At 34.7% G+C, this 243938-nt stretch overlaps 37 protein-coding genes, 2 long non-coding RNA genes and 2 pseudogenes across 52 annotated transcripts; 17 read left to right on the top strand and 24 right to left on the bottom strand.

Annotated features, from left to right (window-relative positions):
- Positions 1-7073: 7073 nt before the first annotated feature.
- LOC145586789 (serine/threonine-protein kinase BSK3-like) lies at positions 7074-14965 on the bottom strand. The gene is made up of 12 exons (XM_081643711.1): positions 14561-14965; positions 14367-14446; positions 13861-13958; positions 13530-13747; positions 12406-12541; positions 11798-11931; positions 11588-11693; positions 10430-10515; positions 9970-10158; positions 9509-9661; positions 8587-8700; positions 7074-7747 (listed from the first exon to the last, which is right to left on the bottom strand). Exons 3-12 carry the CDS (start codon positions 13940-13942, stop codon positions 7499-7501), a joined length of 1467 nt encoding a protein of 488 aa, XP_081499837.1. The 5' UTR covers positions 13943-13958; positions 14367-14446; positions 14561-14965; the 3' UTR covers positions 7074-7498.
- Positions 14966-16838: 1873 nt separating this feature from the next.
- LOC145585709 (uncharacterized) lies at positions 16839-19226 on the top strand. Its single transcript, XM_081642420.1, has 4 exons — positions 16839-17061; positions 17162-17223; positions 17351-17474; positions 18784-19226. Exons 1-3 carry the CDS (start codon positions 17004-17006, stop codon positions 17471-17473), a joined length of 243 nt encoding a protein of 80 aa, XP_081498546.1. The 5' UTR covers positions 16839-17003; the 3' UTR covers position 17474; positions 18784-19226.
- Positions 19227-20483: 1257 nt separating this feature from the next.
- LOC145586788 (AT-hook motif nuclear-localized protein 11-like) lies at positions 20484-24390 on the top strand. The gene is made up of 6 exons (XM_081643710.1): positions 20484-20909; positions 21363-22051; positions 22710-22777; positions 23013-23144; positions 23540-23701; positions 23867-24390. Exons 2-6 carry the CDS (start codon positions 21652-21654, stop codon positions 24101-24103), a joined length of 999 nt encoding a protein of 332 aa, XP_081499836.1. The 5' UTR covers positions 20484-20909; positions 21363-21651; the 3' UTR covers positions 24104-24390.
- Positions 24391-24625: 235 nt separating this feature from the next.
- On the bottom strand, positions 24626-25420 carry LOC145584457 (putative ripening-related protein 1; the record flags this gene model as incomplete). The annotated part of the gene is made up of 1 exon (XM_081641297.1): positions 24626-25420. A coding segment is annotated over one exon (603 nt), but the record flags the coding sequence as incomplete, so codon positions are not given.
- A 975-nt stretch (positions 25421-26395) lies between these two features.
- LOC145584456 (uncharacterized) lies at positions 26396-35035 on the bottom strand. The gene is made up of 11 exons (XM_081641296.1): positions 34989-35035; positions 34402-34649; positions 33574-33823; positions 33228-33444; positions 33058-33126; positions 32771-32964; positions 31999-32505; positions 30493-31687; positions 29625-29972; positions 29219-29456; positions 26396-28839 (listed from the first exon to the last, which is right to left on the bottom strand). The coding sequence occupies exons 1-11, from the start codon at positions 35033-35035 to the stop codon at positions 26396-26398; spliced, it is 5757 nt and encodes a 1918-aa protein (XP_081497422.1).
- A 770-nt stretch (positions 35036-35805) lies between these two features.
- On the top strand, positions 35806-37585 carry LOC145584455 (putative ripening-related protein 1). Its single transcript, XM_081641294.1, has 2 exons — positions 35806-35810; positions 36843-37585. Exons 1-2 carry the CDS (start codon positions 35806-35808, stop codon positions 37426-37428), a joined length of 591 nt encoding a protein of 196 aa, XP_081497420.1. The 3' UTR covers positions 37429-37585.
- Positions 37586-37905: 320 nt separating this feature from the next.
- LOC145586784 (multiple C2 domain and transmembrane region protein 5-like) lies at positions 37906-42187 on the bottom strand. The gene is made up of 3 exons (XM_081643708.1): positions 41952-42187; positions 41192-41339; positions 37906-41097 (listed from the first exon to the last, which is right to left on the bottom strand). The coding sequence occupies exon 3, from the start codon at positions 41065-41067 to the stop codon at positions 38074-38076; it is 2994 nt and encodes a 997-aa protein (XP_081499834.1). The 5' UTR covers positions 41068-41097; positions 41192-41339; positions 41952-42187; the 3' UTR covers positions 37906-38073.
- Positions 42188-45587: 3400 nt separating this feature from the next.
- LOC145586785 (actin-depolymerizing factor 10-like) lies at positions 45588-46765 on the top strand. Its single transcript, XM_081643709.1, has 3 exons — positions 45588-45655; positions 46070-46335; positions 46600-46765. Exons 1-3 carry the CDS (start codon positions 45653-45655, stop codon positions 46748-46750), a joined length of 420 nt encoding a protein of 139 aa, XP_081499835.1. The 5' UTR covers positions 45588-45652; the 3' UTR covers positions 46751-46765.
- Positions 46766-48589: 1824 nt separating this feature from the next.
- Positions 48590-49637, bottom strand: LOC145584454 (uncharacterized). The gene is made up of 3 exons (XM_081641293.1): positions 49102-49637; positions 48756-48939; positions 48590-48628 (listed from the first exon to the last, which is right to left on the bottom strand). Exons 1-3 carry the CDS (start codon positions 49635-49637, stop codon positions 48590-48592), a joined length of 759 nt encoding a protein of 252 aa, XP_081497419.1.
- A 2452-nt stretch (positions 49638-52089) lies between these two features.
- LOC145584453 (uncharacterized) lies at positions 52090-53565 on the bottom strand. Its single transcript, XM_081641292.1, has 4 exons — positions 53380-53565; positions 52897-52955; positions 52573-52783; positions 52090-52464 (listed from the first exon to the last, which is right to left on the bottom strand). The coding sequence occupies exons 1-4, from the start codon at positions 53563-53565 to the stop codon at positions 52090-52092; spliced, it is 831 nt and encodes a 276-aa protein (XP_081497418.1).
- A 2766-nt stretch (positions 53566-56331) lies between these two features.
- LOC145584452 (uncharacterized) lies at positions 56332-58385 on the bottom strand. Its single transcript, XM_081641291.1, has 5 exons — positions 58057-58385; positions 57539-57722; positions 57273-57337; positions 56805-57015; positions 56332-56673 (listed from the first exon to the last, which is right to left on the bottom strand). Exons 1-5 carry the CDS (start codon positions 58368-58370, stop codon positions 56332-56334), a joined length of 1116 nt encoding a protein of 371 aa, XP_081497417.1. The 5' UTR covers positions 58371-58385.
- Positions 58386-61004: 2619 nt separating this feature from the next.
- On the bottom strand, positions 61005-66398 carry LOC145585708 (uncharacterized). Its single transcript, XM_081642419.1, has 6 exons — positions 66183-66398; positions 63092-63648; positions 62447-62630; positions 62109-62173; positions 61812-62022; positions 61005-61642 (listed from the first exon to the last, which is right to left on the bottom strand). Exons 1-6 carry the CDS (start codon positions 66381-66383, stop codon positions 61301-61303), a joined length of 1560 nt encoding a protein of 519 aa, XP_081498545.1. The 5' UTR covers positions 66384-66398; the 3' UTR covers positions 61005-61300.
- Positions 66399-68498: 2100 nt separating this feature from the next.
- LOC145584451 (uncharacterized) lies at positions 68499-71731 on the bottom strand. The gene is made up of 6 exons (XM_081641290.1): positions 71612-71731; positions 70642-71213; positions 70279-70462; positions 70106-70170; positions 68950-69166; positions 68499-68855 (listed from the first exon to the last, which is right to left on the bottom strand). The coding sequence occupies exons 1-6, from the start codon at positions 71729-71731 to the stop codon at positions 68499-68501; spliced, it is 1515 nt and encodes a 504-aa protein (XP_081497416.1).
- A 623-nt stretch (positions 71732-72354) lies between these two features.
- LOC145585707 (uncharacterized) lies at positions 72355-75910 on the bottom strand. Its single transcript, XM_081642418.1, has 6 exons — positions 75658-75910; positions 74713-75317; positions 73841-74021; positions 73540-73604; positions 73084-73294; positions 72355-72875 (listed from the first exon to the last, which is right to left on the bottom strand). Exons 1-6 carry the CDS (start codon positions 75778-75780, stop codon positions 72537-72539), a joined length of 1524 nt encoding a protein of 507 aa, XP_081498544.1. The 5' UTR covers positions 75781-75910; the 3' UTR covers positions 72355-72536.
- Positions 75911-77506: 1596 nt separating this feature from the next.
- LOC145586783 (uncharacterized) lies at positions 77507-80415 on the bottom strand. Its single transcript, XM_081643707.1, has 6 exons — positions 80258-80415; positions 79096-79631; positions 78727-78919; positions 78429-78493; positions 78132-78345; positions 77507-78050 (listed from the first exon to the last, which is right to left on the bottom strand). Exons 1-6 carry the CDS (start codon positions 80285-80287, stop codon positions 77682-77684), a joined length of 1407 nt encoding a protein of 468 aa, XP_081499833.1. The 5' UTR covers positions 80288-80415; the 3' UTR covers positions 77507-77681.
- On the bottom strand, positions 79876-86192 carry LOC145585706 (tRNA-specific adenosine deaminase TAD1-like). 2 transcript variants are annotated; one of them, XM_081642416.1, is made up of 11 exons: positions 85850-86186; positions 85565-85685; positions 84643-84806; positions 84407-84538; positions 83874-83987; positions 83184-83353; positions 83033-83109; positions 82831-82950; positions 82454-82541; positions 81441-81555; positions 79876-80419 (listed from the first exon to the last, which is right to left on the bottom strand). In XM_081642416.1, exons 1-10 carry the CDS (start codon positions 86004-86006, stop codon positions 81445-81447), a joined length of 1254 nt encoding a protein of 417 aa, XP_081498542.1. In that variant the 5' UTR covers positions 86007-86186; the 3' UTR covers positions 79876-80419; positions 81441-81444. The 2 variants fall into 2 exon arrangements, 1 of the variants encoding a protein (XP_081498542.1); XR_014100710.1 differs by lacking the exon at positions 79876-80419 and having other exon boundaries at positions 83037-83109; positions 85850-86192.
- A 1808-nt stretch (positions 86193-88000) lies between these two features.
- On the top strand, positions 88001-94113 carry LOC145584450 (uncharacterized). Its single transcript, XM_081641289.1, has 9 exons — positions 88001-88126; positions 89756-89872; positions 89969-90523; positions 90742-91914; positions 92001-92319; positions 92815-93070; positions 93184-93400; positions 93494-93846; positions 93966-94113. Exons 1-9 carry the CDS (start codon positions 88001-88003, stop codon positions 94111-94113), a joined length of 3264 nt encoding a protein of 1087 aa, XP_081497415.1.
- Positions 94114-95786, top strand: LOC145584449 (uncharacterized). The gene is made up of 3 exons (XM_081641287.1): positions 94114-94484; positions 94788-95678; positions 95771-95786. The coding sequence occupies exons 1-3, from the start codon at positions 94114-94116 to the stop codon at positions 95784-95786; spliced, it is 1278 nt and encodes a 425-aa protein (XP_081497413.1).
- Positions 95787-100761: 4975 nt separating this feature from the next.
- LOC145585705 (uncharacterized) lies at positions 100762-102151 on the top strand. Its single transcript, XM_081642415.1, has 2 exons — positions 100762-100893; positions 101215-102151. Exons 1-2 carry the CDS (start codon positions 100799-100801, stop codon positions 101528-101530), a joined length of 411 nt encoding a protein of 136 aa, XP_081498541.1. The 5' UTR covers positions 100762-100798; the 3' UTR covers positions 101531-102151.
- A 376-nt stretch (positions 102152-102527) lies between these two features.
- LOC145586782 (uncharacterized) lies at positions 102528-103752 on the bottom strand. The gene is made up of 2 exons (XR_014101017.1): positions 103269-103752; positions 102528-102898 (listed from the first exon to the last, which is right to left on the bottom strand). It is a non-coding gene; the product is annotated as an uncharacterized LOC145586782 (long non-coding RNA).
- A 59-nt stretch (positions 103753-103811) lies between these two features.
- Positions 103812-106713, top strand: LOC145586780 (uncharacterized). Its single transcript, XM_081643706.1, has 2 exons — positions 103812-103941; positions 105449-106713. Exon 2 carries the CDS (start codon positions 105504-105506, stop codon positions 106551-106553), a length of 1050 nt encoding a protein of 349 aa, XP_081499832.1. The 5' UTR covers positions 103812-103941; positions 105449-105503; the 3' UTR covers positions 106554-106713.
- Positions 106714-107419: 706 nt separating this feature from the next.
- LOC145586781 (protein SLOW GREEN 1, chloroplastic pseudogene) lies at positions 107420-108939 on the top strand (annotated as a pseudogene).
- A 5563-nt stretch (positions 108940-114502) lies between these two features.
- Positions 114503-118086, bottom strand: LOC145585703 (transcription factor MYB17-like). The gene is made up of 3 exons (XM_081642414.1): positions 117384-118086; positions 115470-115599; positions 114503-115365 (listed from the first exon to the last, which is right to left on the bottom strand). The coding sequence occupies exons 1-3, from the start codon at positions 117514-117516 to the stop codon at positions 114729-114731; spliced, it is 900 nt and encodes a 299-aa protein (XP_081498540.1). The 5' UTR covers positions 117517-118086; the 3' UTR covers positions 114503-114728.
- A 3330-nt stretch (positions 118087-121416) lies between these two features.
- On the bottom strand, positions 121417-129063 carry LOC145586779 (DEAD-box ATP-dependent RNA helicase 8-like). Its single transcript, XM_081643705.1, has 10 exons — positions 128095-129063; positions 126726-126786; positions 125813-126047; positions 125078-125316; positions 124075-124326; positions 123803-123983; positions 122690-122778; positions 122527-122600; positions 122305-122436; positions 121417-121815 (listed from the first exon to the last, which is right to left on the bottom strand). Exons 1-9 carry the CDS (start codon positions 128487-128489, stop codon positions 122358-122360), a joined length of 1605 nt encoding a protein of 534 aa, XP_081499831.1. The 5' UTR covers positions 128490-129063; the 3' UTR covers positions 121417-121815; positions 122305-122357.
- A 2494-nt stretch (positions 129064-131557) lies between these two features.
- LOC145584448 (LIM domain-containing protein PLIM2b-like) lies at positions 131558-133225 on the bottom strand. Its single transcript, XM_081641286.1, has 6 exons — positions 133091-133225; positions 132635-132734; positions 132489-132517; positions 132236-132325; positions 132055-132138; positions 131558-131848 (listed from the first exon to the last, which is right to left on the bottom strand). Exons 1-6 carry the CDS (start codon positions 133223-133225, stop codon positions 131558-131560), a joined length of 729 nt encoding a protein of 242 aa, XP_081497412.1.
- LOC145586778 (uncharacterized) lies at positions 132660-139529 on the bottom strand. Of its 6 annotated transcripts, none has more exons than XM_081643700.1 (16): positions 139392-139529; positions 138254-138330; positions 137970-138171; positions 137706-137780; positions 137504-137605; positions 137342-137382; positions 137115-137228; positions 136519-136633; positions 136239-136429; positions 136042-136158; positions 135737-135817; positions 135345-135583; positions 135114-135153; positions 133877-134978; positions 133091-133152; positions 132660-132734 (listed from the first exon to the last, which is right to left on the bottom strand). In XM_081643700.1, exons 2-14 carry the CDS (start codon positions 138311-138313, stop codon positions 134394-134396), a joined length of 1962 nt encoding a protein of 653 aa, XP_081499826.1. In that variant the 5' UTR covers positions 138314-138330; positions 139392-139529; the 3' UTR covers positions 132660-132734; positions 133091-133152; positions 133877-134393. The 6 variants fall into 6 exon arrangements, with proteins under 6 accessions (XP_081499826.1, XP_081499829.1, XP_081499827.1 ...); XM_081643703.1 differs by having other exon boundaries at positions 138254-138315; positions 139392-139528; XM_081643701.1 differs by having other exon boundaries at positions 138254-138351; positions 139392-139407.
- A 2080-nt stretch (positions 139530-141609) lies between these two features.
- On the top strand, positions 141610-146939 carry LOC145585702 (pre-mRNA cleavage factor Im 25 kDa subunit 2). Its single transcript, XM_081642412.1, has 7 exons — positions 141610-141876; positions 143631-143676; positions 145385-145478; positions 145572-145645; positions 145819-145905; positions 145986-146096; positions 146310-146939. The coding sequence occupies exons 1-7, from the start codon at positions 141752-141754 to the stop codon at positions 146379-146381; spliced, it is 609 nt and encodes a 202-aa protein (XP_081498538.1). The 5' UTR covers positions 141610-141751; the 3' UTR covers positions 146382-146939.
- Positions 146940-149013: 2074 nt separating this feature from the next.
- Positions 149014-152280, top strand: LOC145584447 (acetyl-coenzyme A carboxylase carboxyl transferase subunit alpha, chloroplastic-like; annotated as a pseudogene).
- Positions 152281-155517: 3237 nt separating this feature from the next.
- On the bottom strand, positions 155518-156374 carry LOC145584445 (DNA sliding clamp PCNA-like). Its single transcript, XM_081641285.1, has 2 exons — positions 156050-156374; positions 155518-155699 (listed from the first exon to the last, which is right to left on the bottom strand). Exons 1-2 carry the CDS (start codon positions 156372-156374, stop codon positions 155518-155520), a joined length of 507 nt encoding a protein of 168 aa, XP_081497411.1.
- Positions 156375-157930: 1556 nt separating this feature from the next.
- LOC145585701 (AUGMIN subunit 7-like) lies at positions 157931-164257 on the top strand. Its single transcript, XM_081642411.1, has 10 exons — positions 157931-158143; positions 158265-158411; positions 159235-159320; positions 160016-160077; positions 160743-160834; positions 160997-161122; positions 161792-161882; positions 162080-162187; positions 163287-163385; positions 163773-164257. Exons 2-10 carry the CDS (start codon positions 158278-158280, stop codon positions 163965-163967), a joined length of 993 nt encoding a protein of 330 aa, XP_081498537.1. The 5' UTR covers positions 157931-158143; positions 158265-158277; the 3' UTR covers positions 163968-164257.
- A 798-nt stretch (positions 164258-165055) lies between these two features.
- On the top strand, positions 165056-178867 carry LOC145586777 (K(+) efflux antiporter 2, chloroplastic-like). Its single transcript, XM_081643697.1, has 21 exons — positions 165056-165274; positions 165488-167235; positions 167971-168142; positions 168292-168382; positions 168617-168753; positions 168852-168911; positions 169009-169128; positions 169658-169726; positions 170148-170213; positions 171336-171425; positions 172265-172369; positions 172556-172684; positions 173178-173387; positions 174232-174381; positions 176172-176225; positions 176327-176385; positions 177314-177380; positions 177454-177630; positions 177867-177923; positions 178339-178413; positions 178502-178867. The coding sequence occupies exons 2-21, from the start codon at positions 165563-165565 to the stop codon at positions 178622-178624; spliced, it is 3684 nt and encodes a 1227-aa protein (XP_081499823.1). The 5' UTR covers positions 165056-165274; positions 165488-165562; the 3' UTR covers positions 178625-178867.
- Positions 178868-180231: 1364 nt separating this feature from the next.
- On the top strand, positions 180232-183306 carry LOC145585700 (bifunctional protein FolD 4, chloroplastic-like). Of its 2 annotated transcripts, none has more exons than XM_081642410.1 (5): positions 180232-180248; positions 181038-181363; positions 181958-182194; positions 182313-182480; positions 182780-183306. In XM_081642410.1, the coding sequence occupies exons 2-5, from the start codon at positions 181043-181045 to the stop codon at positions 182948-182950; spliced, it is 897 nt and encodes a 298-aa protein (XP_081498536.1). In that variant the 5' UTR covers positions 180232-180248; positions 181038-181042; the 3' UTR covers positions 182951-183306. The 2 variants fall into 2 exon arrangements, with proteins under 2 accessions (XP_081498536.1, XP_081498535.1); XM_081642409.1 differs by lacking the exon at positions 180232-180248 and adding an exon at positions 180256-180486.
- Positions 183307-183903: 597 nt separating this feature from the next.
- LOC145586776 (putative threonine aspartase) lies at positions 183904-190094 on the top strand. Of its 3 annotated transcripts, XM_081643695.1 has the most exons (11): positions 183909-184127; positions 184535-184585; positions 185306-185426; positions 185529-185613; positions 186200-186281; positions 186447-186570; positions 186643-186776; positions 187883-188046; positions 188818-188941; positions 189059-189163; positions 189852-190094. In XM_081643695.1, the coding sequence occupies exons 1-11, from the start codon at positions 183981-183983 to the stop codon at positions 189936-189938; spliced, it is 1224 nt and encodes a 407-aa protein (XP_081499821.1). In that variant the 5' UTR covers positions 183909-183980; the 3' UTR covers positions 189939-190094. The 3 variants fall into 3 exon arrangements, with proteins under 3 accessions (XP_081499819.1, XP_081499822.1, XP_081499821.1); XM_081643693.1 differs by having other exon boundaries at positions 183904-184127; positions 186447-186776; XM_081643696.1 differs by lacking the exon at positions 184535-184585 and having other exon boundaries at positions 183906-184127.
- Positions 190074-194494, bottom strand: LOC145584444 (uncharacterized). Its single transcript, XM_081641284.1, has 11 exons — positions 194361-194494; positions 194014-194263; positions 193723-193791; positions 193191-193367; positions 192724-193105; positions 192392-192433; positions 191646-191745; positions 191313-191562; positions 191018-191086; positions 190690-190869; positions 190074-190606 (listed from the first exon to the last, which is right to left on the bottom strand). Exons 1-11 carry the CDS (start codon positions 194393-194395, stop codon positions 190226-190228), a joined length of 1935 nt encoding a protein of 644 aa, XP_081497410.1. The 5' UTR covers positions 194396-194494; the 3' UTR covers positions 190074-190225.
- An 848-nt stretch (positions 194495-195342) lies between these two features.
- LOC145585699 (NAD-dependent malic enzyme 59 kDa isoform, mitochondrial-like) lies at positions 195343-203201 on the bottom strand. The gene is made up of 20 exons (XM_081642408.1): positions 203081-203201; positions 202794-202948; positions 201833-201929; positions 200627-200745; positions 200387-200554; positions 199979-200107; positions 199807-199867; positions 199285-199388; positions 199128-199211; positions 198801-198907; positions 198574-198676; positions 197909-198016; positions 197699-197764; positions 197346-197418; positions 197178-197264; positions 196996-197050; positions 196834-196905; positions 196263-196325; positions 196029-196143; positions 195343-195767 (listed from the first exon to the last, which is right to left on the bottom strand). Exons 2-20 carry the CDS (start codon positions 202926-202928, stop codon positions 195696-195698), a joined length of 1818 nt encoding a protein of 605 aa, XP_081498534.1. The 5' UTR covers positions 202929-202948; positions 203081-203201; the 3' UTR covers positions 195343-195695.
- Positions 203202-209617: 6416 nt separating this feature from the next.
- On the bottom strand, positions 209618-213129 carry LOC145585698 (uncharacterized). Of its 2 annotated transcripts, none has more exons than XR_014100708.1 (3): positions 212997-213129; positions 212625-212825; positions 209618-209953 (listed from the first exon to the last, which is right to left on the bottom strand). It is a non-coding gene; the product is annotated as an uncharacterized LOC145585698 (long non-coding RNA). The 2 variants fall into 2 exon arrangements; XR_014100709.1 differs by having other exon boundaries at positions 212625-212814; positions 212997-213011.
- A 1530-nt stretch (positions 213130-214659) lies between these two features.
- Positions 214660-217937, bottom strand: LOC145585697 (uncharacterized). The gene is made up of 6 exons (XM_081642407.1): positions 216765-217937; positions 216053-216212; positions 215531-215693; positions 215248-215396; positions 214998-215128; positions 214660-214887 (listed from the first exon to the last, which is right to left on the bottom strand). The coding sequence occupies exons 1-6, from the start codon at positions 216987-216989 to the stop codon at positions 214765-214767; spliced, it is 951 nt and encodes a 316-aa protein (XP_081498533.1). The 5' UTR covers positions 216990-217937; the 3' UTR covers positions 214660-214764.
- A 2512-nt stretch (positions 217938-220449) lies between these two features.
- Positions 220450-223616, bottom strand: LOC145585696 (uncharacterized). 2 transcript variants are annotated; one of them, XM_081642405.1, is made up of 7 exons: positions 223457-223616; positions 222399-222766; positions 222219-222312; positions 221927-222048; positions 221624-221737; positions 221166-221264; positions 220450-220912 (listed from the first exon to the last, which is right to left on the bottom strand). In XM_081642405.1, exons 2-7 carry the CDS (start codon positions 222717-222719, stop codon positions 220832-220834), a joined length of 831 nt encoding a protein of 276 aa, XP_081498531.1. In that variant the 5' UTR covers positions 222720-222766; positions 223457-223616; the 3' UTR covers positions 220450-220831. The 2 variants fall into 2 exon arrangements, with proteins under 2 accessions (XP_081498531.1, XP_081498530.1); XM_081642404.1 differs by having other exon boundaries at positions 222399-222756.
- A 1009-nt stretch (positions 223617-224625) lies between these two features.
- On the top strand, positions 224626-230323 carry LOC145586775 (digalactosyldiacylglycerol synthase 2, chloroplastic-like). 2 transcript variants are annotated; one of them, XM_081643692.1, is made up of 6 exons: positions 224626-224857; positions 225826-226213; positions 226340-226732; positions 227432-227695; positions 228336-228685; positions 229477-230323. In XM_081643692.1, the coding sequence occupies exons 3-6, from the start codon at positions 226451-226453 to the stop codon at positions 229997-229999; spliced, it is 1419 nt and encodes a 472-aa protein (XP_081499818.1). In that variant the 5' UTR covers positions 224626-224857; positions 225826-226213; positions 226340-226450; the 3' UTR covers positions 230000-230323. The 2 variants fall into 2 exon arrangements, with proteins under 2 accessions (XP_081499818.1, XP_081499817.1); XM_081643691.1 differs by lacking the exon at positions 225826-226213 and having other exon boundaries at positions 224627-224857.
- Positions 230324-230433: 110 nt separating this feature from the next.
- On the bottom strand, positions 230434-232817 carry LOC145585695 (elicitor-responsive protein 3-like). 2 transcript variants are annotated; one of them, XM_081642402.1, is made up of 5 exons: positions 232620-232817; positions 231432-231497; positions 231152-231281; positions 230911-231025; positions 230434-230760 (listed from the first exon to the last, which is right to left on the bottom strand). In XM_081642402.1, the coding sequence occupies exons 1-5, from the start codon at positions 232684-232686 to the stop codon at positions 230695-230697; spliced, it is 444 nt and encodes a 147-aa protein (XP_081498528.1). In that variant the 5' UTR covers positions 232687-232817; the 3' UTR covers positions 230434-230694. The 2 variants fall into 2 exon arrangements, with proteins under 2 accessions (XP_081498528.1, XP_081498529.1); XM_081642403.1 differs by having other exon boundaries at positions 231152-231278; positions 232620-232813.
- Positions 232818-235135: 2318 nt separating this feature from the next.
- Positions 235136-236585, top strand: LOC145584443 (uncharacterized). Its single transcript, XM_081641283.1, has 3 exons — positions 235136-235369; positions 236085-236231; positions 236320-236585. The coding sequence occupies exons 1-3, from the start codon at positions 235136-235138 to the stop codon at positions 236461-236463; spliced, it is 525 nt and encodes a 174-aa protein (XP_081497409.1). The 3' UTR covers positions 236464-236585.
- The last annotated feature ends 7353 nt before the right edge of the window (positions 236586-243938 follow it).

Here is a 243938-nt window from a genome sequence, read left to right as displayed (position 1 = left end):
ATTACACTACTTCATTTTTTCTTACAACTACCTAAATCTATCTTCATTTTTTTTTGTTTGACTTACCCCCCTTAATACACTACCTCCATTCCAAGCATGCCCCTAGATGTTATTTGGTTTATTTTTTGTACTTTGTATATCATCAAAATTTTAACTTATATATTTTTTTTACTAATAAATAATCAAAGATATTGAAGATCAAAGTTAGGATAAAAGTCACAGTGTATCAGGACTGTAGGAGTATAGGAGTATTTGAATTTATGTCATGTTGGTTAAGTCATGTCACTCTAACTATACGTATGGTGACATGGATGAATGGAATTGGGTATGCGATTATCCTATTTAAACCATTCCAAAATCTATAAAATCGGTCAAATATTTTTTTCAAAAAAAATTAATTTTAATCGATAAGTTTCTGTAAACACAAATTTTAAATCTGTAAAATATAGATTCAAAATAAATGAAACAAAGTGTTAATTTTATTAATTCGATAATTTTGGGTACAATCTCTAATTTGCTCCTCTGATTCGATTCTCCACTTTGACTCTGACGTGATTCACGAATTGATTTGATTCTCGAACGAGGGCCGTCGAGGCTTGATCTCGATCGAAGATTTGATGCAGAACTTTGACTTATTGTTGATGTAGACCTTTAACTTGTTGTTGATGTAGACCTTTGACTTAAATTCTTGATTGAGGGCCAACGAGGCTTGATCTCGATCAATGACTATTTGATGTAGAGGTTGAACTGGTGTTCTTGATGATTTGAAGTCCTTCTTTCCTTCGTGTTGAGGGCCGTCGAGGCTTGATCTCTTCCACGAGTGATCTTCTAGAGTAGAACGGCACGTCGAATGCTTGTTGTTCTTCTTCTAGGTTTTGAGAGGATTTCTTTGGAAAAGTTTAGAGTATTTGATGAGAGGTTTTCTCTAGAGAGGTTTAGAGTATTTGAGAGGTTTTCTCTGTATTTTAATTCTCTTTGTTTTCTCTCTGGGTTTTTCTCTCTCTAGGTTTTCCTCTGGATTTTTCTCCTCCCTCAAATGAAATAGAGAACCTCTATTTATAGAGTGAGACACCCTTAGGGTTAGGGTTTGATGTGTATTGAGATGTTGGGCTTGACAATAAAACCAAACTAAAATGGGCTAATTTAATATATTCATCCAAATTAATTTACTTTAATTAAATGTCAATAATGAACAAGTCAATAATTTGACCTTTGACTCACATAATATCCGACGTGGCACTTTAATTAAAATTTTCGTGCCTACAGTTTCAAACTTTCAATGAGTGATACATCCTAAAAATAGTAAATCGAAGTCGACTTTGACCATTTCCAAAATTATGGATCCAAAATCGATCTTAACGGTACCCGTTTTAGATCTAAACCCAATGGTTTTACCAATGGTGTTATTTCGGGATTGACTGTCCAAAAAAATTGGATATTCGATTCGAACATTAAAATATTGGATTGGAATTTTGTAAATGGTTGTTTAATATTTTACTTTAATTAAATTATTTTTTAAAAAAACAAAACTTAAAATGTCATATATTTCGAATATCTGAAATTTTATAAGGTGATTCGAATCCGATTCGAAAATTTTCAAATATTCGATCCGAAATATGAAAAATCAAACCAGACATCCTAAATTTTGGATCGGTTCACGGATCAGTCCAATTGGATCAGATTTTTTGCCCACCTCTTATTAGTCCAACAAAGCACATCTTTGAAAGTGTTTGCATAGAAAATGAGTTTGATGGACCACCCTTTAATAACTACAAGTATGTTATTATATAAACCCTATGTTATTATATACTTCTTTTCCCTCATTCATCTTTCTTCCCCTCTCCTTTCAATATTTCTACATATGGGTTTTTTTTTAACTAAAATCATGCGTTTAATTTACAAAATCTTTCTTTAAAAAAAAAAAAAACGCCGAGTAGAAGAGACTCAAAAAGAAAAAAAAAAAAAAAAAAACGCCGAGCAAAGGAAATATATAATTAAACGCTCCAAGAACAAACATAATTTCTCAAATATTTCGCAATAACAACTTCAACGGTTTTCTTGCAAGAAGGATAAAAAAGGTTCTGGTATAATTTTTGGACAATGGTCCAAATTTGTTGATTCTCGTAATATCACTGAGAATACCCTCGTTAGATTTGAGTGGGCGGCAGCATTTACTAAGGATGGGATTACCTATCAATTGCCAACTGTTTATGGAGGATTTGAATTGGATCTTAACCCGAACCCGAATGAGATAGCGGGTCTGAATCCGAATGAGATAGTGGATCCGAACCCGAATCAACTAGTGGGTTTGAACCCGTATGAACTAGTGGGTCTGAACCCAAATGAAGAAATTGATTCGACTGGTTTCAACAATTTGTCCAATATTATTGAATGGGAAAATCTGGAATCCTTTCATGGAATATTTTTCAGGGAGCCTTCACCTATTGCGATTTAAGACAGCATAAATGTACCAAGATCGGAGCCTCAAGTTGGATCATCAGAATTTTCAGCGAGCCTTCACTTGTTGCGGTTCAAGACGACATGAATTTAGGGCGTGATCATGCAATAACAATAAATATATGAATAATCAAGCAACGTATGAGAGGGAGAAGAAATATTAACAAATTATATAAATTATTCGTAAATTAACAAATTACGTAAAACTTTATATATATTTTGACGCAACAATCATCATAATAAAATCCTCAAAATCATTTTAGAAAAATCCTAGGCATGATACTAAACGGATTAATAACAAATCCTAGCACGTCACTAATAAATAAAGATCAATACTTTAGCCTTAACATGATACTGGAAATATGATATTAGCTTTATAAGTTAACACCCTAGACATGATACTAGGAATCAAAATCAACATCGTAACATTATACTAAAAATCATAAAGACATCATAACATGATAGGAATTAAAATAAGATTCTAAACATGATTTCTATATCAAAAGAATAATTAAGTGATAAAATTACTTACTTTTATGCATCGTATCTTTTTCTATCAAAACAATACACACGTTAGTAAACTTCAAGAAAGATAAAATCAAATAAATAAATCAAATAAGAATTGAAATATGAATTTGAGACCAAACCCTCAGCACTATCAACCTTTCACGTCGGGGTCGAAGGCAACTTCAATAAGGCCTTGGAGTATTCAAGGCTTGTGAATGAGGTATGATGTTTGATTGGGAGAGATCTCAAGGATTTGTGTTTAGGCTAGACTAAGGCTAAGAAAGAGATAGGAGAAGCTTTAAGCTTAAAGAGAGGATTAGATGATGATTGTTGGTGATCAAGCTTATTGATGATTGAAAACAGGGGAAAACGATCTTTATTCATAGGGGAAAAGAGGGTCGAAAGATCAGAAAAGAGTCAGAATTTGACTCGGAGTAAAACTGTTTTTCGTCACACAGTGATATAAGCATCGCGGAGCAATATTTCTATCGTTCAGCGTTATTTTTAAAAGATAAAATTCGTACGGAATCCGACTTCTAATTAAATTGGATTAGCCGTGTTTCCGTACGTATTTCATTTTTATCAGAATTAATTGTATTAAAAACAAGTGTTTTTATCCGATATAAAATTCCTAATCTTTATCTTTTCAAAAATAGGATAAATTAAAACCTTTAGAGAATTCCAGATGATAATAATAAATCCTTATGAATTTAGGACTCAAAACAGCCATCTATTGAATTCTAGAAGCTTGTGATAAATCCTAATGGGTTTAGGAATGAGGCTAAGGTTAATGGACCCTCCACATGATCATTAGGTCGTAGGTAAGGCTCGGTTTGGGCCCAATTAAGTATTTTGGCCATAACTTCATCGTTATAACTCGGATTTGAGCTTATAATATATCGTTGGATAACTCTTTTCAAACCAAGATTATGGACCAAAATAAACTGTTTTGGAGGTTTTTATAAATAGGACACGAAATGAATGATTTCTAAAAGACAAGAAATGAATTATTTTGGGTTTAAATGCACGAATTAAATTATTTTGGATTAAAACTCTTTAGGAAAGTTTAAAGATGGTCAAGGCTAAAGGGAAATTCACGAGACTCTTTAACTCTTTACCTAACTCAATAATCAAAGACGTAAAAGGTCTCATCACTAGGTTTGGTTTTTGGGGAGACACAATTAGGTGTCTACAATTACCTATCAATTGCCAATTGTATACGGAGGATTTGAAATGGATCCCAACCCGAATCCGAATGAAGTAATGGGTGCGAATCCGAATGAAGAAATGATTCTAAACCCAAATGAAGAAATATATTCGACCGGTTTTTTCGACAATTTGTCAGATTATATTGACTGGGAAAATTTGGAATCCTTAAGGAGTATTTTTCAGTGAGCCCTGTTGTGATTCGAGATGGCATAAATGTAACAGATCCTTTGAAGAAGAATTTTTTAGCGAGTCTCTGGTCAATTCACGACCACTCAATCAAGCTGGATCACCTAATAATGTACCAAGATCCTTTGAAGGGGAATTTTTTAGTGAGCCTCCAGTCAATGCATCACTCAATCAAGCTGGATCATCTAATATTGTACCAGGATCCTTTGAAGGAGAATTTCTCAGCGAGCCTCTTGTAAATGCATCAATCAATCAAGCTGGATCATCTAATAATGTACCAGGATCGATCCTTTGAAGGAGATTTTTCAGCCAGCCTCCACTCGTACATAATCGGGAGCAGTCAATAATGTATCTCTCAATCATGCTGGGTTTTATAAGGCTAATTCCCCTTCGTCTACGTGGTTATAATTCCATTACGGCTCCGTTTGTTTTGATATAAAACATGTTTGTTTAATGTAAATTATTTTTTTTAAAAAAACAATTTTCAATGAAAATCATGATTAGGGGTGTTTGCGGTGCGGTTTGGATACAAATGAAAGTTCAGTACCTTAATTGATATTTTTTGTAAAGTTTAGTACCTTGTAGTGTATATAACTTGTTATTATTGTTCAAAAAAAATAAAAAAATAAAAACTCGTTATTAGAAGATAGAATCAGCAGTTTACATGATGCTCTATTCCAATCCTTTAAATTAGGCCCATATATAGCTAAAAGTCCAGACCATTATCGTATAGTTTCATGTATATAAGCATTTTGAGGGTTCGAGATTAATTGTTACGTTTTTTAGATTAAGCTAATTTTTCCAAATATTTGGCCTGCTTCTTATCTTTTTCTCCAAGGTAATTTTGTTCATAGTATAGTTTACAAATAATTTTCTCTTGGAACAACAAACATACAAGATTATGGTGATCCGTACCACTCTCACGAAGCATACCAGGTATGTTTTTTTGGTTGTTATTGTTATTGTTTCTTTGATCATATTTTTATTATTATTATACTATTAGGGTTTTTGTATGTTGTTAGGGTCTCCCAAAAAAATTTAATTCATTATAGTATTAGGGTTTTAACTTCTTTTGTGTACTACACATTATTTGACGATCAAGAATTAATTAGTGATTGACGGCTTAATTTGTTCGTAATGATGATACGTGATTTAGGAAATTTTGGAGTTGGAGGAGTAAGAATGTCCGTATTCCCTACAATGTCTCTAGTGCACCCGTTCAAAGTCGTGCTATATCAAATCACTGCAATGTTTCTGCTCAGAATCGTGCCACATTGAATCAAACGTACGTACACATGAACATTCTCGATTTAATTATTAGTTTTCTGTATGGATAATAGATCATAAGAAGAATTACTAATGACTTTCAGGTCAAGCAGTGATGAAACATCATCAGGTACGCAACTTTTTTTTTCCCCTTTAATTTAGTGTTATTTACCTTTTTTTTTCCTTTTAATTTTACCATGTTTTATTTCCTCTTTATTTAGTGTGGTTCGTAGTTTGGATTCTGGGTATACTTGGTTTATCTAGCGTTGCAGTATACGACCCTTTTAAGGGGTATGTAATACAGCTTATTTTTATCCTCGTTTATACTCCCTCTATCAGAAAATAATAGTCACGTTACATTGTTACCCCGACCCTTTATAACTAAGTAGACTGTAGACTTCACCATTTGCTTAGTTATTAATTAAAGGTTTCTCATACTCCGTATTTAGTACACGTGACTATTATTTCTGAAATAAATAAAGTATTACTTGCTGATTAGAATTTTGTATGCAATTACACAGGGTGAACGACAAAATAGAAGCAAGAAGAAACTTGAAAAGGTTTAAGCTATATCATTTTACCTCCTGAATTTAAAGTCCTAAATGGGGCAAATAGTTATTGCTTCTTTTAGGACTGCATTCTTTTCCCGTAATTTTTTTATTTTATTTTTATCACGAAGCATAAGTTCTTATAAGAGTTGATAAGTTGACATAAAACGGCCTTGAAATTAAAATAAGTTAGGAAATAATTATGAATTTTTTGTGGCAATACTGATTAATACTATTTATAATTATGTATATACAGGGAGGAGATGGATGCACAAATAAGAAGGTCAGGATACATTTTTGATCAATAACCTCAACGATTACTTTACAGTCTACTTGAATAATGTCTGATTCAAACTCATTCTTTTGTGTTAGGGAAGTTGAAGCGGAGGTGCAAAAACTCAGAAGTGATATGACAAAGGAAATCGAGGCAAAGATCCAAAGGGAAATGGAGCTGAATCAAAGGGAACAACGGGCTAATGAAGCACCCGTCAAAGCACCCGTCAAAGTCTCATGGACGAAGGCTATTGTTAGAGCATTTTTCCTGGACTACTAGGGACTTATTGGCAGTAGTTGCAATTTGTTAGATTTTAAGGAAACAGAGGAAGTACTACGTAGAAGTTCAAGACTTAGAGTCATGACTGTCCACGAGTAGATTTCAGATGATCTAGAATATTAGATGTGTTTTTGAATACTTTTAGTTGTTGGGTGATGCATGGATACATGAGCAGATTTGAGAAGAGTCGAGGAATTGACTAAAAGTTCGAGTTTATAGGGGGCAAAATGTAAGTAGTGTCTCGTTACATTTTGTCCCTGTTAGTTGCTGATTAAATTACGCGAATAAAATGTTTCATCTGCAAGTCAAACTGAATAACAATAACAGATTTATAACGAGTCTGAACCTTGATATTGAAACTTTCATTGGATATATATGTTAAAGAAAGGCATTGCCCACACAATTGTAACAAGACTTGATGGAGAAACGGAAGCCATTATTTACTTCAGTAAATATAAGCTGAAAACTTGAGTTTTTTAATTCAAAAACCACCCAAACCACATTTTTACTGTACACAAATTACAAGTTTATAGGATTTTGATGCCTTGCACTTGCAAACTCTCCAAGGAGAATGTGGGACAAGCTAATCAACCTATTAAAATTCTTGACAGCTGAAATTTTTCGTCTGAGAAGCTGCAAAGGAGGCAAAAATCTTCGGACAAGAGAATCACTGCATTGCCTTCTCCTCAATTTCAAAACTCATGTTTTAAGACCTTTTCTGGGGAGGGCATGCTTCATTCAGTATTAATTCATTGCTGCGCAAGGTTTCTGATTATTTTGCATCTCTGCCATCCCTTTTCGCTTCAAGGGTAGTGCCCTCTTTCAGAGCCTCTTGTGCCTCGTTTTCCATTCCAAGGGCAAAAAGAGCAGAAGCTTGAAGATATGAAGCAATGTGCCAGACAGGTGAAATCACTTGAGCTTGCATTGCATCTTCTAAAGCTTCCTGTGGCATGTCACTCATAAGATGTGAGAGACTGCGGCGTGCAAGGACTGTTGGAGAAATCATCCCACCATCAACGAACTGCACATAGTGAAAAGGGGCTCAGTTGTTAAGGCACAAGTTATCAGAGCACATGAGCACATTAAATTAAGCAGTCAGGAGCATGAAACAGGTCTTCGGTCATCAATTTCTGCAGGCTACTCCCTCCCTCCATATTTATTCTCTGGTTAGGCTGTCATGCACAAATATATACAGAAAAAAATAACTAGGAGGGTGTGCCAACAGCGTTTGATTTGGAAAAAATTTCAAGTTGATCAGAGCAAAATCTGAGGGGGTTAATTGGGAAGCAACCCACTATCAATAGGGATTGGATTTGTCAATCATTTCATAACGCTTTGAACCCAACAAATGTTTTTTTTGAAGAAACCCCAACAAATTAGTAAGAGATCATGTAGGCTTGTAAACGACAATAATAATAAATTTGGAAAGAGTTGTAAAAAGGAAAAATAGGATTCCATTTTCACTGCTCACTAGGGGTGGAGATTTCCATAGAGAAGCAAATTCAGGAAATCCGAAAAAAGTAGGGTAGAGAGTAAAACTTAAAATTCCCAGGTCTTGGAAAATGTTTTAGCCATCTAAATCTTAACCACTGCGACTCAAAAAAACTTCCTCCAGAGCATTCTTCCTGGCCATATATCCCAAGCTACCAAGTTTGACAGCAGAAAAAACAAAAACTTATCTAGACTCGATATTTACACCATCATATAGGTGTATCAGTAGCAATAAAACACACGAAACAAATAACTGACACATACTCATGGTTTTATACTCAGAATTCCTATCTGATACACCAAGAAATGGACATCAAATCATGCTAAACATGTAGAAATCATCAAACATGCTAGGAAGGAAAAATCCACCTGTGTGTATCGTTCTATTGCTGACTTAAAATCTTTCTGCTTGAAGTTACTATCACCTTTCTTCTTTGATTCCAAAGATTGCTGCATTTGGTCAGTCCACATCTGAAAGGAGAGCTGCAGTATATGGAAATCCATGATAAGCTACTCATCAAGGATATTTAAATATGCATATAAACAGTCCTTATCTCCACTCAGAAAAGGATAGTAAAATGGATTAAATTAAAGCCAAATAATTACCAAACAGAGAAACAGGCTTTAGAAGAGTTTATACTGTTTCCAACCAAATATAATTTAAGAAGTTATACGATCAATAAATTTAAATTGATTAGATTGCCAAAATATGCCAGGCATACTTTGAATGAACTTGAGAACAAACTCTTGACATGACTGACAACACAGTCCATACCCATCATTTGAGTCTATTTGGATTTCAAGCAAAGAAATAACCATGAGCTAGACTTCTTATTTCAGGAACAAATCATGGAGCTGAACATGAAGAAGTGTTGATACGTGCCCTATTATTGCCTAATAAGAGCGCACTAAGTGATCAGAAAAGCTAAAAATCTGAAAAGTCTCATCGACATGGTACATTATATTTATGTCATGAACTGCTAATTTTCAACAAGCAGTTAATAGTCTCGTGCATATAGGCTGGTTGAAGGTAAAGCTGCATACATCATGACTTCCCACTGTTGTAATTTCTCATACTACATCAAATGACAATTACAACACTGATATTATAGATTCAATCTGCTGTCGATAGACTAAATAAAGCAATTAATTGAATTTCCCTGAAGAGCATTACTTTAAAAAGGAAATATATTTTGCCATAACTACAAAGTATCTAGTGCAAAGACTGAGAGTAGAGACAGCAGATGACAATTAAATCAAATATAAAATAAAAATAACCACAAAAACAAACCTCGTTCGCCACTCCTTCATCATCTTTATAACCAATTGACTCCAAAATTTCATGAATGGCAGTCAAGTCCCTTCTTGCACATGCCTCACCCAGAGCAGATAAAGGCAAGGACGATGCACTGTTAGGGATACCCATTAACACGTGAGAAGGAGCCTGCATAATGAATTGATAGAATTAAATTACGATATCATGGAACTTGCATAAGTGGGTACATGTAAGTATGTAAATGTTGACACAAAGACCAGCACAGTGAATGCAGTGGCAGACTGGCAGCTTAACTTAATTTATGGAAAAATTGGGTGCGGGACTGCAATTTGCTACCTAGTTCTGTGAATTTAGGCCAAAATATACCACTTTGGTAACTGTCAGGAGACAGGAATAAGCAAAAACTTAACAATTGCCAAATTACAACTCAGAAAAGGAGAATGGAGGCATTCCGAGAACAGTAAATGGTAACTGACCTCAATTTCCTTCTGAAGAGGCGTCAAAGCTGCAATCAGTGATCTAGTGTTTGGTCGCTCTTGTGGTTCATAATGTAAACATCGGGAAGCAAGGCGCACTAACTCAGTACCATCATCATTAGAAAATTGTCCTTCCAAGCAGGAATCAGTCAGCATCTGAAGATTCCGATCCCTTATCAAGTCTAGGGCCTAAACATATGCGTAATGTATAAGATTCAATCAATCAAAGATATTTAACACATTTCATATCAATCCTAGACACTTCTCAACAATACACAATAGTTTAACACTTTAGTCAAAGGATAAATTTATTTATCCAATGATCCAACTTATTCATGCAAACATGAACATTGCATTCCTCACCCACCGCATTTCACAGAAACAAGTAAGACAAAATATCATTCTACTAAAGATAACAGATATCTAAACAATAATGAAGAGGAAAGAGATGAATACTTACATGACTTGGTGGAATATGCTTTCCGCTAATAAGGTCGAGCAACAGAGTTCCAAAGCTATATATAACACTCTCTGGTGTTATTCTCCCTACAACCATAAGATGATACACAACAATAACTAAATTAGTGACCTCTAGGTAGATTACCTTCAGCTCCACATTGCTACAAAATATTAAAATATTAAAATAAATAGTGATGTGACCAAATATATGTAGCCTAACAGCAAACTCTATTACGGTAATTGTTTCCTAAGTTCTATCCTCCCCCACATTAAGAACTTAACATTTTGGGAAGGGCTTTGTTCAGACCATGGTCAGTTAATTCATAGTAGTTCAGGTCACAAACATAAAACAAGCTTCCAACAGGAATTTCAGTTCAATCAGGAAGAATATTTCATTAATACACTTTGAGAGAACTAAATAGTTATTAACTCACAAGGAAATAAACTCAAAATAGTTTTTACAAAAATAAATCCTTCGTCATATATATTTTACTTTTTTATTTTTATTCTTCACTCAGCTTTTGGCACATGCAGTCTAGTTCATCGGTAATTATTATTTGTTTGCAAAGCTTAGCTCATAATCGGTATGCTTTCAATGTGACAAATCACATGTAGTTGTTCTTAATATCCTAGTAGTCTACTCAATTGAAGAAAAAAATCATCTGATAGAGAAAATCCAATTTGGTGAAAACATAGTTCTTTTTTACCCCTTTTGCTTACTCCGGTTTTGATTAATGACTTAAACCTTAAATAGTTCTGCACACGCAAAACAACTCAACATATATAATACCAAAATTGATATAGCCAATGTACTTAGGAGTTAGGAAAAGCAGACTCCTAAAGCGCCTTAATTTCAACCCTTGTGCTTCAAACAGCATAAAGCAAAACAATATTGCTAGGAACTAAACTGAAAACCAAATTTCCTAATCACCCATTCACCCCAACTCTTCCATTGCAACTCTTCCATTGCAACTCTTCCCAAGTTCAATATGTTATTGAGCAGCTAACCAATATATCAAACCTAAAAGAACAATAATGTCTAATATTGAAAAGAAAACTCCACAATAACAACCCCCAAATTGAAAATGGGACATGACTTGAGTCTTTCCATCATAATAGAAGATAAGTGAAAGAGGAGAGGAAAAAGATCATAATTTACCAGTTCTTAAATACTCTGGAGGAGTAAATGCCAGATTTGTACTATAACTTTTCCCATCTCTGCTATTTTTCATCAAGCCAAAGCAAGAAAGCCTGGGATTACAATCCTGCAAGTTTTCAATAAATGATTTGAAGAATATCGAAAGAAATATTAGTACAATGAATTAGATTCATAGAATAATGACAGAATATCAAATGGTGATTTATTTACCCCATCAAATAGAATTCTGTAAGCATTGAGGTCATGATAGAGGGACCGTCCTCTGCTCGTACAATATTCCAAAGCTTGAGCAAGATGTAGGACAACCCTCAACCGCATTGCCCACTTCATTGGTTGTGCATCCCCTACCAAAGTGAGTAACAATGAACAATTCAAAATACATAAGAAAAAAAAAAAATTAACCCTAATTTAGGGAAGAAAATAGTCTTGCAGGTGGCATTGCATACAATGGGTCTTTATATAGCCTTAATTGTGGAGACAAGGGATTTAACCCTAATTCAGGTTAAGAATGTAAGGTGAGAAGCAGTTTTACAGACTTTCAACATAGCACAGCCTTCATTTGAGGAAAAAAAACAGCCATCAGCTCTAATAAATTAACAAGCACGTGATTAGCAAGAACATTTATGAAGCTGCTAAATTATCCTTATAAGAAGATATGGGGAAAAGAGAAGGGGGGAAGGGGGCGGCATCAATGGGTACAGGCCAGATGAGCTTGAACCAGAATATTGCATATTTGCATGACACTGTTATCAAGAACTATATGTAAGCACCCCACAAAGCTCACTAAAACAACACAGCCACACAGGCCACATACTTACAATGGAAAAGATGTTTTGCAAGGGTACTGTTGGGCATGTACTCAGCCACAAGTAGCCTTTCATCATTTTCACAACAACAGCCAAGCAGATTTGCCAACTTCTGGTTACGCAGCTGACCAACAGACCGAGCTTCTTCCTGAACATGAGAAAGAAGGACCAGGAACACGGATTCAGCAAAGCAATAAATGCTCATATAACAATTCTAGCTATAAAAGTTAAGATACTATCATATGAGGGGTAGTAATATTCAATCGCATATAATAACTCAAAATGAGAAATTTAATAGTGATAAGAAAATCACACCTGAGATCAATAAGAATAGTGACTGAGCAAAAGAAGATAACACAAAGGAAACTAAGCTAAACTAACACAAATTATACACACTGAAACTTTTGCCACGTAAATGTCACATACTCCGCACAAACTAAAAAGCTTATTGCAGACAAGGTGGGCACAGACAAGAATATCATATTAGGTGACAATTGGACAGATAATTAAAAGTGACAGCAGAGCATCGATTCAAACAATCAACTTTAACTCTTCATTATGCTACAAATGATGTCAAACGATCAATACTCTAGCTTTGGTATGGACAGTTGACATTTCATTTTGGACAAGTAGACAACACGATGGAAAAAATTTCATAGTATAGATAGTATAGCAAAATAAAAACTTGGAAAAGTACCATGTGGAAATGTCTAACAGTGATACTTGAGTCCGGACAACATATCTTATATGACCTTGGTTAAGGACTAAGGAGTTCAATTTCAAATGTGACTTTTGGAACAGATTGAAATTGGACTCCTTAACTAAGCTCTAGGACATAGTTTTGTTTTCAGGAATTAAATAGTAATATATATTACCTAAGCCATTAATTCTGAGCTAACATAGTGCCGCCATAAACAATTCAGTAAGTCTTCTCTCTCAAGAAAGTAACTTTATAATCAGAGAGAAAACGAGAGCAGATAAAAGACATGCCAATCATCTGGTAATTCACTACATACATTAGATTAAAATTTCAGACATGACCGCCTACTAAAGCATGAAAAAAGTCAAAGAACTACTCGTATGAAAGGTAAAGCATGGTAGGTTTGGATCAAAGGACGATAAGAGAGCTTCCTTACCAAAAATTGGCGAGAGTCAGGCCATGCACTTCTATTAAAACGCTTAACGACAATTCTTGTCTGGTTCTCTAGTTTCCCTTTATACACCACATTTGGGGCCTTTTCACCATGTTCAGACACAATGTTCTCAACTGCAAAGCCTGATGTTGCATTTTTAAGTTGTTCATATGTGAACTCACGGAATGTGAGTAACCCAAGTCCATTATCATCCTCATTACCTGTCCCAAAACATGATCACCAATCAACACAGAAATTATCCAAAAAAAAACACACACACAAACACATCAAGAAAATGACTATGCTTAAAATGTTGAGAAACTGCTTGACCTACCAACATCAGGAGCCTCGATCACTGCTGTCTTATTAGGTGAACCTAAGCAACATGTTCCGAGTTTAGACCCTTGAGATCCCATTTCTCTACACAGTTACCTGAAGCACAAGCAACAAATATACTTTTCTAGCATCATGCATTAAAAAGATAATTATTCTAACATGAAAGGGGCAATTCAGAATTTTTATCAAAACAGTATCCTAGTTAAATTTTCACCTAAAGCCTAAAGGCTTCTAATAAAGATAACTCCTAAAATTAAAAAGTTTACTAATGCATGGTAAAATCTTTCTTTCTATTTTTCTCTCTTTCTAGTTTGTCCCATCAAAATAGCTTTTCAACTGTCACTAAATCGATTAAAGCAACAATATGATATAACCTAAACAAGTAAAAATTATATAGATCAAACAAAGTAATCAATAAACCTAGCAACCTCACAACCATTTTCTAGTAAAATCCAAATTACAAACAAACAGAATATTTTTCTATAAAGTTGAGGAATTGCTCACCTTTTACACACACAATCAGCTAAGACAGCTTCTTACTCCTCAATTCAGTCAATAGATTAGCTTCTAACACTTCCAAAACCCTAAAAACATGAAAATTTTCAACAAATCATCACACCCAGATCCAAATTTCTCAAACCCAGAAAATTCTGATCAATTTTAAACAAAATTCAATCCAAAAAATAAAAGATGGGTACCTCAAAAATCAAACAAACCCCACTTAATAAATCAACTTAAATAAACCAAATTGGATCAGATCAAGCAACTGGGTTATCAAATTAATAAGTGGGGCATTGAAGATACACCCAAATAACAAAATCTAAGGAAAATCAAAGGGTTTCAGAACATGAAATCAGGGAATTTTGACAAAAAAATTGGAAGTGTTGTCCAAATTCATGGAATTTGAAGAAGAAAATAAAGGGGGGGAGGGGGGGGGTCAGTCAATCAATCAATCCAAATTTTTTTGAGTAATATAGAGTATACTAAAGTGACTCCATTATTAAGAGGATAAAATGGGTGTTTATGTTTAACAATTGAAGCAAAAAAAACAGTAGTAGAAGAAGACTAATACTAGGAGAGTGGCTGTAATAATTTTAGGCGTTGATTTTACAGAACGGCGCCAGATAATAATTGAGATTTTGGTCAATTTTTCTGAATTGGTAGAAGAAATTAATAAGATGAAATGAAAAAAAAAAAAAAAAAAAAAAAAAAAGAGAGAAGAACTTTATGGGAGTTGCACGTGGGTTGTACTCATTCTTGAGATTCGAATCATTATTCTCTTTGAAGGTTAATGGCCTTTTTTAAGGCTATTTTTGCATTTTGTAATAATTAACTTTTCTCTTGGTAAAAGGCAAATAGGGAACTTCGGAGTTGTGAAAAAAGATCTTATTCATGCAGCCTAGTTAGTAGCTTGTCTGTGTCAAAAAAAAGCTAGTAGCTTGTAACCTATAGCTAATGGCATTGATGATTCAAAACTCAAATGTGGTAACTAGATAGCTTGGTCTATGGGAAAAAAATGACATATCGTAGTTATGTTAATGTGGATGTTAGATTTAAAATTAGTTTTTTTGAAAATGCATGACAAGAAATAATATGAAAAAGTCAAAAAAACATACTAAAATTAAGTGAAAATTGGCTTATGCTGTTATGCACGATACAATCAAGCTTACCTAAGTCACCATTTTTAGATTTTTGGCACAACACGAGACATTAGTAGTTAGCTTGTATGTGGACTAGAACTATGACCACTTATGACATGTTAGTTCAACATGACAAGAAATAACATGAAAAAGTAAAAAAAAAACATACTAAAATTAAGTGAAAATTGGCTTATGCTGTTATGCACGATACAATCAAGCTTACCTAAGTCACCATTTTTAGATTTTTGGCACAACATGAGACATTAGTAGTTAGCTTGTATGTGGACTAGAACTATGACCACTTATGACATGTTAGTTCAACATGAGACACAACTTGACATGACACTTTATATATTTTACGTGTGAGGTGAATTTAAAAATTAAGTATAACCGTATAAAAATGTTGATCTAGTAATATGTTACTTGATTTAGGATTCAAATCTTACTTAGTATGAGTACTTAGAACATGAACACCAATAATGATATACAGTATATCCTTTTAGCTAGATGTTTGGGTTGCTCAAAGGATTCCTATTGATCCTTATTGATGCTCAAATAGCTTAAAGGATTTCTCTTCCTGAATAGGAAACAAATCCTTAACCCTAGCCAAAATTTTGATTATTTTGATATTTTTTTAATGAGTAATTTAGTATATTAATAGAAGAAATGATATATGGTGGGAGTAATGTAAATAGGAGAGAAAAAATAAAAAATATTCTTACTAATAGAAAAATTAAATAAATAGGATAAGACAAAAGATAGAGATAGTGAAAAGTGATGTGGAAGAAAGAAAATGTAATGTATCAAATGGACGTAATGAGTGATAAATTAGGCATCCTCCCTAATGTTCATGCTCTTAAAAACGAAGATCCCCTTATCTTATTACCCGACATGCAGATGCTACAGCTAAAAATATCGTGAAAGACGATCTCTGGTCAGAATTCTCCCTAATTGGGGGAAAAAAAAAACCTATGTTAAATTATTTTCGAAACCTCAATCTCCCCCGTAAACATAGCATTAACACATGTACATTCTTCGGTATACTCTGCATTTTTTAGATTAAGTCAATTCAAACAAAAATAGAATCGATTAATGTTTGAGGGTACAAGTATACTTTTTATAAATGAACAAGTCATTAATTTCTATTTTTTGTCGTTTTTGTTCAATGTAAACACAGTATACTACGAGTCTACAAGTATTAATTAAAAAACAAAAATTAAAAATTGATCGCGATACCAAAGGAGTCTTTACCTTAAGTTAGGGGTCTAGACAGATAGATAGGAAATTTTGGTTGGGCCATTTAATGGTTAATTCACTTAATTGTGGCATAAGGAGAGTTGACTGGGCCTGGCTACCCGATGATTGTGGTCAAAATCCAATAGGAGATATTCAATTATACCAGAAATTGGGGATTTAGGGTTCTTCTGTCAGTTAAACTGTGAAATAGCAGAAGTTCGGTAATATAATTTCATAATTTGAAGCCGAAAATTCTTTGCCAAAGATGTCGAAGAAAAACAATCTTGCTACTCGCAAGAGACAGCACGATTTCGATATGCGAAGTAATTTTTCATCTTTCTCATCCTTTCTAATTTGATTTTATTGTCAATTGAATTAGGGTTTTGCTAATTGAAATTTCCCAAATTGTTGCTGTATTATCAGGAGAAAAAGAGGAGAAAGAGAAAAAGGCGAAGAAGCTTCATGCTAGTAAGAACAAAATGAAGGTAATTATTAGTAATTATTACTGATTCTGGAATTTGATTGAATATCATGTCAATGAAAGTTGGATGTTTAAGTTTTTTGGGTCAATGTTGTAATTTGTTAATTGAATTTGGAATTTGATGTGTGTAGGTTGATGGGAGTGATAAGAAGAAAAAGAAAACTGGTAAATTCTCAGTGAAGAAGAAATTGAAGACCAAATTGTCGGCGTCGGCGAAAGCTAAGGCTCAACAAGCTATGGAGCTTGATGATTAAGGTTTTCTATATAATCTTAGCTATGCCAATGTGATTTTATTTGCAATGAACTTTTTTTATGCTTAGATGAATTTTCATATGGTTTAATGTGGTTGCATCAAAACTTAAATTTAATGCAATTAACTCCGTTTATCTGGTTGTTCTATCTGATGCCAATGTTGTAATCAATAATTCAATACTACCTTGGCGGTTTAAAACGATGTTATAGACTTATTGTAGGTCTAATCGTTCGTATGTTGGAAGTTAGCATTGTTAGTTTAATATAGATACTATAGTGACAATGGAACTATCTAATGAGTCAATGGCTGCTTGTATCAAAAGTGAGTTGCTGTTGCCCTATCGAATTGATTTGGTTACTAGTGGACAGTTTTTAAGATACATAATCATGCTTGCTAGATTGAAGTTTAGGAAGAGAAATATCCAGGGAATGCAATTATGCGTGGTAGGCTTCCTACAATCGAGAATTTGCTATATATCTATATACTTGTTTAGCTTACTTATATGAGTGTGCAAGTTTTTGTGCTTGATCCTTAGAAATAAATAATGAGGCACGAGAGATGGTAGCTCCACCTTTTTGGCCGGTTCCATGTGTGTCTACAAGGCTACAATGCTTGGTTAATGTAGGTCATATTAGAAACGGTAACTTTCAAGCATTGGGCAACTATCTGTTCTGCATCTTTGCTTTTCTCAGTTTTTGAAAAAACGATGTTAACTTAAATATTGAGGAATATTCTTTTGATTTTTTAGTGAATCCGGTCAAGAAGTGCATGTATATAAATAAAGAAGTAACTTACCTTGGCCATTTGAATCGGTAATTGTATCATAGGATTTGGCTTTTTATGACCCATTGGCTGTAATCCTGTTTCCCACTTATTTGCCAAAGACAAAGATTAATTGGGTTTTGCAGACTGCAGAGATTTAGAGGGTGCCATGTTAATTATGAGAAAATCTTAAATAAAGGTCTCTAGTTGGGGGAAATTATCCCATAGACCCATACCATCAGAGATATTTTGCATGGAGCATTTCATGTAAAGTAACTGTCTAAGAAGTAAGTAATTTCCAGTTGGGAAATCTATGACCTTGTACTGAAGAAGCCATTGAGCTTGTTAATTCTGCTACTTATCGGCTGTCTCCTCGCAATAGTTCAATTTGTTGAATAACTATATTAGCCAAGCTGGGTTATGTTATGATTTCTAGTTCATGCAGTTTACTTTCATTATATTTTGCATTTGATGTTTGTCACAATCTTTATAGCACACAACGGATTATGGTCATTATCTTTCTGAATACCTTCCATCTCTTTTATGCAGGTTGTTAATCTTGTTTCAGCAGGGGCACCCACAGATTTCTCCCCTATAGGCTCTGGGTGATCATTTGTTTTTTTTGGGATTCTATTATTCATTATAAAGATTCAATGTGACTGCACCAATTGTTTTGTTTTCTGTAGGCTGGCTGTATTCATCTTACTTTTCCCTGCTGTTAATAGTCATGGTCTTTCGATGGAGAAATGTACTACCTCCGTTGTATATTATTTGCAACGATTAGATATTTTTCCTCTCTACTTTATGTCAAATCGTTGCAAATAATATGTAACGGAGGTAAAATGTGTAATTTTCTAGATCGTTCTGTTTAGTTAGAAGAAATCGTTTTCATTTACCCTCAATTTTCTTCAGCGTTGTCAATTATATCCAGACATATGATTACATTTCCTTTTGCATGTCTAATACTATAGCAATACAGAGTAATTTAGCTATGAAGTATTTTACATAAATGCTTGAATGGGATTTTCTTGGCCAAATGTGTGATATTTCTAAGTTTTCAGAATTCACGATTAAATTTTCCCAAAAAGGAAAGAAATTATTGGCCGTTTTTATGCCAACAGCTCCAGAAATTTAAACTGAGTGAACCAAAATAATGGTGATTTTTGAAGTAGATTGTGAAGTGATATTTAAAGAAAGATGATGAGTATTTTTATTTTACATTGTGGTCATATTGTAAAAAGAGATGAAAGTTAAAATTAAAATGTCTTAAATTGCTCTTAAAAGATAAATTATAATGTTTGAAAGAATTGATATTGACATGACGGAGTAGTTTTTTTGTTCATTACTGTACAACCTTTTATTTTGTGGAGTAACATTCATTAGTGTAAGATGATGCCAAATTTTGAGACAAAAGGTGTAACACAGACCAGTATGATCATATTGTATAGAGAGATGATAATTAAACCAAAATGTCTTAAATCGTTCTTAAAAGATAAATTATAATGTTTGAAAGAATTGAAATGACATGATGGAGTAGTGTTTTTGTTCATTAAAATCTTTTATTTTGTAACATTCATTAGTGTAAGACAATGCCAAAATTTTGAGACAAAATGTGTAACATTGACCAACTCAATTAACCAAAAAATGAAAAAATATGACTCAAAATCACCAAAATCTTACCTATATATAGCTCTAGCAGTCTAGCCTATGCCCTGTGCATATTGGGGTTAGCTATGCCAATTACATATTGTGCCCAATTGCTTCTCATGTCGAGCTTATGTGCGTTTTTAACATAAATGTAGCCTAAGCACGACCCATAACCTAACTCACGCAATGACGTTTTAAGTCATGTTGTACTGTGCCTAGCCAGGTCTACGTGCGTTGTAACTTTTTTTTTAGATGGATCGCATCGTGCCTTGAGTCAGCCTTTAGTCGACCCATTTTCATTTTTAATTTAACCTGAACATCGAATTTTTTTTTTAGAAGACGAACATCGGATTTGACGACTCTAGTAGGGACTAATGACCACAGAGGAAACATATGATCTACAAGCACGGGTTGATAATTGTCTGAGATGGGGATTGTGGTGGGAGCAGGAGGTAAGGTTCTAAAAAGGAAGAAAGAAAGAAGTGGATGATGATTGATGATGAGATAAAACTCACAAAAGAAGAGCTAGTTTATCCACAAGAAAATTAAATAAAAATAAATAAATAAAATAAAAAATCCCATTTTCTTTTCTTTCATTTCATTTTCTGTTACCCCAAAAAAATAAACACTGTTTGTAGTTTTGGATAGACTACATTACACTACACTCCAATTTTCTCTCTCTTTCATTCATTCATTCATAATCCCGCCGTAGTGGAAATGAAGTGTCATCTTCAACCTCACAGAATCACATAATCTTGCTAAAATCCATCCTCTTTTTCTCCCTTTTTATCATTATTATAATTAAGATTGATGATAAAATCTTCCTTTAATAAAAACCACCTACATTCTACCCACTTAAAAAACTCATCTTTCATTAATGCGGCGCTAGATCATTTACAACTCTAAAAACCCAGAACTTTTCTTGTATTTTCTTCAATTTTAACCCCTTTAAACAATTTTTGTTATGTTCTTCTAAATGGGTTTTTTTGGTTAGTGGAGTAGTACAAGATTTGGTTGGCTAATTATAGGTATGTTCTGAAACTTGTAATTTTGTTTATTTAAGTTTTCTCTTAGTTAGTTAGTGTAAGGTACTTTTGGGATTTTGTTTGGTTGCTTTTATTATTATTTTATGGCATTGCATGTCTGTTTTAATTAGTAAATAAATAGATGTGTTGTTACCTAGTATGAAGTTTTTGTTTGTGCTGCAATTTTGGTTGGTTTCCTTGTTAGTGTTTTTCCTGTGTTCATTGTGTAACTTGGTCACACAAACCTGACCCAGCTACAATTGTTAACACTCTTTACAAAAAGCCTGGAACTTGACAAGTTTAGACAACTATCACCATAAATTGCACAATGATAACCTAGATCCAAATATTGTCACATTTCTGAATTTAATTGTAACATAATTCAATTTTTATTATTTAGTTTTGTTAGAGTTTTCATGACTCAACTCACAAGTTTCTGAACTTTCTTTGCTGCAGCTTTTAAATTGCTTGAACTCCTGAAAATTTATTGTGCCTTGGAAACGAGTGTAGCTGTTGTCTAGGGGAATTAAGCACATTGTAGTGTATTTTTGTGTCTAAACTGAAGATTCAATCAGTTTTGCTATAAAGGTTGCTTTATAGTTTCTAAGCCTTCTTAGATCAAAGAGGTGAGGAGACTACTTGGGTTGAAGTTATATATTTGTGAAGTTGATTGGAAGTTAAGGGTGTTCTCAATTGGGGTTGTGCAAGTATCTTCTGAATTGCTGTGATTCTGTGAACTAAATGCATGGAGAGAGAACCTATGCCAATGTCAGGACAAGGTGGGTTTTATATGCAGAGAGGATTGGCCGGGTTACATGGGCCGCAAAGTGTCCATTCATTGCCTAATTCAGGGATGCCTTTCCAGTCAAATGTCGGGGGCTCTTCAGGACCGAGTATGAGGGTGGAACCCTCTTCAACTGTTCTATCAGATGGCCGTGGTATAGGTGCACCATCATCAATGCAGGCTTCTGTTACACCAATGCGAAGGAAAAGAGGAAGGCCTCGGAAATATGGAATTGATGGGAAAATGTCATCAGACCTCTCCTCTGTATCAGCTGCCTCTAGGATTATGAACACCTCAACTGAGAAGAGGGGTAGAGGCCGGCCTCCTGGTAGCGGAAGAAAGCAACCATTGGCTCCCTTTGGTAAGATTTTCGACTTTCTCAGGGAATGACAATGACATGTATTGCTTCTGCTTAGCATTTAGCAATTTGGTCAAAGATGGCACAATGATGACCATAATATATTAACGGTGTATTGTTATGCCACTTGATTCACTAGAATGCCCGAACTCGCCTAGTAATTTTAATGTTGTGTTTTAAGCATATGGTAGTTTGAGAGTGGGTTTATACGCGGTAACTATAGTGTAGTTCCTGACTATGAATCACCTCTTAAGACACAAAGTGCTTGGAGAGATGAGTGCTAAAAAAAATGTTTGGAGGAGATGAGTGCTAAACTATGGAGATAACCTGTGCTTGATGCTTTCCAGTAATATTAATTGTATCTGTGGTATCAATATCACCAGTGATCTTGGTTCCAAGTCTTGTACCTTGTTCTGTCTCGTATCTTGTCGGATATCTGCTTTTGAAGCTTAGTCACTTTCAAAATCACGAATCAGTTGTGATGTTCCAATTGAGATTCGGAGTATTAGCTAGTATAAGTTGGTAATTTGGCAAAATCTGCTAATTCTGTAACAAGCATAACAAATTAGATGAGTTTCAGTGTTGTTTTTCAATGGCGCTGGCTTGTCTAAGGAACTAGCTTGTTGTATTGATATTTGTCTATGTTTCATTTTCTTACCAGGCAAATTTGTGTCTGGCTCAGCTGGCGTGGGCTTTACTCCTCATGTTATTCAAGTTGCAGCAGGGGAAGTATGCTATCCGTCTCTATTATACAATAATCTTATTTTTGTAGTTGCCTTTGAGAAATAGATTGATTATTTTTGTACCAGAAGTTTTACTGTCTGCCTCTGTTATGCATATTTACAAAGTTTGTACTTGCTATATGTTTTTAACCTATGTCGACCCAATTATATTAATGTTATTAAGAAATTTGCAGCTTTACATAATCTGCTTGCTATCTGACATATGTTTTAACACTGCCCAGGACATTGCATCAAAACTCTTGGCATTTGCACAACAAGGGCCTAGAGCTGTATGCATATTGTCAGCAAATGGTGCTGTCTCCACAGTGACCCTACGACAGCCCTCAACTTCTGGTGGTACCGTCACATATGAGGTTTTTACCACATGATTAGTTGCTATATTTTGTATTGTTTCAGATTCATTGTTTTTTAAACCTTTAGCATATCCTGTAGCCCTTAAAACTTTAAACAAGGGAGAGTAAGTTTGTTTTGGGAGAATCCAGGTGAATAAGCGTAGCCATAAGGCCCATAACCACCATGTTTGCATTATGAAAGAATTAATGGGTCTTCTCACCAAGGATCCTTGGCACCATTAGATTTGTTATTGCCCTTCCAAAGTTCCAATAATCTATCAGGACATCCTGTGCTTGCAAATTCAGCTGGACAACCCATTTTGTTACTGTGGTTGTTTACATTAGACTGCTTTGACCTCACCTAAAGCCTTAAACTGTTCTTCAAATCTCTTAGTGATGAAAATTGGTTTGTGTAGGGGCGCTTTGACATATTATGCATGTCAGGATCTTTCTTGCTTCTTGGTAATGATGGTTCTCGTGATCGAAGTGGTGGTGTGAGCATTTCACTTGCAAGCCCTGATGGTCGTGTCATTGGTGGTGCCATAGGTGGAATGCTTATTGCAGCCTGCCCTGTTCAGGTAAGCTTACGATCTCTGTTGCCTTAAACATAGAATATGCTTTGATGCATAAAGAATCTAGAATAACCGGAATAAAAAGAAGTGATGTCTGTTTCATTCAATTAAAATATTAAGCTCTTTTTAGAAAACGAAAACATAGCAGTAATTCTAAGTTGGAAAATTTAGGTAATAGTTGGGAGCTTTTTATGGACAACCCCAAAGACAAATCCAAAGATTAAAGAAGGAAATGAAGGTGGTGAAGATTCGGAGCATTATTCTGTTGAAAATACGATGATGGCTCCTCCAAGTGGTCGACAGAGCCAAAATTTATCGTCTCCAACCTCTGCGATGGGTGCTTGGGCTAGTCCACAGACGCTGGACTTGAGAAACTCTCATATGGACATTGATCTGATGCGTGGATGAAAGGGATAATTACCTCTGTAAATATCTTCTCTCTTTTGAATGCTACACTAATTAATGTCTAATCTAACTATTGTATATCAGCAGCTCAACCCAAAGAAAGGAGTAGGGCTCATTTTAGGCTTGATACTCCCTTATTTTGACATGGAAATCATGTTTATGTCATTCTTACAAGGTACTGAATACTTCGTATATGTTAGGTTTGCTTAACATAATTTTCTTTCATCTGCCAAGTACCTGCCTTGGATAATGGATATTTTGAGACATAGTATGGAGTATATGTTTGATGCTTTGATGTTGTAATTTATGCCACTAGTATAACGAGACATGCTCGAATCTGATTTTTGGAAATCAAGCGGTGGTAAGGATCATTTTGTGGATCTCCAAACCTTACCACCCCGGTGATAATTAGTGATTGTCTGCTGGTTGTTAGTCTTGTTACAGTCAGAATATAATTACTATCTAATTGACCAATATACTAAATTCATACAAAACTTATTAATTCAGGCATCAGTTCACACAGGATTAAGATACATAATGTATATTTACTTATGTATATTTACTTCCATGTATGATATATAAATTTTAGCTTATTTGAACCTCTTATGCATACGCTAACCATGCATGATTAGTACTGGTACTAGTAGTTCTAATTGTTATTTAACATAGTTGCAACAACATATGCAACAGCATTACATGAGAAGATTTTAAACTCAACTAGTCACTCAGAGACCAAGTAATTTGCATCTGACCATACTGTTCTGAGTCCTCTGGCACTCCAAGGGCGCTCCAAACAGCCTTAGACGCATCAACAACATTGTTCTTACAAGGGACTTGGTACCCATGTTCTTCATCACACCCATTTCTGGAGTGACACTCATCCACAACCTTCGCCCTTGTCGTCTGCCCATTGCCATGAATGATGATCTCCTGGAGGCATCGGGACCCCCCGTTGTACCATCCCGTTGACAGTGCCACCACAGGGGTATCGTCAGAATGGTAGCTACTGTCGCACTCTGAGGGTCCACCCCCATCCCCGCCCTCAGCAAAGCTGTTTAGAGTCAGCACAGCTTGGGTTTGGGCAGTAACCGGGGGCGAGCAGTCATAAGTAGTGTATGACTGCCCAGCTTCGCAGCAGTCGGCTTCATCGGGGTTACATTGGCCGCCACCAGTTCCTGTCAGGGGCTGGCCTGGGTTGCAAGCTTGGGCATGGGTGGTGTGCAGGAATTTGGTGGAAATTGTGAGGAGCACTACTATAAAAGTATAGTAGTAGGAGCTTGGTGTGCCAGTAACAGGCTTTTTCGTGATTGTTAGTGGTGTTTGTGATGGTTAATGGTGTCCCTGACTTGGGTATACTTATTACTTATAGAGATTTTAGTCAAGAAATGGTACATTATAGTACATTATTTATCGTGGTTTTTGGGTTAGAATAATAAGTCTTAAGTCAAAGTCTACGTGAGTAAATTAAGTTTGGTCATAATTTGCTAGAATAATAAGTCAAAGTCTACCTGAGTAATACTTTGCATTAATCAACGTTATGCATATGTATGTACTCCCTCCGTTTCATAATTACAAGCCTATTTCTAACATTTATTATTCACATAATAAAGAGAAATAAGTTCTAATTACGAAACTGAGGGAGTACATATTATTAGGTTTAGCCAAGAATATTCTTTAAATTTACATGGGCCTTTCGCAAAATAATGACAGACTATTTCCATACATTTTTTTTTGTTATTCTCAATTATTGCATATTATTTATAAAATTGCCAAGAAAAAATAAATAAATAAAGTGGGTGTAACAAAAGACTTAGATGATGCAAGTGAACGATACAAGGGTGAGAGTTGTGATCCGCAATAACTTAAACATATAAATACATATAAATACTTTATATTTGGCCACTTGGGTGTGTGTAAGAATTACCTTGTGAGTTGAAAAACATCGTATATTTATCACTCATATCAGTCATATATACTCATATGGTCATATTGTCTTTAAAACTGTATTTAGCTTGAGAGTTGAGATAACAAGTAGAAGAAACACAACTAGATCTACTAATCATTTAGATCAACTAGATCCTCATGGGAATATGACCATAATATGACCATATGAGTATATATACTCATATGGTCATATTCCCATGAGGATATCAGCACAATAAAAATTTTCACATCGAAATACTAGCTTTTGCTCCTTTTAGCTTCATATATATACAACAAAAGTGAGAGTATAGCACAGGCTAAATCAAGCGCTACAAAACTAACATCCAGTATCATTCATCAAATGACCAATCATCACCTATGAGCAAAACTTCTCTTTTCATGTGACGGGAACAACCTTTCCAAGATACTATTCATGTTCTGGTTGTTGTTCCGGTTGTTAACATTCAGGAATGTAGTATGCCTAGCACACACATATGGACAGAGGTCTGAATTTCTAATAATCACTAGGGGATCATCGATTTTCTTCAAAGCTTCAGCGATCACATTGCGAAAGCTGCAACCCTCGTGCAGGAAAAAGACTTCATTAAAAGACTCTGGAAGGAATGATATGGCTTCAGCGATCACATTGTGAAAGCTGCAACCCTCTCTCTGGAAAAAGACTTCTTTAAAAGACTCTGGCAAGAATGATATGGCATCTGACCTGTTAATCACATCATTCAGCAGCTCCAAATACTTTCCTGAGTTGAGGCAGATTAAGCACATCAGAACCAGCAATTTCGGTATCAGCATTGGGAAGATTTTCTTCACATTAAACCCAGCTTTCTCAATCCATTCCTCGATGCCCTGCTTGTTCAAGAGAAGCTCATGTATTGTGCATGCCAGGAAGTCAAAGATGGGTTCCACAGAAGATGACAGTTCAGCAACACTGAGCGTGAATGGTTCTTTGCTTATATTCCAGTTCAGGTGCACAAGCCATTCAGTAACAGACGACCTTGTTGCAAAAAGGCATCCATCAAAGCAAGATGCCAGCACTAACAGGCGTTCAAGAAGATAAACAAAACAAGAAGGTGACATATTTGATTTTGAGTCGTATGCTTCCTTTAAAGCATCACAAAGATTCCGAGCAAGTTGCAAATAGTCATCTGATGTTTGTGGTCCTGTACCAGTCACAAGATTCTTAATCAATGCATTCCAAGGAGAGCTAGTCTTGATCTTGCTTGTAACTCCCTCATATTTTTCATTATTTTTCCAATTCGATCCAAATAATAATACTGCTACCTGACTGACTTGTGAAAGTGTTGGTAAAGCTTCATCTACACCATCTACCTCAACCATGAACTTCTTCAGTATGGATTTTTTCAGCAGGTTTCTTGAAGTGTTGCTTTGCATCGCAAGGTCTTTAGACCCCATAAATCTCTTGTTTCCCCAATCTAGAGAAAAGAAGTGGAGAAAGTATTCTTCTGCTGAGTAATCAATGTAATTCATCAGAGAAGGTAAAACATCATTTGCCTGCTTCAGATATCTGGACTGTATGATTAGAAGCTGTGCTGCTTCAAAAATATGAATCAGAGTCTGACTTATACGGTACATCGGCATGGAATTTTCAACAGCTAAAATTCGGAAAGATTCAATAAGCTCCAAATATTTCAAGCCAACAGAGAACATCTCAGCACACCAATGCCTTTTTGCAGCGTACACCAGTTGATTAGCATCAATACTTTCTTTCTTATCATCAGATCTTCTGGGCACATATTTCACCCATTCTGCATCTGGATAGAGAAGAAAATAATCAGCATCTGGACTGATGGACCGTTTCCTCACACCAAGATATTCCAAGCAGAAATTTTCATATTCTTGAAAACCACTAGTTCCTTGTTCTGTTAAGGAGTCCAGGTACTTAAATATCGCCTTAATCTTCTGTTTCCAATCGTTCCAGTGATGAATCAATTTTGTCACAGATATCCAATTCAATGAATTTTTAATTCTATTTCGTCTTGATTCATGCATTGAAACATCAGTTGCAAGAAACCTGTCCAAAATTCTACGTGTAGATAAAATTTCTCCCCTTAAATTTTTATGCTGTCGTGACAATGCCAACTGCTTTTGCAACTCATGTAAGTCGACTTCATCGCTTGATATGAGCTTGATATTTTCACACACCTCATTGAAATGACGTGGACAGTTATGAGCCTGAGCTCTGGCTTTGAACAAAAGACCCTTTTTTGATGGAAACTCTTTTAGAGGCCATCCCTTGCTACCATCTGCCCAAAGACTGCCAGCAAACGCAAAGGCAAGATAGAGCCGAGATGCTTCTTCACAATCACCAGCTTTCACTAACATATCCGCCTCCAGTAAAATATTACCCATTTGTCTAGCGCATTTTGCAGCTTCTACAAGATTACCATATTCTAACTCTAACTCATGAAGTTCAGCAAAGCAACCCAGCTTCTTCAAAAATGTTCGCATTGATTCCAGAGAGCTAAAATCTCTAACATATTTCATCATAGTTTGCTTTTCTTGCTGCTCAAAGAATGCAAGTGCACATTTGCAGAGAAACTTTTGTTCACTTGCATTGAAGTCGATCCTTTGTTTTGTAGGCTTACTGTGATACTTTTGTTTCCAGCTTCGTATGTAACACAAACCCAAGTCATACAACTTACCCTCCGAGCATGTATACAAGCATTCACTGAAATAAAGTCCCTCATCATACACCTCAGCAGCAAGTTTATAGCATCCTGCCAGGGTGAAACATTCACCCGCTCTTTGCAGATCTGATTCTTCAAGGCATAACTTACCTGCAAAGCATACACATTAATAAGTTATCAGATATCAAACAGGCATAAACAATAGACTTGACAATCAGATACATAAGTTTTTCCAGCATATGGTGCAAGTTTGCCAACTAGTATTACTTCTATCAGGCTGTCTATCCTAATAGTCAATCTAAAACTACAATGACCACCAACTCTTCAACTGCACCTGTATACTTGGACCATCATCTATTGGAGGATGTAACTTTTACCACGTAAATCAAGACCATGTACAGAGTATTTAGTCAAGGTAACTACTATATTTCCATAGGGTATCACTCGTATCAGTATCAAATTCACGCCAGATATAAATTTCCCTCTAGCACTCCCTGAGGTTTGGCTGGAGGATAGTTAAAAACATTACCCGCTTTTTCATAGTCTTCAGCATCTATATAACATTCGACTGCTTTCTTGATGTTTCTTATGCTTTCAAATAGCTCAGCAGCTTCTCTGAGCAGTCCCAAAGACTTTTCCACGCTTAAACCTCGTAAGTTGTCAGCAGCTGCCTTAAAGCCAGAGGCTTTGGCAAACTTTTGCCAGTAAATATCTCCAGCACGTTCAAAACACTGTGTAGCAGCCTTGTAGTTCTGCACCTCTAGCATCTGTGATTAAAAAAGGCCCAATCAAAGGAAGCGAGAGATCCGAATGGGGATACATGAGGTCAGACTAATAAATAGCAGACACATGAGACAGAAGTACTTTATTTGCAACAAGGAAATTTAAAAAATAGAAAATCAAGAACCTTAATAGCATGAGTTACTAAGACAAACCTTTTTACCCCGCCATGTCCAGTCCTCTAAGCTACTAGCAACTTGCATAGACCGTACAAATGACTCATCCAACTTTTTAAATTGAATGAGATTCAGCTTTTGCCAATAGTCAGCCATTGGGGGTAAAAAACTATCGTTGTCTTCACATATCCAAAGCCTTTGTCTTGTACGAGTAATGGCTACATACAATTGCTTTAGCTCATAACACAAAACATCATGCTTTGCAAATGTAAAACTTGGATAAGTTTCTGGATTCAAAGGACAGAGCTTTTCCTCCATGTATTCATAAATAATTCTCCACTGTTCTCTTAATGGCGAGGATCCAAAGAAGTTATACAGCAGAACATCCTGCAATAACAAGCATATAGAGTGTTACTTGAAGGATCACAATTTCTATTTGCAGTATAAAGAGGGTTATAATCAGACTTTGGAACAAGAGAAAACATTTAATATGGCAGCAGGGACAATGATGGCTGCTATACCAATTAATCCTTTCAGTAACACATTTAAATGCCAAGAAAGCAAGTATTGCAGATTTGCAGTAGGCAATCCTGGAGATTTAACACTCCAAGAACAGGAACGGTTGATTAGGTAATGCAATATTGCAATCCCAAAGGTAATTGCAACAAAAAGGGATCTTAAAGCCATAAGCTATGATTTCAAGTCCAAATCTCACCCCCCACCACCTTCCAAAAGAAATAAAAATAAAACATAAAAATAACTATATAGCTCATGCCGAATGAGTAGTTGACAAACAGAAGAATGTTGAAATGAGGAAACCATTGATTGCAGATAATAAAAAAAGCTTATTCAAAAGAATTTAGCATTGCTAGAGTGACTTGCACATCTAAGTAATATATATTATTACCTCAAACTCAAAGCCTTTGCACTCAAATATTGTCAGCACAAGGGCCTGTCTGCCAACAAATTTAGCCAATTTGTCTCTAGCAAAGTCATCTCTGACCATTATCACCTGTTCGGATCCAAAGCTAATGCTACTGTCACTTTGACTTCCTTTATCTAGAAAAATCTTTATGAGGGCATCTTCGCAACTTGCACAATCCAGTAGTATTGGAAGTTCCCCACATAAGAGACTAGTTTCCGGTTTAAGGGGATCAATAGAATTGGGAAAAAAATAATAGATAAGGTCAATAACACTCTGAGCTAAATTTATAACTCCAGCATGAGTCCGAAAATTTTGGCTTAGTTGAAAGGTAGGAGATATTAGCCCTTTAATCTTCTTTCGCTCATCTCCAACACCTTCCATATTATTGAGAAACTCCTCGAAGAAAAGCTTTCTTATATCCTCGAATCTAAAATCAATGCCTCTAGCAATAGTCTGTGCAGTGTCACCTGCGAATACAAACCCTTCCTCGACATTACTGCATAAGTACTTGAAGAGAGCAAGTTGTTTCATGGTTAGATCCTGGACTTCATCAATATAAACAAAATCCATGAGCTCACCTTCATAAATTTCACACTTAAAACGACAAAGCAGATCATTCACTAGATCAGCCAAATCATATTCTCCTCGTACAACCTTCTTTTTCTCATAGTCCTCAAATATCTTATATATTAGCTCTCTTTCATCCTCACTGAATTTTGATACTCGGCTCTTAGATAATTGCATATAACTCTGCAAACTCAGATTGTTGTTATCACCTTCCCCATAATGTAGCCTACCTTTTATACAGGAAGTAATCTCAGTGAAAACTCTTAAAGGATCAAGCTTTCTTGTAAGCTGGGAGTTGAAATGAGGCCAGTAAGATGATCTAAATTTCTCAAATGTAACCTCTTTCCTTCTTACTGCCTGAACAACCAGTCTGAAACTTGCAGTTTCCATATAATAGATTTTCCTAATATCCGTAAATCTATCAAAATATGACAAACCAAAGCTTCTATCAAGCATCAGCAAAAGCATATTAAATGTTATCACAAGCGGAAAGACATTTGAAGGAATATCTTGAAAAGACTCTGGGACGTCCTTGAACTTCTCATATTCATCCATTTCAATCACATCATTGAAGACACATCCCTCAACAAAGTTCTTTCCGTGAACAAAGCTGTTACACCGTAAGAGAAATCAATGCTAGGAACACAAGCCAGCTTTTAAAAAAAGAGAATGAAAAGTGCATTTTCTTATAGAAGATTTTCTAAAATAGAAGAATTAAAAGTGCATTTTCTTATAAAAGATTTTCTGCACAGGCAATTAACAAGAGCTGTAGGATTTTTTTTTTTTTAAAAAAAATAGGTCCTTACTAGAGTACACCAGCAAGATAAGCTCATTTGCACATACACCAGCATATTAAGCTCAATTGCATATGAAGTATATTATATATTGCAGGGGAAAAAGATAATGAAAAGGTTCACAGACCTCTTAAGATTTTGGATGTGGCGTTTGACGGCAAAACAAAGTTTTGGATTTACGGTCACAAAAAGTTGGCGAAGGGACATTCCAATGCTACCAGGAGCATTGGTTGAAAACCCACTCATCAAGGCGTCATGTAAATCTCCTTCTGAAACTATGTGATGTTGTTGCTCCTTTTGAAACAACTTCATCACCAACACAGTTGTTTTACCTGTGCCAGATCTTCCTAAAATGAAGGTGCTTTTGCCATTGAAAATGGCCTCTCTTTCTTGGTCTGATACCTCAAAAGGGGCATTCAAAACCAACCCATCATACACAGACATCAAGTGACTCAAGACACCCTCAGAAAATGGATAGAATTTCATAAGCAGCAAACTCTCCTTGACTTTTGCATTCTCAAAAAAGCTTGTTCCAACACTATCAGCATCCAAAGAACTTGTTGATTTTGCGTTATTAACAACTTTGAACCGTGCAATATCAAATGAAGTAAAGTTTCTTGGGAGTTCCAACTTCCTACATAAACAAACATAGAGAACATTAGGAAAAGATGGAAAGCCACATCTGGTGCTTCTTTTCATCTTTTGTCAACATTTTCTAGACGCACATACAAAGGTACAGATAAACAAAGGTAGTTTCTTTTGAGCTCAATGCAGCAGCATATTAATTCTTATGATGAAGTTGTGTCGTCTAAGCATTTCAGTACATCTTTGGATACTGATCGCTCACTGAATTTAACTTGTAAATAGAATGATATAGGAAGTATATAAAGAGAATATACCCATGGAGACATTTTTTTTTGCAGCATGCAAGAAATTCATCAGTAAATGCTCCATATATTATGTCAAGTTTACTGACTAATGCTGCTACATCTTCCAAATGCAAGATATCCCAGACCTTCAAGATTTGAGTAGCATATCCCTGTAACCTGATTATATCATTTGTGCAAATGATATACCGACCCTCAACCTCAAACTGTTTAACAATTCTAACAGCACTTTCACAGACCAGATCAGTGTTCTTATTTTTTGGCCGCCAGCCATTAGCTAATTTCAAAATAAAATTCACCACAAGCTTCTTAGAGTAGATTGAGGGCAGTTTGGCAAAAGATTTGACAAAATTCTCACTGAAGACAACCTACAAATAAAAGGTTCGAGAAAAATCAGTTTGATGATGCAATATTATCACAAAATTCAACAGAATATGCATATTTCTGGAAGGATAGAACAAAGGTATACCTTCCACCTTGAAGCTTTGAAAATATTATTATCCTTATCAAGCAAGTCTTCGAGTTCATCCAACTTGCTCTTAACATCTACCATGACTTTAGCTATATTCCCGTCTTCTTCAGCATTAAAGTAACATTTGTGCTGTTTGGCCTCAGCAATTATATCTTTCCATACATTATTCGCTTCAGCAAGGGTTTCAATGTTCCCCAGTATCCAAAGGCAATGCCTACAATTGTTGAAAAGGGGGGAGGGGGAGTAAACTTGATTTAAAAAAAAAAAAAAAAAAAAAAAAAAAAAAAAAAAAAAAAGCAAACAGAAACTATAGTTTGTCCAGAGACATCATCCCAAGTCATACCTGGCCTTACTCGAAGCAACATTGGTTATTCGATGATCTAAGCTGAACTTAGAAGATCCAGCAGAATTTGATCTTACAGTAGATACTATAACAATATCTGCTTCGTCCTGAAATCCTTCAACCGATTTCACCTTCAACTCAAAGTTTAAAAGCTTTTCATACCTTTTCCCAATTCTTCTCTCAATCTCCTTAACTTGTGCTACAGATTGAGATACTATACAAACAGAAATCTTTTGGCTGTAGCACCATTCTGTGTACAACAGCAAAAGCTTCAGATATTATGGAAATTATTATATAGAAAACAAGCCTTGTAATAGACCAAGGTCTATTATAAACATATACGTACAAATATTTTAGCAGATTTAAGAGCCACATTAAGAAATTGAGCAACCCATTCCAAATTCTGAACCTACCTTATACACAAAAAAGTTGACCCGAAACAACAAACGACTTATGTTACTCAGACTCTTTATTTTACCTCAAGTACCCATCTCATTCTCAACATTTAAACATGAACAGGACATACCATCCCTTCATTTTGGGCCAAAATCATGGAATTTTTCACAAATTAACACACTTGGACACGTACCCATGCGAGACATAAATACCTTACTTGTAACCAAGCTGCAAGTCTGTCCTTAAAGATCGAGAAGCCCGGTTAGGGTTTGGACTTTGGACTTCTCAACCACATTTACATAACATTTGTTGATTGCATTTGACATGCAACATATTATCACTAATCATAATTTACAGCTATTTAGAGAACAATCAAATCAAGACATAAAAAAGGAAATAATCCATTCCTAATAAGTTTGCAAGACGACTTACCTTTGTGCAAACGTTGCACAATATTCATCAAAATTGCCACTTCGACCATATTTCTAGTGTTATGCCCAGCATCATCAACTTCTTCTCTTCCTTGAGAAATGTTTATTAATGAAAATGGACCAAATATTTTCCCTATAAGATAATGTAGCTTAGATTTCCTACTTTTGTTTTTTGTTGAAGAGAGCATTTTATCAATTCCAATTTTTTCATACTTTTCTGATTCCAAATCCATAATTCTCTCTCTTCCCCTGCATGTAAACATCAAGAACCCAAAAACCCAACTCAAGTTATACTAGTAGATTTTATAGTCTAAAAATTCAACTTTTTACAGAAAATGATCAGTAAAAAAGACATGAAAAGGTTGAAATTACAAAGAAAGAAACATATCCAGTTGAAGAATAATGATGAATTGTGTTGTGGGTATTAAATTGAAGGAATTCTGGTAGTCATTTTAAAGTGGGATTTTCGAGAAATGGGTTTATTTGAACAGTTGACAGTGAGACGATACATATTACGAGTAAATAAGATTAATTAGTGCGATTTTTGATAAGAATGGAAATGATGGGAGAGAGATGAAACGCCACTACAGCTTAGCAATTGCAGCACGGGGTACACTGCATATGTTTGCCGCCATTTATTAAAACATCTACTCCGCTCGTATCTACACTGTCTCATACTCTCAATCTCTCATTGTGTATAATACGGTGGTACCCGATTCATACTCGGATAAAAGATTAAATATAGTTATGTGAATACTTTTCAGAATAATCTCAAATTTTTATATCAACTTTTTACTATTTATAAGTTGATAATTATCAAAATTCTACTGGACAAAAATGTTGACATTTAAGACCTGTTCACTTCAGCTTAATTTCAGTTCAATTCAACTCCTAATCTCCTTCTCTTATAAAATATTCATTTCACTTCTATTCAGTTCAGTTCAGTTTAGCTCCAATCAATTCAGTTCAACTCAGTTCAGTAAATGTGAACAAACCCTTAGACATTAGAATGAACATAAAATATGACAAAGTTTAATAAGATTTCACATAATTATAATATTATTCATTTGGAAAAAAAATCACCAATATTAAGATTCAATTGTGTTGGACTGTTGGGTTAAGGAGAAAAAAGGTTACAGATTACACTGAAGACTGGGCTAAAGCTTGAGTTCTGAATTGTGATAATGTTGTGTTAGACTTTGGTTGTTAATGACTTAAAGTTAAACTAGTTTGAGGCTCGGGCGATGCCCCAGGTCATTTTTGTTTTTGTATAAAAAACTATAGTTATTTTTTTTTTATAAATAACTTTAATAAATCAAAGTGAAATCTATTGATCGTTTTATAATTTAAAAAAAAATCATTTTTTTTATAATTTTATGAACATTAACAAAATTCATTATGAAATATGCAGTAACCTAACTTTATACTTCATATTACTTTGTGTTATCTGTTAAATGAATTTTTATCTACCATTATAAATTTCTTCAAAGTATAGATGAGCAAACGAAAGAATAAGGATTAAAAAATTAGCATTTATGAATATTAATATGTTTTGAGGGAAAATTGATGATTAGTTTTAATATGACATGAATCATATGACCCCACATCATTTATCAATTCATGACGACACGTGACAAAAATGATGATACGTGGCAAAAATGATGACACGTGGCATGATTACAATTATTGCCTTGGGTTTTAATATATATATATAGATATAGATTTGGGTCGATAATAATCCAAATTTGCCCCACACAATTAGGCAACACTTTGGACAAGATAGGCTGCCCAAATTGAACACAAAATTAAATAGCCTACTTCATACAAGTACTAAAGAAGAGCCTACAATACTAGTCCATCAAAATTCAAACATGGAAAACACAAGATAGATAGATAGATCGATAGATAGAGGTAATTCGCTTTGATTTTATTCTAGTAGGATCATATTCGTATTTAGTTCAAGTTTGAATAGGTTCATTTTAATTCAGATCAATTTTTTGGTTTTTTTTTTCTTTTGTCATTTAATCTAATATGGAAGATTATTGATTCATTTCAATCAAATTCACTTATGAATCGGATCAATTTTACCAAATTTGATGCAATATGAATTTAGTCTCAACTACAAGCTATGTAGATTAGAGAAATCTTATACAAGTATTAATTTCCCTTAATAATCATTATTTTAGACTAAACAATTGTTATTTTAAATCTAATTCCCATTTCATCCATAAACTACTAATTCATGGCCAACCGACAAACTTTATCAAGGAACATCATGTTGAATGCTATGAGCCTATGACCAGCTCTCCAAAGTTGACAAAAATTTGCAATAATAGTAACAAGATAAACACAAAGATTAATACATCATGTCAACAAAACCACCCCTTTTATAAGTGTATATATATCATCTCTTATTATATCAATCTTCAAATCATCAAAAAGACAAAAACACAAACTTCACACAACAAAAAAAAAATCAAAGACAACAATGTTGAATTATAATAGTATTAGAGTATGGTTTTCATTTGTTGTGTTACTGATTATATGTAGTGTTCAAGTAGAAGGTCAAAACTGCCGAACAACAGGCTATTTTAGAGCCACAAGCCCTCCACCAGGAAAATGCAGTTCCAACTGTTGTGTCCAAAACACAGTTTACTTCACCTTCCAATGCTCCCCTTCAGTAACCTCCCAAACACCGGGAATGCTCACACTTAGAACCTTTCAGAACAGCCACTCCAAGTGTGACAACGCCTACCATACCGACAACTCACTAGTGGTTGCACTCTCGACAGGGTGGTATAATGGTGGAGGCCGGTGTGGGAAGATGATTGCGATAAGTGGAAATGGGAGGACTGTGAAGGCTAAGGTGGTTGATGAGTGTGATTCTACAAAGGGGTGTGATGCAGGGGAGGGTTATCACCCACCTTGTGGGTATAACATTGTTGCTGCTTCTAAGGCTGTTTGGAAGGCTCTGGGGGTCCCACAGAGTCAGTGGGGCCAACTTAATATTACATGGGCTGATGCTTAAGAATTTAGATGAAGAATAATGTTGAGATCTGATATGATTTATGTCAGTCTATATGATGGTTTAATTTATATAATAGCAAGTGTTATGAGCTAATGATGTAGTAAAATCTTGGTAAAATAAAGCTCATTTTCATTGCAGAAAACAAATCATCATGACACTAGAATAAAATCTCCCTGAAAAATGCAAATGATGCTTACGTGTTATTACCTTAATCCAGATTAAGTTGTTATACTACGTATGTATGTAAATAGTTCAAATTACACTATCAACATGACAGCTAACTTAGTACCTTTAGGTCTTCGCTATGCTCTTAAAGACCATTGAGCTGCAATTTAGAAGTATGCAGGTTTATGTGTATTACTCAAAACACCTGCATATATACTGTTTATGATTTAAAAGACCTGCAATCTGTTTATCAAAATTGTATCTTTGTAATATATAAAAATAGGCAAGGATAAAACAGATATTTACACAGTATTGTACACATGAATACATAATGTATTACTCAGTTTTTCAGGGACAAAATGTTTACATTACCCAAAATCCACAAGGAAATTGGAAATAAATAAGCAGCAAAAAAGCAGGGCCTCATCTCAACATACAGAAAGCTATTCATTCAGAGGGCCTATAGATAAAGATAACTATTTACAGCAAGCAATCTGTCTTTGCTGGTAATCTCCTAAAGAAATTTGTCGGAGTAGCAGGATACTTACTGCGAAACCTCGGATGCCTCATGGTATAAAAACCAGCAAGAAGAGCCATAACATTGAAAGGAGTAGCATACAGAATAATTGCAGCCATCAGGCAGAATGTCAGAAATAGAGCCGAGGCTCGTGGGTCTCGCCAACTTAGCAATGCTTGAGCCCTTTCTCCTTGAGCAGCAAAATCACCCAACACAGATTGCACTTTGGCACCTATGCTCCTGAGTCGATCATACCTTCTTCGCACCACGTCTGTGCCTTTTGTTGTGGGAAAGGTATCAAACTCTTCATCAAGTTCATCTGGGATTGTGTTGTCAGCATAGGAGATCCTTGTGTCCATGTGAGGAGGGTTCTTTGGCCTATACCGATAATTCCATAGCCCGATCAAAAACATATACAGGAACACTGTAGGAAGAATGAGCTCAGGGAAACAAACCAACATCACAAAGAGCAAATGAACGAGGACAGTTGTGACCGGGTTTTTCCAAGCACACACATCTGTGAACCATTTCCCAATCGCAATCAAACCTTGGAGTAGGGAGATTATGCGATAGAAGTTAGCCTTGCTTCTCCTCATGCTCCAAAAATGTGCATCAACATCACACATATACTCCACCACTTCCTTCTTCAAAGGGGGTTCGGCTCTGCTAAGCCTAGAAGCTAAGACATTAGTAGCATGAACCCTCAAAGTATTTGTCTGCATCAAAGACAATGGTCTAGAGTAATGCATCTTAGGGAGAAGCGGCTTTCCATACAAAAACATCATGTTGGTCATGTTTGTGCAGGAGAATCGAATAGCCAAATGCAACTCTCCCATCTTCTTCAAACCAGAAGGTTGGAGGACTAGCAGGGGATATGAATGAGTATATACACGGCCTGCTTCAAGTGTGGAGATTCGAACCCTCACTTTTCCGATTTTAGTGTCTTTGTTGCCAGCAATATGGCCGTTGTCAAAAACACCAATGGTAAGAACAGTTGCAGGATCATACACTTCCCATGTGTACTGCTCATTATACTTGGGGCTAAGACTATCAATTATTGTTCGTGTACGAACCCATTTCTGACAGTACTTAGCCACACAAAAGGTATCCGCAGTTCCCCTTCCATCTCTTGTCTTCATAGGGTGGAGTCCATCAGCATTCAGTATTCCTAGTTCAAGAACACCAATTGAAGATTTCCACAGTTGCTTCATACTTGGTCTGAGATCACTACTATAGTAAGTAGATTCATTAAGGACATGGTAACCGCCATCAAGGCTTATACGAGCATGTAATTTACTAGCAAACTTAACTTTCTTCTCCTCTTCATGAGTATCAGAAGAGCTCGGTTTCTGAAGGTTGATCCACTGGGTGGGAAAATTCTTATCATCAGGACGCTTGCGAACAGCAGCTAGTGGAATACTGACCTTGCCAATAGTCTCTTCTTTTCCCTGACCTATTCTATCTTCAATAGAGATGATCAAATGCTCATCGAAAGGCTCAGCAGCAACAAACATCAGATCCTCATTCCAAAAGGGGTTTCCCATCCTGCTTTGAACAGGCTTTGTTCTTAATGTTTGGGCTCCAAGCTGTGCCTTTATATAACAATCAGGAAACCGGCCTTTGTCTGAGGTAATCAAGTCTTGAGCCTCGATTACATTGACTCTAAGGTACCATAACCTGGGTGAATGGTAGACTTTGGAACGGATATGGTTAGCAGCTGAAGCTGACATATCAGGAGGAGTAATGGCATCAGAATGCCAAGCATCAGTAAATGCCTCATCTGCTTGAGTACCATACCAGACCGCGAGCATCAGTTCCCCATTATTATTACTCCTATCTCCTTTCTTGTCTTCAAGACGATACCATTGAGGAGCCAACGGACTATCAGGTGGAACTCTAGTTGGGACTTCATGAAGATCAAATCGGGTTACTCCAACAAAATCATCCTTCATCAAATCCTTATCTTTCACCTGAACTTCCAACACAGATGCCTGCAGACGTTCCCTAGAGAAGGCGAATACCTCATTCCATTCAGGGTCTTTCTTTTTCTCAAAATACTTGGTAACCCCTTTGTAATTCCCAACTTTTACCTCTACATACGGATCAAGGCTTCCTGTAAGATCCTTGGTGGGAAGTTCACGAGCCTTTACCACACGAACAAAAAGAAATAGCATCTGTTCAACAAGGTCATACGTGCTAACCGGTTTGTAACTAGAACGTATAACTCGACCCCCAACAACTCTTCCACCACCAAGCATAGGACTTGTCTCTCTAAGCTTGTACTCAAATGCCTGTCCTGGAATCCCCGGATTTGCTTGCATAACTTTTGGAGCTTGTGATTCAGACTTAGCAGCTGAAACATGTTGAGTTACTTGAGGCTGAGGCTGAGGTTTCGGAGCACTGTCCTGCTGCTTTGGAAGATGCCAGAAAGTATGCCTTGAATTCGACTTTGATTCCCTAGAAGATGATTTTGGGATTTCATTTCCGGCTTCTTGGCCTTCAGAGAATTGTATATGATCTGATTCCATAACAGGAGGCGGCATGGACAGTCTGTTGGACGGATCATTTGTATAATAGACTTTCAAGCCGAGTTCTCCTTTAACACGGGAGAAAATATGTCGTTTTTCCAAGGGGAAGTAGAATTCAGAAGCCTCAGGGTAAGTAACAAAGGATGATCCACTGATACATACTTTACCAAGGAAATCCTTAGCGTTGGTTGATTGATTGTAGCTATAGACAACTGCTTCAAGGGTAAGATTGGGAAGATTGTTTGGATTGGATATATTGAAATAGAATACCTCATTCCAAACAGGGTTCAAGTCTTTTTCTTTCGTACTAGTACGATATCTTTGATCATCAAACTTGAGCTCTACATAGGCACTCGATGAGCCTTCACCGTCTTTAGGCACAAGATCATGTGCTGCAGTGACTTCTACACCCAGTTTAATATTGTTCATGTTCAAAAGGCAAAAAATGACCTTTTTTTCCTGAAAATAAGACAGGAAATGCTTTAGTATCGATCTGGGAGTAAAACTGATAGATGCAAGATAAAATACAAATACATGGAAGAGAAAATCATACCGAAAAAAATGAGATCAGATAATTCTATCTTCCTCCTCAGATGCTTGAAGTAGAGTTGAATTATTAATTCATAGATTGATAGAAGTTCAATACAGTTGCATTGATATAGATATAATTACAATTATGCTAAGCCCTTGAAATCTGCTTCCTGCATAAATATGAAATTAAGTGTTAATGTCCATCAATCCTCCTTAAGGTAATACTACAATTACATAGTACTAATAATATCTTGCATCAGAAAAGACTATCATTAACAGAAAGGTTAAAGCATATATTGCTCGGATTCTTCATTTCTCCACAAGTACCCTTATTGGATCCTCGACACTCTAACATGAGTATTGGCACTTTACAATTCAATTAGGACATCATAAAATAATCGAGTCTGACATTTGGACACATAATATATCTTTTGATCACACCAGTTACAAAACTTTGCGCCCTCCCTCTAAATGAACTACTCCGTAACATAGAACAGATGAAAATTTAGTAATATCTATCATTCAAGTCAACTCAAAATATTCGTATCCCAAAGATAAACATATCAATTTCAAATTAGAACTCAAACAAAAAGTGGGAATCATTTTCTATGAATAACTGAATATACCACCAAATAAGATGATCAAAAAATTATTTTTTTTTTTTATAAAAAACTCTGTTTTCCTCGTTACATGTAACCCAAAACCCAGAATTTTAAATAATCAATAACATCAAAGAAATAAAATTAAGGAAATTAATAAAAGAAATAATGATTGTTAATTACCTGTAAATGATAAATTCTGATGGAAGTTGTAACTCAGAAAAACTCCTTAATTCATCAAAGAATGAATAAATAAATAATTTGAAGAAGTCGTTTAAGAGAGAAGAAGAAGAAAAACTTAAAGAAGGTGATCACGTAATTTCACGAGGAAGAAATGTATGTGTGATTTTTGGAGAGGAAAAAAACCCAAAGAACAGAGTCGTCGGAGACTTGTTCTTTATTGTTGTTGTAAACGAGTATTGTTTGTATGTGTAGAAAAAGGAAATATACACAAGTTATTTAATTCATCTTCATTTATTATTTAATTTGTAGTCGTTAGATACGTTACTCTTGTCAAACAACAGGAGGGAGTTATATTTTTTTGAAAAAACATTTACTTTCTCCGGTTTTTTTTTATAGTTGTAGCGATTTGTCTTTTACACTATTTATATATTTCACTTAAACTAGATTTGACGATTTATACTCAAATAAGAACATACTCATGTGAGATCTTGTTAGTTTCAATAGCCAATTACTCATAATAAAAAAAATACCGAAAAATAGTAAAATGATGTAATGTGATGTGAAATTTAGACATAAATACTTATTTTAGTTACCTTAAAGCAAATCATAGCTAAATTAAGATTATAGTAATATAACTATATAAGTGAGCTAGTAGTCAATTATGATGATGAATGCATGCCTTCATGTTGAGCGTTGATTTATTTGACAAAACTAGCTAATTAAGCAATGCAACTTCATTTTTCTTGAGAATGAACTTTGTCCATACTCAATTCAATTTATATTTATTATTGTTAAATGTAGGAAGTTGGGTGAATAATGCTCTTAATTATATTTCAATATGCGACGTCGTTGTCATCCTATGGTGACTAATTTATTTTCTTCTTTTGCAATTGTTGTTAGTTATAATAAATTATTTGGATTTCTATGAAGGACTTGATTTGCAAGTTGGGATGGAAATATCATGCTCTTGCACCATGTCATCATATGGGGCCCATTAGGGTAATCCAAATAGATTAACAAAACCATGCATCTACCTAAACCAAATATTTTACATGATTATCATACATTGACCATTATATTAAATAAGTGTCTAACAAATCAAAATATTTTAAAGCCTTATCTTATATGTATGCATTTGATTAAGCAAAGAAGATAAAGATTTAAACCGACAAATTTGGAGTGATTTTACTCGTATCATTTACAATATATATATATATATATATATATATATATATATATATATATATATAAAGGGGAGTTTTTCCCGAGTTTTTAGAGAGCCGTGTAGGATTTAACTTTTTCAGCGCGCCATATAGGATAATAAATTTTAGTGGTAATCAATTAAATACGAGATTATTAATTTCTTTTAGAATTAAATAATTTAAATGACACATAAGCATAATTGACGAATGAGATTTTCCAATTTAAATTAATTAAATATAAAATATTATCTTTTGATATTAGGAATTTTATCTAAATATATAACAAATTTTAGCACATAAATATATATATATATATATATATATATATATATATATATATATATATATATATAAATTAAAAAATTCAAACAAATCGTGCATCGCACGGGTTTTATCAAGAAAGTTGTTGGGTGATTTTGTGATTACATGTTGAATTAAAACTCAAATAGATACATGTGTTGTGTTTCTTACGTTGCAATCACTGTTTAAAGTTAAAATGCATGATAAATAAGAATTACATCAAGTCATTTACTAGCATGTAATGATAGGACATTAAATCCATGGAAGTACTAAAACGTGCAAGAAAGGATTTGCCATACATATTTAAGAAGTCAAGAGTATAGGTGCCGCCACATGGTAAGCTATTAAATCTAGCTAACACCTTTTAATTATTTTCATAATAATAATAAAACACTTTTAATGTAAACTTTTCCGTCCCTAACTTATTGACTAGAAGGTACATATGATTTAAAGCTCATTTTAACAAGTTTACTCAGATGATTAACTTTTACTAATCACGAATAAGACTTTCACTTTTCATTATATGTCACAATGTAATCTTTGTTTAGCTTAGTTTCCTACTCTAATTGTTTAAGGAAAATATGAAAAATTCAACATATCTAAAAAAAAAAATAATAAATAAAAAAATTGAAAACGACGTTAATTTTTAAGGACAAAAGATAAAAATATTTCAATGTATTTCAATTTCTTTTTCAATATTGTAGATTTTTACTCCATCCTTAAAAATTATAACCCGAGTCAGATTACCTGTAACCTGTGTAAAATTTGGAAACAATAAAATGCCTACTCCGTAATAGGACCAAGAGAGGTTATGGGCCATTGAGACACGGATTATTGACTAAATTTGGACCCGGTAACGAAGCGTGTTCGGGGGAAAGAAACAAGTATCTTCCTCGAAAGTAGAAAGTAGAAACCCATTGGACCTTTTGTATTGACTGCCAAATGCCAATGTTGGGGTCATTTTGTCAATTGGTCTTCTTATTGACTTTTTATTGTCCAACCTTAATTTTTACCTTTTTTTTATTTTTTATTTAGGTTATACGTAATAAATATATATTTTATTGGCTTGGCTTTATAGTTTTTAAACACGTAAATTTAATCATTAATATTTTTATAAAAAAATATAAAGTGAAAACTATAAAAAAGAATGATATAATTTAAAATATCAATTAGTGAACCTATTGAAATTACACATATCATTAATAATCCTAGGTCTCGTGTTTCTTATTTGTAAAATTCAATGGAGTAGTTTTTTTTTTTTTTTTAGTAATATTTTAAAGTGTATGTACAGATGTACTGAAATTATTACTCCTAATAACTCAAACAAAATTTTTTAAAGTAGTACTTTAAAGGAGTATATTTTAAGAGAAAACGAAATGGACACCGATAAAGGAAAATGAATTTGGACAACTAACAAGTAGATCTAGCAAATCAGGCCCAAACTATACTCAAACAAAAATTAACTTGTAATATCTCCAAAACCAAACCTAATTTAAAAAAGTAAAACTTTAAATTCATTTGATTCTCATAATTGAATGATCCAATTACCACCTTTATTAAAAAAAACCAAATGAGATTTCACTCCGATTACTTGAAAACAGGAAGCATACCTCCTCAACCCTATAGAGTGATTAATATCCACCTTTCTTCCATATAGGACTACACAAAAATGAATAACATACGGTTTCGAGTCTCAACACGTTACAATAACAATAAATATTTTCTCTCACATTCAAAGATGGAGAAATAAGCAAAGGTCAAAGAGAGGATCCTTTAAAAAGGTTGAACCACCTTTTGTCTATATAAAAAAATTAGACGGCCAAATTATTAAGTAATTACGAAGCAAGTAGAGGGAATAAATGGACAGAAAATCGGTGTTCAATCTTCATAATAAAATCAATAAAGAACCAAACGTGGGAAGCATAATTCTAATACTTACTACATACCCATATCTTGAGACAGAGAATAACAAAGAAGATTATATTAATATTCCATCCATCACCTCTTTATTAATCTAATTAATTTCTTACACCCTTAAAAATCTCTCATCCTTCAAAACCTGTTCGTTTAATTTGATTGTAATTCTCTGAAACAACAAATAAAACTTCTCTGAAACAATCTTATTCATCTGAATTCTGTTCGTTTCCATTGATACGTACATTTTGTTGGGAGGCTGCTGCTCGTTGCTAAGTTATCAACATGGTAATTGCTCTTTAAAATGAAATTGTTCTTTTTTGTTTCATGCTCGCTATGAGGTTTGAATTTTGCCAAGTGACGGATGTAGAAATTTATGTCAAATAAATAATTTTGCATGTATAATGAGTTGTTTTTGTTTCCGAATCTGGTTAGGATAAGGCTGAATGAAAATTATATACAGGGTACATAAACCTTAACACATTTACTAACTCACAGATATGCCGAGATGTTGCAAAAATTTGTACGAATTTATCTCTCAATCTAAAAAAGAACGAACATTGTTCATCATATACACTATTTTAGGATGTTCAGATTATAATGTTCACTTTTCAAACAAGAACAATTGTGCTAATAGCAACATTGTTCATCAGTAATATTTATATGATTGAATGTTGAATTATTTGTAATTTGCAATGATAGGCAAACGCAAAGTCAGGAATGGCGGTAGATGATGAATGCAAATTGAAGTTTTTGGAGCTGAAAGCGAAAAGAAACCATCGGTTTATAGTGTTTAAGATTGAGGAGAAGATGCAACAAATTATGGTAGAGAAGATAGGAACACCAAACGAAACTTATGAAGACTTCACCAATTCTTTGCCTGACAATGAGTGCCGTTATGCTGTTTATGATTATGATTTCACTACAATTGAAAATTGTCAAAAGAGCAAGATCTTCTTCATTGCATGGTAGACATTTTCATTCTCGTATTTTACATTCCTAGGTTCAATATTCATTAATGATATGTTTTTTTAGCACTCTTAACCATGTCTAAAGAAAGAAAATTGTATGATTAACAGTTAGGTAAATAATAGCAGGCGAATGTTTTTAATGAGCAAATTGTAATTATGTTGATATGTTCAAGTAAAAGCACTACTATAACCACACAAGTAGCGAAAATAGACCACCCTTTCCCCACTACATTTCACAATCTAATGTGCTTATGAATGCAGGTCACCAGACACATCAAGAGTGAGAAGTAAGATGTTGTATGCAAGCTCAAAGGACACATTCAAGAGAGAGTTGGATGGCTTTCAGGTTGAATTACAAGCTACAGATCCAAGTGAGATGAGTTTTGACATAATAAAAGGAAGAGTTAACTAATTGGGATGAAATAATTGTGAATTATGCTTACTGCAATGTTTTTCAATACAAATTCTTTATTCGATTGCTCGTGTAGTTGTCACTACTTCAATGTTTAAACATACAGAGGAGATTGAAAAACTGCAAAGCAACAGTGCAGTTTCTCTCCAATGTTTTATTTATTTATTTACTTGAGGATCTTAACAATTTCAAGATTTTTATTGTAATTGCTCTATTTATTTATTTACTTGAGGATCTTAACAATTTCCATAGTTCTGATATTTAGTATACAAATTTTCAATGATGTAGTTATCAGTATAGGTTAATGTTTTAGACCATTTTATCTCATCTTATTCAATTAGGTAAGAATAACAAAATCCTAATTTCTGAAGTAGGATGTTTCAAAAAAGAAAAAAAAAAAAAAACCTGAAGTAGGAATTTTACAAATTACCAAACTAACATATACCTAGTATAATGCAGGAAATATAAATTGACTTTCAAAAAAAATCTGGTCACAAATTTCAATTCTCCATAACAAATATACTTCCAATATACAAGTTCTGAAGTCATGAGTCTTAAGTTTTTCCAGTTGTATACAAATATGTTTCACTCAAAAATAATTCTACTGCTATATCCCAAAGTGTATTCCTTTTGTTTAAGGTCTAACAAGGGGTAAAAAGACTAGGTACTTCCCGCTAACCATCAGGTACACTAGGGAAGTACAAGAATTGGAACATAACTTCATCTGTATCACTTGGAAATTGGTACCATCACTAACATCTTGGGTAAACCTAATAGGCCTTCGGCTCTATACGTGCTTCTTCTCGAATACAATAATCAACCCATCAAATGAAAAAAATCAAAATCAAACTAAGCCTTATAAGTCAAATAATCATCTCGCTACTAGCCTAATTGAGCCTCAAACAAGGAAAAGATCTCCCTACAATCAATGTTGCATTCCTAGGTTCATACTCAAGAACTTTCGTTAAGGTAGAACAACTCCCTCACCCCCTTACCATTCGTACCAAGCATTTGGTTCCCACGACTTAACTTGCTTCTTGATCTTGGCATTTCGATCCCGAATAGATTGAATTATAAGTGGATCATAAGGTGGGGGAAGTTGGCATGGGCCTCGTTCTGAAGGCCCATTTACCATGGTCTCAATCTTATATGTTGTTTCCAACCCTATTGGGCTACAGGCAAATCTCTCTGAGCAAAGTTCAACTGCTCCCTCAGGCACAGTGGGTTTATACTTAAGCAGCTTTGCATATTCATATAACACATGAAACATGTAATCATACACATGTTCCATCTTTATCTGATCAAATATGAACTTGCTCCCCGCATTTCCAATCTCTTGGACCTGTTTTTACATTCATTCACTCGATTAACATGAATTAGGGTGATAGCTAATTACTATGAAACAGAGGTAACCAAATTTAATGGTCAAGTTTCAGCTTCTACATCATGAGGAATACCTTATAATGATAAAACAGAGGTAAAATCAGAAAATTACCTTGTCAGTGTTGTTGTTGCCCCATTCAACAGCAAATTTGATGGACTTGCATATGTGCTTATCGCTTACAGGCCAATAGTGCTTCATTGGAATTAAGCTTCTTGTGAAGAAATCATAGTATATAGGGTTTATAAGAAGGCTTGTGGAGTTACAAGCTAGAATGTATTTCTCACTCACTGACCATGCATTTCCCTCGATATATATCTTGAACCTGCGCGCAGATAATTTTTCACCCAAAACATAAGTATATTAACTAGCATCCATATTTGGATGTGGAAGGGAGCAAGGAAAGAAAAAAAAGGATAAAAAAGAATTCACCTGTGAACACATTGTTTCGACAAATCCTAGTCCTTGAACCCTTCTCTCCATTCCTTGATCCAATCCTGCAAATAGTTTTGCGGCTCTTGTCATTATTTAACAAGCAGAGGTGGTCAGCGGCCAAGTCCAACAGACAGGCTCGACTTTATGGGGGCCATGTTGCTTGAATGAAATTAAAAGAAGATGAATTACCTGGTCAATGATCTGAGCATTCCAGTCTTTTATGGAATTGCATTTCCCAAGCTTAGGTCTTGGACCATTATGTAATTTCCCTTTCCAAAATGCATAGGGCTCCCTAGATGTCCAGCTCTTCATCGCATTACCTTCTTGTAAATCCTTCTCCAAAGGCATCCATGGCTTTACATTGACTTCTGGCCTGAAAATTTACAAAAATTAACTCAGTTTCTGCTCAACCATATAGCATCACATGATTGCAAAGTGAAAACTAATGAGTGATGATAAATGCTTGTTATGGATGTGACAACATTAAGCATTATCTAGAATCAAGATCATAAAAAGTGGTTTAACTGATGATTACCAGCCCCAAAATGACCAATCAGGGAAGACAATATTGAAAGTTGAGTCATCTCCACAATAGTGAAACTGTGGAGGAGGCTGAGGATAAGCAAAGGCGGCCCTCCATCCCCTGTAGTATTTCCTCTTGATAGATGGTTTGTCATGGCAGTGGAACATTAAATCAAGATCAGGGAGTCTCCCAGGGTACAACTTCAGGAGCTGCAATATACCCCACAATGTAAAGTCGTCTCTTGTTTGGTAAGCCTTTGCATATTGCTTAACATATGCTGTTCCATTCACAATAACCAATCTAAAATGAGCATCCTTTTTCAAACTCTCCACCATCTCTCTTGTGATCCCTTGGCTCTTCCATGTCTTCAAGTCCTCGTGTATCCATCGAAAGTACTCAGGGCATGTTTGGTTTGATGTGAAATTGGTGCTATTGAATGTATTAGATGAGTAATTTGCAGGGCATGTTATGTTCATGTTGCTTGAAGTACAGTTGAGGAGATATTCATCTCTCTTTGGGTATTCGTGATTGTTGTTCTTGGAGAACATTATTGAGTAGTTGAATAGCACTGAGTTGCCTGCTGAAGCTGACCGGGGAAAATACTTCCCCAAAAAAAAAAAAAAAAAAAAAAAAAAATCAACACCTCAATACACTTGTTTGATCAGCATATCAAGCTAGTTCAGTATAATTGTAATATCCTATAGTTGAATCATGAATCATGATGTATATCCGACTTGTAAACTTATTGCAAATGGAATATTCAAAATGAAAGGTTGATTGGGATTGCTTAATAGTTCCTACTTTCAAACCGAAGATTTCTAGTATGATAAGTGAAACACAATTCCATCTATATCTAGTAAATGGGAAATATAAAGGGTGCCTGATTCTAAGTATGGTGCCTTGGTGGTAGTCTGGTAGGTTGTACCCAAACAGGTGCACACGGCCCCGGGTGGACCGTGACTGAGCCACGTTTCGCAAAAGCCCTGCACGACGTATTGGGTAGGCCATGGGCTAGCAAGATCAATCAACAGTTATAGTGAAAAATTTATGGAGTAAAGGTGGTCCATGGGCCTAGCCCTTAGGATGGTCAACACAAAATCTATGTCTCACGTTATGATACAAATTTGTCCATAATTACATATAAGTAAATTACATAATAACAACTACATATAGTGTCTCACATATAAACATAGAGTTTTCTGATAATCCAATTGACAGTAACAAAGTACTCAACTTATAGGACTCTGAAAAAATATCCAAATATTCAATCACCAATATGGTCTGAATTTCTGTATACATACTATACAACACATAACTCATATGTTGCACACACGTGACACGACTACGAGAGCTCATCCAATACAATGTTCAATTTCCATTCTATACACTTATTCACCCACAATCGAATTGAAATGACCGACATTAGCCATAAGTACAATATTGTTCATACATGTTTCTATACATTTATCCACCCACACTCGAGTTGAAAATTGAAATGTCTTGTCCATCCAATCGAGTTAAAATGACTAATATGAGCCATAAAATACAATGCTCAATAGTCTATACATGTTTCTATACATTTATCCACTTGCTTAGAAATTGTTGATCGTATTTAGCAATTCACATATTTATAGGTCTACTAAAAATTAGTAGTACTCCTGTATACGGGATACGGAGTACTCGTATTTGTTTCGCACGTTACTGATGTACAATTGTACAAATAGCATCAAGTCACGTGGCCAACGATTCCCACATTTTCAAAGGACCAATTATGACCCCAACATGTGCACTATTTTAGGAAACTTAATACAATTCTTTTTATATACTCATATTAAAATAGTAATTAATTTGTTGCTTATTTGCTTCCTAACGGATTAGGTAGATTTTATCAACAAATTCAAAGTAAGTATTTGATTTTATTCAATTTAAAGCATTATTTTAGTTAAAATTTTATAATCTACTTAAACTAAGCTTTGGATTATAATTTAATTGATTTTGTAGAACCTTATTTTCAAACAATCACCGAACAAAAAAAAAAAATCAAAATATTCAAGCTTCGAGATAAATCAACAAGAAGATTAAAACATAAAAGTTAAAGCAAAAAATAAAAGAAAATTCGAAAAAAAAGGAAAGAGAAAACTTACAATATAATAGGAATAGTGAGTAAAAAGGAGAGTAGAAATGAAGAAAAAAAATGAGCAACAGAGAAGCTGTTGTTGCAGAAAACCATCTCGATCTTGATGTTGATGAAGAATTTATGCAATTGAATGAATACCAGAATTTTGGAGTAGTAGAAGAAGAAGGAAGATTATTAGATTCCTCCATTTTTGTGTTTGAAATTAATTGAAGTATGTACTGTTTGTTTAGAGGATAATAAAGCTTAATTATACAAGTATAGTTGAGCTAATTGGAAAGTGTTGGTAGTACACTTGGAGTATAATATTGTTGGTAGGGTTGGGTTTCCGGTATGGGATGTGGCGTGATGTCGTTATGCTTTCGCTTTTCTTTTTTGAAAAAATGGAAACTAATACGTAGTAAGGAAATTTTCTAAAAAAAAAAAATAAAATACATTTCAAACTACACCACTTAGAATTCAACTCCAAAACATAAAATCATTAGGTTTCACCACCACTTCTCTAATCCGACTTATTTTCTGACTAAAAGATTCACGTATTATCATCCTATTAGTTAAAACTAACAAATTATTTGATTTTATGTGAACTTATATAAAATTTGTACACTTATAATGTTATTAAAATTATTCTCTCAAAATTTACAAACCCTTATTAGAATTTATTTATCCTAAAGTAAGATGAACATTATAGGGACTGAAATAGTGTTAATTACGGTTACATCTTTATAATAGTAGCATTGAAAAGGTTTTTTTTTTCTTAAAACATTATCCAAAAGAGAAGTATAAAGATTTAATAACAGAATGTGAGTTGCCAAACTAGAAAGTCAAATTGTTGAAAATTACAAAAATTAAATGAATACAATTTCTCAACTCTCAAGTATGAAATTATGGTAAATTAGCCACTTCAATTCCCTTCTCCCACATCTCAACAACTTGTTTGATCTTGGAATTTCGAGCAATAATAGCTTCAAGTGTGTTTGGATCATAAGGTGGGGGAAGTTACATGGGCCATGTTTCAAAGGCCCATTAACCATAGTCTCTTTTTTAAAAGTAGCCTCCAAGCCCATTGGGCTGCATGAAAATTTCTCGGAGCATAACTCAATGGCCCCTTCAGGTATAGTGGGCCTATACTTTAGTGGTTTTGCATATTCATTTAACAAATGAAACATGTAATCATACACATTTTCCATCTTCATTTGATCAAATATGAATTTGCTTCCTGCTTTTCCAATCTCTTGAGCCTGTTTATACATCCATTAATTCAATTTTAGTCAAAAATAATAATTAATAGCATAAGATTTTCTTAAAAAAAAAAAAATTAGACTCTTATTCAAAAATTAGAAACTAACCTTGTGAGTGTTTTTATTGCCACAATCAACTGCAAATTTGATAGACTGACACAAATTATCAGGGTTTGCAGGCCAATAATGTACCATAGGAATTAAGCTTCTTGTAAAAAAGTCGTAATATTTAGGGTTTATTAGAATGGTCATGGAATCACAAGCTAGAATGTATTTCTCACTCACTGACCATGAAATTCCGTCCATATATAACTTGTATCTGTAAAAAATTGAAAATTAATTAAAAATTGTATTCAAGACAACAAAAAAATAACAAAAAAATAACTACGTAGTAGTCTAGTGTTAAAGATACACGGAGTACATACCTCATACCTATGAGTACATTGCTTTGACAAATCAGAGTTCCTAAATGCTTCTTTCTCGCGCCAATCCTGTCAATGTGCACTGCATTAGTTAGCTATATACTCCGATTTATTAAGCATGATTTATGAATATATGATTCTCATTTTCTATTTTTATTTTTTGATATAAAATTATAGGTGTTTGTGAACATTCTTTAAATACTTAGGGCATGTTCATATTTACTGAATTGAGCTGAACTGAACTGAGCTAAGCTAAAATTAATTTTTTATGAGAGAGGGAAATTAGGAGCTGAATTGAAATGAACTGAATTGATTAAAACTGAACTGAACTGATTGGAACTGAACTGAACTGAATTGAAATTAAGCTGAATTGAACAGACCCTTAATTATTTATATATAACCGTAAGATAGATGGTATACACTTAGCTCGATGTTTATTATATGTTGATATATCTAGATAAGACATTTTCCATAAAGATTGTAATATAATTACCTGTTTAACAATTACAGTGCTCCAATCATTTGTGGAATTACATTTCTTAAGCTGGCGTCTTGGACCGTTATGCAAGTTTCCTTTCCAGAAAGCATAAGGCTCCCTAGAAGTCCAGTTTTTCACTGGGTTGCCTTCTTTTATATCCTTCAACAAGGGCACCCAAGGCTTTATATTGATTTTTGGCATGAAATTAATTTAGCGAATGAAAGACATTTAAATTACACATGACTTTATATAGCATATAACGTGGATCATCTCTTGAAACGAATGATGGTTCTACAGTAGTCTTATGCTTTTTGACTACCATAATTTATTTTTTTTACAATGAACAGCTTAGATTAATTGTTTCTTTATTTATTTTAAATTAATAATAAAAAAATACTCCCTCCGTCCCCATTTGATTGTCACTTTTGATAGAAAATTACAACTATTAAAAAAGTATATGGGAACTAAAACCCAATCATTTACAATAAAAAAGAAGAGAGATAAAGCAATACATGTGATTTATTAAACAACCAATGAAAATTAAGGACCACATTAGTAATCCATGTGATTTATTTTTAACCAATAACATTACAAAAATAAAGAAAAAGATAAGGGTTGCATATAAGAAGTTAAAAATAGAAAGAATTGACAATAAATAAATATTTATTACACCAATTTACCCGTGAATTATTGATAAATTCCCAACTTAATACTAAAAAAGGAAAGATATTTAATGTTTATATACAGCCCTATAGCATTATCCCAAAAATAATTATATCATCTATAATGATACTAAAATAACAACCGCTGACATCATGCTAGACACATGTCAAGTTGTTATTAAAAATTTTCCCTCCAAAATTATTCATGATAACATTATTCTATATTATTATTAGTATCAATTTCGGAAAAACAATCTAAATAATTTAATTACGCTTCCTTAGCTACCCTTTCATCATTCAATTTTTCTATAACCTCTATTTTTTTTTTTAATATTTGATGTATTATTTATTTTGGGATTTCTAAAAATTGTTATATGAAAAAAAAAATAATAAACAAATTTAGAAAATTTTATTTGTTCAAATCATGCATCGCATGAGAATAATCTAGGTCAATAGAATTACATTACACATATTGATGACTAAGCTAAAAATGTTTGATAGAGAGAGAAAGTATATATATACTGGTTGGACTTGCAAATTTTCATTACTATAACCAACTATTTTATTTTGCAGATCAAATTTTCATTTTTATTATTCCGTATCGAGTTGGTTTTCCAAAAAAATAGATCTCCAAATTATCAAAGGATATAGATCTGTTTATCCCCTTGATCATTAATTATTTTAAGTATTACTATAACCAACTTTTTTTTTATTTTTTTTTTTATTTTTTTGAGTTTTTGGGCTAGAAATTCATATTACGGAGTAATTAATTTCTTTTTGTAGAATATTTTACCTGATCCTTTAATTAGATAAGTATGTCAATATAAGAAAGCTATACATTATTCCCTTGCATATCTTCTATAATTGAATATGTTTAATTCTCAAAATCTTATGTACTATGTCTATATGGTAGAATATATCGTTTCCACATTAAGAATGTTCTATTTGATTCTCATTTGCATTCCTACAAAGTACATAGACTCATCTTTGCCATGTCATAGTTAAAAAAAAAATAAAAAATAAAAAATTAGTCAAAGAAAATAATAATTAAAAGGACTTACAAATAAAAAAATTATGTATATGTTTAAATAAAAAAGGAAAAATATTAATACCAAAAAAAAAAAAAAAGTAAGCATATAATTAATCATCAAAAATAAAATTTAATTAAACTAAAAGGGAATGAGCAATGAAAAAAAGAAAAGGAGGAAAAAAATGTACTTACAATATCAAACCATTGAATCAAAACAAAGGTGCAAATGAAAAGGAAGAAGAGAAGTAAGGTAGTTGTTGTTGCACTAAATGACGACGATGATGAAGAAGAAAATTTAGATAACAAATTGAATGAAACCATTTTTCTTTTCTTTTTATGTGAAGTACTATTTGAAGAAGAAGATTCAATGTCTTCCATTTTCTCTGTTTTTTTCCTCATTCTTTGTTTGAACAAATAATAATACATTTGTGTAAACATATACTTATACTAGACTTTCCTCAAAAAAAAAAAACCTATACTAGACTTGTTCATGGGCTGGCCTTGGCTTAAAAGGTGGTCCTCTTCTGGTTGGGCCCAAGTTTGGGCTAAAAAAGTAAAACTATTTTTTCAGAAAAAATAATAATGGGAACTTAAGTATGTACTTTTATTACTTTTATTTTTTCAATTAATATAACCTACGTTTTCTTTATCACGCCTGTCAAAACACAAATTTAACAATTAATATTTATAATTATTAACATTGTAAAAATTATAAAAACTGGATATTAATAAAATTTAGGTTGAAAAGATTCAAATAACTTCACACATAACGTGTTTTATCGTAGCCAAATATTACAAATGTTCATGTCTGAATTTCTAGCCCAAAAACTCTCTCAAAAAAAAAAAAAAAAGTTGATTATGGACGGACTAGCTTGTGTCTAATTCTTTTGCCATATCATACTTTTTCTCTCAAAATTCCCAATCACTTTTTCTTTCTCTCTATCTCTCTAACCCCATATACATATTTATACTTTCAATTATTAGTTTTAAGAAATGTTTAACTTTCTTAATTCCCATACAAAATGAGAAATAAGTATGTAATAAAAGGACGAAGGGAGGATGTTGTAAGAAGAGATTTGTCGTAACACGATAATTCAAAAATTGACAGTTATTTTGTAAATAAAATAAAAAAAATGACAGTTATTAGTGCATTGGTATCCTAAAAAAATCAACGTCAGAAATGCATTAATACTTTATATGACATTATAACCACGTTTTAACATTTGAGTCTAAAATTAAAAGCATACATTGTCTCAAGTATGAAATTATGGTAAATTAAGCACTTCCCTTTTCCCACATCTCAACAACTTGTTTTATCTTGGCATTTCGGTCAACAATAGCTTGTAGTGTGTTTGGATCATAAGGTGGAGGAAGTTTACATGGGCCATGTTTGGAAAGCCCATTAACCATAGTCTCTTTTTTAAAAGTAGCCTCCAAACCCATTGGGCTGCATGCAAATTTCTCAGAGCATAGCTCAATGGCCCCTTCGGTTATAGTGGGCCTATACTTTAGTAGTTTTGCATATTCATTTAACAAATGATACATGTAATCATACACATTTTCCATCTTTATTTGATCGAATATGAATTTGCTTCCTTCTTTTCCAATCTCTTGAGCCTGTTTATACATCCATCAATTCAATTTTAAAATTAATAATATAAGATTAAAAATAAATAAATTAGATTCTTATTTCGGAATTATTTTGAATTTTTAAATTGACATTTTCTTTGTTTAAGAGGGAAACTAACCTTATGGGTGTTTTTATTGCCCCAATCAACAGCAAATTTGATAGAATGACACAAATTATCAGGGTTTGCGGGCCAATAATGCATCATAGGAATTAAGCTTCTTGTAAAAAATCCATAATATTTAGGGTTTATCAAAATGGTCATGGAATCACAAGCTAGAATGTATTTTTCACTCACTGACCATGAATACCCTTCCATATATATCTTGTATCTGCAAAAATAAAAAAAATAAAAAAATAAATAAATTGTAATTTCACTAATTCTTATATATGGTTGCCACATTGTTCAGTCAATGTTATAGGTGTTACTTCGTTAGTTTTATATTGTTACTCAGTCAGTGATATAGGGGTTACTATGTTCTTTTGCAAGAGGTCACACGGTGTGGCAAACCATATTAAAAAAATAGCTCTATTGTAATTTAGACCTTAATTTAAAACAAAAAAAGTTCAATGTTAAAAGCAAACATACCTATGACTACATTGCTTTGACAAATTAGAGTTCCTAAACCCTTCTTTTTCTTCCTTGCGCCAATCCTGTCAATGTGCACTGCATTAGTTAGCACTACACTTCTGTTAAGCATAATTTTGATCATTTTTTATTTTCATTTTTCGATTACAACTTTATTAGGAGTTTGTGAACGTTGTCCATATACATAAACGTAACATTGTACACACAAGAAATTAAAAACTCTTGCATTACTTATGGTTATATAGAGTAATAAGGATTGTAATTACCTGTTTGACAATTACAACATTCCAATCATTTGTGGAATTACATTTCTTAAGCTCGCGTCTTGGAGCGATATACACATTTCCTTTCCAATAAGCATAGGGCTCCCTAGAAGTCCAATTTTTCACAAGGTTGCCTTCTTTGATATCCTTCAACAAGGGCACCCATGGCTTTATATTAATTTCCGGCCTGAAAGTTTGCAAAAGACATTTACACATACATGATTATACACTAAGAGCAATGCCTAATAATACAGCTTAGACATGATATGATTGATATTCATAACTAGTGACAGAGGCGGATCTACTAAGTTTGAAGGGATACTTAGTGAATAATTATAAAGACATAACCTTTTATATCATCAATATAACTAAATCTTAAACTAAAAAAAAAGAAATCTAAAATAATTTTGGTGGGGCCCGTGCCAGCCAGGCACCTTCATAGAGCCGCCATTGACTAGTGATTCATCTCTTGGATGAAATGTAACATACTACATACATAATTGAAATAATTGATGACTTACCATCCCCAAAAAGACCAATCAGGGAAGACAATATCATACGTAGAATCATCCCCACAATAATGAAATTGTGGAGGTGCAAAGGCGGCCTTTGTTCCTTTATAATCGTCTTTTTTGATGGTTGTTAGATCATGACATTGGAACACCAAATCGAGGTCAGGCAGTCTACCAGGGTACAACTTAAGGAGTTGCAATATGCCCCATAATGTATAAGTATCCCTTGTTTGGTAAGCCTTACCATATTGCTTAACATAAGCTATTCCATTCACAATAACCAATCTAAAATGTGTACCATTTTCTTGCAAACTCTCCACCATTTCTCTTGTAATACCCTTCTCCTTCCATATATTCAAGTCTTCGTGTATCCATCTAAAGTACTCAGGGCATTGTATGTCAATTATTAAAGTTATGTACAAGTTACATTGTTAGAAGGGGTAATCAAGCAAAGCTTATTGTGCAACCCCTGACCTCTATTTCGGTATTTCCCTTCCCTCGCCCCTTTGCCCGGTTGCACCCCCCTCAAGGTTCGAACCTTTGCTAATGTATCCTAACATGGAGTTTAAACTATAGTCCCGCATAGGGATGGCTATTCAGTTCGGATTCGACCCTACTCCGCCCCGATCCAAGGTAAAAAATCCGCTCTGAGTCCGAGAAAAAAGTAATCCGAGTTCGACTCCGTTAAAATAATTCGACTCCGAGCCGGAGGAGGGTCGGAATCGGATCCTACAAAAAATCCGAGAAAAAATCCGACTCTGACAAATGTCCGACTCTGACGGATTATCCGACTCCGATATATATTGGATTTTGTGTGGGTCATGGTGGCATTGGGTGTGCCGGTGTGGGTTGTATAGGCCCATATAGCCCAATTTCTCAAAGTATATTGACTAACGAAAAAAAACTCGGAGTCGGGTCGGGTCGAATCGGAGTCAAAGTCGGAGTCGGTGGTCGGATATTGAAGCGGAGTCGGATGTCGTAGTCGGAGTCAAATTTAGCCTCCGACTTCCTGTAGGATCGGAGTCGGATTTAGCATAATCCGCTACGAGTTCGACTCGTTGCCATCCCTAGTCCCACATCTATTAACTATTACTAAAATAGAAGTTGGTGACATCACCATTGCCCACGTGTCGCTTTCTCAATAAAAATTTTCCCACCTAAATACAATGATGATGTCATTATTTATTTATTTATTTTTTAAAGCTATCATATTTAACATTTTTGAAATTTAAATGTTGGAAACTTCTACATTACAACTAAACTCTATCAATTTATCGCAGGAAATTGAAACAATTTTAAATAGCACACTAATAAATGACCTCTTATATTAAACTATGAATTAGACAACGTTGAACAGTACTATATCATATTTTGATTAAAATAAAAAAAACTTTAAATTACAAAATATACGTAATTCTTATTTATATTCATGTATAATAGCGATTTATTTTTAAAATGTACAAATTAAAAATAGGCTTTATATAAACCGTGCATTTCACGGATTCTAACCTAGTTGAAGATATAAAGGGAGAATGAATGAATAAAAATAAAAAATATATAGGCTGCTACTTCAACTATCACCAATTACTCGATTAGTTTGAATATGAAACTCTATTAGGCTTATATGTGGTCAACTGGTCATACTCTACTCTAATGCTGACTAATTTTTACTGTGATAATGTTTGACCATTAATTATTTTAATTATTTGATTTTTCTAACTTTTGTCCATTAATTATCACCCAATAAGACAACAAATTAATATTTAATATTTTCTTTTGTAAAATCTTTGACTCCCTTAATTAGGTAAGAAAATTGTGTCAAAATAAGTGAGTTATACACTCCAATATTCCCTTAATTGCTTCCCCCCCCCCCCCCCCCCCTCAAAATCTTATATATTAGGTATGCTAATTAAGAATATATAGTTTCCAATTATCAATATTCTCTTTGATTTGCATCCCCTCGTAATCTCATCATTGGCCATGTCATAGAGGACTAGGGTTGTATTTTATATATTCACCTGATTTTTACTTATCTGATTTTATCTGAATTTATTAGCCCTTATTAGAACTTATTTTAGTTATAAATTGAGGGTAAATTGAGGGTAACCTTGATTAATCCTTATCATAACTTATTTAAACTTATTAAACTTTATCTGAACTTATTAAATTTTATCTAAACTTATATTTCCTAAAATAAGTGAAAATAAGGTGAACAGAACAGGGTCTATGACTTAAAAATTGTTGAAAAAAAGGTAAGGGATGATCAACGACATTACAACAACATTGTTAAAATGTACGGAATAGTATTATTACAGTGAATGAACTTGAAGATTCTATCAAAAACAAATTTCTAAGGAGAATGAACAGTGGAAAGACGAAAAAGATAAGAGAGAAAATAGACTTACAACATCAAACCATCGAGTGAAAACAAGGGTACAAATGAAGAAGAAGAGGAGGAGCAAGGTAGTTGTTGTTGCAGTAAGACGAATTAATTTCGATGACGATGATGAAGGAGGAGAAGAAGCAGCTAAATTTAAATGAATCCAATTTCTTTTTATTCCCATTTGAGACATTATTTGAAGAAGAGGAAACAAATTCTTCCATTTTCTCTGTTTTTCGTCTCTTTTTTGAACAAATAATAATACACTAGGAAATGTTTGAATATATACTTATACATCAAAAAATACCATGAGATGTAAATCATATAATTTGGTTGTTAAATGATACGGAGTATATGAAATACTTTGTAGATACTCTTTTTATCTATTTTTAAAGGTGATTATTTGAGTTTGGACAAGAAAGCAGGTTAGGCCTAAACGGCTAAACTTCATAATTTGTCTAGTGAATTAAATGTAGCAAAATCAAGTAAGCCCATTGGGCTGCATGCAAATTTATCGGAGCGCAGCTCTATGGCCCCTTCGGTTAAAGTGGGCCTTAGTGGTTTTGCATATCTATACTACTCGTAATAATTTTAAAAAAGGAAAATATCCTTAAAATGTGCCATTTGTCATGATTTTTTCTTTTTTCTTTTCCTATAATTTACATAAGATATGTAAAATCCATTTACATAAGGAAAAAAATTATGTAGTATATTAATTTCGGAAAGAAGATGTCTCTACACTAAATACATATGGAAGAAAAAAAAAAAAAAAAAAAAACCTATTTCTACAATTCTACTTCTATGTCTTTTTTTTTGTTACAAATTGAATTATGAATGCAGTTTTACAAATATTAATCTCAAAAATGTGGTAAATTAGCCACTTCCTTTTTCCCACATCTCAACAACTTCCTTGATCTTGTCATTTTGCTTACGAATAGATTTAAGGGTTTGCGGATCATATGGTGGGGGAAGTTTACATGGGCCTTTTTCTGAAGGCCCATTAACCATGGTCTCTTTTTTATACGTTGTCTCCAAGCCCATTGGGCTGCATGCAAATATTTGGGAGCATAACTCAATGGCCCCTTCGGGTACGGTGGGCCTATACCTTAGTAGCTTTGCATATCCATCCAACAAATGAAACATGTAATCATACACATTTTCCATCTTTATTTGATCGAATATGAATTTGCTTCCTTCTTTTCCAATCTCTTGAGCCTGTTTATCCATCAATTAATTCAATTTCAGAAATTAAAAAAAGGAGGAAATATACGCTAATAATTTATGGATGGTATAGACTATAGACCTTATATTATGATGCATTGTAATTTGGGAGATTAAATTAAAAGGAGTATTTTAAAAGATGAATTGACATTTTGTTACTTACCTTGTCAGTGTTGTTGTTGCCCCAATTTACAGCAAACTTGATGGAATGACATAGATTATTAGGGTTTACGGGCCAATAATGCTTCATAGGAATTAAGCTTCTTGTAAAAAATTCATAGTATGTAGGGTTTATGAGAAGGGTCATGGAATCACAAGCTAAGATGTATTTCTCACTAACTGACCATGCATTTCCTTCCATATATATCTTGTATCTACATATAAATCACACAAATTAAATTTTATAATTTAAAAAAATAAAAGTCTTAGCAAAAATTAAAATGAAAGACCTACTTATTACCTATGAGTACATTGCTTTGACAAATCAGAGTTCTTAAATCCCTCTGCAACCTCCTTGCCCCAATTCTGCCAAATGAACACTGTTTTAATAAGCTATATTAAGCATGACTATATCTATATGCACGTGATACGTATTTCAAATTTCATGAGTATTTTCTGCTTTCTATTAGAAAGAAAGAAAGGAAAAAAAAAAAAAAAAGGATTGTATACAATTCACTTGAATTTTGTATCTTGATCTTAACAATTTCCATAAGCAAAAATGTTTAGCATTGCTTTTAAGGGTATGGAACAAATTAGTACTTAGAATATGGAACAAATTAGTACTTAGATTGTTATTACCTGGTTAACAATTTTAGCATTCCAATCTTTTATAGAATTGCATTTCCCAAGTTTCTGTCTTGGACCAGTATGCAAGTTACCTTTCCAAAAAGCATAGGGCTCCCTAGAAGTCCAGTTCTTCATCGCGTTACCTTCTTTAAAATCTTTCTCCAAGGGCACCCATGGCTTTATATTAATATCCGGCCTGAAACAATACAAAATAAAGACATTATTAATTTACATATGATTACAACATAAATTAAAAGATTCATCCTTGATGAATATTGCTAGACGTATATGATGATATGATGTTTGTATATACTTGTTCTTATCATGTCAGTGCATGTCAGTGTTGTTATAGCATGTAACGTGCAACATATGTAACACCTCTCGAAACTAAATATTTCCTCCGTTCTTTTAATATTGCACCACATACCTTTTAAGAAAGTTTCATAAATATTGCACCCTTTCTATTTTAGGACAAAAATTATCTCTGTTCAAATTGCAAATACCCAACTTATTATCTAGTCTATGTTACGACACTTTTGTATTTTTACGTTTCCCTCTCTTGCTTTTTGCCTCTACCAAATTTATTATGCCCAACTTGTATGGAGCAATAATAGATAAACGGAGGAAGTATATTTAAAGAGATTGATGAATAATTACCATCCCCAAAAAGACCAATCGGGAAAGACGATATCAAACGTGGAATCATCCCCACAATAATGAAATTGTGGAGGTGCAAAGGCGGCTTTTCTTCCTTTATATTTGTCTTTCTTGATGGATGCTTGATCATGGCATTGAAACACCAAATCGAGGTCAGGTAATCTACCAGGGTACAACTTAAGGAGCTGCAATATACCCCAAAATGTGTACGTATCCCTTGTTTGGAACGCCTTTGCGTATCTCTTTACATAGGCCGTTCCATTCACAATAACGAGTCTAAAATGAGTAACATCTTTTAGACTCTCCACCATTTCTCTTGTAATCCCTTTCTTGTTCCATGTCTTTAAGTCTTCGTGTATCCATCGAAAGTACTCGGGGCATGTTTCGTTCGATGTAAAGGTGTGATCGGGTGTAGGAGGGTAGTTTGATGGGCATGTTATAGTCATGTTGCTTGAGGTGCAGTTGAGGAAATACTCATCTCTCTTTGGGTACTCATGTTTGTTGTGGTTTGAGAACATTGAGAAGGTGAATGACCCTGAGCTGCTTGCTAAAGTTGACTGAGAAAAATGCATCAAAAATAATTAACATAATTACACAATAAAATAAAATAAATTTTGTTTAGCGTTATGTATAAGGTAATTCTTAAAAAACTGACAAGTATCAATACATTGATTGGTATTCTATCAACAAGAAAAATACATTGAGATTTTATATGACATGACAACCATACATGTTTCACCATTCGAGTCTAGCTAGCAAATGTAAAATTTTATTATTAGACGTATAGCTAGAAATGATATTGAAAATTCCATAATCTATAATCCTAACAATTCTTAACCAACCATATATTTATAAAAAGAAAATATCTTTTCTATTACATATAGAACACCCAGTTATTTGGAATTGGTCCAATCAAGATATACAGAACATTGAACATTCATGTACAATGTTATAACAAAAGTTGTTGATCTCAACTAGGTAAATGTAAACCAATACTAAAACCAAATCTTTTTAATTTCCATCCATATATAGTCCCATCCATGAGGACCATGACTGTCTACCCCTATTTTCTATCCTAAGCCGTGACTTTTTTTTTGACACAAGGATTCCGTAGAACCGGTTATTGTATAGGGTAACCTGATGGGATAAAAAGGTTTTTATTAAAACTGGACAAATTCATTATTAGACTAGGTTACCCGACCTATACAAAATCTCCTACATTCTACTTTGTATATTTTTATGGTTTATATTGACCCTCTAGGCCTCTATATAGCAACCTACAAGGTTACGATCCATATTTGACCCAATTAAAAGTGATCATATTTTGACATGACCCACGCCCACAATTACCAAGCCTAGTCCTAGGCGGGCAATCCTCTCTGTTTCCCTTCCCTCGCCCCCTTTTCCTAGTTACGTTGTATAATCATCATTGTATTGACATAAATATGGTTATGCAAATGCAAATATAAGTGTATGTGAAAGTAAGGGATAACTCAAGTGGTTAAAGCTTTTCTCCCGATTTCAGGTGATTATGAGATCAATTCTCACCCCCGCCCTTGTGGTTCCCTAATCACCAAAATAAAGTGTATATATAAAAGTGTGTATATATATAAAGTGTATTTTTTTTTTCTCTCCATTAATTTCGGAATTTTACACATCGGATGATGATTAACTATAGTCCTTTTATATAAATGGATCAGCCACACTTTTATTTTATTTTTTGTACGTTTAAGTAAAGTTGAGGCTAGAAAGTAAAGTTGGACCACCACCACGTACTAGTAAGTTATTGGTTGCTTTACAGTGTAGTTTTCAAAGGTTTTGATTGGAAATCTCCTTACAAATCAACCAATTGAATTCATCGAAGGAGTCACTAAATACGAGAATATTAAAACCATTACTATCTGAGTATCTGATTTGAAAGAGCTAATTTAGGAGTATACATCAAAAATTACTTGATCGATTTGTCTATTGCTCAAAAGTTGACTTTGTAGCACTTGTTATCCAATATCTATAATTGCATATCTTCAATATTTTGATTATTAAGTCATGTTCTCTTAACTTAATATTTATGGAACTTAAATTATTTTACTGCACTTAATTTATTTTTACATTATAGTGATTAAAATTATTTTTACCAATTCTCTTTTATATTATTTGATCCTTAAAATTACAAATTTTATCAAAATATGGAACTTACATCACTAAAATATTTCTCTAAATTTAAATTCACTAAAATCAACTTTGCATATGAAATCATGAACACCGCAACATTTCAATATCGCCGACTATGTTAGAGATTAACTTGTAACAAAGTATCAAGCTAGTAATACGTCAAGAAAACTATGTATCTATGTCATTAATGGGTGACAATTATCTCATTGTGAATTGTGGCGGGAGCCAAAAACTGACTCGACTGACTTGGGAAAAAAAAATTCTAGATTTCTAACTTGTATGGACCTAATGAATTAACATGATCAACTAGACTTTGAAATAAACCTATTTAATCTGATCTCACCGAATTCGTCCCACTTACTCAAATTAACACCTTTAACTTGTAAATCTTGTAAATACCTTATTATTTTGTTACAGTTGCTGCATATATAACTTAGTACGGAGTAATTTATAGCCTTTATAGGACAATAAAAATTGGCCCATATGCTTTAACTTTTAAGAAATCTCAAAAACTGCCTATTTGTCAATACCAATTAAACAAGTTAAACCTATATTGTTACTCCATTAAAGCCCACCGTACCACGAAAAACCAAAATTTCAAAGTTGTCTACACCCCACCCAAAAAAGAGAGGAAAAAAAAAAAGCAAGTTATGTATCAAAGTACAAGAATCATGATCATATGAAATTACTCAAGAAAATCAAAAACATATAAGTAATAAACAAGGTAAGAATAATCACTACAACAATTATGAACATAATCAAGTCATACCATGCATCATATAATTCATAAACCATCATTTATCATGGTAATAACTTTAAATTAAACATTAAATTCAATCAATCATAAATACCAAAATTATATGAATTGATTAAAAACTCAAAGGAAAAAAGAAAATGAGTAAAAAAAAAATGGACTTACAATATCAGACCATCGAGTGAAAACAAGGGTACATATGAAAAGGAAGAAGAGAAGCAAAGAAGCTGTTGTTGCGGAAAATCTATTCGATTTCGACGATGACGATGAAGAAAAAGAACAAACTTGTAATTTGAATGAATCCCATAATTTTTTCATACTATTTGAGTCATTGTTTGAAGAGGGAGAAGTAGAATACTCTTCCATCTTCTCTGTTTTTATTTTTTTCTTTAGTTGAACAGTTGGTGATTCATGCACTAAGAAATGTGTAAACTTATACGAGTATATATACACCAAAATATACCATATGATGTAATATGGTTGATTAATGACATAGATAATTTAACAATAATAACAACAATAATAATATTAATGAGGTTGAATTTTCTTGGGAGTGAAAGAAAAAAAGAAAGGTTAAGTTGTCATAAGGTATGGGGATAATATTAGTTAATAGTTAGTCTTACGTTTGACATTAACGTGCGGAAGATTCAAGATTTTTCTTATTTATTTATTTATTCTTTGTTTTAATGGCAAGAAAAAAGCTCCAATAATAATCTTTATTGATATTACCTAATTATCATACTTTATCATATAATTTAACTATGTTCATAAATGATTTTATTTGTTTGAATATGATATCACGTGTAGTTCTTTATTATTATTAAATGTTTAATTTATTTTTGGGTCTAGGGTCTTAATAACCCAAGTGAATTTCAATGGGGTAAAAGCTTTTTAGAAGTGATTATTACTCTGTATAAAATTTGTATTCTTGTATTAATGGAAATTAAATAACCGAGCAAAGCTCGAATTCTCTAATAATTTTTTCTAATAAATGACTTTACGGTGTATTAGAGTCATAATATACTCGTAGTAAAAAGTAGGTTACATTTTAAGACTTTTATCAACTGAGTTGATTACATCAAATTTCTCTCTTAAAGTAATAGTTATACATCAGACTTTTTTTAAGAGGTGTCACGCCTTAGCCCCTTAGGGAATTAGGGTAACAAACTTTGCACCGAGACCTCCGAAAGTAACGATGTTACGTCTTGCTCCCTGACCTCAGACATTTGTTTTATGGCACATAATATACGTTGAGTAGACCTACTATTTAAACTTGGAAATCACATAAATTAGACTTTAAAATGTACATTGATTTGGCCGAGTTTACCTTAAAAAATAAGGATCCTTAACCTTAGCTTAGCTTATAGTGTGTCTTGTACTTTAAAAAGAAATCATTTACATGTTTTAAAACCAATCATCAATTAAAAAGTACCCCAGATTTAGCCTCGGGTTAAATGATGTGATTAGCCAAAGATATGATTAATTAAGATTAGATGAGTATTAAATCATTAACAAGATTTGACTTGGATCAACTAAGGAATTTGGTCGATAATTAAGTACAATAAGCACAAGCAGGTGATTAGGAGACTAATTAAAATTAATTAATTATTTGTTAAGCAAACGAGCTGGTTGCTGATTTGCTTTCAGCTTAATCCTCGCACCCTTCAATTCTTTTATGCTCTCAAGTCTGGATGTTGCAGAAACAGACAAAACTACTTCTATTTGATATTTGGTAATCACTTATGAATTAACGTGAAGATGAGATTAGTTAGGAATAAGGGCTCCGCCCAATGACGATCAATGGACACATCCTACTGGAGCTAGAGCAAGAGAATATTGTATAACCGATAAGATTTTGGCTAGTGGTTAAGACTGAGGGTCCCTATATGAGGTCACGAGTGCAAATTCCCCCACCATGGTCAAACTATGTTATTTATTCTACGTTAAAAATCAACACATGTTAACTAATAAGAACTGGATGAAGTATTAGACATAGATATTCTGATTAAAAAAAACAAAAAAAAAGTATAGATGACAATCAATAAACCAGATACATTCTATTTAACACGTAGTATGTAGTACACATGGAATACAAACAAATAGTCGCTGACAAAAAAAATTGATACACTGTATATACTACATATTATACAACATCATTGTCTAAGATCTGAAGCCCTTTGATCCTCTTTCATTTGAAATGTAACCATATTCAACTTTTTTTTTTTTTTTTTTTTTTCTTTTTTTTTTTTCTTTTTCCATTTTCTAACAACACTTTAAGCTTAATTAGGTCAATCTACCGTGCAAAGTTGGAGCCTTAAGATGCCGTCTACTAAACAAATCCTTCTAGGAGGCGTACATAAACGTGTTTCATTTTGTTGCTAGACTTTGTCCAAGGTTGTAACGTTTGTTGTTGGTGCATATTAATTCCTATCACCACCACCTCCTCTGCGTCCTTTGTTCAATTTCCGTTTCATCTTAACCTCATAAATCTTCGCTAGAACTCCCCTGCACCACCCACCCATCCACGCGCCTTCTTACACTATCTTGTTTTTCCAAGAAAGCCTTAATAACTTGAGGTGCTTGAGGAGGTTCTAATATACATGGGTTTGTATTAGAAGGTCCCTTAACCATATTGTCTAGTCTAAATTGCTTTTGTAGCCCTTCTTGAAGGCAAGCCATATCCTCCAAGCACGTTTCATTAACTCCTGGTGGCACAGTTGGTTTATACCTTAATAGTTTCGCGTACTCATTCAACAAATGAAACATGTAATCGTAGACATTTTCCATGGTTAATTGTTCTTGGACAAATTTGCTGCCCGCTTTTCCAATCTTTTGTGCCTGTTGATTACATAAACAAAGACGAATATAGTGAATTATCGGTGTATGATCTCAAGACCATGTTACTAAAAGTTTAAAATCTGTAACATTTTACCTTTTCTGTATGCTTGTTACCCCAATCAACAGCAAACTTCAGGGACTTGCATAAGTTCTCAGGATTAGGATTAATAGGCCAAAAATGCTTCATGGGTATTAAGCTTCTTGTAAAGAACTCATACCACTTAGGTGTTACAAGAAGTGCTAGAGAATTACATGCTAGAATATATTTCTCACTCACAGACCACGCGATTCCTTCAATATAGATCTTGTACCTTTTCAAGAAAAAATAGATTACAATAAGAACATGTATAGTGCACAGTTCTGTTTAGGAGATTAACCATTAGACATTGGGTAAATCCCTGTTTCTCTTCTTGATAAACATGAAATGCATCTCAAGGGGGTAGTTTTGTATTTTAAGGCCTAGTTATTGGGGGTACGATCGTCTTTCTATAATATCACATAGAATAGAGGTGACTTGGGCTAACAAAGTTTTGTTGACGGCGTTATTAAAGTACAACAACTTCCTTTGAAGTCCCATTTACTCCAACCTCAACAAATATGTAGAATCTTCTTCCTATTTTACTACTACTCTTCTTCTCATCATTTATTGAACTTATAATTCTAGAATTGTAGATATGCAAGGTTGTTGGTGGTTGCAATGTCAAGCACAATAGCTGAATTGAAATATACATAGCAAAAGTTCCGAATTTTCTGTGAATAACACCGAGAATCCGAGGAGCATCTTCATTGGAGTTTCAGAAGCTCCAAGGCTACTTCAATGGAGGAAGTTGACACCCTTACCCTTTGGGGTTGATTTTGCCCTTTTTTCTCCCCTTTATCTTAGGGTTTTCGTTTAAATTCGGCGGCATAGCCGCCGGAAATGGTGGTGTTGGTGGGAGATGGGTGAGGATGAAAGCTCGAGCTCCTTTAATGGAGCTTGATGTAAGAAAAGGAGGAAGAAGAAGAATAGTGTGTTAATTACAAATGGTGACCGAATAATTAACAGAATCTTCACATTTCTGAGTGGAAATCACAGTCAGCAAATAAATTAGTATAAATTGCTTTTCCCAATGCAAATAATAACCAAAATGCCACTAGAGATACACTCCATGTTTCTCAAGAAGAGAAATTGGGGCTCGCCCTTAGACATTTACTCCGTATATAATCACTACAAGAAACAAAGGAAATCGCGGTCTAGTATGATTACCAACCTATGGACACATTGATCAGCTAAATTTGACGACTTGAAGCCCAACTTAGTTTCTTGCTCCCAATCCTGCAAGTGCAAAATAGTCCATATGATCACATTAGCTTAAGTAGATTATTGTAAAAACGCGTGTATAAGCTTTTAGGCTACGACGATTTAGTTTAGGATTAGTGTTACCTGAGTAGCAATCTGAGTTTTCCACTGGTCAGTAGAATTGCACTGAAGAAGCTTAATTCTGTCACCCATATCAGCATTCCCTTTCCAAAAGGCGAAAGGTAACCTATTCATCCATGAAACTCTATTGTTTCCTTCTGCTAAATCCTTCTTCAATCCTTCCCACCCTTTTATGTTAATCTCTGGCCTATAATGAACAAAAAAAATCAGGATACAGAACAAACATACGCGATTATATACTTGGTATGATAAGTCTAGCTTAGAGTAATCGAGTATGGCCTAGTCCAAGTTGGGCAGCCTCGCTCATGATCAGGTCGAAAATAGAAGTGTTTATATTTCTTAAAATAAGGGTTCTTAGCTTCTTACCAGCCCCAAAAAGACCAGTCAGGAAACACTATATCAAGAGTATCATCATCTCCGCAATAATGAAACAAAGGAGGAGCATTCGATTCATGTCCGGTGTAGTTACTCTTGCGAACCACAGGAACATCCCCTGCCTCGAACATGATATCCAAGTCAGGTAGCTTCCCTGGATAAAGTCTTAGAAGCTGCAGTATTCCCCAAATGGTAAAAACATCCCTTGTTTGATAAGCATCTCTATATTTTTCCCAATACACCTTACCATCAACCACAACTAGTCTAAAAAACGCGAATTCTTTAGCTGCTTCAACCATGTCCCTAGTGATGCCCGTGTCTCTCCAAGGCCGGAGGTCTTCATGGATCCATTTGAAGTACTCGGGGCATGTTCGGGTTGATGGGTTAGTAGGGTTAAATGTGGTTGGGTAGTAATTGGAAGGGCATGTTTGGGTGGTATTGATCATTTCAGGGGTGCATTGTAAAGGGAATTCTGTTTTTTTAAAAGGATGAGATTGTGTTACAGTTATTTGTTTGGAGCCTGGAAGTGCTTTTCTGATTAATCTTGTTGCTGAAATTGATGGCTGTGTAATCAGAAATGATACATTAGTTTAGTAATGTTTTGTAATACAAGCATGAAGACACGATGTTTTTATAGTCCTTTTTGGACGGGAATCTCTTTAAAGGTATTGGGGTAACGTTAATGTTGATATAGAAATGCATTGAGAATGTCACCCAAATAAAATTAACAAGCACATACGTTACATTACGTTACACAATTGGTCTCTAGGACAAAAGCTGAAAAGGGAATTATCATTTCATCACGATTAATTACAAATTACAATCATGCTATGAAGTTTCAAGATTAATTTCCCAAAATAGTCATAAATTACACAATATGTCAGGCTCTTGATGAATTGTCTTCAAAGTTAAAGAAAATATTTATGAATGGTATATTGAAAAATAGGGATCAGAGACTTACAACGGTCATGTACCGAGTTCCGACAAAGGCACCAACGAGGAGGATGGCATAAAACAGGATAACAGTTGAAGCCCTGCGCTTGAAAGGCCATGTTATGGCTTCTACCAATTGAGAATGCATCTTGAGTTGTATACATTGACCATATTATTGGCAATGTAGGGTGTGGAAATTGAAAAGACCAGAAGAAAAGAGAAAAAAACGTATTTTCTTGTTGAAAAAAGAAATGAAAATTGTAAAAAAGAAGCGCAATTTTCTCTGTCAAACCAGAAAATGCATCACATATTCCTATTCCATAACCTCACACTTTGAAACTTGTCTTATATACTGTCTTTAGCTAGAAATTTTCTCATTTTAATTGCTACTAGGCATGTAATTTTTTCCCTTTAAAATCTTTGTTACGTGACAAGTTTAGGGTAAAGGTTTAATACCATACGAGTAGATTGTAATATTATTTTTCATCATTAATGAGTATTTTCAGATAAAATAAGATTAAATAACATAAATTAAGAAACGATCTTCATACTACCAAGTAAATCATATCATTATGGAAAATTTCCTCTATTATCATTAATTCATCATAACATTATGTTATCCCCGGGGAGCGTCTGAAGATAAATAAAAGGCGTATGTAAGACTATCTACTTGTGCCCATAATCTAATTTGCATTATCCATACATATCAAATTTGTACAAATTAAAAGTTGCAAATCACCGGAATCAACATTATTACGAGCAGTTAGAAAATGAAAAGAAAAAAAAAATAATATACTTCATATAAGGGAGCTAGTAACAAGCCACTTCAGCATTTTTTCATACGTAGTTACAAAACTGATCCGTAACCAATAAATTTCCCTGAAAAAAGGTGCTTATTTACAAAATTGGACAATACTCTGTATATAGTACTGGATCTAAACAAAATTTAAGTATCATCCTACTCTACTCAATCCCTCAACATCCCTAAAAATCTCCTCTCTAGTTTTAAGAAATGTTTGAAGATGATGAGGATCATAAGCAGGAGGAATTGAACAAGGGCTTGTTTGGGAAGGAGCTTTTACTAGGGAATTTAATTTCCACTCTTTTTCTTTGGCAGAAGTTTTGCAAGCCATTGTTTCTGTACAAACTTCTACAGCATTTGGAGGAATAGTTGGCTTGTATTTCATGAGTTTTCCATATTCATTTAACAAATGAAACATGTAATCATAAATGTATTTCATGTTTAACTCCTCTGTTATGAACTTGCTTCCATCCTTTGCTATCTCTTGTGCCTGCATTTTGTTAAGAATTCAAGATCATGATTCAACGATTCGTGGTTTTATTATATTAGATGTTCGAAAATGGAGAAAAATAATCCGAACTATTAACTTTCCTAATTTGTTTATTAGATATTTATGGTCAAGCATGTCTTTAAAACCGTGAGATGTCAAACTGTACAAGCTAAGTAATTTGAGATTAAGAGAAAAGAGGAAAGTGTACCTTGTTTGGATGTTTATTTCCCCAAGTAACAGCAAATTTGATGGATTCACATAATTTGGAGGGATTGATAGGCCAATATTGTTTCAATGGTAGCAAACTTCTTGTATAAAACTCGTAGTATTGTGGTTGTACTAGCAGTAACATTGAATCACAAGCTTGTATGTATTTCTCACTCGTCGACCATGCTTTTCCTTCCATGTATATTTTGTACCTTCATTAACGATCAAAATATGCAATGTAATTAATTATGGTAGAAAACTCAGTACTTCACCATGCCAATGTGGCAATGTGCATTTAAAAGTTCCAATTCAAATTCTAACTTACTAAACTTAGAAGGTGGCTTATTATATTGGGGCGGACTAAAACTGAATTGTGACATATGTTTATAGACTCGCTATCATTTGCACACATTGTGACCCTGTACTTATTTATGTAAATGAAGAAAATAAACTTTACCGGTGGATGCATTGAGCTGCCATATTTGATTGTTCAAAGCCATGATTAACTTCCTCTGGCGAACTCTGAGAGACAAAAAAAGTAACATATAACAAATGAATTCAAATTTGGTTAGGGTCATTTTTTTTTTTTTTTGTCAAAACGTGTGAAAAGTTATGTAAGACATGGAACAACAATAACAAGATACGATATATGGATCATATTTATGTTGGTAAGTTCATGTCAAGTCGGGTTTAAGTTGTTCTAAGTAGTTTAAGGTCGTGTTAAAGATTACTGGGTTGAGGATAAGAAGATTTGTTACCTGATCATAAATCTGAGCTTTTGCTCGAGTTGAATTGCATCTAAGAAGGTCTCTTCTGCTTCCCGTTAAAGAATTACCTTTCCAATAAGCATAGGGCACTCTGTTTACCCATTTCACTTTTTGGTTGCCTTCAATTATGTCATTCAATTGGGTCTCCCATGGCTTTATGTTTTTCTCATGCCTGCAGCACCATAGTAAGATTTAGTACACTCTTAATGCCAATTACAACTACGATAAACATAACTTTAACGATAGCAACTTGAGTCGTGTCTTCTGTTTCCTCCGTCCCATTATAATTGTCTCATTTGATCCAAGAAACTTTCATAATATTACACAAATACGAATATAATCTGTAGAAGAGTACAGTACTTTATTTGCTCCGTACGTATATTTTAATAGACCCCACCTCTTCTGTTTTTAATGATACCACCACACATTACATAATGACATACTTAGACCCCACACATTATTATAAATCAACCATGGCGTAAAATAAAATAATCAATCATTAAAGTAGCATAAAGAGATCTACATTGAGCCCTAACACATCAATTATCAATACATGCCTTGCCTTGCCTCTGTACTTAACTAGATTTGGACTATCTTATTAACAAAAATAAATAGTCGAGATATTTTAGAATGTTTAGATTCACATTTTACAAAATTATAATACTTCTTACATCACCACAAGTATATTGTTGTCTATGAGAATTAACACAACTGTTATAAAAATTTAAACCACATGGAATTAGAAAAAATCGGGAATTTATAACAATTATTTACGGATAGAAGGAGTGTTACGATTTAATTAATAACCGAAATTAAAATAAAAAAAAATTAAAAAAAAAAAGGAGTAAAAGGAGGAACATTACCAACCCCAAAAAGACCAATCTGGAAAAGGAATATCAAAATGTTGATCATCACCACAATAATGAAACATAGGAACAGGGGAAGTGTAATTAGCAGCAGCTTCATCATAATCACTCTTCTTAATCACTGGTTCATCACCACTCTCAAACACTATATCCAAATCAGGCAATTTTCCAGGGTACAATCTTAATAGTTGCAAAATCCCCCAGATTGTGAACATATCTCTTGTTTCATATGTTCTTTTATACCTTTCAAGAAATACTCTTCCTTCCAATATTATTAGCCGGAAAGACGCGACGTTCTTTCCGGCTTCTACTGATTCCTTTGTGATCCCTTTTGATACCCAAGGTCGCAAATCTTCGTGGATCCATCGAAAGTAATTCGGGCACGAGTCGATTGAGGATGATATGATATTTGCCTCATTGACTTCTATTGTGGTTGGGTAGTTGTTTTTAAGGCAACTTTGGTTTGTGCTTGGACAAATGAGGGGGTATTCTCTTGGTTTTGATGAATGTATTGCATTTTTTGGTGTGTTTTGAACTGAGGTTGGGATGTTTTTGTTGCTTGAATCTGGTGAATTGCTGTGATTTGTGATCTTAATTGAAGGCTGGGAAACAAAATCAATGAAATCAACAAACAAGAAACAAGAAATTATAATCAATTTATTGACAATATGTAACTATTTCGAGTTCTGATGGGATTCGGTGCATAAAAATGTCGGTAATGACCAAAACCCAAAAATTAGTATTAAAGTTGATAGACAATACTAACAAAAATAGCAAGAAAGAAGGATTCTCTCTAATTACTCGACCATAAAGTAACGAGCTAAAATATGAGAGGCCGGGGACCTCTCCGGCCTCTCTAAATCTAACTCGAGTAATTAGACCGTCAAGTAACTAGAGAGAATCCTGTTTCGTAAAACATTATGATCAATGTAAAGGACTTACCACAGTGTGATCGAAACGTCGAAGTAGAAGGATGCAACCAAGGAATAGAAAGATGTAAAAATAGAAGAGAATTTTCTTTTTATTGACAGTAAACCAAGCCATATCAATCTTCCCCACCACCATTAGATTTTTTGTGGTGGGTTGATGAACTATTTAGCAACCAAGTTCTTATTCTCAATATTTAGCACCCCAGAAAAAAGAATAATTTAACCAATTACTGATTAAAGACAAAATTATATAATTAATTGTTGCTTTTTCTTGAATGAAAGCATTGCTGTAATATACTAGTACAAAAAAGAAAAATTAAAGTGATGTTGATTTGTTGGCATGTGTTTTTGGTAGTCTTCTGAAGCTTAGTTTGACTTGTAAACAATTTTAATTAATTTTTAATTTTTATTTTGGGTGGTTGAGAAATGGGGAGTGAGAGACATGACTAGCCCATTAGCTTAGCTAATTATACTTTAATATAGTTTTAATACACGTAGTATACTTGGTATAATTTTGTTGGATACATTATTGAGATTCCATTATAAGGTTTTATACACATAATTTAATAGATCAGATTCTTACATCTGACAACGTTTGGTGAAAGATGATGATGCACTTGGTCTTTTGTAAGCCATCGGTGGTAAGAATTTTAAATTTGTAATATTTGACTACTATAATCACTTTCATAATTGATTTGTTTGTTAATGTCAACTAGTTTATTTGGTTAAAGTTTTGAGAGAAATTTTTATGTGAGATCAGACTTATCATTAGTCCAATATATCTGACATTAATAATTTAATATCTAATATGAAAAATATAATATCTAACATTAATAATCTAATGCCAAATATTAGATTATTATTGTCAGATAAATTAGATTCACCATGAGTACGACTTACCCAATTTTTATGAAGTTTTGAAGGTAGAACTCAAAACCCAGAATCAAATCTCATTATTTCGTTATCTTTAAGGCTTTCTTAGCTTACACCCAAAAATTTAATTATTCCATTCGTTATAATATTAAAGTCGATCATATAACTTCATCTTGGACTATTTTAAAAAAAATGTAACTTCATCTTGGATGTGTTATTTTCACCTGAAATTTATTTAAGCTTGTTTGATTAGACATCACCTTAGACCTGATTATTAGATTGGACCTAATCACCCTTATTGTATAACCAATTAGCTCTGATTTATTTTTTTTTATTTTTTTTTAAGATGAGACCTTTTAACAAAGCAGTAAAAAAAAAAAAAAAAAAAAAAAAAACAGATACTTCATAAAGAGAAATTAGATACTTCATAAAGAGAAATTAGATGTTCCGTACTTTATTAAGAAAGTTACACTATATTTACAAGTTTACACGTTACTTATAATTATAGGCTTATAGCCAATTTGAAAATGGTGCAATTGCTTTTGAGAAGTATAATACTTTGGAATCAACTTCTCCATATGGCTAGCCTTTCCGTGTTACATGCCATGGATTTTCCTACCTTCACAAGTTAATATGTTATTATACATATTTGCCTATTAGAAAGAGACCAATTAGGCCAAGTTCAAATACTCATACTACTTGTTTAGTGAAAAGAGTACGATCGGCTAGCAATTTTGTTGCAAACACGAACCAATAGAAGCCTTGCACATTAACTAATGATTTTAAATCTTGGTTGTTGAGTAGACCAAATCTTTAGCGTATTTATTTCTCGAATTTTAGGGTGTATTGTTTTCACTATTTTTTAGGGAAAAATAAAAGTCAATGACAAATTTGTTTATGAGAGCGAAATTTCGAGTAAATGAGCAAACATTATAGATTTATATAATGATGTGATTGAGTAAACATTGGCTACAAGGAAATAGATCGAATTGTTTAGTTTGCTTTCGTTTGAAAGATTCATACCACACATTCATTATCAATCTTGGGATAGATAATTACGTACCAACCAATAGATATTAGATAGAGCGAAAGCTAAGCACAACATATTGTCATTAATTCGTGACAACGTTTCAAATGTACAAGAATACAATAGATGTAATTCAATCAAGGTTTCCTTTTAGGGTTCAAATTTTCCCAATACTCATCTTCCCAGATCTCTACTTGCCTTGTCAAATTAGCTTTCTTCTCTAGAAAACCTCTCAAAACTAAGGGATCATAAGGAGGCGGCATAGAACAAGGAACTCCATTACTTGGAGATTTTTCCAAGGATTCCTCCATGAACTTCCTCCAGTTACCTTCAGCTCCACACGCCATTGCCTCGGAGCAAAGCTCAACCGCGTTGGGAGGTATGGCGGGCTTAAACCTTAGTAGCTTTGCATACTCATTCACCAAATGGAACATATAATCATAAACATAGTCCATCTTCATATCTTCATGGATATACCTACTTGCGGCCTGCCCTATCTCCTGAGCCTATTCAATCATATAGATTAATAAGAGATTAATAATGACAAATTTAAGTCACACTGTACAAATAATGTGACGTGTAATTACCTTATCAACGTGACTATTTCCCCATTCAACAGCAAACTTGAGAGATTTGCATTTTTCGTTGTTGTTCTTAATGGGCCAATAGTGGACCAAGGGCAACATCCCTCTATTGAAAAAATCATGATATGTGGGCTTTACTACCAATGTCATAGAATCACATCCTAGAATGTATTTTTCACTAACAGACCAAGCCCATCCTTCAATATAGATCTTGTACCTTTATGACATGAAACAAATATTATAATAGATTAATGGTATAAAATTATTGTAAAAAATAAATTAATAAGTCTAATATCATACCTATGGGTGCACTGATCTTTGAGGTTGGATTCTTTAAACCCTATTTTAGCTTGTTTTTCCCAGTTCTGCAATCAAATGTAAATGTTTTGAGTTAAAACTTTACTACCCTCTGTTAGGGCAAAGTGGTTTTGAAAACGACCCAATTCAAAAATGAAATGTATAATGCTCCTTTCTCAAATGATATTAATGTTTTAGGGTGTTGTCTTGATCATGTTAAGTTTTCAACGCGTTAATTTATGGTATGTGATTGTATTGAACTGCCTAATGGAAATGTTCAGGTCAATTGATGAAAAGAGACCTGAGTATAGATACGAACGCTCCAATCAGTAGAGTTAGTAGCATTGCACTTGAGCAAATCTGCCCTCCATGGTGCAACTTTAGGGTTGCCTCTCCAATAAGCTAAGGGTATCCTGTCCTTCCATTTCATCACCTTGCTCCCTTCTTGTATTTCACTAGATGTGTTTCTCCATGGCTTTATGTTACACTCCGCCCTACTCAATTATACACAGCGTTAAATCAAATCTACATACCAATTATAGGAAAATTAATTACATAACTATAATCCATTTTCTCTCTCTTTGATGTCGAGAGCAACAGGGAGACAATGTAGATGAGATTTGATCTCAGGTTGAAATGAAGGAATTTAAAACAAGAAGCTAAAACTTACCAACCCCAGAAGGACCAATCAGGAAAAACAATGTCCAAACTCCATGGATCAGAGCAATACTTGAACAAGGGTGGTGGCCCAGAATTAGGCTTCTTAAAATTCTTTGCTGGAATTACAGGCCTATCACCACAATCAAACATTAGCTCCAAATCAGGCAACCTCCCAGGATACCGCCTTAGTAGTTGTAGGATCCCCCACAAAGTGAACTCATCTCTAGTTTGAATTGAAACCCTATACTTCTCTACATACACCCTTCCTTCTAGGATCACTAGCTTAAAGTTGGCTGTCTTTCGACCCGCTTCAACCATTTGTTTCGTGACACCCGTCTCCTTCCATGGCCGTAGATCTTCATGGATCCAACGGAAGTAGTCCGGGCACGTTGCTGGATGACCAAAGTTCGTACAGATGTAGTTTGTAGGGTAGTTGCGACGACATGATTGGGTGGTACTATTGATGACACATTGTAGTGGATATTGTTGGGTTGGCGGCGGCGGTGGTGGTGATGGCAAGGAATTAGAAGTCGAAATACGTAGTTTCTGGATTGAAACATGTAAATACATATATGTAGATAGGAATTAAGAACACATCATAGTCCAATAGTCAGATTGATGAAATACAAACTATAACCAGAACAAATCTTAAACTAACATTCATGGAAATATGGAATTAGAGGAGGAGCGAAATTGTATGAAATTTGATCCAATAACTAATCTAATTTTATTTTATATTTTCTAATTTCATTTTAGATATCTAATTGATCTATTGTTAAGCGTAGAAGAGTAATACTCCAACCAACAAAGTTTAAAATTTGACTTACAGAATTACTCCAACCAACAAAAAGTTCGTAGCAAAATAAGAGGGTAAAGAGCAAGAATAGACAGAATATGACATTGAGAGCTACAGCCCGTTTCTTCAATTCTCGACATCGTGGTCCTGTGACTATGTTCAGCCTATCGAGCGCATTGTAACTTCCACAACCCAAAGTTTTCCGACCAAAGAACTTAAACTCGTTTTTCATGGCAGTCAGGGTCTGTGATGCCTATGCCTAAAAGTGTATCATATATTCTATAGATTTTAATAAATCTAGCTACAATGGAAATTAGGAAGCAAAACAACGGTATTAAAGACATTGATTTCGTGACTAAGTGGGGCCACAAGTCACCTTTTTCTTGTATGTTAGGCCGTATTGCATGTTCCAAAGATGATCCTTCTTGTGTATATGATGTTGAAACGTATTGGGGTCACATTGTTTACGCCTTTGAATGCTCAAGTGATGCTACATGTTGCTCCAAAAAATTTCTTGAGCTTCACGTTATCTCCCCGACTGCAAAACATTAACAAAGACAGAATCTTGTAACCTTTACTGTCATGTAATTCATGCCGATTACATCCTGTTGCAATAACTTTAACCTTAATTCGGTTTGATCTAGGCTAAACCCTTATCATGCTACACTGCTACGCACACAGATAAAGACATGTTTAAGCAAGAGGTTTCGTATGGGTATCAACATATTGCTCAATTGATAATGCTCTCGCACAAAGTGAAAATCAAGTGCAAGATATCCATTTGTGAAGAAAAAAGTGGATCTGCACTAAAACTAGTAGCAACCAAGTTGTCACGGTAAAATGTGGGTGTTTGAGGAAGAGAGCACATACACATAAGTACATAACCTATGCGGTTGAGGCTGCTACATTTTAGTGTTCCGTAGATTTTTTTTTTTTTTTTTTTTTTTTTTTTTTTTTGGGTATAAACAATATCCTAATCTTACAGCTCAATCGCCTCAAGTACCATGTCAATACCCAATAATTGTAATTTTTGAAGTATTTCATCAAAGAGAGGTATGCCCTTCAAAAAAGGTATATAAGGATAAATCTCAATAGCTTCTGTGGCTAGCTCATGAACTCCCAAAACACCAAAATTACATTATAAGGATATTTCTGCCTTTCTGGTCAAGATTCTTCAGATTTCACAATAAATCTAGCATTATTTCACACAAATATTGGATCTAATTTTCAATTTAACTGGAATCTACTGTATGTAATCCTGAATATACATGATTTTTTCACCATTCAATTTCTTCATTCAATGGGTTGACTGCAGAATATATAAGCTTTCAAGTCATTCGGAATGCTCAATGAATGTGCCATGTTCAAATCGATGAATCAATTTCCATGAAAAGCCAATGCATACACATTGAAAGACAGCCATTCAACTAGTTCAGTCAACATTTAGCATTTCTACAAGTACTTTACTTTCCCAGTAAAAAAATTATATAAAAAAAATAAAAATGAAATAGAAAAAAAAAAGGATCAATTTTAAGTTGAGCTTGAAGAGTGTCATTTACCTCTCTATAGGCTTATAGAGAACATATCAGAATCAACAGATTTCAAGAGCCAATTGCAGAAAGTTGAGCTCCCCTTCAATATCTTAGACATTTGGTAGTACTCATGAGCATTTTCCTGCAAAAGATATCATAATGAGTTAAGAACTTTAGAAGAGCAGGAATATATTCTGGCATTAGGAAGGGATAATATATTCAGAAAGTGAAATAGATTGAAGGCAATGGTGGAATGATGCTTGGCTGTTATTCTTCAACTAGTGACAAAAACTTCTTTTTTCAAATATCATCAAATTGTGCATATAGGCTATAGCTAGAGGACATGAGGGAGGCTTTTAGCCTTCAAAATTCAATTTCATTGGCCAGCAGCTCATTGCAATTAGATTGTTCTGTTTCACAAGTGAGACCTTTTACCAAGAACAAGTTAAGCAGACATTACGGTTTTTTTAAGATATTAACTACACTCTGGTTGTTTAACTGTCAGCAATGGAGTACTATACAATATCAATTCAGGATCTCACTTACTGTATCGTTACCACAATTAGAGTTTAACCACCCAATTCGGAATAAATTCGTGTGGTTCCTCAACAGCTAGGGCACCAGAATATTAAACCATGACAGGGGAACAAGTCATTATAGAAAAACTCACATTAAGTTTAGACAGAATTGGGCTCTTGAACAAATGAGTTCTACCATGTCAAAGTGAAATTTTTCTGCCAAATTATATTCCTTCTCTGTCCCTACCAAGATATAGAACTGACTAATCCTAAGGCAAAGGGTCGAGAAACTCACTGCCATGACAATTAAGCATGCCATGACAACTTAGGGTCTCATATAGTCATTCATAATCCTGGCCCATAAATGGACCTCTTATTAAGGTTGGCTCAGGTTGTTGTATAAGAGCCCCTGTCTCCTAGAGCTAATTCACTGGTATAAGCAAGGATGATATACTTTCCAGGGGCTAGGGCACTTCCAAAAAATCACTTTAGTGAAGGGGATCAAAGTCAATGTCATGTTACCTTAAGTTCTCTATATGACATTGTTTTGTTTTTCCAATCACCTGAAGAATTGCACCTCAAGGACAAAAAACATTCCAACAATCTCCTCCTGCATTATGCACAGTAATTGATATAAGACACAAGATAGAGAGTGCCACCTGACACCATTTACAACTATACAAACACAAATTTTATCAACACTACCACCATAACCCAACAAAGTTCAAGCCTCTAAGGAGGTCAAGTTGTCCAGAAGTAAACATTTTTAGTACATGACTTATCAGATTTTAATAATATTAAAAAAAATAAATAAAAATTCAGCCAAGTGATAATTATCCTTAAGAAAGATTACAATGGAGAAAAAAATTAAGCAAACAAATATATTAATTAAAAGTTACTTGCACAAGGATGACTCCGTGGATGGAAATAATGCTCCCTTTGAAGAGGTTCCTTGCTTTCTTCCAGTTGTCCCAAGGATAACCTCATGTAAATCATGCTTATTCCAGCATATGGAGTACCTGCGCATCACTGCGGCTTGAATTTTGCAACTCAAAGTCACATATCCACCACCAGGAAATGATCAACCATATGAAGACTCACCCACAAGTTAAAGTCGCCTGAGCAGAACCAAGATGCTGAAATTCCTTAGGTGGGACAGGAGCTTCAAAAAATAAAGGCTGCAAAATCAAGAGGCCACTTTTATGATGAACCGAAGTGCATACTGCATTGACATTTAACACACTATACATACCTCATTAATTAGAAAAGGATCAACTAACATATTTGATAAAGGTGTTAGCCTATCATACAACGCCCTCCTCAAGTTTTCCTTCAGGAAAAGGGTTTGAGAACTACTGCATGATTGCCCAATGGTGACTGTAGAAATATAAACAGGTTGGAGCAGGTAGGAAAGCATTGCACCTGACACGAAAGTAAAGTAGACAAATCATTATCAAAGACATACCATAGATCTATGTGTAACAACTAAATAAATGTATACGTAAACAGACTTGTAATTTTTTTTCCTCATATTCAGAATACCAATGTAGCGTTTCTGATAGCCTTGTAGCTTTTTACATTCTTTGTACTTTATCCCAACAAATCATTACCTAAACAGTACTCCTTAACTCCAGTCTTGACTAATCTTTGCTGCTTTTCTTTTCTTCTATGCATTCTATATAGCTCCCTTTTGTTATGTGTGGAGTTGCTAGCATTATGTCAAGCTTCCACGGATAGGATGAATAAATTTAAAAGATCTAAACCCATTTTTTTCACTTTCTCATTAACAATAGAAAGATCAAATTACCAAACTTCTTCACAAACAGAACTCACACACAAGAAATTACATCAAAATTGAGGTTTGGTTGCTCATGGCTTTATTTTAAAAGATCATAATTCCTAACACACATGGAACCCTCCAGTGACTGAGAAACTGACTGACCTTGTATTCCAACAACATTCCAGCGTGTTATTTTGTCAGAACAGCTAACAGAAGAAGTTGTGACACCACGGCCTGGCTTTCTTTGAACTAAGCCAGTTATTGTTGGACAGTCACCTGCAAGAAAAGTCACCAAGAACAATTTTCAATATTTAGAGACTAACACATGATGAAAATCCGTAGACAAGGGGTATGCATTACATTTTTCTAGCACAATCTGACAACTATGTAATGCACCATAAATTTTAACTAATGATGATTATTTCGTAATCATTAATTTGAACATGAGGACCTAGCAATGCCTTCCCCCATTTATAAGGTTTCAGGCATCATCTCATAAAGGCCATACAATGAATCTACTTCTACTGATTTCATGTTCAATCAAAAGCACAATAAGATGTACGGCAACTAGATCTGCTTACTGTAGAAGCCTCTGCAGACAAGATGCATCCAGTAAAATACTAAAATGTGTCACAGTATTATGTAACCAAGTCATATAACTGCAGAGGTACAGAAGATGAAAGAATACATTCAACCATTCTTCTTCAATAAAGCTTCGGAAGTTTTTTCTCCAGGAGGATGAAACACATTTGTTGATGATGCTGGGACTTCTTCTCCAAAGGAAATATTTCTCAACGATTGTGGCAAACTAAGTGAAGCATCCCCACCTATAAAAAATATAACAGAAATCCCCAAAAAGTGAATAAAAAATTATCAAAAGCACATTACTATCCCGCAAGAGATGAAAGAAATAAGATATAGTTAGACTCACATGGAAGCTGTGAAATATACATATGTAAATTCCAACCCTCTTTGATCTTGTATCGCCCTTGACCAGACCCATCAGTTTCCAAATAAATAGGCAACTTTCTGCCATTGGCACCTTGTGGTTGCTCATTTAAATCGCAATAAGAATGAATCTGTGAATAGAAGAACCTGATATTTTGCAAAGAGAAAACAAAAATCTTGAAGTTACCACAACATTAATCAGGTAACTCCAACTATTTGCCTTAAGAATGATATTCTGCTTGAGACATACTTTAAGTCTTTAACAAATAACAACCACCACAAAGTGGTCACTGAACAACTAAAATATGATGTTAGCTCAAATGAGACTTAGATAAAGTGCCAAACAAAATTGCATAACATATAAAGGTATATGCCAGATGAGCTGGTTAATGAATTCATGATCAAATCATTCAAATGGCACAAATGCCCATGATATAATTGATTACAATTCCTATCGATTGCAGCCACTGTAAATCACACGTAATACATGTCTAAGCAGCTTCAAAACATCAACGTCAATGTGATCTAGCACAAAGTCATCCATATACACAACCTCAACAACAGGGATGTGTCAGTGAGCCCTTTGCATACTACGCGTCTAAAGAACCACCTAAATCAAATAAATGCTAAGAATAGGCCAAACTAACATCCCATTATCTCAAATTTTCCTAAGACTCACTAAGGCAACTACAGCAAGCTACCAAATAATCAATAACATGTTAATTCCGAGAATTAAACCTGCATCAACCAATTAAAACTAACAATTGTAAATCTATTCAAATTTACTTAACATCTCCTTACCACCATTAAATGTTCAATCACATGTATAATATCAAATTATCTTATTTCTTTCATCTCTTGTGTCATAAGACCCATATTCATCAAATACACAAAATAATCACTACCTTAACAAAGCTCTTCTAGCAATAATTTCAGCATGAGAATCGTTGACAACATCCCCATTTGAACTCCGACTTGATCTGGGCAAACATTTAGTCCCAGTACCCAAAGCAACCACCTCCAAATCTGCAACTCCAGAAGTTTCATCATTCTTTCAGCAATGAATTTTCAAATTCAACCCATAAAATCAAAAGGGTAAGTCTAAAACAAGTCGATAAATTGAAGGGTACACTAGCTAGTAAGAATCGACCCAATTGAGGAGAGAGAAAGATGGAGGGAAATGGGGTTACCTTGCGAAGGAGACGATAGAAGAAAAGCAGCCAAAACAGTGACTTCACGGCCTTGAGGTTTGCCCTTTTTAGGAAGAGAGTTGAAGAGAGAGAAAACTTTGTCAGAAATGATATCTCCCCATGAATTTCCTCCACCAAACGATTGAATTTCTTCCATTACCACCAAATCACCGATAGCACCGGTAAGTGTGTATGTTCATGGCTTCCGAAGGGTGGTTCGGCCGTTCGGTTTTTCAATTTCTAGTTTTCTACTAAGATTATTGGGTTTTTCCGATCCGATATGGGTTTAGAGAGCGACAAGGACGGTGATAATCAATCCAAAATCCTTTGAAATTGAAAGAGAAGTTTTTAATCACTTAGACATTATTTTTACGAGGTAGAATTTTCAAATGTGTCACTTTTGTTAAGCGTAATTTGGCCAGTAAAATAACATAAACTTGAAGTCGTAATAGTATGTACTGTGTAACCTCGTGACCTGGAATAAATACTATCTACGAGTACATGGTTACCCTTGTGACTCTCTACTTTTAAAAAGTTGTATTCAAGTCTATGCGTTTTTTGTTTTCTTTTTTTTCACAAAATGTTTACTATTTCATTATCATTCAATACCACACCATATTGATTACGTGTTTGTGAGATGGGAAATGAGGATGGAAGTTGGATATGGTTAAACTTAAACATATAGTGCTTGACTCTTGAGCCATGCCTACATCAGCCTTTTAGATAAGTTAAACATAACATGCAACTAATGAAGCACACCATGAATTGGGCCTAGCCAATTTCAAAAATGGAAGAGGAAAGGAAGGGACGCAAGAGTGCAAGACTGAAAGCAAAAGCTATTGGCGGGGGAGCTAGGTATAGGGTGGATAGTCTAAATTACAATCCACACCAACGATTAAAAAGTTTATAATTATTTACCTTGTCTCATTACCTCTCTAAGTAATCCGTAACATTTACTCATCGATGTGTGACGTAGCAAGTATAATTTGTACAAAATAAAAATGAGAGGTTTAACTATTAAGAATGTAATTATGAAAGTAGTTCAATAATTTTTTGTTGGTACAATCTTCTCTGATTTTTGAAGGAGTTTGGAAAAACACATAAATGAAGAACATCACATTGCGGCGCTGCATAAATGAATTTGCAAAATTATAGGGTGATGGATTGATAAACTTGAAGAAATTATTATATATGTTGCTCTTAGCCAAGGATAAGATAATTCAGTTAACAAAAAATTGTTTGCTAATTAATTAGGCTTAAGTCCTTAACCATTTGAACACAAGATGGTAAAAGATTGGGACCTTGTGCAAATGTTCATGTTGTACTCCGTATTTGGTAAGGGTTTGAATTGTTATTCTGCACCATTAATAAAAGTGAATATGAAACACTAATATAAAATTATAGCTAAAAAAAAAAACTCAATAAGTAACAAATATGTATTGAATGGAGCACTTTTATTCAAAGAAACACAATTTAAATTTGGCCTTAACGCGCAAGCAAAACATGGTTAAACTTAAACAAATTCCTTTTAAAAAAGTTAAACCTAACACATAACACGCAACTGATTAACCACACCGTGAATCAGACCAAGCCAAATCCAAAAGCGTGCTCAACAATTAATAGGTAGGAGAAAAGAAGCGGGAAAATGTAAGTGTTATACATAGGCGTTACTTGTGTGAGTTGTGTCAACTGCTAGTCTACAACTCTACAAGTCTAGTAGGGGTACTCGACTGATCAAAAATATTTTTTTTTTTTTTTTTTTTGATGAACAAGCGTCAATGCAGAATCAACGCCAAGTCAATGTCCCAAGAAAAAGCAACCAATCCTTTAAAATTCATCTCCTTTTTTTTAGATTCTTAATTAATTAATTAAATGTTTAATCCTGTTTAATGTCCTTTCAAATTCTCCTATTTCAGACTATAAATAATATTTTCAGTACATTTTCTTACTCTACTGGGTTTTCTTTTCTTCTTCCTGCACAACTTTTTGAGTATTTTCTTTTTACAGTGGTTTGTACTACTTCCTTTTATTTCCTTTATGGTTAAGAAATCTTTTTTGTCCTATTTATTGAAATGGGTTTATATAAGTATTTGTTTATTTATAATATATAGTTTCATTTGATGATTTTATTGCAGTTAGTTGTTGATGATGATGGAGGGTTCATGTTTATTGCCTGATGATACAAATGACAGAATTGCGAGTAACGTTGGTTTTCTTGATATGGTTTTTTCATGGTCTATTGATGACATTTTCAATGATCATTTTTACAGTGAAAAGGTTTTTTTTTTTTCTCCATATTTTTCTAACTATACCTATATGGTCCAATAATTCTTGCTGTGTTTATTACTTTGATTTTGATATAAATGGTTTGATATGAATTTTATTTTTATTATTATCTGTGTTTAATACTTTTATAATGCGTTGATATAATTTTTATTATTAAATTGTTATCCGGGTGTGCTTGCTTTTAAATGATGGGTATTGGGTAGTAGTAATTTTTAGGGTGTTTGATAAATGATGGTTATGCTTGAACGATTTGTTTATGATTGTGTGTTTACCATTATCTGATAAGTAATGACAATTGATGGAATTCATCATTTCTAAGTTCGGGTTTGGATTTTATATCGGAGTTATTTTCGACGGTTGGTAAATTATGAGTTAAGGTTACGGATTTTGGGATGAAGTTGTGTACATTTGAACTCTCTTCTCTCTAGACCCATCTCATACGGGTAGGCCTACTGACTTTACGAGTTAGGGTTAGGGGCTTAGGATAAGGTTGCGGATATTTGAACCTTCTACAGTGTAGACCCACCTCTTATGGGGAAGGGATTAAAATAGGTTGGAAGGCCCTTTTGAGAATTTATGTACAGTAGTCAATTCTAAATAATTGAAATTTATCATGGTGGTGAATTTCCTGACTTTTTTTGTACTCCCATGTTTATATTTTCAAATGATAAAGTTTTATTAATTTATTAAAATAAACTTTTTATGATTTACATTTATTAAGAGTAATAATCAAACTTGTTACCATTTAGGGGTTAGACACTTAGACGTATGCATTTACAATTCACAAACGCCAGCTAGAATGTATAATTTTAATTTTAATTTTAATTTTTATTTTTTTATTTTTTTTTAATTTTTTTTTTATTTTTTTGCATTTCTGACGTTTTTTAGTCATCAAAGGGGATGTTACTTTTTAATTCCGATTACTAGTAGTTGCAAACTTAACCATGTATTCAAAATTGTTCTTAAACCACATTTTTCATTGAAATCACATGCCAAAAAAAAAACCCCCGAAGGGATCAATACTACTATGTATTTGTAAGATTATTGATAAGTTAAATACTAGTACAATGACTTTGCTGGGTGGGTCATTTGGTTGGCTTAAAGAAGTCATACGTTTGGGGATCAATAAAAAGTGTTTATATGACAACAGGAAGTAGATTCTTCAACAAAAATTATCCATTTATATGGTTATATCTTATATGGGAAAACTAAAGGTTCCATTTATAGAAAGTTAACATTTTGGGATGTACTAACTACAATGACAATTAGGAGTATTGGAATTGTCCCTGATCAAGTGAAAGGTTTTCGGTTTCAACTTTGGTAGACAATCTCTTGTGCAGATTAGTTTAAAGATCATTCTATATCATTTTCGAGTCAGTTCAAGATGATTGGCTTCAGATTCTGGCTACTATTATGCAAAACGGAGTACCACTTAAATCCCACTGTTTGTTCTCACTTACTAAGTGATTAATATTGGACTTTGTCTGTAACATGTGCAGTTATTGTCCCATATGTCTGCTTAAATGGACTCACACAATAAGAGGCTGTTAAAGTAATTTAATGCTAAAATCTTGACTACTGTGATAAAATTTTGTAAGTATTTTGTTGATTTTACTTCAGCAAGATTTTTGTGATTGCATGTATCAGATAATGGCGAGTACTCTGATTGTGGAATCTTACTTGCAAACTGTGTCCTGTTTACATCTTTCCAATATTGGGCTATTATCAGATACATATGTATTATTAGCACTGACTTAGTGTCAAAGTTAATCTGTAAACTAATTTCACTAAACAAAAACTGATATAAGGCCATTTGTCTCCAATTCTTTTCAGATCAGGCAGATTCCTGATTCATTTCAAACAGTGATGGAGTATTTTAGCTCTTTTGCTTACCCACTATTAGAAGAGACACGATTTGATCTTCGCTCAAGTTTGGAGATCATTTCAAGGGCACCTTATGCTGAAATAATTTCCTGTGAAAAAATTAAGCGTGATCGATTACTGTATAGTGTTGAAATAGATGAATGGAGAAACAGGTACAATGACCGAGGCAAGGAGCCATACAAAACATTGCCTGGTGATATATTTGCTCTTGTGAAATATCGGCCTGAAAGTATATATGATCTGCAAGTGCTGGCACAAACATGGGTTCTGGCTTCAGTCACAAATATTTCCAAAAATAACTCTGAGGACGAGATAGATGATGATGGTTCATCGACCTCTTTTAAAGTTATATCATCAAGGGACATAGAGGAGATAGATGACAGCTTTAGCTCTCATTTTTTGGTATTCTTGATGAATAGCACTACACATAAAAGAATATGGAATGCCCTTCACATGTTTAAAAATGTGAGAATCATCCAGGGAGCTTTACAAAGAAGTATTGTGGTAAGTGTTAAAATAATTGACATGGTTATTTACATACTACATCATTCCTGTGTGTTATTTCTCGCTTGTCAAGTGCCTTTAGTGTACTGCTACATCATTTAACATGCAGGTTTTAAATGATTAACAAACAGGCTAACATGACCTTTATGACAAGCTGCTTCTGAATATACCTGTTTCCAAGAATGAGCCTTTAAACTGAAAAAAAATTGTAATTGCAGGATCATAATTCGTGTGAATCCAGTAATTGTAGCATCTTGTCTGAAGATCTTTGTATGGAGATTTCTTCCAGTCTGAATACATCTCAATATGAGGCTGTTTTAACTTCACTGCAAGCAACACAATCTGAGCACACGTCTCAGGTTCAACCTGTCTGGGGCCCACCAGGGACAGGCAAAACAAAAACACTCGGTACACTACTATATTTTCTCAGGAGGTTGACTGTTAGGACTTTAATATGTGCTCCAACAAATGTTGCCATCACAGAAGTAGCCGGTCGCCTTTTAGAACTAATTATGAATTCTTCTGAAAGGGATTCAGTAGGAACATCCGACTCTTTGGGAGATATACTTCTGTTTGGAAACAAAGATCGGTTAAAGGTAGGTTCAAACATAGAAGATATATATCTTGACTATCGCATCAAAAGGTTGACCGAGTGTTTTGCGCCTTTAACTGGATGGAGGAGTTGTTTTCCATCCCTGTTTAATTTCCTTGAGGATTGTGTTTCACAGTATAATGTTTACACGGAAAATGAATTGATTAAGGTGAAGGATCAAAGCATTGATGAAGTTGTTACTGTACCCCAGATTGAACCATTTCTTACTTTTGTCAGAAATCGTTTTAAAGCTGCTGTACAACCAGTCAGGCGTTGTATTTTTCTTGTATGCACTCATGTATCAAATAGTTACATTGGAGAACACAATCTTGAGTTCATGAACCTTCTCATTAATCTCCTTGAATCCTTTGAAAAGTTGTTGTTTAAATGTGAATTGCGTTCCGAAGAACTGTTGGAACTTTTTTCTTCAAGGGAAGATGAAGATTCTCTGGTTGATGGGGCTGGCCTTAACAACATGCCGTTGCTTGAAGCACATAGGAGAGAGTGCATTTCCATCCTTAGAACTCTGCATCAATCTCTTGGTGCTCTCTTTCCGAATATCATGGGTAAAGAATCCATAATGGAACTCTGTTTTAAGATGGCATCTTTAATTTTTTGCACTGCTTCCAGCTCTTATAAGCTCTACACTACACCAATAGAGCCACTAAGTCTTTTGGTCATAGACGAAGCTGCACAGTTGAAGGAATGCGAATCAGCGATACCTTTGCAACTGCCTGGTCTAAGGCATGCTATTCTTTTTGGGGATGAATGCCAATTGCCAGCTTTGGTTAAGAGTGAGGTATGTTAAAGGTCAAAATACCATTGTTTTTCGTTTTCACTTAACTTTCAGTTACCACATATAATATTATATGGTTTTTATTGCAGCTATCTAAGAATGCTGGTTTTGGACGAAGCTTATTTCAGAGACTGAGTTTGCTTGGTTGGCCAAAACACGTGCAATACAGGATGCACCCTGCAATTAGTTCATTTCCTAATTCAGAATTTTATCTTAAGCAAATTTTGGATGCTCCTAGTGTCCGGAGTGAGTGCTATGAGAGACGATATCTTCCAGCGCTCATGTATGGGCCTTATTCTTTCATAAATGTTTCCGAGGGAAGAGAGGAGGTTGATGATGATGGACGTAGTCGCAGAAATATGGTTGAGGCTGCAGTTGTGGCTAAAATTCTGCATAATCTTTACAAGAGTATGTTTTGATAATTTGCGGGGATAATATGCCATTTAGATGCTTATGGTTTGAGTATCCTCTTGCTATTAAGAATTTTTTTTTTTTTTTTTTTCCCTTTTTTTGCATGAAACTAGAAGGTAGGTTTTTTTTTTTTTTTTTTTTTTTTTTTTTTTTTTTTTTTTTTTTTTTTTTAATCATGAGATGAAACAAATGTTATATTGACAGGTGTAGGTAGACTGATAGATAAACTAACCTGTTTAAGACTGATTGAGATGGAATTCATGAATTCTTAGAGCCTCTTTTCAGTTTTTTGAGGAGAGTTTACAAGTAGAGACCATTCCTTGTTTAGTTATGAATACTATCCTTGGAGTGCTTTCTGTTTTTTTTGTCTTTCCTTCTTTTAAAAAAAATTCCGAGGAGGTATTATATACTCTCCTGGGTGGTCTCCTTATGATAGCAGCTAAAATATTTCAGTCTGATCAAATAATTGTCAAAATTTGCTTTCTTTTACAGCATGGCGTCACTCAACTAAAAGGCTTGTCATTGGTGTAATATCACCCTGTGCTGCACAAGTTGTGGCCATTGAGGAGTTGCTAGGGAAAAGGTATGAAAAACTCGAAAATTTTGGAGTGAAGGTGAAGTCTGTTGATGGTTTTCAAGGTGGAGAGGAGGATATTGTAATTATATCAACAGTAAGGTCTAATAATGTTGGTGAAGTTGGGTTCCTCTCAAGTTCTCAACGTATGAATGTGGCTCTCACCAGGGCAAGGTATGGCTGTGAATTTCGTGTTGCTCATTTTTGTCTGTCCTTCTATATCTCTCATTTTAAAATTTTATAACTGTACCATAAGACAACTGTATGAATTTGTTCATTATGTTCAGGCACTGTTTGTGGATACTTGGAAATCAAAAAACACTTTTTTTAAGTGATTCAATTTGGAAAAGATTAGTTTACGATGCTAGAGAGCGTTGTTGTCTTTTCAATGCTGATGAAGATAAGAGCTTGACTGAAGCCATGATAGATATCAAGAAGGAGCTTAACCAACTTGATGACTTGCTTAATAAGGATAGTATACTTTTTAAAAGTGCCAGGTGGAAGGTATGTTCTCTTCCATTTTCTGTTGATGAATCTGTTTTCCAGGATCTTTAGACTGTCTAGCAGTTTATAACACATTTTTATTGTGTTGTCTAGGTTCTGGTTAGTGACAATTTTGTGAAAAGCTTTTCAAAGCTTCCTTCAACCCGGGCAAAAAAATCAGTTATGAATCTGCTTGTGAAACTCTCAAATGGGTGGCGACCTAAGAAAATCAAAGCTGACCCTGTTTGTGAGAGTAGTGTGCAAATTGTCAAACAATACAAAGTTGAAGGTCGCTACATTATTTGCACAAATGACATCATGAAAGATTCTGTGTACGTCCAAACGCTGAAGATCTGGGATGTTTTGCCATTGGAAGATGTGTCAAAGCTGGTTAAAAGACTTGATAGCATATATGGAGCCTTCACTGATGATTTCTTGAGTCGTTGCAAAGAATGTAATCTTGAGGGGTATGCCTTTCTCTCCATTATCTCTTGAACTAGATACCCCTGCCTTGTTAAAGAGTTGAAATACATTGATTTCTAAAGCTCTTTCTAATTTTTTTAATAATCTTATTTAATGGATTTAGGGAGCTAGAGCTCCCAAGGACTTGGAGCAAGTCAATTGACATTGTCCGATTTAAGAGCAACTATGCTGAGTCAACAACTGCTTCTGATAGTGAATTAGATGGAACATGCTATGCTGAGAATGCCAAAGTGAGCGAAAGCTTGTTGTAGATGAAGTTTTACTCTCTTTCTGCCGGCATAGTAGGTCATTTGCTGTCTGATGCTGATGGTAAAGCTTTGGACTTGCCCTTTGAAGTAACGGATGAGGAGTATCAAATAATTCTTCACCCAAAAAGCTCCTTTATTTTAGGACGCTCTGGTACTGGAAAGACAACTGTGTTAACGATGAAATTATATCAGAAAGAGCAATTGCATCACATGGCTGTTGAAGGCTTGGTTGAAGTAAATAAAGATTCCGGCAATGTGGATGTCACCCATTCCAATGGGAATGCAGCGAGTGAAAATGTCTTACGCCAGCTTTTTGTGACTGTTAGTCCAAAACTTTGCTATGCCATAAAACAACATGTTTCTCATCTTAAAAGGTACGTGGAGTGTGTCCTCCCATGATTTTTCTAGCTCCCTTTCTGGTTCTTTGTTTGATGTGTATGGTGCCAATGGTGGTGTGGCCGGTGTCATTTTTGATTCATATATCACCATTTTAATTCCTTCACCACTTATTTCCTATGCCAGTTGTTGACTTTGCTAGCTTGCTTCTATGTAGATTTGATATATTGTTCTTTTAACTTTTAAGCTCTGCTGCATCCTGCATGTTAGTGTTTGCTTAATTCTGATTCTTCTGTAATACTGGTTTTGCCCCTTAAATGTCTACCGTTTTTGTCGTGCAGTTTTGCTCGTAAGGAGAGTTCTTCTTTGGCTAGTGACCCCATTGATGCTGATGTTATTGATGACAGCGAGCAGTTTAGTGGTATCCCAGACTCATTTGTTGAAGTTCATCCAAAGTCATACCCTCTTGTGTTAACTTTTAACAAGTTTTTATTCATGCTTGACGGTACATTAGGTAGTTCTTACTTTGAAAGATTTCATGGTGATCTAGATCGTTCTTATGGAGGAAATACCAGTACATCCATCACTTTCCTTATGAAAAGGAAAGAGGTCAACTTTGAGAAATTTAGTTTGGTTTATTGGCCACACTTCAATTCACAGCTTACCAAGAAGCTTGATTCCTCCAGAGTTTTTACTGAGATAATCTCTATCATTAAAGGTGGTCTACAAACAGGAGAAACTGATGATGGTAAGCTTAGTTTAGAGGATTATCTTCTTCTTTCTGCTGGGCGAACATCAACTCTAAGTCGGCAGAGGAGAGAGATGATATATGACATATTCCTGACTTATGAGAAGATGAAATTAGAAAGAGGAGAATTTGATTTATCAGATTTTGTGAATGATCTTCATAGACGGCTCAAGTGTGAAAGATATGTTGGTGATACAGTTGATTTTGTTTATATTGATGAAGTTCAGGACCTGACAATGAGACAGATTGCCCTGTTTAAATATGTCTGCAGAAATGTGGATGAAGGTTTTATTTTTTCTGGAGATACAGCTCAGACAATCGCAAGAGGAATTGATTTCCGGTTTCAGGATGTGAGATGTTTGTTCTACAAAGAGTTTTTGACGAGAGAAAGAAATGATGGGGCTAGTGGAAGCCAAATGAGAGGACATATTTCTCAGATTTTCCATTTGAGCCAGAACTTTCGTACTCATGCTGGTATACTAAAGTTAGGACAAAGTGTTATAAATCTTATTTATCATTTCTTTCCTCATTCTATTGACATTTTGAAACCTGAGAACAGTCTTATCTTTGGAGAAGCTCCAATCTTGCTTGAGTCTGGGTCCGATGAGAATGCTATTGTCACAATTTTTGGCAATACTGGCAATATGGGCAGTAGTAATCTTGTGGGTTTTGGAGCTGAGCAGGTGATACTTGTGCGGGATGATTGTGATCGAAAGGAAATATCAAGTTATGTAGGGAAACATGCTCTTGTGCTAACAATAGTTGAGTGCAAAGGGTTGGAATTTCAGGTAAATGAAATTAGAATATTTATATAAAAGTCCAAGTTTCAATGGTACTCTCAATTAGATACACTATGGTTGTAAATTGTAATATATACTTTTGCCTTTGTAGGATGTCCTCCTGTACAACTTCTTTGGGTCGTCTCCACTAAAAAATCAATGGAGAGTGATCTATGAGTTTATGAAGTTGCAGAATCTACTTGATACAAATTTGCAACCGTCCTTTCCCAATTTCAATCCTGCAAAGCACAATGTATTATGCTCTGAACTGAAGCAGCTATATGTTGCCATCACTCGCACGCGGCAACGATTATGGATTTGTGAGAACAAAGAGGATCTTTCAAAACCTATATTTGATTATTGGAAGAAGTTATGTGTGGTTCAGATCAGGCAATTGGATGATTCACTTGCACGTGCAATGCAAGTCGCAAGCAGTCCAGAGGAGTGGAAAGCTCGGGGCAGAAAGGTTTGTCTGTTTTGATCTAACTTTGATGCGCAATGATTCCTTCTTTTACACATAAAAGACACTCGACTTTTCTACTCTAAAATTTTAATGATATTGATATCTTTCCTTCACAATATGATAGTTCTGTTTTAATCTGCAGTTGCTAGCAGTTGAAAACTATGAGGTGGCTACAATGTGCTTTGAAAGAGCTGGTGATAGGCATTGGGAAACATATGCTAAGGCTGCTGGGCTAAAGGCAGCTGCTGATCGAACTTATCTCTTGAATCCTGAAGAAGCCTCTACCATTCTCAGACAAGCTGCTGAGCTTTTTGAAAGCATAAATGTGTACCAGAAAGCTGCGGATTGCTTCTATGAGTTGAAAGAATATGATAGAGCAGGTATGCCCTTGCCCTTGGGATATGACTTGTTTTTCTTGCAAAGACTTATATTAAACCCACTCCTTTTGGGATCTAGAGGCACATATGATTATTATGATACAGCCTGTTTTAATCCACTGATTTCTGGAGATTGAATGATCTCCTATTTTCTTACAAAAAATTCCAAGTATAGGGCTATGAAGTCAGAAACTCCAATCTAGAGCTGAGTAGTTGTGAATGGTTTCATTTTATGTTACACAATAAAAATAAAATGATTTTGAGCCGAAACCTATCAAATGTATATAAGATGCCGAAATTTGATCTTAATCTTTTATTTTGGTTATTGATTTGCTTTCAATTCTGAAACCTGTAAATAGTTATAGGAATATAATCCTTTTCATATTTGCATCTTACTTATTACCTTGTAACAGTTGTAGCACAAAATAGCATAGCTGTTTTAGAGCTTTGATTTTGTTTGTTTATAAAATACTAAAGTCAATCTTAGTTTGATTGTACTGGTTTATGTATAAGGGAGGGGAAAGCATATGGTAGTTTGCAACCAGAAATCATGGGAAATTGGGAATGTACTCACATATAGAACTACGAAAGGCAATTTGCTGATATATTAATTGTCATTATGTCAGTTTGTAAAAGGTAACTGACTGATTCTAATAGATTACTAAGAACTATTGTGTATACCTGTTTCGATAGCCTTCGATTTTTCTAAACTTAACGTTTTTCAGCTCAGCTTGGGAATCATCTATTACATTATTTCATTTCATTGTGTGTCAAATATGTATCTAAAATGCGAGCTATCTTAGGTTTATTAAAGAGCATTATCTTGTTACTGATGTGATTTTCTTTGGAAATGAAAATAATGCTTGGTTTTTTATGTGATTTATCTATTGTGGGAATTACTCATATTGACTCAGGCATGTATCTTCTCGGGTATAATATATTTTGAGCTGGGTGATTTTTCTAATCTTAAAAAAGCCGGTGACTGTTTCACCTTTGCTGGACATTATGACCGCGCTGCTGAGGTATTTGCTGAGTGTAATCTTTTCTCTGAGTGCCTTTTGTCTTGCACTGAAGGGAAGTTGTATGACTTAGGCCTGCAGTATGTTCAATATTGGAAACACCAGGAAATGGATAGAAATTTAGACATGATTGAACAAGTATTCTTAGAAAATTGTGCTCATTCTCTACATAAGCAGGGTGATAAGGTAGCAATGCTGAAATTTGTTAGGGCTTTTAATTCAGAGGAGTCCATGCACTCATTTCTCAAGAATGTAGGGTGCTTTGATGAGCTTATGGATTTGGAAGTAGAACTAGGAAACTTCTCTAAGGCTGCTGATATTGCAAGGGAAAGAGCCTTGGCTGGGCACCATGAGCGTGCTGCCGAGGTGTTTGCCAAGTGTAATCTTTTCTCAGAGTGCTTTTCGTCTTGCTCAGAAGGGAAGTTGTATGACTTAGGTCTACAGTTCATTCATAATTGGAAACACCAGGAAACGGGTGGAGAATTAGACTTGATTGAACAAGTGTTCCTAGAAAATTGTGCTCGTTCTCTGTATGATCAGGATGATAAGATTGAGATGATGAAGTTTGTTAAGGCCTTTAATTCAGAGGAGTCCATGCAAACCTTTCTCAAGAATTTGGGGTGCCTTGATGAGCTTCTGGATTTGGAGTTAGAATTAGGTAACTTCTTAAAGGCTGCTGATATTGCAAGGGGAAGAGGGGAGCTTCTGCTTGAAGCAGATCTACTGGAAAAGGGTGGGCTTCACAAGGAAGCATGTGAACTTCTTTTGTGGTACGCTCTTGCCGGTTGTCTCTGGGCTGATGGTAAAGGCTGGCCGTTAAAAAATTTCCCACAGATGGAGGAGCTGCTGATGAAAGCCAAAGCCTCTGCTCATATTATCAAGCCACGTGATCTTTACAAGACTGCTTGTACAGATAGCCTGATTTTCATGAACAGAAACTATTCTCTGCCTGAGATGAAACAATTGCTGACCATCTCTCAACGTCATAACAATATGAGAGGGGTGATACTATCAACTAAAGGAATTCTGGACTTAATGCTTCAAGTTGATATTTCCAAATTTGAACGGGGAAGGGACATCGCAGAGAATTCGGCCGTGCATCTGGAAAGGATTTCCCGAAACAAGGTCTCGGTTGAATCATTAATTTACTTTTGGAACTCGTGGAAAGAGATTATTTTAAGAATATTCAAGTTCCTTGGGGCAGTAGAGGTAAGTGAATCTAGTGATATTGCAGAACTCGGGGAATTCTGTTTGAATTACCTTGGGGTTCGGAAACTGTCTTCTAGTACGAGCGCTGTTTATGTTTGCCTATACCCTGATGCTGATTGGATCAAAGATAGTGACCAAAGTTATTTCCAAAAATTTGGGAAATTGTTAACGGTAGGTACGGAGCACTTGTTAGCTGTTGCAAACAACCATTGGTCCATGGAGTTACTTTCTACCGGCATGAAAGTGTTGAGTGTTCTTGAAGCACTACGGAAGAACCCTCGGAAGAGTTCATTGTCAGATTTTAGCACGTCTAGGTTAGTCCTCTATGTTTATGAAATTGCACAGATGCTATCCTCCTATAAACCTGTGAAGTTGAGATCTCAGGATCAGAGGTTGCTGCAGAGATACATTGATGTTTCAATAACAGAACACTTTAATTGTGTGTTTCCTTTAGACTGGAAAAAGTCTGTTAGCATAGACATGATGGTTTTAAGGGAGGTAGATATTTCAAGGAAAATACTAGAAGAAGTCATATTAACTAACATCCAGAGGACTGATAAAATGACATTTGGGCAGCTTGGACGTGTGTCCATGGTGCTTCTTGGTTCATCTAAGGGTAAAATTCCATCTTCAGGAATGGTTTTGAGAAGACTTGACACTGATTCTCCTTGGAAGCCGTTTCTTCAGGTCATTTCTCAGTGTTCTGCAACTCAAGCTCAGGCTCAAACTCAACTGGCAGAGTCCCTTGCTTGCAAACTTCAGAGAGCTCTAAGGGATGTATATGATGCAGATTGGAGGACAAGAGATTACATATCACCTGTCTGTTTCTTATATCTAGTTGACCGCCTAATAGTTTCCCTCCTGGGGTTTCAGGGCTTCTTAGTGACAACAAGATCATCTCTTGTTGAATGGATTATTCATTCTGAAGGAGATTCCAATTTCAGCAAAAATTGGGTGTCTGTCAGTGATAGATCCGGTGAAAAATCTGTGTTTTTGAGAGATACTTATTTTCTTTTGGCTCGCATACTTCATCAGCTTCTTATGAACAGAGCTGAAACGGTGCTATGGGTAAAAAAATCTGGCATCAGTGCAAAGGAGAATTTCCCTGTGCTGCTACTGAGATTAGTTGTTTTAATGTGTGTAGTTCATCTGAACTCTAATAGCTATTTGCAGGAACTTCAAGATGTGTTAAGCTGGGAAATTATCAAGCAATTACCATATGACTTCTCTAATGCTATTCACAAATGTCAGAAGGTTGGCATCAACAATGGTATCGCTGAAGCATTTAGTGCAATTAATGATCCTCTGGTTGTGGTAAGGACTGGAAAAATCCGTCCAAAAGTGTTCTGCAAGGGTGCCATTTCTCTTGATATTGTTGGCCAGAGTAAAGAGGACTTGCTCAGAATCCTGTTCCCAGACAAGGTGAATGCTTGTCAAGATAGAGTCAATGCCACTGATACTAAATCGGGTACTACATGCGGCACCATATTACCTGAAAAGAAGAATGAAGGATGTGCTGAGTCCCAAGATGGTGATTTATGGGAAGTTTTTGATTTGTTCAAGCTGGTAGAAAACAAGGATGACAAAAGCTGGAATAGATTTGTGTCTAATGTCCCAAAGATTAGGGTAAATCTGAATTTCTCTTTGAAACAGATGATCTTTTTGTTTTTAATATATTAGTTCTTGTATACAATGATCTTTGTTACAATTTGCAGGTTCAAATTGACATATATGACCTTCTGACGAACGCAATATCCATGGCATTGGAACATAATACTTGCACTGACGAGTACAAGGAAGAAGGTGATTGTCTGCTTCTTGAGTTACAACTGTTATCAGCTGCCTTAAATAGGTCAGTTCAAACTTCTAATCTAATTCAATATATATATGTAGTGTTGCTTAAAGATACACTTTATTATGATTTTTTCATGAATGTGTAAGGCTTGATCTCTCAGTATAATAGCCGATTGTCACAACAGAATTCAAGCAACTATATACATTAAGCAACTGTTTGTGTTGGCCTGTAATTTGTGCCTCATAATAGCTCTTTTTTTTTTCATTCTTTTGTCCATTTATTTATTTATTTATTTGTCAGGTTACTAACTACACTTTAAATGTACTTCAGCTCTTATGTTTTCCTGTATACTAATCATTTGGCGCATGCTTCTTTCAGCGGACGTCTGAAAGATAATGTGTTGCTGGTCGAAGACAGTGCAAGAAGGCTGTTATCGGGAAAGCCAGTATTTGAGTACTTTCTGAGTTCGCTGATTCCTCAAAAGGACGCGACTTCCCCAGAGGATCATGAGACAACTACTGCAGAGAAAGGAAATGATGATGATAATAAGACTGAGGAGGGGAAGATGGATGCCTCTCCAGCTGCTGCTCCTGGAAAACAGGAAAAGGGCGGTCAAGCTGTTGAGATAAGCCAAGGGAAAGGACAAACAATGTCGAAACATGCCAAGAAGAAGGCCAAGAAGAAGAGAAAATAGATTTTCCTGTTGGAAAAGTGTTACGTTATTCTGTCGATGTCCATGCCCTTAAACCTTCTAGGTGTTGATATTTAGTAAATTGTGTGTTTATTTTTGTAAGTTGCTGTTCTTTTGACTGCTCATCTCGCCTGTACTTTTGTGATCTTGATCATGATCATGATCATCTCGAGGATAATGTACTAAGTCATGTCATTGATGATGAGCTTATTTGAACAAATTCAAGTTTTTTTTTTTTTTTTTTTTTTTATTTAGAATACAATTTAGACCCAAAATTTGAACTCCCTCAACTTGTCTATTCCAAAGATCTGGTTTTAATTTTATTCCGAACCAATTTGATTTTTGGATCAGATTTTTTTTTTTTTGGTGTTTAGAGAGCCATAAGAGTGGGGGTGAGAATCGATCCCAGGATCTCCTGGAATCGGGAGGGAAGCTCTAACCATTTGAGCTATCCCTCACTCTCATTTTTGGATCAGATTTTAGTTGCACACAAACACTTAAAAATATATATATGGTGTACAAAATAAACTAAAATGGTTAAAAGTTATCTCAATATAAATTACAGTAAAATGATTAAGACGAGTACATGAACAAATACTTTCCAAGCATACTACCCGACCCGGGAAAGGGTGTGTAAACGGGTCGGGTACAGGTTTGATTTTTGGAGTAAATGGGTGCCCAATAACCATTTTGTTTTTTTCAAAAATTATCAACCTGGGGTTTAAAGTAGGGGTGTTCAAATCCGGGTACCCGGGTTTTCGGGTACCCGAAAATACGGGTACCCGGATTTTCGGGTAGTTGTTAAGTTGTCCCATGTCCCGACCCGAATATCTCGGGTACCCGGGTTTCGGGTACCCGAATAATTCGGGTCGGGACATAGGGTACCCGAATCTGTTTTTATTTTTTTTTTTAAATAATTTTTTACTTAATTTTATGTTTTATACCTGCTGTAAATCTGTAATTTACTTAATTTTATGTTTTATACCTGCTGACCTGCTGTAAATCTGTAAATCTGTAAATTTATACATGCTGTAATTTAATAAAAATATACCTACTAAAAATTAAAGTACATATTAAACTATTAAAGTACCTATTTTAACATATTAAAGACTTAAAGTACATGTTCTAACATATTAAAGTACTAGTAAAAGCTAAAAATTAGGGGAAGTCATTAGTTACATAATTAAAAACATACAAATTACAAAGTACAATAATATAACAAAGTCACAATGCAAATTAAATAAGATGGGAGGTCGTGCTTCATTCACTTGTGAGATCCGAAATTTCAATCGTCTCAGCAAGTATCACCAGCAACTCAGCAAGGCAGCAAGTCAGCATTCTCAGCAATTCAGCAAGACAGCAACTAATCAACTATATAATTAAAGGGTAAACTGATGAAATACAACGAAACAACGAAAATTCAGACATACAAAATTACAAATTCAAGACATATTTCAACATAATTCATTTCTTCAATTATAAATGCAGAATATACCACAAAATACCACGAAAATTACAACGAAAATTACAACGAAAATAATACGAAAATTACAACGAAATTACAACGAAAATACCCCTAAAAAAATTCAGATACACAACCAATAATCCAATATACCCACGAATTCCATAAACATACAAGTATACAACCAATATACCACAAATTCCATGAACATTGAACAATATACCACAACTTACAACGAAATTAAAATACCCTAAAAAATCGCGTGAGAATAGAAAGTACCTGAGATTAGAACTCGTCAAAATTGAGGATTTAACTCGTCAAAGGCTTGAATGAAGGCAAATCCGTGAAGGCTTGAAGTCTTGAATTCGTGTAGTAGTGTGAAACTGTGAATGGCAGGAAGAGAGGAAGAGAGAGAGATCCCAGAGAGGAAGAGAGAGAGAGAGAGGAAGAGAGAGAGGACGGCGGTGAGTGAATGAGAGGAAGAGAGAGAGTGAGCCCTAATTTGGGTGAGTGAGTGAGTGAGTAATTTGGGTCAGTGGGTGGGCACTGGGCAAGTGGGCAGTGGGCTTATTTACATAATGGGCAATATTTTGAGTTATGTGGGTGTTTTTTTTTTCATATTAATTTATTTTCGGGTAATCGGGTACCCGAAAATAAAAAAATACGGCCCATGACATGACCCGAAAACAGGTAGGTTTCCCGGGTCGGGTACCCGACCCGAAAATATAATTTTTTTCCCCAAATTTCCCATCGGGTTTTTATTCGGGTCATCGGGAAATCGGGTCGGGACAATCGGGTCGGGTTTTTTTGAACACCCCTAGTTTAAAGATGGGGTTTTGCAAATTTACAACCTGCCCACTTTCTCTCTCCTCACTCACTCAACTCTGCCACTCCACTCTAGATCCGCCGCCGCATCTCCGCTCCACCGGCTATCGTCGCCCATTAGTCCCAGGTATAATCAATTTCATCTTTGTACAGTTGATTTTGTAATTTGTACTCTGAAAATTTTGATTGGACTATTTGTTGCTTAACATTAAAAATTGCATTTTTTTTTAACGATGTATAAGTAGTCAAGTGTTTAATTTTGATGCATACCAATGGAAATTGTAATTGCATCTTCATTTCTTGCAACTCTATTATAAATTTGAAAACTTTTGTTTATTTGATTAATTCTACATCATATAACTGTTTTAATCACTATTTAGATGTTTGGGCAGTAAATTGATAATAAATTTCACATTTTTGGGCAGCAAATTGATTACAAATTTTCACATATTTGGGCAGTAGATTGATTATTAATTTTCACATTTTTGGGTAGTAAGTTGTTTACTAATTAGAATCGGAAAACTGGAAATGCAAGTACCTATTGTTGGGTTACTTGGGGTACCTGTATCTGAATTAGCAGTCGAGTTACCTCGAGCCGTTTCAGGTGATCATAGCTGTAGAGTAACTTATCCATGGCATGAACCTTGGCAAATGTACAATAACTTATCCATGCCGAGAACCTTTGTAAACAACAGTTGTTGTCTGGAATATGGATTACTCTTTAGTGCTATGCGTTTGGCATGTAAGATGAGGAGTTATGAACCTTTATTAATGTATCCTTGGTAAGAAGCCCAATCCTTAGGCCAAGCAAAAGTATGGATTTGGCTAAGGGAAAACCATATAACAATCGGACTCCATATAACATACGTTACATAACATAATGCACTGACCTTCTGTCCTAGATTCACACCTTTGCCAATAGTTTCCTCACAGACCTCGGCTCGTATTTATGAAATTATGAGTTTCCTCGCCTCTTATTTTTGAATTTAGGGGAGGTCTTATTAGCTGAAAATAGTTGGTTGTATGCAAAATTGCAAATTAATTTGGGAGGGAGGGGGACAAATCATTTAAGAATTTGTCACTCCATTTTTAATTGATTATTCAAAGGCCATATCTAGAATTGTAGCTCAAATTTTCTGTAGGAGAGAATAGCTTAATGGGGTAAGATTTGGCTTATACAATCTACCTTGTCTAGGGGTATGGACTATGGTGAAGGGGTTTTGTTGATTGGAGAATACTAGTTCTTTCTTCAAGAATTTTGGACACCGGGGAATCACAAATCAATACCAAGAACTTAATAAATGGTAACAAGGGGTGTATAAGCAAGCTAACTCTATATTTTTGGCATGTAAGAGACTATAGTGGTAACACGTATCCCCAAATATCTTCCTATTATTGTGAGCTTAGTGCTAAGTATACAATGGAAGTTTTCTTTATTGAGGTGAGGCAGCAATAAGCTATGCTTTTCTTATGGGCAGAATGCAGTTTTACATGTGTACTTAATGGAGACTCCTACAGCTGATATTTGAGTTCAACCAGCAATGTAGTGGAAATATCTTGAATTCTTGTATCGTCCATGTAATATATCTTGATGAAGTATTCTCACATGCACCTTACTTTGTTTAAATTTGCAGGTTCAGATCACTGTATTCATAACCTAGAAGTTTAAAACAGTAATTGGATAGCAATATGTTTGCTGCAAAATCTCCCTCTATTCCTCCTCTTTCATTCTCAGAGAAGTCATTAAAATGTCCAAACTACTGCCTCAAGCTCCCTTTACTCTTTACGAGTCCCCATCTAGCAAACAAAAATAACACGCACCGTTCCTTACCATGTATTAGATCGTCACTTTCGCTGGACCTTGATAAATCATTAACTGAATGTACTCCTGCTCAGACCCGAGTTGATATCCTAGCAGAGTCACTCCCATACCTACAAAAATTCCGAGGTAAAACCATTGTTGTCAAGTATGGCGGGGCAGCCATGAAATCAGAATCTCTTCAAGCATCAGTAATCAATGACCTTGTTCTTCTCTCATGTGTGGGCATTCGCCCTATTTTTGTACATGGAGGTGGTCCTGAAATCAACCAATGGCTTGACCGCATTGGCCTCAAACCGAACTTCCTCAATGGTCTTCGAGTCACTGATGCTTCCACTATGGAAATAGTCACAATGGTTCTTGTGGGCAAGGTCAATAAACAGTTAGTCTCTCTCATAAATAAGGCTGGGGCCACTGCTGTTGGATTGTCTGGTATAGATGGACGTCTCCTCACGGCACGTCCTTCCCCCAAAGCTGCTGAACTCGGCTTTGTGGGCGAGGTTGCTCTTGTGGATCCCACAGTCCTCCGGCCATTAGTTGAGAATAATCACATCCCTGTCATTGCGTCTGTTGCAGCCGATGAGAAAGGGCAGTCCTATAACATCAATGCAGACACTGTGGCAGGGGAACTGGCAGCTGCATTGGGAGCTGAAAAGCTTATATTGTTAACTGATGTTGCGGGCATTTTGGAAGATAAAGATGATCCCAGTAGTTTAGTGAAGGAGATTGACATTGCCGGGGTAAGGAAGATGGTTTCAGAAGGGAAGGTTGCTGGTGGGATGATCCCGAAAGTCAACTGTTGTATTAGGTCACTGGCTCAAGGAGTTAGAACAGCAAGTATAATCGATGGTAGGGTTCAGCATTCTCTGCTGCTGGAAGTTTTGACCGATGAAGGGGCTGGAACCATGATCACTGGCTGATGTTTATGTTCCGCTCTCATTTATATTAATCTCCTGTGTACGTTTTCTTTTGTTTCTTTCCCATGTTTAAAGGAGCTAGAATGGTTAGATTACTGTACTATGTAGAATGCAATTTTGAAGCTGAATAAATTCTTACTTGCATGATATTTGTAGTGCAGAAGTAATTGTTTCAGGAGAACTGTTAAGTGTGCTTGACCAGACTTTCTGCCCTTTGTCTTTGGATTGAAGTAGCCAAAATCATGTTGGCTTTGGGCATCAGTGCATCACACTCTGAAATGGCTTGATTTATTACTCGTAGTAGATTTCGGCTGGGCCACAACTAAATAAATTTCATCTGTCCAATATGTTTTGTTGCGGAACCAGGGTTGATTTTGATTTCTCTGTCCTCCTGTTGTCCTGCCTACACCTTTTTTGTATCAACTCAGAATATACTCCGTAAACTTGCATTACTTTATAAGAGTCCTGCAGACACTTGGAGCAAATGAGCAGCGAGCAATGCTCCACATAGGCCCTGTTCTTGTGATTATACACTATTCTCTCTTCTACTTGGTTAATAATAATCGTATCACAATTAAAGGTCTAAAATGCACCAAATCTTCCCCAAAATGAAGATTCAAGCACATAGTCCTTGCTCCTTAGGCATTGACTACTCAGTCTACTTAACTCCAATTACGAGTGTACACCAGTCCAAATCGGGACTAAAACCAAACCGAGATATTATATAGACTAAAAAGTCAACAAAACCCGACTTTTTCCGATCCAGTCCGAATTTTGACCTCTCACCTAAACATAGGACTAACTGGTGACCTCTCTCTCTTAAAGTTGCTTCCATTTTTTAGGTCACTTTTATGTACTCCGTATCTTTTTTCACGAGTCTCACTCTCACCTACCCAAAAACAGCAAAACCTCCTCCATTTCCAACTCCTTCAAAAGCTGCTTCACCTACCTTTCTCTCTTTCTATCTCTCTCTCTTCTCAACACCCCTCAAATGGATTCTGCCTTAGCTATATCATCTTCTTTCCTTCCTTTTCCCAAATCAAATCGCAATCTTCTTCTTCCAACAACCCCATTTTCTTTCTCCTCAAAAACCCCACAAAAACCCTCTTCCAAACTCTCCATTACTGCTAATTTTTCCTCTAATCATAGCCTTAATCCCTCAAATGGGTCCCCAAAAGAAACCCCATTTGCCCGAACTCTTTCCACCGCTGCTAAGACGGTGGTTTTGACGGTGGCAGCCACTTTAATGGCCTCCAAATTGAAGGAAATGCCGGCGAAGGCGGAACCATCGACGCCAATTGTTGAAGAATCGACGGTTGAGGAAGAGAAAGCTATTGATTTGGGTGAAATTGAAAGTGGGGTTGATGAAAATTCACCATTGTCTCATTTACTGGAAACAAATTCTGAGTTTGTGGATAATTTGTGGAGTTTGTTGCAGAAGAAACTTGAAATTGGGGAAGATGAAGAGGCATTGAAGATTCTGGGTAAATTGGTTGAAGCTCAACCTTACGAAGTGGAGTGGAAATTTCTAAGAGCAAGATTATTGAGTGAAATGGGGAAAACCCAGGAAGCTAGAGATGAATTTGAAGATATTTTGGCATTGAATCCTCTCTCATTTGAGGCATTGTTTGAGAATGCCTTGCTTATGGACCGTTGTGGCGAAAGGGATACCGTGATTGCTAGGTTAGAGAAGGCTTTAAGCATTGCTATGGATGAGAGTAAGGCTAAGGAAGCTAGGGATGTGAGGTTGATCATTGCTCAAATTCAATTCTTGCAGAAGAATGTGGATGAAGCATTGAAAAGTTATGATGAATTGATTAAGGAGGATTCTAAAGATTTTAGGCCTTATTTCTGTAAAGGGATGATTTATAGCTTGCTTGATCGAAACACCGAGGCTCGAGAACAGTTTGCTAAGTATAGAGAGCTTTCACCTAAGAAGTATGAAGTTGAAGGGTACTTGAGGTCTCCGCTTTCGAGGATGAAGCTCTTTGGGACTGATTCGCAGAGTTGAATTCGTGACCGGTCGGTTTGGGTTATGTTGAGGCTTTTGTTTGTAGGAATAAGCTATAAGAGAGTTTTATGGGATAGAAGAAGCAATGTGGTTGCTTCTAGGTATATCCTCTGTCTCTTATCATATCATGTTAGTTAAAAGAGTACTTTGTTTTAATTTCTGTTCAATATTTAGGATCATTTTTCGCTGGGGCATATAATTAATTTTTGGAGCTGTATACTGATTACTGCATTATTAGAGACTTGATAATGAAGTGTGATGCTGGATTGCTCACATGAGACATGATATTACATGAAATTGGAGAATAACGAATGTATGAAATTGGATGCTGACCATATGTATTGTCTATTTAGTTGTTCATGTCATTGTTCTTGATGCTTATTGCTGTATTGGAGAATAAAGAATGTATGAAATTGGGTGCTGACCATATGTATTGTCTATTTAATTGTTCATGTCATTGTTCTTGATGATTATTGCTGTAATAAATCTTATGTAGGTTTGTTTGTTCCAACCTACGGAATTTGAGCTCGATTGACCCCTTGATTACTTAGATTGATAGCTTGTTTAGACTCTTGGACAGAGATAAAACTTGATCAATTAACCTTAGGTGAGTTAGGTCCATATGAGATTGATGTTGCTCGAGTTTAGTTAGCATAGTTTTTGTATAGCTTTTGCTTTTGGGTCATCTGCCTTAGGCTTCTGCTCTTCACTGCTTGGCCTATTATTCCATTGGTTAGTAGTTGTGAGCTTTGATTTACTTGGCAAGTAATTAGGCTACCAGCATCTTACATCAGTTTGAAGCTTTAGAACTTTGAGGATACATTTGATGATTCTCAAATTGGTCTGTACTAAAACCTTTTCTCAAATATATATTTCATTTTCGATGTTTTTTCATGCTTCCATGTTTTGAGCACACTAAACCTTTTTTCATCAGAAGGGATGCTTTATATATCTTTCTGGTCTGATCAAGGATGCTAAAGGTAAATAAACTTTCCAATTAGCTGAGATTTGCTATCTCCTTGGATGCTGTTGGTAGTTAATCTTAACAATAAAGCGTAAGAATTGCACAGTTGCACTTGTGATGCTTGCTAAGGAATTTAAGGGGCTTAGTTTAGGCATGGTTAAACAGAATTTAATGGTGGTTTCTGTAAAAATTTCTTACACCACACCCTGTTGTTCCTAGAAATTAGAATTAGGTATAACAAAGCGATTTATGCACTCATTCGTAGCTCCAAATGAGCAGTTACAGCCTTGGGTGTATCATGTTCAAAGTACACTGTATAATAGACACTTGTCTATATATAAGAAGTATGCAAGGCAAATGGGCTGTTAAGTTTGGATTGATTTTAGTGATAAGCTATTCAGTTTGTTTTCTGGTCGGATTACATTCAAGAGTTTGCCATATACTAATCACACGAGTTTATGTTCAAGTTGAATCAGATATTCCATACAAGCCTATATTCCATTGTACTCTAATTTCTTTGTCTAGTTTGGTCTATTAACCTTAAAATTCAGAGACTTGTTACTCTGGCTGTATTGTATGAAAAGCAAAATTTGACAGGAACAGGCTTTGTTTGTTGAAGTATGTAACACTTGTTATTCTAGTGAAGTGATTTTTGTATCCCATGCCAATAAACTTTACGTAGGAGCAGCAGCTACTGACCATTTTACTCAATAAAACTAGGCAAGATATATCTGCTGTTAACATAATCACTTCAAGTAGGGAGAGCTGAGAATTCTGCTGGGAATAGTAGCCAGAATTCTGCTGTTACATTGTCTAAGTATCTAGTACATGTATGACTGTATTTGATGAGGAGGTGTGAGAGAACGTCGATGAGTGAGATAAGTCAGCCATTGCCATGGTTGATGTTACTCTCATTTTTCTTCAATCTGATGCATCTGCTGCCATTTTCGGAGCTAATGTTTTCATTTTGGATTTCAAGCTACAAGGAAGATGAAAAGTGAACTGGACTTGTGGTTCTGACTTTTAGTTTGAAGCTTCTAAGCATATATGGGGGCTTTTTCTTTTTCTTTTTTCAGGGTAACACAAATGTAATAGTAGTATTTGTTCCCTTTTTTTTTTTTTTTTTTTTAATAACAAATGAAGATGTAACAAATAAAGGGGAAATGTGATATTCCTTCCTTTCAAACAAATTGGTGCCAAGTGTAAAAACTGCTCCCAATTAAAAAAAGAAAAAAAAGTCTCATATTAATAATACTTATTCTAAAAATAGTTGTATTATTGAATTTGAAAAATTCAAATCACATCTCGAAAAATGTTTACATCAAAAAAAAAAAAAAAAAAAAAAAAAGGGGGCCCAAATCACATCAGGAGAATGTGAACCAGATCTTATGGGTCTAAATGTTGGAAACTTGGAATTTTTGGTTATGTTAAAGTTCAGTGATAAATTATAAGAAGATAAAAATCAAAAGTAAAACTCTTTCAAGGAAAAAAAAAATTGAGAAGCTGAACGTCGTCCTCGAAATATCTAATTAACGCATGCAAGATAAACTAAAATTACAAATTTACCCTTATTTATTCAAAAGAAATTACCCCTCAATTTACCCCCTTCTTCATACTACCCACCACTACCACCTCTTCATACTAACCACTACCACCAGCTCCTCCTCCTCCTCCTCTTTTAACCACCAACTCCTTACCTCCGGTTTCACGATCTACACAGCCGCGGTAATGACGAGTAAGGACAAAGGAAAGTCGGTTGCCGGCGGAGAAAATGTTTTTTTTTTTTGAATTTGCGGCAAACGCCTAGATTTTTCGCACGCTCGAGGCTAAAACGCCTAGTTCGTGCGAACAACCGTGTGGTTGTATGAAAAATATGGGCGTTTGAGGTGAAACGCCTAGTTTTTTAGAATAGTATAGGCTGAAACGCCTTGTTTTTTCGAATAGCCTAGGATGTTTCGAAAAAACTAGGCGTTTCAGCCTAGGGTATTCGAAAATTCTAAGCGTTTCTTGGGTTTCGAATTTTTTTAAAAAAATTATCGCGACGTACCGATTCCGTACGGTTCGACGAGCCTTTGGCGAGCGTCTAAGGTTGTGTTTCTGGTATTTCGTCGTTGTCCATAAGATCTAACGAATTTGATTTTGCAAAATTTAAAAATTTTGTTTGATTTTTTTACTCACGGTGGTTGTTCGATGAGCGTTAGTGGCCGTTGACCACTAGAGAGAACGGTAAAAAGTTTTGTGTACAATAAAAGTGTGAAATTGAGGTAAAATTAATTATTTTTATAATCGTTATTTTAAGGATAAATACGTAATTTTATTTTATTTTGCCGGCGTTAATTAGATATTCGAGAGCGATATTTAACGATCCAAAAAAAAATTTGAAGTAAAACAAAGTAATTAGGAGTTAGTTGTGAGAGCAACTTAGTAGTGAGGTGGTGGCTTTCATGTACTTTGAACACGTCTAGCTCCTTTGTTTCAAAGTTGTCGTCCTTCCAATTTTAGCTGGCAGTTTTATTTCTAATTCAGTCTTTTTCATTGGACTAGCTATTTCATGTTTCAATTATCCAATGTTGTACTAATTGATTTTTTTTTTTTTTTTTTTTTATTAGAGTAACATTGGAAAAACAAATTTAATATGAATGAGAGTTGAGCTTCAGCACTATGCTATATCGTGGTGTTGTAGTTCAATTTATTTAACTACCTAAACATTAATCATTTATTAATTCTTTGAATAATTCACTTACAAAGAAAAAAAAATAAAAGAATAATAAAAGGTTTATAAGTTGGTAACATGGTAGCCCACTAAAAATATGAAAGCATACATTTTCTTATAAATATGAGATAATGTCTCCTTAATCTCTGTCATTTTAAATTTTAATTAAGATTTAAGAATAGTTTATACTACAATTTCATACAAAAAAAAAGCAGGTATTAGAAGAAAGATTAATCATAAATAGACCTCAATTTAATTTGGTTTAGAACAAAAAGAAAACATAGCAACAAGAAAACAAAATGATTGAAAAGGAGATTAAGAAAATTGTGGAGAGCAAATTAACTGCTGTTGCTACACCATCTTCTTCATCATCATCCGGCATCACCGAGGAGATATCAAAGGCTACTACTCCTCCCTCGGCCCCGGCAACTCCTGAGACTATAGTTCCCGTAGTTGAAAGTATTACATTCTCTCTTTCTATCTATGTCCATTATACATTCGAGTGTAGTTTTACACCCTCTCACATTCTCTAGCACACGTGCTCATAACATAAGATGGTATTATGTTATGAGCATGTGATCATTTGTTACCAAGTAAAATACTTGAGGTGTATTTTTTTGAATTTTTTTTTTAATTTTTCTCTATGAAACAAACATTTTCTTGAAATTCTAATTATGAATAGAATGTCTAATACATATGATGTCAATTAACAGAAGCTGAAGAGGCTGAATCTCAAAGAAGTAGACAATCATCTGACAGGGGTGAGTTTATAGTGTCACATAATTTTCAGTTCACTCGTATTTATTTAATTGGAAGACAAAATATGACATAATATATAAAACAAAAACAAAAAAAGCTTCATTAAATATGATATTTGTCAGAGTTCATATAGTTAGAATAAATGTTGTATTTACACATTTTTGTACTATGGTTGTTGCAGATATTGCACTAGCACATGTTGAGCAGGAAAAGAGGTTGTCTTTTATTAAGGCATGGGAAGAAAGTGAGCAATCTAAACACAGTCAACAAGTAAGTTTTATTGTTCATCGTCATGTCATGTGACATGACGTACATATGGGAGTTATGCTCAAGACATAAGATCGAATCTTGTTGTGATTTCTATTAACTAAAGAAACAACTATGCTTTATGTCGTGACGTACCTTCTAGCATGCTTACTTTAAGTCTGGGATCAAATGAAACAAAAATTAGATTTTAGATTATATCATCAAGATTACATTTTGTATAGAAGGATTTAGAGGTGGGGTGTTAAATATTTCAAGGCAGAAAATTTAATTGCTTGCTGATTAGTTAATGTGGCTTGATAAGATTAGAATTGTGTCTTTGATTAGTGTCTATAACATTAAAAGCCTACGATTATTGTCCTGTGAAGTCATAAATGTTCATTACTATGTTCGGATTACCCGAAAACACTACACAAAAGTGACAAAACTATTGATCATATAATAGTGTCTAGGAGTTTTCGAAAACTGAATGTTGATGTTCGTTGCCTACTGTACTGGACAGGGCTGAGAAGCAGATTTCTGCTCTCAACGCATGGGAGAACAGAAAGAAAGCATCCATCGACGCTAAGCTGAAGTATATCGAGGTACCTTGAATTGTTCAATCATGATATTCATGTAAATTGTAATACATATGTGTGCAGCAGTATATATTGATCATGGTTAAATTTAAAGAGTTGGGTGTTTAATGAGCAGGAAGAGCTTGAAAAGAAGAAGGCCGAGTATGCAGAAAAGATGAAGAACATGGTAGCTTTAGTCCACAAGCAAACAGAAGAGAAGAGGGCAATAGTTCAAGCAAGAAAAGGCGAGGAGCTCCTCATGATCCAGGAGAAGGCTGCAAAATACCGAGCCACGGGATATACCCCAAAGAAGATCCTTGGTTGCATCTCATTTTAGATCATCCACAGCAGAGATAGTTACCCCAGGTTAATGCAGTTTCAAAGTGTAGCAGTGCACTAGATTGCCTAAGTTAAGATTGTTTTTGCGCGTAAACAAGTGAGATCAGTGTAATAGCTGTAATTGTTGTTCTATTTGCCAATAGGGAAATTCAGGTTGGATATAAGTTTTTGGTTGGTTTTGGCCTTGAATTCAGAATCAGGTAATCATGTATGTCTCATTTTCGCCAAATCTAGGCTTAAATATCTGTCAATGTAGTTCAAGTTCATTGTTTTCAGTCATAACATTTGCAATAGAAAAGTGAAACAATAAAATTGACGATTCAACCATATACATATTCCAAAAGAGTCTAAAGACAACATTACAATTCCAAAATGCAGCACGACATCAGAAAACAGATCTAGGAACATAAACCGGATTATGCAGCTCAGGGAGGCATGCTATATTCCTATCTGCAGAAACAGAACAATTTACATGACTAGATTAGGAGAGAAGGTAAACTTAAAGCTAGACCTATAACCGTTAACTAAGAGATATACTGCTAAATGTGACCGACAAAAACCCCAGATATCCTCAGTAAAACTTGAAAAAACTCGCGTTATCAGGGTAGTTGTCGACAGGATCTTCCAAGAAGCTCATGTCATTGTATTCAGGAAAATCCAACAGCAGCTGCAATGCAGACTCAGATGAATCCTCTACCTCATTGGAGCTCGAAGAATCTGATCTTGTATTAACATCAAGAACTTCGGTTTTGATAAAGTTCTTACACTTGATCTCTTCATCACGGTTATCCACTGTCAGACCTGAAGTAGAGGCACATTTTGTGGTAGAAGTCGATCCTTGGGAGATTGGGCTTTGACAAACAGTCTTTTCTTTCATATCAAAGTTTCGAAACGACTCTCCAACTTCAGAGTTCCAAAGACGAAGGAAGTAGTCAGAATCAAGGAACCTAGCAGGATGCGGGTGGCACACTAAAGACTCAGTTGAAAGCCGAGCCTCAGCTTCAAGCCTAGCACTCTCCCATTGGGTCATGTGACGTGTAGAAGGCGATGCTGGGGGTTTTTTGGATGGTCCAGCAGGTGTAGAAGCTGGTTCATGGGTTTGAGGATCAAGGCCCATACAAATTAACCGTTTTCTCAAGTGGGTGTTCCATAAGTTCTTGATCTCATTGTCAGTTCTTCCTGGTAGTTGTGCAGCGATTGCAGCCCACCTGAAACACAAATTTTCATCTTATGAGCACTGCATACATTCGTTTGTTCAATAACTGATACGAGTGCACATAGCATTGTGCTATAGTAATTCGGTAAACCATACCTATTGCCTAGAATGGCATGCAGCTGTATAACAAGCTTCTCTTCTTCAGGAGTGAATGGACCGCGTTTTATGTCTGGCCTAAGATAATTTGTCCAACGAAGTCGACAACTCTTTCCACATCGAAGGAGACCTGCAGAGAAGGAAATAATCGAAATACTAATCAATTTTTAAGTTCCATATAGACCAGGTCATAAATCATTTACCTATCAATCTATCATATATGACAAGACTTGTTCTACAACAAACATGATATTTTCCCTTCAAAGAGAAAGATAAACACGAAATGTAGACATGGATGGTTGCAAAGTATGATCATGTTAACTAGCAACACAACAATGTGTTGAAAGAAAAGGTTAAAGATAAAATTTAGAGATGGATGTTTGCAAAGCATGTTATTATGTTAACAAGCAACACAACAATACTCTATCACTCCCCCTCACATGAAAGGCCCTTTGGGCTTGAAATGTGGATGCAACACAGGCCCACCCAACCTGGTGCGAATTAATTCCACTTTGAAGGAGGGGCGGATGAGATTCAAACTCGTGACCTTTGTGTCACGCTGGCTCCGATACCATGTTAACGGATCATCTCAACCAAAAGCTTAAGCTTATGGTTGAGGACCAGGAATATGTTAAATACTCTATCAATTGTTCATTTCATCTTTTGCTACTGTAAACACACTATGACAACCAAGAACATCAACAGATCGGATTGACCCTGAAGTCAGATTATTTTGCAAAATGTAATGAAAATATGCATATCTCGATATTGACCTATTGTCTTTTTTAAGGCAATATTGAACCGAAAGTACAAAAAAAAATTAATGGCACTGGAGCCTTAGCTCATCTCCACAACCGCGTAATCATGGAAAGGTCTCTATTGTACAACTTGTACAAGTAACAATCTAATGGAAGTCTATCATTATATTGCAAGTACATCAATCAATCTCAAATTTTCAAGAACTTTTTTAACATTTTGCTATTAATTTAGCAGCAATAAAAGTTGTCATCAAAAGATCAATTATGTCATGCAATCCTCAAATATAGCCAAATGGTATTTTTTTTTTAAATATATAGTACAACTCAACTAACACTTTGTCTAACCAATTTCTCTTCTTAACCTTTTAATTGTGACAGCTAAAAATAAGGACCAAAATTTAAACTACACAATTTGTAAATTGGTGAACAAAAATAGGCATAGGCATGACTTCACTTTAAAGAGTCCACTCTTGGGGGTATTTTGAGGATTTTTTGGGGAATTTGACTACTATTAGTGGACTTTACTTGGCATTTTCTTCTCTAATTTAGGTCATCCATTTCTCTAGCAAAAAGAGGTGAAGAATTATAATTTCACTAAAAAGAAATTTTTTAAAAAAAATCTTCAAATCACAACTCATCAAATCTTCAATCCTCGAGATAAAAATCTATGCACTATTCCTCGAAAAGAAATACAAATCATAATTCCTTCAAAAAAAAAAAAAAAAAAAAAAAAAAAAAAAAAAAAAAAAAGACAAATACTACTGAGTAATAACTTTCTCCTAACTTCATCTGCCACCAATAATTTAATGTCAATTTCTTTAAAAATCGGAATATATAAAGTGCACCACCATAGTCCACAAACACACTCTAGTAGTGTACCCATGTCCCATGACAATCTTTTGGCAAATTTGCTAAATTTATTTCCAAAAAAAAAACACCCAAAAAAGAGTTCAACTTTTAAGATAAAAAAATACTAATGTTTTGGAAATCATAATAGTCCAAAATATATTATTCTTACATCATAAACAATCTTCTAGCTAAGATAAGCAAATACTCTACTTTTGGCGGCATAATTCATTCAAAAAATCGATGCTAAAACCCTCCAAAAACCCTAACATCAAAAACAGGGGAAAAACAGAGGAATAGAAAATAAAACCTGCATTTTTAGGAAGAGATCGCCAATTTCCATGACCATGTTTGTTAATATATTTAACAAGTAGTTCATCTTCTTCACTTGTCCATGGTCCTTTCTTCAACCCTTCCTTTTCACAACATGGAGATCTTCCCATTTTCTCTCTCCTGATTCTTCTTACTTTTGATTGATAAAACAGAGTTTTTGATGGAACCCAAAAACTTAATTATCAAGTGAACAAAAACCCAGAAATCAAATCATCAAATTAATAAAACCCAAAATTTGATTTCGAAAATTTTCATTCAAAAGCTTAGAACTTTGACAGAGGAAAGAAAAGAAAAGGGGAGGGGGATAATAAATTTTGCCAAAGAGGTGAATTTAATGTATATATAAACCAAGAAATGAGAAAAAGTGGAATCGGGCAATATCTATCTTGGGAAAATGAAGAAATAATTGTTTGTGTATCAGAGGAGAGAGAAAGAGAATTGTACAATCAGCGAGTTTCAAGCTGAAAAAAAAACTGTGCTCTGTTTTTCTGCAACAACGAAAAAAAAAACAGAGAGAGAAAAACTCTTGCATTAAATGATATTACTTGCCTTTTTAATATTACATTACATCATTCAAATTGTAAACAGTGAATTTTTTGATGAAACGAAATCATAAATAAAAAAAATAGATTAAGGGTTATCAGAAATCAATGCAATTTGAGAGGAGAGAGAAAGATGGAAAAGAGATAACAGAGGTTTTATTTATTCAAAAATTAGAAAAGAAAAAAAAAAAGAGGGGAAATTTACAATAAATAAGAGAGAGAGAAAAAAGGGGGGAAGCAATAAATGAGAAAAGGAGGTATGGGAAGATAGGAAAAGACAGAGGTAAAGGTAATAGAGTTGCCAAAACATGCACATTTAATTTTGGTAGCAGGGTAGTACGGTCGTGTATAGCTTTTCTCTGTTTTTGTTGGTCAAATAGTAGTAGTGGACTAGTGGTAGTAATAAGACTATAAGAGGTTAATTTGGTTATTGGTTGGGTTCAGGTCGGATCAAGAAGGATCGGATCATTTTGAATAATAGAGTGTGTAACACCAATATGAACAAGGGCAGCTGACCTAAGGTGTTGATGTGCTAAAGCTAACTAGCCAAGGCCCGGGGCTGGATGCTATTGCCCAAGTCAAGGGACGTGATGTGGTGATGGCATGCCATGGCCTAGGCAAAGGGCATGGGCACCAGGCATGAGCAAAAGGCATAAATACACCTCATTCTAAAAAATAAAAAGAATATTTTTGACAATAAAGTAGCGTATTGTGTTATCTTAAGAACTATAACAGACTTTGACTAGTTTAGAACTATAATAGGCCAATCAATAAGTCTATAAAAAGTCTTGATAATGAGTTTGGTACAATATCGTGACTATCTTGGAATTTTGTGGTATTGGTTGTCAAGATGTGATTCCAATCAACAATTTAGCATTCATGGTCATATATAAGTGTGATTAGGGTTGTACACAGTTTGGTCTGAACCGTAACCAAACCAAACTAGACTGTATTTTAGCAGTTTGGTTTGGTTTCGGATTTTTTGAAAATACGGTTTGGTTTGGTTTTTCAAAAATTATAAACCAAACCAAACCAAACCGTAAACCAATAAACCGCATTTTAATATTTATATAATTTTTAAGTAAAAGAAAATAATTATTATATATTAAAAAATTAAAAAAAAAGCATGAAAAATCAAAATACAACAGTGTATAGTGGATTAGTGGTATACGATTAAATTCATTTGGGCTAATTTTTTAAAACTCTATTTTAGTTAATGAAGTATTATTTGTCACTTTTTAGGGAAAAATATCGTGTTATCATAAACCGCAAACCAAACCGCACCAAACCGTATTATTACGATTTGGTTTCAATACTACTCCCTCCACTTTTCTTTTCCAACCGTTTTTAAATACTTGCTCCATTTCTTTATTTAGAAAACTTTTATAATATTTAATTCATTTCTCTCACCTAGTGGACTCAACATAAATCATATTTTATTAATTTCATATTCTCTCTCCCCCAATTCTCTCCACTACTTTTGTTTTTTACAATTTTTTATTCTTCAACCTACCCCACTACCTCCATATTTTATTACTTTATCCAATTTCTCCTAAAACTTCACGCATAGAGAAATGGAGCAAGTATTTAAAAATAGAGCGAGTAATATGATTTGGTTTGGTTTGAAAATTTGACCAACCTGTATTTTGCGGCTTGGTATGGTTTGAACTCAAACCGCACCAAATCAAACCATGTTCACCCCTAAGTGTGAGGAATCCTTCATTGGGTCATTTCACCCAAACTCACCCATTACCTATAACACAATTGTTAATGGTCTTTAAACTAGAGTATGGTGTGTATGATACTCCAAAAGTATCACAATAAGCTATAGAACATCTTTTTATATATATAAAATATAATAATTTATTAGTGAAATTCCAAAAGTAGAAAATGTGTCCGATTATAAATTAAAATGCCCAAATAACCAAAACAACTTTGTTGTTAGTCTATTGCATTTAGGGTTAGCTTTCTTTAGAGAAATACTAATTTTTTTAAAAAAAAACCCTGAAATTGACTACTCATAAGTCATAACCCATAAAATGTGGACTGTTTGGTTAAGTTTAGAATCGTTGTGGAATCACTGGAATGGAGTGATAAAACTTGGAATAGAGTGAAAATTTAAATCAGTAAAATTGTATAAGAGTTGAATTAGAGAATAGAGAATTCTAAGACCAAATTGCAAAACCAAAACTATGAACAAGTACTCTACAAATCACACAAAACTCCATAAACTTGAAATCGTCGCTGCCACCCTAATGAAGAAAGATTTATTAAAAAAAAAACTCCAGCAGAAGTAACTACAGAATTTGTGTCGCTAAGCTAAATGATTGTTTATTTTGCAATCTGTTTGCTTAAGGTTCATATAAGCGATTTAGAAAAGAAACAATAACAACTTTTACATTCATTAACATCAAACAACGCGCGACTTTAACTGCTTTATAAATCTACTCGTAAAAATTTGAAATTATCAATTTCACCAGTATAGTAGTATAGATGGATTAGTCTCTGAGGAGTCAGTAATGACTAATGAGCATGTATGTTCAAAGAATCAAAGATGACACCAATTATTCAATGATCACAACATAATAAATGTGGTCAATTTTAGGGCAGAAAACACACAAGTACCCATAAATGAAACTGTACGTACTGTTAATTTTTTTGGTCACCCTGGGCTATTGCTTGTAGATCAAGTTTAAGGCTAAAAATGCGTAAATTATAAGCAACACCCATGAATTTTACGACCCTTCACTGTTTAAGCTTATTCAGGCAAAGACTTCTATCACCACTCTGACCACCTTATTTTCTCTAGTCAACTTAAGGAGTGATAATGGATCAATTTTGGTCTCTTTTCCTAAAAATTTAAGATTTTATGATGCATTAGTAAGAAATAAATGAATCGATAATAAACGATGGGATTGTATGTTATACAACTATAATCAAGTCCGAATATGACTACGTACAAGCATATATGTTTACAACTTCAAGTAAGGCAAGGAAAATGATTCATAATTAAACGTTATTTCAGCTATATAAGTTAAGCTTTTCAATTCATGTAGCAAATGCAACATATACATGAAATACTTCATATCTGAAATCGTTTAACATCTCGTGTTATTGCTCATGCTTGAAAGAAAATATAACTAGGTCTTTTTCTTATGGGTGAAAAATAACTTGGTCTACAAAGGGGCTTTTTCAGTCTTACCAGGACGTTTTGTCAAGAAGACTTGCCTTTGTTCTCATGTAACTCGAACCAAGGACAACAGTCTTGTTGTCCAAAAAGCAACCTGCAGCAATGGCAATGACTAGCCCTCTGGCAGCCTTCAAACAGGAAAATTCGAATTCCCTGTGAATTAATCGTCTACGTTTTTCCTCTTCCTTTTTGCACTAAAAACACCCCCCGCCCCCCGGCCAGGAGCTTGTTAGAAGTGAAATACGGAAGCAAAGATGGTTGTAGTACTATACACAATCTAAAAAACTCCACTCCATAAGAACATGGAGTATTTTATTGTTCTGCCACAACAAATAAGGAACAACATCCAGAATCCAACTACCTCAGTCGGCAAATGCAACAAACGATAGGAAACAAGCTAATAGGTTGTTGATAGAAGTCAGACGGAGGGATGGAACATCCTTCCAGCCAGTTAGTTAATGCAGGCATCTAACCCCAGAGCAAAATTCTGACTACATCTCTTAATAAATTATTCTTGAAAATATCTCCTTCCTACACAATACTATCTAGTAGTAGGGAACATTCCGTGAAGATCTGCACAAGACACTTGACGACAGAACAACTAGACATCACCCAAAAGTCTACAGTAATCACAATTCTGATGCTGAGCTGGGAAAATCCGATTTTGACCCACATACCTGAGAAAGAGCACATAAGTAATCATCCAACTATGAAATTCATATGTCTTACGACACAAAACATTGATAATCAGCAAAACTAAATGCTCAATTTCATGTCTGTAGGCTGCATTACAAGGATAAACACAAAGCAGATTAAGCAGTCCAACGATCTCAAAATATAGAACAAAATTAGAGAATGAAATGCAAAGCAGGTCTAAGATGTGTATGGAAGGAAACAAGCCCTTGCCAAAAACCTAGTTAAACATAAAAGATGCTAGCCTAAAGTAGATACCATTTCTTTCATCTAAACAACAGTGTTTTTCCTTATCAACACATCACATCATATTTGAAAAGATATTCATGATAAGATCAAATCTTAAGGAAATGTCGCATTTATTTCAAGAGGGGACAAGACACAACTACCAAAACATCATCAAAATGGAAACAACAAATAAATGCAAAGAAATCCTAGGGACGGTGCACATACAGAATTGGAAATAGACTTACCATGACCAGCATCTATTCACCCATAGAGTACAGCATCGGTTAAACTCAGCTACTTAACGACAGTAGATAGCTTGATCTATTTGTGGAGGAATCTGCTTTATTTCAGTTCCAAGTTCCTGCTCAATCTTATATCTGTTGTAGATAATCAAAGATATTAGAACAAAAAATATATCAAATGCGAAGCATGTAAAAGAATATGAACTCAAAGGACAAGATACATACAAGTTAAAACGGTCTTCATAAGTGATTAAATTCACTGCTAAACCAAGATGGCCGAACCTCCCAGATCGACCAACCTGTACACAATTGGATCAAAACAACAATGTCAATAACCATATTGAAAAAATAACAAGAGCAAAATACCCAAGATCTACTTACTACATACCCTATGGAGGTAGGTTTCAGCATTCTTTGGGAAGTCGAAATTGATAACAACATTGACGGCCTGAATGTCTATTCCCCTAGTAAATAAATCTGCATGTAATTCCAAGCCACAAAATGATCAAAAGACGATAGCAACAATCTTATTAAAGTGTGTATAACAGCAAGACAAATCCAAAAATAAGGATTCATGCACAGTTGTAGAATAGTCCAGCAACAGACAGCAAATCAAGGAAGCACTACCTAAGTAACACACTACGTAAGTAAAGAAATGCAAACCAGTATACAATGCGTTGAATCAATAAAACAAAACGGCCAATAAGGTGGAAAATACTAGAGCTTGAAAACTGGGACGAAGCTGCAGATAAGCACTACAGTACAAGTGTCAAACCCAACTATGCCCAATGTTTCTATACAGATTACTACTCCCTCCGTTTTTAAATACTTGCTCCATTTCTCCATGCGCGGAGTTTAAGGAGAAATTGGAGAAAGTAATAAAATAGGGAGGTAGTGGGGTAGGTGAAAGAATAAAAAATTGTAAAAAAGCAAAACTAGTGAAGAGAATTGGAATAGAGAGAATATGAAAATTAATAAAATATGATTTAGTTGGGTCCACTAGTTGAGAGAAATGTATTAAATATTGTAAAAGCTTTCCAAATAAGAAAATGAAGTAAGTATTTAAAAACGGCCGAAAATGGAAAGTGGAGCAAGTATTTAAAAACGGAGGGAGTATATACAAGTTTTGTCATATAAAACGCCATGCACTCAAGCAGAGCAGTAAACTTCAGTACCTTGTTACACTATTCAGTAGAACATTTCTCTTTAATTTATCAAGCACTTTGAGATACATCCAGATATAAATTTATTACCAGAAAAACCTAGGTACCATTACAAAAATGCGTGATGTGCCACAAAAAATTCTTATCCTTAAATACCTCACAACCCCGAAAGGAATTGGAAATAAAGGTGAAGTGAAGCTAAATGTGCTAGCTAATTAAACCATAGAAAAAAGTTCAACTAAATTCTAAATAACTCAAAAGTCAATAATTGATGTTAATCAGCAGCATCTACATAAACTTTTCGAGTCAAGGCAAACAAAGCACAAAGGTAGACATACCAGTGCACACAAGATTTCGGCATGCCCCATTACGAAAATCGTGGAAAACTCTGTTGCGGTGATCTTGCAGCATCTTTGCATGAATGTAAAAACAAGAATACCCGAGTTCTGTTATTTTTTTAGCTAGCAACTCAACACGATTCACAGAATTGCAAAAAATAATTGACTGGTTGATTTGAAGCTGAAACCAATTCAAAAAATAAAACAACAGATCAGAAGAGAACATATTAAACAACGCAAAGTATTTTTAATTAAAAGCTTACAATCACAACCTTGGAAAAAAGGGTGTTCAGGCAGTGGACTTTTTGTCTTTCTTCAACAAAAGCATAAAATTGTGTTATACCCTTCAGGGTAAGCTCGTCCATCAAGTTGATAACATAAGGCTTATTTAAATATCTATCTTTGAAATCTTTAACAGTGACAGGAAATGTAGCTGAAAACATTAGGATCTGACGATTCGTAGGCATAAATTGGATAAGCTGCTCTATAGACGGCTGGAATTCCGGAGACAAAAGCTTATCAGCCTGCAAAATAAAACAGAAAAGAGCCCTTAGAGAACTTGCAGGAGCAAATATCACGACTAGTTCTACATCATGTCATTATGGTTCCTATAGTCTCTTCCTGGCTGGTAATCTCATTACTAGTAAACAGATATTTATCTTACAGTAATTTAATAAATTAAGCCAAAATATGAGAAGATAAACTCCAATTCCAACTTAAAGGACAATAGTATGAAACAGAAATAAGATATGTTCAACAGTAGTAAAGAAATCGTAAAAATATTAATAAACTCCAGAACTCGCGGAGAAAGATGCTTACGGACATGGTTCCTTAATCAAACTGCTCAACTATGCAACAAGGATCAAAGAAACTACACTCAAAATGTCATATGTTCCATCATAAGATATTGAAAAATATCCATAAAACAACAGCACAGAAAAGATAAAAAGAAGAATCATGAAAAAATCAAGATGTTATTAGCAAAACTCCAAAATTTGCAGAGAAAGATGCTTACAGTACCTAAATCAAACTACTCAACTATGCAACGAGGATAAAAGAAACTCCCCTCAAAAAGTAGCATGTTCCATCACAAGACATTGACAGATCTACATACAGCCCCCTCCCTATCTCACCAGATTATCTATCATCCTTTAAATGATGTCTCTAATGATCCAAAATTCGAAAAAAAAAAACTAACAAATTTCAAAGTACAACATCAAATATAAGGAAACAGAAATTTGCTTTATCGCAAAAATCAGAGCACACTATCTTTACCTCATCCATAATAAGCATAGAACAGTCTTTCAAAACACAAATTCCTTTCTTCGCCAGATCTAATATTCGGCCAGGAGTTCCCACAAGTAAATGGACTGGCTGATATAATCTCATAATATCATCCTTCAAACTGGTTCCACCAGTGGTAACCATAACCTGAATATTCAGGTGCTTACCAAGCTCTTTACAAACCTGTGATGTCTGGAGAGCCAACTCTCTCGTAGGAACAAGTATGACAACTGCCAAAAGACAGAGAACATCAAATAAAAAACTACAATATAGAGTTGGTCATCATAAAATGACAGAAAATTAAATGTAAATTCATTATTACTTGATCTGGATCAAATCACAACTCTAAACAGTATGGAACTAGCTGAAAACACCTCCCTACAGACCTCATACAAAAAACCTTTCCTTTCTAATATTACATTTATTGATTTCAAGGAAATTACAAGTCTATAAATTGGCTGCTTCTCATGATAGCATAAAATATATAATTCTAAATATAAGATTAGAAAGATGGAATCAGATATGAGCAACCATAACCTTCAACTTAAATTAACTAGTTTTAGCCAAGTGCAATCATATCTTTTAAATCTCAACAATTTACAAGAGTCAAGAAAGGCAATGATGACGCAATACAACTAAATTTTTTTAAAAATCAACCGTAGAAAACTTAGGCATAACAAGACAACAAATTCTGCATATGCAATGGGAAATAGTCATAGCGAGAACCTTGAATAACATTGTTGTCTTGATCAATTTTTTCCAAAGCAGGAATGCAAAAGGCAGCAGTTTTTCCTGTCCCATTCTTTGCTCTAGCAAGAATATCACTCCCAGTAAGCGCAATTGGAATACTTTCTTCCTGGATAGGGGATGGCCTTTCAAAACCCTTCTCATATATACCCATCAATAACTCACGCTTGAGAAAATAGTCCTCAAACTCATTCCCTTTAGTAGCCGTCACATCCTATAGAGAGGGAAACAGCAGATAGTTGTAAAACCAGCAATTGCATATTTGTCAGCAGCTAATGTTTAAATAGTCCTAGCAACAAATTATTTCTAAGTACATTGATAAGCATGATCCAACTCACAAAAAAACAATGAACATAATAACATATGGTTACTGCCCATGAATCACAATCGATTAATACGATGACTTACCAATATTTTCTCCATAGTAACAATAATTTCATAAGTAAACAGCCAATGGTACACATAGCTAGAAAGCATCATTAATTATCAAAAATAAAGATCAACTATTATTCTATTCACTCCAGATCAATGTCATTCATATTCAAGCAAAATAAAGTCCTACTGACAAAACTGAACTCCAAAAAACGAAATAAAGAAGAAAATAAATTAAAACAATAAATTTCTAATGTATTTCAAAGATGTCAAACAGCAGTTATTTAGTCGTGGTATTCATATACTCAATCCTACCTAATATAATACTGTTAGCTCCATTCAATAATTCTCACTAATCTTAAGCCTTGTGCTACTACCACCAATACTCTTTAGCCTAGCATCAGCATAACCTATCATTACATAAAAATAACCATGAAAAGTCATACACCAGTATCTAATGTAACAGCCCAAACAGTAAGCAGTAAGCAACAAAACCCACATACAAATTCCAAATCATTACCTCTGTCCTAAAGCGTGTGTCTGGTGGTGGTAACTTCAACCTTGCCTTCCAATCTTGTGTACTAGACAACAGTACAAAAGGTAACAATCAGTAAAATATAAGGGCATACACTATATAGTGCAACAAGATACATAGAAATAACGCAGCAAGATACATAGAAATCTGTCCAAAGATATACAGGCAGCATGACAGATTAGAAGAGAGACAAGCGCAGATGTGCAAGCACACACATATGCACTAGAAAGCAAGAAGAAATTACATTTTTAACTTTCATCAGATATTTACATTAAATGATTTAATCTGCATAAGATCTATGTCAAAAACTCAGTAGATACATAGCAAGGCACTTAAAGGAAACAGAATCAAGTATAACTTTACTAAGGTCTCAACAGACAGATATTAAATCCTCTCTATGATCTAAAAAATCAGAAATCTAGCACCAAAAGAAACTAAGGGTACTGCAAACCCAGCTCCAATGCTCCATGTCATAAAGTTCAAAGAGAGAAGGGCAACCATATAGCACATCAAAATAGAGAGTATGTCAAGATAAAATGAGCAAAAAACAATAATTGTTAAATTACAATGGCAAAAACACCAGAGCAAAGCAAGAAATAACACAAAGTTGTATGCATTAATGATTGATCCACAACAACCATAGCAGAAACTAGATGATTTGAAAGGGAGGAAAACTTGATAATGCAACCCTTCACTATGATTTGCAAAACCCAGCATATGTAGCTTTCAATTTAACCTGATGTATCAATATCCTAAACAACTAATCACATCGACACCTAATTTATAATGTCAGATTGAGAGATCTTGACTATATCATGGGCATGCAAAAGACTTACCAATTGTAAATCTGACTAAAATTTCAAGATTCCCAAGCATTTAATGACACAGGTTTCAAACATCACTCTTTCAACCCCCAGCCCACATATATTTCTGGGTTTCAATTTCAAAACTTCCACCATTGAATGGCGAATGGTCAAATTTAGTGGTATCAATGTATTTGGATTGAATAGTAAAAACGTCCCAACACTTCTTTTATGTGGGATTTTCTGTTTACAAAAAGTATCTTCCTTTTCTGCTCATATAAATTCTTCTAAAAGTTTATAATTGAACCCTTTTTTTTAACTAGATTTCCACGTAAATAAGGCAAAAAAAGCATCCTGACATCGTAGCTAAAACCAGGCATTCTCCAAATATTTCAAAAGATACACCTCAATCCTTTTCCCTCTCTTAAATAATGTGTATTGAATAAATCCTAACATTTGACTAATACAAACATCAAGAACCAAAAATGATATAGTTAGCAATCAATACAACCATAAAAAAGGAACTAAAAGAAACAAAACATTCTCAATACCTCGTGTCAATTGCTTCAGACTGCACTGTCTTCTCAACCTCATCGACACCGGCCTCCGTTGTACCCCCTAACTGACCCCTCCTAAGCCATTGCTGCTGCTGTTGTTGCTGCTTCTGCTGCTGAATCTGTTGCTGTTGTATCTGCTGTAATTGCTGCTGATGATGCTGAAAATGTTGTTGATGTTGCTGCTGTTGTTGCTGGCGCTGAAACTGATGTTGTTGCTGGTGATGATTCTGCATCATCCCTCTTTGCGCGTAATGTTGCTGATGTTCATAATTCCTACGTTGAAAATTAGGGTTTCCACCACCACCACCTCCGCCGCCTACATCTACGCCCATTCCGCCTCTACCTCTGCCCATTCCAGGAGGAAAACGACCTCTAATGTTGTCATTCATTTTGAAATTCGCGAAATCTAAACCCTAAAATTTCCCAGAAATCTAAACCTAAACAAATGAAAACCCAGAAATCCTAAAGATTATATGTATATACACAATCCGAATTTTTGCGAATTCGAAGAAGAATAGTGGACGTCCAAAAAAAAAGTGCCACTATTATCAACTTAAATGCCTAACAAAGATTTCAGATCTGTACTAAAAAAAAAAAAAAAAAAGTAGGAAAGAAGATTGTAAATTAATCAATGAGAAGAAAAAAATCGAGAAGATTTTAGGGTTTCGAAACTGCGAAAATTTGAAGGGCTCGAATTAAAGTGCGACAGGAGTAATTAATTGTAAAAGTAATTGAATTTGAATTTGAAGATTTCGGGAGTACGAAATTAGGGTTTGCTCATGGTAAAGATCAAAATTTTGGGGAAAAAGAGGGATTTTTTATTTTTTTTCAATTTAGGACGAAGCTTTTTGTTTAGTTTGGAGAAGTTGTAATTGTGAATTTGTGATCGGGGGAAAATTAAAAATGAAGGTCGGAGATAGTATGAGTGTAAATTATCTTGGAGAGACGATTACGGTTACTATTTTGGGTAAAAGAAAATGATGACTACAGGAAATTTTTAAATATTTTTATATTGAAAAAATCGACATTAATGAGATTTTTTATTTTTATTTTTTTTGAGGGGATAGTAACGAGAATTTGAGATAGGCCGTGTTTGGAAAAAAGTTGAAAATTAAAGCTGATTGTGTTAACTGATTTTAAGTAGCTGATTGTGTTAACTGATTTGACTAACTTATTTTATTAGCTTATTGTATAAAAGTGTTTGGTAAATAGCTGATTGTTTAAAGCTGATTGATTATGTGAAATGCCCAATAAGCTAATTGTGGGGTAGGTAGTTCATATAGGATTTTTAATTAAATGCGAGTATAAGTGTCATTTCACCATAAGAATTGAATAAGCTAATTGAAAAAACTCCTAAAAATAGCTTTTTGGAAAATAGCTTATTTAGTGGAATAAGCTCTTTAAATAAGTTTCCTACCAAAGACCTTGAATTAGCTTATTTAATAGTTAATAAGCTAATGTAGTCAAATAAGCTAATTTTGCTCAAACAAGCTAGTTACTAAACACAACCTAAGCTTTTTAATTAAGAAAGATAAAAGACCAACATCATAAATTAATTACTTTAATAATAAATAACTCTGTAACAAAGGTCATGAAAAAAATATTCACTGTAATTATTATGCTTTTATAAAAATTATGCATCACTTAAAAATAAGAATGAAGAAAAAATAATCATCATCACCAAGGGTGTTATTCTAAAATTAGTAAATAATTTTTTTAAAAAAATGTATGATTATAATGAAATAATGAATGATAAATGATGTTTAAAAAAAATGATAAATGATATAATTTATATAAAAATTATCTATCAAAAAGAGAGTTGCACAATGTCGACATGATACTATAAAAGGTTTGTATAGTTCATAATATGAAGCGTAACAACAATATATGGATGGATAGGTTGGAAAAATGAAAAGTAAGTTTTTAAAATTAAATAATTTTTTTTTTTTTTTTGAAAAGTAATAAAAAAAAAAAAAAAGGTTTTTCTAAGTTATGTCCCCCAATTTATTGATTTTTTAAGTTGTACCCATGTTTTTTCAAAGTTATAAACTATGCCCTCCACCTCATGATATTTTATGAACAATATAACCTTTGACAGCCATATTCGTTATCGAAAGTTAAGTTATTTTATCAATAATGGTGTTGTGGCGTTATTAATTTGACACGTGTCTCGTTCTAATTGGTTTAACACTTTAAAAAAAATAAAAATCAGAAAATAAAATAATAATAAAAAAAAGGTTATTGTTAACGTCAAAGGTTATTGTTAATAAAAATTAGTGAGGTTGAGGGCACAACTTAGAAACCGAAGAAGTTTGGGAGCGTTATTGATTTGGGATTTTTTTTTTTTTAAAAAAAATAAAGTGGAAAGTTTGTAGTATCATTACTATGGAGAAGAAAAATATAAATAAAACATTATATATTAGGGTAACCATGTATAAGATTAAAGCGTTTTGTTTTACAAAAAGACTTTATCAATTATATGTTCTTTTATATGAAGAGTTGTCTGTATACAATAATGTGTTAATGAAAATCAACAATACGCTTTAGGGGCCACAAGTGCACAACCATTTGTTGTGTTAATTTGAGATGAAGTGGCATAACAAATTGTACATGTGCGCAGTATACACTTTGTACCACAAGAACACAAATGTATATACAAAGTACATGTAAAATAGCTATGACATCTTGATTAATGAACATAAGATACTTCAATATTCTTTTTATTTTGTAGTTTATTTAGAATAAAGCATATCCCATTTTCTCAAAATACTATGTATATCTTGTGTTCTTTAGGTGCATATTGAACATCGTGCACATATATTCATAATTTAATTTGGAGTTTTTTTTCATCTTGTTCTCAATTTCTCATCCAATCTAATATTGATAAAGGTATCATATTGACAAGTATTTTTCATCCAATTTTTACATGTTCTCCGATACACCGTATAAATATTTGTTTTTCATATCCTTGTTTCCATTCTACGAAATACCATTTTTTTCTACACAAACTTACTTAGGTCAACCTCTCAGGTAAGAGTTGTAGAGGACACCTTTCGTATCCTATACTTGGCAATTTTTTTAAAAAAATCTATGTAAAGTACAAATCTAGAATGAATGGGAAATTAAAAAACAATGAAGTTCAGCATTTTTTTTTATGGAGACTATAAAACCGCAAAATACCATGTCAAATATAAACAGAACAAAATGTCTTATAAATTATCTCAAGTGTTACAAAAAACAGAACGAAATATTCACCGTGACAAATTGATTGGCCAAACATGTCAATAAAATAAGAAATTACATTGTTGAAGTTTCTGTGACTAAGGGAAAATTTCCTGACTCATTTGGGAGCTAAAAATGATTAGAAATGCCCGAAGGCCAGTAAAATCCATACAAATCAGCTGTTGAAGTTAGGAGCTAAAATGATATCAAAATCCTTTTTTTTTTTTTTTTGAGATTATGCTTCAGCAGTTTCTTCTGTAGGAATTGTCTCAGTTTCTACTGCGGCTTTAGCTTCAGCTACTGGCTCTGTTGGTTCATCCTCTCTTGCTTCGGATAAAGATGATGCATTCTTTTTAGCAGCAGCCTTTACATGACTGTAGGTTCCTTTCTCCATGAACAACTGTTGGAAATGGTGCCTGCAGTAGAGGATTCCGTCGAGAGCAGCATAGGACGAGTGTGTAAGAGAACACCCTCCAATAGCACACCTGAAGCATGTCTTGTGGTAGGATTCTCCCTCCATTGTTATCTGTGAGCGTAAAAGAAAATGAAGATGAATGTCGGGTTACCTACAACAGCTACAAGAATTAATCAACTTTCATCTTCCTTATGGAGATCATTCAATTACAGAGACTACTTCCATTTAGATCTTTTCTTTATTGTTGGGAGGGGGATAATAGATCCGTGTCATATAAAGAGGAAAAATAATCCAATCTCAAGGGCTAAATCCTTTACCCGAGATTGCAAATCATGACCAAGGGGTATAGTAGCAACTACTGCTATCAATTTGTGGAGGGAAAAAAGCTCAAATTCACCTTCCTAAAATCATGGTTGAATTCTTCAACGATAAACAAACATAACCTATAACATCGAACAACAAGATTGGATTTACGGATTAAACATAGAAAAAACTGACCTTTTCCAACGGATAGACAGTTTTATTACAAGCAGGACACTTTTCTTGGGTTCCAGAGAAGAAAGAAGAGAGTTTGTTAGGGGTCCTGCCCTGCTCAAAGAAAATCACAATAATGGAATTAGAATATGTGAAATCAACAGAGAAAAATGGGATTAAAATTTCTGTTAAAATTTGGAAAAGGGATAAAATGGGACAAAGTATGAAGCATGGAAAATCATTCACAGATTATATTATATTATATGATGGACATTACCTGTTCATATTGCCGGTCTGTCTTGGGCCCTGAGGAGAAAATGTATCAGGAAATTTGTAAGAAAAATATACAGTATGAAAATGAAGAGATTTATGAATATCTGAGGCAAAAATCAATTCTTTACAGAGTAACATTTACGGATTCACCTGCTTGAAAGTTTTTACGGAAATCTCCGGATTCTTTGAATAGTTGTTCAAAGTGAGTTTTGCAGTAGAGGACTCCATCCATCGAAGAGTAGTTGCTCATCTGTCAAATGTAACAAAGTTATTCAGCAATTAAATTATTTGTACACTTCTATCTTACATCATGTCTGATTGTCTTCATTATTATTTATGATATGAAATCAGTTAATATGAACGTCACATTTTAAATTCTGGAAAAGAGAAAAAGGCAAAGTAGAGGAAATCAGGAGACCAATAATCAAATGAAATCTGGGATCATATAGAAGGGACAAAAATATATCCTTGTCAGAAAAAAAAAAAAAAAAAAAAAAAAAAAAAAAAAAAAAAAATCTTCCTTCAGAAATTCTACAATTGGTTAAGACATTGTTCAAATGTTGACAGAAATCAATAATATGACATTGTAGCGGAAAAGAGACGTACCACGAGTGTGCCATTGCAGTGGCTGCATCTGAAGCAGGACTTATGAAAAGTTGCCCCATCAGCTGATAACAAATCCACAAAATAGACAGTTTTGTCACAAGCCTTGCATTTGTCAAGAGTTCCAGTAAATGCCATATTTGCAACTCTTTCGCATAAAATAATTTCTTGTGCTTATTATCGAAGATCAAGACTATGATCAGCAAAAAATCATTAGTTAACTTCTTGAATCCCCAACCGCACAGAAAGAAAGATATATATCAAAGAGAGGGATTTGTCAAAGCATCTCTATGCAGCAAATCCTAAGCCACAGACTCAAATTGGACTATTGATCAGTTTGAACAAAGTCTCTAATTTGTCCGATCAAAAACTAATTTATACGATTTATTTGCTAAGTTTATTAGCTCCCAAAGAAATCATTGTTAGAAAAAAGACATCCAAAAATTATGAGGTGAGAATTGCAGGCTAGGCACTAAATGTGGAAGAGAGAATGAAGGGTGGTCTGACTTTTTCCAAAGGATGCAATTTCAGAAAAGTTGACATCTGTTTTGTTATGGTTGTGTTTGACAGTTTTTTTCTGGTTGACTAGTTTTAGAAGGTGAAGTTAATTTAGCCCTTTATTTTTACAGATTCTCAAAATATATAAAATATAGATTTAATATATTTCATACAATAATTCTTTAACGGAAGACAAGATCTTAAAATAATAGCCCACATATATGTAAAAATAATAAACAAAAAGGTTCATTTGGATTAATTATATAACTGAAATGTGCATTACTTGCATACCATGAGGAGCTGAGAAGAGATACGGGTACGACCCTGCCCCCTATAGGTCCAACCTAAACAAACAGAAAAAATAATTAAAAAAAAAAAAAAAATTAACAAAAATATTGGTAAGTAAGTTTTATAAAATATTGTCAGGATATTAAAAGGCAATACATTTTAATGAATCCCCAAGCTCAAAGAAAGGCAGAAAAAGAAAAGAGATCGCAGATCAGCTAAACATGATAAATAAAGACATTACCTCATTAGCAGTGTCATCACTTCAAGCACAAATATGATAAAAATGTTACTTATAACCTTCAGAGTTCAGTCAGTCAAATCAGAAATAAACAAGAAAATACAAAAACTCTGAAACGTAAAAACCAACATTGTATTTGTTTTAAATCACAAAAAAAAATCCGGTATTATTTCCATATAATTGAGCAGTTATTGGATACAGTTTGCAACAATCCTTGCATTATTCAGCCTATAATCTTAATGTGATTTCTGATATTCGATACAATTTGTTACTGAATGGTAGTTATGGCAACATGACTTGCTGGGACAGTATGATATCTGATATGGTTTTCCCATGACGATCAATTCTCCTAGAACAATTGACACCACTATCAAGAATACTACGAACCACAACATTCAACGAGTGAATGCCCTTGACCTCATAAATCTCAACTTTAACATTTTCTTTGACCCATTTATCTCTCTTTGAAATGGCATCTGGGTGCGGAAATGGAGAAGGGTTCAATAGAGGAGACAACACTTTCTTCACCCATTCAGGACTTATTATCACCTGCAACCTATTGATATCTTGAAAGAAATGGGGAATGATGGAAAAGTTCATGTCATTGCCTTTATCTCCGACCCTGATATGTGCAACTTCATACAGAAGAACTTTCTTGCCTGATGGTGCAGGAAAACTTGGATAATTACTTGATAATATTTCAAGGTTCTGATCAGACAAATCAATAAGCCCATCAGGTAATGGAACTGACTTGTCTGAAATGGAAGTTGGCACTTTTAGTCTCTTCGTCTTGTGTTCATGGCCATGTGTATTAGCCATGTTTGTACTCTTAGCCCTAATATGCCAGAAAATAGACTCACGTCCAACCTACAAAGATTTACTCATGTGATTCGTGTCACTTGATCACTTCATAGCCAAGCATACAACTTCTGAGCTGACTGAAAATACAGGTCAATCCAGAGCAGCAATTAACATTTGAGGCAGCTAGAAAGGGATACATACCAGTTGTTTTACCAAGAGTACTTCTTTCTTGTGCCCAGTACTGCAATTGAGTAGAAAGTAAGAAGATGAATAACACAAACATCAATTAAGGAATTGTGATATACATGGAAGCAACTGAAAACTGCCAGTGAGGAAATTGAGTTTTGTAGACTAATTTCATTATGTTTAGATGGTTCTATATGTTCCATTTTATAATTAAGAAATAGAGTATATACCAAGGGGGGGATTTACCTTACACCACCTCCACCAGCAGGCCCATTTGTATATAAAGCAGTGAATTCTCTGACAAATTTGATTGCATGCTCCTCAACCTCAAAAAGTCCATCCATGCGTAGCCTTATGTCTCGGCACCCAGCCGCTATTGATGTAATACTTTCATTGCAGACTGCTTTCAGGCTATCGAATCCAATAATGTAAGAAATTATACTGCTATTAATGCCTGGATATGATTCTTCCATCCAAGATCTAACCTAAACGCATATGAAACATTAAAACCCACAAAGCCTGATTGTCAAAAATGATAAACTTGCAGCAGTACTTCAGTCATGTCTCAGATTGTACTACTACATTGTACTGCAAGTACAATTGAAAATTCAAAAAGAATCAGAGAACAGCATATTTACCAGATACTCAGCTGCTCTTGCACGTTTAACACATTCATAACCTCCGAAAGATATCTCTCCCCACCCTTTCCATCCAGACTCCTAAACCAGATAGAGAACAATTGGATAAAGATTCTAAAATATATAAATAAATAGATAAAATGAAAACCTACTACATAATGCACAATCCAGAACATAACAGGACAAAAAGGCAGACATGTATTATGTCATTTGCAAAAGGATTAACAGATTAAATGACGTATTATATATGTACAATGGCGTTTTTTTACCCAACTCTAGACCAGAAAGATAAGAATCATCCATACCTTTGGTACTAGTTGCAGAAGTTTCTCAGGAGTTAATGTAGCTGAGGGTTTTGCTCCAGTGCAGAGAATCTTGCTGCTGGATAAGGGATCAAACGTAACATCACGAATATCTAAGAACTGCGTCAGAAGAAGAAAAATATTCTGTAATCAACAACTCCCACCTATCAATACATTATCAAATAGAATAGACATGTTACCACATCAGGAGTGACATAAGCACTTGGATCTGCAATCTCATAGAGAAGCTGCTGAGCACAAGTACTAAAGTTCAGAGCACCACCACTGCCATCAGCCTTGGCCACACATACTTCTCCCAGGTAATTGACTTCAGCAAATGGAAGTGATAAATCCAGAAGACACTGAAAAGATATATCTCTGTGTTTGTCTCCTACATGAGGTAAATAAAGATTCCAAGTTCAGAAAAATGATAGAATGTCGAAGCATAGAAGCTGTCAAGCTGTCAAAAGAAAAACTAACCTGGGTGCATAAAATAACCTCCAGTCAGCTGACCACCACACTCTAATAGGTGGCCTGCTAAAGCTCCTTGTGCTAGCTGCTCCAGATCATCCCAATTCCAGCCCAGCTCATAAACCTGTTAATCAAAGTACAGACTACTGACAATCTAAATGATATTACCAGCGACACAAAAAAATCAAAATAAAAGTAAAATGCAAACAAAAATATTTTTGCAGCTAAATTAACATTTGTAAGGGAAAAACTGCATTGTAGCAACTAGTAAGTACAAGTCCAACAATATATTCATGATCCTTGTTCCTTTGATGGTCAAACCTAAGCAGCCAACTCATAAAAAATCAAGTGAAAAAGATGCTAGTTCTTCAACACCAAATGTGTACACAATAAGTCCTACTGCCAGGGAATAAGTTTTTCAGCTTTTTCCTCAATAAGTCAGCCCGCTCACACCCACTCACTTTGAAAGTGATGATAAAAATGCAGAATTGTAGTTTAATACACAATCTACCTAAATAATATTAATCTCCCAAACTGTAAGGCGCATTAACAGAAATATGTTGCTGTCAATTGCATGCAAGAGGCAGAGCAGAGAAAATTCTCACCATTGGACCTAAGAATAGGGCAGCATCTGCTACACGACTAGTAATGATGACATTTGGCTTGTATAACTCAAGACACCTGACAATTGGTGCTGCACCTAGATATGTGCTAATACCCTTCAATGACAAGGAATATAGAATAAGCCAATATGTACCAAAGAGACACTTTTTTCCAATCAAAATGAAAAAACCAATTCTACGATACTACTGCAAGGCTGTCAGTTTCTTACACCATCCATGACAAAAGACATATTATGTGAGGATGCTGACCCTGAATTTTAGAGAAAGAAAATACAATAGAAGGGACTTAGTAAGTTATAATGATATCAAATTTACCTTTCACCAGTTACTTAAGTACAAAAAAAAATCCCTAACATTCAAACAAGTATTACCTGGATCTTTGAAGGCAACTTCATGTGCAACAACAACTGTTATACTAAGCCCCAGGCTGTTTGCAATTTCAAGGACCTTTATCTGAGCACCAATTGGATCCACTTTTGTATAGAAGGAATCAGACAAAATGAATGGAAAAATACTTAGATTGTATCCATGATCTCAACTACACTACACAAACCAAACAAAAAAAGCTCTCACTTGCACCCATATTTGTAATTATGCATGTTCCCCTTTCCACAGCCAGAGGTAAAAGCAAGTGCATCCACTCCGAAACTGCATGTACGTAAAAGACAGAATTAATGGAGTAGAAACTAATCCATACACAAAAAACTGATTTTGGTAGCACATTCTACTTCCTTCTTAACTAAGAGAGGGAGGTCAAAGAAAACCAAGACTTATAAAGCAGATTGACAGATCTAATAAAAGCCAATGGCAAGTAGCCAAGAAATATAGCAAACATACTGCGTGGGTCATAACCATCTCCCCCAGATATCATCTCCTTGTACCGGTCAGCTAGAGTGCGCTCAGCAAGACACTCAAGTACAATATAGTTAAGCTCCTTCACACTTTGAAGCAACTTTAAAGCTGCCATTGGCCTGTCACCACTAAAGCCAGCTCCACAACCAACATAAACTTTATCCCGTCTCCTTTTAGGATTGACCCTCTGAAGCAAAACAAGCATATAATAGTTCAATATATGATACAAAATTATGCTGACACAATTAGAATATAGATGTAAAACTAACCAATTTGATCAAACAATCATCATATACATCACCACTGTGTTCCTCATAGTTCTCCATCATGCCTGTATTAGATGTCACTGCAAGCACTCAGCAAGAGACTGGCAAATAATTAGTATACACAATATAATGACCAATAGAATGACAAAAGCAAGACCCGGGGTAGGACTTGTTTTTCACCTAAATTAAAGTTTCCTTCAGCACAGATGGCACAAATGGATTTAGTACAGTTCCAATGCTCCATTCAACGGAAATTAGATGAAAAACAACAAACAAATAAGCATAATTCAACTCAGTTAAGCACAAAAAAAGATCAATTTTAATCAATTCAACATAGATAAATTGAACAGAACACAGCCTGAAATCCTAAATGTATGTCTTTTTGGGCCCATATAAATCGACCCTCATCCACTTCTATATACTTCTCTAGAGAATCAGAATACTTTTCTTCGCCGTCACCAATTAAACTCCCTCATTCCCCTCTTGAACAAATTACATAACTTAAAACACATAATCAATTTCTAACAACTTAAAACATTCATAAAATTTATTGCTACTATTTCTCCAAAGCATCTACATAGTCCTGTCACACCCCAAGCACAACAACAACAGCAACAACAACGATACAACCCGATATAAATCCTGCCATAGCCATAGAGTTCAAGATGTATGCAGCCTTACCCCTAAAATCTTAGACAATAACAAAAGGGTGTCTAAATAATTCGACAAATTGAACACCATATAAGCAGCAAACACTCAATCACACAATTCCACTAAACAGTAAACATTCATTCGTTTGCAGTTCTACATAAATAAAATCCAACACCCCTTTACTCTCATTAAAGTAAATTTTCATAAGAAATACTGTACTAAACATCATAACCCAAATGACCCAGAAATCGGAGTATCTTTCTTTCGTACAAATCGTGCATCGAACGGACCCAAATAATCATAAACTTTGAAGGGTTTTCAGAGATACCAAAAGAAATTGAGCTTTTTTTTCCAATCAAACATATAAAATGAGGTATGATAATTCTACATAATCAAATTAGGAGTAAAATATGAAATGGGGTACGATAAAATTGCTGACATACTTGAATCATGAAGCGTTTGTGATTAATCAGAGAGATTTTCAACTTACCTCTTCTTCAGCGTTGAATGTTTTTTCTCTCTCTTCAAAATTTTGATTGTGACTTAATTTATAGTCGGAAGTACTACAGGAACATTTTTTTTTTATATTTTTTTATTTTTGAAGAACTGTAGGAACACAATAATTTAGTGGTTATCCATCAGAAATAAGAATATTATTTGGATTAAAATAATATTAGAGGACTATTGAAGAAGACAAATTAACTTAACTAATGTCTTAATGATCTTATCCATTTTATATAATTATATTATACTATAATTTTGAATTTGTAAGTTTTGTATTTTTGCAATAGTGGATTAGTGATAGAGTGATGATGTATTAACAAATAATTATGCATATTTTTTAATTTTTATTTATTTATAAGGTTTAATTCGTATGATAATTTTGTTGATGTCAACTATCCTATTGATTTGAGTTTAATAACTACTTTTTAAAAAGTTTGAGTTAACACTTATGAATAGTATTTGGATAGTTATATATTTACGTACATAAATGTTGTCGTTCGACAAGAACTTTTTATTGTTTTTTTTTTCTTTGGAAGGAAAAAAAAAATATAGATAAGCATGACAATAAAACAATGAACTATATAAGTTAGACAACTAATGAGATTACTTGTCATAGACTTGTAGTTGAGTATATGTGGGTTGAGGAATGACTTTGATCACCAAAGCCAACTTAATGAACCATTGCTTTTGCTATTATCTGTTTTTTTGTTATCTCTTTCCACATGATAGGCCTTTGACCAATGCTTGATTGCTTGGTCATTTTTAAAGGACTAACTAATTTTTTTGGGAGGCAAGATCAAATTAACTACTTGTATGTATATAGTATTTATATTCGGTATATAAAGTGATGTAATAGATTGTTATAAAATTAAAATTGGATCCTAGATCTTGGATGACAACCTCTTAGGGCCTGTTCCTTCAGATTATTTTTAGTTTAGTTTCAATAAATTCAATTCAGTTCAGTTTAGTTCTTAATTTCCTTCTCTCATAAAATATTCAATTTAGTTTAGTTAAGTTTAGTTCAGTTTAGTTTAGCTCCAATAAATTCAGTTCAGTTCAGTTCAGTCAATTAGAACAGGCCCTTATAGGTTTTTTTTTTTTTTTTTTTTTTTATAATTTTTTTATTACTTTTACTACCACCAAAAAGCATCACTTTGATTATTGCCGCCTATTTATTTTTTTTGGTAAGAAAAAAAGGGCTTATTTTAGAGGGGAGATAAGGAAAATCCCTTAAATGAGTTCCATGAGTTTTGATCCTAGATCAAGGGAATACGAGGTAATAACGATGCCACTGCTCTATCTAAGGGTGCTTATCAAGCAAGTCGATCACGAGTTGAGGGGTGCTCAACTCGACTCGAAAACTTTTTACACGTGCTCAACTTGTGCTCGTTAAAGTTTTGAGCTAATAAAACCTGTTCGACTCGTGCTAGTTAAAGTTTCGAGTCGAATTAAGTAGCTCACATTTTTTGCCCTTGCTATAGTTATATTTCTTTGATTTATTTTTGTTCACTACATATTGTTTTTTTTTTTTTTTTTTTTTTTTTTTTTTTTTTTTTATATATATATATATATATATATTTTCTTGATAGTATAGATTAACACTTATTAAGTGTCAAACTTGTTTAAACATGGTAACTTTGTTCATAAATTCTATATTAATAATAAAATATACTATGTATTATCAAGTTGCTCACGAGCTTAGTGAGTCGTGTTGAAGATTGCTCAACTCGTGCTCGTTAACATCTCGAGTCGAGTCGAGCTAACTCGAGTCGAGTTTTGACTGATCGTTGACTGAGTTGAGTTCGAGTTGCTTGCGAACTGCTCAACTCAATTAGCACCCCTTTATCACCCCAACCTCGTTAAACTACTACTCCCTCCGTCTCCAAAACTTCGATCTTTTTGGGTTGATTTCGCGGTTATTAAGAAACTTAAATAAAAAGAAATAAAAATATATTGGAAAGATAAATTTACATGGGGTTTATAAAAAAGTAGAGAGATAAAGTATTAAAAATACATGAAAAAATAAAATTTTAAATAGAAAAGCTAATTTTTCACAAATATTGTTGTAAATTAGTGGGTATTTTAATGCAAATGAGTCGATCATTTTGAGATTAAAATTAGGCCAAAAGAGTCGAAGTTTTGGAGACGGAGGGAGTACTAATTGACATCGGCTTTTAATCAAGTTTCAAAGCACGAAGCAAATACGGAGTACAAATCAGGTGACCAATCACCAAAAACACTCGAAGCAGCTTCAGAGAGAGAGAGACAGGGTGATCTTCCTTCCCACGACACAGCCTGTGAAAAAGAGAGAGAAAAAGAGAGAAGAAGAAGAAGAAGTAGATAACAATGGTGGCTGCGTCGTCGTCAGTGGTGGCCGTATACCCACTATCAAGCTACACCTTTGGCACCAAAGAACCCAAGCTTGAAAAAGATACCTCTGTTGCCGATCGTCTTGCTCGTATGAAAGTCAAGTAATTATATTTTCTTCCATTGATTTCTTTTCTTACTTTGATTATATCATCAATTATTTAAATTCTAGTTTTTATTTACTATAAAGGGAAATTATTTCGCTATTTTTCTGATCTGAGTGAATTTGGGTTCTCTGTTTCAATTTTGTTTGATCGATTGTGATGCTGCTGTTTTGTTTAATTGAATTTTGTGCGATTTCTGTATTAGACCTGTTAATACCCAGTTGGGAATTGTGAGTTTTTTGGGAAAATTTGTTAGGAATTACTGTTAGTTGTATTATTTGGTGCTTAATTAGGGCAAACCTTGTTTTAGGGTTTTAAGATGAACAGTGTTCTTCTTAAGAGGTTTCCAAAAGTTGTGATTTTTAGAGCTTGTTGCACTGCTTGTCGGGTGTGATAGGTGGTAAACTGGTAATAAATTCTGTATTCTGTTTTGGGGATCATTTAATGTATTTATTAAGGTGGATAGTAAGATGACTTAGATCAGGCAAGAGAAAAGCAGGTAATTGGACTAGTATGCTTACTTAGGTTAAGTTGTTTTGAATTGGACTCGTATATTTGCACTAATTGAAGCCAATTTCTCATGAATTGGACTCCTAGATTAGGAAGTGGCAATAATTATCAAATATTTCTTCAATCTTGCCTTTGGTAACCAGATGGACTTATAGATACCAGCAAACTACAACTTTTTGTTAGGAATTGGACTCGTATGTTTGAACTAGTTGAAGCTAATTTCTCATGAATTGGACTCCTAGATTAGGAAGTAGCGATAATTATCGAGTATTTCTTCAGAGTCTTGCCTTCAGTGACTAGATGGACTTTCCCTAAAAAAACAATATTGTTACCAGCACACTACAACTTTTTGCTTCCTGCGTCCACCTTTTTAAAGAAAATTTGAGTTTCTGCATCAAAACATTTGCAATTGTTAGTGATCTTAGGGATGTATCAAGTTGTCTGCTACTTGTGGATCTGAATCAAACATCATTAGAACCAAAATGGTAATTATTTAACCTGTCGTTACTCATCAATATATAAAGTTTGTATGATCAATGATTATAATTATAATTACAATTTATAAACCATTTGGTTAGCAGTTATCACCATGACAAAAGATATGGGTACCAAGTGAGTGTAAATTTCTGGGATAGAAAGAGTAGTGGTGTAGTTTGTTTGACCAATAGTTTCCAATTGCTTAAATCTTGAAAGAAATCTATTAACTTAACATTGAGCTGTGATTGATATGTGTCATTCATTTTATTCTGGGAATTACATTCTGTAATACTGTAGCAACGCCATAGGACAGGGAGCTGGTCTTTTCACATGTTGCACCATTGTTCACTAACTGCTCCTGGTTCCTGAATTATGAACTAATAAAAGAGGTTTGTAAAGTGCAGTCGTGCAGAAATCATAAGTTAGCCCTTACAGCTGTATTGAAAGTAGACGATGGGATTGCTTATGGTATATCCATATATAATATGGATGAAAATCAACTGTAGTCATATGTGCTTGTTGATTGATCTTAACCCCTTGCAGTTGTTGTATGCGAGGATTTTTGCTTCCCTACCGATTGTATTTTTTTGGTAGTGATGGAAACCCTAAAGGTGGCTATATAATTTGCACTATTGATTGCCTGTCTGATAAAAATATCTTCTTATGTTGATGAATAATCTAATATGTTTGTGTGGTTATTATTTCAATTATCTTAATGTTTGATACAATTGATACCAATATGATCCACTGTATTTTTTCAATTATAGTTACTTTAAAGAAGGCATGAGGACCAGTGTGGAAGGCATTCTACTCGTAAGTTACTCTCAGCATGCTACTGATGTTATTCATGTGCTTCCAATTGGATATGAAAGTTATACATTTTGTTTCTTTTTTTTTGTAAGCTTTTTTTCTTCCTATCTTATTCTTGTGTGTTCCTTAAAATTAATTGTGTTTGGATCAGAGTTTCCTATTTCAGTGATCCTGAATGATATCTGTCTATCTATCATGTACTGTGAACAATCATGTGAATTTTTTTTTAATTTTTAATTATTCTTCCCGCACCCCAGAGCAAACTCTTTCGTACTGGTGTTTTCTTTCGATCCTTAATATTTGCTTTTGATACATGGTTTGCTAGCTATTATAACATGTTGCACTACTTGCATGCTTCTCTCATGTGGGGACTATGTAGAATTCTGTAATTTTGTTTGTTCAATTAGTATAGTTATTATGATGGAAACAGTTTGCTGGAACAAGGCTGGTACTTTCTACGTATATCGTACTATTGAAATGGTGGGATTTTTTTTAGATTTGTTGAAGAGATTTACTCATTCTTTAAGCCATGGCGATCATTTGACCAAAAGATATGGTGTGCTGAGAGAGCTCAGAGGAAGCTGTACGTTAATTGTGGATACAAGAAGTAGGTTTTCTTATAGTGGGTGGATTGTGGAAGGATAGGTGAGTCATGATCTTGGTTGGCTCATTATCAAGACATGGTTTTGGTAATATAGCAGTATGGGATGATTTGTTGAAGGACACACGAGGATGGCTTTGCTGGAAAAGACTATTGTCTAGGCATTTTTATGGACAATAGCTCTAAGTTGAGGATTTTTTTGAAGCCTAGTTATCTGATTAGATTATTTGCTCTTCAAAGCTAGCACTGTTTTTAAGAGGCCCAGAATTTATTATCGAGGGTATTGAATCTTCTTTAAATATTTGAGCTGGTTCTTGTATCCTATAGCAAGCTCTAGTATGGGTAATTGGTGAATATCCAAACTTTACATGATTATGAAAGTCTGATACCAAGCCATAACATTTTGGAATCTAGAATGTTTTGGTACTTGAATATTGAATGGGTATAGGTTTGCAAAATCCTACTTGGTTTTGCTAAACTACTCCACATCTACATATCCAATTGCACATTTTAGAACGTGACTCATTAGTTGGGTGTTGATGGAGTTGGTAGCTCTGTGCCTAGCATTACTCAACTAGCTAGTGGCCAAATGGCTTGTCTTTCCACATAATTCAAAGATTTGTTAATTTCTGATGTCTGTTGGAAAAAGGAAGGGAGTCTAGGGATTGCTGGTTCATGTATTCAAAGAGGGAGAGGACATTTTTGTCAGCTGGAAATTAAGATAGAAAGATGGAAAAAGAAAACTTGTATGAGTAAATGAGAGCTGGACAGAGGGAAAAGTGCACTGATCTCAGGATCTTGTTACCCCCTTTTATGTTGTTTTGTATCATTTACCAATGGTGTATCATAAACTATGGCATGTGAATCTTGGAATTGATTGAATCCTTGACCTCGTATGGTAGGTCGGCACGTGCAACTGAATCCTCAATGCTCTAAGAATCTTTTTTTTTTTTGAAGTTCTCTTGACTGTTTTGGGGTGTTAATATCTGTAGTATGTTTCATCAGAGCTTTTACTTATAGTGCAAGCATGATTTTGGAATAATATTTGTATACACTTAAATTTCAGTATATGCTTTGTCTTAAATAAGTAATTTGGTGGTTATTCACCAGGTCCAAGAGCATAATCATCCGCACATTCTTCTATTACAAATTGGAAACACTTTCTGCAAACTTCCTGGTGGTCGTTTGAAGCCTGGTGAAAATGGTATGGCGTTAAGATATCATCATCTCAGTGCTTTCACCATCCCAGCTCTATCACATTCTGCTTACCTTACTTTTATTCATTTATTGTGAACAGAAATTGATGGTTTAAAGAGAAAACTTTCCAGCAAACTCGGTGCTAACTCGACTGCTCATCAACCTAATTGGCAGGTATGATTCCGGTGTCCTTTCTGCTGTATTAATTCTGATTATCTGTCTTGAACACCCTTCTGCTCTTTCCTTTTTGCTGTTATTCTGGCTCCTCATGAAGTGTTTATTCGAAGCAAAATTCTAGTAGACATATTCCTAAAGGGTATTAAGGTCTAAATTATGTTATTTTGCAGATTGGTGAGTGTGTTGCTAACTGGTGGAGGCCAAATTTTGAAACAGTGATGTATCCCTACTGCCCTCCTCACATCACAAAACCTAAGGTGAAGGATTTATTTGAAGGTGCTCTTTTCTTTTCATGTTGTCTCTTGAACTAGGCTGACCTTGAAAGATTTTGTAACAGGAATGTAAAAAGCTTTTCATGGTCCACTTGCCAGAGCGAGAATACTTTGCTGTACCAAAAAATCTTAAGTTGTTGGCCGTGCCCCTCTTCGAGCTTTATGACAATGTTCAGGTTAGTAGAGATTCCAATCAATGAATCGTTCATTTGCCTTTTTGGTCTTTCAAATGGCAATTTTTTTACATAAGCATAAATCGTGCCTAAAGTGACATGGAATTTTTAAGTTTCTATACATGTATAAGCAGTGCATGCTTGTATGTTTTTGGCATGCTATGTCTTGGATCAGTTGTTTACTAGAAAAGTAATATGAGTTGTTCGGTGTTGCAGAGATATGGACCAGTGATCTCCACCATCCCTCAGCAATTGTCAAGATTTCAATTCAACATGATCTCTCCATGATATTCTAATCAGTTTGGACGGGGTAGTGCCAGAAGCAGTGGGTGTTGCGTTATTGGTGGCTGTCTTGTTTTGAGATAGCAGCAGATCCACACTTCATGGAAGCCCAGCTTTGCTGACTCTCTGCCTTCTCTCTGATATAATATCTTATCATCATCTTAACATTAACTTATCGCTAAGAGATTGAAGGTTACATTGTTTCACAGGGTTTGTACTGATAAGTGAACCTTCTTGCTTGTATAATGTTTGTTTTAGCCTTTAGAATTGTGCGCCTCTATTTAATCTTTCTACATTATGTTTCTTTATATTTTGGTGGTTAGAGACTTAGAGTTGTAGAGAAGCTTTAGTTAAAGATTAGTAATTTTGTACTTGTCAGTTGATAGGAACTTAGGTTGGTATTCTTCATGCAGTTGTCTGCAGAGTTCAAACTGGCTTAAAATGTATGCCCTTTGTTGTTCCACTATTTTTTAGGTGTTCTAAAATTGTATCATTTTTTGGTTTAAGATTGTATGATTTAGATTTGTGTATACTCAAATATTTATAGATGGAGGCAGATTAGAATTTGGAGTCTTAAGCACCTCATAGAGGTTTATAAAATTGTGTATGTGTCACATGTATCATTTCTTACATCGGTATAGCACATCATCATTCAACAACCTTTTTGGTCATGCCACATCCAATGATTTTAATGAAAAATGCATACAAAGAGATTTGAACCCCAAACCTTATTGAATGAAAACCACACACATTACCATCTTAGCTAGAATTAATTCATGCTTAATTCATGCTCTTTCAATCCAAATTTATTTATAAATACTTACATGTATTAGAATGTAAAATAAAACCAAAATAAATCAAAATAAATTATTGTTGTCATTGTATTCTATACCCACGTTTAAAAAAATTAATACTTTGTAGGTTTTTTAAAGCGACTAATATAAAATGAAATTATTCTAAGTACCACCCGGGGCAAAGCCCGGGTCACGCACTAGTTGTAATTAAAGAATTGGTTAAGATTAATCATTGAAAATCATGAATGGTCAATTTTGGCCAAGCTTTCGGTATCAAGCTCAACCTTGATAAAGTGGTCACGGGTTGAGCTATGTTCAAGGCTAACAACACGTATTATTTCTTGTTCAAGGGTGAGTTATTATGAACTTGTTTCGTTAATTAATAACTTAGCACTATTAAAGCTAACTATAATCATTCACATAATGGATTTGGGCCAGATATGGTGGTATTGGAGACTTGGAGTACATCATGCATGTTTAAAAAACTAATCACATTGCGTGTTTAGAAAACGAACTTCATTGATGCAGATGTTGACAATTCCATATGTACGATTGCATGCACAATCTGTTCATTTGCCAACACATATGATGAATGTGTAGGGCATTAGACAACATGTTGTCATGGAATGAGTGCAAATCGCTCATGTGACGCCCGAATCCTCAAGGCTTGATCCAGGCTAGTCTTCCCTTATGCGCAATAATCTAATAAATAGAGGAAATAACACGCAGTGATACTAACTTACACCACAAACACATGTATCTGTAAAGCACACAGATATAGGGAGGTTGCTTCATATAGAACTTGCTGTGTAGTGACATCAGAAAAATTGTCAACACGTGACAACATGCTCTTAGTGCATAAAAACTCATTCAACCTTAAGAAATACTACAAGTTTTTGATAGTTGGATATAGCTAAACAAAAGAGTAAAATATGATTTGTTAAGTAAATTAAGCACAATACTTCTACTAATTTTTAAAAAGAATAAAAAAAAAAGAAGTTTTTGTACTGAAATTTTTTGGGATGAAAGTCATGAAACATTAATATTCTTAACAAACACTAATCATGTATTTCAAACACTAATCATTATCCAAACTCATAAATATATTGATCAATGGTACACACTTCAATCTGAGCAGTTTTCCCGAAATCTAACACAAACCACTAACACGCAAACGAGACGTGATTATGAGTGGATAACAAAAATTTAATAACGAGTTAAAAGTCTTAAAACAGTTGCCCGTTGGCAAGTACGCAGACCCCAGTACAGGCCAACAACATGTAAATCGTAAACCATTCTTCAACTGCTCATCTTCTGCTAACTCACTCTCTTCTATTTAATCTTCTAAATTTCAAACTTTTTTTTACATAAATAAGTTCACTGAATCATTCATTTCATATCACACAATTTTTGGTATAACACTCTTTCTCACGTCATTGAGTTATTTATTTATTTATTTTTTTTTTACAATGTGTACATAGTTCTGTTTAATTAGGATTGTTAATATATTTGTTACGACATATTTTCAAGTGTTAAACTTTTGTCTCCTATGTAACATAGTTTGTTCACTTTGTGAAGTAGCATGGTTTGTTTCCATTTGTCAATTCAAATATTGTTCATGTATCATTTCTTGCTATACAAGAGAATTTCACTTTTGATGTGAAACATATACAATTTATAATGTGCGAGTTATTTTCAAACTTATGTCATGTTATATTTTCCGTTGATTGTCATAATACTCCCCGGTGTATAATATAACAATTGACTAGTACACTTTTTGCTTAATTTAGTAGCGAATTGTGATCTTGTACCCCTCTTCAATGTAGGTCCACAACATTATTAAAATGGCCACCATTTTCCTAGCAGCAGGGCATTGTGCTAGAGGAAGATCAGTTGATTCTGAATCAATTTATGAAAATATGTCGAAGTCATATTTTGGCAATGGTAAGAAGGTTCTTCTTGCTAATGATTTTCTTGAAGGTAAAATCATGAACCTAAATATGTGTGTATTAAGGCCCTTAGAATGCTCTAACTATAAGAACAGCAGAAAAAAGCTGAACATTATTGCTAAACTTAAGAAAGGGAAGAAGCATGACTACCCATGGCCAGATGACATCGATCCTAATTTATCGAGTGGGCATTTGAGATACCTCTCTCACTTTAAGCCTTTGGAAGATAAACCAAAACTTGTGACACTTTCATTTGAGAAACCATTGGTTGATCTCGAGCAAAAGATCATCGAGGTCAGTGACTTGGTATAATTTTGTAATTAAACCTTACACTGGACTTACTTGTGCATTACTGAACCTTACATGAGTTTTAGTTATGCATCAGTCGAAAAATATTGTCCATCCTTTGAAAAGTGGTCAACTCTTACTTGCAGGTTCGTCGAATGGCAGATGAAACTGGTCTAGATTACACTGATCAAATTAGTGCTTTGGAGCTCAAATATCAACAGGTAACACCAACATTAGAAAGCTTTTTTTTGGTGCCCTGCATCTTTTGGTTGCTTTGTTTGATGTTAGCAGTAAATATTAGGCATTACTGGACTATACATAGCTGTACTAAGTAGGATTGTAGGAACGTTTCTTTGTTTTCGATCATCTGATGTGCTAATTCATCATTGTTAGGCTATTGAAGATCTGTACATCAATTTGACACCGATTCAACGTTTAGACATGGCTAGACATCCCAACAGGCCAACTGTCCTTGATCATGTTCTGAACATCACAGAAAAGGTGATTTAGTTGTTGTAATGAAAATATCCAATTTTATTTGGGAATATCTAATGATCATGTTCTTGTCTTTTCATACATCTTTTAGTGGGTGGAACTCCATGGAGATCGCGCAGGCTATGATGATCCAGCTATCGTAACTGGTATTGGGAGCATCGATGGTAGAAGTTATCTGTTCATCGGCCATCAAAAGGGAAGAAACACAAAGGAAAACATTTTTCGAAACTTTGCTATGCCAACTCCTCATGGGTATATAATTATGAACTGACAAACTAATTTCTGAGGGATATTTCAGTGAATTCTGTTTTTATTTTTGACAGAATGAGCGACCTTTTAACAGGTACAGGAAGGCTTTGCGCATGATGAAGTATGCAGATCATCAGGGTTTTCCCATTATTACACTTATTGACTCACCAGGAGCTTATGCTGATCTCAAATCTGAGGAACTCGGTCAAGTGAGTGGACAACTACTTGTATGTTTTAACTTTAATTTTTCGACTTTAAATGTGATAATATGAGAAAAAAATGATTTGTCTTACTGAGTGCAGGGTGAAGCTATAGCTCGAAATGTATGGTCCATGTTTGGACTGCGAGTTCCTATCATCACAATAGTAACTGGTGAAGGTGGTTCTGGAGGAGCTGTTGCTATCGGCTTCTGCAACAAATTTTTAATGCTTGAGAACTCTGTTTGCTATGTTGCTAGGTATTCTTTGAGGTTATGGTCTTTATATGGTTTCCCTAATGTTTTTTTTATAAATTCCGTAATACTCATACAACACCTTATCATTGCTGTATTGACAGTCCTGAAGCATGCGCGGCAATATTATGGAACTCATCCAAAGCAGCCCCAAAGGTATATGAATTTTACTCTTGCGATGTTGTTATTTGTTGAATAAGTTTTCGTAGAATACATGCATGCAGCCTTATTAACTGCAACAGAATCTATCTTTTACTTGAAAAGGCTGCTGAAAAACTGAGGATAACAGCTCAAGAACACCTCCGGCTAAAAATTGCTGATGCTATCATTCCTGTAAGTGTCTGAATTCACAAATTCTTGCCTGGATCAGACTACAATTTCTGCTAAAAACCATTGTTGTGAAACTTCTTTCATTGGCTCTAAATTTAGCCTTAATCTGTACCGGAAATTTCCAGTTCAGCAAATCAGTTGTGTTTCATCAATTGAATTTTCACACTTAGCAAGGCGTGTTGCTTTGTTACAGGAGCCGCTTGGAGGAGCACATTCTGATCCTTTATGGACATCTCAGCAGATAAAGACCGCCATTTTACAAGCCATGGAGGTCAGCCTTTATGATGTGTTAACTATGATAATATAATTCACCAACTTCTATCTATCTGCTGATGCTGCATTTATTCCAGGAACTAGGTAGGATGAGCAAAGAAGAGTTGCTTCAACATCGTATGCTCAAGTACCGTCATATTGGTGAGTTTCAAGAAGGCATCCCGATTGATCCAAAGAAGAAATGGAAGATGAAACCTTCAGATAATGTGGCAGAATCTGCTGATATAGAGACTGAAGTTGAGAACTTCAAGAAGATGATTCTAGAAGCGAAAGGATCAAATGAGCAAATAAGCCAAACACTGGAAAAGATACAGGAGGATGTTGACAAAGAGATCACAAAAGCCTTCACATCCATGGGATTACAAGGGGAACTTGAATCACTCAAATTAGAGTTAGCTAAATCCACAAACCCACTTTTGAGCCTTACTCTTAGGGAAAAAGCAGATAGACTAATGCAGGAATTTAAGCTTAAATTGTCCAAATCAGGCGAATATATTGGGCTAAAAGAGAAGCTAGCTAAATTTGAAATGCTAAACAGGCTCATAGAGATCAAGAAAAAAGGTGACAAGATAAAAGCGGAGATCAATCAAAAAGTACCAACAAAGGTAAAGGAGAAGTTGTTGCTACTAAAATCTGCAGAAGAGAAATTACTGCAAGGCAAATAAATAGATAAGGAAATAGTAGTAGATGTAGAGAATACTAAAAAAGAGCTCGAAGAGGTCTTGAAGTCATCTGACTTAAAGATTGTTGGTACGACAAAGAGAGTTGAAGGAAGTTCTCCTTATGATTTGAACAAGAAGCCTTCAGTGCTGAACAATGATATGAATGCAGAAATCGAGAGGGCTATAGACAAGGCAGGCCTTAGGGAAAAAATAGAGGAACTGAAGGCAGAGATTTCAGAAAACTCAAGCTTGGAAAAGGTAACAAGACTACAGGATGAGATAAAGGCGAAAATTGCTGCTGTTATGAAAGCTGAATTTCTGAAAGGGAAAATAGATAATCTGAAAGATGATCTGGTGTCTCCTACAGAGGTAGTTCTGCTAGGTAAGCTTGGTGCTGAAAATGGAAGATCATAATCGGATTTCAAGTTCAAATCTTAAACCTATGAGATTGTATATATATATACATATCAAAGCTTTTCATAGCTAAGATCGAAATAAGCATATTTTTGGACAGTCCAAGGATAATATTGGATTATAGAACAACCAATGTCCAACAATATACTATATTCCTGTAAGATAAAGAGATACTCTCCCCGTTTTTTAATAGTTGTTTCGCTTTGATCAAGTTTTTTCTAGTACATTCAATTTTATAGTGTAATATGTAAATATGTTAAACATGTCTTAATGTATACTTGTATTTCCCAAAATATTAAAATTTTACAATTTATATCAAGGACTTTTTGTGAAAAACTACCTTATATACATCAAATTTTGTGAAAAACTACCTTATAAAAAATTTGTTATAAGAAACTACCTTATAAAAACTAAATGTTGTAAGCTACTACCATGTGCTTAATTTAACAGTGAAATAGAAGGGTAATTAGGGGTTATAAGGGATTATGAAGAAATTGGGTGGAAAAAGGAGAAAAAATGATTGAAAATGGATCATGAAACGTCTCTTATTCAATGCAATAATTCGGCAAAAGGTAGCTTTTTACAACATAAATTATTTTATATGGTAGTTTCTTACAAAATTTATTATTTAAAAGGTAGTTTCTTACAACATTTTTTTATAAGGTAGTTTTTCACAAAAAGTGACTTATATAAGGTAGTTCTTCACAAAAAGTCAAAATATTTTGATCATTTTACAAAAAAAAAAAAAAAAGTCAAAGTTATGCGTTGACTAATGATTAAAGATATGTTGAAACTTTCTATTTATATAGTGCAAACAGACAGGCAATAGCAAACCCATCACATAAAAAAGTGAACTAACGGTTACAAATAGTCTAAACTAACTTTCCCGCCTTGTTTTTTCTTCTCACTTCTAAACAAGAATGTTGAAGCTTAGAATAACCACAGCAATGAAGTTCAGACAAATGATAGCAGCAATCTCAACCATCTCCAACACTACGCACATCGAATTCTCCGAAAAATTCACCCTCTTTCATACTACCCATAAAACTACCAATGTATTATCATTGCTTCATCTTTCTTCTAAATTTTTTCATCATTATCATATCTCTAGGCCCTTCATTGTCAATGCTAAACTCGCTCCTATCAACGATTTTCTTGGTGACATTGCTGCCGATGATGACGGATTTTCTATTGTGATCTACTCCGAAGACGAGTCTCCCATCACTAGTCTTGACTTTCAAATTCATAATACAAGTACTTCTATTGATTCCTCTCTTTCTTGATTTTTTCATTTAAAATTAAATTCATGTTCTTGATGAATTTCTCTTCATTTTAACGTTTTTGATTTTGATTTTAAGATATTATTTGATGGGTTTTAAATTTCAGAGAAATTTCATGGAATTTGTATTATTCCTCTGTTTTTGTTAAAAAAAAGTTCTGACAAATTTTCTGAATTTGGATACCTAATTAATAAATTATGTTTCTTTATCAAAATTTGTTAGAAATTTAGCAGAAAAAAAATCAAATATCTGCTAAAAATTATAAAGATACTAGTATTTCTTTGATTTATGACAATTTACTTGTTTAATTATAGGAAATGAAATCGAGATAATGACACTGAAAGTTACAGAACTACATGCAGAACCTTTTAATTATGAGCCAATTCATGAATTTAGGGTGGCAATAAGTTCTAATTTGCTCAAGGAAATTGCAATGAATTCAGCACATTTCAAAACATCCAGTAAGCATTATTTCTAATTTTCGATCCATTAATTTCATATTATATGATTGCTAAAATGTGTTACAGTTCTTGTTTCTGTAACCAGCACATGTCTTAGATTGGCGTCCGGATCCGAGACTATTGTTAAACATACTATGCAGGTATCAAATTTCCAAGTTTCACAATTGCGAAATTTCACTACATCAGTACTGTGGCATGTTGTAATGTGCTGCCACACTTGGGCTAAATCAATTTTCGCGCTTATTTTGTGCCTTACTATAACAATGTTGTATGTACTTTGTATTGATAGATGTTCTATTCATGTATTTGTAGGAAATAGCTGAATTCAAGATCGAAAATGCGCCAAAAAGCATGATGTATGAGCTAAGATTGCCCTGTAGTTTGGGGAAATCAATCATTTCGGCTTCCTGCATTGCAGATGTTGTCTACACAAAAGATTCATATAGCAGAATTAAGGATCCAACCATGCTAGAGTTCTTATTTGGTCGATATTCTAGGCTACTGTTTTACATCCGTGATCCTTTTATATTATAGTAGTACAATCTTGTTATAACCTTCATTTAGTTTTTCTGTTTTATCATACACTATTTGTACTTTGTTCTGTTAAACATGATGTGTATTGTCTTGTGATTTATAATAAACGCTTCATACAATAATTCATTCAAAGATCTTTGTCTATGCCTTCGTATAATCGGTCTAATTGATAATTTTTCGAAAGGGTTGAAAAGAAGATGGAGGCATTTCCTACCACTCCATATACACAGCAAATAATGTCTCAGTGTTCAATTTTATCAGGATATGATAAAAGGTTGAGGCAAGAATATAAGGAGTCTGCCTAAATCTCCAAGGGGAAACTCCAAGAAGGGGCGAATAGGAGACCGTGAATTCGAGTCATGTATCCATACAATGGCTGTTATACGTGAGGCTAACAGAAAAGAGTCCAGCCTATTCACATGTAGTTGTAAATGGTGCATTGTTCCTGCTGGTACATTCTCAATTATGCATTCCTGATGCTGCTCTTAACCCAAATATATATATATGATTATTAGCCTTAAAGCATAAAATTAATTCGAAACTTTATATTGTAACAAACTCGAATCTATTTACGTACCTCTTCCTTGAGATTGAGGGTCTCATAGCCTGAATGTAGAGTGACCATGGTTCTCATCATAGTAATTGTTACTGCTCAAGCGCATATATGTTCAAGAATTAGCACACAAAGGATAAGACAAGATCATGGAACAAACTAGTGTTGCCAAAGCCAAAATCGAGAATGGCAAAATTTGGATGTCTAAGGCAGATTTACAGTAATTTATTGTGATATTAAAGTACTTTACTAATTTAAGGAGTACTTGACTTCTTATTGTTTTCAAAGATATATAAATCAAATGTGTAGGTCCGTATGTGTCACAACCTTATTCTTTAGTATTGGGGACATATGTGGTTCATAGTACGTATAATTTAAGTTAACACGAGTATATATGGGAGATGAATAATTAGGAATCGTGAAAAGCTTTCTTACTGGCTTCCTTGGTCAATTTGGAATGTTCCATTATACGTACTAGATCTTTGCACCTAATGCACACTTTGAATTCATGCATTGATTCGTCACCTGCACTCCAGTGATCTTTCTTCACTTCTGCAACATTTATTCCTATGTTTCTGCTGTCCTCACTATCTACATAAATTGCAAAATAATGTACTTGTATTACATACTTCGTGTATAAATAATTAAACAAAAAAGTAGATAGTGACTAGAAAAATAGCTTGAGCAAAATTATATTAAACCATGCACTCTAAAACACAAATAATCGTTGTAGGTTATGGTCGTGCAAGCAATACACATACATGTTATTCGACACAAAATTTATTTTAGATTGTAACATAAATTCTCTTATGTACTCTATCTGTCTTTAAAAGTTCTCTCATTAAAAATTTTTTTAACAAAAAGAACTTTTAGAGACAGATGGAATTAATATCAAATAATAAAAATTGCCTTAAGAAGGAAAAAAAGTACCTTGCACATACTTTGATTATTGACAAATACAAAAGAAACAAGGTTGGGAGAATCATAAGATCGAGTTATGGTAATGGTTTCATCTTCAGTTGCCGAGTTTACGACGGAGCTGAATTGTTGGAGATTCACCTTCAAAACATGAGCTCCATCACAAGAGTAGTGATGAAACGCCGTGGTGTTAATCCTTAGTATGGTTGATACGTCGTGGGCCGGGTTTTTGACCCGGAATAACAACCCGGTTGGTAAGGTCTCTATCAAGGCTTTAGGACCTATGTTTGCAACAACTGCTAAAACTCTTTTTAGTATCCATCCTTCTTGTATCTTGATTCTCAACATGGTTGATATTATTTTTGTTGGTGGTGTTGATGATGAGGTGATTGTGTGACTAGATAGTTCTTGTAACTTTGTTGAGGAAGTTTGTGATCAATTTAGTAGGTTAATTAAAAATGTGGTGGTGATCCTATATGATGCATGTCTATAATTTTTGTGATTTTGAAAAGGTTGAGGAATACAAGGGAAGTTTTAGTTGAATAAATCAAACGTTAAATATAGTAACAATATTGCATTCTTGGAAATTAGATGTAGCATATATATTTCTTTGGTGAGAAGATGTAGCATATATATGAATGTGTCTTCTTTTTTTTAAAAAAAATATGTTATGTTAAATGCATCATATATTTATATTTATTATACTTATATTTAATGTGTTAATAATTCTGAGACAAAAGGAATAACAGAATTCTACTTAATGCAATTTGAATTATTATAAGTATTTTTCTTACTTATATTTAAATGTGTCAATTATCTTGAGACAAAGGGAGTAACAAAATTCCACTTGATGCAATTTGAATTGTTATGAATTTTTTTTATAATTTAGAAATTAAAAAAGGAAAAAAAAATTGGCTTAAGATAATACCAACTATCAACGGTGTGTGCAAAATAATACAAACTCAACTATTTGCGATTAGCGGTACCACCTTATGTATTATATGTGCAAAATAGTACGCCAGTCACCCAAAAATTATTTCGAGGAATATTCTGCTTATATTTATTATTTTTATATTAATTTTATGTTTTCTTTTCAAAATACATGTTATCCTAACAATTTCCTTTATAAACCAAATTAATAATGTCTCGCCTTTTTGTTAGACTTTTTTTTTTTTTTTGAATTTAATTGTCAACATGTGTTTATATATATATATATATATATATATATATATATATATATATATATATATATATATATATATATATATATATTCAAAATACCTGTAGTAATTTCTACTATCACACAATATTATGTAGGGTATATAAATGGATTATTAGGTTGATATAATTAGTTTTAATTTTTTTTCAAAAATCCAAAATTTCCCCACATTCACCAACCAAAATAATGGGGGGAATTATTTTGGATTTTTTAAATTTTTTTGAAACTAAGTATATATAAATAATAATGCATTTAAATACCTTATTTACTATTGTATGGTAGTAAAAATTTACTACAGGTATTTTGAAAAAAATAAATTTAATACATATTGACAATTCAAATAATAATAATAATAAAACCTAAAAAGGTGTAGGGTATTATTTATTTAGATTGTACCGTAAAGGAATTTTTCAACATGATATATAATTTTAAAAGAAGATAGAAAATTAATAACAAAAAAAATATAATAATAAATATAGATGGAATATTCCTCGCGATATTTTTCTGGTGACCGGTGTACTATTTTGTACATATAGCACAAAAGGTGGTACTGTTAATAGCAAATAGTAAAGTCTGTATTATTTTATACACACCGGTAATAATTGTTATTATTCTAAGCCAATTTTCCAAAAGAAAAACCTATTTTTTATATCGATAGCCCAACAAAAAAGAAGCTCAAATTTAAATGGGCCTTAAAACAAGGCGAGTAGTCCAAAGAGTCTCAGTTCATCCTACAAATTTGAATTCATCGCCGGCAAATCACGCCGGCCACTATCTCCGACGCTCCTTTTCGGCTGATTTCCGATTAATCCAAACCCTAATTTCGAAATCTCCCCCATTTGAATAAATAATAAGCGATCCACTGTAATTTCCGGCAACAAATTTCCGCAATTCAGAGGTAATACTTATAACAAATCATCAACAATGTATTTCTATCATTTTATTGTTAATTTTTCAAAAATTGGGCTTGAACTTTTCCAGATTTATGTTGAATTTGTCGCATTTCATGTTAATTGTAGGGAAATTGGTGCGATGGCGGCGAAGCAGATGGAGGAGATACAGAAGAAATTGACAATGTTGAATTATCCAAGAGCTAATGCTCCTGCTCAGTCTTTGCTGTTTGCTGGAATGGAGCGTTACGCTCTTCTTGAGTGGCTGTTCTTCAGGTTCTATTTCTGCTCTTCACTATTGTTTTTAGTACCTAATTTTGGAAATGCTTTGCTATATAACATTTGATGGAAATGAATGGAGGAAAAGGATCTTTGTTGATGATCATGTAGCTGAACCCGTCTTATCGGGATTAAGGCTTTGACATTTTTATTATTGTTACTGTTGTTATTTTCGTTGTCGTCGTTGTTGTTGTTGTTGTTGCCAGTTAATGACGGTTAATTGTATTACATTTTAGTGATCTATGAAAGAAATGTTTGATTTAAACTGTGTAGAAGCCTGGGAGTTATTTGATTTTGTTTTGATTTGGGTGAAGTGAATTGTAGCATGTATCACTTGTCGATTATTCAAATGCCTTGGGAGTGGGGGATTGGTAATTTAGATGTTATGGTGTAGACCCACCGAGCTGTTCAATCGCTTGGGTCATAACTCAAAGTGATCACTGTTCTGAGTTGAAAGTTTCTTTAGAATAATATTGGTAATGGTTAGAGGTGTTATTTGATGTTTATTGAAGTGGGATCTGGTTTGAGGGAAAGGGATCACTGGAAATGAAACTGGTGGTAGAATTTTGCAAAATGTTGGAATTATCACTGTTAGCCAATTGGGGATTGTTTTTTTTCCCTCACTTCTTTGCTGATTGCTATAGTTTGTGTTCCAACTATATGGGGTTTGCAGATAATTACTAGTCTTCATTCGAGGCAACTGTTGCCGCATGCTGGTTCCTTTTGGCAGAGGCTTTCATTAACTGCAGAATTTTCTTGTCTTTCCTCAATCTTGTAACACAGAATCTTATTAAAACTCTTTGCCTTTATTTGTCTATAGGCTGTTGGGTGACAAGTCTCCCTTCTCTCAGCAAAATCTGCAAGGAGATGGTGTAGACCGTGATGAAGAGACTTCTCGCATTCAGTGTATGTTTCATTGATCTTTATCTGTATTAAGGCGATCTTTCTATCAAATTTTTTAAGGTGCTATTTTTCTCAAAACTTTGTGTAGAATCCCTATATCTATAACAATGCTGAAAATGTGTGGTGGACTTCCAACTTTCGCTTAAGTCATTTGTGCATAAGTTGTTTTAAGTCATTTTCAGTAAGTGTTCTTACGCCATAAAGGAGCCATCTATTTTTCTTTTGACATGACTTTTCTTTCTACTTTCATCATTCAAATTTGGGATCAGGACATCTTTGCAGAGTGTTCTGACGGAGCCGTATTTTATTTTAATAAAAAACCTAAGCTTTAACAGCATCCAACTGGTTTGATTGACAACTTTGTATGCATTGGGCTTTTGTTGCCTTTGTTTCTTCCCAATCAGACCACAATTGCTGATTCCAAATTTGGAACCTTTCTCTTTTATGCTCTAATTTGAAAGACATGACATGCTGAACTTTTACAACTTAACTAGGAAAACTGCATTGTCTTCGTATTTTGTTCTTTCATCATGGTTTAAGTTGTTGCTTTTACTATATACTCTCTTCGTATCAATTCTGTCACTGTTTCGAGCTGTTTCTTCATGAACTGTATTTATGTCCATTACATACAAGCTAGGCATTGCTTGTATATACTGGTTCAGTGTCATTGAATTTTACTTGAACTTCTCATATCACAGACTTGGCAGAAATCGCTAAGTTTCTTGGCATCACAACCATTGTGGATACAGAGGTCATTCAGGTAAGTTAATTTATTTCCTGACAATAGTCTTTATGAGCTCTGGAATTTCTTCTGCTAATTCATACTCTCAGGTCGAATTTTAATTTATCTCTTATCATTCTGTTGTAATATAATTGCAACTTCTATGTCTCATTCGTGTAGATAAGGCTGACCACCATAAGTTGAATGTATTATGCAGTATCTATCATTTATCAGAAGTTAACAACCCAAGTTTTTCTTTTGTTTCATAATTCTTTCCATTATTTCTTTTCCTGGATATTCATTTGACTGGCCTGGCTTCTTCATTGTCTTTTCTCTCAACCTTCTTGTCTTTGTTTGGGAGAGGGATGCCTACTGCTTCTTTCTCATGTGTCTTCTTGGCTTGTATTTATGCTTGTGCCTATAACTCTTAACATCACATTGCGGGTATAACTATTATGCACTGCAGTCATGCAGAAGTCTGGATGCAACACCAATGTAGACATGTAAAATGAATGCAACTTTTACTCTGTTTTATTATGTGTTTTATTTTTGGATGTAGTGGACCTAGTGACTATTGGAAAAAAATTACTTGCGTTGTAGGGTTAGCCTGGCTAGTTGTCTTAGAATTATTGGTTATAATTCTGAAAAACCTTTGATCGATGATTAATCATTTATATGCTTAAATGAACATTTTTTACAACCAGGGACGTGGAAGCTATGAAGACCGCACAGAAATGCTTAGACTCATTGTAGACCTTGTTGAGGCCAGCATCTATGCTGATAACCCCGACTGGAGGTAGCAACGTTACTAGATAATTATTCTTAGCTTACTTTATTAACTTTGTGCTATTAGAGATATAACTAGGGCAATGATCTCAGCCATGGTTTAAGAATGTATTGTCAGTTCCCTCTTCCTTCATTCTGTTTTCTCTTATGTGTATGCTTTCAAAATCTGCAGTGTTGATGAGCAGGTTACCAAGGACATACAGCTAATTGATGCCATTGCAGAAAAGCAGGCACAGATTTTCTCGGAAGAGTGCAAATTGTTTCCTGCAGATGTGCAGATTCAATCCATTTATCCCTTGTAAGACATTTCTTCTGTGCATTCATATCCTAGTTATTAAAAGATATACTCCGAGCAAGGGATTACATGTCAGGAGAGGACTTCTTCACTAATAAGTAGCCTTTGTTAATTTAAATTTCATGCACTGAAAGGCCCTAGTATAACAAAGTAGTCTTCCTTGAATATTGATGTTTTGCGTAGTTTTTGAGTTCAAAAGTTTATGCAGATGGATGGATTGATTCTAGTGATAATAACCTTGAAGATTAGAGCTAATGATGGATTTTGGCTGCCAAGAATAGTTTAATTAATGTTGAATTGTTCTATCTTTCTATGTCACATAATCATGTTCATGTTATTTAATCCATGGTTGTTTGATCCTTAGTGGAAGATACTTTCTCTTACAGTGTGTTTGGATAGATTAGGGGGAAGGAAAAGAAGGGGAGGGAAGAATGAAGAGTTTTCCTTCCAAATCTCTCCATTGTTGGAGAGATCAATTTCTTGCTATTCTATCCCTCCATTTCTTTCCCCTCCAATTCTCTTCCTTCCTCATTTGCTATCCAAATGAGAGATTATCTATCCCTCAATTTCTCTTCCCTTCCTTTCCCTCTACTTCCTTCAATCCAAACAAAGTGTAAGTATTCTTGTAACTGCTTTCTCTTAGTATACTTTCTCTTTCTATGTCACTCGCAGGCCAGACATTGCTGATCTGGAGTCCAAGCTGTCAGAGTTGTCAAAAAAATTCTCGACCCTCCAACAAAATGTTGATGATTTGGCATCAAAGGTCTGTTGCTTTTTTAGAAAATTGAAGTCATTGAAAATGAAAGCTGCTGCTGATGGTGCTTTTGGGACCTCATTGCATCATCATTGCTATATGATACAGCTGGTTTAAGGATTGTGTTAACAATGGATGCTTGTGGTATGTGTAACTCATTGCTACAGCCTCTTCTTACTTATATATCTTTCTATGTTTGGTTTCAGCATGCTTATAATCCAGATGAAGATTATGCAGAAGTAGAAACAAAGCTACGTTCTCATTTGGAGTCGTTTTTGGAAACAGCCAGATCCTTCAATGTGATTTACACAAAGGTTATAATTATTTTGACTTCTTTTTGCTTTTATTTATACGATGGCTGTCAAATGTTATCTTCAAGAATTAAGTCAATCTAGTGACGAGTCTATGATTTTGAGAGATTTGCAGCATGCTTCAACATGCAAAATGCTTATTTAAGTTTTCTTTGGAAAAATTTTAAGCTTACCTGTCATGCTAACTGGGCCTATTATGTCTTTGATCCAAAATTAAACTTCTGCTTCTTATTTGCAACACTTTTCTTTTGAGGAAACTTCACTATGATTGTAATGTCACCTTATTTCATGTGATTTTCTCTCAACCTTTCTCCTCATCACATAGTTATTTTTTAATTTATTTATCTCACTCCTCATTACATGAGGTCCTTGAATGTCTTCCACTGTGATTTTCCTTTAGAACTATCATCTCACGTTTCTAGTTTTTTTATATAATACTCTCATTTTAGACAACTAATTTGGGGTGGAAGGATTAGATTTCCAAGATTTGCATATGAATGGAGCTGGAAAGGGTGGGGAAAGGGTTATGTCCAAAACCAGTAAGTCACAGGGACTGTGATGTTTGGTCGGTGTGGATGATTTAAAAATTGTCATAAGAAAACTTTCATTTACAGCTTGTTTGGGTAAAGGTAAGGGAAGGAAAAGAAGGGGAGGGAGGTGAAGGGGAGGGGAGGGAGGTGAAGGGGAGGGGAGGGAAGGGAAAGGAAGGGGAAGGAAGAATGGAGAGTTTTTCTTCCAAATCTCTCCATCGTTGGAGGGATTATTTTCTTTGAATTTAATCCCTCCATTTCTCTTCCCTCCAATTCCCTTCATCCCTAATTTGCTATCCAAATGGAAGATACTCTCTCCCTTCATCTCCCTTCCCTTCTTTTCCCTCCATTTCCTTCAATCCAAACACTCTTATTGATGTTATGTATCACTTACTACATTCCATGGCGAGCATTGAAAAGTGGTATAAACAATATTGTTTTGCACTTGTGCAATTTGTTGGCTCATATTTTAACTTTTCTTTATTAAGCTAATCACAATATTGCTTTTCTGTTGGATAATGCTAACAAATCTATTCTGATTTTGTTGGTTTTTCGAAATTTGTGCTTTATAGGAGATACGGCCGTGGACGCACATGATGGAAGTACCTCAGCTTCATGGGTTTGGTCCTGCAGCAAATAGGTTACTGGAGGCCTATAAAATGCTGTTGAAGGTACTCTATTCCTTGTTAGAATTTAAAAGTTGGATTTCCTCATTCGGAGGTTGCATTTCTAACTCTTCCTTGTTAACAAATCTGAATATTGGGAGCAGAAGCTGTTGATTCTGCTCTGAACAGCTATAACGCCTGTATTTCTCTTTGTTTTCTTTTTTATTGCTTGTTTGGATTTGGGGGAATTTTGAAGGGGGGTGGGGGTTTAGTTCAAAAATGGTAAAAAGTAGTTGATATAGGGAAACTTTGGTCAGAATTTAATGAGTGTGTGAGGATATGTGGAAGCTGTATGAAGGCTTTGAATTATGATTGCGTGAATTTTAGATACTTGGTTGTAGCTAGTCTCGGTGACTCGGTTGACACTGACTGCTTTGGTATTGATATATACAGTTCCTGGGAAATTTGAGGAACCTTCGAGATTCACATGATGCGGTGAAGGCTGGGTCATCTGAGACAGTTGGTGGTGAGCCTTCCTCTGTTGTGAGAATTATATCAGAGTGTGAATCGTCTCTTACACTGTTGAATCGAGATCTTGGTATACTTTCAGCCTCTATTGCTCGTGAACGGGGTGAATTAACTTCATAGCCTCAAGATCATTTTTTTGTATAGTGTGTAGGGTTGTTTTTGAGTGTTCAGGCCACAGGTGGTATGGTAGCAATTGCAACAACTTTCTGATCCGTAACATGTTGCCATCATGATATTGTAGTGTCATCTAAATTTTTTTGTTAAATCAAAATGTATCTTGTATATTGATATTTGGAAGAAAGTTATGGCTTGACAAGTCTAATGTAAAACTAACCTGATTTTGTTGTGTTGATTACCTTCATGTATAAGCTGACTTAGCACACTTGTGGAGCAATAATAAGGGTATGTTTAAAGTCTAAATTCATTCACATGATGTGCTAAGATGAATGAAAATTACCTCCACACGTATGTAAGAGATGAACGAAAATTAGCGAAGATACTTAGCATATGATAAAGGTACAATTTCACATGATATGATAAGTCTTAATTCATATAATACACATGAGGCTTTTAATTATTTTCTTTATTCAAGTTAACGAAATAATTCTTATTATTTTTCTTTTCTTCTAGTTGCAAATGAAATAAACCCTTCTCAAAATACTCCGGGGTGGGTGCTAGTGGTGATACGGTGGAATATGGAGGATTTGGATTTGATTAACTTATTAATGACATTTGACATGCCTTTCGCTTTCTTAAGCGTCTCTTAACAATTTTGGCATACCCTTCTCAAAGTTGCAAATAATAAGAAATGAGGGTACTATTATTATTATAAATGTAGATATTGTATCTGTTATGAATAATGGAACAGAAATAACTTTAGATTTTTAGGTGGGTGTGGAGGTACCATCCTCCACCTCTAACCCGCTCCATCAACATCTACTTAGTGTTAATATAGAGTATAATGACGATAATGCCGAGTTTAGACAAGTAGTTATGTGTAAATGGTAAGCAATGGAATATTCATGAGAATCGGATCTTACTCAATTTGGTTACATTCCATATATCGACGAATTAGTGAAAACAAAACCTTTCAAACCAATAATGAAAAATAACGTAAGAAAAAAAACATAAAAAAGCCTAATTAAACACGTCACCTTATCAACCTTTTTAGCAATAAAATAAAAATATCTCCTTCTTAGTTCTCACTTTCTGAGAGCTCAAAAGGCCAAATTAAAATATACACACCCATTTTTCTGAATAATAAAATCAAATTAATAATATAATTTTTTTTTTTTTTAAATATCTTTTCCATCCATTTGTCCTGTTTTTTTTAGTTTTAATTTCCTTATTTCAAAAAATATCCGCCATTGAAGAAGCTCTTCGAAGCTCTGCACCTCCACTAACTCACTGTCACTGTTCTAAGTTCGGTTAGTTTTCTTCTCTTCTCCTTGTTTCTCTCTCCTCTCTCTTCATGCTATTTTTGTGTGTTATCTAGCTCAATTAATTTTGATTTTTTTTTTATATTTATATTACTCATATTTGTGATTTTTTTAGGGTTTTCTTTGTGCATTCATTTTGATAATTTGATATTTGAATCGTCAATTTTGTTAGTGTAATCTGAAAATTTGTTGTTTCGTCAGGTGTTTGTGCTTCGGTCAACGATAGGTCAAAGCTGTTGGTTTAGTTGACGGTGTTTTGGTATTGATTGGTATGAAATGGATGTTGGTTATAGTTTTAAGCAGTCCAATTTGATTCATGGAATTGAGTGCAGAAGATATCGTTCTGATTTTATCCATTCGAAATTGGGGTTTAGAGTCAGTGGGTTTGGGTATAATAAGTATGGAAGTAATTCAAGGTCAGTTTCAAGAATCTGTTTGAGGAAGAATGTGAAGGGAATTGGTATTGTTAGTGGTGGTTCTATCGTAAAATTGCCGTTTGGGAGGGATTTTGATGGTCAATTGTGGGGTTTGCCTTCGAGGAAAGCCGTGGTAGGTGGGAGCGAGAAGGGTTCTGAGTCTGGGAGTTTGGGAGGGGTTGCTCGGTGTCAGGGTAATGATGCTGTAGTTTACATCGATGGAAATGGTCGGAGTGCTGAGGTAGGAAAAGATTATGAAGGAGAAGGGTGGATAGAAGAGGATAGTCTTGACTTAGAGTTGGATAGTTCTGGAGGAGAGAAGGACAAAAAAGAAGATGAGGTAGCTCAGGATACAACTTTGGAGGATTTGAGAGAATCGTTGCTGAAGGCATGCAGGGAATTGGAAATTGCACGGCTGAACAGTACTATGTTCGAAAAGAAGGCACAGAATATATCGGAAGCTGCCTTTGCGTTAAAAGATCAAGCAGTGAATGCTAGGAATGATGTTGATAGTACGCTGAAAATGATAGAAGAGCTAATAGATCAAGAAGTGGGTGCTAAGGAAGCTCTTCAGAGGGCCACAATGTCTCTTTCTTTGGCTGAGGCAAGGCTTCAGGTGGCCTTGGACACTGTAGAGATCGTCAAATCGAATAGTGATTCCGAAAATGAAAGTGATGAGGTTGTCTTAAATCAGCTAAGGCAAGAGGAGGATGCCCTACTAGCTGCTCAGAAGGAGATCAAGGAATTCAGGATGGCTTTAGAAAATTGCGAAGCAGAGCTAACAAGGCTGCAGCTAAAGAAAGAGGAGCTGCAGAAAGAAGTGGAAAGATTAAATGAAGTTGCTGATCAGGCTCAGATAAATGCACTGAAAGCTGAAGAGGATGTCGCTAACATAATGCTTTTAGCCGAGCAGGCTGTTGCTTTTGAGCTTGAGGCTGCTCAGCGCGTGAATGATGCTGAGATGGCCTTGCAGCGAGCTGAAAAGCTGCTCTCTAGTTCTCAAACTGATGTCAAAGATTCTATTGATCTTTCAAGTAGGTCATCCTCAATTGAAGATGTTGCTATTCAGGAAGAGATGTCCGAAGGAACTCTGGGTACTGATGGCTTTGAAAGTGAAAACAATTTGGTTGTAGAAGGTGCTTTTTTGGCCAGCAAACCATCACTGGATAAGCCCTCTGACAAAACAAGCCAGAGTTTGATTGACGTTGCTTTATCTGATGATTCAAGCGACAAAGATAATAGAAAACCATACGTAGAAGTCAATAGAGATGCTGATGCAGAGGTAGAAAAAGTGAAGAGCGCAGCACAAGCTAAGAAATTAGAGATACAAAAAGAAGTGGCACGTGACAGTTCTCCACCAAGTAGCTCAAAGGCATCAGTGAAGAAATCATCTCGATTCTTTTCTGCATCATTCTTTTCATTTGATGAAGATGATGAAGAGTTCACACCGGCCTCTGTTTTTCATGGTGTTATGGATTCTGCAAAGAAGCAGTTGCCAAAATTGATCGTTGGAATATTGCTCATTGGAGCAGGGTATGTTGAATCAGTTTTTAGTTTTTTCTTTTCCAGTTCTATATTTCTTCTACTGTTGTTGTATGTGATGCGTAAATTTTGTAAAATACTGCTCTATAAATATCATTTTTTCTTATCCCTCATAATTCTTATGAAGTACTACATGTTAATCTGTGAAAAAAATGAAGCCTCTTTAAATCATGCCGAAACCTTGGCTTAGCCTCTAAATTTTACTTAGCTAATGTATTCAGTATCAATTTGTTTGGGCACCTTTGTGCCGAGTAGTTGAATTCCTTGGTTGAAACTTCATTTCATTTCTAATTAAGCAGAAATTTCATTCTTTTTTAGATGCCTAATGGATTGTAACATGTAGTCCTCTACACCTCCTAAATGTTCGCTACATGGCTTATAAGTTAAACTGTTCCACAAGGAACTAATAATCTAATACTTGGAATCATTTCTCTGAACTATCGTGTTGTCTACTCAGTGTCTGATGAAAGAAGAGTTCCCATAGTTTCTGTTACCAGTCAATGTTCGTAATGTCTCCTATGTTTGAAGTCCTATCTGTATACCAATTAAAATTTAGCAAGCAATTATGTGTGAGCTTAGTCAAATTCCTTTCTTGATAAGACTAATATTTAAAATCCTTCCTAGGTTCTGAAACATTGATAGCTGAATGAATTTGATATTTCACTGTTTATTGTCGTAAATAATGCATATATTACCTTATCTGATACTAGGTTAACTTACTAACAGGGTTGGCTATTATATTAACCGAGGTGAGAGAGGTGCTCAGCTGTTTCAGCCACAACATGTATTAACCTCCACTATTGAAGAAGTTTCTTCAAATGGAAAACCTCTGATTCAGCAAATGCAGAAAATTTCTAAGACAGTGAAGAGTCTAATTGATAAGCTTCCCCAGCAAGAGGCATGTGGTTTCCTCCACTTACCCATTTTTCATTAATATATAAAATATATTATAGTTCATATATTCGATTTCTTAAGTGTCTTGTTATAGTCTTCGGAGAAAAGGTTTTAATCTGGTGTTTGTTTGTTGTATGTCCTCTCTTTCTACAGATTAATGAAGAGGAAGCATCCTTGTTTGATATGCTATGGTTGTTGCTGGCCAGTGTGATATTTGTACCTATTTTCCAGAAAATTCCTGGGGGTAATCCTTCTCTCTACCTTAAATGATGGGTTGTATCTATTGTATGTATAATGTATTTTCAGAATGTATGCAGCCCTGTAAGAATTTTATTGAGCAAATTTATATTCCAGAAAAGTTCGAATGTTACTGATTTTCACTTCCACTCTTCTGATATGTGTCTAGAAGTTTTAGTATTGCAATCTCTAATTATAATACTTTTTGGCAATCTTATTCCCTGCGTTTTCTTATCTTCAGGTAGCCCTGTCCTTGGTTATTTGGCTGCTGGAATCTTGATTGGTCCATACGGCCTCTCAATAATTCGTCATGTGCATGGAACTAAGGCGATTGCAGAATTTGGAGTTGTGTTTTTACTATTTAACATTGGCCTTGAGGTACAAAAATCTGTCTAGGCTCTTGTAACATAATCTGAACTAATGTAATTACCAAGTTACAGAACTTAAATACGTTTTGATGTTTTCCCCATTGACAGCTTTCTGTTGAAAGACTGAGCTCCATGAAGAAGTACGTATTTGGTTTAGGTTCTGCCCAGGTACTAAAATGTTAAGTTCTCACCATTCACATATATCTTGGCCCTCTTGGGGTTATTCATGCTTTAAGTATTGTATTACTGACTTTGGGTTATGCAGGTGCTGTTAACAGCTGCAGTAGTTGGCATGGTGGCCCATTATATTTCAAAACAGGCAGGTCCTGCGGCAATAGTAATTGGGAATGGCTTGGCCTTGTCATCAACTGCTGTTGTCCTGCAGGTAACATTCATAATTGTTGGTTGTGTGTTTTGTGCTCCCTCTAATGCCCTAATAGGACTATAGGGGACTAGGAGTGTGATTCTAAACTCCATCATGATATCTAATTGTTCGCTTTGCACAAGGTCATCTTTAGGCAAAACACAACCATAAATCCCATCTTACAGATTGTTCACTGGGATATTTGCTTCCATTCTAGGATTCTAGCAATTTAGCATAAGCAATCAAAGTGTCTGTGTACATGTGCTTGCCCCTTGAGATTGAAATGTGCTATTTTCCATGTCTTTTGATGTTTAACTAAGGCTTAGAGCAATATACAAAGGAAGGTCCAGGTAGTTTGATCTTGTGATATATAGGTTCAAACAAAGCTTGGTTAATAAAAAATATTGGGGATCAGATGAGCATGAGAATGTACTCCAGAGAAAACTAAATTTCTAATTACCTACCTACTTCCACTGAGAAAATTATATTTTGTGCTGCATAAACTTAATCTAGATGATTTTTGATGGAGTTTCTTCAACTTTTGATTCAGGTTTTGCAAGAGCGAGGGGAGAGCACTTCACGGCATGGGCGTTCTACATTTTCAGTCTTACTATTCCAGGTAAACCTTTTAGTCTGGGATAAATTCTGGAGATAGTTAATTTATGAGGAGAATCTTCCTTCCATTGTCATTTGTAAAGAGCTTTTGGTTGATGTTTGATCGCAAGTTGAATCCTTGCCATTTTCTACCAAGACATGTCTGGGCTAACAAATAGAGCCAAGGGTTAGATAGATGCGCCAGTGCTGCTAGATTTCGGATTATGTGGTAAACTGGCTGTCTATGGCCATGCATATTTTCTAGCTGCAGCTTCACAATTGCATGATTTACATTACATTGATGCTTGTAAAATACGCCATTGCTCCTTGAAATCCAATCAAGCTCCTTGTATAGATCTTAGTCAATATATTATTGGTTCACTTTTTTTTTTCTCCTGAAATAATTTCTGGTATTTTGCTTTTGCTTTTCTTTGCTATTTTTCCAGGATTTAGCTGTGGTGGTTTTGCTGATACTCATACCACTCATTTCACCAAATTCTTCTAAAGGCGGGGTAACTACTTCAAATATTTTTGCATTATTTCATTATTTTGCTCTTTGTTGAATGTCTTTATGCGTATTTGTTTTTTAATCTTTATGTACGTTGCTTGGTTGCAGAAGTCCTGCAATGTGGTTATTTGTGATACGTGGCAAGTTGGCAACTTATAATTTTTTACTGTGAATCTTTGTAACAGAGAATAAATGGTTATTGATTTGAAAAGTATCCCACTGCATTTCACTTTGTTGAAATTACTTAAATTAGCTTTTTAGTTAATGAACTGAAACATCCATGTTAGAAGCATTAATTGAAACTTAAAAGTGCAATCTAAGTCATAATTAATTGATTTTAACCAAGGTTAAGCTGAAGCTGTGGCTGGAGCATGATGACCCTATCATCTGTAATAGGGGTTGAGGTGTGTTGTGGATTCATGGGATGTTTCTGGTTTGTGGTATGTTCTGTCTGGTCATTCTCAGCTTAGTTGCTTTGAGTTTTCCAGAATGGCTGGCTAGCTTTCTTATATATATATTCTTTTTCATGATGGTTGTGGTTATGGATCCAGTAAGATTTTTTATTTGAGCTGGTGCATTGAAAAGCTTTAAGGGAGATTAAAAGGTATCTGAGGGGCCAGAATGAAGGGATTGGTTTTAAGTATACCTCTAAGGTGGCTTTTCTTGTGAAAGATTTAATTCTGAGGATGAAACCTTACTCTATGTGTTGCATCAAAAAGCAACAAGTAGGATAGTGTTGGGACCATAATGAAAACAAATATAAAGCGCTTCATACAAAGATTGAACTTGTAAATTTACTATTTCCTCCATTCCATATTATCTGTGTATTTCAACTCACTTAAAATACCTATGCAGTATTATTTGTCAGCTTGATTTACCTATGGAATAGGGCTTGTGGTTTTCAATATTGATTATATAACTAACAACTCATCAAATTACCTGTACATAATCAGTGACTTTTATTGGAATGGAAAGAGTATATCTAATAAAGAGGTAGATGTCACCCCCTAATTCATGGGCAGAACATAGTTGTAGGTGTTGAGTAAAAGGAAGAAAGCCTACAGCAATCTAAACAACTACATTAAAATAATGACCAATAATTTATTTTACTCTGCTGTTTATTCAGATTGGTTTCCAAGCTATTGCAGAAGCCCTAGGATTGGCTGCTGTTAAGGCAGTTGTTGCAATTGCCGCTATAATTGCTGGTGGACGCTTGGTAAGTGGTTGAATTTTTTGCACATTTCAGTGCCAGCGTGAAGATGGTTGTTAGTGATTGTTTACAATTTTATGCTACTAGTATCTTGTCTAAATACATTGAACTTATATTGCTCAGAATAAATTGTGATGTATTGCTAGCTAATATTGTTAATAACTTAATAAGTCACCTTGGTTGTCCCTTCTCGGTCAAGTAAACTAAAGAGAAATTATTGTGTGAGACAAAACTAATGACATTGTAGCTTACTCCCTCTATCCTATAGTTGTTTGCTCACTTTGCTTTTTATCTGTCCCAAAATAGTTTGCTCACTTTCCTTTTTGTCTATCTTAGATTAGTTTGACCATTTCCAAAAATGGTGAAGGCCTCTGTATTTTGATCATCAATTATTATTTTTCCCACTACCAAAAGTTAGGATCTCACATTCTGCTCTTATTCTCTTATAAATTACTCTACTATCTCTATCACATTTGATTAAATAACATTTGATGACCAATCACCAACTTATCTCGTCAAATTATGAGCCATAATAAGTGAGAAAACTATTCTGGGAAGGAGGGGTGTGTTAGTAATTATAATACAAAAAAGATTTTCCCTCTATTTTTTTTTTGGTAATCTGTATAATTTGTCATACACTCTTCTTGCAAGTTTGAACACAAAAAACTAAGAAAATTTGTCATACATTTATATCGCTGGTTATATATGCATGAGGGAGCAGTTTTGTTACTTCAGGAAAATTTCTCTTTGTAAGTCTAGTTTTCAAAATTATAATCTTTGCTTGATGTTATTTGTTAAACAATTACTTTGCAAGAACATATTCTTACTTCTTGGATCATCTGCAGCTTCTTCGACCAATTTACAGGCAAATTGCTGAAAACCAGAACGCGGAGATATTTTCTGCCTGTACACTTCTTGTTATACTAGGGACAAGTCTCCTTACTGCTAGGGTGAGTGGGAAAACTTTTATGAATCATAACTTATGCTTTTTAATTTTTTTAAATTTTTTATTTCTTAATTTATTGTGAGGGGCTAGTTGTCACAACCAAGTGGGAAGGGTGATTGTCTGAAAAAGAGTTATCCTGTCCAGTGTTCCTGTCATCAGTTCATTTAGATCTTGTTTTTTATTCTTTCAGGCTGGTCTATCTATGGCATTAGGGGCATTTTTGGCTGGTTTACTTCTTGCAGAAACTGAGTTTTCATTGCAAGTGGAGTCAGATATTGCACCATATCGCGGCCTTCTTTTGGGTCTTTTCTTCATGACGGTATGTACTTCAGATCTTGCTTCCCAACATGCATCTTCTGAGATTTTCACTAAAGCTCTTCATTATGCTCTGCTGCCAATCTTTCCATCATGCACATAGAGTATGTGTGGCCTTCCATTGGGATTTCGGTCTGTAATTTTTTTGGAAGCTTGTGATAGATTCATTGCTGAAATCTTTCCTTTTTCTTTGGGGCAAATTGCTTTTGCCTTATCCTCTGAGTTATTTAAAATTTAATCTGAGTTACACCTGGGATTAGCTAATCCATGCATTACCAGCTAGGTGCTGACCTTAAGCATGTTTGATATAAAGGCTCTGGACTTTCTTCTTTACTGTTTTCTCAGAGCCATTGGGTTCTGATTCCCATTTATCTGACTGTCACTTTTGATATATATATTTTTTAAAATGATTATTGTGTAGACTGTCATTTGTTTCATTTAATTAACTTTTCATCACAATTTGTTAATTTAGTCAGCACCTGTTTTTTGTTTTCCAGGTAGGGATGTCTATTGATCCAAAACTTCTCCTCTCAAACTTCCCGGTTATCATGGGAGCATTAGGACTTCTGATCGTGGGCAAGACTATGCTGGTTACTTTAGTTGGTAGAGTCTTTGGTGTTTCAACAGTAGCTGCAATCAGAACAGGTCTTCTTCTTGCTCCTGGAGGAGAATTCGCCTTTGTTGCATTTGGTGAAGCTGTAAACCAGGTTTGACCTTGCGTTTTGTTAATCCTCATTTTCTAATTTTATTGGAATCCTTCTTGCATTTATTATTATTTTGTGTCTCTTCTTTGTCTCAATTGGTGCACCTGAAGAATACAGCATCTTTAATCTTTGATTCAAGGCATTGTTTGTATGTTACAAGTTTACTTTCATTTTGGCTTGGATTTTGATAAAGTGATAAACTTGCATAGTTGCATGTTGAGCATTCTTTGATATTTATGCAAATGAGGAAAAAAGCCTTGGGAAAAATTGAATTACATAAACTAGCTAGTAACTAACTACACATGGTAACGCCAGTCCTTCAATATTATCCTAGATACTTTTGATCAGATGCATCAAAGGAGCTTGTGGAACTTGTATATGCTAGCAATTCATCACTATACTTAATTCCCAGTAACAATGCATCAGAACAATCTCCCCATCTGGAAATTTGTTTAGATTGCTGCATACATTCTCCTAGCTTCATTCTTCAAGATATGAAATACCCCCAATACCCCCCCCCCCTCCACCTGCAAGCCCAGGTCCTCCTTTTACAGCACCATCTGTGCCAACCACGCACAAGGAACCACCCAACTAAATGATGGACTTGCATGTTATAACTTGTGGATAATGGGAAGGTCCAATTAAATGTGCTTGTGTGTAACAGCATAGATTATCAATGGTAGAGGTTTTCGTATCTCTTCTATTAGTGTGCATCTAAATTTATTACTCTTCTACATGATCACAAGCACAATTCTATCTCTGTCTGTCCAGAATATTAGGGTAATTGTATTAGCTCATTAGCTGAAATAACTCTATATTTGCTTATTGCTGTTGGCTTTACCTGCAGGGCATAATGTCTCCCCAGCTGTCATCTTTGTTGTTCCTTGTGGTTGGGATTTCCATGGCTCTTACACCATGGCTGGCTGCTGGTGGCCAGCTGATTGCCTCTCGCTTTGAGTTGCATGATGTGCGAAGTTTATTACCTGTTGAGAGTGAGGTATCTCGTAACCTTCTTTTTATTTTTCCTACAATATGCCCTTAGGTTCTTGCTCACTGTGTTGATGAAGTTTGTGATAATTATATGGCGTAATTGAAGTGAAATTGGTTGGCCTTGTGATTTATTGTCCATGAAATCTGACTTTAGAAAGCATGGGAACGGAAGATAGGTTCTGTTTCTTTGTTTTGGAAAGAAAACTGCTGAGAAAATGCAGAGGAGTGCAAAGCAAAATGTTTCTGAAATGGGTTGAAGAGGGGATCATTTCCAACTATTTAATGAATGACCCAGAAAATTCTGGAACGTTTCGTAACTTGAAGTCAACATGGCACATTTCCAGCCATTAATAGTTAGATAGGTGGAAAAAATGTTTATAATAGCTCTTTATTCACTTTCATCTTCTTCAAGTGTACTTTTTTACTTTAGTTGGTGGTTGCTGGAGGAAGTTTCCTGTCCGCTTGCACAATGGTGGTCTGTTCTGATAGGATATGAGCGTTGGTGGTTTCAAATTGAATGTTGTGGCTGATTCATGGGAACTAAACGTTAAGTTTGACGCTTTATTTCAGTGGGTTGAGCTCAGTGTTAGCTAATTCTCACTAGCTGTGCTTTTTAACAGAAAATCTCTTTGCACTAAGAATAAGTTTTTTAACAAAAAACTAAAACATAAAAATAAAATTGATTAAACAGTATTTAATCTGATGCTACCTTTTTGTAAGTTAATGCTTCCCCTTTCCCTGTTTTTATACTTTTATAGTTGTCGTTTTCCTGTAAGTGCAGCCAATTTTTAAAGTCTTAGATGGCTGGTGCTAATTTAGTTTGAATGAGAACAACTGAAATGTCTCCAAGCACTCTTGCTTATGTCAGACCTGTAGCAAGGATGATTTTGACTGCATGCCTATTCCCGACTAAAGTAATTTCCCAGGAAAATGACCATTCAAGATTAAAATTCATAAAGATAACAGCGTCTGGTTTAGGTGGGTTTAATTGAGGTCTGACATTACAAGTGAGATATTGCAGGAGATTCAAAAGATTTTATTGTCCAAAGATAAGTTGGTTCAATGCTTGAATTGATAGGTTTGGTTCCTGAAGGTGTTGGTGTGATGGCCATCTGCTGATTGTAGAAGCACGCTGTGCATATTCCTAAAGAAGGGTTTTATTGATCATGAAAGGTCTACTAGAATTAATGATGGGAAGCAGTTAGGCTCCTCAAACTGTCATGTCAGGCTACTGAAAAATCTCAGTAGTTTACAGAACATAAGGGGAGGAATTGAGTGTAAACATAGACCTATCCACTTAGCTTATCCAGCAAGGATTCTAAATGACGATTAGTGTCAACATAAATGATGTGTTGCTCAAAAATGTTCTTCAGTTAGAATGGCATGCCTCTTGACTAGCGTGGAAGGACTTCGGTCTAGCTGAAGGTGTATCTTAAAATGAAGCCATAATAACTTCAGTCTGAAATGTGGGAAAGACACATGCGCTATATGGTCTCCAGAAGCGTGGAAAAGCAATGTAGATAAATGCCTTGAAATTGAGGGAATAGATTAGTCTTTATCATCCTGGTTTCAATGTGGAGGGGGTTTAGTATTCTTCGTATGTCTAGCTTTGTTCGGATCCCGCTATTTTTTGTAAAAGTTGTAAAGTTTTTTCTATTCTAGATAATCAACAACAAAAATGACACGAATTCCCTTTCCTGTTTATGACCCATACTTCTTTCAGTTCTCACCTTTCAGGCTTTCAAATGATTTTTTATGTTTCTTATTTTTCTGGTGACATGTTTTATTTCGTCCCAGACGGATGACTTGCAGGATCATATTATTATTTGTGGATTTGGACGTGTAGGCCAGGTGAACATCATTGTTATAAATTCTTAAGTTCCTGAAGTCTATCTTCAGCTTTGCCTCTTTTTTTTTTCCTCCCTCCCTGTGATCTTGCTTCTTTCATGCAGATCATAGCTCAGCTCCTGTCAGAACGTTTGATACCATTTGTTGCTCTTGATGTTAGAAGGTAAACTTATACTCATTTTAAATATGCACCAAATATTGCTGGATCTCCTTTAAAGCTATGTGTATGATCATGGTAAGATTTGTATATATAGCTCTTTCTCTTGCCCGCATCCCACTTAGTTGAGACCTTTAAACACTGGGTTTATTTTTATTTGATCTTTTTCTCCTAGGGCAGACGATACCGCTTTGTTTTTTTTTGGTCTATGAATATATCTTTTGTCTTAATGCAGAAAAACTAGATATCACATACTTGACATATTCTGTACTTAAAAATATCATGCTAATAATATGCTTCTCAAGGAGTCATTGGTCACAATAATATGATAAATGTATCTGATCCTCTTGGGAAGCAAGCTTGTATATTATAGCTGCTGACAAATGTGTGTGCGTGTGTGGGCGCACGTGTGCGCGTGTGTATGTGGGCGAAATAAGTCTGCTAGGGCTGTAGCAAGTATTCTTTTTTTCTTAAAGATGACAAACCTATGCATGAAAATCTAGGCAAGCATCCAAGAAATGAAAGTAAAGGTTATATTTAGTACAACTATACATGAGAAACATACGAAGTTAAATAAGGAAACAAGGGCCTTTAGAAATTTGCATTAGTTACTGTTTCAAAAATTTCACTTAATTGTGTTTCTGAGTGTACCTCACATTGAAAAATGAGTTTAGTCACACTTGAGCATTTATTTTGTACACATTTCAATGAACTGGTTGCTAATACAGTTTAGAGACCATTACCGCAATATATATATATATATGTGTATATATATATATATATATAGGCTACTTTTCTGCTTTCTTATGCCTTACCGAGGATGGGAGCCTCTTCAGATATATGAATGTTGATGTTATTTGACTGATGGAAGGTCTTAATGTATAATAACTGCTTTATGCTTCATGTTTCTTATGCTTATGTTTCACGATCTCAGTGACAGGGTAGCAATTGGTCGTGCACTTGATCTTCCTGTATATTTTGGAGATGCTGGAAGTCGTGAGGTACAACAAATTTCCAAGCTATACAAGCTTGTTGCGTATTCTCATTTAATAAGCTTTACTATTTTGTGTTTAGGTACTTCATAAGGTTGGGGCTGAAAGAGCTTGTGCCGCAGCAATAACGTTGGACACTCCTGGTGCAAATTATAGAACTGTTTGGGCTTTGAGCAAGCATTTCCCAAATGTTAAAACGTTTGTCCGTGCACATGATGTCGATCATGGTCTAAATCTAGAAAAGGCTGGGGCAACTGCGGTATGATGTTTAAGTACCCTGTTTATTTTGTTTTCTTTACCTGTTATAGTACTCATGGATAGCCTTTCATATTGTGGAGTGTGGACTACTGAGATTTTGCTTGATCTAATTACCGTGTGCTATATAAAGTTGTATCTTGTTGGGTTTTTTTTATTTTCTGAACTGATAATATCAGAATTAATTCATATTCTGACATTGTTATTATGCAAAAAAGTCTCACAATATTCTTGCTCCAGGTTGTCCCTGAGACATTGGAACCAAGTCTACAGTTGGCAGCTGCTGTTCTTGCACAGGTATGTCTTGATATTGTGAAAGAATGTGAGCAAGTGATAAAATTGTGATTGTGTAGTGTATTTGTTTATCCCTCCATAAGAAATTTTAATAGCTCATACAATCCTTCATATATATGCTGATATTTATAAATTATCTGCAGGGTAATGTTTTACTTTTCTTTAGTACACCCCGTGTTGTTGGATTCTAACATTGCATTTTAGAATATACATTGTAGTTTTTAAAATATATTTTCCTAGAATTACAAAGTTTAATAAACGAGAACGGAGGTAAATTTCAATTCAAAAGGCCAATAAAGGTGGACAACCGTTGTGGTCAACTCTTTCAGTGGTTTAATATCCAGTTAACTTGCCAACAATGGTGATAATTTATGTACTAATGACTGTGATTTGAAATTTGGTGTTTTTCTTCTTTTAGGCTAAACTTCCAACATCAGAGATAGCATCTGCAATCAATGAGTTTAGATCCCGTCACCTCTCTGAACTGACTGAGGTATAAGCTATTTCATATCTTTGACATGATCTGTTGCTACCCATTTATGAATAGTGTTTTAAATATACTGAATTCCGTGTTATTGCAGCTGTGTGAAGCTAGTGGAAGTTCACTAGGTTATGGATATTCTCGAGTCATGAGCAAACCCAAATCCCAACCAGTTGACTCTTCCGATGATAACCAAGTCATCGAGGGAACACTGGCTATATAAATTTGCAGCTAATACAACCAAGAGTAGAGAAGGCAACAAAACTGTATAGTTTCATTACATTCTCACTAGTGTAATTTGTATAGAATTTTTGGGCAAAAATATCAAAGGTAAATACTTCTTTTTCGTTTCTATTCATCTTTGATCTATGATTAAAATGCTCATTTCCTCTTTGTGGGGAATCCAAAATTTTGACCAATTTGCCTTCTGAATCAAAAGCGAAGGAGCTTTCAACCTTTATGTTCATTTTGAAAATTTGTAATTACGAATTACGATATTTGACGAATGCCTTTATTTATCAATCTATACCTAATAAAAGCTTTAGGAAATGAAAAGAAAATGTTCCTCTAAAATTGCCTTCATTTTCCCTTTTTTGCTTGTAATAATGAAAATACAACTCTTTTCAAAAGGTTGTATTTTATAATGACAGTTAAGTTGCATTGGAACATAAAATACGAATTACCATCCAGGAAAAGATAAGGATTCCATAACATAATGTATGTCAATATATTAACGTGAAAATGTAAACTTAATATTTAAGAATATGGACATAATGTTTCAAAAAAAAAATAAAAAAAAATATGGATATAAAACGCGAATAATTTTTACGAGTTCCTTCTCAACGGGATTAACCCTTTAACTATAGAGAGTTTTCGAAATTTTCAAACCCAAAAAGATAAAGGTTGAGGTGTTTTCCACAAACTTCATATCATCCTAGGAGACACTTTAGGTTGTTGGAGTCATCCGGTTTGCATCTTACTCGTATTTGTCTATTTGGCCGATAGATTGATGGACACACCTCCCATCACGTGGTATTTTACGAGGGGCATATTTGGGAGTTCCAATAATTTGCATATGATAGAGAGTCACATCAGGTAAACAATGATTTAGCAATTTTTTTTTTCTTTAGTAAAAATAACTCTTCACCTTATTTTGGCCTTATTTGAGGAGGAAGATAAGGAATCTCACAGATGAATCTCATGAAATTTGTTCCAACCTCCCCCCCCCCTCCCCCACTTTAGGCAGGTGAAAATGATGTTACTACTCCATCACCAACGACTGCAACCAGTGGCGAATCCAGGATTTTCAATCAGGGGTAGCGCAATACGGAGTAACACATAGTTATTTAAAATATTTAAAACTAAAATTAAAATCGAACTTTATTTTAGGGATTTATATTGAAAAATCCTACAAAAAACGCTTAGCAAAATAAAAAAAAAAAACCGATTGATTTTTTTGATGCCATGCAATGTGTTAGCATATTGTTATGCTCCATATTAATTGAAAATCTGATTTTTGAAGAAGCATATATGCATTTGACTGAGAGCTTATTCGTAAAACAATTAATAAGATATATTATACGTATAAAAAATAATTCAATTAAAAACTGCATAATAATATGAAGTATCATATTATTTTATTTAATTAATATTACTCCGTAGTAATTTTGTATCTAAATTATCACTACAGTTAATAAAATTTCTCCTATTACCGCTGTAGCAAACGTTGGCAATGCATATAACTATGAAATTTGATCCCATAATATACTGCAACGTTATTTAGTGAAAGTAGAACCCTAAAAGTGAGGTCGGTTTTTTCTACTGCAAATTCCCGCGGCCAAAGTCAGGTACTCCGTAATAAACTCTTAAGCTACAACTCAGAAGTCAGAATCCTTTCTTGTAACCCAAAAATGGCTTCCATGATTTTCTCCGATTGTTCAACTGCTCACCTTCTTCCTCTTCGCTGCCACCGTACCTGTACCGGTCTTTCCTTTTCTCGCCGGGTTTCTCTTCCTCTCACTTCCTCAAGGCTTTTCTTACCTTCTCTCTCCTTCCAACCTCATGCTTCTTCAACTTTTGTTTCAGGTTTTAATCTTTCTTTGAGATCATCCCTTTTCTTTTTATTGCTTATTTGCGTCCTTTCAATTCTGGGTTTTTCTTCTTTTTATGTGCTTTCTTTGGTCATTCACTGGCGCATTTTATCGAACACCTTTAAGGCTAATTGAAGTTTTCTCTGCAGGGATGATTTCCGATGTTTTTCTTTATTGGTGTTTGTTTTCCTGTTGAATTTGAATTGGGGTTGTGGAATTTGATGGGGTTTAGCATCAAATTTGCTTACTTTATCATTTTTACTCCCAAAATTTAGATGTTAGGTGTTTATTTCATTTGCAGGTAAATTTCATAGTTTAATTCAACTTTTTGTATATCATTGTTCCTTGAGAGTAAAATAATAATGGAAAAAATATAGGATGTGAATCATGTGATGTGTAGACGTTTGTGTATGATGCTGATTTTCGGAGTTATATTTAATTAGCTATTGCAAGTTATATGATAACGTTGATTGATAATTGAAATGCTGTAGTTAGTTATACTTCTAAAATTCTCATTTAATGATTCATTGTAAGCTCCTATTACAGCTAAAATGGCAACTGAGAGTTCTGCAAAAGTTATTGATGGCAAGGCGGTGGCGAAGCAAATTAGGGAGGAGATAGGTGTTGAAATAGCAAGAATGAAAGAAGCTACCGGTATTGTTCCAGGGTTGGCTGTGATCCTTGTTGGGGATAGAAAGGACTCTGCAACGTATGTCCGTAATAAGAAGAAAGCTTGTGATGCAGTGGGGATTAATTCTTTTGAAGCTCATTTGCCAGAAGATACAACAGAGCAGGAAGTGCTCAACTCTATCTCTAAGTTCAATGAAGATCCTTCAGTCCATGGAATACTTGTTCAATTACCTCTGCCTTCGGTATGCTTCTTGGAATGAATTGATTCTTTCTGTCCCACATATTTTCTTCTGTTTATGTTGATATTATATCGTAATACTAAAGCTTTTCCTGCTGTTGCTTTGTTAGGAATAAAATAAAAAAAGGATTGCTTTAATTAGTCAGTATTATCATGTTCCATGTTAATTCTTTGTGAAGTAGTGTAACTATAATACCGTATCACGAGATGGATGCTGCTCAAGTTATTTATTACTTGGTAAAATGCAGTTCTTCACTACTAAATCCTGCTTGTATAGTTGTATTTTCCTAATTATGTAGAAATTTAGGAGAAATCTGTTCTTGCAGCCACTAAATCCACTACAGTGAAAATAAGGCTTATTGCTCCATTACTCAATAATTTGGTTCTAAATCATAAACTTACGTGGGAAGATGTTTTCACTTAAATTTTTAAGGCTTATTGCTCCATTACTCAATAATTGGATTTTAAAAGGATGCTGACTATGTAGTGTGCACTACAACGATAAGGCATCCATGTAGGTGGCTGTCTAATTTACTACTCCTTTTTTACCGGTATGTGCTGATAAAAATAAAAAAAATAAAAAATGTGCTTTTTGCAGCATATGAATGAGGAGAAAATTTTGAATGCTGTTGGAATTGAAAAGGATGTTGATGGATTCCACCCTTTAAACATTGGCCGTCTTGCAATGCGGGGCAGGGAACCCTTGTTTGTCCCATGTACACCCAAAGGATGTATTGAGTTGTTGCATAGATATGGAATTCAAATAAAAGGGAAAAAGGCAGTTGTGATTGGCCGCAGCAATATAGTTGGGATGCCGGCTGCTCTTTTGCTGCAGGTAAGTTTAAAGTGTTAGTTCATATTTTTTCATGTATGCGTGAAATCGATCAAATCATGTTTTTTTTTTAACATTTCTTTCTATTCAATATGACCTTTAGAACACTTTCTGTTTGCAGAGGGAAGATGCTACTGTTACTATAGTTCATTCTAGAACAAACAATCCCGAGGATATTGTAAAAGAAGCAGATATTATCATTTCTGCTGTAGGACAGGCAAACATGGTTAGGGGTAGCTGGATCAAGCGTGGTGCTGCTATCATCGATGTTGGGATCAATCCAGTTGAGGTAAACCTGCAGCATCTTATGTGCTCAACTACCTTCTTATTGGGCATGTTGTAATTTTAAATTTCCATTTAGTAGAGATTAGAGAATAGATATATTAGCAGTTTATGCAAATTTCATGAATTATCAAAATAAAATATGAATGGTTAATGTGCGTTATAATGATTAGAAGTAAATCAGGAAGTGTCACCAATAATCCTAATTTAAATTAATAGAACTTATACTAACAGCATTTTAAATTTTAGTTTGTCAGTTTGAGATAGTGTCAAATATTTTTGCTAAGATATTTTATGCAACAACAGGATCCAGCAAGTCCTCGAGGATATCGTTTAGTTGGAGATGTTTGCTATGAAGAGGTTGTCAAGGTTGCTTCCGCTGTTACCCCTGTTCCTGGAGGCGTTGGTCCAATGACCATTGCTATGCTTCTTTCAAATACTCTCAGCTCAGCAAAAAGGATGCACAATTTCAGCTGATAATAGTGTTGATAGTTTCAGATTTGGAAGGTAGAAAGCAATTTACATGTTAGCACAATTGCTTTGCTACACCTTAGTTTTGCCCCCCTAACTGTTACAGCAACAAATAACAATCCAAGAGAAGCAACACAATCGATAATCATTTGGGGCACCTTATTGCTCTCAAGTGCAGAGAAGTAGAGGTTTTTGTAGGTTTAACTCCATCTTCCCTTGTCAACATTTGCCCAATACATGTTGCATGCATCTAAACCTATATGTTGTAATACAAAATTTGATTCATGATAATCGTTTCATAGAATATGTCATATATCAATAGCAGGGGATTTACAAATGAAAATCGTGTTGCGTGTGTGTAACCCATTTGTTCATTTAAGTGACACCTCTTTTATTTTGGCTATAAAAATTTTAACAGGTAACCCCCACTTGTTCGGTTGTTCCTATGTCAATCCTGCCAAGTCGTAACTAGTTCAGATTTCGATTTTGGGTGCCAGTATTCTTGCCCACCATTATTTATACCCACAAGGCATGAGGTTTTAAGTAACATAAACTTTTCATTTTTGAACAATCCAAACAAGATATTAAAATTATTCATTTTTGAACAAAAACCGAACACGTACACCATGTTAAGGTTGTAAAGTCCAAACCTGTATAGAGTATTATTCATTCATTTTAGTTTCATTCTCGATTTCGTACCCGGGTTTAGGAATAGGGTCCATAAAGGGATATATTCTTTCATTTTAGTTTCATTTTCGATTTCAAACTTGGGTTTAGGAACCAAGGTCCATAAAGAATCCTATTCATTCATTTTAGTCTCATTCACGATTTCGAACCCGAGTTTAGAAACCAGGATAGATAAAGGATCATATATTCATATTAATTCATTTTAGTTCCATTCTCGATTTCAAACCCGGGTTTAGGAACAAAGGTCCGTAAAGAAATATGGGGTTAGCCACCTAGCCCTGATGCCTACGAAAGGAGTAGCTACAAAATCCTCGCGCTCAAACTGTAGTGTAAACTGTAAAGAGCAAGTATGGCGGAAGTGGAGAAGGAAGAAGGAAGCTCTCCATTTTTCGTGGCAGTTCATGTCGGCGCCGGATTCCATGCTCCTTCCAACGAGAAGCCTCTCAGATCCGCCATGAATCGAGCTTGCCTTGCTGCTGCCGCCATTCTTCGCATGGTTTTACATCTTCCTCTTTCTCTATTCTTTTTTCTTCTTCTTTTACGTCATTCAACTCGTTGCTTCTTTTTGGCTTTTACTATGGTGTAGTTTTTACTATATTTCAACTTTGAATTCTATTCATAATTGTATGTTGAAATGATTTTTCATTTGGGAACTTATTTAAAATTGATTAATCCCCCAAAAAAGGGGGAAGAATTGCATATGATATCGTGTGAGTTGTTCAATTCCTACCCTTCATATTATCTGTCAGTACATGATTGGTTTGATTTGGGATTTTTGATTTATGGAACAAGGGTTTAATTTTATAGTATAAAGGGTTATTGAAAATGGATTCTTGTGAAATACAGAGTAGTTTCTATGCTAGTGCCATTGGAACTCATTCTTCTTTCTCAAATTCGACTTAGGATTCTGGTGAATGTGTTGATGCAGTTGAAGCAGCGATTCGAGTTTTGGAGGTAATCTTGCTTATTTCAGCGTTTTCGCAAACACTTTGAGGTTTCCTTCTTGTGTGTAGCTATGCATCCTTTTCCAAACGATCTATTTTATGGAGGGACCATCTTATGACTATTGAGTTCTCCGTACTAGTTATAATCCATCGAGGCACTTTTATGATCACCTTATTTCACTTGTTTTAGGACTAATAAGTTCAAATAAAGGTTAATAAATTCAAATCAGGGTGATAGGGGTTGCCAAGTACTCAATACGGAGTATAATTCAGAACTATAATAAGTTCACATGAATGAAAATTAGGTGAATAGAATGTGCTCTATATTAGGCCTTGGTGGAACTAAAATAATTTGATGGAGCTATGCTTTCTCATATTCATCCATTGGATCGTTAATTACTTTGCTTTTCATAGAAACAATGGGCTTATTATATTAAGATCCTTCATTCATCATCTTTAAGCCATTGTTAAGATTGATAACACTTTGATTTATCTCAAAATCTTGTGTCCTTAAACCCAACTTTTTGTTTTGGTAGAAATCCCATTTTCAACATGGCTGTCTACTTGATGAAGTTGTTTGAACTTATGGAAAAAACATATGAGAAATTTTTTTTGTTCCTGATGTTAATACTAATATATTCACTGAGTCATTCCTTCTAGATGGGAGAAGCATAGATTCATCAGGTATTCCATTTTATTTCCATTATTTACGTAATTTTCTTTTCTAAAGGATGATCCCAGCACAAATGCTGGCCGTGGCTCAAATTTGACAGAGGATGGCCATGTTGAATGTGATGCTAGCATCATGGATGGTGAATCTGGGGCATTTGCTGCTGTTGGAGCAGTTCCAGGTATCTAAATGCTGATTTCAGCATTTCCAGGTTGTCCAATTTTTTTATTCATTTTAATTCCTGATTCTTATTTTTTCTCCATTCCATTATTTTGTAGATCAGGTGTTCGAAATCCCATCCAAGTTGCCGCTTGCTTAATCAAGGAACAAAAGATAGGACCTTCATTGCTTGGCCGAATGCCACCAACGTAATATTTCCTACACTCGTCTTCTGTTTTTTTACAGAACTTGTATTCTTCAGTTGAGTATGGAAGTTTATAAGCAGGCCATACAAGATTTCTAGAGCATGACTCTAGCCTTTAATATATATTAATTGGGACCATTTTGTATTAGGTATCATCTATGATTTGAATAGACAGTATGGAATATGGGGTCACTATGGGGTAGTTTGCTGCCAGGAAGCCATACTCTATTTTGACTTGTGTATGTAGCTTCTAGGTAATACTCTGTCTGAAAGCTTCTTACACATTATATATCTCTTGGCTGTTTATGTCCACAAACTCCATCATCAAGGCTTCAAAGGTCTTTAAGAGAAGAAACAGAAAGAATTGCTATAAGGGCATAATATGAAGGGGTTCCTTCTGTATGAAAAATGGAATTGGAGAAGACCTCTCCATCAAGCAAAATCAGAAAGGAAAAAAAAAAAAAATAGCCTCCCTTATGCTGTTTAGTGTGTAGAGGTGTCTCTAGTCTTTTACATTGTATTTAATGAGCATTAAGGGCTAATCTCATTTAAATTGTTTTTGAGATGTATAATAGTTGGTCTTTTTGCAGCTTCTTAGTTGGTGAAGGTGCTCATAAGTGGGCAAAATCAAAGAGCATTACCTGTGCTGACACGGTAACAGAAGCCGAAAAGGTTCTTCCCAGTTCCCACTACCATCTAAAAATAGGTTTTTTTTCCTATTAAATTTTGAGTAAAGTTTGTAACTTTGACTTGTGGGGGTTTCTATCTTGGAAGGGTGGATATTCTTTCTCTGGTTCTGGATTGTGTATAGCGTGACTTTTCATCTTATGGATACAGTGGTTAGTGACTGAAAGAACCAGATTACAATGGTGCAAGTATAAAGCAATGCTTGATGCTGCCGAGACACAGATAGGAGCAATGCTTCCTAGCAGTAGATCTCAGAAAAATGAGTTATTATGTGGTAAGTCTTTTCTACAGACAGTATTGATTTGTGCTCTAGATGTGGAAGCTTTCACCAGTGATGCTTTTGTAGGGATTGAGGATGTTGAGTCCTCTACATTGGGGGCAATAGAAGAAGACTGCATTATGGACACTGTTGGAGTCATATGTATTGATCGTGTTGGACACGTTGCCTCTGGAGCCTCCAGTGGTGGTATTGCAATGAAGGTACTGAATTTGGGGTTGCTTCTTTTGGTCATCCAATTCATCTTCAATTCTACTCAATCTCTTCCCTGATCTCACTTAAATTCCTGCACCGGAAAACCAAATACTTAAAGTAGCTAATTCAATTGAATTATTCTTCATCTAGTTGTTTGCTGCACTGTATACTGAGTGTGGATCTCCTTGTTTCACCTCCCACTTTCCTGGTGTGCTGTGAGTGAGTATAACAATTTAAGACTATCAAAAGTAGGAGCTATTATTCCTACATCAAAGAATTACACTAAAAGGGAGAGTTGGGTAGGTTAAATAAAATTGACAGGATAGAGCTGAAACCTCAAACTGCTAGTTTCTGCCAGATTCTCACCTTTTGATTGGTGGCACATTGAAGCATGAAGAGATTACAAGTACTAAGCGTAAGATTTTATTTTTTTTCCATCCTTATCAACTCCAGAATTAACCTAGTCCTTGAGATATGGGTTCTACTTACAAGGCTACAATCAGGCTATAAATGTTGGTGTGTTCTGTAACTCTGTAATTTGATCTTTAGCTGATGAACACAATACTGGGTACCAGTATTCCCTTGCCAACATTCTTGTGTAGTTTTGACTTGTGTATTATTTTATGTGCATCTGTGTGTCTTTGGTTAAATTCTAAGATACAATGCAAAATCTCCCAGATTTTCCCCTTGTGCACTGGATTATTAATTCAGCCTCAAGAACTGTGGGTGCCCCATGTTATACAAAGGTGGAGATTGATTAAATGCCTTGTGTTATATGTGCCTGTCTGTGTTGTGCTGTTCTGTGTGTATTTGTCTGTAAATCAGAAGTACATATGAAAGGAAAACTCATATATTGTGTTGCTCCTAAAAAACTGGATTTTCCATATGTTTTATAGGACATCGGAAAAATTATATTGCTTGGTGGAAGAAAAAGACTGTTTAGGTATCATTTGTTTCTGACTTGAGTGAATGAATTCATTGTTGGTATTCTTTTTTTAATTGCTTGATGTAAGCGGTGAAATAGCATTTGGATTTCATTTTCTACTACTTTTTCTTCATAAATAATACATAATCATATTTTATTAAAGTGATATTTAAGTCTTTTCTCCTATAGGTGAGTGGACGAGTAGGATTAGCGGGCATGTATGGATCTGGTTGTTGGGCATCCTCGAAGGGTCCCTTTGGAGCTCCATTTCTTGTAGGCTGTTGCACTACTGGAGCAGGAGAGTATTTGATGAGAGCTTTTGCTGCCAGAGAATGCTGCACGTCATTGTCATTGTACTATATCTTGACCTTTTTTGTCCACAATTTGAATATTGATGAGCTAGCATGTAGCATTTATTTTTTTAGTATGTTCTCTAGAGGACTTGCAGTTGCTTTTACGTTGAATCTAATGCTTGGTTAGTAATATATCAAATTCAAGAGGACAAATGTTGGCTCTTTTTCTTTCATTCTTTCTTTATTGTTGTTTTTAATAATGTCACTACTATTGTTGGCTAGCCATTTTCCTTGTAGACCAGATGGGGCTGTGTACTATTTTAGTCTGCTTTGTTCCTAATAAGAGTCTTATGCTAGCAATTTGGACTACTTTCTGTTGGGAAGTATTTAAAGTTGCTTGTGAAAATTATCTTTTTAAGTTGGTCCCCACTTTGATTTTTATTTTATAACTGGCAGTTTGAATGCCAGATCATATCCGAACATGTAGCTGCTGTATTGGAGACTCTAGGTGTTGCTTATTCTTAGTCACCTCATTGATGGTATTTTTGGAGTGTATTCTATCTTGATTTATGATCCTTGTTAAAAAAAATAACATCAAATTTCTGGAAAAATTCGGTAATTAACTATATATGTTCTTTGATATTTAGTATCTACTCTCTTTTCTTTCTTCGTTTTTGTTTTTTTCAATGATAAAGACATAGGAAGAAAAAACATTGCTAACCTAATGAGCCTTTTTATGCTGATCTTGTATTTCTTGCATACTTTTTAAAGCTTCTTGTAGCCTTGGACCAATTCCTTAATTGATAATTAAATCGGTTCATCTAATAACAGGTCACAGGCAGGTCCGGCTTCTGCTTGTATCAAAATCCTTCGTTTGGTAGTTCAGGCTGGTACAAAACAGGATGCTGATGGCAGTGCTGGGATCCTCCTTGTCCAAGCTGATGCTCCTCTGGTGGTAACTACCTAAACCAAATCCTTCCCTTGTGGAACTTGTTTTAGTTCTTATAGTTGTTCTTTTCCTCCTATTGAATTGTTTTTATGTCTTTAAACTGTTTTGATATAATTGTTCTAGGGTCCTAATAATACACCAGAGCTGAAAGCAGTGGAGATTGCTGCTGGATATTCATCACAGTCATTTGGGATAGGATACTTTGGAAGCTCAATGGCAAAGCCCAAGGTACAGAATTTTTTTTTTGGGAACTTTTTGCATGGCATACAGCTGCTAATGCATAGTTTTCCATTTTTTGCCGCTTTTAAATGTGATGCAAATTTCTCTGATAGGTTAATGTAACCTATTGTGTAGTGGATAGATTAATCCTTCCATCTGCTACTTTGATATAGCCCATCTCTGCTTTGGTTGTTGCGTTGTGTAATTCCTTCATGGCTTCACCTATATCACATATATTTGATCCAACGGGGCCTGGGATTGGGGTGTTTGGGTGAGCTACTTGTTTTCTACCTTTGCCTGGATTTCCATAGGTGATGTACATTGAATATTGATTGTGACAGTGTCTAAGGCCCAGCACAGTTGATGATAGTAATAGATATACTCTTTCCTCAGAACAACAGCTAAAAATAAAAAAAATAAAAAAATAAAAAGAAAAAGAAGAAAGATATACCATTCTTATGGTGATAATTTTCCTGTAGTCCTATGATTGTCTATTTGTTACCAACCCTTAACATATGATATGCCAATGTTCAAAGCCGTTGCTTGCTTCATGGTTATACATCTAGTTGGAAAAAAATTATTAGCAGGGTTCAAATGTCCATGATTGGCAATAAATGAAAATTGCTATGTAGCATTTTTACTTCATCATGCAGGTTCATGATCTTGCAAAAATTACTTCATAATTTGCTTCATGCAGGTTTCAATTTTACGGAACAAGAAACTGCAGACCATGAAAGGGGTAGACCACTTTGAAGCCAGAATCAATGTAGCAATTGGAAGCTGAAGTTTCAGCTCCCTTGGCAGTCATCATTTCCCTACATTGTCTTCAGTAGTCTGTGACTGCAATATTTTTGGACCAAGTGTGATCACTATTAAACAATTGAGAACCAGAGACAGAATGCCAAAAGGCCAAAAGCTGTTGTGGGATAAGCTTGAATGGAAAACTTAAAGATAATATGTAATGTAAAATATTCATACATTTGTTATGGTTTACATTCATGTTTATACTAGTGATGAGTTCCAGTGAAAACAATCATTTGATCTGAAATCGGTTTGTATATGAAATTCCTTTTATTCATATGAAGAAACTTCATTTCTTAAAAAGAAAAGACCAGAAGAAGAACCATGGGGAAGCAATGCTAATCTCACTGGACTCGCACCCCCTTGTTCAACTGTTAAATATCCCGTGTTTCCATTGATATCTGTCCTAACGTAGCCAGGGCAAACACAGTTGATGATGATTGACGGGTATTTCTTGGCCAATATTTGTGTATATGCATTCAAAGCTGCCTTTGACACTATATAGGCTGTCATAAAGGAAGGCCAGCCCTTCTCTTTAAAGGAACCATCCTTAAAGTCTGTCATCAACTCGTTCAGAATATCGTCTACTTGTTCTTCTGTAAGGCTCTCAGAATCGCCTAGGATTCGTTTGATTCTCTCATTTGGTATATTCTGTGGGGAAAAGAAATATAAAAAATGATACATTCTTCAGAAGATGAGATTCTATACATATACAGAAAAATGCGAGTATGTACCTTCAACTTCCCCGCACCAGAGGAAACATTGATGATTCTTGGTGAGTCTGATAACTCAAGGAGAGGAAGCAAAGCTTCATTGGTTCTCTTTACTCCATAGTAGTTTGTTTCCAAGCATTCTTTTGCAAGCTCATATGTCTGTGTCATCATCTCAGCAACATTGTCCGGTAATCCTGATGACTACATTATAACATTACTGCGTGCATAAACAGACTTTCTAGGACATTATTTTTATCAGGAACAAAGTCTTGTGTGAAATAGTCTAACATGATCTATTTGTCACTTTAGAGATTACTTCTAATTTAAGGGTTACCCTTAGAATACTTACTGTTCCAAAACCTGCTGCTTTTAAAGCATCAAAGTCAGCCTTAATTCCACTCGTCCCAGCATTGTTCACCTACAAAATGCGTAAGGTTTTCATTATCCAACAATGACACCTCTTACTAATATATTTGATCTAATAATAATACTACAACTCCTCCTGCATATGTAGCTATTGTGCTAATTAATTACTGAGTTACCTTTATCATTTCTCAAAGACGTACAAGGTCTATAGAGATCAGATGTACGCAACCTCATCTAAATAGTGTTGAAATTAACATAAACAAGTAAGTCGATATTACCAGTATATCAAGCTTGCCAAACTTGGAGTTGATGAACCCAGTAAGAGTAGCAACACTCATGGTATCAGTAACATCAAGCTGATGAAAAAGAAGATTATCGGCGCTTATTCCGGATTTAATGAGATCATTAAGGGCTTCTAATCCTTTCTTTCCATCTCTTGAGGTTAGAAGCACAACAATTCCTTGGGAAGCAAGCTGTCTGCATATTTCTAGCCCTATTCCTTTGTTTGCTCCTGTTACCATTGCATACCTGCATAATTTACAAACAAACCCAGATAAATGACTGATGTTTTAGCAAATGTAATCAATCAACAAAGAGAAAATTTAGAGGACCTTTTTACAGCCAGAAAGTTAGATTGTTCAGCCATTCTTTCTTTCTTTTTTTCTTGAACAGGATAGTGTTGCTGTGATAGGGTCTCTTTCTCTTTACTCTCTTATATTGAGTGTTATTCTGTCTTATGTTTGGTATTTGATAGAGATTGGGGGGCCATTAATTTGACTATAATTGTGGTTACATGTTAATAATATGGACTCTTTCTATCTCTTTTTACAACGTTATTAGTCATGCCATTTTTTATTATACCGGTATACTATATAATTTCGACTCAACTTTTGCCTATTGTTGTATTTGTAAAGTCACTTTAGATTGCATAAAGTTCTCGATTTTGGATGGTAACATTGTATACAATATATAGTACAACACACCAGCTATATACAATTAAGTTGATATTATCTACAATAATCAAATTGAAATGATGATTGAAATTTGATCAAAGTCCTTTTTCTTACCGTATAAAAACAAATAAAATTGAAAAATTACCTTTTAAAAATAAAAAATAAATAAAAAAAATTCAAGAAGTCCTGAAATAAGTGGGGATTAGTTTTGATTCATTGAATATCAGTAAGAAACAAACATAGAGATTCCAAGTTCTACCGTACCCCATGACAAAATTTTTCTTGTTATTTTGACAAATCATCACAACTTTTAGTTCTCTTTTTTTAAAAGTCGTCACAATTTAATTTTTTTTTTTTTTTTTTTTTTTTTTTGGTTCGGATTTTTTTAAGTATTACACTATTACCTACCAAATCAAGAAGTGATATGGTGCTCACAAAAAATATACCTGTAATGAGAGAAGGAATAAAACAAAAGGCACAGACAAACAAAAGTTACAAAACAGCAGTACTCAATAAATTTAATTTCTATTGCTTATGAATGTCGATTATAGGTAGCAAAACTGCAAAAGGTAGATTTCAATTCAAGATTGTCATCTTGATCCAGGTCATATTCGAGTAATAAGTCATGTAAAACATTCATACACTTGTTATAGTTTACATACATTTTTGTACTAGCCATAGTGTTAACAAACACTTGATCTGAAATCGGATTGAATGAGTACATGTAATTCATTTTATTCATAATATGAAGAAACTTCATTTCTTACAAAGAAAAGACCAGAAGGGGAACCATGAGGCACCAATGCTAATCTCACCGGACTTGCACCGCCTTCTTCAACTGTTAAATGTCCCAAGTTTCCGTTGATATCTGTCTTAACATAGCCAGGACAAACACAGTTGATAATAATTGATGGATATTTCTTAGACAATATTCTTGTATATGCATTCAAAGCTGCTTTTGACACTATATAGGCTGCCATTGTAGAAGGCCACCCCTTCTCTTTGAATGTACCGTCTTTAAAGTCTCTCAGTAACTCGTTCAGAATATCGTCTACTTGCTCTTCTGTAAGGTTATCAGCATCACCTAAGACTCCTTTGATTCTCTCATTTGGTATGTTCTGGGTGAAAAAGAAAAGTACTAGTTAATCGATGAGTATTTTTCTCAGCAGATGATGTTTTTCTATGCAAAAAAGAAATTTATACCTTTAACTTTCCCATAGAAGAGGAAACATTGATGATCCTTGGTGAGTCTGATAACTCGAGGAGAGGAAGCAAAGCTTCAGTTGTTCTCTTTACTCCATAGTAGTTTGTTTCTAAGCAATCTTTTGTGAGTTCATATGTTTGTGTCATCATCTCAGCATAATTAAACTTTGCTCCTGGCTACATTGTTACAATACTTTGGTTATCAAAAAACATGACTGCAATCATGAAAATAAAATAAAAAAACTTCTTTCTAGGGAACTTTTTTTATCGGAGGCAAAGTCTAGTATGAGATGGTGTTACACGACTTATTGTGAGAATAGGGTAATTTTCAATTTCAAGGATAATGTTTATTTACTTTTGTAAGGGTTACATTTAGTTACACGTACTCGTGTCTCACAATAAGTTAATTTGAGACGATCATTTCCAAGAATGGCTAATTGGTCTTTCACCGGAAAGTGGTGTTACTAAGGATATAGAATCCCTAATTCATTAGGAAACAAAAAAAAAAATTACTATCTCAGAAAATACTTACAGTGCCAATACCTGCTGCTTTTAAAGCATCAAAGTCAGCCTTAATTCCATTAGTCCCAGCATTGTTCACCTACAAATGCCAAAGCTTTTCATTATCTAATATGAATATACAAATACTCCTCCAAATATTGTGCTAATTGATTACTGAGTTACCTTAATCATTTCTCAAAACAATTAAAAAGAGCATACATCGACTTATAGGGTCTATAGAGATCAGATGTACGCAACCTTATCCTAAATAGTTGAAATACGTATTGAAATTAACATAAACAAGTAACCAAGTCAATATTACCAGTATATCAAGCTTGCCAAATTTGGAGTTGATGAAACCAGTAAGAGTAGCAATACTCATGGTGTCAGTAACATCAAGCTGATGAAAAAGAAGATTATCGGCGCTTATTCCGGATTTAATGAGATCATTAAGGGCTTCTAATCCTTTCTTTCCATCTCTTGATGTTAGAAGTACAACAACTCCTTGGGAAGCAAGTTGTCTGCATATTTCTAGCCCTATTCCTTTGTTTGCTCCTGTTACTACTGCATATCTGCATAATTCACCAACAAATCAAGATTATAAATTAAACCCACATAAAAGAATAATTTATTAGCAAATGTAATCAACAAAGAGAAATTATAGAGGACCTTTTTTCATCCAGAAAGTTGGATGGTTCAGCCATTTTTTTCCCTGAACAAAATAGTCTTGCTTTTTTTTTTTTTTTTTTTTTTTTTTTTAGAAATGTTTTGTTGTTATAGACTTATAGGTCTCTAATATGAGTGTTATTCTACCTTATATTTGGTATTGGATGGGATTAAGGGCCAATAATGTAACTGTCGTTTCATGTCAATAATGTGGGCTCTTTCTTTCTCTTTTTACAGGATGCTTAGTCACTTTAAATCGGGTCAATTTTTATTACACACTCAGGTATACTATATAGTTAATTAACACGAGGTTATACAGAGTAGTTGTATAAGAGTAGTTGTGTGAATGTGGTATTCACATGCTCACTTTAAATCACATAACATAGTCTTGATTTGGGATGGTAAAGTTTGTTATACGCCAGCTGTACTGTGCATTAGTTGATTTATGCGATCAAATGAAACATTCAAGAAGTCCTGAATTAGTGGGAATTAGTTTCAACTCTCTAGAAATTAGTAACAAACAAACAAAAGAATGGAGATTCCATGTTCTTATCAGTACATCACAACTTTTTTTTTTTTTTTATTGATTGAGGTTGTTCTAGTATTACCTACCAAATCCAAGAAGTAATATTCGAATTGTCTGCCTTAGTACTTGGTGATAAGTGTCGCACGTAGTTTCTTTCTTGCTTAGTTGCTGCTCACAGAAAATAGATAAGGAGAAGGGATAAAAGAAAAGGACAAGAGTGAGACAGACAAAACAGGTTCTCATTTAATTTAGTTGCTATTGTCGATTATAGCTAATCAATTTTTTAGATCATATTCGAGTAATGAGTCATTTAATTTATATTTGAGGTTTAATTGGTTTTTTATCAACATGCTTGATTCTTTGTATAGCCATCTTTTAATACTCCGTATAAATCAAGGTTCGTTGTTTAGGAATTTTCACGTACCTGTACACAGATTCTAAACATCCCATAATAACATATCCTACCGAAGTACCAAAAATATATTAAGTGTTAATGTATAATAGTCGGTTAACAAGCAACACAAGAATCAGTTGGAAGCTACAATGCACTGCATCTGCATACAAATGATTTCAAGTAAAATGGACCCAACCTGAAGATATAATTCTATACAAGGGAGGATCCTAGTTTCAACAGTTTCAGTTCAAACAGATGAAGATGGCAAAAATTTTCACAACTCCCCATTCCTATGATTCTACAATTTTTCTGTTCCAATTTGCAACAATACTGTCTTCTCAGACAGTTTTACAGTTTTCAGCCAGAACGGAGGACGGTCCAACTGATGTAGCAGATGAAGGGGCTGATCGTCGTAGCCTCACTTCTCGTGTACAAGAGGGCTGTAGATGGGAAACCACATATTCCGTCTGACATATTCCGCAGTCTCTTCCTGCATTTGATCAATACCAGTTACAATGGCAGAAGTTATGATTGGCAAATACATTATGTAATTTTCAGGGGAGAGGTTCCTTTTTTTTTTTGGCATATGGTATATGTTGAGATGACCCAAAAAAAAAAAACAAAAAAAAAAAAGGAAAAGCTAAGCAGAGGGAAGACAGGGAGCCTGCCCAAGAAATCCAAGATGAATTACTATATAATTATACAGGTTCAGCTGGTATAGTTGCTGATAAGTAGCAAGTGATAATCTTACCTCTGACATACACCTGAGTTCTTTCCGCCCCACTTCACCATGTCCTTCAGCTAGGTCTTCAGCAATAGCTGCTCGCAATACAGCAGTTCCAACTTCTGCTGTAATTTCTCGTATACTGAAATTAATAACACGGGTTAGACCGTTTACTGTTATCCCTTGTATTTCCACAGAGCATAAACAATCGTAATGTTTTGGGGTGCGGGGAATGAAGCACTAAGCAAATGAGGTGCTAACCTTCCAATTGATGGATACAAAACACCCTTACTTATTTCCTCGTCTGACATGTAGGTAGCAAGACTGCAGAAAAACCAACAATTAACATGTAGTGAGACTCTATGCTAACCTCTTCAGCAATACCAATAATGCAGGCTTCATATCAAGCATATGCCATGACTTTAGAGCAGCCTAGCAGCATAATAAAGTACTAACACAATTGATATGAGTTATTCCCTGTCTTGCAAGACAAATAATAGGGTATTGAGATTCTTTAGCTGACCAGTGGAGAGGTAATGAAGTCAAGGGAACAAAGTACTGATATTGGGAATAATAGTCAGCATAAATGTCCACAATTTTGCAGGGGTGAAATCGTGGCAGGGTGGGTGAGTTGCGGTGATGTAGAGGTTATATACATGTATTCATGACACATAGAACAGCGGAACTTGGAACACTATTTGCTTACGTATTGCCTGATGAATATGTGGGCCATAAAGCAGAAACTTTTTAAGAAGGGAGCACTAGCGGTCTGACTTAGCTTAGGAAAGATGCCATTTTACTTGTTGAAAGAATGATATGTTAATTCATTTACCATTCAGCAGCAGCTTGCAACATGTTGTCAGTAATTAAGCGAGCACCTGAAAGCAATGCTCCCAATCCAATCCTGAATTATATGCAAAAGTTCAATAAATATCTCATTGAGCAACTTGCAGTCTCATACATAAGAAACTAAAGATGAATCATAGTCACACACCCAGGAAACAGGTACATGTTATTCGCTTGATTGACATGACCTACTTTTCCATTCCCTGCAATTACAGATACCAGCAACTACAGTCAAACACAGCATAACAGCCCAATAAAAAGAAAATGATATCTTCATGTAGAGTAAACCAAACATATCAGAATAAATTCAAATGGCTGAACCATGCGTACCAAGGTCTACATTCTGGAAGGGACTTCCACCTGCGAAAACAATGTGTTCTCCGGCATACTTGAAAGCATCGGCAGGAGTACATTCAGCTGTTCATTGATTAAAGTTTAGACACTTCGTATAAAATAAATTATAAAAATGCAGCAGGGACATGGGTGGAAAGGACCAACCATTCATCGTAGGGTTTGACATGGCAAATATAGCAGGTCTAGGGCAGTCTGATTCTCGCATGGCCTTCAGCACCTGAGTCAAGAATTATAAAGAAGTCAAGGCTTGATACAGAAAGTACCTCGAGGTCTAGGAAACCCACTGAGTTTCATAACGCAACTAAAAGACATCTTGCATCACATTTGTTTCCAACATGAAAACAATAATATATCAGGAACCATCTCAGAGACGTGTTTTTCAATCCTTTCACATCTCATGATAACTAAGGTGAGATCAGAAGGAATTTTCCATTGACTCATTACTCCATTTCAGTCCTACTACAAAATTCAAAAGACCTCATGATAGGCTCGCTCACCTCTTCATTAAAGATGCCACCAACTCCAGACAAACCAAGAAGCACATCTGGTTTAACCTTCCTAACCTGAAATTTTGAAGTATTTGAAATCAATATATCTAGAAGATATGGAAGCACATGAAGGCTTCAATTCATAGCTAACTTCCTGTGTTTTCTTATTGCAGCAGAATTTACAAAGTGATTTTTCGGAAAAGCATGATAGCAAGTTACCACTTCAGCTAGATTAGCTCCCTCCATAAGCCCCTTGGTTTCTTCTGGATATTTTGCGAAGGGTGCAGCTGATGGATCTAAATTCTTTCTCTCTTTCGTTACTAGCCCCTGAAATGTATAGAATTACAATTAAGCAGAATGGTACAGAGTGCTCATTTAATATTGCCCTTCACTGAAATTTCTACCATCACTTGAGAATTATTCAGAGACAAAAGAAAACATGAAACTACTAAGCATATTGGTGGTAAGCAATGTCCAGGTGGAAAAATATATTTTCGCAAATACAGATCAGCATAGTACATGGGAAGTCTAGCTGCAAGCACAATAGAAATTTGTCCAACTGCAATATTGCTGACAAGGCTTGTGGATGGGAGGGGGGGGGGGGGGAACAGGTAGATAATGTTAATTACGTAGTATACAATTGCAATGTCTATTCTATTCTTGACTAGCTTAGCACATGGTCAGCTTGTGTCCCCAAAATGGCCCAAAAGTGGGTGGGGGTGGGGGTGGGGGTGGGGGTGGGGGTGAGGGTGGGGGGTGTGGGGTTGAGAGGATGCAGGTAGATAATTTTAACCATACAATTGCAATTATTTCACAATATATGCAATGAGATATATCCTGCATCAGGCAAGTGCCAAAAAAGGAAAGGAAAAAAAAAACCTTACATCTTTATCTATTAGGTAAAATTGATGATCAGATGGGAGCCCATTTGCCCCAGCCATCCTGGAAACTGCCTGCACTGCCATATTAAGGACACCAATCCCTGCACTGAATACGTCATTGCAAATATTAGGTATTTTGTAGATATGATGGATACTACCTAAAAGGTTAAAAGTTCTAAAACAATAAATGATCAGTCCTGTATTATAGAAATGCAAAATCATATTTTTACCTCCCAGCTCCAACCACAACTATTTTCTGTTTTATAAAGTCAGTCAATGGACGGCCTTGTGCTCTCACAGCACCCAGTAACCCAGCCAAAGCAACACCTGCAGTTCCCTGCAAAAGGTAGCAACAGCGTAATTAGAGCTTCACGAACTTGACAGATATAACATATAGATTTCAAATGTAGTGCACATCATCCTTGCTTTTGCATAAAACAATAGCACCCCCAATGCCTCTCAAAATTGACAAATCACAAAGCCCCTAGCTAAGGGAGGGTATATCTCATTTTGACTACAAAACTAAATTTACATAGCAATATCACCGATGAATTTACCTGAATGTCATCATTGAACATGCACAACCTTTTGCGATATCTTTGCAGTGTTTCAAAAGCCCATTTCATTTGGAAGTCCTCAAACTGCCCAAATATATCAACAATAAGTTACCAGCATAAAATTTTAATAGTTGCATTAAGTCTTGAAAGAACAGACCTGCACAACAGCCTTGGGCCAACGTGTATGAACAGCTTCTACAAATTCATCAACTATGGAGAGATATTCTTCCCCTTCTAGCCTAGGTTGTCTGAGTCCTAAGTCTACCATACAGGGAGATCAATTGTTAGAATACAGTTAAAAATTAAAAAGCAGTAGAATGACAAAGATTTCGAACAATAAAAAATCCAAATGTGCAATGATATTTATTAAAGAGATAGAACAAATCATTCAGTAAGGAGGGCAATTCTACAAGACCATCGCAGGTATTCACTAGGTAAGTGACTATTAGCTGCATATGTGTTGTCATTTACACTGTAAACTTTACCAAAGAAGTAGTACATCACTATTCCAAAATATAATATTGAGAAAAATTTTGTGTAACATTGCAAAAACACAACAGAATACTACACCACTGAACTTCTCAGCAGATAATAACTGAGAATAAAGTAGACACTGCATGCAACATAATATCTATATAAAGAAGATCATAGAGCACAGAGTCTTTTGGTTATTACTTACAGAGAGGATCTTCCAGAAGCTTTTGGTTGTTAGTACCCACATCGAGCATAACTGGAAGTACCTGTTAGAAATGAAAAGTTAAAAGCTTAAAATTAACTTATACACAAATCAAGATAAGGTATAAAACAGGAGATGGAGAGAATATAATTGAACAGAAGTATCATAGTCATACCCTCTGTGGGTTCATTCCTGCAGCAGCAACATATACATCAAGTTTCCCAATAGGTATGCCAATTCCCTGAACTCCAAGATCTCCTAAACCGAGAATTCGGCTGCCATCTGTGACGACTATCATATCAACCTGCAATTGCATGAGTAATTAGCAAGACATGGAAAGTGATACTTCCACTATTACCTTATCTTCTACTATCCACTAAGCAATCATATTTACTTTGTGCTCAGGTAGTTTGAGATATATCAGAGACCATTCAATGTATTAGATATGTTCTAATTAGGCTGCTGTACATTAAATTAGAAAACAATTTTTTTTTACACTCTGAGCAAGATACCAGACTTCAACTTGGAATATTTAACAAGGAATGATAATAGCTGATGGGCAATGAATTGACAAAGGACATACGTGTTGAGCAGGCCAATTATAGATCATGGACATCATCTCTCCCTTGTCCTTGGCGCTGAAATACATTCCACGAGGACGTCTGAACAAACCGGAATAATTTTGACACACCAGCCCTACAGTTGGAGTATATATAATGGGAGCGAAGTCTTTGATATTATCAATAAGGACCTGAATGCAATGACCGAAGTGTCTCAGGTCATAACTGATTCAAAACCTGTGGTAAGAAATCATGAAACTTACTCTGTAATATAACGTCTCATTCCTGTCATGCAGTCTGTTCAAAATTCTCCATTTTGCCAAAGATACAGAAGCCTCTGACTGCCCCTGAGTATTTTTCTCCAGTGACCGATATGAATCCACTGTAATTCATAATCAACAGAATATATACTTTAACATACCTAATATGCATCTCCAAAGAGAAAGAATATAATTCGTCAAACAAAACAAATATAATACTTTGTGCAAAGTAAGACCTTTTCACCTTAAATAAAATAAATTTCACTAAGAATAAGCTTAATGAAAGTAGAGGATTATTTCACATTAGGGCTACCAAGTTCATTCACAGTTAGATATAAGTTTAGACTAGTACTAAAAGGCTAGATAGGATAAGGGGTCTTCAGGTGAAAAGAATAAAGCCTTAATTAGGACTAACCCTTGAAGAGAAATAGGGAACATACACTACAGAAGAACTTTTCACAAATTTCATTACTCGATTGCTCTAATGAACCAATGTTACAATGATAGCATATCATCCGCTCTGACTAGCAAAGACTTCAGGCCAAACTGTTTCTCATTTATAATTGGCCTAATAAGCAAGTTATCAAATTCTTCTTTCCAGCTGCAAATACCAACACAAGATACTTTCTTATTTTAAAACCAAATTGCATAGTGTAGCTAAAGTTATGACTCAACTACCATGCATTTCCAATGAAAGGAGTTTAGTAAACACATCATATACAACTATAAGGTGAGCCTTTGCAGATTTGTGAGTAGAGTGTAGTCTTATAATAAAGGTCATTTGGTAGAGCTGATGATACGTAGCATATGCAGATTTCGCTTTCATATTTAATCAAATAATGTCAAAAGAAGTGTATACATAATAACTTGAAAACAGTCATGAAAATTCTCTTAGTCCATATTTCATTTTTATACCAAGTTATACTCCAAATACCCCAGGGGATATAGCTACATCTGCTGTTCTACATCAACTAGTTATTACACAGAGATAGATAGTAAGAAAGCCGGGATAAGTACATTAGATAATTGGTGGTTGATTCAAGTCTCAATTCTATGTAAACTAGAAAAAATCTTATAGTAAACCACTTGCGGAATTTTCAGCCATATTTTAGAATTGCAAACAGAGATTGTACTGAAAAAGCTATCAAACAAAAAAACCTCAAGATAAAGTACTATAGTAGGCATAGTTAAAAGAGGGATGGGACTTACTGAAACGGGCATACTGTTGTTCAAATGAAATAATACGAGGTGGCAGGAGACCACGAAGCCCAAGACGATCTCTTTCTGTCAAAGGGAATGCAGTATCCTGCTCAAAAAATATTTGAAAAATGCAAACAACTAAATTTAAAATTTCTCTTGTAGCAAATCAAGTACTAGGAAAAACAAAAGAAATCTTTTTCATGGCAAGATAGATGACGAAGGCAAATTAAATGAACTTAGACGTAGTGTATCATTAAGCAATAAATCTATAATGGTGATCTTAGCCAAAGAGATAATCACTTGACATAGTTACCATTGAAAATTTTTGTCTAAGTGCATTGTTCATACACATAAGCCCTTCTCTTGCACTATTATACAAAGATTGGTACCAATCTACGGCAACTCACAAGTCATACATTTATTCCACCCGAATTTTTACATCAATTAGCAGAATTACTGTTAGTTTACAAGATTTTCCTTGTATCTCAAAAGCTTTATAAACGTGACAAGAAACAATCAATTGACAATTCGAGCTCCAACCCGTGTCCAAATCAAGGTGAAACTTCCATAAACACAACACAGGGTTGCCCTGCCCTCATCATCACATATCTCCAATTATTCCTCATTTAGCATTAATAACACCTAAACAAACTTCCACTTTCAGAAGCAATAAAACTACAAATTCAAGCATATATTCAAATTAATCACTCCATTCCTTAAATCCAGTAAATACCACAACAATCTCCAGTTTGACTTAAATTAACATTATGTAAAATCACACAAATACGATTAATAAGTCTCATGTTGCCAAGTCAATAAAATTTTTGAAACTTTGACTTGTAATCTGATTAAAATCAATCAAAAATCAATCACAATGTCTCAAAATTAACACAATCAACTCATCAAATATCCCGAATTCAATTAAAGTTTCACAAAATCAACAAAAATTAAAATGCCTAAAAAAATCAACCTTATTAAACCAAGGATCATGAAGAATATCAGCACCACGCTTATGCACCATACAAGGACCAGGAATCGTAGCAGCCACCGAAAACCTCCGCGTACGGCGGAGATTCGCCGCCGCAGATCGCGTAACTCTCCACATTTTCCAGAAATTATTCACTACTGAAAAACGACATCAAATCAATCACATTTTTTATAATCAAAATTATCATAATCAATCAATCAAAAAATTGAACACAAAATAAAGTTCAAATTTATGAATTAAAATTAAAAGTGATGAAGAACACAGTTTACCCAGTAAAGAAGAAGAAAATCAGAGGAGAGAGAAAAAAGTGAGAATGTGTCAATAAATTTCTGTCGTAAGTGTATTTATATAGTGAGCTCAGTATTGGTGACTTTGTTCTTTGTTTCAGAGGAGTGAATGAGTCTGAGCTGCCCGGAATATACGGGCAGAGATTTCGGATAGTCGGTATTCGGTAATGGGCTGCCCTTTGAAAAACGGGTAGAATAGGAGAATTGTGATAGGTTCCTGGAAGCAGATGTTTATTGGACAGGTTTTACTTGGGGATCACCTTTACTAATTCTGGAAATTTTTTATTTTTTTTATTTTAAGTAAATAGTGATATGGAGATTTTACTGTTAGGTGATATGGTAAGAATAATAATTATGGAGTATTTTATCATAGATTATTCTGTATCATTTTAGGAAGTTTTAAAAATACGACAACGTTTCTTTTTATGCGCGTATGATTTCTCTTTATCTTTCTTCATCAGAGTCATCATTGTTTCTATCTTTTATTCGATTTAATCTTTTGATGTATCTGTGTTCCCCCATTCAATGTTGCAATAATACGAGAACGGATGAACTAAGGTAGTAGTCTTTGTGGAAACCAATACAAAGATACTACAGACACGAAAACCGTGTGATAGATAGTCAGATCTATGTAAACACATAACAAATGAATAAAAGTCGCTTGTATAAAAAGTAAAAAAGCATTTTATTTTATTTTTTAATGGACATGTTTAAATATTGTAGCAATTAACTATAAAAAGTTTCACAATTTAGGGTACAATTGTATAAGCTATCTATCATTAGTTGAAAGAACATTTTTTTATATCTTTAGTTTTAAAAAAGTCATCAATTTGTAATGTTCACATAACTCTAAGCTAGAATGCCTAAAAGGATCCATATTATGGGGTTTAGCAGATAAGTGTGCACAATAAAAATGTTGGAACTTTTTTTCTACAATAACATTTTACATTTCCTATTAGAATAAACAACTATGTGCCTGTTAGGAAACCTTGATGTATTTAGTTAATCAATTTTAATTATCCCATGAGAAAATTTTCTTTACACAAGACTTGAGTATACTTAAAAGTAGGTAAAGTATCTTTATACAACCAAGTGATTAAAAGGTTGGAAAAGTTAATGAGAATATAGGTTCCTATGGACAACTTTTCTTCCATGGAAAACTTTATCAGATTTGTTCCAATATAATCAAAAAGATTGATGGAGCAATTCTTTTGACAAACAGAAAATATCAATTTTATATAAATAGAAACCAATAGAACCAAAGCATAAATTTTCTCTTGCCTGATTTGGGGCTAGGCTAGGGTTGTGTTTTCCAATCAATGTTTGTCAAAATCACTTTTTTTTTATGTCAGTGTCAGTATTTTTTATGCGGCGACAATATCGTAGTAAAAAAATAAAAAGACTAGTAATGTTGATGCCCAAAAATATATGCATAATTGCCATTTATTTGATTGATATTCATTAATTTTACTTGTCATAACTGAGGATAAATTTACGTTTTACCAGAGAGCTTTCTTAGGGCTTGTTCTAATTTACTGAACTGAACTGAATTGATTGGAGCTGAACTGATTGAAGCTGAGCTGAAATGAACTGTTTATGAAAAAAGGAAATTAGGAGTGGACTGAACTAAAATTGGAGCTAAGCTGAACTAAAATAAAGTGAAATGAAATCAAGCTGAAGAGAACATGCCCTTATTTTCTACTTTAACATTACCTTAACATTAATGGAGGTTCCTTTTTCGGGGCCACGATATACTTGGACTAACAAGAGACTTGATACGGGTTTGATTATGGAACGATTAGATAGGGCCTATTGCTCACCGCAATGGTTTTATGACTTTCCGGAGGATCATGTTTTCCATGAACCTATCATTGTTTCGGATCATGCGGCCATCATTTACGATTCGGATCCTACAACACCAAAACCGAATCAGCCTTATCAACTCGAGAGTTGGTGTTTGAAAAATCCGAAAATTATTAATTTTGCTTCAGAAATTTGGCAGGCGGAAGTGAGGGGCTTGAATATGTTTGTGCTCACTACTAATCTTAAGAGCTTTAGACATAAAGCTAAAAAGTGGTGTTTAGACAATAAACAAACTTGGGGATTTAATTGGTGTCGAGTTACTTCGGAGCTTATTCAGGAGGAAGGTGCGGTCACTACAGTGTCGAAGTGGCAATTTATGTCAACTCGGAGAACAGGATGGTTCCTCAATGCAAAGCGGAATTTTTATACTGGCAGCAACGGTTGAAAAACAGGTGGGTGAAGTATGGAGACTTACCTACTTCTATGATGTTTAACCGTGTTAAGCAACGAAGGAAGAGATGGGAGATCGTTACACTACGTAACGAGGTCGACGAATGGATTACAGGGCAGGAGAATATTGCTGCTCTAATTTAAACGAATTTGGAAAAAGTTTTTAAACCAGATAAAGGCTCTTTGGGTAACAGGGATAACATTGCAGGTTTGATCTTGAGGGAGCTTGATCTCCCACATTTGGACGTAGAGATGGCAGATGCCATGGTGAGACCATTCCTTCCTTCTGAAATTAAAAAGGCGGTTTTCTATTCATCACTTGAAGTCTCCCCGGGCCAGATGGGATTATTGCAGAATTCTTTCATATTCATTAGAACATTGTTGGGAGCTCGGTTATAAAAGCGGTTCAACATTTCTTTCAAACAGGTTTTCTCCTAAAGGAGCTAAATGCCTCTCTCCTTGTGATGATTCCCAAGGTGGACAGTCCGGAGATGGCCTTAGATTTCCGTCCCATAAGCCTGTGCAACACCATTTATAAATGCATTGCAAAGTGTCTGGTGAACAGGATGAAACTGACTCTGCCGACTCTAATTACTAATTATCAACATGCTTTCATACCAGGGAGGTACGTGGAGGATAATATCCTGTTAAGCCATGAACTGGTTCATCATGTCAATACTAGTAAAGCCAAGGTTCTTATGGCAGTACTTAAATTGGATATGTCAAAAGCATATGATAGAGTGGACTGGGATTTTCTTCTACAAGTTCTCTCTGCCTATGGCTTCCCGCCGATCTGGGTTCAATGGGTGTCTCAATGTATCTCAACGGTCTCATACAAAACCATCATAAATGGTAGGGTTTCTAACTCCTTCACCCCTTTATGTGGACTTCGTCAAGGAGATCCTCTATCCCCTTACATGTTCTTGTTTTGTATGGACATATTGTCAAGAATGCTCCTACTGGCGGAAGATATTAAGTTGATTAAAGGTGTGCGGGTTTCGCGAAGAACTCCGTCCATATCTCATCTATTTTTTTGCAGATTATGCTATGCTCTTTTTTAAGGCAACTCAGGATTCTTGCCAGGACATTGTTTCTATTCTGTCAAGATTTGAGAAGGCTTTGGGTCAACAGCTAAATTTAAACAAATCCTTTGTAAAGTTTAGCCCGACAATTTTAGACTCTGAGAAGATTGTGCTCAAGGCTATTCTTCGGATAAATTCTGTTGACAATTTGGAACGTCATCTTGGGGCTCCAATTGATTTTGGGGTTAAGAAAAGTGATGCCTTCCGTTACCTAGTAGATATGGTTGCTTCGAAAATTGTTACTTAGAGCAGCCTAAGACTTTCTCAAACGGCAAAGCTAATCCTTATCAATACGGTGCTGATAGGTACCTCTTCTCATGTCATGAAATGTTTTAAACTCCCTATCTCAATTGCTAAATCGATCGACTCTTTAATTGGCCGCCTCTTTTGGGCTTCAAACGGGGTTAAAAGCATGCACTGGGTCAATAGGGAAACCTTGCAGAGGCCTAAGGGTATGGGTGGACTGGGGGTTAGATCTATAGAGGCCTTAAATGATGCCTTGCTTTTCAATCAATCTTTTAGAATGCAGTGCAACCCCCAACTCCTGGTGTCAGGGGTGTTAAACAGCGAAGGGAGTTGCTTCTTGAGTACGGGGAATTTGGCTAAGCTTAGGACTGGAAGGCCTTCGTGGGGAAGGAGGGGTCTCCACCAATCTGCTACAAGGTTTACTAGTGGCTTCGGGTGGAAGGTTGGATCCGGAGAGAGTATTAGATCAGCAGGGATGCCTTGGGTCAATGGTAGAATCCCTGTTCTACGGTATAACCAGGTCCTAAGAGGGGTGGGAAGAGGGCTAATGAAGGAACTGATGGTCAGTGGCTCCCTCTCATGGAATGCTAGATTAGTCCGAGAAAAGTTCGAGTGGGGGAGTGCCAAGGAAATCCTAGATATTGAACTCCCGGAACAAAGGAAAGAAGACTTCTTGTACTGGTTACACCATAAATCGGGTAAGTTTACTCTTAAATCGGGGTATGCTTTTCTCATGCAGAATGCTGGGGATCCCTTTTTGATTGATAATGGTAGAGACTTCTTTAAAATCTTATGGCGTCTACACATTCCCCCCAAGTGGGGTCTTTTCTTGTGGAAACTGGTTATGAATGGGCTAGCGGTGAAGGCTAATTTGCATCATAGAGGGGTTAATATTGATCCAGTCTGTGATTACTGTGAGGGGGACCTAGAGGATATACAACATTTCTTTCTGTTCTGCCCTTTAGCTCAACATGCTTGGAGTACGTGCTCTCTACGTATCCAATCAGATCTGGATGAGTCCATTTCACTGCGACAATGGATTTATAAATATATCCTGCTGTTTTATAGCAAGGATGGATTACAGAGTGACAGGTTAGGGGAGTTTGTCACTGTTCTGTGGAGTATCTGGGCCTTTAAGAATGCTCGAGTTTTTAAGGGTGAAGAGGGGTCTTTAACTCATTTCATGCTATATTCGGAGACCACAAAGGAGTTATATGTGTTTCAGGATAAGCAGGGTTTTACCCCGTGTGAAATCTCAGGAATCATGCACTCAGACCCCCCTCCAGGATTTATTCACTCTTCAATAGGACAACATGATTATCATTCAACTAGACCTCCGGACGAGGGGACAGGGATGATAGTGGTGATCGATGGCTCTTGGCAGAAGCTCTCAGGAAATGCGGGATTCGGTTGGGTTGTCTATACGAAAGGGGGGGTTTTCCAGGAGGGTGGAGGCTCCTATGGCAGGGCAATTTCGGCGCTACATGCAGAAGCAGTGGCTCTCCTAAACGCTCTTAAATGGGCTAATTCTAAAAGTTGGGACAACATTGTTGTTTTTACAGATTCTTGTGAGCTTGTGGCGATTCTTTGCAGTGGGGTACCGGCACCCATTAGTAGTCATTGGACTTTTGAAGGTATTCGTCAGTGGGGCCTTAAATTTCAGGTTTGTGTAATTTGGAAAGTTGATAGGGATCGTGTAAAAATAGCACATGACATAGCTAATAGTTGTAGAACTAATTTGTCAAGCTTAGTAACGTAGTCCTATCTGTTTATTGTGATGTCCAAAAAAAAAAAAAAAAAAAAAAACATTACCTTAACAGTTAAAAAGGAATAAATTCCATACTATTTTGAGCATTGTGGGTAGACTATTGAACCACAAGCTCAACCTTCAAAAGCAAATCTTTTACTGAGTCCCCTACATTATACTCCATTCTCCATCTCTCCTTTTTCAGATTTCCCCTTGAGAATATTGCTCGGTGATGACTCTAATTAAACCTCTTTGTTATAGGGAATGTTGCGACTTGTCCACTTTCCAAATATAATAATGTTGTCATGCAGCTGCTAACCTATACACAGGAATACAGGATATAGCGAATTCGAATAAATGTTTAGTTCTGTTGGTTTTAATTTCAGAAAACAGACATGGTCACTGTTGGTCTCAAATCCCTCGTACCTTTCTGCCTTCCCTATCCTCCAGTCTACACAAGCGGAATGAGATGCTTTGGAATAAAAGCACGAACAAGTTCTGAAATGACGCACTTATCCCACCCCTCTCTTCTAAATGACAGGACATTACATGTTCGAGAATCAGATCCTACCATAAGAGTTCTGTGAAGAATGGAAATAATCTTAAATCGTCTAAACCTGTGCAAGTGTGCAACTTTGAGAGTGAGAGGCCACACCTTCACGAGAATCATTTCAAGAGGGAAGTAGCAAAATGCAATTAAAGAGAAACGAAAGAAATCACAGAGGAAACATGGTCCAACAAGCCTGAAACTTCTGGTGTGACCGACAAACAACAAGCATCAAAATCTGAATAATGCTCGAGTAAAAGTAATTTGTCTACTGTATAGCAGCAAGTTCTAGTGACCACAATTTGCAAACCTAACCCCCTCTCTTATCTAATTATATCTCCTAAATGCTGTGGAAATGACTTAGCCAGGGCCCAGAATGATCACATAGCCAGCCAGCATATGACCAAATCGATGGCAATTGACAATTTGCATCATCATCAGAAATTACAATAGTATTATAAGGGACCTAAAAGAAGGGGAAAGATTAGGTAAACAGGCCAAGATATTGTAGCAGTAAATCACTCTATTCAAAGAGGTAACTTCCCGATCCTATTGCTTTCCCCACATGTAGATTGTAGTATTGCGCTTGTACTTCTGCCGTACTTATCCTAAGTGAACTATCCCGGAGAATAAGCTAACTTGAAAGAGATAATATGAAACTTCAATTATACAGCTTGAAAATCATTCCAAACATTGTTAAAAATTGGCAGAAATGAGAAAGGAGTTTCCATCTCATGTAAACTACAAAACAATGTTTATCCACTCAATTTCAATTTTTATTGAGATTACCTCAAAGGTGAGCATACAGAGCTACTCAGCTGAAGAGCAAAATATTATAGAGACACTAGTCCACAATTTCAAAATTAAAACACTTAGCAGTACAGAATTAACATATTGAAGCAGCACTAGTAATCTTTGTTCCCAAAGTTCTTGCACCACATCTGTGATGGAATGGAGCGGACAGGCTGATGAGGTCGTTGCTGCAGAAAATATAACCATCAGCAATTCTACAAGTGTATGGTATATAAAGGTGACATAAATAAGCATATTTTATACAGCCCTCTTTCTGAACAAATAAAAGGGCTATCAAATGTCAATACTGCCTATATTAATTTAAGGGATCTCTATGTGACCGAAAAATACAAAAAATATTATGCAATCATTTAAAGACATGAGATGAGACGATGAGTCCCTAATATTCATTTTTGTAATTGTATGATAAGTTCCATTACTCACTGACAGAGAGCTGCACTTAAATTCTACTTCGTATAAGAAAGAGCCCAGAAAAACGGCCAAGGGGTCAAACAAAGCAAAAGGCCAAATCTTGAAGTTGGGGTCGACTCCCACCTCACCTCTTGGTTGGGTGGGAATTTTGTTTCTGAATCTAAATCCCAGTGTCCATCCATTGCGTTGGATCCCTCATCCCTGCTCTATGGCCTCTAACCACCCACCCCCCCTCTCTGGGAAAGTTGTCTTCTCCAAAGCCAAATAATTAAATTTTTTATTTAGGATGTCTACGAGAAACTAACTCCAACATAATGTACCAATTTGGTCAAGATATATCGTAAAGCTTGGAAACTAGGACAACCACAAATAGTCGGCATAATCTTCCTTATTGTTTCTGTCTCAATAGTTCAGATAAAAGAAGCCTAGACATGGATCAAGATAATGGTTGCAAAAGGTTTGCAAAGACACATCCCTTAAAGATTTAACAGGAATAAATTACCAGTTTTCAACAAACTAAAGATTATTGTAGAGTGCCTTATGATTTATAAACTGCCTATTCCAAGTCATATCACTAAGTATTATTTTGTAAGACGGGCAAAATATGGTCAAATATCATATTCTTCTAAACTTTTACTTTTCTTGCTTGGGAAAGAAATCAAGGTAGGATGAGCTGAGAGGCACAGCCAATTAGGTAGTAGAAAAGCATGCTTTTTTAATGACGGATTAAAGGTGCAAAGGGTTGGACGTTTGCTGCATATCTGAAATCCCAAGGTCAAAATGTCTAGAGATCATTTCAGAAAGCAGACTAAGCAGCACTCAATTACTCATGTATATAGATGGGTGAGGTAATACTATAAGGTGATACTACAGCCAGTAACATGGATGACTAGAGGTTAGTCTCAACAAAATGACTTTCTAAACTTCTTTGTTCAAACATTCCATCGCATTCATCATATAGTATTTAAGACCTTACAATGTAACGATAACCTGATCATAAACTAATTAACTAGCTAAAACACTAAAAAAAGTTTACCCATTCTACTAATACATCATGCAATAACAGCAGTCTAAACCTAAGCTGTTGTTGCTACCTATTTATGCAACTTCTACCAGCACTACCATGTTAACTAGGATAATTTGTAATAAACTACTACGTATAAATTGCACCAGTGATCTACATTCCTTGTTTCTCAAAGATCTGCATATAAAAATTGTTCGCATAAATAGTGCATTAAACCTACAACTATGCCTGGCTACACACCTCCCTTCACATTTTACAATCTCTCTAAACAAAGGTTCTCCGATACTCCACTAATCTTTGACAGCACCAACTACTGCTTTAAAACCGATACATATCATACTAGAATCTTGGCATTGATTATAACTAAAAAAATTGGCCACATCATACCAAGTTAAATTGCCTCCATCATGTATACAAAACCATTCTATCCAGTCAAGGCATCTACATTTCATTTTGAGACATTTAAGTCCTCAACACCATAAGAATGGCATAAGTCCATCCACCTAGCTTAAGCCCTTCAATACATAAATTGCCCTGCATAACCCCCATCAAGTATACAAAACCATTCTACCCCGTCAAGCCCTCTACATTTCATTGTGATACAGTTAAGTGCTGAAGTCATTAACATCATAAGCATGGCGCCCATAAGCACATCCACCTAATTTGAGCCCTACAACTCATATAAGATACCTAGCTTACTCCCCACCCAACTCCAGACCCCACCACCAATCCCTTAATCCCTCATCAAGAATCTACATTTCATTTTGAGACACTTAAGTCCACAACATCATAAGGAATAAGGATGGCATAAGTCCGTCCGCCTAGTTAAAACCTTTAAAGTATCAACTCGTATAATTGCCAGCAGGCCAGCATACTCCCCTTCCCCCGCCCCTTCCCCAAGTTCTCCCTCAAAGAAAATAAACATCAATCAATCTCAGGGGAAGTACTAATTCATCCATCTGAAGGGATATTAAGGTACAAGTGTAATAATAAGAATTCTATTCAGTGAGTTAACTTATGCATTTACCATCACATCTTTGAAAGTGGATGCTTACATAAAAATCGAAGCAGAGGACTCCTTCCCCATCGCACCCGATTCTCCTCCAGCCTCTCCCCCCCCCCCCCCCCCCTCCTCCTCCTCCTCCTCCTCCTCCTCCTCCCATTTCTGTCTATATTTTACTATTACCATAACACCATTGAAAACCAACAAACCCATCAAAAACAACAGTAACAAAAACCCATTTATTTAGACTCCCCCAACTTTACTTTATCATAGAACACTCAAATTACTTGCAAATTCAGAACATAATTAGCATTCCATTCATTGAAATTTCATATAATTGGCAACATTTTTGAAGATCAATCACTCTAATTGCAAGAAAAATCAATGGGACAAAAGAGACCTCAAGCTGAGCAGATTTCATGGCAATGGGAACACAAACGAGGAAAATGCCGGCAAGAGCGAAGACGGTATTACGACGCCAATGCTTGGGACGGCAATTGGGCCCACCTGATAAACTCCACACCTTCGACCTAAAGTCTCCTCCATCGACATGACCACCATCTCCTCCCATTTCTCTCTCCTAAATTAATCTGCAAAATACCTGTATTAAAATCAATCAGATCAAATTAAAGACCGAATCAAAACCCTAGATTGATTAGAATGTGGAAATCAGGAACCCTAAATTGGAAATCATAGATTGAAAATACGGATTATAGGAAACTTGGGGAAGAAAGAAGTGATTGCGATTGAAGGAGATAGGAAAGAAGATTACCTGAAGGCTGAGAGAAAAACCCAAAAATTGATGAATGAGTTCAGTTGTGTTTGTTCACTGCGCTCACCAAGTTGAAGATGGAGCTCTACTATTTGAGTCTCTAAAATAGATTTTATTGTTTTTTTTTTTTAAGAAATTTTTGTTATTGTATTTAATCAATTGAAAAAAAAAAACATTTCTCATAAATTAATTAGAAATTTTCCGTTTAGTATCCCTCCATTTCATCATGTTAGTTCCATATATTATTTTTGGGCGTTTCAAAAAAAATCTACCCGTATTGAATATGTTTCATTTTTAACTTAAGTTTTTTGGAATTAATTGGTTGTGAATTAATGACATGACTCTAAGCAAGAAATCTCTACCTTGAATTATGCATTATGACTTATGTTTTTCCAAAAAAAAAAAAAAAAAAAAAAAAAAAAAAAAAAAAACGAAAAACTAAGGCAAGCTAATTATAAATTATTTGGTACTTTAATGTTAGATTCCAAATATTCTTCTTTTCCTATTTTATGTGATTGATTCCATATGGAACTAACATTATGAAACGGAAGAAATATCATTATACTTTGGGTTTTTCGATTTGTACATAAGGGATTTGTGGTCCTTTTTCTAATTTCGAAACTTTTACCAAATAGATTTTTGTGTGAAACAAATCGAAATATGTAAATTGAAATAATTTTCTTGCACTAAATTGAGGCATTTTAAGCGTCATTTTGCTAATTTCGACTTCAAATTTGAATTTTAATTAAGGACTTAAACTTCCCTTTAAAACCTTAACCGAACAATTTTCATAGCACCGGAAGATTATAAAACAAATTTGATGGAATGTTCCAGTAGAGAAAAAATTTAAAAGTATATTAATACCATGAGGAATTCAAAAAGAAATTGGGTACCAAGTGAATTCCATGCAAAATGCGGTCAATGAATTTTAGACACTTTCAAAGGAAAACTTAGGGTATAAGGGCAATATAACAAACCTCACTTGCCAAATCATCATCAATTTCATCATGTAAACCCCTCACCCAACAAATCTATTGTCAAAAAATAAATCAACGGTTGGCATGCACAGTATATGATTGTCTAAACAATAATTAGCTTAGACACTTGTAAAATTTTTAAACATTTAAAAGGAAATAAAATTGGTGTTTCCTCTTCTTTTAACTATTATCGACAAGGTGATTTCATAAGGAGTATGGAGGTGAATCTTGAGCAAAATTTTAGCAATATTGTTTGGAAAGACTACGGGTAGTCTTCAATGAAGTTTTGGATATCAAAACCCACTTTAAGGGCTCGTTTGGTTGAATGTAGGAATTGCAAATTCATTGAAAAATTGATTTCCCATGAAATTGAACTTCCTAGGAAATTCTAAAAAGTGTTTGATTAACTAAAAAAAGTGGAAATTACCATGGAAAGTTTCACTTACCTAGGTCTCCCTAGGTAATTAACTTCCCCCATTTTGTATTTTGTGGGAAATGGAAATTCATGGGAATTTCTACTTCCCATGAATTTGTTAACCAAACAACTTCAAAGAATTTCTATTCCTAGGATTTCCAACTTCCCATGTTTTTCTTTGGCAACCAAACAACCCCTAAGAATATACAAAAGTCCAAAAGTTGCTAAACAATTTCTTTAAAGGCATTTCCTTGTAAGAAAAAACATCCACAAAAAATATTATCCTCCAAAATGATAATTTAGAGTTTTGGCAATCAAAAAACAAAATATCATAAATACATACATAAAAATGTATCTTCCAAATTTTGTCGACTAGTCAATGAGTTAAAAGTGTCAAAGTTACACCATCTTTGAATGAAATAGGAACTATATTGAGTGTGTTAACCAGCTTGTTAATGTCCATGGATATATCTGTTGGTGATTTCACACCGCGATCAACCTGAAATATAATAATTTGTTTATTATCTAATTAAAAACATGAATCCAATAAAAACAAATTAATACAATTAGAATCCGCAAATTAAATGTTATCTTATTCTGAATACCAACCGATGATGCAGACACGAGATTGATCAAAGAAGTGTCATATCCTCTGATCACCGCTACAACTTTTGCCATTTGAGCGCGGGAAACTCTATCCGGGCCTCCAAGATTTAATAGTAATTGCATTGGAGTGCCATCTGATAAAATAAAGAATCTATTAAGTTTTATGAAAATTTTATAACAAAATTTCTAAAGCATAAATTTACATTTATAATACTTTGAAAATGCATCTCAATATAGAAAACAAATTTCTCACCTATGACCCATTTTTTTGTTAGAGCTATAATAGCACCCACTACATCGTTGATGAAAACTGGGCTGCGAAACTCATCATAAAAGAAGTCCACCTTGTTTCCTTTAGATAATATGTCATCAATCCACTGTATCACAAAGGATTCAAGATAAATACACAGTGAAGGAGATGTATATATAGCTTGTAAAAAATGTTCCCAAATTATTATATTAATTAAAATTTAAAAGTGTCTCTGTCATTGCTAACCTCTATTTATGTCCAAAATTAATAGTGAAATTCCAATTAAGGAGATATTGTTTGCGGACCATAGATAATGCTACTTCTCAAAATTGCAAAGTTTGAACAGTTTGAATTAATAAATTCTTCTGCTGCCACTTTTGATCTCCCATAAGTGTTCACTGGACAAGTCTTGTCTTCTTCTTTATAATAGGACTTGGTTCCTTCATAAACTGAAGGCTAGAGATATCAACAAAAGACAAATGACACCAGAAAACTAAAGACAAGTGAAACAAGTAAGCTAGATTTGAAAATACTGTTCACTTCAACTAATGTTCAGTTACACTAAACACAAAATTCATTAGAGCAATCGAAACAATCATACTCTTCAAGCACAAAAAAAAAATGATACTCCGTAAACAAGAATGCTAAACAATGCAAGTAGCATACCCTTTAAACTCGAACAAAACTTAACAGAAAAATAAAAGGCAAGTTGAACATTACAAAAACAGTTGATTAAAAAATATCAAAACAAGTCTCTCAAAGTTAATGTATACGAAAATGTAATTCCATCACATTCTCTAGATTATACCTTGATCAGTTGAAAGGTGAATCAAGAGAGTTTCTTTCTCTTTAAAACTCGATATCCAGCTGATAAGAGGCTTTGGCACATTGATACACATAGCAGCAACAGGATCAGCCTCACACGCCCGAGGTACCGAGAGTGCAGCACAATTCACAACCACATCTGGCTGCCATATCAATATCATTTTAACTAATATCAATACTTCATCTACCAAAATTCATTCTTGTTAATAATTACAGCAAATATAGTATCACATTCATAATTAAATTGATGCAACTCAATATAGAGCAAATTCAAATGAGTGGTATCATAAAATTAAACTGAAATTCAGAACAACATTGCCCTCAATATGAAACAAGTTCAAATTAGTTGTATCATAAATTTTATTGAAATTCAACTACATAGCAACACCACAACATAAAATTAATCATAATCAACAATCTAAAACAAAATTGGCCTTTATACTCAATGTGAAGCAAGTTCCAAGGAGTGGTATCATACAATTAAATTGAAATTCAACTAAACAACAACAACCCAACATAAAATTAATCATAATCAACGATATATAACTCCGCTAAATTTACACAAACAAATCCAAATAGATATGATTCCAAATAATTAACCAACCATTGCCCTCATATATAAAAACAATCAGCAAATTCAAAAGGGTATTATCAGAAATAATCAAACAATTAAAATTGAGTCGGATATGAATTACCTGACCGAATGTATCGGTAATGAAATCGAACCCATCACCAATGCGCAAATCAAGGGGAAAAGAGAGTGATTGAGGGAGAGCATGAAGTAAATCAGAAGGAGGGGTCGAGCAATAAGTGAAAGCAAGATCATAAGAAGATGATCTTTGGAGATTTGCAAATGACTGGAGAAGATGCTGACCCAAGTACCCTGTTCCTCCTACTATCAATATCCTCTTCTTGTTCATATTCGATGAATAAGTTGGTTTTCTGAACAGTGGACGATAACTATCCGACTGTGGAATTTGTGAGTATTGTGTTTGTGACTCTGAAATGGGTGGTATGATTGTGATTAATGGACCACTAGAATATCAATCAATCAATCAATCAATCAATCAAAGCCTTAATCCCAAAAGTGGGGTCGGCTAACATGAACCAAATTTGATTATTCCGTGTAGTCATCAACATAAATCTTTCTCCTCCATCCCTTACGATCCAAAACTTCATCCTCACGTAAATCCATGCACTTCATATCCTTCCTCACTCCTTCCAACCAAGTCATCTTTGGTCTCCCTCTTCCTCGTTTAACCCCTCCATGGTCCCACTCTTCCACTCTTCGCACCGGTGCACCCTCGGGTCTCCGTCTTACATGTCCAAACCAACGCAGACGATTTTCCCTTAATTTATCTACAATGCCCGCCACACCTACTTTCTTGCGAATAACCTCATTTCTGATTCTATCTCTTAAAGTGTTTCCACACATCCACCTTAACATGCGCATTTCCGTAACCTCCATCTTTTTAATATGCTCTTTCTTAGAAGCCCAACATTCTGTACCATAGAGCAACACTGGTCTTATGGCAGTCCTGTAGAATTTTCCCTTCAACTTTAAGGGAATGCTGCGGTCGCATAGCACTCCCGTGGCCGCTCTCCATTTAAGCCACCCTGACTTAATCCTGTGGGTCACGTCTTGATCAATGTCACCATTCTTCTGGATGATCGACCCTAGGTACTTAAAACATTCACTCATGGTCAAATCCTTTCCATCCAAACTCACCACTTCATTGCTTGTCCCCCTCTGAGTGCCAAAACGACATACCAAATATTCAGTCTTACTCCGACTTAGCTTAAACCCTCTAGATTCCAACCTTTGCCTCCATTGCTCCAACTTGACATTAACCCCATCCTTAGTCTCATCCACCAAAACGATATCATCTGCGAACAGCATACACCATGGAACCTCATCTTGAATTGGTCTAGTTAATTCGTCTAGAACCGTTGCAAAAAGAAAAGGGCTTAATGCAGACCCTTGATGCAATCCGATTGTAATAGGGAAATCTTTTGTCAACCCTCCGCATGTCCTCACATTTGTTGACACATCCCGATACATATCCTTAACTAGAATATGAGAGTAATATATTCATCTCAAAGGTAATTTAACACGTACTCCGTACTTTCTCTATGATATGTTGGAATGAGAGTTTGAGGATTAAACTATTGTTATAAAGTAAAGAGAAAACTTAGGATTTGAAAAGATGATTACAAAGTAAAGAGAAAAATGAGGGTTTACAGAGTAATACTATTTTACTGTAATATGTTGGAATGAGATTTTAAGGTTAATGAAAATGATAAACTTTTAAGTTTTCCCTACCTTATAAAAAGTAGGAGATTGCTCTTAGGAATAGTGCACGTCAGCACGGACCATTATACCCCTCAAAATATATGTTTACCTTCTTAACCTCAAGTGTAATTATGTAATTTTTCTAAAGACCAATTAATTAATTTGAAATTAAAGGAAGCATGGAATAATAAAGTTTAAAATTTCCTATATTTAATGGGGGTTATGGTTCATCAACTACATGAATTAGTCACTAGAAAACGAAAGGTTGTTGCTTTAAGTGGGCATTATTTTAAAATAACTCAAACGCCTCAACTAAAGTTTAGAACATTGCACAACTACACAATATCCAACACATTTATCGTCTATATGCAAATAGCTTTAATAAAATATTATACATAAACTAGCATAGGACATAGAGATTAGAGAACATCGATAATAATTCTTCCTATATCGCGCGCGTTGCAATCCCTAGTTAACCTAAAATTTAGAAGATTACAATATTATTGGTCTATGTTACAAAAAGATAAGAAATTTTGTACAAGGAAATATATCCATAATCTACAATAAAAAAAATCCGAAATCTATGATAAGAATGTAGTTGCATTTTCTTTGTTCACCCTGTAAAACAAAGCGATAGAAAGTTGTACATTAAATCTGGATCTAATATCCAAATATTAAATCTTAAAAAGTTAGTGAAAATGTTCATAAATTAATATCTTGTCGCAATATGGAGAACCTAAGTATCATTATCAGTATTTATCACACTTGATGATCAACATTTTAACCTTTTTATCACACTTGACTTGACGATCAACTAAAAATTTTGTTAAGTATTTTACAAAAGTGCAAATCAAATCCAAAAGACCATATCCAAACCCAATAGAATCATTAGGCCCCATTTAAGTAGTCCAGTAAAAGCCCAATAAGAAGAGATATCTGGCCCAAACAAAACAAGAGTATAAAAGCAAAAACAAAGAGATGAACATTTGACGGCGTACAACTCATAAAACCCTGGAAATGAAGATCTAACAACCCTATAAATTAGCAAACAGCATTTCTTTTTTGGTTGAACTCAACGTTTTTTCTGTTTATCATTCGAAAATTTCTTCTGTCTTTTATTTGATCTTGAAAATTATTATTATTATTATTATTTTTTTTATATTTATGAGATCAATTGATGAGATTTTTACTGCAACACTTTGAAGACCAACAATATGATAATTTACATGATTATCTTGCAGTTTAATCTTCTGATGATTTCGGTTTTTTTTTTCGATGTTAATTTGTAATGGCTAATTGGTTATATGATGAATCTAGGGTTTATTTAAGCTACTATATTTTCAATGAATTTTTAATTTATCAGATGTTGAGTTTGTCAAATTGGTTAAATGGGTTAGCCATTGATTTCTTCAGCTTTCTTTTTTTATATAGTAGACGTCAATGATAAAAGTACTTTTGTCCAAAAAAAAAGAAAAAAAAACCCCGAGATTAAGCCAATGATTTATTGACTGATTGCAAGAAAATTTATAACAATTTGGGGTACTTGTTAAAAAAAAAAAAAAGCAATTTGGGATACGATAGAATTAAGATTTTGATTGAGAACATGGTTTATTTTTTAAAAAAAAAAATTTCAGCTAAAATGAGAAATTTTGTTTTTTTTTTTTTTTTAATAACGATATTTTAATCCATTTATTTTTTAGATTAACTTTAATTTAGTTAAGGATTGATATTACTCCGCAATAATAATTGTTTAATAAAAAATAAAGTGACATGTTGAGTAGGAATAGTGGTGAACTTAACATTAACTTGGTATAAGAATTGTGCTTGCTTGTGTTAAACAACTGCGGACACTAGGACTGTTTGGATTAGTCATGGTATATAGCGCAAGTAAGATGCTATGAGAATCACAAAGTAGATCATTATGCTTGTTGATGGACAATCACGGTATAAGAATTGTGCACTTTTGCTTGTGGTTAAACAATCACGGACACTAGGACTGTTTGGATTAGTCATGGTATATAGATAGCGAGTAAGATGCTATGAGAATGACAAAGTATCATTATGCTTGTTGATGGACAATCGCGGATACAACATACAAGAGCTTCCAAATTAATCACTCACTTGGCTCATCTATGCCTCGTGGCGTAAACGGGAAACAAAATGAGGCTCATCTATGCCTGGTGTAATCTGGAAACATGCTATTACAATTTATGAGGCAACAAAGATTGATAAGCATTAGCACAAAGGAATACAAAGGTTTACAAGGAATTGCAAAACCTACATAAAGACATAAAGTCACAGTAATATACGAAGTATATACACTGTACAGAAACGAGTCGTATCTAACTATCTATCTGACATCCTGTAGGCTGCAAGAATGATCTTCAACATTAATATGCACGGAAGATTGGTTACACCTTACACTTTTAACTCTTGTCTTACAGTTGGCCGAACATGGATGAAGAATACTTACAAACTTGGAGCTACATCTTCACATCTTTCAGCTAACTTTGGTGAGATTCGGGATTTGTCGATAAGAAACTCAATTTTCTGGTCATCAGGGAAAGAAGAATTAAGGTAAACTTAAAAGTAGAACATGCACAACTGATACGATTTACTGAAGCAAGTGAACACATGCATATCATCTTGTCAGTCAACCCAAATAATCAGAAAAAATCAAGATATCATGGAACTTTGATGATGCCAAATTACTGGAGGCAATTTCAAATCTGATAAGTGTAAAACCTCAAACTCAAATCGCTAACTTCATAACTACAGATAGAGGATCAAGGAAACTACATACCTTAACAGATTGATCCACTTTGTCCAGTTTACTCAGAAACAGCTCTTCAGAAACCATTCCTCTGTGCTCCGTAGGCACAGGAAATGAAGAATTTTCAGCCTGTAATTGCGCATAACAAATGCAAGGATAGTAAGAAGTAGTCAACTTTCATGGAAGTTACATATCACATTATCACCCCAGTTATCCCGTCATTCTTCATAAGCAAATATTTTCATTAAAACATATTCATGGTCATATAAAAACATAGCAACTCGATTAGTCTTCAGTTTGACTCTAATATTAAGAGACATTACTAACATTGGTGCCATTTATTACTATATATTTTTGACATAAATTAGGCACTGGAGAGACAGATAGACATCATGTTCGGTTCATTGATGCTGAAGAAAAATTATAAGGTGTCGGTTCTCAAGGTTTTGAGTTAAGTCAATTATGTTATCGTCCCATTATTGACATACCTTCCACTTCTTGGATAATGGTCTTGAAGAAGCAAGTCTCTGATTTAAAGATGACATAAGGTTCATCTTCTTTCCAGCATCTCGAATAACCTTTGAAGCTTCTGTTATAATTACCTGTTGATAGGACACACACAAATCCATCTACTTAGTCCTTAACATCACTTTGTCATAATGATACAATGTAAACCATGCAAGAGAACAAAGTTGCTAAATCGTATGAATTTTTTTCTTTTGTTATAGGGGATCAAGGCAAGTAAAAGGCGCAACAGTTACAAGGAAGCACGATAGTGTGCAGTGCCATACCTTCCGCAAAAGTCCTGGATTAGATATCCCTTGAATCTGCAGTTCATCCACAGGAGCAGACTTACCACGAGATATACTCTCCACTCTGAAGGTGTGTATACCAAACACAGACTGTAAGCAACCTAAATATATAAAGCAAAGTAAGTGAACTACATGCATGAAAGCAGCAAACTATCAGGGATTTCATAGTGGATTAACATTAATTCATTTCTTCAAGCAAGAATGGTTGGAGAAATATATACTCAGTCAAGCATTTCTTGGACATTAAACTATCATGGTTTAGAATTCAAACCTTGTTCTATAATTATATCAATCACCAAGGACAAAGGGACTCGTGTCTCCGTTGTCACCATCTTCCAACAGGGTACATATGAAGGTCTAGATGCCTGTCAGAACAGAGTTCAGCAATGTCAAATATACTTCCAATCCCTCCTCAAATAAATCCAGATGTACAAGTTCAACCTAATTCTACCTTGTAGACAACTTCAGCTGGCGTAACATACAGCTTTCGGGAGGAAATATCCTTCTGAAGCACATATCTTCTAATGGGCAGAAACAACAACATAATAGCCCCAACTCCCCAAGCTAAAACCAACAGTAACGATATCGAAAGCCATATGATAGTTTCATAGTTAATGTAATTCTTTGCAAGTTCGTCAAAGGAAGCCATATATAAAATCTGGCTAGAGCTACCTCCTCCTTCATCCTCATCTACTTCTGATTCGTGGTCCGGATACAACACCTCATTCAGTGAGCTATACACCGGAAGACCATGGGTACGCCCCAAAAACATCTTTTCCTCTTAACTAATAGCAAAATCAATCAAATATCTGTAGCAGTCTGAAAGTAAGTACTCTTATCATGTCACTCCAGTGTGAAATTTTTATTCCAGTAATTCATTCTCATTAAAAACTATAAAGAGCTACACTTTAGCAACATAATCATCAAAACATATAATTCCTGTAATGTTTTGTGAAAATAATTATTGAACACGTCCAAAATCGAGCATAACAGGCAATTTTTAAAAGAATTTACATCTGCAAGTTCCTCATATAGTTTATTAACTACTTCACAGAAACTGTCAATTAGCCACCAAAAATACAAACATATAGAATACTATAAAGCAGCTCAAATACAAAACCCAGCAAATTTTATACACAAAAAAAGGAAAGAAAACGACTTTCCCAAACAAAATATAAATTTACCAACCTACAAACAAATGTTTTAGGTAATTGTCCAGTAATTTTTAATGCAACAACCACAAATCCTAGAATTTATAGCAGAAAAATCAGCTGTTTTATGTTGTTCTGCACCATCTTAATTCGTGATTATAATTAAAAAAAAAGGGATAATTTTGAAAATAATGAAAAATTTATCAGGAAATATAAATAAATGCGTTGCTTAATCGGTACAGTAGCAAAATTAAATGAGTTCCCAGCTCAAGATTTTAAAGCGCATTGCAAATAAACTGCGAATTTGAGACTGAATTACATGAAATGAAATTGGGTTTTAGGAGAGAGAAAATCATACCTAGTTCAAAAGTCGACAAATTGGGAGATTCTGATGTTGTTGGAAGAATTTGGAATTTGGGTTCACTGTTTGTCTTCCCCTGTGGCCCTGTGAACGCTTGTTCTAGAATTGTAACGAACTTACGAATTACCAGTCGTTTGCTTCCTTATTTCTTTCTTAATTGTTTGTCACAAATACTCCGTATCTTTTTTCGTGTACATATATATGATTTATAGAGGATCGATAACAACCAATTAGGTGTTGGTGCAGTTCAAAGTTGGAACTGCACTTGGGAGTGAGGATTGCGTGTTCAATATTCCGCAACAATAATTGGGATATATTGAAACCTAACCACCCAAATATAATCTAGTCCCGAATCCAGATTAGCTCAAAGGATAAATCGGGTGGAACACCAAAACTTTTATACTCGTAGTCAATGTGATAGTTGACAAGTTTTTATTTTTTTAGTAACCTGTCAAATAAGACGTGTACCCCTCATTATATATATTGTGAGTAGTAGATTTGCAAATAAACCCCATTAAAAAAAACTCAAAATACAAGAAGATATGAAATCAAACTATGTATTAAACTTTTTTATGGATTGTATACACACACGATTCTAAAGATGCCCTTATCTCATGTATAAACCAATAAATTGTTTCTAAGGATAGACTAATAGATTGAAGAAAAATGAAACATAAACACCAGAAGTGATATTTTGTTAAACTTACATCATTATAATATATTTTTTTTATATATATATACATCTATCATCTATGTAATAATCCAAACTCTACTAGATTTTGGCTAATTCAAATTTCGTCTCTAATTACTTTTAGTCCATTAGGCTTTTTAATCGAAATACAAAAAAAAAGCTCTTCCAACTAATGTTGATGTATTCTCACGTCTTGATTGAAAGACCTTGAATGAGTTAAAACTTAAAACCATCCCCTTTACTAATTAATCTAATCATCTATTTTTATTTTCTTAAAAAAAAAAAAAAAAAAAAAAGCATCTATATTTATTGTGTGAGTGTACACAATAATTCTTACACTTGTTACAAAATTTCATTATTTGGGTAGAGGTGTGATAAAAATAGAATTGTACAACTTAGGAAAGTTCATGTAATGGGCCCATGCAAGAACAGAAGGGAAGGCTAAACATGTGGGCAACGACCAATCTTAGTAACGAATATTCGTTTGAATAACGTTTACTTCTTTTCATTTCTTCTTTTTTTATTCATACCAATGAATTATACAGCAGATTCTCTCTTCTTCTCTGTTGTTCGTTGTATATAAATCAACCGCTGGTCAAGCGAAACTTTCTCATTTTCTCTCTCCTATTTTTCTCAGCTTGGAAGACAAGTACTCCAAGAGTGAAGCTGACTCTTCATCAATCTTCCAAAATTTGGACGAACTACTGGTACAACTTTTAACTTCTTGAAACTTTCTTAGTGTTAATTTTGATTGTTCCTAAAATGGGATGAAATTGAAACCTTTATACTTCGTTTTTGTAAGATGGGGTTGTGTTTTTGTTGCATTTTATATGTGGGGTTGTTCTATTTTGGGATTTTTGAGGATTGATTCAAGGGTTTGTAAGAAAGTTGGAATTTTCATTTGCAAAATAGGATTTTCTTTTTTTTTTTTTTTTTTTTTTTGCAGTATTTATGAATAGTTAAAGGTATTGAAGCAGATTAAAGTATGTATGATCAATTTAAGGTTTTGAAAGAACTCATATATGCTGATTAGGGGATTTGATATGTCAAATTTGATCTTAAATGTTTCACTAGTTTGTCCTGAGTGTTGAAATGGTTGTTTAAGTATGTAATTGACATGGGTTTTAGGAAAAAATAATTAATGGAATTGGGGTAAATCATTTGTACTTAGGTTTAAAGGAAGAAATGAACAGTGAACTTTTGGGTGAGTTGGAAAGTTTATGGTGATTATTGAGAGTGAACATTGGAGAAATGCTATGTTGGTTTTTTGCACTGAAACTTTAGTGATTTTGGAATTGGGGAAATGCTATGATATTATGGTGAGTATGATATTGGTGGATAATTGAATTAGCAAGCCTAGTACAAAACTAGCACACCTTACTAAATTATTGATGATTATTTACTGGGGAAAACAAATATATCCACATACAAGGGCATTTGTATGAAACAAATATCCACATACAAGGGCAATATGGAAACTTTGGGCTATGCGAAATGAAAATCTAATATGAGCAGTTTCTTTTTTTTGGTGGGAGTTGTCTTAAGTGTGATGCCCAGTGATTGAAGCTACATTATCGATAAAAGTTTACATAGCGATAATATGAAGCAGTTTCATTTAATATTGATTTCATCATATGACAGTTTCATACATATCAATGACGTGCATTATGTGCAGTAAGTTTTAGCAGCACTTCTGCAAGAGTGGTTCTCATGGAAGGGCTGTACTGGATATTATAGCTTCTATTGTCACAATTCTCAATAATTTTGGAGGTTATGGAAAAAAGGAGGATATGCGATACAGATCAAATATCCCCAGAATGCCAATAATGATCAAGGTTGACAGTACGTGAGGCTTAAGACAAAGATGCAAACTAGCTGTGTCATTTGAAATTTTGAATGGCTTATTCTGGCTAAGGTTGTAATCAGCAATTATTAGATTTAGTTGCCACAAATTGGATCAGGAACAGGGATTTGGGATTTTGGGGTCAGGAGGGAAGCTTTGAGTTGCGTTGTGAATTTTCCTGCCACGGACATGGTCACAGTCAATTAGTCAAGTTACTCAAGTATGATGCTTGTATACGACTAGTGACTTCTCTGTTGTCTTCTACATTTGGCTTCTTTTTATCTTAGTTTCTTTTGATAGTGAACTTTACCAGTGCAGAATTTGTAATCACTGTTTTCCATTTCAGTTTGATCCGTATCGCGGTTTGTCAAAGAGAGCCTTGAAAACTCGGTTTGCACCAAGTTCTTTTCAACATTTATTCTCATTGTTCTTATTCTACATTCAAGCTGATGTCTAAATGACTAAGAAGCAGCAAATTGCAATATATACCACTGCCAGCTTACCATGGATGACTGGTACTGCTGTAAATCCATTGTTTCGTGCTTGCTATCTTGCAAAAGATGGGGAGAGGAAGGTTACTCTGGTAATTCCTTGGTTGTCTCTTAAAGATCAAGGACTTGTATACCCTGACAACATAACATTCAAGTCAGCCCTAGAGCACGAGGCGTATGTGCGCAAATGGCTTGAAGACAGGACTGGATTCATATCTCGGTTTGAAATAAAATTTTATCCTGGAAGGGTAAGTACTACTACTAGACTAATGTGTTATGTCTAATGAGTAATTTGTCTGCTGCAAATTGTTGCTGTTGTGGTGGGCTGGTGGCAATGATAGCAGAACTCTTATGTTAGTATTGTTGGGTTCGTTCAAGCTTGAAAACATTGATGTTAGCACGGTTGGGGTCATTCAAGCATGAAATGTTGATATCAGTTAGATGGGTTCGTTCAAGCTTGAACATATTGATGTTAGTTTGCTAGGTCCATTCAATTATTCAAGGCTCTTAAACTCTGTCAAGCAAAAGTTGATATTAAAATAATTGATTTGACTTTTGATCTTTGCAGTTTGTCTTTGTCTGATAATCATCTAAAGAGATTTTGTACCCTATTTAAATCAATTTCTCATACCAAAATCTTTAGAAACCTGTAGAAGAAGGGAGGACAGGAGAGAGCAATGGAGCATGCCTAATGCCAATGATGCTGTCAATGTCTGCTTCATTGCTTGTTCGTTGAAGAAGTTTATTTGTGCCTTGTGTATACATTTTTTGAATCCTTAAAATACCTACTTTTCTACTCTTAAATGCAACTTTTTTGCATGATAATATAAGCCATTAATTTGAGTTGCTCTCTGGTGTGGGGGAAGTAATCTGTTTCTTATTCAAAGTATTTTTTGTTTTTTTGTAATCTCTGGTACTAACAACTGTAGATTAAACCCTTACTGCAGTTTTCTACAGATAAAAGGAGTATTCTTCCTGTGGGAGATATTACTGAAATTATATCAGATGAAGAGGCAGATATTGCTGTCCTTGAGGAACCTGAGCATCTAACATGGTATCATCATGGAAAAAGATGGAAAGCAAAGTTCCGGCTGGTCATTGGGATAGTCCACACCAATTACCTAGAATATGTTAGACGAGAGAAAAATGCTGCCCAAGCATTTCTTCTGAAGCATATAAATAGTTGGGTGATCAGTATCTACTGCGACAAGGTGGATGTTTAAGACTCTGCTCATTTGCGTGAAAATTGGTTTTCTTTTACTTGTATTGCTTAACTTAATAAAGTCTTTTCTATATTAAGAGATGCAGATGATATTCAGAACTAATATTGACATATGCATGCTAAATGAGGCCATATATTATGACATCAGTCCCTCACGTCTAAAAGAGGCCATATATTCTTTCAAAAAAAAAAAAAAAAAAGAGGCCATATATTATGCTGTTTGAGTTCCAGAGGAAAATTAGTGAGTTGAGGGAAATCATTCTTACTCTTAAGCTTATCATGGTTTATCTTTATGCAAACTCTAGTCTGCAGAATCTTCCTGTGAAAGACAGTAGTCAAATTCTCTTTGCAGCACTGATTAGAGACTAATCATTTTGCCTCTATTATCATAATATCTGAACTTATCTTCCTCCCTTCCAATAATATAGAGAACTTGCAGATAATCTTGCGACTTAGTCACCTGCGAAGTGTAAAGTGTAAACGAACTGATTCCTGTTCATGTATATGTGAAATATATGGCTGTTCAATCTCTTTTATGTGCCACCCCGACTATTTATTTATATTATTTAGTTACTTATTTACTTCATATTTTATGCTTTCTAATCGTTTTTATGACTCATCATTAACAGGTAATTCGATTGTCTGCAGCTACTCAGGATCTTCCAAGATCTGTAATATGCAATGTCCATGGAGTAAATCCCAAATTTCTTGAGACTGGCAAAAAAAAGAAAGATGAACTTGAAGATGGGAAACTCGCCTTCACTAAAGGGGCCTATTACATAGGTAAAATGATTTGGAATAAAGGATACAAGGAGCTGCTTAAACTTCTTAAAGACCATCAGAAAGAGCTAGTTGGTCTGGAAGTAGATCTCTATGGTAATGGAGAGGACTCTAATGAAGTCAAGGTGGCAGCTAAGAAACTGGAACTGCCTGTACGAGTCCATCCTGGACGAGATCATGCTGATCCCCTGTTTCACGAGTAAGTTCTAGCCTCATGTCCTATATTCCCTTTTTCACAATGTTTTCAGCAAGAGACAATTAATTAGGTTCAATTTTAACATTTTCACCACAAAAATTCATTTTGTAGCGTCTGCCAATAAAATTTGCTGTAGATTCAACTCCTTTCTCATGTGATATAGATTATTTTAAATAAGCGAGTAAAATGATGTTGTGCGATATACTTGTACAGGCCTATGGCCCATGCCTTGGTCATTTCTTGCTGAGGTGGTTCCCCTTGATTTTCTTTAAATGCTTTTGGAAGGATCTTAAGCTCATGGATGAAAATCTTCTATAAGGGCCTTCTTAGCCTTGAGTGGTTGGCAACAGCCAAGAGGGCATAGGCCATGAAATGTAATTGATTGAGGCCTTGTCAATGACCTTACATTGTGAAATAAGGAGACCACTTTAGTTTTATGGGTGTGTGAGTCAACTAATACAATTATTTAGATAAAATAGACTATAAAGTATAGACACCATATGCCCTTGCTCAGTCTACCTATTCTAGTCTACTAGATCTAAAGAAACAAGACTAGAATAAGGGAATTTTCAGCTTCTTTAGTGTCGTATGTTGTCTGTACTCTGTAGCCACATTTGTATTTTGAGTTGTCATGGGCTTCTACCATAATGTTGTTCTCTCCAGTGATTTTGTGACACTGACGGTCAAATTAATTATCTAGCATTCCTCACTGTTACCAAAATAGTAAAGTTTACAAGTTGTAGTATTTTGAAATACCTTTCTCTTATATTTGTTTCCTTGCACTGTATTTTCAGTTACAAAGTGTTCCTCAATCCAAGCACAACAGATGTAGTCTGCACGACAACAGCGGAAGCATTAGCCATGGGAAAGATTGTCGTGTGTGCCAACCATCCATCTAATGAATTCTTTAAGCAATTCCCTAACTGTCGTATGTATGACAATGGTGAAGAATTTGTTGCAACAACACGTAAAGCATTGGCTGAACAGCCAGCCCCCTTGACTGATTCACAGAGGCACGAGTTGTCATGGGCAGCTGCTACAGAACGATTTCTAAAGGCTGCTGAGTTGGACCAAGGGACAACCCCCAAACTTTCTAGAACATCCTCCTCTAAAAAGTTTGCCTCCTTATCCTCCTCTAATGTGAAGAAAAAATTGGAAGATGCCTCAGCATACATACATAACGCAGTATCGGGTACTGAGTTTACACGAACGGCATTTGGTGCTATCCCTGGCACCTTGCACCCTGATGATGAACTATGTAAGGAATTGGGATTACCTTCTCCTACAAATTCAGGGGCACAGTGCTGCAGGAAGTGAGTCTTTTGGGCTTGATTTTCATGACTCAGTTTAACTGTTGTTGTATTGTTGTAGACATTACAAATTGTCTTTCTCTCTTCATTCTCCTCCACTGTGATTTTCTTTTCTTTATTGGGTGAAGTTGCGACATCTGTAAATTTAACATGTAGAACATATTCTTTGTTACAATATTAATGCGAGTGCGAATTAGTCTTAAGTACTCCTGAAGTACCATAAGAAACTGCGGCACCTGGTGTTAATCTTACAGCTTGTTTTCCAATTTGTTCCAGAAACTAATTTTTTGAACGTTTGACGGGATTGGAAACTTGTGCCTTAAGTTTTCCATTAGTTAACCCTATGACGAATCCATTTTTTTTTCCCTTATCTTTAATTTTAAGTCTTGAATGCAAAATTCTACTTGTATAAAGAAATGTATTGCTACTTGCACCAACAACTGAAACCAAGTAAAAGGTAGATTTACCAACAATCTTGAATATTGTAAAAATATTGTTCCATTAAAATTCATAACTTCCAAACAAACTCAGTTACTCAGGTGATTGGTGAAGTACTTCAAAATTGAAACAAACAGAGAAATCTAAAAATATGACAAAAAGAACTGTCCTAGCAGTAAGGAAAATCTGACGTCTTCTGATTGCTGAAATGCCAAAGAAACAAGTAAATTGCACCACCACCTGCAGTAGCTAGAACTCTCTAATTTAGTTGGATGATGATTGTTTCCATCCACCGAATTCCTCCTCTGGAAGATCACGGCTATGGTATGCCTGCGATTAATTATATATAGATCATTAATCATGCATTGGGATATTGATGGAGTCTCAAGTGAGACAATCGCGCACTAGCTAATTGCAAGGAGTTAAAATAGTTACAGAACATCACCATATTGTCACAATAAGTTATAGATTAGCGGTTACCTCAGGAGTGAAAGTAAGTCCGACTTTGATTTCCCCCTTGAATTCTCCATCTTTGACTACATTGTAAGATGTTGGTGGAAGACTTCCTTCCTCAAAAACTACACTCAGAGGAATGCTGCAATGACATACAGATGAAAACTTTCAGAATTGTCTTCAGTAATAATCTTACTAAAAAGACGCGATTTCTAACATTTTGTGGACTATACTTAAGGTTATCAGACAACAAATCTATCCATCTTACTTTGCCTCGCCAACAAAATCATCAGCAGTAAAGGTATCCTTGTCCATAAGTTTGAGATGGAGTTCAGGAACATGTCCTGAGACAGTAAACAAAAATGTCTCATTCCATTCCGGGGCTGATCCTTCATCTGCTGCCATGGTTCATCAGTATGACAAGCTTAGTTAATTTTCGGCTTTTCCATTAGTTTGCACATAAGGGATGGCTAGCACTTATCAAATAGTTGCACATCAAATGAAATACGAGACCATACTGGTGCGAGTTCTAAGAGCCTAAGACGCACCTTTTGCAATGCTACTCTTCTGTTCTTGAGTGCGGCAAGTAAGAATGACATATGGATCCATGCTAGCTGAATAACATCAACAAACATTCAATCAATTTATAACATACAGTATGATAAAATGTCAATTATAAGAGACAACTTGTTGGGGTGGAAAGATTCCATCTTATTAATGCTAAGGTTGTTATTGAACAAATTTGTCATGTTATATCTTTAGAGAAAAATCCCCCATGTTACCTTAGCAACAAAAAAAACAATGATATTAATGTTTATTATTCAAAATAATGGTATTCTATGGACCAGATTCAGACTCAAATAAAGAAATCTCAACAAAACAAGAAAGAAATTAGGAATCATGATTGCACATCATCAATGGCCAAATAACCCACATTCATTTTATTATTATTTCCTTTTTTTTTTTTTTTTTTGTTTGGAATATGAACGAAAAAACTTGTTCAAGCTTAATAACCTGCTAAACCCATTCACTCATAATTCCATATTTCCATTAAACACATCATATTTAAATTTTTACACTAAAGATAATTGTTGATACTGGTCAAAAATCTGCCTTTCGTTTAGGTGTAAGATCTCACTTAACAAATCTCACATTTTCCCGACCCTAGGTACACTCCCGTGTATGTAAAAAATTGCACCCCTCCTGAATCCGACAACAAAAGAAAAGTGAAACCATAAAACAAGGAATAAAATAATTTGGAGGTACACTCGGGTGTATATAAGAAGTTGCACCCCTTCTTAGTCCGACAACAAAAGAAAAGTGAAACCTTAAAACAAGGAATAAAATAATTTGGGTGTAACAATAAAATGTAAAGACTTTAACAAAAAGAGGGTCAAAAGATGATGATCAAAATACTCCCGCAATTAGAGGTGGGTTAGGTCGAAAGAAAGTTGACCAACAAAATTATGATCATTAGCAAATAACAATCAATTCATCATAATCGCAAATTTCTAGTCCTAATTATATAATGTCCACCATTTAATCAAACAAAAATCTCAACTTTCTTTGATCAAAATCTCAAATCTAAAAAATCAACATTTCAATTTTCTTAATGTGAGATCAAGAGATATCATAACGCCAAATCAAAGATAAAATGCGATTATTATCATACAACAAAATAATTATGTAAATTGATCGTCAAATATAAAAATGAAAATAAAGAGAGAGAAAATTACAGAGGAAATCAGAGTTGTCAAGGCCTTTGGCAGAGACGAGGAGGACTTCAAGCTTTCCCTGAGCCATTTTTATTCAAATCCCAATAATAAAAATTAAAACTTTGGTTTACAAAATTAATTGGAATTTAATTTAATGTTTATGAATAATATTGTTCTGTCTCTCTTTTGGTTTTTCTCAGAAAAAACGAGGAGAGACAGAAAACAGAGAATGGGAATGTCAAAGACAGAGTTGATTTATATGGGAACTTAATTAATTAGTCTCTCTTAATTATTTTTATTGACCCGTTTTCCAGCTTGTCACCATTCTTTTTGAATTAGAAATTTACAAAAAATATTTGGTAGGCTATCTTTTCATGTGTCCAAAAATTATGTTAGCCGTCTGCCGAGGGCGGCTAATTACATTGTAGATTTGTGGTAGCGTGCATATAGGAAGGACCAAAGGAGTACCATATATTGTGTCACCCTTATAAATCTATAATTAATACGAGTTCATGTACTGATGTAGTATACTACTCCGTATTACTCTTTTCGTCCTTTTATTAGATACCTATTTCTCTTTATTATGTGAGTAATAAATATTAGAAATAGCCATTAATTTACGCACGGAGGGAGTATGTAATATTTCGTATGCTCATTTAGGCTCTAGTTAAATATTACCCGTATATTGTTGGAATCATTTTAATCTATGCTTTTGGAAAGCTCTTATATAAAATGCTTGCCAATGGTTTGTCCTACCAAAAAAAAAAAAAAAAAAAAAAAAACAGCCGATTTTTTATGTTTGTATTCTGCCTAAAGTCGGATTGAGCCCACCTTGATCGCCTGCAGCCAATTATATGAATCACTCTACAAAGTAATACTCCTTACTTGATATAGTGGTAAGAATTGTTAGAGGCAAGTTGAGGGCGAATATTTTCCTACAATTCCCCTCACTCTAAAAGGGCTCCGATCCATGCCATGTTGTTTATAACTTTATATACTTCCTAAGTTTTTTTAAGTACATTACTTTTTTTTATTTTTGGATATTTTTTCATATTTTTTTTATTATGTAGTACGAAAGACATCTCTCTCAACATATGGTCCTCACTCTTATTTTATCTTTTTATTATTTCTCTCTTTTCAACTCTCACATCATGTAAGTATTTAGAAAATCACACGAGTATTTTCACCCAAACAATTCTACATCAGTAAATTCAAACCAAATTAGTGCTAAATCACATATTGTATTGATTCAAATGAAATTTATTATCAAGGCGATTATTGATCGAATTTAGTAACATGATGTAATTAGTTCTAAGATGTTATGTACTTATATTAGACTTTTATTATTTTAAGCTTGGGGCTTGCCCCTCTCGTTCACCCAAAAAAAAAAAAAAAAAAAAAAAGAACTAGGGAAGCTAACACACGCGATGCGCTCGCTATAGCTAGCTTTGTTCAATAGTTTTTGTAGTTGTTGGCTACATTTATGAGGAAAAACATATAAATAAATATTTTAGGGGTATAATTATTCTATTATTCTTAATAGATTTTTTTAAGAAAAACAATTAGTTTTAATGAATGCAAAATAAAAAGATGACATATAATTGAGGGTAAACATGTAAATGCACATTTTTAAATGGAAAATTGACAAGACAATATTCATAAGAGTAATCTTATACTTTTTATAAGATAAGGATTTGTTTGTAAGGAACAATTTTCCTAAAAATTGCTTTAATGTAAATTAATTCTCTATTTGCATTGGTATAAAAATTTATTCTCACCATATTGTCCACGTAGGATTGGTGTAAGGTTCGTTAAAGTTTATTTCATTTTTTTAAAATTTTGGTATAGCGGCAACACCGTTAATGATTCTTTTAATTAAATAATATCACACTTTAATTTTTTTTCCTCTTTAATTAAAAGAACCGCTAACGGCGATAGCGGTTCAATACATTAGAACCTTAAACACCGTTCGCGGTTCTTTTCATTAAATAATATCACATTTTAATATATTTTTTTCCACTTTAATTAAAATCCCCAATCTCCATTTCATATTATTTACAATGATTAGACACTTTTTTGTCACACTTTATGTCAAATCATTGTAAATAATATGAAACGGAGATATGGAGTAGTATTTTATTCCATTTTACTATACCATTTTAGAGAGTACTTTTTTTTTTTTTTTTTTTTATCACCACCACAAAAAGTGTAACAATTAAATACAAGACAAAGTACAAATGTACGAAACAATTTTTGTGCGATGAATAAAAGCGGCCGGTTGATATCATTGGATACTTTCCTAAAATATCTAGACCAACCCTCATTAAAGAGTAATAGTATTAGTGTTTTTTTTGTGAGCAATGTATTAGTGTAATTACTATGCACGTTTACATTATTATTGACAATTTATCACATCATTATTGCACCTTTACATAGAACTAGAAACACCTACCATATCACACTACCACATACTCCACTTGCTCTATTTATTTCACTTTCTCTCTCCTAAAAATAGAAAGATTTGTGGAATTGCAAAAATGGATGATTCTAAGAAAAAAGTAGACCATCAACATGAACAACAACTAGTTTTAGAAAAAGCTGCAGCAAGAACATTAGATTTCTTTGAAGAATTGGGTAGCTCACTTGAGTCACTGCCCTTAAACACTAATAGTCATGACTACATGTCACAACTAATGGTTCGTTTTCTCAAAGTCGATTCCATTTCTCGTGGTCGTGTTACTTGCTCCTTTTCCGTTCTACCTCCTTTCGTCGTAAGTAACTACTCGATCTATATTAAGTACTTATCAACACTTACATTCCATACATCGATTATGCACGTTTTTTTTTCCCTTATCATACGTATTACATAATAGTCAGATTTGTATGTTTTGTACAAGTGCAAATAATTTCAAGTTAGATTGACTTGTATAAGGTAACATAAATATGCTTAGCATTTGCTCTGATCTTTTGCATAGTTGTATGATTGCGTTTGTCCACTAATGCTTAAAAATACTATTAGATGGGATATTACATGATATATCTCAATAATTAATTTTCTAAATTTTTAATTTTCAACAATATATAATTAAGATATTTGATAATAAGCAAATCAAAGTAAAAAATGCTCCATATATGAAGATCTAGTCCTATCTAAATCTTTTGATCTGATTATACAAGTATGTAATACACCTATCGTTTCTTTTTTGGAAACTTCAAAGTTTCAACAACAATATGCGTGTGATGCGTGTAATAAAAAGGTGTATAAATGAAATAGAAAATGATACAAAGTACTGTATATTCTATGATTTGTCAAGTATTCCATGTGTTTGGCTTAGAGTTTGATTTAAATTACATCGTCATGTATAAGCTTTAAAAGGTTTAAACCTGGTACCCGCTAGTGTGCCACTATACTTTTATTTGTACGCGACGATCATACATTGAGTAATTTAAACTTGATAATCATGTATGGTGTTTTATTTCATTCAGAACTACTATGAGGGGTTGCAAGGAGGAGTAGTGGCAAGTGTGGCCGAAAGGCTAGCCACAGCGTGTGCTCGAACCATGGGAGGGGAGGAGAAGCCATTGTTTCTTGGCGAACAAAGCATATCCTACCTTTCTGCTGCTTCAATGAATGTAAGTCATAGAATATAACTAGACAATTTTATTGCAATTACGAGTTATTAATTATCTAAGTTACAAGTACTATATGCATGTGGTGCAGGCTGAGTTGGTTGCTGATGGAAAAGTTTTGAGGAGTGGAAGAAACTTAACAGTAGTATCAATTGAAATCAAACTAAAAGATACGAAGAAGCTGCTTTACATTTCTCAAGCTACTTTCTATCACCTCCCTATCTCAAAATTATGATGTGTATGCGCTAGATTTACGATTCGATTAATAGTACTTGTATAGTTGTATTGATGATGTATTCGGATTATTATTAGCTATGAAGGTGTGTCATGCTCTTTGGCTCTTCACAAGCTCGTTCACATTAGACGTTGTCCGTCATGGGCATTGGGCAAGCATGTGAAAGACCCTACACGCACATCTATAGAATTGTAGAGAGAATGAGGAAGAATCGAGAGAAATTGTATATTGAAGTATTAGAAATGTATTGTACAAATGAGAATAAGTGAAGACTAAGCTATTTATACACAAGTTAGTTACAACTAAATATCTGACATCATAAATGAAATAATATATTTAATACACCCCCTTCAAGCTAGACTGGATGAGAGAAGTCCAAGTTTGGAACATAATGTCTAATGCTGATGAGATACCAGAGGCTTTGTAAGCAAATCTGCTAGCTGGCTCTCTGAAGAAACATGCACAGTTTGTATGAAACCTTCTTCAACTTGTTCCCTTACATAGTGCATATCTCTCTTTAGATGCTTAGTCTTGTCATGAATCATAGGATTTTGTGCTAAATGTTCAGCTGAAACATTATCACACATCAGAGAAATAGGCAGTTGAACTTGTATTTGCAAATCTTCAAGTAAACCATGCAACCAAACAAGTTCACAAGTAGTGACAGACATACTTCTGTACTCTGCTTGAATAGAAGAATGACTCACTGATCTTTGCTTCTTAGTCTTCCATGAAACCAAATTTGAACCAAGAAATACTGTGTAAGCACTTAGAGATCTGCTGCTAAATTGGCAGCCACTCCAATCTGCATCACTATAGGCTGACAGATTTAAATCTGTGTCTGCAGTATACCACAAACCTGAGTCCATAGAACCCTTTAAATATCTTAGCACATGCGAAGCAGCTCTAAGATGTGGAGCCCTTGGATTATGCATAAACTGACTCAAATGTTGAACAACATAAGACAAATCTGGCCTTGTAATTCCAAGATACAATAACCTACCTACCAATCTTCTATATACATCAGGTTCATCCAGAATATCACCCACATCAGTTGACAACTTCAGACCAGTAGACAAAGGAGTAATAGCAGGTTCACATTCCTCCATACCAGCATCTGTAAGAATATCTTTTATGTATTTTCTCTGAGACAAAAATGTTCCTTCAGAAGATCTGGATATTTCTATTCCCATAAAGTATTTCAGTTCCCCTAAATCCTTGATAGTAAAGGCATCATCAAGAACTTTCTTCACACCATCTATTTGAACGCTTGAAGTTCCAGTCAATAACATATCATCAACATAGACTAAAATAACCAAAAATTCACCATCTAATCTTCTGGTAAACGAAGAATAGTCCTGTTTTGACTGTATGAAACCAATACTCTTCAATAATCTGCTCAATTCTTTATTCCACTATCTTGAAGTCTGTTTAAGTCCATATATAGACTTCTTAAGTCTACAAACTTGACCAGGCTTTGCCTTTTTGTATCCAGCAAGAGGCAACATGTAAACTTCTTCGTCTAAGAAACCATGCAAAAATGCATTATTGACATCAAGTTGACATAATGGCCATTTGTTCACTGTTGCAATAGCAATCACAACTCTAACAGTAGCCAATTTTGCTACAGAAGAGAAATTTTGAGTAAAATCTTGACCCTCAACTTGCTGATATCCAATGGCAACTACTCTTCCTTTATGCCTCTCAATAGTTCCATCAGGATTCAATTTAGTTTTATACACCCACTTGGATCCAATGGCAGTCTTTCCTCTAGGTAGATCAGTAAGATCCCAAATATCATTGTCTTCAAGAGCCTCCAACTCCTTGTCCATTGCTGCAACCCAATTTGGGTCATTTTTAGCCTAATTATAGTATTTAGGCTCTATAATCTGACATGAATTTACTGCAAATGACTGAGATGACTCGGCAGCAGTATTCTTGTGTGGAATATAAGTGTTAACAAAGTCCTGAAACTTTGTAGAAGGTTTTACATGTCTAGAAGAACATCTTGGAGGAGGATTATGTTCAGAAACAGGATCAGAAAAGTTTTGTGTTTGATTTGTATGAGCAGAAGAAATAAACTGAAAAGGTGTAGAAGAAGAGGATGAAGAGAAAATATCAGAAGAGACAAGAGAGTCCTCATTCTGTTGAAAAATAGGAATTTGTGTTTGGGTTTGAGAAATAGGAGGTATATCAGTTTCTGAATTGAAACTGACAATATCAAGTGGAAATAGGACAAAATTCTTATCTTTGTCCTCACCATGGAAAGGAAATATGTTTTCAAAAAATATAACATCCCTAGAGACAAAAACAGTATGAGTGGACAAATCATATAGTTTGAAAGCTTTCTGACCAAAGGGATAGCCAACAAATATACATTTTCTTGACCTGGAATCAAATTTATCTCTATTAAAACTTAGATTATAAGCATAACAAAGACAACCTACTACTCTCAATTTAGAGTAAGAAGGAGCTCTCTGAAATAACAACTCATAAGGAGTCTTCCAGTTCAACAACTTTATAGGCATTTTATTTATCAGATGAGTAGCAATAAGAACACAATCACCCCAAAACGTTTTAGGCTAATTAGCATGAAACCTAATAGCCCTAGCTACCTCAAGTAAATGTCTATACTTCCTTTCAACTCTTCCATTTTGTTGAGGAACCTTAGGAACACTTTTCAGATGAATAATACCCTTAACTGCAAATAACTCCAAACATTTCTCCTTTACCAATTCTATCCCATTATCAGATTTTACTACTTTCGCTTTCTTCTGAAATTGAGTTTCTACCATGATAAAAAATTGCTAACTGTCTTAGACACTTGCATCTTGTTATGTAACAAAAATGTCCAAGTGACTCTACTATGATCATCCACAATAGTAAGAAAATAAGATGCTCCATTCAAAGCAACAACTCTGAAAGGTCCCCACAAGTTAATATGTATCAACTCAAAAATAGTTTCAGCCCTACTAGTACTCACAGGAAAAGGCATTTTGTGCTGTTTTGAATGCAAACACACTCCGCAATTATATTCAGTCAAAGTATCACACTTACAAGCTGCAATATGCTTCATTTTAAATAAAGAAACATGCCCAAGTCTAGCATGTAACAGATCTAAACTTATTTCCTTATTCTTACTCACATCACTAGTATGAATTTTATTTGGTAAAGCAACAACTAAACCATTATTTTCAACTGACATAGCACTACTACTATCAACAATAATAGTACCTTTATTTTCAAGAAATTTTGTACTCTTCTAGGCAAAATAATACAGTCCATTCTGCCTCTTTCCTTGTCTAATCACTGCTTCACTAGAAAGCACCTGAAAGAAGCAACCATTTCTAGTGAACATCACCTTAACTCCAGTCTGATCTATTACTTTACCAATAGACATCAAATTATGCTTAAAACCATCCACAGGCATTACATCATGCAAAATCAACTTCTCATTCAGACACACACTACCAACCAGCTTCACATACTTGTAAGTACCATCAGGCAACAGTACTCTAATAGGTCTATCAAGCATTCTTTTAATCACCAGCAAATTTTCATCATAAACCATATGATCACATGCTCCAGAATCAATAATCCACAGAACATTATCACCTACATTATGCACTGCACAACTAAGTGAACAAGATTCTGTACCTACAAAGTTGGCAAATGAAACACTTGGTTCACTAGCAACCTGTTTTCCCTTCATTGAACGCATCACTTCTTGACATATAGCAGTCAGCATCTCAGAATCCACAGCTCCAGAGCTCACATTACTGTTCAAGTCAAATGGAGAATATGCCTGTTCCTGACTGACATTAGTTGCCATCCTGTTACCACCAAACTGATTAACAGGCCCTTTTGATGCCTTAATGACATTGTACCATTCAGGATACCTAATCAACTTAAAACACTGATCAATTGTGTGACCTTTCCCTTTGCAATGATCACATTTCTTATCCAGCTTTTCCTTCTTCTAATCTCTTCTTCCTTGATTGTAACCACCTTGACTCATATGTCCTTGATTAGACCTTTTTTGTCCTCCATTCCTCATCATGCGTTGAGCAGCCATAGCACTACTCTTAGCGATAATCTCACCAGAACCACTTACTTCCTTCTGCTTCTCAATTTGTTGTGCAATAGATTGATAGTAGGTAATGGATCCATTGACAGAATATCAATGATTGTTGAGTCAAAACCACTATTAAGTCCAAGTAAAAACTGCATCAACCTATCTTCTCCATTAAGATCTGCCAATTTCTTGAGGAACTGACAAGTACAGGAATTAAGTGCACCACAAGAACACGCATGAAAAGCTCTCAAACTCTGCAATTCATCCCACAACTTCTTGATTTTCCCATAATAAGCAATTATGGTCATATTTTCTTGTTTTAATGCATCAATCTCTTTTTTGAGTTGATAAACCAAAGGACCATTAGATTGACCAAATCTATCTTGCAATTCACACCACAATTCAATTGACGACTCAATATAAGTAAAATCATCAACTAAATTAGCACTCATGGAACTCAAAATCCAGCTAACAACCATATAATCTGCTCTCGTCCATTTCTGATAATCCTTATCAGTAATCTCAGGTTTCTTAACACTACCAGTAATAAAACCATCTTTGTTCTTAGCAGTTAAAGCACGCTTAACACTACGACTCCATCTTATGAAATTCTGACCAGAAAATTGAACAGCTACTAATGAAGCAGTAGGATTATCTGAGTTTGAGATGAAAAGAGGACGAGATTACCTCCAGATGAATTCAAGCTTTGAGAATTCTTAGAACTCATAGCATCAATAGCATCCATCGCCGCCATTAAAACAGCAAGAAATCGAAATCAAAATTGAACGAAAAACGAAGAACAATCGCACCAAATTGATTACGAAAACACGCAATCAACAACCGGAAATTATCACTGAATGTCCAAGATATGCAAGAAATTTTCGCAATCGCAAGAAATTTTTGCAATCGAACAAACAAAAATCAACCGGGAAAACAGAGACGATTGAAAAAATTCAATAGAAAAATTTGAAAAACCCTAATCTCGAGTGAGATTCAGCTCTGATACCATATGGAATTGTAGAGAGAATGAGGAAGAATCGAGAGAAATTGTATATTGAAGTATTAGAAATGTATTGTACAAATGAGAATAAGTGAAGACTAAGCTATTTATACACAAGTTAGTTACAACTAACTATCTGACATCATAAATGAAATAATATATTTAATAACATCTTATAGGTATGTACCATCACTACCACATGTACCATAGAGTCATAAACGCATCTAATAATTTATACATGTTCTTTATAGGAAACATTGTGTGCACTATATTTATGAGAAACCTCTTTATTTTATTAAAATAAAGAGAACGTGAGTGTCATATGAGAATTATATAAGTACATTAATATCATGATGATTTATTGTCATCATTTTAAAAATGACTATTGATAGGCCGTCGTCGAGTCTACCAAAGATAAAAACTTAACTTGGTCTCTCTAATGGGTAGAAAGGGCAAGTAAGGGTCAATTCCACAAGGACTAAGGGGAGCACTAACAAATATCGATCTGTGATAAGCTAAGTCAAGTCTTTTTGGGGTTTGAGTTATAAAGGAAAACTAGAACCAATAATAAAAAAGGATCTTGGGAAGGTATCCACCAATTAAGTCATTCACAAACTACAATTTAACATACAAAACATAGCAATTTGGGGATAAATTAGGGAAAGTCATCTAAAGCACCCAACTACTCTCTCAAGCTAGAGGGATTACTTGAGTCATGAATACAACCTACTCTCGTAGTTACAAAGCATTAAACAAGTGTTAAAGCATAATCATGATGACATAAACATTCCCTTGACTGAAAATTCCTATTCTCATGGCATTTCAAGTCAATTAAGGATAAGGGATCTAACTTAAGTTCATCTCTCGATCCTTCGTTGAGAAAGCTTAGATAAATAGTTCTAGCAATGGCCACTTACAAGAACTAACAATGAAACCACTTAAGCTCAACTAATTAACACCCCACATTATCTAAATCAACATATGCAAACAAGTATTTTTGAATTCATCAATGGTTTCAACCATCCCAAGTAAAAGAACTACTCACAAATCATAATAAATTGCAAAACTAAAGGAGTTAACAACTAAGAACATGAAATCAAACACTAATTTAACATAAAAAAGTAATAAAACTAGAAAGATACAAAAATAAGCAATTAAAGCAATAAAATAATAGAGAGAGTAAGAAATTCTCATTGATAATGCAAAAAATAATCAAATCTTTAAGTCTCCTTCCTTCAATTCTTCATATTCCAAGCTTTCAACAAGTTTTTCCCACTTTCTCTCTTTAGAAAATGAGAGTTTCTCTCTCTAAAAACCCTAATCTAGGCTAACTACACTAAGAAGATCCTCCTTTCCAACAATCGGAGCTAAGAAAGTATTTATATTACCCCAAATAAAAAGGACGGAGAAAACGAGAAAAAGCCCGAAAATAGGCTTGCACGGACGTGCCAAAGTTGGCACCGATGTACAAGAGAGGTAAAAATGAGGCAAAACGTACTGCCAAGACTAGAGCAGGTCTGCACGGACGTGCAGATTTTGGCACAGACATGCCATTTTGTTGCACGTCCGTGCAGAAACCCCTGCATGAACATCTTGACTTCGAGAGGCTGTAACTTCTTCGTTTCTTGTCGAAAATGGACTTGTGACCAATCGTTGAAAAGCTCTTGAGACGAAATTTAATCTCCAATTTGAATCACTTAAAAAATGTTGAGTAGAACAAAAGTTATGGTCAGTTGAAGTTGACCCTTGTGCAAACAACCCTTCAAGGCTTTCCAAAAGTTTTTCATTTGTCTTTAAGGCACTCATTCTTCTTCCTCCATTGCTCCATTAACCAATCTTGCCCTTCTCCTTGCTCACTCATGCTTGATCACATCCATAGTGCTAAAAATAGCTACATTACATCAAAAATACAAACAACCCGTGAAGCATGAATGATACAAAATTTGCATAAAAATAGGATAAATAATGAACTTTGATGCCGAATAATAACGAAAACAAGGTTCTAAAGTACCCTAAAACCATACCAAATAACAAGTTATCAACAATTAAATTTGGGCTTCCATTCCAGTCATACAATTCATTCCATTAGCTAGGAACAAACAATTGTATGTAAAGATTGTAAACAATAAAACAAAAGTAACATGGATGGGTGAGTATCAAACACAACACCAATATATATAGTATAATTATCCTCCATTTAGTTGCAACATTAGGATATTGACTCTTTTCATACTCTCTCAATTTAAGTCATATATACTTTGATATACACGGAAAAAAAAAAATATAGTTATGTGATGTCTTGTTTGATTTATCTCAATTTCTAGCTTCTTTTTTAAAATATCAATTTTGTTGTTTACGTATTTGTCTCCTCTCATTGGGTTAAGGTCGTCATGTTCCATT

The sequence above is a fragment of the Chenopodium album genome, chromosome 16, assembly GCF_948465745.1.
Source record: "Chenopodium album chromosome 16, dcCheAlbu1.1, whole genome shotgun sequence".
Taxonomy (NCBI): domain Eukaryota; kingdom Viridiplantae; phylum Streptophyta; class Magnoliopsida; order Caryophyllales; family Amaranthaceae; genus Chenopodium; species Chenopodium album.
This window is presented reverse-complemented; position numbering and strand designations above follow the sequence as displayed.

What these genes read in the sequence shown, in the direction of transcription:
- LOC145586789 (XM_081643711.1), bottom strand. Translation starts at nt 13,942, where the DNA reads ATGGGATCTCAAGGGTCTAAACTCGGAACATGTTGCTTAGGTTCACCT. An exon ending in TCCAGAGTATTTAAGAACTG is followed by an intron (nt 10,516 to 11,587) that starts GTAAATTATGAT and finishes TTATGGTTGTAG; the next exon opens with GGAGAATAACACCAGAGAGT. An exon ending in AGCATATTCCACCAAGTCAT is followed by an intron (nt 10,159 to 10,429) that starts GTAAGTATTCAT and finishes GCATATGTTTAG; the next exon opens with GCCCTAGACTTGATAAGGGA.
- LOC145585709 (XM_081642420.1), top strand. Translation starts at nt 17,004, where the DNA reads ATGTCGAAGAAAAACAATCTTGCTACTCGCAAGAGACAGCACGATTTC. An exon ending in GCACGATTTCGATATGCGAA is followed by an intron (nt 17,062 to 17,161) that starts GTAATTTTTCAT and finishes CTGTATTATCAG; the next exon opens with GAGAAAAAGAGGAGAAAGAG. An exon ending in CTAGTAAGAACAAAATGAAG is followed by an intron (nt 17,224 to 17,350) that starts GTAATTATTAGT and finishes TGATGTGTGTAG; the next exon opens with GTTGATGGGAGTGATAAGAA.
- LOC145586788 (XM_081643710.1), top strand. Translation starts at nt 21,652, where the DNA reads ATGGAGAGAGAACCTATGCCAATGTCAGGACAAGGTGGGTTTTATATG. An exon ending in TTCAAGTTGCAGCAGGGGAA is followed by an intron (nt 22,778 to 23,012) that starts GTATGCTATCCG and finishes AACACTGCCCAG; the next exon opens with GACATTGCATCAAAACTCTT. An exon ending in TTGCAGCCTGCCCTGTTCAG is followed by an intron (nt 23,702 to 23,866) that starts GTAAGCTTACGA and finishes TGGAAAATTTAG; the next exon opens with GTAATAGTTGGGAGCTTTTT.
- LOC145584456 (XM_081641296.1), bottom strand. Translation starts at nt 35,035, where the DNA reads ATGGCGGCAAACATATGCAGTGTACCCCGTGCTGCAATTGCTAAGCT. An exon ending in AAAAAAAAATGTCTCCATGG is followed by an intron (nt 32,506 to 32,770) that starts GTATATTCTCTT and finishes TTGTTTATGTAG; the next exon opens with GAAGTTGGAACTCCCAAGAA. An exon ending in GGACATGGCGGGGTAAAAAG is followed by an intron (nt 29,457 to 29,624) that starts GTTTGTCTTAGT and finishes TTTTAATCACAG; the next exon opens with ATGCTAGAGGTGCAGAACTA.
- LOC145586784 (XM_081643708.1), bottom strand. Translation starts at nt 41,067, where the DNA reads ATGAACAATATTAAACTGGGTGTAGAAGTCACTGCAGCACATGATCTT.
- LOC145586785 (XM_081643709.1), top strand. An exon ending in AAGATCTTCTTCATTGCATG is followed by an intron (nt 46,336 to 46,599) that starts GTAGACATTTTC and finishes TTATGAATGCAG; the next exon opens with GTCACCAGACACATCAAGAG.
- LOC145584454 (XM_081641293.1), bottom strand. Translation starts at nt 49,637, where the DNA reads ATGTTCTCCAAGAACAACAATCACGAATACCCAAAGAGAGATGAATAT. An exon ending in GATTGGTCATTTTGGGGCTG is followed by an intron (nt 48,940 to 49,101) that starts GTAATCATCAGT and finishes GTAAATTTTCAG; the next exon opens with GCCAGAAGTCAATGTAAAGC. An exon ending in ATGCTCAGATCATTGACCAG is followed by an intron (nt 48,629 to 48,755) that starts GTAATTCATCTT and finishes AACTATTTGCAG; the next exon opens with GATTGGATCAAGGAATGGAG.
- LOC145584453 (XM_081641292.1), bottom strand. Translation starts at nt 53,565, where the DNA reads ATGCCAAAAATCAATATAAAGCCTTGGGTGCCCTTGTTGAAGGATATA. An exon ending in GCACTGTAATTGTTAAACAG is followed by an intron (nt 52,956 to 53,379) that starts GTAATTATATTA and finishes GCACATTGACAG; the next exon opens with GATTGGCGCGAGAAAGAAGC. An exon ending in GCAATAAAAACACTCACAAG is followed by an intron (nt 52,465 to 52,572) that starts GTTAGTTTCTAA and finishes ATGTATAAACAG; the next exon opens with GCTCAAGAGATTGGAAAAGC.
- LOC145584452 (XM_081641291.1), bottom strand. Translation starts at nt 58,370, where the DNA reads ATGGTGGAGAGTTTGCAAGAAAATGGTACACATTTTAGATTGGTTATT. An exon ending in ATGTTGTAATTGTCAAACAG is followed by an intron (nt 57,338 to 57,538) that starts GTAATTACAATC and finishes GCACATTGACAG; the next exon opens with GATTGGCGCAAGGAAGAAAA. An exon ending in GCAATAAAAACACCCATAAG is followed by an intron (nt 56,674 to 56,804) that starts GTTAGTTTCCCT and finishes ATGTATAAACAG; the next exon opens with GCTCAAGAGATTGGAAAAGA.
- LOC145585708 (XM_081642419.1), bottom strand. Translation starts at nt 66,383, where the DNA reads ATGGAAGAGTATTCTACTTCTCCCTCTTCAAACAATGACTCAAATAGT. An exon ending in TCACTCGATGGTCTGATATT is followed by an intron (nt 63,649 to 66,182) that starts GTAAGTCCATTT and finishes CATTTTTCTCAG; the next exon opens with TCAACTTTAGCAAGCAGCTC. An exon ending in GCAACAACAACACTGACAAG is followed by an intron (nt 61,643 to 61,811) that starts GTAAGTAACAAA and finishes ATGGATAAACAG; the next exon opens with GCTCAAGAGATTGGAAAAGA.
- LOC145584451 (XM_081641290.1), bottom strand. Translation starts at nt 71,731, where the DNA reads ATGCATTCTCAATTGGTAGAAGCCATAACATGGCCTTTCAAGCGCAGG. An exon ending in GCTGATCAATGTGTCCATAG is followed by an intron (nt 69,167 to 70,105) that starts GTTGGTAATCAT and finishes TTTCTTGAAAAG; the next exon opens with GTACAAGATCTATATTGAAG. An exon ending in GTAACAAGCATACAGAAAAG is followed by an intron (nt 68,856 to 68,949) that starts GTAAAATGTTAC and finishes TGTAATCAACAG; the next exon opens with GCACAAAAGATTGGAAAAGC.
- LOC145585707 (XM_081642418.1), bottom strand. Translation starts at nt 75,780, where the DNA reads ATGGTGGTGGGGAAGATTGATATGGCTTGGTTTACTGTCAATAAAAAG. An exon ending in GATTGGTCTTTTTGGGGTTG is followed by an intron (nt 74,022 to 74,712) that starts GTAATGTTCCTC and finishes ATGGTGCTGCAG; the next exon opens with GCATGAGAAAAACATAAAGC. An exon ending in GCAGCTCAATGCATCCACCG is followed by an intron (nt 73,295 to 73,539) that starts GTAAAGTTTATT and finishes TCGTTAATGAAG; the next exon opens with GTACAAAATATACATGGAAG.
- LOC145586783 (XM_081643707.1), bottom strand. Translation starts at nt 80,287, where the DNA reads ATGCAATACGGCCTAACATACAAGAAAAAG. An exon ending in GCGTTCGTATCTATACTCAG is followed by an intron (nt 78,494 to 78,726) that starts GTCTCTTTTCAT and finishes ATTTGATTGCAG; the next exon opens with AACTGGGAAAAACAAGCTAA. An exon ending in GAAATAGTCACGTTGATAAG is followed by an intron (nt 78,051 to 78,131) that starts GTAATTACACGT and finishes ATGATTGAATAG; the next exon opens with GCTCAGGAGATAGGGCAGGC.
- LOC145585706 (XM_081642416.1), bottom strand. Translation starts at nt 86,006, where the DNA reads ATGGAAGAAATTCAATCGTTTGGTGGAGGAAATTCATGGGGAGATATC. An exon ending in AGCTTTATTGAAGAAGAATG is followed by an intron (nt 83,988 to 84,406) that starts GTTGAATGTATT and finishes CTTTTCTTGCAG; the next exon opens with GTGACTGTCCAACAATAACT. An exon ending in TGTCATATAGAGAACTTAAG is followed by an intron (nt 81,556 to 82,453) that starts GTAACATGACAT and finishes TATCTTTTGCAG; the next exon opens with GAAAATGCTCATGAGTACTA.
- LOC145584450 (XM_081641289.1), top strand. Translation starts at nt 88,001, where the DNA reads ATGGAGGGTTCATGTTTATTGCCTGATGATACAAATGACAGAATTGCG. An exon ending in CTTTACAAAGAAGTATTGTG is followed by an intron (nt 90,524 to 90,741) that starts GTAAGTGTTAAA and finishes TTGTAATTGCAG; the next exon opens with GATCATAATTCGTGTGAATC. An exon ending in AAAGAATGTAATCTTGAGGG is followed by an intron (nt 93,847 to 93,965) that starts GTATGCCTTTCT and finishes TAATGGATTTAG; the next exon opens with GGAGCTAGAGCTCCCAAGGA.
- LOC145584449 (XM_081641287.1), top strand. Translation starts at nt 94,114, where the DNA reads ATGAAGTTTTACTCTCTTTCTGCCGGCATAGTAGGTCATTTGCTGTCT. An exon ending in CATGTTTCTCATCTTAAAAG is followed by an intron (nt 94,485 to 94,787) that starts GTACGTGGAGTG and finishes TTTGTCGTGCAG; the next exon opens with TTTTGCTCGTAAGGAGAGTT.
- LOC145585705 (XM_081642415.1), top strand. Translation starts at nt 100,799, where the DNA reads ATGGCATTGGAACATAATACTTGCACTGACGAGTACAAGGAAGAAGGT. An exon ending in TTATCAGCTGCCTTAAATAG is followed by an intron (nt 100,894 to 101,214) that starts GTCAGTTCAAAC and finishes TGCTTCTTTCAG; the next exon opens with CGGACGTCTGAAAGATAATG.
- LOC145586780 (XM_081643706.1), top strand. Translation starts at nt 105,504, where the DNA reads ATGTTTGCTGCAAAATCTCCCTCTATTCCTCCTCTTTCATTCTCAGAG.
- LOC145585703 (XM_081642414.1), bottom strand. Translation starts at nt 117,516, where the DNA reads ATGGGAAGATCTCCATGTTGTGAAAAGGAAGGGTTGAAGAAAGGACCA. An exon ending in ATCTCTTCCTAAAAATGCAG is followed by an intron (nt 115,600 to 117,383) that starts GTTTTATTTTCT and finishes CCTTCTCTGCAG; the next exon opens with GTCTCCTTCGATGTGGAAAG. An exon ending in CATGCCATTCTAGGCAATAG is followed by an intron (nt 115,366 to 115,469) that starts GTATGGTTTACC and finishes TTTGTGTTTCAG; the next exon opens with GTGGGCTGCAATCGCTGCAC.
- LOC145586779 (XM_081643705.1), bottom strand. Translation starts at nt 128,489, where the DNA reads ATGAATGACAACATTAGAGGTCGTTTTCCTCCTGGAATGGGCAGAGGT. An exon ending in TGAACACCCTTTTTTCCAAG is followed by an intron (nt 123,984 to 124,074) that starts GTTGTGATTGTA and finishes AATTGGTTTCAG; the next exon opens with CTTCAAATCAACCAGTCAAT. An exon ending in CTGAAACCTACCTCCATAGG is followed by an intron (nt 122,601 to 122,689) that starts GTATGTAGTAAG and finishes AATTGTGTACAG; the next exon opens with GTTGGTCGATCTGGGAGGTT.
- LOC145584448 (XM_081641286.1), bottom strand. Translation starts at nt 133,225, where the DNA reads ATGGCATTTACTGGAACTCTTGACAAATGCAAGGCTTGTGACAAAACT. An exon ending in CAGACCGGCAATATGAACAG is followed by an intron (nt 132,326 to 132,488) that starts GTAATGTCCATC and finishes TTCTTTGAGCAG; the next exon opens with GGCAGGACCCCTAACAAACT. An exon ending in CTGTCTATCCGTTGGAAAAG is followed by an intron (nt 132,139 to 132,235) that starts GTCAGTTTTTTC and finishes CCATGATTTTAG; the next exon opens with GAAGGTGAATTTGAGCTTTT.
- LOC145586778 (XM_081643698.1), bottom strand. Translation starts at nt 138,494, where the DNA reads ATGGAGCATTGGAACTGTACTAAATCCATTTGTGCCATCTGTGCTGAA. An exon ending in TGAAGGAAACTTTAATTTAG is followed by an intron (nt 138,331 to 138,430) that starts GTGAAAAACAAG and finishes GAGTGCTTGCAG; the next exon opens with TGACATCTAATACAGGCATG. An exon ending in CCCTATTCTTAGGTCCAATG is followed by an intron (nt 136,634 to 137,114) that starts GTGAGAATTTTC and finishes TTTGATTAACAG; the next exon opens with GTTTATGAGCTGGGCTGGAA.
- LOC145585702 (XM_081642412.1), top strand. Translation starts at nt 141,752, where the DNA reads ATGGTGGCTGCGTCGTCGTCAGTGGTGGCCGTATACCCACTATCAAGC. An exon ending in GTGTGGAAGGCATTCTACTC is followed by an intron (nt 143,677 to 145,384) that starts GTAAGTTACTCT and finishes GTTATTCACCAG; the next exon opens with GTCCAAGAGCATAATCATCC. An exon ending in TTTGAAGCCTGGTGAAAATG is followed by an intron (nt 145,479 to 145,571) that starts GTATGGCGTTAA and finishes TATTGTGAACAG; the next exon opens with AAATTGATGGTTTAAAGAGA.
- LOC145584445 (XM_081641285.1), bottom strand. Translation starts at nt 156,374, where the DNA reads ATGTTGAGAATCAAGATACAAGAAGGATGGATACTAAAAAGAGTTTTA. An exon ending in TGTATTTGTCAATAATCAAA is followed by an intron (nt 155,700 to 156,049) that starts GTATGTGCAAGG and finishes CAATTTATGTAG; the next exon opens with ATAGTGAGGACAGCAGAAAC.
- LOC145585701 (XM_081642411.1), top strand. Translation starts at nt 158,278, where the DNA reads ATGGCGGCGAAGCAGATGGAGGAGATACAGAAGAAATTGACAATGTTG. An exon ending in ATTCAATCCATTTATCCCTT is followed by an intron (nt 161,123 to 161,791) that starts GTAAGACATTTC and finishes TGTCACTCGCAG; the next exon opens with GCCAGACATTGCTGATCTGG. An exon ending in TTGATGATTTGGCATCAAAG is followed by an intron (nt 161,883 to 162,079) that starts GTCTGTTGCTTT and finishes GTTTGGTTTCAG; the next exon opens with CATGCTTATAATCCAGATGA.
- LOC145586777 (XM_081643697.1), top strand. Translation starts at nt 165,563, where the DNA reads ATGGATGTTGGTTATAGTTTTAAGCAGTCCAATTTGATTCATGGAATT. An exon ending in TTGGTTTAGGTTCTGCCCAG is followed by an intron (nt 168,912 to 169,008) that starts GTACTAAAATGT and finishes TGGGTTATGCAG; the next exon opens with GTGCTGTTAACAGCTGCAGT. An exon ending in GATTTGGACGTGTAGGCCAG is followed by an intron (nt 176,226 to 176,326) that starts GTGAACATCATT and finishes TCTTTCATGCAG; the next exon opens with ATCATAGCTCAGCTCCTGTC.
- LOC145585700 (XM_081642409.1), top strand. Translation starts at nt 180,312, where the DNA reads ATGGCTTCCATGATTTTCTCCGATTGTTCAACTGCTCACCTTCTTCCT. An exon ending in CGGCTGCTCTTTTGCTGCAG is followed by an intron (nt 182,195 to 182,312) that starts GTAAGTTTAAAG and finishes TTCTGTTTGCAG; the next exon opens with AGGGAAGATGCTACTGTTAC. An exon ending in TTGGGATCAATCCAGTTGAG is followed by an intron (nt 182,481 to 182,779) that starts GTAAACCTGCAG and finishes ATGCAACAACAG; the next exon opens with GATCCAGCAAGTCCTCGAGG.
- LOC145586776 (XM_081643693.1), top strand. Translation starts at nt 183,981, where the DNA reads ATGGCGGAAGTGGAGAAGGAAGAAGGAAGCTCTCCATTTTTCGTGGCA. An exon ending in CTGCCGCCATTCTTCGCATG is followed by an intron (nt 184,128 to 184,534) that starts GTTTTACATCTT and finishes AATTCGACTTAG; the next exon opens with GATTCTGGTGAATGTGTTGA. An exon ending in TGCTGCACGTCATTGTCATT is followed by an intron (nt 188,047 to 188,817) that starts GTACTATATCTT and finishes ATCTAATAACAG; the next exon opens with GTCACAGGCAGGTCCGGCTT.
- LOC145584444 (XM_081641284.1), bottom strand. Translation starts at nt 194,395, where the DNA reads ATGGCTGAACCATCCAACTTTCTGGATGAAAAAAG. An exon ending in TTGGCAAGCTTGATATACTG is followed by an intron (nt 193,792 to 194,013) that starts GTAATATTGACT and finishes TGGCATTTGTAG; the next exon opens with GTGAACAATGCTGGGACTAA. An exon ending in AGTTTCTTCATATTATGAAT is followed by an intron (nt 192,434 to 192,723) that starts AAAATGAATTAC and finishes CTCTCATTACAG; the next exon opens with GTATATTTTTTGTGAGCACC.
- LOC145585699 (XM_081642408.1), bottom strand. Translation starts at nt 202,928, where the DNA reads ATGTGGAGAGTTACGCGATCTGCGGCGGCGAATCTCCGCCGTACGCGG. An exon ending in GCTTCTGGAAGATCCTCTCT is followed by an intron (nt 199,389 to 199,806) that starts GTAAGTAATAAC and finishes CCTGTATGGTAG; the next exon opens with ACTTAGGACTCAGACAACCT. An exon ending in GTCAAACCCTACGATGAATG is followed by an intron (nt 197,265 to 197,345) that starts GTTGGTCCTTTC and finishes ATCAATGAACAG; the next exon opens with CTGAATGTACTCCTGCCGAT.
- LOC145585697 (XM_081642407.1), bottom strand. Translation starts at nt 216,989, where the DNA reads ATGAACAAGAAGAGGATATTGATAGTAGGAGGAACAGGGTACTTGGGT. An exon ending in AACAAAAAAATGGGTCATAG is followed by an intron (nt 215,129 to 215,247) that starts GTGAGAAATTTG and finishes TTATTTTATCAG; the next exon opens with ATGGCACTCCAATGCAATTA. An exon ending in ATCTCGTGTCTGCATCATCG is followed by an intron (nt 214,888 to 214,997) that starts GTTGGTATTCAG and finishes ATTATATTTCAG; the next exon opens with GTTGATCGCGGTGTGAAATC.
- LOC145585696 (XM_081642405.1), bottom strand. Translation starts at nt 222,719, where the DNA reads ATGTTTTTGGGGCGTACCCATGGTCTTCCGGTGTATAGCTCACTGAAT. An exon ending in CAGCTGAAGTTGTCTACAAG is followed by an intron (nt 222,313 to 222,398) that starts GTAGAATTAGGT and finishes CTGTTCTGACAG; the next exon opens with GCATCTAGACCTTCATATGT. An exon ending in ATCCAGGACTTTTGCGGAAG is followed by an intron (nt 221,738 to 221,926) that starts GTATGGCACTGC and finishes TCCTATCAACAG; the next exon opens with GTAATTATAACAGAAGCTTC.
- LOC145586775 (XM_081643692.1), top strand. Translation starts at nt 226,451, where the DNA reads ATGACTAAGAAGCAGCAAATTGCAATATATACCACTGCCAGCTTACCA. An exon ending in TAAAATTTTATCCTGGAAGG is followed by an intron (nt 226,733 to 227,431) that starts GTAAGTACTACT and finishes CCCTTACTGCAG; the next exon opens with TTTTCTACAGATAAAAGGAG. An exon ending in TCAGTATCTACTGCGACAAG is followed by an intron (nt 227,696 to 228,335) that starts GTGGATGTTTAA and finishes CATCATTAACAG; the next exon opens with GTAATTCGATTGTCTGCAGC.
- LOC145585695 (XM_081642402.1), bottom strand. Translation starts at nt 232,686, where the DNA reads ATGGCTCAGGGAAAGCTTGAAGTCCTCCTCGTCTCTGCCAAAGGCCTT. An exon ending in TGACAACTCTGATTTCCTCT is followed by an intron (nt 231,498 to 232,619) that starts GTAATTTTCTCT and finishes GATGTTATTCAG; the next exon opens with CTAGCATGGATCCATATGTC. An exon ending in GAAGAGTAGCATTGCAAAAG is followed by an intron (nt 231,282 to 231,431) that starts GTGCGTCTTAGG and finishes GAACCATGGCAG; the next exon opens with CAGATGAAGGATCAGCCCCG.
- LOC145584443 (XM_081641283.1), top strand. Translation starts at nt 235,136, where the DNA reads ATGGATGATTCTAAGAAAAAAGTAGACCATCAACATGAACAACAACTA. An exon ending in CCGTTCTACCTCCTTTCGTC is followed by an intron (nt 235,370 to 236,084) that starts GTAAGTAACTAC and finishes TATTTCATTCAG; the next exon opens with AACTACTATGAGGGGTTGCA. An exon ending in TTTCTGCTGCTTCAATGAAT is followed by an intron (nt 236,232 to 236,319) that starts GTAAGTCATAGA and finishes CATGTGGTGCAG; the next exon opens with GCTGAGTTGGTTGCTGATGG.